Genomic DNA, 288,358 nt, shown 5'->3' with positions numbered 1-288,358 from the left:
ACGACTATAACAGATGTCCGTTTTGATTGAAATACTAGTAACTCATCAACGACAAATCCAATTTTCTTTAAATAAATAAAGAGGTCTTCATTTTGCAGCAATAAATAATAGATTCAAAACATAAAACACAATTAAAAAGGAATGCATTGGGTGACCATCTCACAAGAAGGCAGACTGTTTTTCTTCATATTTGATAATAGAGCTTAACCTTAAGCTGTTGGCTGTAAAGCAACATTGTTTTAAAGAAAATTGGACATTATATATATATATATATATATATATATATATATATATATATATATATATATATATGTATATATATATGTATATGTATATGTATATATATATATATATATATATATATATATATATATATATATATATATATATATATATATATATATATATATATATATATATATATATATATATATATATATATATATATATATATATATATATATATATATATATATATATATATATATATATATATATATATATGTATATATATATATATATATATATATATATATATATATATATATATATATATATATATATATATATATATATATATATATATATATATATATATATATATATATATATATATATATATATATATATATATATATATATATATATATATATATATATATATATATATATATATATATATATATATATATATATATATATATATATATATATATATATATATATATATATATATATATATATATATATATATATATATTGAAACTATTATTTATTGCTGCAAAATGAAGACCTCTTCATTTATTTAAAGAAAAATGGATTTGTCGTTGGTGACTTACTAGTATTTCAATCAAAACGGACATCTGTTATAGTCGTGGACAATGCCAGATATCACTCAAAAAAATCTGAAGAAATATCCACGTCATCTTGGAAAAAAATGACTTCATTCATTGACTGACTCTAAAGAAGACGTTCAGAATGATATACAGAAAAATTAGACAAACTAAAAAACACTGTACAATCCCTTATTATTTCTGTGGAATCTAACTAAAACTAAAAATTTGCCAATGTAAATAGTAAATTGTCGTTAAATAAATATAATATATTTTCATATTATTCTAACTCCTATATAAATTTTAATTTACTTGGTCTTAGAAAAATTAATATTTCATTACCGGTCCATCTCTGTAATTAAAATCATATGTAATTATAATTATATTTATTATTCTAATAAACTCTCTCATTTCATTCACTAGTCTTTCTGTTGTATACAAATTATAGTGTCCCTAATTTAGGAGAGATTCGAGGTCTTTAAAACTAAAATACGAAATTTATCCGAACTTTATGATATAACCCTTAAATTTCGCTCAATATTTCATTAAGACTAATTTTTATATATTATATTTAAACCACCCCTGTAAAGGTATATGCGGTTGTGTGTAGTGAACAAAGTGATTCCAAATGCCGATATTTAATTGTGATTATGTAGGTTAAGCGAAAGGGTTGCCAAATGTGTTCACTCACCGTGAAATTTAATAGCGGCTGTCCGCCATTTCGAAAATGTATCATTAGTCATACCGATAATGATAGGTAAAGTAATAGGCCTTTGTTTATTTATAATATGTCTAATTTAATGATGGTAAATGTTCCGCAGTGAAGTTATCCAGCGGAATTGTTTTAACCGCTATTGAAGTGAAACTTTTGACGGGTTCTCCGGGAAACTTTCCCTTTGTCTATATCCTATATTCGTTTCTTCACCGATATGACGTATAGTAACCGGGGATTTGTCTCGAGGCATGTTGTGGTAGAGGATTACTTAAAAATTGCATTTCGCACACACGTAATGTTCAAGATTAATCTTAATTATAATTTTAAAAAATATATAATTTTTTAAAATTTCACCGGAGTGTCTACCAAACCAAAATAAAAGTAATTTAATTATAAAAATTTGACTAATTGTGGGACATTTAAATTAGAAAATTCGGAGAAAGCGGAGTCCAAGACAAAGAAAGATTGCATGTACTTACTTCTCGTTGTAGAAAAGAATACATTAATTGACTATAAAGCAGTGTTTTGGAGTAAATAATAATAAATTGTAAAAAATTAGCTTTTAAAAACTTGGTTTGGGTAAAAGTAGTAAAGATAATAGATAGAATAAATAAAACATTATTATATTCTTAAAAGAAAAAACTAGCAGAAAAATAAAACATTCTTTATTCAGTTGAAATATGGGAAATACTTCGTGAAAGCAAAATTGGTGAAGAAAAAATTTTCTGATGTAAATCAAAAAAATAATTAACAACATACTTCGAAATTTTTAACAAATGCATCAAAATCTTCATTGTGTTTTTGTTAAAACAGTTACTTTTTCGTAGCAATCGGAGTGATAATCTTCAAACTGAGTTGGATTTTGGGTTAACTAAACTTCAGCATATTTCTTCTTCTTCTTCGGCATTTACCTTTACGAGTTCGCCGTTTTTATCCTCCACAGTTCTCTTGTGACATATAGAAATCTTCTCATAAAGTCCAGTTCGACCGTTCTTATTTTGTTGACCATACTTTTGCTCCATATAAGGTGATATTTTGTATTATGCTTTGGAAACTTATTTTTTTCTTTTCTTTAGTAAAAGAATACTCTTATATGGAACAATAGTTCCATATCACTCCATCGAGTGCTCTTGTGTCTTGTTTTCCTTGTACTATTTTTGTATTTCGTACTCTTCTTTTAGCTTTCTTATCATGTAATCCATGTCCTCTTTTTCTTGTGAGGGGATGGTATTAATTCCTCTAAAATTGTTGATTGACTTCTTATTTGCTCTTTTATATATGGAAGATATGTATGACAAATTCCATTCTCATTCATTTTATTAAATAATACTTGAATGAAAGGTAAGACCCTTTCTCCTCCATCTTTATATTTCCTGGCCCAGGAGTTTTATTATTTTTTGCCTTTCTTAAGGCTTTGTTGATATCTTGCTTTGAGATTTCAGCGTCACCTGTCATTGTTGTCGTTGTTGTCTCCAACACGGAGTAGTGCTCTTTCCACTCATTAGGTGTAATCATTTGTACAATATTCTTGTGCTTATTGTTGCTTCACCATATCTAAAACAATGTTTATAACATTTTTCATTAAAACAACTTCCCAATTCCTTTTTTTACCCAAAAAACACTTTTTCTTCGTCATTTTCTATTTTGGAAACAATAAACAACGTGTTTACACACGAAATATATATTCAAAACACTGCCCTGTACTAATTGATTTTATCTCTCTCTGTCTTATATTACAATGTTTATTACTTCTATTTTAAGACTAATTGGTTGGTCGAAGTAGCGTGGTTCACAAAGGAGGCCAACTATTAACATCAACTTACTTGTTTGACTGCAGCTACCAGCTAAGAGGGACCAAAAAAAGGTGGTGCTTAGTTTCATTTGAAAATATATTTTTTTAAATTTATAATTAAAAATTATCTTGAGGTTGAGGTTGGCATATCGGGTCAGAAACTTACTTTGTTTGATAACATGCATTCTAACCCACGTGTGGTTTCATTGAAATGCGATATCAGCGCCGTTGAATATTTAAAGTGTAAAATCACTTGGTTTACTTTTTCTCAGTTACCGTTTGCATTCCTGTCAGCCAATCCTACTTCATTGTATTTTCAAATAATGCGGATTTTTTTTTTTAATTCAGAAATCTCCGAGAGTACCTAAAGGTTAACTCGATTTTCAACAACAGTTAGCTTCACTTTCCTTTGTGTAATGCGGTTTAAATGCCACATGCCACCCACCATTTACATATCGTACGGTTTCCTCGAGAGTGTAAACATAATAATTATTATTATAATGTAATAAAATATATTTTTTGAGGGTTATGTGGAATTATACAATAAACCTTTGGCGGCAATTTTAAAAAGCTCAATTACAATGCGAATTTCAGGTTCCCTTTAGCGCTTCGTCGTTTATAATGGAAGAATTATTTTATTTATTTAGTCCTTCTAAAAATTGATTTTTCCACAACAAGGTTCTGCAACCACACTTGACTTTTTGAAAACCGCATTCCAACATCCTTATTATAAAAACATGAATAACACTAAAAAATTTGATTGTTTTCTTATTCCGAACTTTACAAATAAAACGCTAGTTTATAAAATCAAAAGAAAATGTTATCCATTTTTATCCTTTTTTTTCTCAATACCTTTCGTTGGAACAAAATTAACAATGTTTTGATGTCTTCTACACTCTTCAATTAATTCATTAAATCAAATCATTAAATTAAATCGTTGAAGTCTAACCAATATTATAATTATTTATTAATTATTAGTATTATTTTTCGTTTCTAGCGGGTTGATTTCATCTAGCCAATGCATTACGATAACATTTAACACACTTAAAGAAGTTAAAACGGTATACAATCAGAAGACTTTGACAAGTATCAATTGCATGAAACCAAACCAAACCAAAACTAACCAAATTTGATTCCATGCCAATATTTATGTCCTTTGTGGCCAAGACCTTTCGATTCATTGTTGGCTCCCGCCTCTGGAAGAGCCCTGTACTCTCGAGTTAATTAGAAATGACTTATTCTTATTAAAAGAGTTGTGATATTCACATTTTACTAAGTAAAAATACGTTGATTAAATTAGGTAATTAGGTAATTAGGTAGGAAATTGAAACTAATTTTTAATGATGATTTAATTGATCGTTAAGCAATACATTTGAATATCTCATTCTGTTAATCTCCATGGCTTCCAATAAATTTAATTTTCTACTTTTGGGGATGTATGTAAAATATCAAAATTATCGTCAAAATGTGTTTTTCTGTGTTTAAGTGTGTAGCATAATTGGAATCTAGACTATTGTTTTTAAACGCTCTTATATGATCTACCTGTTTGTCCAATATAAATTTTAGGACAAGATCCACATTTCAACCTGTAGACACCTGATTTTTGGAATTTTGGACATTTCGATTTATTGTTTTTGAAATATTTTCCTATTGTGTTGTTAGTTCTGAAAGGTATTTTTAAACCACATTTTGACAAATGTTTTGAAACATTTTCTCTAGGTTCTCCTATGTATGAAATTTTTTTAAAATTTAAAAAAAAAATGAGACATTCAAATGTATTGCTTAACGATCAATTAGATTTAAATACCTCTCCTTTATTGAACTTAAATTCTCGCAACAACATAAATTAAGGTTTTATGGTCATTTTTCGGCATATATAGTAGCAGGTAGTTTGTAAATATTACATTTGATAAAGACACGGTGTTGTAACAATTGTCATATTAAAATATATAATTTCGTGATAATCTGAACTTTTAGTTCTTATTTATTTTGCTTTTTTTATAATAACTTAACCCTTTATTTGGTACAACAATTAAACAACATAACATAACATAATAACCCGTGGTGTTCTTTTATTCATTGAACTGAGGTGGCTTTTACTTGATAAATATCCATTTAACGCAATAAAATTAGAACAAAAAATGTTCATACTTTTAGTTGACTTATTGGTTTATGACAGCTGTTTGCCGTTGCCGAAAAAGCTGTCATAAATCAATAAATAACTGTGAAAATCTGAATATATTTTGTTCTAATTTAATTGTTTTTGGTTCATATTTTGGATTAGGTTATGTTGAATTGTTAAGTTTGAAAAGAAAAGAGCAAGCTGGATGGCCACCTCTAGTTAGATAATTTAATGTTATCTACTGCTCGAAAATGGTTAGATTGCGCGAATGTTCATTTCTGAAGCATCTAATTAAGTCATTGAAAAAATGGAATTTCAGTAGATGCGTCAACGCTAGTCCCTTTAGCACCATGGCTCGGTGTTAATCAAAGTTAAACTCGTTGTTTTTGAAATTATCCCTAAACATCAATTTACAAAAATTTTGACTGAACTATGTTTTGACAATGGTTAAAGTATTACTCCATAGTTGGAAAAAGAGTCGCTTATTACCAAGAAAATTAATGTTCATAATGACATAGTTGCCAACATTTTTCATCAAAACATTGACAGATTTACGCGTGATTAACGAAACACAGTAGGCACAGGAAATTGTGACACGCAATAGGCGAAAAAGACTACCTTTGAGTGCCACACCCCAAATAATGGAAACATTTTGTATGATACCTAATTATTTCAATATAGGTTCTACTAAAATTTGAATCCAGTCAACTGGCATACTGGTAGACCGCCGGTTTAACTAACGTTTAATTCGTCTTCTGCCGATGCAGGAGTCTTTATTTCTAACAAAAACTTTCTAACATTCTCTTCATCAATCATTAATTGAAGTTTGTTTTATTAGTGTAGCTCAAAACTTCTGGTATATCACTAGGTTTTTTCTAAACAATTTGTAATTATTGAAAGCGAGATAAAAATAAATTTGATAATAGTTTTTGTCCAAGTTTAATATGGGCGATACTATTAATTGCATATTTAAACCTTTCTATTTTATAGCTGACTTGAAGTTGAGCATTTTAGTAAAAGGTTATAGCGCACAATCGTGGGCCTGTAATTTTCGGCATCTTTGGTGATCCATATTTTTATGTTCCCTAGAAAATAATCCATTGAAAGTATTTTATTGTACCAGGGCCACCTTTTAGATTTCGGGATTTGTAATAAAAAGCTATAAGCTACCAACAAATATTTTATTGTTTATTGTTATTTTTTATTGTTTCTCAAAATATTCACCCTGATGATCAATACACTTTTGCATTCGACAAAATCAATCGTCAAAGCACTTTTCCCATGTCGAGTCGGGCACCTCCAAAACATGCTTCTTCTTGGGTCAAACATCGTTGCCCGGGTAATTTATTCTTAATGTATGGCAACAAAAAGAAGCCATTAGGTGCTAAATCAGGATTATATGGTGGATGACTCATCAAATCGACGTTTTTAATGCTCAAAAAGTTCTTTGTTTGCACTGATCTGTGAGAGCTAGCATTGACGTCGTGGAGAGTGATTCGTCTTCGGCGGTTGGTTTTTCTAATTTCTTCGAAGACAACAAATGGTTGTGTACCATTCAAAATTCACTGTTTTACCTGTAACCAAAGAAACAGTTGCAACGTGGCCAGTTTGTTGCACGAAGATACTCCCGATGAAGTTCAATTTTTAACCGTCATTTTTTTTTAAATTTATCATAAACAACACTCTTTCGCCAAAACCTAACCGAGTAAACTTAACCTCAAAATGTCAACCTTCCATATAAACACATTGGTCGCCAGATGGCAGCCCTCATAGTTAGAACAAATCCGGTTTTTCGGAAAATATTTTTGTTTTCACCCTGTAAACCCGCGAATTGTTTTTCTACCTCGACTCTCTATATGATTGTTTGATCCGGTACGATTTCTAGCTGCTTCGCATTGCAACGAATGCATCTAGTTTCCGTTCTCGTTGCTCCGATAATTTGATTAAACGTTTGTTGTTATTCCGCTACAACCTTTCTGGACTAATAATTGTTTTTGATTCGGTTACGAAACAAATCGGATTGTATCCGTTCTTCGAGGCAACGCAATTTCTATGCGTGTTCGCCCATTTTGTACGCCAAGAATAATAGATTGTTCCAGAAAGCTGGCAAGAATGTCACTTGTTCATTTTGTGTAGCCTTAAAGCGGTGCTTTTTCCAAACATAAAATAATTGCGTATTGCAGAGCAACGCTTCCGTGTAAAACGATGGTAAGATCGGTAGTAATTTGCATCTATTAGTAATGTATTTCGTCGGATAACTGGTTTACGTTTCCAAAATTTGTCGGTGCACTCCGATATGTACAAAAAAACATATTCTTTACGTTTATCATTGTCATTCCTAACAAAATACAACTATATATATTAGGGCGATTTTTGAGTCTATTTTAAAGAGAAAACATCAAATGAACATATGTCGTAAACGTCTTAACTTTTGAGATACAGGTTGGTAAAGTTTTCAAAAATAAGGGGCATTATTTTGTGTGCCACATTTTTTTTTTGAAATATTGCAGTGGCAGGCGTACTGATTTTCCCATGTCCATTTTGGCAGACATTGTTGGTACGCCCCTGATTTCTCTTAAAATTAAAATTGTTCTTACAATCTCCAATCATTTCTAAAGAAATTTTATTTCTTGATTTTTTTCAATCGGGTATACGGTTTTCGCTTCACTGCATGGCCATCACAATTATTGTTAATGTGACAGCATGTACAGAGATATTATCATTATTATGAAGTATTATCATTGTAGTGAGCTGTGTCTATAAGAATTATAAATTCTGTTAAGGCGGATGTTTGACATTCGGTTGACATAATTGTTTAAATTCAGTTCTTAGCGCCTTATTTATTTGGTGTTTAAAATATCCGAGCATTGTTATTTAAAAAAAAATGGTCGACTTTACTAATGAAGAGCTGGCTGATATGTATTTTATGTTTTACGTGGTGTTTCAGTTATTTTTAATTGTGATACTGTCCTACTTTTTCGTGAAAGATGCCGTCAACAAAATTGTCATGGCCCTCTCGGTTTTCGGGATGCAGAGCGAAATCCAAAACTATCAATTTTGTGACCACCCCCCGATCTCCGTTGTTTTATGAGTTATTGAAGAATGAAACACTGTAGAATACAGTGGCGAGGTTTGCTTTTTACTCGCTCTAACCGTTTTTTATTTATGACGTAAACTATATATTGTTTTTTGTATTAATTGGAAATGACTTAAATTTTTCAAAAATATATTAGTATAAAGATGTTTTCAAAATTAAGCTCAAAGTCCTTTTTTTTCATTTTTTACTTTATTTGTAGCAGTATATACGTTTTTTTAATAATAATTTTTTTAATTATAATTGTTCCGTCCAATCGGAATTGTTTTTGTTTTATTTTTCCTCTTTAGTTTTGGTTAGTTGGTTAGTTGTAGTTTTTGATAATTCGGGAATTATTTTTAAACGGTTATATTCTCCGCGTATTTTGGTGACAACCTCACTGGGTATACGGAAAGAAAAAACTCGTATGTAGCTCCGGTGTCGTACTCTGCTGTGATCGGGACTAGTACGACTCAGGTCTAGTTTCAATTTTATCAAAATTTACGGGCCATTGCTCTTTCTAGTAAAATAATGTTAAATAGATTGTTGGCTATGACTCATCTATTAAAAACAAAAAACAAATGTGACTTAAATGTTCTGAATTCAGGAGAGCGTTTTTAAAAACATTTATTGCACAGAAAACAAAGTAAAGTTTGATTTGAAATAGCCGATACAAAGGCTGGAATAATTAAGAACGTTTTTACAATGCGACAATCGAATATACGAGCTCCAGTATCACGATAAAACTTTGTCTTCTTTTAAATATACATCTTAGTAGGCTGCGAAAAAAAAATTGAAGTCTTGCGTCAAATAGTTTTTTATTGACAGCATTTTAAACAAGACGTGTCCGAAAAAATGTCGCAAATAACGCAAATTGAGTATAGAGCAGTCATAAAGTTTTTGACAAAAGAAGGGTTAGCACCTAAAATTATTAAAGAAAGGCTGGATTGTGTGTACGGCCAAAGTTCTCCTTCGTATTCAGTAGTGAAAAATGGGCAAAACGTTTTCGAATGGGGCAGGAGTCCCTTGAAGATAATCCAAGAACTGGTCGGCCGGTGGAGGTCATAATGGAATATACTGTTGCGATTGTGCAAGAGGTGGTATTGAGTGATCGAAGTCGAGGAGGCAAACTTCTTTTGTACGATAATGCACCTGTCCATACTGCTGGTGTTGCACAAGCTGCCATTTTAGAATGTGGGTTCCAACAGATAGATCATCCCCCCATCAACTATTATTTGTTTGGATATTTGAAAAAGAACTTACGTGGACGGCAGTTTAACGACGAAGTTGAGTTAAAAGAGACTGTATTAGCTCATTTTGCAGACAAACCAAAAGAATATTTTTTTAGAGGGATTGAGTTGTTAATAAAGAGATGTAATAAGTGTATTGAAGTTAAGGGGGATTATACTTTGTTTCTTTCATATTCAGGTCGGGAAATTTTGGCGCTGCCCTGGTATAAGGCTCTTGATGCTATGTCATCGAGGTGTTATCTTCGCTTAGCTTTGGGCTCCGCCTGCTGTTCGGGGAATATGAGTTGTTTTAAAAACTTACGAGACTGTCAGTTTTTTATTATATTTTTATTACCTATCCATTTGTTTTTTCTGTTCTTATTTCAAAATTCTGAAAACTATGATATGTTGGTATGTTTTACACGATGCAATGAAAATGCCCCAGAAGCTTCGGAATTATATTACCACAGATAACGTTTTAAAAGGGATATAGTCAGATTTAATTTTTATATTATAAACATGTGTTTTGGTTATATTAGATATTCAAAGAGATGACAATCGTTTCCAGATAAATTTGCTCTAGTTAGGCACCGGTCCTTTATTTAATCACGTACTAAAAATTGTTTGAAGGAAAATAAGGAGCAAACAAAAACAATCTTATTACAACAAGCGGAAAGATTACCAAAATCGACTGGCCAAAGAATTTTAAAACAATACAATATAATACAAAAATACAAAAAACAAGTTATGGTCCGACGAACGTTACTTTTCAAATTCGAGAATTTTTAATTGCCACCACACGAGGAACTGGTCGACAGAAAACCACCATTTAATTTTTAAAAAGACAACGAATAGCCTTCCGAGTTTATGAACGAGTTCTTACAGCAAGTAGACATTCTTGAGGAATTTATTCCAGAGTTAGTCGAAGATATTCTCTTAGTATATTATAATGACAGACCTCCAGCAAGATAGTGACCTAATTCATAACTCTGTACTTTTAAGGCTATTTTTAGATGACAACTTCCCTCAAAAATGGACAGGTACCAACGGACCTGTAAGATGGCCTCCATGATTTCCGGATCTTTTCGTTTTAGATTTTTTTATGGGGATATATGTAAAATAAAGTTTGTAAAATACTTTACGATTCTGTAGCAGAACTTCGGGGGCAATTGATTTAGGAGAGCAATAATTCTTTTAAATGCAATTGAAAAAAATAAAAAAATTATTTTATACTCATATATTTATATTTCTGAAACGCTTTCTGTTGAAATAAAAATAAAAATTAAAAAAATGTATTAATGATTGTGGACGACTTAAAAGTTATATAGTAAATGTTAAATATTAAACAAAGTAAGTTCTGTGAACTAACTAAAAAATATAACTACGGAGATTTGGGTTTTAATTTTTTTTCTTTTTTTTCTGATTTTTTGCATTCATTTATTTATTTTCTTGTTTTTTTCAATAATTCAAACATTTTACTTATCCTATTTTTATTTGGTTGCACAAAGTTCAATAAAGAATTATAATTCTCTCGTATTAATAAACAGGACACGACGTGACAGATCCGATTCTCTTCTTCTTTTTCGATGTGACGCAATGCCTCTCCCGTACGCGAAACCGTGGGTCTGCACCTGCCGCTTTTAGCCGACTATAATAAAATTTGCATCCGTTTTTTGCGCTTTCGCGGCTTTCAATGTTGCAATGGGAAAGGGAACACTCGAACCGAATACCCGGACGACTATCGTGAAATACCGTCGCGTATCTGACATTTAAGACCATTATCGGGAATGTCTTTTTTCCGATCGAAACGGCGATTGGCAATAAGGCCAAAACGCGTACAGAAGGAAAGAGAGTTGTGAAGAGTCGCTCTTAATTTTCCTATTGTTGCGCCCGTTGTTTTTTTACCATTATTTTATCTTTTACGAGGGGTGTTAAATACGGGGATGGGGTGGCCAAGAGGTGGCGCCACTAGGCCTACCTCAGGCAGCAGAGGCTCGTAAAACTGATGTCATTCTCGAGTCATAAATGGTTGCTACTGGCAGAGCCAAAAAACTGTGGAACAACTTACCATACCTGGTATACTCGCCATCTATTGTCTTAACCTCATTCTATTTTAAAGCCCGTTTATAAAAAATTTCAGAACAGTACATTGGGCGGGAATGCATGATTTCTACGAAGAGGTGTAACATAAATACGATCGAACTACACTTACCAGGTAAGTAAATTATATGTTACACCTCTTCTATGAAATCAATATACGTAGACTTTCAAAGGCAACTCAGCAAATTTGCTATAAAACGATTTTATTCGACTATATAAGGAAATCCAAACCTCATGAAGCTTATGAAAGTACAAATACAAAATAAATGGCTGTCCAAGAAAACACAAACATTTTGCAAAAAAAAACTCGTCGCAAATATGGCACTAACAAAAGAGCCTGCACAGGCTGTACAAATAGGTCTACTATAAAAAAGGGCATAACATTCAGGGCGTTCTAACCAACCTGCCGTTTTTCGAATGTCGAATGCTGTGAGCCGTAGAAATAGACGCGTCCACACCACTATTCTTATGCTGGCCCTATTTGCCCTAACTGCAATAAGTAAACGGAATTCTTTCCCTCTTAGGGCGCTGGTCCTCTCAAAATAAAACTGAATAGTTGAAATTAGACAAAGATTTACTTTCTCATATTTATGCAAAATTAAAACTGGGCGATCCTTATTTATATCTCAAGTTTTAATTTGATAAATGATTTTATGTTGACCAAATCTATCAGAGGGAGCGTTTGGACTCTATGCGCAATCGTTAGCACCAGTAACAAAACTAGTTTAACAGTTATTTGCCTGAACGACAAGTCATTAGAATATAAGCCTTTTACAAAGTCAAGGACACAACTAGAATCCCAAATGCTAAATATGTTGGTTTACTTGACCTTAAATTATAAACATTTTTAAAAACCTAGTTAGATTTGCATTGTTTATCAGTTCTCGTAGGCTTTGTTTAAAATGAATTTTAAAATGAATGAGGTTAAGACTATAGATGGCGAGTATACCAGGTATGGTAAGTTATTCCACAGTTTTTTGCCTCTGCTTTAAAGCGGTGGTGCCACCTAGCGACTACGGGGGACTACGTATATTGACTTCGCGTAACATATAAATAATATCTCAAATAGCGTGACAAAGGAATATATCTCGTTTATTATTGCTTTTAGAGAAAAATGTTAAATAGAAAAGTTGTGGATGAAATTAAAAAAAACAATTTAAAATTATTTTTAAATATACAGGCTGATTCATAAATATGTGGGAAATCAAAGTTATATATTTTTAAATGGAACACCCTGTATATTATGGTATTAATAGATACTCTGTAGGGTTGTTATGGTCTATACCGCTTTTAGGGATGTTCGCTCGAGCGTCTGCTTACGAACGAACTATGCTTACGATACAATTTTTTTTGTTAGTTATCACTGATATAAATATTCTAAAGGACACTACACAAACTTTATGACGACAGTTGAACTGATCAAAACAAATCTAACATATAATAAGTAATAAGTAAATAGAACAAACAAAATTATACAAATAAAAACTGCAGAGGACGTAACAACGAAAAATTACTTTCAAATTGCAGAAACTTTTATCAACTATTTCTCAAACGTGCGGGAAAAACTTGCAAAACTACAGAAGTATAAATCTAATAAACAGAAAACAACAATTATAAAAAATCACATTCGAATAAATAATCGCCATTTTAAAAGGCCTACAAAAACCTTCCATAACAACGTAGCCAAAAGTTTCGAGAAGGTACTTATCCAGATTAGTCCAGTTCCTAGAGAAAAACCAAATTTTAAATGAAAATCAATATGGATTCCGGCAAGATAAGCCTTGGTATTTTGGGATGGGGATTTCCTAAAAACAGTTTTCCAAAAACTAGAAATTACTCTTCTGTACAGCTGTTTACGGAGTCGCAATTATTTTTTGAAAATGAAACAAAACCGAACTACAAAACATTCTTCAAAAGGGAAATGTGATAACAAATAAGTGTAAAAAACAAATGACATTATCTCCTTTTAAAAAACATTTCAAAATCAAAAATTTATTCTGTAAGCCTCGAAGCAATAAACAAATATTATGTAGTTTTGGTTTAAAAAAAAACAAGATTTCTTAAAAATTTATTTAAATAATAAAAATATAAAATAGGGATTATAATAATTATAATTATAATAAGATATTTTTGTAAAGAATTGTTTTTTTAAATCATTATTTCCTTAAGTTAGCAATATTGAAAAAAAAAACATTTTTAAATAGTAAATTAATCTATTTGTTTATAAACAGTTTTTAAACAAAGGGCAAGAAAAAATTAAAAGAATAATAATAAGATGCCTAATACTAAGATGAATAGTTTAAAATTAATAAAATAATATTATTTAAGCAACATAATCTTAATTAATCATTTTTTTTTCATTTAAAAGTTCATAATTAAGGAAATAAAATAATTTTTGTAAGTTTCGCGATGTCATCATCTTAAGTAGACTAATAAAAAGGGCTTCAAGAAAGGAAAAATCAAAATTATTTAAATTTTTTTACGGTCTTTTATGACAATAAAAACAAAAAAAACGTTGATTAACAATTGAATAACTTTTTGAAAAACAATGATGCAACTTTTAATACCGCGGAATCATTTTCTTTCAAGTCTAGATAACACCTGAAGTAATTTTTCAAAGATGTCAGTGTACTTACCTGTAAAGCTGTAAGGCACAATCTTTCTAAAAATAATCTTTAAAAAACTTACCGGGCGGGCAAAAAACGGAGAAAAATGTTTTTCGTTATAAGTTTTGACCTATTAACATATCAACTTGTTGTCTTTTTTTTATAGAACGATAGTGTAACTTAAGTTTGATTCATGTAAGACATTGTTATTATTTTTGGCATTTCAATTGCGAAAGGTATTGTCATAACCTTTGTTTACTATGGATTTTCATGCTCTTTTGACACGAAGACTAACTATAAATCAAAACCTTAAATGAACACTCTTATTGCAAACCAATGGTTCAGCTGTTTTAGAGCTATAACTAATGCAAAAATTGTTACAAGAACAGACCAAAGTGCTTAACTGAATGATAGTTTAGATAAATAAAAACCTTGTTATTGCTCTATTTCATTTCTTTCGTTATTTTGTTTTAATCTGTATTAAATAAATAACTTTTATTTTGTTAAATCGTTACTTTTGGGACACTCCATATTATTATTTTTTATTTACTTAAATATGATTATTTCAAAATGTTATGTATTATATTGTATTAAAGTTTTTAGTAATATTAAGTAAAATTTATTAGTGTCAAACACCTAGGCCCTCCCTGACGATCCCGTGTTTGTGATTAATTGAGTAAAACTAATAAACATTATTACTAATATTATTATTATTGTCGCTTTCTATGGAATGTTAGAAAAGCTCGGTGCCCCATGATCGGTTTGAAAAACGCAACGTTAGTTTACGACCATTTGCAATATGCGAAACAAAGAGGGACATACTGTGGCAGGCTTTTGCTATCGCAAAATACTTGCGCCTATAAATCCGCTTGCGAAATTCATTTCTTCAAAGGTTCGGTATCGGACTGGTACAAATTATTGATTGACAAACGACCGCCCGTTACAACCGTCTACGCTTATTGTTATAAGATATTTTAATCGGTCGCTTATACGCCGTTTACGGCAAGCATTGAACGCCTTTATCGAACCAGCAAATTAAAACAGCCTTGCGAAAATTTTTCGTATATACGAATAACTACGAACACGGTATATCGTGCACTTAAAATCAAATCAAATACGTTTATTTTTTTTAAAAAACACCCTCTTTGTTTTGAAATTTTAATTTTTTTTAAAAAAAAATTTTATTTATTTATTCCATTGTTAATGCAACATTTAAACCTCCTTTTGACCTTGTGTGAGGATAACTTACGAACGTTTTGAGCTAGATGGTCCCATTTTACAGACCACGGACTGCATAAGATGTGTGAAAGTGGCCTGGATAGAACTTTTTTTTTTCAGTTTTCGACGGTTTTTGGACATTTCTATGAAACACGATGAGTGTCCGAAATTTGAAGCAGTCGACTTGAATTTTGGGGGCCGGGAAGTATTTTTAAGAAACAATCGTATTCGCGAGGGTCTAAGAAAAAAGGCAATTGTCGAAAACCGTTTATGCCATCGCAAAAATTCTTTTACATTTATTCTTTATAATTTTTTAAAGTGTACAGGGTGTGTCCTGTATTCCCAGTTTCCAGTTTCTCTTACACGGCTATATAGCACTTATGGACAGCTGAAACTTTTGTATTTAAGGTTTTCTCATATCGTACAAGGTATTCGGGATATTCTGTGCTACATTAAAAGTGTATCCAAAAACTTTTGAAACTATTGGGTTATTGGGTTAATGGTAAAACTATTACATTGCAGCATTCTTTAATAATCCTACTGTTCAAACAATAAAAGTCTAGAGCTTTTGAATTATTGAAAGACATTATGACCTGCTCGACCTCAAGTGAAGAAACCAGGGAAAATTTGAAAGAGCATTTAGTTATGCATCAACTCAGATAACCTAGCAGGCATTTCATGCAAAGTTTCTAATATTTTATGCACTACTGTAGTAAAAAATATGTTGAATTCGCCAGAAGATTTGTTTTTTTTATATATTGAAAAGCCATCTGGATTCTTTGTAATTTCCGCTATACTACCAATTTTTGATAATTTATCTCACGTGACTCTGAGACTGATTGCCTTTCTAATCAAAGGAAAACACAATAACGCCTGTTCTCCGATATTCTTCACCAAGGCAAATGCCAAATCAGTAACGTTTGTGCCAATTGTATTATAATTTAATGTAATTGCATTTTGCATAATTTTTTGTAGAGTACTTTCAAGGCTCTGTTTTATTATTCGAGAATGTCAAATTATGATTATTAGCCTCAATGTGAAAGAGAATGCAAAGTAAAGTTTCGAATCGTAGAGGATTGCAAATCGAACTATTCCTCTACGCAAAATTATCAGAAAAATGTAAAAAGAAATTCAAGCTCTATCAAGTATATCTACCTAACAGACGAGCCTTTTAATTGTGAGCTATTGCTAGTGACTTTTTCAGAATGGTTAGAGGACAGCCAAAAATTACGGGAAATTGAGCAAAACTGAACTAAAAATACTCGTTTTGTTAATTAATTTTCCAGGAGTGAAAATTGCATTATCGCAAAACGTTTAATCGGTTTGCAATCGCGACTTGCACTGTTTTCCATAAATTCCTCAAGTCGTATTATCGACACGCACCTGGTGTCGTACATGGCAATCTGCCATTTTTAGCTGCGCGTCTTTTTTCGTTTCGTCCTTGTCAGTCGACATTGCAGCCGCGATTAGAATTAATTCTCGTTACATAATGCGAATTTAATTGTACATTATTGCTTTGATAATTAAAGGAGTCAGATTCAAATGTTATTGATAAAGATCGCGTAGCAGTTTAAAGAGATTTATTTTTTTTTAATTAAAAAAAAAGTGAGGGACGTCTACTACTGCCTCCTGTGAGGATTGAACTCACGACCCCTGGTTTACAAGACCAGTGCTCTGCCACTGAGCTAAAGAGGCTCGGGCTGAAAATTCTTCAAATTACGTTCTTGTCAAAGAAAGTTTTTTTGAGAGTGAACTTTAATATATTTTCACTTATTTAATGATTAATGGAACTTTTAAGTGTTATCTGACTCGACCGAAGATGTTTTTTTTTTCTTGAATTGTTAGTATACCTCACATTTAACTTTGAGTTGTAAGAAAAAATAAATTTGTTAATAAAGGAGGTTGTTTCCTCAAATATAAGCAAGAGTAGCATTTATAACTTACTTTTATATGTTTTTATGTAAAATAATGTGCAAAAACTTGTTTAGGGTTAAAGGAACATCATAGTTAGAACTGCGGAAAGAATTTTGGGGGGCCAATATTGCAAAACTTGTGATTTTCTTTTTATTCTGTTGGATGACCAAATAATATTGGTTTTTGCCTTCTAGGTTTTATGTGTCTATCCCAACCTAATCCAGCCCTGGCCGGTCGCCGGGATAGCCCTATGGCTTGGCCTGGTACAGGACCTACTCATCCCAATCGGACTAGGTATTGTCGATTCCCGTTTCTGCGGTTGGGTAACGAACGTTTACCGTTGCTCGGGCAAACACACAGAAGAAAAACTTCCTCAAGGTAACAACATTTTCGATAACGGATCGAGATTTTCACGTTTCCACTGTTTCCAGTGGGTTTAGACGGAAAGTTCCGACCCTTCGGTCTTTTAAGCCAACCTCAAACTCTGGAGGTCCCACAGCAGGATCGTAATAAAACTTTCCAAGCTATCGAACATCGATTTCCGATCACCAACGGCTCCTTGTACACCAGCATCGACGGACGCCTTCCAGTTATCCACAACTACCGAAGACATAAGGAATTTAGAATGACTGGTCAGTTCTTTAGGTCCGGCGCATCCGCCATATAATACGTGTCTATTTCAGGATCCGGGAAACAAGACCTTCAATCATCCAACGTGGCATTACACTCATCATACATAAACAGGCGCGACCTCGACGCGTTGCCACCGGAAAAATATCCTTCCTGCTCTAACTGCGAAGCCGACCAATGCCCGTCTCACTCGGACCTGCACCATCTGAGCCCACAATATGTCAGTAGGAAGCTGAGTTTACTTCAAGCTTCTCAAAACAACATATATCCAAACAACGAGAAACGAAACCTAGATGGTGGATACGGGGCCATGCAGAATCCTCAAAATTGCGTTTTCATGGGCAACAGAATGCTCCACCACCGTAATAGTATTTTGCACAGTTCCAATGGAATTTTGGAAAACGCTAACAGACAAAAACACGGGAACATGGCTAATAAAAGACTAAGCCAAAGTCAGGAGAGTATCAATCATTTGTTTTATAGCGATGGAGGAGTGAAGGGCAACAAAATGGACCTGTTTAGCCACAAGTCAGAGATGAACGTGACCAATTTCAATCTGGACGACAATTGCAACATGATTCGGAATTCGAGAAACTTAATTAGGTAAGTGATATAATTAGATGTAATCTATAAAAGAGGACAAAAGCAATTGTCGATATAGGCACGGTTTAATTTTCCAATTCTGCGCTTTCATAAAGATCATTGTTAATTTTTAAAAGTTAAAATTAAACTTCGCTTTGGTATTATTTTTTTGTGATAGAGTTGAAATTTGGCAGAAGGCACTTATTAATTAATTAAATACTTTTAAGTTTTAAATTTCATGGGTTTGTCAAGGAGAGATGTTGCCCTACAAATATGGCAGAAAATAATGTTTTTATGTTTGATTATATAAACAAAAATAGAGCAATAAAATATCACACAAGTATTACTATTATAAAAACGTCAGCATATTTTTCTTCTCTTTTTAAACGAGTGGAGGGGAGTGAATTAAATTACCCCTACATTAACTAATGACAAAAATATTTCCTTGTTTTCTGTTTTATTTTGAAACTTTTGTCTCCTTCATTTTTTTTAATAATACTTTCGATTTCCAACTAAAAAAATAAAATTTGAGGCAATGTCAGTGGCCTTCTGTCACACGGCATTACTTATTACTACTTCATTTGACATTACTTAGTTAGTGTGAATCCAAAACACAGGGTAAATCAACTATAGAGCAAAGTTCTTGGTCTCATTGGTTTCAAAAGTTATGAGAAAATGGCAAATACAAAAGTTGTGAAGGTTATTAGAATGCACAATTTAAAATTATTTTAAAGTTTACAGGGAGGGGCAAAAAAGCGTGACCAATAAAACCTGCATTTTTTTAAATGGAACATAAATGGAACTATTTTTATACTTTGTTTTGACTTTTTTTTTAATTCTTCAACTCATTAATAACAAATTATTCTTTCTGTGAATTTAAAATTTGGCCTTTATTTTTACCCAAATTTCTAAAGCTTTAGCTACGGCTCCAATAAAGTGAGTTCCCATTTAAAAAAAGTTTGTTGTAAGGTCTTTCAGGAAAAATGATAATACATATGGTGCACCATTTAAGAAGCTGGAGATTTTTCAATTTAAAATGATCCAAATGTATTAGTTGATTTTACGTCACATCAAGTGTGAAAATTAGTATTTTTTTAATTAAGATTAAAATATGGGAAAAACAATTAGGTTTACGTACGTATTATTATTAATTTAAAAAAAGCTGCACGATTTTTTTGAGTCACCCTATATATTTTCAAATAATTTTCCGTTGTGCATCCTAAGAATCCTTACAATTTTTTATTTACAATTTTCTCAGAACTTTGGAAACCCTGTACAAAAAATGTAATAAAAAATTCATTATTTAGTCAGTAATAAGGGTTTGAATCCATGCAAACGGAAATTTCTTAGAAGCTCGTTTTTATACACGTATCCTAATCGTTGACATCCCCATCATGAATCTGAAAAAAAAAAAGAGGTTTTGAGATCGGCCGACACCGCAAAGCTCGAACACCTACACTGTGCTAATTATTGTATTAAAAAAATATGCTTTTATAATAGTGATTATTCTGTAATATTTTATTCTTATATCTAGTTTCGTGTTTAAACTTTATTTGCCATTTTCTCATAACTTTTAAAACCAATTTTGCTCGATCGTTGAACTCACCCTGTAGAATTTCACACACGCATTTTCTGAACCTGTTTCAGTGATTTGTGGGCGATGTGACATTATCAGCTCTATCACAAACTTTATACTTTCTAGCTTTAAGAAAATGTAATCTGTCAACGTGACAAAAGTTAAAGGCGACATTACAAATTCATTCGTCCATCTTTATCGGATATATGTATCAGCCGTGCTGTTTGCTTGAGACCACAAAATTATTAATTGTCTTTAATTAATACATGGAAAATTGTGAATATATTGTCTTCACTAGAAAGTAATATACCGATGAAATTGTCTTTCGTCGTTTATACGAGGAGTGCCTTTTATATTTCGGGATTTTCTTAAACTCGTTCTGCCATCTGGTGACTAACGTTTTTATAGTGAAGTTTGACATTTTGAGGTTAGGTTTACTTATTTAGGTTTTGGCGAAAGAATGTTGTTTGTGTTTTTTGTGATAAATTAATAAAACTGTGACGGTTAAAAATGGAACTTAATCGGGAGCATTTCCCTGCAAACTTTTTTACATCTTTAGACGTGGATTAACTCAACAACAATTCATCGATGAACTTAATTCGACTTTTGGAGTTAAAGCACCATCTAGCAATACTGTTTATTTCGTGAAGGTCGTCCAAAATCGGTGGTTGTCCAAGAAAACATTGATGCAGTGCAGAAACTGATTTTGTAGGATCTTCATGTGACTTACCATTCTTCTTTGGGCATTAAAGGGACCAGCATACATACAATTTTGCATGAACATTTGGCCTCTAAAAAAATTTGTTCGTGTTGGATTCCACACAATTTGACATCAGCTCAAAAAAGGCTCGTATTGATTGATCGAAGGAAATACTAAAAAAATACGACCGCGGTGCTTTCAAATACGTCTATGATATCATGGATCTATACATATGAAGCTGAAAGTAATCAGCAGTCGACTGTGTGGGTCTTTCAGAATGAAACAAAGCCCACAAAAGTTTTTAGTGCGCAAAGCACCTCGAAACAAATGGTAGCCTGTTTTTTCAGGAAAACTGGCCACGTTGCAACTGATTTTTTGGTGAAAGGTAAAACAGTCAATTCTGAATGGTACACAACCATTTGTTTGCCGAAAGTCTTCGAAGAAATTAGAAAAACCAACAGCCGAAGACGAATCACTCTCCACGACGACAATGCTAGCTCTCACCGATCAGTGCAGAACTTTCGAGCATTAAAAACGTTGATTCGATGAGCTATCCACCATATAGGCCTGATTTAGCACCAAAAGCATGTTTTGGAGGTGCCCGAATCGATGTGGGAAAAGTGTTTTGATGATTGGTTTTATCGAATGCAAAAGTGTATTGATCATCAGGGTGAATATTTTGAGAAACAATAAAGTAAGTCATATTTGTCGGTAGCTTATAGTTTTTTATTACAAATCCCGAAATATAAGAGGTAGCCCTTGTAGAATAACTCACTTACAGATATCCTTTACTATTTCCAGTTCAACTGGCTCTCTCGTTTTCCTTTGTCAAATCTCACTTGTTTCCGAACAAATGCGCATTAAAAGCCATTCGAAGGAAGACAACAACATATTTCTCGCTTTCTATTTTGCTACAAAATGGGCTATTTTTTTTTTAGGCTAAACAAGATGCGGCTCAGTCGAAGCGAAGATTCGCTTGCGGGCCTCCAAGTAGACCACTTGAATATCATACCGAGTCCACAGAAATTTAGCGATGGCCCAAATCAAATCCAACGTGAGAAGGTCGACGCCCAACAATACTCGTCGGACGACGAAGACTGTTTCGTCGAAAACCAACCGACCAAAGAGTACGACTCGTTGAGTTCGTGCAACTCGATCACCACCGAAGCGAACTGCGACTTTGAGTTCTTTCAGAGCCGCGAAATCGATCACTTGGACATCAAGAACCACGATCAGCAGTATTACGATTACTACGAACAGTCTCAAATGAGCACTTTTAAGCCGCAACCGAAGCAACAGATCAACAAGGTGAAGCAAGTCTCCAATGTCAGAATTACGAGGACCAATTCGAAGAGGTCATTGGAGAATTTCCAAGCGTACGTGGAGGAAACGTCCAAGGACTTGAATGACATCACAAACGATCGGAATGTTACCAAAATCGTGATTTTGCAACGGTCCAATTCGTACACGACATTGGAAGACAGACGGAGAAAGAGGAAAGGGAAAAAAGCTGTCGGCAGAAGCAACTCCAAGTTGGAAGAAAAGAAGATTAAATCGGTCGAGTATTTACCTGAACTAGATACAACGCAGATGTATAGTGCTGACCTGAAGCACAATAAAGACGATGAGAGACTTGGCGGGAGCAGTGTGCCGGATTTTAAGAAAATTTTCATTTCCGAATACATCTAGGCGGAAACTTATTTATTACTAAGGTTTTCATATTGAAAATATTGATATGTGACACTTTTGAAACTTACGATTGATTTCAACGTATGTAATATTAGCTTTGTTATGTATTATAGAGATACTCTTAAAGTGTACATAGTGTAAAATATATGTTATTGGTTTAAAGTTGTCCTCATAGTATTATTATAACCTTAAAGCAAATATAATTTTATTAAACCTTAATCGTTTTGTTCTAGAGTTATAGGTTGCTGTAAGTAATAAACCAAACGAAGACGAAAAGTAAAGTGATTTATGACTTTCTTAAGTTATTTTTTAAAAATAATAATATTAATAATGATAACAATAACATTAATAATAATAATAATAAGGCAGAGGAGCTCTAGCTGAGGCATGCTAGTGCTTTGGGGAGCAACGACCCCACCTACCTCAGTTGGTAGCCCCTGCCTTAAAGGGACCGCGGAGATTCCACTGGCCCGGTCACCGTGATTGGGGCGTATGAGAGCTCCGCGGGGATGGCGTCTGTCTCTAGAAGAGCGGCCGTCCAACAGCGTCTGTACCTCATGTCAGAGGCGGCTGGGAATAAAGGCTATCGGAGGCCTGCCAGCAAAGGCTTACTTTGCAATACCCAAAAATTGGTGATGGTACAGACAAGGAAATATAGATACTCGGGCGGTGAAGAGTTGCGGGCTGACTCTTCTCGGAGCCGTCCGGAGGTTCAGCCTGGCCTGGAGAATCGTGAGGCGAGTGGCGCGGCTTCAGGTAGCGGAACCACAAGACGGCAAACGACAATGGCTAGAGGAAGAACGGCGACTCATTCAGAGGATTTGACCCAGCAAGAAGCTGCAGTCACCCCAGAGATTGCCAGAAACATAACGCGCAGGTACAAATGGTCTACTCAAGACAATACTGATTTAATGCGTGCGTACTTCCTCTGTACGAATGGTGAACGGGAAAAGCAGGGATTTAGAAAAAAACTAGTAACTGAATGGGCCCGAGCTAGACCAGACTTAAAATTCGGAGAACAAAAGCTAGCTGGTCAACTAAACTCAATCAGGGCTCATAAACTTTTGTCACCACTGGAGATCGGAAAAATTAAGCAAGAGGTTGAGACATTGCTGATTGGACATAATAATGACTTACCTGAATATGATAATGATAATATCATTTTTAACAACGATAACTTACCTGATGGGGTCGCTGAGGCTGATGAAGAATTGACTGCTCACAGCAACAGAAACGCAGAAGTCGAACCTGAAACAGAAAAAACAGAAATATTAGAGATGTTCAATGGAAATATGATTAACTATAGTAAAATAGATCCGGAAAGACTCCCTTGGCTGCCTAAAATACGACCTAATAAGAAAATCAGCTTTTGCCTCGGAGTTATTAATAATGAACTACCCAAAGTACTAAGCCCTGTGGCCACATTAAGCGATATCCAGGCCCTCGTATATGTTGCTGCTATAACAACGTGGAAGACCAGAATTGAACAAAATATTAAAAACCACAGAAGCATACTGACAAAACTATATGAGTGGGAAAGAGGCAACAAATGTAAAAAATTAAAAAAGGAATGTAAAAAATACCTTAAGGACAGAAAAATATGTATTGGTAGTCCAGATTACAACGAACAGATGGCAATACTAAAGGATAATCTAAAACAGAAAATTGCAATGCTCGGTAAAAGGCTGCGAAGATATAATATTAGCTATAAAAGGAAGAATGATAATAAAAAATATGGCAGCAGTGAGAAGTCCTATTTGTTGCTGGAAGAAAGGTTTAAAAGCATTTAATTTCCAGTGGAAAGCACAACAGCTCAAAGTCAGGAAGTAGTCAGATATTTAAGTATAAAACTAGAGAGGACCATATCCATGGGGGCCCACGTCAGAGCCTTAACAGAAAAAGCCAACAAGGCCTTGAACAATATTAGTCACTGAAAATAGAATTAAAACACCTGACCTCTCCTCTTCTCTCTAATAATTTCCACATTAAAGATATTAAGCGTTCCATCAAAAAATACACTTCACCACAACCTTCTAATAGCAATGAGGCTGAAAGCAATCCTGCACTTGCCACTACATTCAAAACATCACCGACCGCATATCAAGAATTCTAAAGAAGCATAACGTCAAAACCAGATTTACAATTTGTCCAAAAATCTCTCAACATCTTCGGTCCGTCAAAGACAAAATTCCATTAGAGATGCCGGGAGTTTACAGCATTCCATGCAAATGCGGCAAAGAACTCAAAGAACACGAAAGAACCTTACGATTAGGGCAAATTATCAGCTGTTGCCGAACACACTCATGAAACCGGACATCAAAAATTTTATTCGATAAAACTAAAATTGTTGCATGTAATCAGTTCTTCTACCAACGAAAAATTCGAGAGTCTATAGAAAATCTATAAACAACCTAACAATCTTAACCGCGACTCACCTGTCCAATTTGTGAATCAGTCATCCGAGACGGTGTTTATTAGCACCCCCCTCAAACAATATATAAGCAGGTACAGAGTAAAATACGAGCCAGTTTCAGTCAAACTCTGAAGAAGCCAACAGGATGATTGGCGAAACGTCGGCAATTTGGACTAAGCAAAAACCGACGCGTGAGGAATCCAGCAGTTTTGTAAAAAGCATTACAGTAGCCTGTGGAAGTTTCTTTGAAAAATGATACTGAGTAGCGTTCAAAGGAGGGTAGCCATAAGAGTCTCTGGAGCATACAGGACAACTTCCAACCAGGCACTTATGGTGATAGCTAGGATCCCACCTATTAATCTCCTAGTTAAGTGCAGAGCCTGTATAGACAAAGATGGACCAGAGGCTAAAAAGGAAGCACAAAACACGACAAGACTCTGGTAAAGTAGATTTCTTTCTGACATAAATACTCACCGGGTACGGGTGCTTTGAAGCCAACTTCAAAGGTTTTAATTTGGCCGAAACCGAGGAGTGCCTTTATTGCTTAAACGTGGATACGATTGAACACATTCTATTTTTCTGCCCAAGATGGAACATGCAGCGAAATGTAGCTGAGCAAATACTCGGTCACATAAGCCCATACAATCTAATTGGAAAAATGTTAGAGTCGCGTACAAATTGGGACCATGTCTGCAAAATGACAAAGCAAATACTCTTTGCCAAAAGAATAGAACGGCCAAATCTTATACAAGCTCACCGAACTTCAGTAAGTCGGAGACCTTCTTCTTGAAGTAATGCCCGTCAGCAGTTCCACGAAGACAAAAGAGTAAAAGAGGGAAGGGTTTAGTCGGTCGGTGACTTCCGGTAGAAGCACCGACTCGACATTATCCGGACAAACAAGATCACCTTAATTTGGTTTTATGTAGTCCTGAATAAAAATTCGTTGACACTTCATTCTTAACCAAATCCCTAATAGAACTTCTCCATTTTTGACATCAAAAATTAGTCCCAGTTAGAAGAAACATAAGGTTTTAGTGCGGTGAGAGATCTGTCCAACAACAAAAAGAAATTATCAATATCAAACCGTAATCGAAGATTTTACTGTATTGCAACTCCTGAATAAGAATTCGATGCCAATTTATTATTTAAAAAATCCCTCATAGTACTTCCCTCTTCTTTCTCTTTTGTTAAATAATCCCACTTGGCCGTGACTTTAGGTTGAAGAAATAAACAAAACAATGTTTTGGTGCATTTTTCAGAGACCTGTCCAACAGAAAAATGTCAAAATGGAACTATAAACAAAAATTTTATAAGAGTATACAGTTTTTAAGTGGGACACACTGTATATATTTTGTTTGAACCGGAAACATCTCAGCAAGCAGTGCAGCAGCAGATGATGAAGAATTGTATTGAGGATTTTATGATTTATCATGTAACATTTTTTGAAAGAGTGATATACTGACTTTACAAAATCGATTCTTATACTCTGTTTGCGTATTCTACTTGCAATCACTTTGATACAGGTTAAGGCATTGTTATTGCTATTATCATTTGAAAAATATCTATACATGTGGGGTCTCCCATAGAAAATTATATTTCGTATTATTTTTATTATAATTAGTTTATTAAATAGGGTAATTTTGTGAACTCAGATCTCGCATTGAGTCACTGCTCTGGACTGTCAAAACCAGTCTTGAAATTAGTTAATCAAAATAATCAAGAAATTGCGGTCGGAAGAACCACCGATGAAAATTAACCTTCTAAAATCAGATCAGATCAGATAGGTCTTGGTCATTATTTCTGTGGTTAGTTCATTCGTTCCGAACCAGAAACGACTATTTATGTATGTAGATATAGTCTACATATAAAAAACACTAACGTAGCATCGAATAAACGTCAATTATATTCACTGTTCCTGAATGACTGTATTTGATAAATCAAGTCAATTATGCTTAAAATGGATATAATTTTAAAATGAGTGCGCACAATATGTTACGATACTAACTTTTCTAGAAATGAAAATATGTATAATTTCAAAAATAAGTAAAACCCATTGATTTAACAGAATGCGTTGGGCAGACATTAATTAATTAATTAATTAACTTGGCAGAAAGCCATAATAACTACCCTAAGGTGTAAGGTTGAATAATGTTTACAACTCGTATACAAATTTCCTCCATCTTTTCTTATCTAGTGCCATTTTAGCTGCTTCCATTATCCCCACTCTTCTTTATTTTAGTATATTCGCTATGTTTTGATGCCATGTTAGTTACGGTCTTCCTCTATTTCTTCGGCTGAATCTTCTCGCTTACCAGATCAGTTCTGTTGGTTTCTTTTTGTCCATTTTTTTTAGGTGTCCGTACCATCCTAGTTGGCATTTCTCACTATGTTTGAGAACTGGTTTCAATCTCTCTCTAAGCGCGTCATTTCGGAATCTGTCCCTAACTGTAATACCAAGGACCTTTCGTAGGTACTTTATTTCCAAATATTAAAATTGGGATGAATATTGTTTTGTATATTGTTGTTTTGCTTTTGCATTTTTCCTATGAAGCTTAATTTTAAACTGTGAAATAGTCTTGAGGCACTCTCGATTCTCGCATTTAGTTCTGTTTGATGACACCCGTTGCTCCTTAGTTGTACTCCCAGATGTTTAAAAACGTCAGTTTGCTCTATTCGTTTCTTATTTAATTCGATGTTCAGAATTCTCTTTGTTTTGGACGCAACCATAATTTTAGTTTTTTCTTCGTTGATTTTAAGGTTTTTCTCATTTAGCCTGTTGTTCCAGATTTCCAGGTTCTTCTTAAGTTCCCTTTCATTTATTGCAAACACAACCACACCATCTGCAAAGGCACATTCGCGTATCCAAACGGATTCCAGATCTTTATACCCTACTAAGAAACCGCATGTACTGGTTCATGTTTCTTTTTATTACATCGTCCATAACTAAGTTAAATAGTAACAGACTCAAAACGCTTCCCTGCCTAACGCCCTCGTTTACTGTAAACTATGCTGTCAGTTCTGACGCATTATGGCTGAAATTAGTCTTCCTTCAACGCCTCGCTCTATCAAACTCTGCCTCACCGCATATTTTGCAAGTTTGTAAAAAGCTTTCTCTGTATTGCTGTTTTGTATCTTTTCCATAATTTGCTTGATACTGAAGATGTGGTCGTGTATGCTTTTTCTTGTCCTGAATCCGTTTTAATATTGCTCTAGTTGTGATTCCAGGACTTTAGAAAGTTTTTCTTGTAAGACTCTCCGTCTACAATCTCTTTTATATAAGTAATAAAAAGATGAAAATTGGAATATTTCAGTCATATAATGAGTGGCGAAAGATACGAGCTGTTGAGGCTTATCATCCAAGGAAATCAGAAGTGTATAGCGTAGAATTGAAGCACTTGAAATGAAAGAAGAAATAAAATGTGCCGTCAAAAATGGGGTGAACGAATAAAAACTATAAAAAGAAGAAAATTGGAATATCTCGATGATATAAGGAGGGGCGAAAGATACGAGCTATTGAGGCTTATCATCCAAGAAAAGATCAAGGGAAAGAGAAGTGTAGAGCCTAGGAGAACTTCCTGATTAAAAAAATGAAGCATTTGAAATGTGGTGCTATAAGAATATCATGAACGGATAGAGTGACAAACGAGGATGTGCCGTCGAGAATGGTAAAGAATGTGCACTAATAAAAGTTAAAAAATAAGAAATTGGAATATAGAATATAATAGGAAAATAGGAGCTGTTGACGCCGATCATCCAAGGAAAGAGAAGTGGAGGACGTAAGGGAACTTCCTGGTTAAAAAATCTGAGATATTGGTATGGATGTAGCTCGACAGAATTGTTCAGAGCCGTAGTCAATAGAGTTAGAATGGGGATGATGATTTCCAATCTCCGATAGGAACCGTAAGACGAAGAAGTAACTTGAAGTTAAATTTACTGATAAAATGGATTGTTTTGCTAGAAGAATCGAAATACCTTCAACGAAAGAAGCCATATGGCGATACAAGAATTTTTTCGGAGTGTACCGTCTAATTAAGTATCGGTGATCTCATTAAGGCCGAGCAATTCCAAATCTCGCAAATTCGACGCCCTAATTGACATTCACCAGATGATACTACCTTGATATATGTTTTATAGCTTCTCTATTGTACCAAAAATTTATAGGATTGTTTTTCATTTAAATTCCGCGCAAGTGTTTCTTTTTTTGTGCAATAAAAAATCTCCGATTAATTATTTAAAGCGCGAGACGCGTAAAATTTGCAACCGAATTATCTGCGACCGGTTTATGAATATGTGCGTTTTATCGGGTTCCACGAAAATAATTATTAATAAATAGGGGGCCCACCCTCCCCTACTTAGAATAATTATATATATATATATATATATATATATATATATATATATATATATATATATATATATATATATATATATATATATATATATATATATATATATATATATATATATATATATATATATATATATATATATATATATATATATATATATATATATATATATATTCTCACGTATTGATTCACGGATGGAAAAATATGATGACACTATATTCCGGGATATCATCCGTTCGCTCGTTGAACTCCGACTGGAATCCTGCATCCGACTGGAATCCTGCAAATCCTGCATCCGACTGGAATCCTGCAGACGTTTCGCCAAAATCTCACTTGGCATCTTCAATGCTCGCGCTCCGAAAACACTTCGAACACTGGGCGGAATATAGTGCCATAACATTTTTCCATCCGTGAATCAATACGTGAGAATATATATATATATATATATATATATATATATATATATATATATATATATATATATATATATATATATATATATATATATATATATATATATATATATATATATTATGTCCAATTTTCCAATTTTCCAGTCGGATGCAGGATTTGCAGGATTCCAGTCGGAGTTCAACGAGCGAACGGATGATATCCCGGAGTATAGTGTCATCATATATATATATTTATTTATTTTTGATTAACTTTGACTAAATTTACTACTCATTATGTTATGTGTAATAATAATTGTTAATTAAAAAGTATTTTATTAAATAAACGCATGGATTAGCAACTCTTTTTCTATTCAGTAAAAAATTTGTTATTGGTATTTATAAGATTTTCGAAAGCTCTCAATTTAGGCTAAACCCATGAAGTTATCCAAAAATAACACTTTTAATAAATTGGTTATGATTCGGTAATAATAATATTGAATAGCTTCTTTTTTAAGCGATCCCTTTCACCCCCGGTATTACGCAAAAAGGCTAACATTGTAAAAATAACAACAATTTATAATTATAATAACAAAAAAAATGTTTGGTTAATTTTTGAGGTGGGCCTCCTTGCCCCAGCGGAGCCGCTCTGCCTCACCCACCCCTATATCGACCCTAATAGTGAATTTGGTGCTGCAGGGGTGGGACTCTGTAATTAGTTTTAAGTGAAGACGGAAAGATTATTTCGGTAATGGAGCATTTTTAAAGTCTATAAGCGCTTTCGGCTACGTACGGTGGAGCCGAACGTGTTTCCGAACTTCGAGGCAAAAGATCGGTATTTGGTTGGTTTTAGTTAGTTAGTGTCAAGATTAAGAAAGACACAATTATTTGTTTTCACATATACTGAAAAAGTTGGAGTCAAAATATTTTTTTAAATTTAAAAGTGTCTGCATATACTATTATGTAATAGTTTTGTGTTATGTAAAACGTTAAATTGGTTCTTGTTCCTGTAATATTGTAGACTTATTTTCTGTGTTAATATTTGTTTTTTTTTTAAATAATTCTGTCCACTTTCTCAGGAGTATAACATAGTTTGAGATCTCCATTATGCATCTAAATGAAGTTTTGTTACAAATCATCACCCAAGGTTGTAATGCATATCCTGAATCCCCTAAAAACAAATATATTCCTTTGACCTTGAATGAAGGAGAGTGCAACTTTTTTATCATATTCATTCAAAAACAATGATTGATATATCACGTATTATACATAGCGAAGGGCAAAAAATAAAAATATGTAGAGCTTTTCTGCAGCATATTGAGTTTCCAATCACTAAAGCACACCATATATTTGCATCAGTTATTAATCCATCATGTCCACTTATTATGGGCATGTTTTGGGAATGAAATCCTTTTCTGCTAACATAGCATCATCAGCACACCTCATTTCCATGCGGTGTGATGATTACTATATGAGTCCTATCTATAAAGCCACTAATTCCTGGGAATTCACCTTTTTCCATAAAAGCTCTTTTAATTTGAGCATTTCCTCATTCAGTTTGGAGAAAACAGATCCAATGATTAGGCAGTTGTTGCACAATCAGTTCTTGTTTGCTTGAATTCCTATTACTATTTTCCATGTGTGGGAGCAATTCCTTAAATAAATTGAGAACTAGCTCCTTATTTAGCCGAAACTTCTAGCTCTCATTACTTTTTTGCAATTTTTAGATCCGAGATGCGTCGTCGATTCCCCAATTTGTGCAGTAAATGCCTCAAAACAGGATACACCTGTAATTTAAATTGGGGATTACGAACACAAAGTTTTAAAAATTTTATGTCCTAAGAGGTTTCAGGATAGAATACAAACATAACAAGAATGTACCTTTAATGCGGTTATTCTGTTCTGTATTTTATGCTAATTTAAATTAAATTAAATGTGCAACAACGATCTTAACAAACATCAGTCAACCAAAATAAAAATCTTTTGTTGATTAGGTTGGGATTTTCTTCATCATTGATCCTATGTTTTTAACACGTGGAGTATAATTATCCGTGCCCGATCGACGAATCGAATTTTGCCGAATGATAGCCGAGAAGTCTACAGAAATGCTTAGGGAGTAACCTCGGTATGTAACGACGGTTTCCCTTCGCATCCACATCTCTTTCGCTTCGGAATATGATATAAGTTACAGATTCTCAGTCCAGTTTGCCTGGCGATGGCAAACGAATTAAGATTCCAAAAACCAGTAAACCACTTATCTCTTAAACGGCCGATAACGTAAAAATTGGGCCGTCCAAAATGATTTACTAATTTCGGCTTGATAATTTAAAACGTTTGACGAATTCTGTTGTGTCTGGGTGTCCTAACGCAGACGTTAAGGTCACCTATTGCATACAAATGATACGCGACAATAGATCATGTCGACTTATACAGGGTGTTTCAAAATTCAATACAATCATTTTAACGGGCATATGTATGACTCAAAGCTCTACGCTACTAATAAAAGAAGGATTCGGATCTCAGTAGCAGTTAGAGATACAGGGTGAATTAAATTAGGGTAAAGTTACGCACCGGTTACTTCCGAAAATATGGCCGAAAATCCGGTTTTTGTTTTTATTTTTTTATATCTTTATTTTACAACTTAGCAAAATCTGTAAATATATTTTCATTGGAATTTTTTAGGCTTCATTTTATGGCCAGGTCAAAAATCCCTTGCTACGTTTCGTTTTCCTCGGACCATCACCAACTTTATTTTTTCTTATGGTCGCCATATGGAATTTTTTCAGTGTGATGTATCAAATTCGAAATATTGAACAAAAACTTTTATACCATGGAAAGCTCTGAATTTTCAAAACTGGCACATTAAAAATGGACTTTGCCAATGAAAAAAACTAGCGACTATATCATAAAAACGATAGAAACGGTCTCAAGACAGCGGACCATGTATCCTGAGAAATGTAGCTGAGTTTGGTTCCTTTAAAAAACTAAGACATCAATATGGAGACAGAATGGATGAGGAAACTAAAGAAAATTTAGAGGTAATGCTCGATGAGGTTGTCGTCTTTCAGGATACATGTGACTATCGTTTTTATAAGAAAGTTTTACGATATTTCCTTTTTTTACATTGGTAAAGTCCATTTTTAACGACAGATGTTAAAATGTCATAATCAAATTTGAAAAGTTCTTGTTCTATATTTCGAAATTGAAGGAAAACAAATACAACTTGTGATACATCAATAAAAAGCTGATAACACGGTCCATTCAATACTGCAAAAATCCAATGTAAGAAAAAATATAGTTGATGATGGCTTGAGAAAAACGAAACATCGTAAGAGATTTTTGATTTGGCTTAAAAAGTTATATTGAGATTGTATTTACAGATCTTTTCCAACTTTTAAAATAAAGACATAAAAAAATTAAAACGAAAACCGGAAGTTTCCGCCATATTTCCGGAAGTAACAATAATAACTTCAATTTCAAAACGGAACATTTAAGCAACCCTGTACATCCCATGTTCCTGTGGGTCGCTACTGGAATGAATATTATTTTCTTTTGTCAAAATTAGGTCATATGTTTCTTACTTATTAAAACAAAAGCCTTTTTTTCATTCAACTTTGACATCCTGAAGAACTAGTAAATATGCTCTTCAAATCTTTGTAGTGAATTCTGGGACACACTGTATAACTAACCGTGACGAATGCGTAGGTATATCTTTGGGGCTCGTTTTTATATGCTATAAATTAAAACCTGAAGAAACGAGTGGATATAGTCCGATAAAATGAAGCGTCGTGTATGAAACAATGGATGGATCGTCAACAATTTTATTCCGGTTAACGTTCTCTATCTACCCACCAGGCGGTATCATATTTGAAGATCTCGAGTTCTTTTGTTTAAGGCCTGTTTTACTACGTCAGTTGGTAATCAGTATTCCGAACCGATTTGTCGTTACTGTTAAAAGCTTTTATAAGACATGCATTTGACGTCGACACCCAAAATTTGTGTATTCACACTATGTTACAAAATGCGGCCTCTTAAACTCATCAATTGTTCTAAGAATAAATTGGGTGTCAATCCAATATTTTCAAAATAGCTTTCACCTGTTAGGGGCATTCAAAGTTTTACGAAACACTGACACAGGGTCGCGAAAATTGAAAAGGTGTCTGCTGGTTAGCCAAATGCCTCACGTTTAACAGCAACATCTAATTGCTATTTCCTTGAATTAACCGCATTAGTCCAAAATTGTTTTAAATAATCTTTAAGAACACCTGAATTCGTGGTCTCGATAGATCAAAATATGTTCGATAACAAAGCAAAAAGCAAAGCACGCACTAAAATTTTTTGCTTTTTACAAAACATGAATCATATTTCTGTTTATCCTGTTCCTGTTTTATCAAAGGTTACATTCGGTGCTCATTTCCCCATAAAGCAATCCAGATTTCCCTGAGACTATGACTACTGCACATCCCTTTCTAAAGTTCCAGATGACGCTTCACCCCCTTGACAACAAACAAATATCGGTGGCTGCGAGGTCAGACATTATTAAGGCATTTGATTCAATAAATCCTGTTTCCCATGTTCTTCAAGGCTAAAGTTCAAAGGTCTTTTTCTCTCCCATTCACAGGGCATTTAGTAGATACACCTTTTCTTTTAAGTCGATACTTTTGACAATTTCAGAAGTTTTTTTTCTAAAACCTGTAGTTCGGTGGTGAAATGAATAAATGATAACCCTTCTCAAGAGTTGTTTTAAAGGGCTGCCTTCTATCGGGATACTGTCGCTTTTAAATTCTCATAGTTAATTATGCATTCTGAGAAGCGATCTGAAAACATGATTTATAGTTCAATAATATTTCGAGCTTTAAGAAAGACAGCAATTAATGGAAAGAGAGGAAACATTTTTTTAACAAATTTAAAAATTTACATATTTATTTTTACTTTTCTTGACTTATTTATGACGATATTTTCTCATAATTTGACAAATTTTTACTAATTCGTCTCTGCAGACTTTTCACGTTTAGGTATTATTTATTTTGTTCTGGATTTTATGTGATATTTTCGTATACTTTGGAAATTATCGGTATTTTGTTGGTAAAAATTTGTAAACCTCAAAAAATACTATCTTTAGCTAGGTAGGAGTATGGGCAAACTTCAATTTTTATTTAAAAAAATCTAAAATCGGAATGAGGTGGCTTTTACTTGATGAATATCCATTTAACACAAATTAAATTAGGATAAAAAATGTTCAAATCTTCACAGTTTTTTCGGCAATACCCTGCCTTTATCAAATACAAAATATGACTATATTCGGACACTTATATATAAAAACAGGTAGTAATACAGGTATAGGGTTATATATTTAAATTTTTCAATGGAGACGCATTTAAAGCCACTTGGCCCATTACGTAATAAATTCGAATATCTCATTTTGTTAATCTCCATTGCTTCCAACAAATTTAGTTTTTTGCTTTTTGAATGATTATGTAAAACGTCAAAATTATCGTCAAAGTTGTGCATTCTTGAATTTAAGTGAATGGCATAGTTATATTCCGAACTTTTATTGTTATACGCCCTGTTATGTGCGTTAATGCGTTTCTTAAATGTTCTACCTGTTTGTTCGATACAAATTTTGGGACAAGAACCACATTTCAACTTGTAGACTCCGGATTTTTGAGTTTTTCGTAATTTAGTTTTATTGTTTTTCAGTTTTAAAAGCAATGTTAATACCAAATTTAGATACATGTTTCGATATTTTCTTGATAGGTTCTATATATTTTATTCTTAATATCTTAGAGTTTGTACGTAAATAATTAATGTTCATTCAACTACATTTTTTTCTATAAGTTTTTTGTATATTCTTATGTTTATTGTTTATGTATTTATGTTGTTTTTTTTTCTTTGCACCTCTAATGAGCGGAAAAAATTAGAGGAACCATGAGTGTCCGGTTATGGGAGTTTTCACTGTAATTATAAACTCGAAACATACAAAAAAATACTGGTGCGTAAACGAACCACTAAGGGGCACATAAGATGTAACATATAATTTATACAAAAGAAAGTTCAAATTTGACGGAAAACAACTAAAAGTAGATTGTTTTCCAAATAGAACCTGATTTAATACAAAAAAAAACGCATAATATTTTATGGTGCGTGAGCGCACCACTGGTAACACCCAGTTGCATTTTTGGTGATATTTTACAAAGCATGAAGTATGTAAACGCACATTACACTTATTACAAGCGTTAGTTGTGTAGCTGTGGCAGATTCTACATCTCCTTCGAGCTTTATTAGCATGAACAATCATGAGGTGACCTTGATTATCATAACGCACTTCATCTATGGCAAGTGCAAGATTTTTTTGAGTAATTGTTTTATCAATGTTTAAAAGTAGCAAAGCAATGTAAGATTAAAAATCACAAAACTTTGTCTTCAAAAAACATAAAAAATATTTGAAGCGGAGTTTTTGCAGAAAGCCTATTTTTTAGTTCCTCGCATGATCTAAATTCATCGGATATAGGTGTGTGAGTGTACTCAATCTGACCTTTCTGCCATTTGACAGTAGAAGCAAGCCTGTCATTTGCAGAAAGCATACGCCTTCTTTTGAATTCCAGGGTTTCATCTTCTGATGAGTCCCATTCAGGTTCAGTAGTTGATGAATTAGAGGACTGTTGAAGGACAGCTGTATCATTCGGTGTGCGTAACTCGAAAGTTCCAACTATATCAGTTGGCTCCCCAAAGTCTTGTAGATTTATGTTATCGTTCATATCTTCTTCGTCAGTCAAGGTAACCATGTCGGGTGGAATATAGACCGCGTCAATATGTTCTATGTTTTCACGTTATTTTTAGCATAAATTTACAAGGAATGGAATGCTACAATACATAAGAACACGTAAATCCAAATAATACTTAAGACTTTCATTGTTATTGTCCTCATCCATCGCGATCTCCTCCATAGCCGCCTCTAGTTTTTTTTGAGTCAGATACCTCGGAAATGCCATATTTTACGAACTGTAACGTTCACTGCACCAGGCACAAGACAATTATTGGATGTTTATTCTACATGCGCTGGCTTGTCTAGACTTGCAATAACAAAATTTTGTTTCACAGATAAAACCAGTGGTGCATCTACGCACCAGTAAATATCTTCAAAAAATAAAGCATAATCAATATAGTATTTCCAATGTATGTTTTCCGCGATGTAATCTACATGCTATAGATTTAACAAAAATGGCAATGCAAATCCAAAATATTTTTTTTTTTACTATTTTGGATTTACTTGAAAATGTGATACAAATTAACTTTTGAAATATATAAGATGTTTCCTATACACATAAACAAGCAATTTCTACGATTTTATGTCTAGTGGTGATAATAATCAAATTTCTAAATGCAAAATTATTTCCTGTATGTGAAAAAAAAATCATAGAATAGGTGGTGCATTAACGCATCACTGGGGCAAAATGGGTTAACTTGTCGATGGATTGATAGCGGCCTCGCAAATTACCGTATAATCCGCGCGCATTTAAACGGCGCTTAATTGTTATCTCTCGTTTATTGAAAACCGAATCGATTAATACAATTAAGGAATATCGGCGTCCTGCGGCGGAAAACCCGCGAACGAGCGACGACGCCGCTAGAGATTTTATCATGTCAAAGAACTTTGTTCGGTACCAATCGTGTACAACACGCGTAGGCGAACATTACAAGTGACTCAGTCAAAATGAATTATTCAAAATTGGACGTATTAAATACTGCCGATCCGTCTGGAATCGAAATAGGCGCGGTAAAACCACAAATTTCGTGCGGGATTAACGGAATTTTAGGCTACGCATTGTGACCCTAAACTACCGAACGATCGTGCAGGTTTCGTTCCACGCCGCAGGTTCTTAATTGCTTTTTAAACATTTATAGTAACCTAGTTACGTGGATAACATTTTTTAGGTCATCGCAGCCAGTGCCAATCAAGGAATGTTAATTGCAACTCTCTGATTAACACAAATTAAATTAGAACAAAAAATGTTCAGATTTTCACAGATTTTTAATGCTTTATGGCAGCTCTTTCGGCAACACCGTGCCTCTATCAAATAGAAAATATATTCCGACACATTTAAATTTAACAACGGAGACGCATTTAAATCCAATTGGTCATTAAGTGATAAATTCGAATATCTCATTTTGTTAATCTCCATAGCTTCCGACAAATGTAGTTTTTTGCTTTTTGAATGATTATGTCAAATATCAATTAACAATTAATTAAATATAAAACTAGATATGCTATCAAAAATTTCCTCCAATTCTAGTTTAATTTGATTTTCAAAACTTATTTTCTAGCATTCCACAATTGACGTAATAAACATAATAGACAATATTCTTACGCAGAGACAAGTTAACCCTATCATAAAACAAGACTTGCTAGATAGTTTAAGAGTTTGTTCAGACCAAAATTTATTTTGAAAATAATGGTCAATTTTTTATTGCTAAATAAGGATTAATTATGGGAAACCCACTTAGTCCACTACTTGCAGAAATTTTCATGGACAATTTGGAAAATGTCATACATAAACATCATCTGAGTAAAGGATTTCTCTGGTGGTATAGACACGTAGATGATGGTTTTGCTTGTTTCACTGGAACCCAAAGATGGCTGCAGTGCTTTTTGAATCATATTAACTCGATACATAATCGCATAAAATTTGCCATAGAGACGGGACAAGATAACTCTCTAAACACTTTCTGGACTTAACTATAACTAAACTACAGAACAAGCTAGATATTTCCATTTACCATAAACCCTCACATACGGAAACAATAATACATAATAACTTACACACACACAAAATATCTATCTGTCTTTTATGCTTTTATCAACAGACTACTTAATGTACCATTTTCTACAGAAAATTTTGAAAGACAATTAAATATTATAAAATAAATAGCTTTTAACAATGGTTACGACCCCTCTCTGATAGGTAAGATTATAACTAAAAAGCTGTTTCAAATAACTCTGAACTCTGTCCCATATTAACAAACAAATTTTTTAAAATGGAAAACACCATAGGACATTTTCTTAAAAACAATAAGACTAAATTACGAAAAAAAAAGTAACGGACAAACAGGTAGAACATTTAAGAAACGCATTAACGACCATAAAAGGGCGTATAAAAATAAAAGTTGGGATTCTAACTATGCCATTCATTTAAAGTCAGAAATGCACAACTTTGACGATAATTTTGATATTTTACATAATCGTTCAAAAAGCAAAAAACTAAATTTGTTGGAAGATAAGGAGATTAACAAAATGAGACATTACAATTTATTACTTAATGACCAATAGGATTTAAATGAATCTCCGTTGTTAAATTGAAATTTATAACCCTATACCTTTAATTAAAAATTTATTACTACCTGTTTTATATAATAGGTGCTTTTTTTCGATGTATAGAACTTTAAGTTGGCATTACTGTTCAAGATGGCGACCGATTTAACAGCTGTCAAGTGATTTATTCTCAGTTTGCTTTGGCAATTCATCATGAATAGACTCACGCCTAAACGACGCTTGCAAATAGTGCAATTTTATGTCGAAAATAATAGCTCGCCCCTCGTGCTAGCGAAACGTTAGGACCGACGACGGCCTTTAGATCCGAATCAAGATAATGACTTAGTTAAACTTTGCCGCACTGGAGTTATTCCCAATAAGTATCAAATGAAAACGAACCTTCACAAGACGAAAGCAGTAATGATGAAATATAATGTTAGGATTATTTTAATGCTACTTAATTTTTCTTATTAGTAATTATAACTGTTTAATAATTTGCTATAATCGTGAATTTGTTATTTAAATAAGTAATGAATGTTAGGGGAACAAATTGACCATAATTTTTTCGAATAGGAAAATAATAGGTATAGTTATATTATGACTAATAAAGCCATTACATTTTTTTTATCATGATAGTAATGGGTGTTTTTTTTTTCGGTGTATAGAACTTTAAGTTGGCATAGTTGGCGAATGATTTAAGAGCTGTCAAGTGATTTATTCTCAGTTTGGTTTGGCAATTCATCATGAATAGACTCACGCCTAAACAACGCTTGCAAATAGTGCAATTTTATTTCGAAAATAATGGTTCTGTGCGGAATACGTATCGCGCACTACGTCCATTTTATCGTCGACAAAATTGTCCACCAGAGCAGTTAATTGGATTAACCATGGAACGTTTTCGCACCACATTTACTCTTATTGATAACTCGCATCCCCAGAGACGCCGTACAGAAGAAGCTATTGCTGCTGTAGAGCGTAGCATTGAAGAAGACCCGAATGAGTCCATCCGCCATCGAGCACAGGAATTGGATCTGTGTCCACCCACTTTATGGAAGATTTTGCGAAAGGATCTTGGTTTACGCGCTTACAAAATCCAACTCGTGCAAGAATTCAAGCCAAACGATCATCAAGTAAGGCGTAGATTCGTCGAATGGGCCCAAAACGAGATTGCCGTTGTTCCCGATTTTCATAAGCGAATTTTGTTTAGCGATGAGGCGCACTTCTGGTTGAATGACTACGTCAACAAACAAAACTGCCGCATTTGGAGAGAAGCTAATCCTCAAGTGTATGTCGAAACACCGTTACATCCAGAAAAACTGACTGTTTGGTGCGCTTTATGGGCTGTTGGAATCATTGGTTCGTACTTCTTCAAAAACGATGATGGCCAGAACGTTACAGTCAATGGTGATCGGTATAGAGCTCGATTACTAACTCTTTCATTCCTGAATTGAATAACCATGATGTCGAGGAGATGTGGTTTCAACAAGACGGCGCAACATGTCACACAGCTCGTGCCACAATCGATTTATTGAAAGAAACGTTTGGTGACCGCCTAATTTCACGTTTTGGACCTGTGAATTGGCCTCCAAGATCTTGTGATTTAACACCGCTGGACTACTTTCTGTGAGGCTATGTAAAGTCATTGTTGTTGGAAAAAGTCATCGAAAATTGCCAGAAATCATATATAAAATGTAATGCCACAAGATTATCTTTCGGATCCATCGTTGTTTTATTGCAACTTAAAGTTCTATAAATCGAAAAATAAACACCCCTTAGATTAACGAAAACATACTTTCAAGATGTATTTCCACGAAAACAAACTTACAAGTAATAATTGATTTTATATTCATGAGAAAGTGATATGAAATTTCCTTCGAATATAAAAATAATAATAGGTATATGACTATAATAAAACAATACTTAAGTTATTTTGATTATTGCAGTAGATTAACCAAAACCTATTCAATAGGTATTACCACTACAAGAAATAATTGAATTTTATGTTTGTTTATAAATCTTCAAATATTAATAGTTTAAAACTATTAATATTGGACCTGGTCACTTTCTCTTATTTTTAATCCGGGACCATCCAGGACTAGTAGATTTTCCAGCACGTGGTGGTTGTCTTAGTCGCCCTTCCTAGCGTTTGATGTTGTCGTCTCTCAGATAATAAGCGGATACTACAATTCAAATCGGTGGTGGCACGCAAGAAAAATGCATTCAGTGCGTAGCGCGGAATTTCAAGAAATGCAGAAACCTAACACCTGGTGTTGTATTTAAATAGCACCATTTCCATGTAAACGACGACAAAGTGTGACATGATGCGTCCGTTTATGAATGACAATGTACCTCACACGAGGTTCCACCACGGGAAACAACCTCGAGGCCGGAATTTGAAGAATTATCGTTTTTATCGAAGATTCGCGTGTTTGTCACTCTTTTCCGTTTAAATATCCCCAAGGCCGCCGTCAAATAGTCCAGGTTTTCGAAACCCTCATCGGGTTCGGTTGGCGACCTTCAAATTTTCATGAAGCCGATAAATATCGATAATAAACTAATTTGTTTTTGCACACTTGGCGAGAAGACAATGGTTTCATCACGATATACGTATTTGCCTATTAAATGAGGATCTGGAATCGCTAATAGTATGCTAAACAGACCTGCCTTGAGGCTATGCAAATATCCGACAAATATACGATGATCTGTAAGTAGGATGGGAGTTGTATGTCCTATTCACTTAGATTACTAGAATAAACCATTAACAGTTTCATCTGTCGGATGCTACATTGATTTTTGTGTAGCATGCGTTTGTAATGCAACGGCCCTTAAAGTTACTTGGCAATTCTGTATATTTTGTTTGTTATGGCTCCTTTTAGGTATTGATTTTTTATCACTTTTTTGTATTCATTTTTTGAATGAAACAACAAGAAATGATACGGGACTGCGAGGAAGTAATAGCCATTACGGAACTAATATTTATTACACATGGGGAAACTTTTGGCTGCTGGTGTGGCTGGTATCTGAACTTATAGAACTTATTATTGGAACACAAATTAAATTAGAACAAAAAACAATTAAGATTTTCACAGTTTTTTCAATGCTTTATGACAGCTGTTTCGGCAACTCCGTGCCCTTATCCAATACAAAATATTACTATATTCTGACACTTATAAGGGGTGTTTTTTTTTTCGATGTATAGAACTTTAAGTTGCAATAAAACAACGATGGATTATTTGATTGACATGAATTTTATTTATCTGAAAGATAATCTTGTACCATTACATTTTAAATATGATTTCTGACATATGACAGCCACGGCTGGCGCGGATGTAGTCCAATCTGGACGTCCAATTTTCGATGACTTTTTTCAACATTTGTGGCCGTATATCGGCAATAACACGACGAATGTTGTCTTCCAAATGGTCAAGCGTTTGTGGCTTATCCGCATAGACCAATGACTTTACATAGCCCCACAGAAAGTAGTCTAGCGATGTTAAATCACAAGCTCTTGGAAGCCAATTCACAGGTCCAAAACGTTAAATTAGGCGGTCACCAAACGTGTCTTTCAATAAATCGATTGTGGCACGAGCTGTGTGACATGTCGCGCCGTCTTGTTGAAACAACATCTCCTGGACATCGTGGTTATTCAATTCAGGAATGAAAGAGTTTTGGTTAGTTTTGATAATTATAGCCCTACACCGATCACCATTGACTGTAACGTTCTGGCCATCATCGTTTTTGAAGAAGTACGGACCAATGATTCCACTAGCCCACAAAGCGCACCAAACAGTCAGTTTTTCTGGATGTAACGGTGTTTCGACATACACTGGAGGATTAGCTTCTCTCCAAATGCGGCAGTTTTGTTTGTTGACGTAGCCATTCAACCACAAGTGCGCCTCATCGCTAAACAAAATTCGCTTATGAAAATCAGGAACAACGGCAATCTCGTTTTGGGCCCATTCGACGAAACTACGCCTTACTTGATGATCGTTTGGCTTGAATTCTTGCACGAGTTGGATTTTGTAAGCGCGTAAACCAAGATCCTTCCGCAAAATCTTCCATAAAGTGGATGGACACAGATCCAATTCCTGTGCTCGATGGCGGATGGACTCGTTCGGGTCTTCTTCAATGCTACGCTCTACAGCAGCAATAGCTTCTTCTGTGCGCACCGTACGCCGTCTCTGGGGATGCGAGTTATCAATAAGAGTAAACGTGGTGCGAAAACGTTCCATGGTTAATCGAATTAACTGCTCTGATGGACAATTTTGTCGACGATAAAATGGACGTAGTGCGCGATACGTATTCCGCACAGAACCATTATTTTCGAAATAAAATTGCACTATTTGCAAGCGTTGCATGAGTCTATTCATGATGAATTGCCAAACCAAACTGAGAGTAAATCACTTGACAGCTGTTAAATCATTCGTCATCTTGAACAGTAATGCCAACTTAAAGTTCTATACATCGAAAAAAAAACACCCATTACTACCATGATAAAAAAAAATGTAATGGCTTTATTAGTCATAATATAACTATACCTATTATTTTCCTATTCGAAAAAATTATGGTCAATTTGTTCTCCTAACATTTATTACTTATTTAAATAACAAATTCACGATTATAACAAATTATTAAACAGTTATAATTACTAATAAGAAAAATTAAGAAGCATTAAAATAATCCTAACATTATATTTCATCATTACTGCTTTCATCTTGTGAAGGTTCGTTTTCATTTGATACTTATTGGGAATAACTCCAGTGCGGCAAAGTTTAACTAAGTCATTATCTTGATTCGGGTCTAAAGGCCGTCGTCGGTCCTAACGTTTCGCTAGCACGAGGGGCGAGCTTCTTCAAAGGTCCTTCCATCTCCGATGTTGGATGTAGACTGACGATTTCTCCTGCGCAGGTTATATTTATGCCTGTACTTTTGCTGGTGGGCGGAGCTTGTACGGCTTCGGTTGGTCTCGGGATATCCATCGGTACTTCCGTACATCGGTTCCGTTTCGATATCCCGCAGGATATCCCCAGACGAACCGAAACGGAACAAGCTCCACCTACTACCAATCGACATAAATACAACCTGGGCCGCGGAAGCCTTAACCAATTTATTTAACTAAGTCATCCTTTTTGTTTTTGGATATTGACAATGGTTCACCGTAATTACACCGATTGATGTCAATTACCCTGCAATAAAAATAAATAAAGGACAGAAATCTCACAAAAATAAGCCTGGAAAAGAGGCTGGCAACAGGCTTTGCCCACAAAATAGGTTTGTTAATGCATAATCTACTTAAAAATATATTATTACTTATATCGTCTTTTAGGTTATGTATTAATCAAGCTACTCCTACTACTCTTTTTTGAAACATTTTATATCCAAATATTAAAAAGCCGGGGTTCCTATCTAATGAATCTTATATAAGGACCCAGTAAGCAGCAGGCGACAAACAACAGTTAGCTTCACTTTTATGAATATTTTCGCAGGAACGCGGAAAAAGTTGGATGTACTTAATAATACTGATCAAAAAACACGTCATAAAGCATCAAAATATTCTGAAAATGACCGTGAAGCCATAAGGACCCATAATAATTCAATACCAAGAAATGTTGGTCATTGCACATGCGCAAGATCTGTTCAAGAACTAAATCAATGCCGAGTTCGTGCAAATATCGGAACAAGTAGGGAAGCTAAATCACAATAAATCACAACTAAAGCTTCATCTACGACCCAACAGAAGTGATCAATATGGTCAACTTTGAATTTTGGAATATAAAAAAACTCAGAGACAGTTCTAAACATTTCAAAGCTCCAAATCATCGAAGTCGTCATAACTCAGATCGACAGAGATAGTCCCACAAATGTGAAGACGAAAACAGTATTTTCTGAATCGCAAAAATGTACTGAAACCAAAATAAAACTGCAAAAGATTTTAGATAAATATTTAAGAACTACATTTAATGTTTCAAATAATCGGTCATTTTCTTTTGGTTTTTTTTTGTATGCCAATACGCACCTCATATTTGGCTTGTATTTTCACCATTTCTTTGAGAAAGGCATTTTTCCCTTGATACATAAAAATATAGGGCTTGTTGGTGGTGGTCCCAGATCAAATTCTACATCTTCTTCTTCTTCTTGGTGCTCGTCCTCAACCGTTCTTGCTTGTTGTAATATGGCTTCCTCTGTCAACTCTGCTGTTGTAGGTAAATCCTAATCTATCACCATAAAATCTTGCAACTCTCACTTGTAAACGTAATTGTTGTTTGAAACTGCTTTATCCACTCGCTTAGTGGCTGATCATCTTCCAAGTCCTGTTCGCGTTCTGTCCCGGTAATAAGTCCTGCATGACGATAGGAGTGGTGAATTGTTTCTGCTGTCACCTCTTTCCAACCTTTACTAATAAAATTGACTGCATCTAGCATATTCAATATTCCGTAGATTTGGAATATGGGGTGTGCAGGGTAGTTATCTAAGAGAAGTAATATTTTCCTCCCCTTTAATTCTGCCCATTTCCGTATCTCCTTGTTTGCCTTGTAATTGAAAGGCAAATGTCGATGTTCTTAAAACATCGTGGGTTAGTTGATTTTCCAATATCTATAAGTATAATTTCAAATGAAATCAAATTATTTAGAGTCTACAATTCGAAAATTTCTTGAAAATATACTGGTATTTTCGACGGAACACTTTAATGCAACAAGTTAAGTATAAGGAAAAACAAACCAAGAAGGGGAACCACAAAATGCAGAAAGAGAATGAAATAGTGCAAAATTAATTTGTATTATAATAGGTTTCCAAAGAAACAAAAAATAAATTCTTTTTTTTTGCTTTTTACTTTTTTTTTCAAAAACTTCCAAATATGTGCTTAAGAAAAAGTCATGGAAGATTAGAAAAACATTCTACCGTATATTCTCGGAATTTGAAAAATGATATTCACAGAACATTCGACTATATTTTTGCAATATTGTATGCGAATTCCATGGAGATGATTGTGCTGTATGACTCTAGGCTCTGATTGAGTTTCTTATAATCAATATCACGTTTCATTTTTACATGTCAGATTTCATTAAAATAATCATAATTAAGGGAGCCACTAATACTGCCTTAATTTTTCGCATTTTTGGCCGATATCTTCGGTTTAAAAAAAGAAATCAAGATTCGTTTTCGCTGACTTTTGAAGCTTGCATTAGTGTTCACCAGAAGCTAGAATTACACATACGCATTTAACATTAAAGAGATCTGTCCCGATTGGAGAAAACGACATTTAAACTTTAAACCTTACTTTAGCAGACATGGCAGCATGGTTTAAAAAGAAACTGAAATTTATTAAAGGATAAGATGCCATTTCTCATAATACCCCTGGCCTAGTTAAAATTTTGTAAAATTAGTGGCCTTTCTAGGAACTTGAAGACAATTTCCAGTGATTTCCCGTTGTCCCATTGGTAATACATTTTTTTCCGTAATCCGTACGGCTAATACCAACCGACATACAGCCGTAAATCATTCTTGGTAGGACACCCAGTACATTGCTTAGTTCAAAATAATAAAATTGATTTTCAGCAAAAAATTAATTTGCCATATCTAAAGAGGGATTTACAAGAACCAAAACATTTTTCGTCTTCCTGAAATTTGAATAATAAATTCAAAATTTTATTTAATAATAGCGTTTTTTTCAAATACAAACGAATTATTCGAACAGTGTCTATGCATTGCATTTTCGAATATCTAAAGAAGAAGAATTTTTAATGTGCCTTTAATATACGCATCTTGATAAAACCGCAACCAATTGACAATTCACGAGGCGCATCGAAGAAAAAACGAGATAAATGTGTTAACAGAGTCATTATGAGAGAACGAATGTGCAATTTATTCATATTATAACGTTTAAAGTACCTGACACGACAATGTGCTGTAAACGAATTTATGAATAGGGCGTATCTGGCGTTGTAATGCCGGTACGTCTAAATATTTTTAATGCCTAAAAATGCAAAAATGATATAGAACGTACAATAAACAAGTAATTGAATCGATGATTGGCAAAACAACTACCAAACTGAGCGATCACATAAAGAAACAAATAAATAAAAGCATTATTAGGGTTCATTGTAAAACCCTAAACCATAGCGATTAAAATTTTCTCGAAATTCCAAACTTCACTTAATTAGTTAAATTTAGAAAATATTTTGTCGAATTCTTGTGGAGTTTTACCCTGAATAACTCTTGTGTTTTGGAAAATAAATGTGTTGTCCCAAAAGCTTGAAAAGGTTACTGAACATCTAGAAGACATTTTACGCAATTTTTAATTGGGTTTTAGACACAAGTTTAGCTGCACTACTGCTTGGCTCCAAATGATATATTATTAGAGCTTCTGATTCTGTGAAAGTCACTCCTTTAGTGTTGTACGACTACTATATAACTTTCAGTAAATTAAAAATTATCATTTTTAGATATTCTCCCCATTGTAAGAGTTACTAAAGCAGCTATTGGATTTATACGTGATTAAGCAGAGAACAGACAGCAGACAGGTAAACCACATTTCATTTACACAGACGATACTTTAGAGACATTTGTTATTTTTACAAAAACATCCATTTATCACAAATTGATTTTAAAACTCCTAAGCGTCTTAAGCTCTTTATTTCGGTAGGCAGCGGATTAAAAAAATTTATTCCTATAGAGTCAGGAGACTTCTGTCCACAGTTTAGATGATTAAAAGGGACTCTTAGAAGACTACTTGTTTCACCATTTAATTTAATTTAATTTAAGACCTTCAGAAGCAAAGTCCGTATCTCGGAATATTTATTTATAATATATTTTAGCTTGATGCCTTTTTGGTTTTTGAAGATAACTTGTCACAGTGATTTGGTCCACTTTAATTCAAAGGGATTGTAGGATTCCTTACGCAGCAACTTTTATATTAGAAGAAAGTTCGTTTCCTTCTTGGGAGTGATGTTATGAGTTATATTAACGTTAAATGACTAGTTATTATTCTCCATTGCTTTTAAATTGTTTCGTAATAAGTATGTCGATATTACGCTATTTTCTTTTATTTTAACTGGTAAGGCAAATAAACATTGTTATTATCATTAATTATCATTCGATTTCTGGACAATAGTTAAAAAACAATTGTTTTAATAATGTTCTGCAGAATAATAAATTTTATTCTTTAAGTATACCCATAAAAAATATCACAAGGATTCAGGTCGGCACTGTTGGCAGGCCATTTGATAGTTCCTTGCCCACCTATCCAGAGTCTATATTTATTATTAAGATAATCGGTAATCGGTTGGACATTATGTAGAGGTGCGCCATCTTGATGAAAAATATATTTAAATAATTCCAGAAATCGAATGATAATTATTTTTAAACTGAAATATCTCGAAAAAATCAGGAAAAGAAAATCTACCATCTAAGCTTATAATATATAGGGCATTCTATATAAATAAAATGATGTCAAAATGACAGATTGCGATCGTGGTTTGTTTTTTCTGGCAATTGCATAAGATGACTGAGCAAAAATTTTCAAACTTTTGTATTTGTATTGTAGGTGGGTGCCAAAATATCTTGAATAACCCAGTATATTCAATGCGGACATTACTTTGGAGTCACTTTGGCTCTCTACGTAACAACCTTTGACCCAAAATGGTTTACATTCAATGTGTGAAATTCAAATTCAAATACTTCGGAATGCCAAAAGACTTTTTTTTGTTTAAATAAAAAAAACAGATACGAGGCGGGTACGCAGTTCTCTGATATCGATCAAGATTTAACCAAAAAATGCAAAAAATAACCCTGCATACGACATGTTACATGAATAAAGTTATACGCCGTCTCCATACCAACTACTTCCTTCTCATCCTCGATATGTAGACGCTTTCGGATCGAGTCGGATATACAGATTGTCCCGTATATTTCGAATTTACGAAAATCAACTCACCTAGGCTCTGTATCCATTTGTTCAAATATGTTGTGCTTATTCTTAGTCTAGTGCAGTAATAGTATTACACTTAGTCAATCAGTCATTAACAAAAACTGTATAATTTTTCAGAAATGCAAATAATAATAAAATCGAGCCAAGCCAAGAGGATAGGGCAATTAACGTTTCCGGATTGTCTCTTAACTGATTGATTGATTGCCTCTAAAATCCTTTGCCCAAGTTACACTACATTATCACAACGAATTCTGTGCACGTGATTTTTGATATGTACCAAAAAGAAAAAATCCATTAAAGTTAAGTCGGGGCTGTTGGCTGGCCCATCCATAGTTCCGCCGTCCCCTATCGAACCCCTGCGATATTCCATGTGAGGAACATTTTTAACTGCACAACATTGTGAGAATTGGCACCGTATTGTTGCCATATAATCAGCGCTGATATATTTAGGGGCAAATCTTCTATATATTGTTCTATTTGGTGCTTTAAGAATTGCAAATAATGATCTCCAGTTAACTTTTGATCGATAAATATCGGACCCAAAATATGCCCGTCTATGACACCACCCCATCCATTAATTGATTGGTACCCCTTGTATTTTATGTCGTGTATTTCTCTAGGATTATTTAAAGACCAATATCGCGTGTTTTGTCTATTACTCTCGCTCTTGTAATGAACGAACTTTCATCGATCTATAAATTGTTTTAAAAAAAATATATTATTTTCATCATGTCTATTTCAAATATCCAAACAAAACTGGATCCTCCTTTGACATTGTTCTGCACTGAGTTTTTAAGTTTTACGAAATTTAAATGCTTTATATCTGTATTGTTTCAAAACTGAGTGATATACTTTAGAGAGAAAACTAGATGTGCTTCATAGAATCCTAATATGTTTGCCTTATTTTCTTCATTTAGAACATTATGATTCCGGCATACGTTTTCAGACGTTACCATTTTCTGCAAATTTCTTTGCCAGCCTTGGAAATATCTGTTCTCAAGGAGCTTTTAATATTCAGAAAGTATACTTGAAGCATATCACTCGTTTCACGAATGCTAAAACCCATTTTAACAATAATGAGTTGGACAATAATTAAATCATCAACGTTGTTTACTAATATGTCAAACATAAATATATTTTTATTTGTCAGTCAGGGCACCCTTTAGAATTATATAAAAATTTCCTATTTTTGCCGATTTGTCAAAAATGAGTGGACTTAAATATAAAGTGTGTTACATCATTGTAATCGGAATAAGATATTCTATTAAACACATATATAATATACAGGGTGTTCCATTTAAAAAAATATGATGTAGGCTTATATGTCAGAAAATGGATAGTGTTTTGTTTTGTACGTCACTTGCCTACTAACCCTACATTTTGTTTTTTCGTTTGCATTGATATTTTTGAAAACAAAAAAGTTACAGCCAATTAAATTGTTATCAAGATAAATTGAAAGCACGGTACAAATCATCTCAACTTCGAGTCGAAAATTTCGTTAAATCTAATTAATCGTTGTGACGCCCTGTAGACCTCAGCGAGAAGATGTAGCGTTAAAATTTGCCCGTAAGTGTACACAAGAAATAAATAAATTTTACACGGACGTATTTCGGACGACGCTTGAATTTTTTATGCGGGATGCGAGTATGCGTGGTGCTAAAGGCCTTCCATAGACACTTGGCGATCTGCTCGAGTGACGGGTTCTGAAAAAAAAGTTAGCCGTTTGTCTTGAACTTTCGAATAACACAGTTTTACAGCGATTTTGATGTTTGAAAGCTATTTGCTTATTTGTTTGCCCTTTTTCCAAAAAACGCCATATTTTTTTCTCTATCCCGTCATTTTTTTTATGACCCTCTATATCTTAAAAATGTTATTTTATTAATATACATACGAATATGGTCCATGTTAGGCATAATTTTTAAATTGAAATTAAATGTGATTTGGCAACACCGGATAATATTAGATTTCTCCGAAAATCAACAGAGTTGGCGCAGAAGCGTCAATACAGCCTTCTAATCTGCTTGGATAACGAAGAAAGAAGACTGAAGGCTGAATAGGAACTTCTAGAAAAATGATGATGATGACTTCAATGTTCACAAGAAAGTCCGAGAAATAACAGGGAAATGCAAGAAAAACAAGTGGAAAGTCTTGGTAAACAAAGCAGGAGAAATCATGATTGACACTGAGAGGAAAAAGGAGATCTGGAAAACATATCTGGAGAATTTATTAGATGATGCACGCAAGAAACAACAGACAGCTGAAGGTGAGTTCATAAAACAACTGAATGAGAATAAAACAAATTGGTTAACTAGAATATTTAACAACATCCGTTCAAGGAAAAATTCCAGCAGAATGGTTGAAGTCGGAATTCATCACACTCCCCAAACAAGCAAATGCGAAAACTTGTGGTGATTTTAGAACAATAGGCTTGATGAGTCATCTCTTGTTTGGATTTGTGAATGCCGTTGGCACAAGAGAGGCCCTATTTAGTGTTCAAGTGCTTTTTCAGAAATGTAAGGAAGTCAGCTGTGATGTGTTTGCTTGCTTGATAGACTATCAGAAAGCATTTGACCGAGTCCAACATGATAAAATGGTCGACATTTTAAAAAAGATAGGAATGAACCCTGCGAGGGGTAAGGTAGGGATATATTCTATCCCCTATCTTATTTAACGTGTACTCAAAATACATCTTTAGAGGCATTGGACAGTATTCAAGAAGTAATAACCATGAATGGTGCTAAACTAAATAACATAAGGTACGCAGATGACACTATAATGTTTGCCGATAGCCTTCAAGAACCACAAAAACTAATGGATAGGGTGACAGGCTAGCTCACAGTGCGGGTTAGAAATGAATATAAACAAAACCCAAACTCCTTGTAGTAAGTAAAAGAGGCATCTCAGAAAACAATTTATACATCAATCAGAGTAGAATACATAGAGAAAAGCAGTATACATACTTGGGGACAGCCATAAACGAGAACTGGGGCAACTCTCAGAAATACGATGTCGCATCTAGAAGGTCCCATCAGTACTTATTAAAATGAGCTCGCTTTTTAAGAGAAACAATCTGTCCTTAAACATGAAACTCAGACTATTGCGTTGATACGTCTTCTCGGTCCTTCTGTATGGCGTAGAAACATGGCCACTCACTAAAGAAACCAAGAGACTGGAAGCATTCGAACTGTGGCTGCACAGGAGAATATTGAAAATATCTTGCACACAAAAAATTACCAATATAGAGACGTATGAATATAAGAGAACTGCTTGACACCATAAAATGTCGGAAACTTCAGTATCTCGGTCACATAATGAGGAACCCAGATAGATAACAGTTATTACAACAAATTATCCCAGGCAAAATTAACAGCAAGAGAGCACCGGGTCAAACTATAGAACGTGGTTTAATTATCAGCAGAACTTTTCCGAATCGCAATGAACAAAGTAAAAATTGCCTTGCTGATGGCCAACATCCGGAACCGATAGGCACTTGGAGAAGAAGAAGTTATGGCGTAGTAAAACAAAGGCAAACTATAACTTCTGGTTATTTTGGTGAAAAAAGACCAAGGCAAGTCCTGGGCTACTCATACTGTTTGTTCCGTTTGCGTTGAAGCATTAAGAAACTTGCAAAGGGTATGAAGAAATGTTTCTTAGTGTTCCTATGATATGGCGAGAGCCTGGGAATCGAAGTGCTGATTGTTATTTTTGTTCGTAAAAGTAAGAAACAAATTGTGTAAACCAATCTTGACTTTACTATTCTACCAGTTCCTCATGGACCAGATATAGCGCTCCAAAAAACTAGAACACTCTATATCGTCAAAATCACAGGAATCTAATTCCAACCCAGATGTGTTTAACCAGAACCAAATAAATGATTTAATTAGAGATTTGCACCTTGAAAGCGATGCATCCGAATTGTTAGCTTCCAGACTTGGTGACAAGCATTAATTGACACCTGGCGTCACATCTAGCTTTCACCAGTAGAGTGTCGCCTGCTTATTGATTTAAGTAAGTGTAGTTTAAAAGGCATTTTATTGCACAGTGGTACCGAACTGGCCCCCGTTGCTTATTCAGTATATTTACAAGAAACGTATGAAAATTTAGGACTTCTTTTGAAGAAAATGAGCTACCAAGAAGATCAGTGCTGGACATGCAACAGGACAACAGCGAGGATATACAAAATTTTCATGCTTTATTTGTGAGCAGCAGAGTTGGGCAAGAGGACCCAAAAACGTTTTACTGCCCCCTCTTCATATCAAACTTGGCTTGATGAAGCAATCTGTTAAAGACAAAAATGTGTTTCAAGCCATATTGTTGGGCAGCAGATAAGAACATTATTCAAAGGCAGGGATTTTCGAAACACACTGACCAATGTCGATAAAAACTCCTGGGTTTCATTTAAAGAAATAATTGATAAGTTTCTTGGGCACTCTAAAGACGAAATCTACGAAAGTATTGTTCAAAATATGTTACAACACTTCCATCGTCTAGTTGTAATATTAGTTTAAAAGTGTATTTCCTGTTTTCACGCCTGGATGTTAAAACGAGATATGCCCTTAGAAACACACAGCCGAATTTTCGGGCAACGCAGCTTTCTGGCAAAAAGACGAAGATTTCACTCAAAATAATAATAAAAAAAATAAATAAGTTTTTTAAAATCAGCCTACCAAAATTATACAAAATCAGTTTTCATAATAAAAACATCTATCAAAAAGTCTAATTTTGCAGCGTTCTACAAAATTTAGCAATCGGCTCGCTTGTCGCGAGTTCAATAGGAGTACCGTCAAACGCGCGGCGTGTATGGACCACTTTAGACGCGCACAGGTGGATGAATAGAGTGACCGTGGTGGGGCGAATATTTCGAAATAATATAAATATTCCCGAAGGCACTTCCTGCGACTCAAAAGTCACTATCACCTTTGCGAAAGAAACAAAAGAATTGTGCGGACGCGGTGAATAATTTATAACTAGCAACATGAGCGTCGGTTTGACAATTTCAGGGTTGCTGTTCGTTTTTTGCGTTGGAAACGGGCATCCGTCCGGTTACGGTAAGATAAGAATCGCCCTCTCGGCCGAGGATCGGCGTTAAAGGATCATTTTTGTGCAGGGTATTATCCGAAACGGGCGGTGATGTTTGGAGGATATTATTCCAACCCTATGCCGGCTTACGAGTACGTGCCCCAAGGACAAATGACTGCAATGGTGGCAGGCGATACTGTGGCGACGAACTCGTTCTCTGGACAGCCCTGGTCTACTCCGGGCAAACCACTGCACGTTGCAGCAGAAGAAGAGGTAAGGTCGATAATACACGGTGCGTTATGTAACGTGTGTGATAAATTGACAAATGTCAAAATATCATTGCTAAAATCTACAGAACATTTACGACGACGTCACACATTCACCGTTAGTATTCTAAAACTAAACAGTCGTATGTAACACGTTTGCTAAACTTTTTAAGCATTTTTTGCAAAGGAGACGAAAGATAACGTTAATAACCTTTTCATCACTTGCTTAGTTTTTAAAATACAGAGTGATTTTGGAAATTTCAATTTTTCGGACACCCCTCGTATCTCGGGTACACGATGTCGATCCGAGCTTCTCAAAAATGGGGTCATTTGTATAAATGACTCCACAAAAATGTTTTTTTTTACTTTACATGAAAGTATTTGCAGTAAGCCTTGCAAAAAGAATATATTAAATATCTAAACTGGTTACTTTATTTATTGCTGACAACACTTACACTATACCAACTTAGTTTAATATTAACATTTTATTTATTACCTATAGAATATTAAAAAAGATAAATCAAAAAGAGCAAGATATTAAAACAATTATTTAAAACGCTTAGAAACATAAAAATTATTAAATATTTGCATTTCTTGTCTACCACTTTTTTTACCACACAATTTTAATCCATTTTGAAACTTTGAAAAGCTACTTTAGTGGCTGCTCGAAGTTCTCCGATATTATTGTGACTATTGACATTTATTTTACTCTTTAAATGTGGCCACATAGTACTTATCCAATTATTTCCAAAATTGTCCTCTAAAAAGTAATAATTCTGGTATAACATCTGTCAATATTTACATATACAAATCGACAGTCAAAACAGACATGTGATACCGAGGTGCCCCAAAACTTCAAATTTCCAAAATCACCCTGTATTTTAAAAACTAAGCAAGTTATGAAAATATTGTTAACGTCATCTTTCGTTTCGCAAAGAAGCACCAAAGGTTTGCGAAGACGCAAGGCTCTATCTTCACTAACAACGAACATACCCCTCTGAGGCGAGTTTCGTATAAAAATTTCGAGGGCTCTCCTGAAGATTTAAAATATTACAATTTGTTGATACGGGGTGTCCCAAAACTGTCCCCGACATCAATTTTGTTATTTTAAATAGAATACCGCGTATATTTCGACATTTTTGGAATCCTTGGCTAAAATAACGGTCACTGTCTTAAGAAATTGCTATTCCAATTTTGTATAGCTTAGGCACAAATTGACATTATATGTGTTTTTTTTGTATATTTTGATTGCCCCATATAAAATTGTATTGAGACGCTACTGGTCCTGGTATTGTAACGAAAATTTAACCACAGACTAAGTAGGTGATACACTACTCATTCTGTTTGACAGATGCGTCTCAGCTTATACAGGGTGTCCCAAATAGGTGGCGAATTCAATTAACAAAATCTCACGATTTTCAAATGGAACACGCTATATTTTTATTCAGATATCAATTCTAGGACAAAAAATAATGTAATTTAATTAACCTTTTAGGCTGCAGGCTCCCCGTTCAACCAACCGATCGAGCAGATCACGGAGAAAGCCCCCAAACCTTCGCTGGTAGACGAATCCCTGAACGAAGCTGACGTAGAATACGAACCAGACGAGCAAGAAAGTAGTTCATCTGAAGAACCGGTGACAGACGCCGCCCTAATAGTTACTACCAAATCCACCAAGGTATAGTTGGACCAGAAATATGTACTGCTTTTTCAACAGACTCTACACTACACTACACTAACAAGCGGGATATAAGTCTGTTTTCAATCTTTTTCGCTGATCAATTCTTGAAACATATAGTATACAAACAATAGTATCGTTATTAATATACAAAATATTAAATATAATAATAAAGTGTCAGTCACTTAAAAGGTATTCACTATCGCTACTGTCGTCGCCTAGTTCAATGATCAACTCCGCCCCTAATCGTTCTCGATAAATATTTTCTTCTTTTATTAATAGTTTTTCACAGTTACACCAGCTTTGTACTGACATTTTAGCTACCTCTTCCCGAATTACCTTTATGGTACTATCAATAAATTTTGGTGCAGTGTTATGTCTTCTTATATGCGCTTTCAACTCAGAAAAAATCATCTCCAGGTCTGTCAGCATCTTCTCTCACTTTCCTCTTGAATATCCCATTTGCAACAATTTTTCTTACAGTTGTTTTCTTCAGAACTTTTGTCACTTGTTTTTATTGCCGCTCGTACTTCCCCTTCTGAATTTGTTTTAAAATTGTAAACATTCAATACACTTTAGCAGCCGAAGGCAAATGCTTCCGTTTTTTATTTGCTGAGGTAGTTCGTCTTCTAAATTGTCATTAGGTTCGACTACCATCTCCACTTCGTCTTCAAATTCTAACAGGGGAACATCTGCATTATTCCCGGTTTCCACATTTTAAAATGTTGAAAAACAGGAGCCTTCATCTATCGCGCATATAATCTTTAGTCTTAAAAAAGGACTGTTGTTGTTTACAAATTGAAGAAACATGTAGAAAACACAAAAATATGACAGGCACATAAGACAAAAATGATTATTTTCAGACTTACCTGTAAAATAAATACAGTGCAGGTACTTACCTTTGCCCTTTGAACTATACAGTGAAAACAGCCTCGTAGGGCCAAATCTCGAGAATCAAGTAAAGTATGTTCATAGATATAAGAAAGTGACTAACTGATACGAATTAAGGAAAGACCCGGGCAAGCTGTAAGAATGAAATATAGAATATTTATTTTTTGTTTATGTATTTATGTTTAAATCTAAAATAAAATTGCAAATTATTTTTGTTACCTACTTAAATTACTTAAAATAATATAATATAATATATAATACATCAGTATCACTATCGCTATCATGGCCTGTTCTAATTATTATTTGTTCTATATTATTTGCAATATGGATATACGATTGTTCTGCTTTTTCTATATGTTTAACAGAATTTGCCCAACTTTGTGGGGGGATGTTAAAAACTTCGGTTCCCATAAGTTTGAGGACATTGGAGTTAACACGGGGAAAAACATTGTTACGACGAATAGATTTCAGTTGGTGCCAAACATATTCAACGGGATTAAATACACAGTGGTAACGTGGAAGCCTTAAAACTGTATGCCCTAGATTTTTTGCATAATTATCACAGACGTATTCCTTTTGTAGATTCAAGCTTTGTAGAACCTCAATTAATTGCTTTTTGGTATAATCTTCGTGAAAGCAAATGTCGTTATTATACATGTAGTTTTGGATTGTGGCTTTAGTGTCACATGAGGAAGGGGTTTTAGCCAACTGTCTACTGTGATAACTTGCATTATCCATTAAAAACTACGGTATTAGTAGGAATGTTTGGAACTAGTTTGATTTAAACCAATTTTCAAATAAATCAGCGGTGGTGTCTTCATGGCAATCCAGAGAAGAATCTTTAATATTTTTCGCAGACAGAGAAAGTCCATTTGGAATCCAACCATCTTTAGAGTCAGCATGCAAAATAGTTATTCTTTTACCCTTTACCCTTTTCCGGGGTATCATAAGTGTCGAACCAGGTTTCATCCAAGTAAATAATTGGCCTTTGTTGTTCTCTGTAAATCCTAATTTTTTCTAGAGATTCCAGTCGCCATTTCCGAATTCTAAAAGATTCCATTAAAACTTCCATTTTGTCATTTTTTTTAAATCTAAGACCCATGTGTTGAATACAGTTCCATAAGGTAGTTCTGCCACATTTAACGCCGGTTTCATCTTTTTCGAGCCTCCTAATTTAGGCACGCTTTGATCCTCGTATAACCGGTAAATTTGACGCCGTATTATATCTTGATCACTTTTATCCACACTCGACAAAATGTCAGCATCGCTTCCTTTTTTCCTCGCTGAAATGGGATTATTCACAATTTTCCATATAGTTGATGTTGAAATTTCCGTCAATGTGGAAGTTTCTTCTAAAGATTGTTGCTTGTGGGCACCACGTTCAATGTGAGTGAAATAAACATTATAACTTCCTTAGTCTCAATAGAATAGTGTTTTCTACATTTGGGCGGGAGCATCTCCTAAGATACACTAGACTCGCACATATTTTATATAATTCGCACACCCGAAATAAGAATGATTACTAATAAACTTAAACTAAGTAGTATACGAAACCAAAGAATATTAAACACAGGTAGGTACAAAATTATTTTCTATTACGGTCCACAATTTTACCTGAGTTTAAATTCCGAAACTTTAGGTAATCTTGTTGCATAGTATGTGAATGACCACCCTTGGATAATCCCATTAAAAAGCAATTGGTCACTTTCTTATATCTATGAACAGACCATACACAAAACTGTTAAGAACGATGCATATCACCTGATGTTAAAATAAACGCTTCTACTTATTCGAAAATACCACGCAGCATCAATGCTTAATCAAATTTAAAACGGTCCATTTACGTTTCAAATAAAAATTCCGTTTCTACAAATATTCGTTACGGTCCGTCTCCGTTAATGCAAAATAAACATCTGCGAATAAGGTACTGTAGTATACGTAAACGGAAAACTTTAAAGCATTAAACGCATTATATTTTTGGTAATATTATACGTACTTAACCCCAAATATCTACCGAGTAGTATGATTCGTTCCAGACTCTACCATCGAAAAAGCCGACCCAGCAAAGGAGACCGAAAAAGCCTGTCAAGCAAGAGGAAGACGAAGGTGATGATGATGATGGTCTAAGCTCGGGTTGGCCTTTTGGTTCCAGACGCGGTAATATCAATTCCTCATCCACATTCCAATTGTTTGTTATTTAAGTCAATATTCCAGGGGGTATTCCGGCATATAACGCTTTCTTCCCAATCTTCATTGGAGGCGGTTCCTCCCGTTCTAGAACCAGATCCGGCGATCTCGAGGACGGCGGTTACTACCCTGGTTCGGCGACGGCAATCGCCAATAGTTTTTCCACCGGGAAAGGCGGTGTTGCGACATCTCACGCAACCTCCTTCGGCGACCCTTACGCTGCCGCCGTGATGAGGAATTCTGGGTTGTTTAATTTTAGAACGAAAGGCAAGAATTCACCGGCGCAACAGCAGGACTAGGCTTACGGGAAGGGTGGAGTAGCAGAGTAAAGCGGCGTTGCCAACTTGTCGCGTTTTTCTTAGGTTATAGTTTATATCGTAATCTTATGTTTCGACGCACCAGCTCAATAAAATTGCAAATTGTAAATTGCCAAGTATTATAGAATGTACAAATAAGTGTAACCGTATTTAAAAAATAGAAGGGTGTCACTTTGTTAAGTGTTTTATTTATATGCGGTCCCATTGTTACGAGATGCGGTTTAAATCGCTTACAATATTACTCCTGACATTTATGATAAATCACGAATTTGCATGTGGCTCCGTTTTAAAGGTTGCGCCGACAATAAACAAATACCAAAATTGCGCAATGCTTTTATTGAAATTCAAGTGGGTCGACTTCGGTAGTATCGACAAGCACAAGTACCTATAGAAAAAAGGGGGAATTTCAAATATCTTTTTGTCGAATATTTCTTCAATAAATAAACACAGCTAATTAAATGAATGCTATTCGATAAATTAAAAGCGGTCCGGGCAAATGTAACCAGCTCACAGTATGGCGCAGAGTTCACAAAATTTATCGTGAACCAAATTTTGTTATTGAGTAGATTATTAGTCATCACAACAATAATCTATAATATCTTTATCAAGTTGGCCTTGACTTAGGACTTCGACATGTCAAAATTTGTCAGGAGTGCTGCTAATGACCAATTTTTATCTCGCATCCATGATATTTTTGGATTTAAGAGTGTTTCCACTATGATTTCTGATCAAGATGATATTTTTAGATCCAGGAGTTTGAGATCTTTAGGCCACCTTTGATTTTTTCTAAGTAATGTTAATTATTTATTATTTGTTTAGAAAAAAATGTTAAGTACAAAAGTTATATTTATATTCTCACTTGTCTTATTTACTGTAGAAGTCCTACGGGAAACTAAAAGTACTTTACGTGTATAAAGACTACTTATCTACTGAGATTAGACTTAACTTGTTTGACTCTCTTATACTATCTCTACAGCTATGGTTTGCGTAAATTTGATCATATAACGCCAGCACTCAAGGATTCTCAGTTGTTAAATCTGTCTGAAAGGTATTTTGTGCATGTGTCTACGTGACAGTATAAAATTACTAGGTACGAAAAGCAGCGGTATTTCAGAGGTACTGATATACATAACAGGGCGACTCGTCACCCTCACCTGTGCTATGTTCCCAAGGATAGTACGGCTGCGTTTCGGAGTTCTTTCATGTACAAACCTATTAAAAGTTACAATTCACTTCCACTGAATGTTATTAGTTCTACATTTAAAAAGAAATTAAGAGAGCTGTTGAGATTAATGAGAGGCTGAACCGCTTATTGTTATTATTTTTTATTTATTTATTTACATATTTTTTGCTTGCTGTTTTTCTTTTATTTTCTTTTAGTCGTTTTTGAATATTGCCCTTGCTTTTTCCAGTGTTTATTTTTTTCTTTTTTTCTCTTTTTACATTTATGATTTGTTTAAAATTGTCAAATTGTGAATCTAGGTAGATTTAAGGAACTTATTTATATTTCTTAGCTTTTTTTTCTTGCTAATTTCTGAATATTCTACTACACTGTATTGGTGATTAATTAGGTGGAGTAGCGCTGCTAGACCTCGCCAGCTGTTCAACTCATTTTTTAATTTCAATAAAGACTATTTATTAATATTATTATTATTATTATAAGACTAAAAGAAACAATTTAAAATTTCATATTATTCATAAACACTTTGGAAACTAAAGTTGTATTTTGTATTGTTTGTATTTTGTATTGTTTGTATTAATCACCAAATTTTGTGGTCTATACTGAGTGTTTTCGATTATATGTCCATTTTTTTGTCAAAAACTCTTGTGTTTAACACGCCATTTCCGACAGCTGTAATTGTAATTTCCTGTACCTAAACTTTTTAAGATACCTATAAGAAAAATAAAAATTAATATTTAAATTTTGAATTTTGTGAAAAAAAAATGCTCCTTATTTTGGGCTCAAAAAAGAATTTTTGAGTAAGATGATTTTTTCGAATATGTGTTATTTACAGTTTACATTCCATAAAGACTAATTTTTTACCTTCAGGTACCAATTTGAAAATTTTTGGTATTTTGCTCCTAAAAATGTGTATACCTCGTAACTAGTTTAGGTATAGGGAGTGCATAATAAAACTTTAAAAAATTGATAGGTGTAATTAATGGTATACAACATATACAGCGTTCAATTGGATTTTTCTAATGTTGACTCACCCTGTATAAACGATAAACGACTGGCCATAAATCCGTAAACACTCAGTGTGATTGAGTCTAACATATACGGGGTGTTCCATTTAAAAGAAAAAAAACATATGTAGTATGTATATTTGAAAATATTTTTAAATTGTTTCTTTTAATCTGATATATAATTTTTGTATTTAACATATTTCTCTCAAAAAATAATATACGAGATATATTTCTTTAACGCACTTTTTCGATTACACAGGGTAACTGTAAAAATTAATCAGAAATTAGTAGAAAAAAGTTTTAATTGCCGTGTGATGGGATTAAGAAAGTTGTGTTAACTTTTAGTTGCAGATTCTGCCGTGAAAAGGCGATAAATGAAAAAAATAATTTATTGCTAAATAATAATCTTATCTTATCGTTATCTTGCCTTCAAAATTTATTATTACCTAAGTTTCTGCAAGAACTTTTACAGAGAACAACCGAGAACATTTATTAAATGGTGATTTGATGACAGTTGGGAATTTTTATTTCTTGTAGCAATACAGCCACTTAGACGCTGCTATCCAATAAAAGAGATACTTTGTCATCGCACTATTTAAAATTATTTTTTACCAGCTAAATCTAATTAAGAATTAATTACAGGCTTAATAAATTGGTGCCACGATTTTCCAAAGACTGCATACAATAGAAATGAAGGTTTGCACTATAATTAAAAAAATGCCGTTCGATATATTTCAAAACATTGGATTCCAGACTGGCGTAGCGTATTCCAACACGGGTCTGACAAGACTGTAAAAAAGTATTACTAAAGATTTTTTCTTATTAAACCCATTAGTCACCCGTAAATTAAATCCAATACCCTTTAGAGCCTTTTGAACAATGTTTTCGCGCATCTCAAAAAGAAGCCCCGGATCCAATGTAATACCTAGGTCCTTTACATAGTCTAAAAATTTCAGTTTGTAGTTACCTAGGTAGAGATCACTTTTAATTTGCAATTGTGGTAATTTTTTTGTAAACAAAATAGTGACATTTCTCAGGGTCAACAAACAATCTGTCCAGAGAACAACATTCTTCAAAATTTGACAACACGTAGTCTGCCGCAGAGTGAACCAATTTTTAAATTTTTAGTTCATCTGCGTACAAGGAGTAAGTACTATGTAAAAAGCACCTGCCAACATCATATAGGAAAATAGCAAACTTACATTTTTCTCTTTATAGTTCGTACCTATGGTGTATTTGTTGATACTAGCAAATAAGTGATTTTGTACTACTTTCGAAAAATATTTCAATAACTCAAACTAAACCAAATACTGAATATTTTGGAAATCGGGTTAAAAAAAATCACTGTTCAATTTTAAAAAGCGATTTTGTTTATTTCTTATTCCTTTGCAGCGCTCATTTGTTTTTATTGGTACGTTCAGTAGACAATGGAGAAAAACTCATATAATCTTATATAAAAAAAGTTTTTGCCTAACCCCCTTTAATAAACGCTGAAGGTGGGTGCCGAAATATAAATAAAAATCTTTTTTTTTAATTTATCTTATTTAATAAGTACTTTAAAACTCGACAAGAAATATTTTACTCGAATGAATAATCAATATATCATTCATTAGGTTAATTGAGGAGTAAAATATATTTATAATTTTAAATCGTCAATTAGATTTTCAGACATCGAATTTTGTGCCTAAGCCCTATCCCAGCCCACACCGAGAAGCGATTATGATATTTTGTCTCCCGGAGTAGAATAATTGGCGTTCAATTCTATTAGTATGCGCGCACATAACTTAAAAGACATCTTCGCGTCAAAGGCCTTTCGTGTATGAATTTGGGACAAATTGTAAAAATCCTTCCACATCACTGCTAACGTTCTTTAAGGTTGACCGAATGGTAATCATTCTTATTCAAAACTCGATGCCGCTATTTTGCAACGCCCGCCAAGTAGGGAGACTATTTATACTATGATACGAATTTAATATTGTTTATTATTTATAAGCATTTTTTCAATGGCGATTTAGTTTTTCAACAAGAACGGTGGTTTGTTTGTTAAAGTGGTTACCATGGATTTTCGTGCCTTGATTTGGACGCTGTTTTGCGTAAGTACCCTACATATATTTCGGAAATCATTTTTAATGATGTAATGATGGCAACGCATTGTGTAGTGTGAACTTTACAGTTTTCCTGTTTTTTTAAATTTATTAATGGTTTTAATATTTACTTATAACATACCAGATGCCCTACATCGCATTTTCATATAATGTGTTTAAATAAAAGCAGTATGGTCTGTTCATAGATATAAAAAAGTGACCAATTGCTTTTCCAAGGGTGATCATTAACATACAATGCAACAAGATTATTACCTCAAGTTTCGGAATTTAAATTCAGGTAAAATTGTGGTCCGTAATAGAAAATAATTTTATACCTACCTGTGTTTAATATTCTTTGGTTTGGTATACTACTTAGTTTAAATTGTTCTATTGAGACTAAGGAATTTATAAACAATGTTTTGTTGACTCTCATTGAACGTGGTGCCAGCAAGCAAGCATCTTTAGAAGAAACGGCCTAATTGACGAAAATTCCAACATCAACTGTACGGAAAATTGTGAATAATCCCATTTCAGCGAGGAAAAAAAGAAGCGATGCTGATCCATTTTCTCAAGAGTAGATGAAAGTGTTCAAGATATAATACGGAGTAAAATTTACCAGTTATACGAGAAACAAAGCGTGCCTACATTAGATATCTTAATTAGGAGGCTTGAAAAAGATGAAACCGGTGTTAAATGTGGCAGAACTACCTTATGTATTCAACACATGGGTTTTAGATTTAAAAAAATTGACAAAAGGCAAATTTGAATAGAATCTTTTAGAATTCGGAAATGGCGACTGGAATATCAAGAAAAATTAGATGATATTTTTAGATCCAGGAGTTTGAGATCTTTAGGCCACCTTTGATTTTTTCTAAGTAATGTTAATTATTTATTATTTGTTTAGAAAAAAATGTTAAGTACAAAAGTTATATTTATATTCTCACTTGTCTTATTTACTGTAGAAGTCCTACGGGAAACTAAAAGTACTTTACGTGTATAAAGACTACTTATCTACTGAGATTAGACTTAACTTGTTTGACTCTCTTATACTATCTCTACAGCTATGGTTTGCGTAAATTTGATCATATAACGCCAGCACTCAAGGATTCTCAGTTGTTAAATCTGTCTGAAAGGTATTTTGTGCATGTGTCTACGTGACAGTATAAAATTACTAGGTACGAAAAGCAGCGGTATTTCAGAGGTACTGATATACATAACAGGGCGACTCGTCACCCTCACCTGTGCTATGTTCCCAAGGATAGTACGGCTGCGTTTCGGAGTTCTTTCATGTACAAACCTATTAAAAGTTACAATTCACTTCCACTGAATGTTATTAGTTCTACATTTAAAAAGAAATTAAGAGAGCTGTTGAGATTAATGAGAGGCTGAACCGCTTATTGTTATTATTTTTTATTTATTTATTTACATATTTTTTGCTTGCTGTTTTTCTTTTATTTTCTTTTAGTCGTTTTTGAATATTGCCCTTGCTTTTTCCAGTGTTTATTTTTTTCTTTTTTTCTCTTTTTACATTTATGATTTGTTTAAAATTGTCAAATTGTGAATCTAGGTAGATTTAAGGAACTTATTTATATTTCTTAGCTTTTTTTTCTTGCTAATTTCTGAATATTCTACTACACTGTATTGGTGATTAATTAGGTGGAGTAGCGCTGCTAGACCTCGCCAGCTGTTCAACTCATTTTTTAATTTCAATAAAGACTATTTATTAATATTATTATTATTATTATAAGACTAAAAGAAACAATTTAAAATTTCATATTATTCATAAACACTTTGGAAACTAAAGTTGTATTTTGTATTGTTTGTATTTTGTATTGTTTGTATTAATCACCAAATTTTGTGGTCTATACTGAGTGTTTTCGATTATATGTCCATTTTTTTGTCAAAAACTCTTGTGTTTAACACGCCATTTCCGACAGCTGTAATTGTAATTTCCTGTACCTAAACTTTTTAAGATACCTATAAGAAAAATAAAAATTAATATTTAAATTTTGAATTTTGTGAAAAAAAAATGCTCCTTATTTTGGGCTCAAAAAAGAATTTTTGAGTAAGATGATTTTTTCGAATATGTGTTATTTACAGTTTACATTCCATAAAGACTAATTTTTTACCTTCAGGTACCAATTTGAAAATTTTTGGTATTTTGCTCCTAAAAATGTGTATACCTCGTAACTAGTTTAGGTATAGGGAGTGCATAATAAAACTTTAAAAAATTGATAGGTGTAATTAATGGTATACAACATATACAGCGTTCAATTGGATTTTTCTAATGTTGACTCACCCTGTATAAACGATAAACGACTGGCCATAAATCCGTAAACACTCAGTGTGATTGAGTCTAACATATACGGGGTGTTCCATTTAAAAGAAAAAAAACATATGTAGTATGTATATTTGAAAATATTTTTAAATTGTTTCTTTTAATCTGATATATAATTTTTGTATTTAACATATTTCTCTCAAAAAATAATATACGAGATATATTTCTTTAACGCACTTTTTCGATTACACAGGGTAACTGTAAAAATTAATCAGAAATTAGTAGAAAAAAGTTTTAATTGCCGTGTGATGGGATTAAGAAAGTTGTGTTAACTTTTAGTTGCAGATTCTGCCGTGAAAAGGCGATAAATGAAAAAAATAATTTATTGCTAAATAATAATCTTATCTTATCGTTATCTTGCCTTCAAAATTTATTATTACCTAAGTTTCTGCAAGAACTTTTACAGAGAACAACCGAGAACATTTATTAAATGGTGATTTGATGACAGTTGGGAATTTTTATTTCTTGTAGCAATACAGCCACTTAGACGCTGCTATCCAATAAAAGAGATACTTTGTCATCGCACTATTTAAAATTATTTTTTACCAGCTAAATCTAATTAAGAATTAATTACAGGCTTAATAAATTGGTGCCACGATTTTCCAAAGACTGCATACAATAGAAATGAAGGTTTGCACTATAATTAAAAAAATGCCGTTCGATATATTTCAAAACATTGGATTCCAGACTGGCGTAGCGTATTCCAACACGGGTCTGACAAGACTGTAAAAAAGTATTACTAAAGATTTTTTCTTATTAAACCCATTAGTCACCCGTAAATTAAATCCAATACCCTTTAGAGCCTTTTGAACAATGTTTTCGCGCATCTCAAAAAGAAGCCCCGGATCCAATGTAATACCTAGGTCCTTTACATAGTCTAAAAATTTCAGTTTGTAGTTACCTAGGTAGAGATCACTTTTAATTTGCAATTGTGGTAATTTTTTTGTAAACAAAATAGTGACATTTCTCAGGGTCAACAAACAATCTGTCCAGAGAACAACATTCTTCAAAATTTGACAACACGTAGTCTGCCGCAGAGTGAACCAATTTTTAAATTTTTAGTTCATCTGCGTACAAGGAGTAAGTACTATGTAAAAAGCACCTGCCAACATCATATAGGAAAATAGCAAACTTACATTTTTCTCTTTATAGTTCGTACCTATGGTGTATTTGTTGATACTAGCAAATAAGTGATTTTGTACTACTTTCGAAAAATATTTCAATAACTCAAACTAAACCAAATACTGAATATTTTGGAAATCGGGTTAAAAAAAATCACTGTTCAATTTTAAAAAGCGATTTTGTTTATTTCTTATTCCTTTGCAGCGCTCATTTGTTTTTATTGGTACGTTCAGTAGACAATGGAGAAAAACTCATATAATCTTATATAAAAAAAGTTTTTGCCTAACCCCCTTTAATAAACGCTGAAGGTGGGTGCCGAAATATAAATAAAAATCTTTTTTTTTAATTTATCTTATTTAATAAGTACTTTAAAACTCGACAAGAAATATTTTACTCGAATGAATAATCAATATATCATTCATTAGGTTAATTGAGGAGTAAAATATATTTATAATTTTAAATCGTCAATTAGATTTTCAGACATCGAATTTTGTGCCTAAGCCCTATCCCAGCCCACACCGAGAAGCGATTATGATATTTTGTCTCCCGGAGTAGAATAATTGGCGTTCAATTCTATTAGTATGCGCGCACATAACTTAAAAGACATCTTCGCGTCAAAGGCCTTTCGTGTATGAATTTGGGACAAATTGTAAAAATTCTTCCACATCACTGCTAACGTTCTTTAAGGTTGACCGAATGGTAATCATTCTTATTCAAAACTCGATGCCGCTATTTTGCAACGCCCGCCAAGTAGGGAGACTATTTATACTATGATACGAATTTAATATTGTTTATTATTTATAAGCATTTTTTCAATGGCGATTTAGTTTTTCAACAAGAACGGTGGTTTGTTTGTTAAAGTGGTTACCATGGATTTTCGTGCCTTGATTTGGACGCTGTTTTGCGTAAGTACCCTACATATATTTCGGAAATCATTTTTAATGATGTAATGATGGCAACGCATTGTGTAGTGTGAACTTTACAGTTTTCCTGTTTTTTTAAATTTATTAATGGTTTTAATATTTACTTATAACATACCAGATGCCCTACATCGCATTTTCATATAATGTGTTTAAATAAAAGCAGTATGGTCTGTTCATAGATATAAAAAAGTGACCAATTGCTTTTCCAAGGGTGATCATTAACATACAATGCAACAAGATTATTACCTCAAGTTTCGGAATTTAAATTCAGGTAAAATTGTGGTCCGTAATAGAAAATAATTTTATACCTACCTGTGTTTAATATTCTTTGGTTTGGTATACTACTTAGTTTAAATTGTTCTATTGAGACTAAGGAATTTATAAACAATGTTTTGTTGACTCTCATTGAACGTGGTGCCAGCAAGCAAGCATCTTTAGAAGAAACGGCCTAATTGACGAAAATTCCAACATCAACTGTACGGAAAATTGTGAATAATCCCATTTCAGCGAGGAAAAAAAGAAGCGATGCTGATCCATTTTCTCAAGAGTAGATGAAAGTGTTCAAGATATAATACGGAGTAAAATTTACCAGTTATACGAGAAACAAAGCGTGCCTACATTAGATATCTTAATTAGGAGGCTTGAAAAAGATGAAACCGGTGTTAAATGTGGCAGAACTACCTTATGTATTCAACACATGGGTTTTAGATTTAAAAAAATTGACAAAAGGCAAATTTGAATAGAATCTTTTAGAATTCGGAAATGGCGACTGGAATATCAAGAAAAATTAGTATTTACAGAGAACAACAAAGGCCAATTATTTACTTGGATGAAGCCTAGTTCGACACTTATGATACCTCGCAAAAGGGAGGGGTTGCCTCAATTGATAAGTGTAAAACAAAGACGCCAAAAAAGAGATAAAAGAGTACCTATTTTGCATGCTAGCTCTAAAGATGGTTGGATTCCAAATGGACTTTCTCCGTCTGCGAAAAATATAAACTAGTTCCAAACATTCCTCCTAATAGCGTAATTGTAATGGACAATGCAAGTTATCACAGTAGACAGTTGACTAAAACCCCTTCCTCATGTGACCCAAAAGCAATCCAAAACTACATGTATAATAACGACATTTATTTTCACGAAGATTATACCAAAAAGCAATTAATTGAGGTTCTATAAAGCTTGAACCTACAAAAGGAATACGTCTGGCAAAAAAATTAATAAAATTACTTCCTCAGCGTATAGTGTGACCCGAAGTATACCGAACAATTTAGAAGAAGATACCAACATATGAAGTTCGTGTTAGGTGATATATGGAGTGTTTTTCAGTAATCACACTTATTTTCACATTCAGAACTTAATACGAGGGCTGCCTTTTATATTTCGGGATTTTCCTAACCTAGTTCTGCCATCTGGCGACTAACGTTTAAATAGGGAAGTTTGAAATTTTGAGGTTAGGTTTACTCAGTTAGGTTTTGGCGAAAGAGTGTATGTGTGTTTTGTGATAAATTAAAAAAATTGTAACTGTCAAAAATGGAACTTAATAGCGAGCATTTTCGCTGATTTTAGGACTTCAGTCGTGGTCGTACTTTTCTTAGGAATGAATTTGGTGGTCCAAAATCGTTGGTTGTCCAAGAATACATTGATGTAGTACAGAAACTGATTTTGTAGGATCGTCATGTGACTTACCATGAGATTGAGGTATCTTTGGGCATTGGTGGGACCAGCATACATACAATTTGGCCGCTAAAAAAATATAAAAGGTAGCCCTCGTAACAGTGAGAGGTTTTTTACTTCCTGTGGATTGCTTATTTAGTGGAAATGATAGAATGCTACGAAAATCTTTAACTAATGCTTGAGAAAATCAAATACATGAACCATAGTTCGATGATTTGTGGTGACTTAAAAGTTATGGGACTTCTACTAGGTCAGCAGTGAGGATATACAAAGTACCCTTGTTCTTTGTGTAAGTGGGAGAGTTGGGACTGATCAAGATCAAGACAAACAAAAGGTTGCATGTGTCTCATTTACTGATACCGTGAAAGGTTTTTTGGGAAACAACAAATATGAGTATAAAACTACACTTCTGGACTACTTTCTCGAAAATCTTGGTACCGCCGATGCTGCTGCTGGTCATCAAAAAGGGACATGGAATATACAGGAAAATCCACAAAACTATTGTTTTGGGACTTTGTTATTTAATTTTGGTTTTGGATGTTTAAATCAACCGTCAAAATATACCGAATCAAATGTCAGATCAAAAGTTTAAAAATTTAATGCATTTAAATGAAGCGATTCATTTATGTTAGGGTGATACAAAACGTGATATTTCTTACAGTTATCGAATGCATCAACCTCGGCCCACGTCTTGTACACTGCACCGCGAGCACTGTTTAATCTAGCCTCGTCAGCCTCGGCCTCGGCTTCTCAAGCAACCACGCCTCTTTTAAACATAGTCAACCTCAGCCGGAGACAGGAAAAAGCAACGCAGCTTAAAGAAGACCACGGCTTGACGGAACAAGAGGACTTGTTAGCCGAAAATCAAGGAGCTGCAACCGACGACTCCAGTGTGGAGGAGGGTAGCGGGAGCGGTAATAACGAGGCGTCTCCTAGCATATTCCAAAAAAAGGTACCCCACTTAAACTAGTTTTTGCATTTTTTTTTTCAAAGAAACTTACTACTTACTACTGAAACAGGCTACTGTAATACTATTTACAAAACTTCTGGATTACCCATGCGTCGGTTGTTGTTGAATCGAACTTGCTAAGGTGGTTATGAACACAAATGAATATCGCGAAAAATTGTAGAGATTCTTACAGACTAATCATATCGTCAACTTAACATAGATCCTACGTCATTTATGGAACGCCACCTTAAATCTTCTTTATCCGACCCCGTGAGAAAGTTTATCACCTCTCATGATTCTAAAATTCCTTTTCTCTATGGATTCCCAAAGATTCTCAATGCAGGATTACCCCTTCGACCTATTGTCAGCACCATTGGTTTTTTTACAGGGAACGCTGATAGTTTCGTAATTAATTGCTTTAATTCCGTTGAACAATTAAAAAGCACTACATTAGATACACAAGATATTCTGGTTAGTTTCGACGTAGAATCCCTCATTACTCAAGTCTCTATGCCTGAAACTCTCAACATCATTTTAGATATATTAAAATCCGAGAATCTGGAACCAAACCTCTCTCTCTCTCTCTCTCATTGAAAAATGTTTTTCGTATAACGGTTAAATTTTTGAACAAACGTCGGTCGAATATATTTATGGAAGCTTTTGAGAAGAAATTTCTCGATCTCTCCATCTAAAACCAAAGTTATGGAAAGGCTACATCGATGATACTTTTGTTATTTGGCCTCATGGTCAAGAATCCCTAATAGATTTCCTTAGACTTTTAAACTCTATACACCCTATCATACGTTTTACCATTGAATTAGAAATTAATAATAACCTCCCATTCTTAGATATTCTTATCAATAGAAGATCAAACATAACATTGGGTTATTATGTTTACGAGTCACTCAACCCAGAATTAAAACACCTTATGCTCTTCTCTCTAATAATTTCCACATTATAGATATCACAAAATACACTTCATCGCAACCTTCCAATAGCAATGAAGCAGAAAGGAAACCCACACCTGCCACTTCCATACATTCAAAACATCAAGGATCACATATCAAAAGTTCCAAAACCAGATTTACCACTTTTCCAAAAATCTCTCAACAACTTCGATCCGTTAAAGACGAAATTCCATTTGAGCGTACAGCAAAGAACATGAAAGCAACCTATAAGCGACCTATCAATATGGGATAGGTGCCCCTCAAACAATATGTAAGCAGGTACAGGCTAAACTGCGAGCCAGTTTCAGTCAAGCTCTGAAGAAGCCAACAGAATGATTGGCGAAACGTTAGCAAATTCGACCAAAGAAAAACCGACGCAGTTTTTGCTTTGTATTTTAACCCATATCGTTATAATCTAGATAAACAAGCTCGTAGCGAAGCTCAACTTTATAGCTCAGCTTAAGAGCGCGTTTCATCGCGGCTCGGAGGCCAGCACAGAAGCTCCGGAACAATTCGAAACTACTACTACGACGACGGCCGTGACTTCCAAAATCAAGATCACCTTCGAAGACCCGGTGCAAAGTAATTCGACCGTAATCCAGACGCTGAAAGTTTCGGAAAACATCCAGCAGATACCGAATACGAAATACGGCAGCCCGAAGAAGGTTTCCGAAGGTCCCGAGAAGATAGACCTTCAGGTTAACGAGGTCACCAGGGAGGTGGTGGAAAAGATACCCAAACGAGAGGAAATAAACAAGGAGCCTGTGGGCGGTTTGGATCGTATTCGGCTGTTTTTTGCTCAGATGGTAGGACGTCTGGTGGGGTTCACGTATGGGGCGTTTGGACGTTTTTAGGATTTTGAAACCATTTGGTGGTAGAATAAATAGAGGTGTTTTATTTATATAGCCATTACATATGGCGCCCTACTATCGAACAGTTGCGTATGTTACCCCCCAACGGACTGAGTTGTTATTTTCATTGTTGGCGTTTGGCCCATACCATTTTCGGGATAATGTGACAAAAATGCTCAGCCACTGGAAAAATTCTTCTGTTTGCTGTCAGAGCTGTACCTATACACAATTGTGTTAAGTTTAAAGACGGTCTAAATTGATCTATATGGACCAAATACTGCCGTTTGTTAAATTAAGGTCTTAGAGGTGTCCACTGGTTAAAAACTAGATTTTAAATCTTGCACTGGTTGAATGGACCTTCTCAAAATTTTTGTTGTTGTTGCCTCATGAATTCCTGCATTATCAGCATAAGCAGGAACTCTATATTACTAGTAGCTAAACTTTATGCTTTTATCCAATCACTTGACATTTCTTGGAATCAAGATATACGGAGTGCTTTCCAAATTCTTGCCTAGATATTATATAAATATTTTGGTCACAGGATTTAAATAATTTCTAGGGGGTTTGCGTTTATTATTTTTTACTGCTATAGGGAAGAAAGTGTCACTTTGCCGGAGACACGCAATTTTGGTCAGTATTGACCTACCTGCCTTTATGTGCACTTCATCCCTTAGACTTGCGATTTCTTCTGGTGACATTTTCCTTGATTCCCTTCCTTTGTTTTCCACATTCTATAGAATTGGTTCTAAGGTGTCCCCAACAATTTTTTTTTCTCCGTCCACATTCTTAACAACAAATAATTCAAACAATACCATTTCTGCCCACTGTCCGATCTTTGGTGGAATACCATCTTCATCTTCCGGAGATAAAAAATATTTTCTTGAAATGGCAAATACTCTATACCTACCTCTAGAGCAAAATGCATTTCTCTCACTTGGAAGGTAAACGACAACTTCCTCAAGATCGTTAAATATTTGTGAACCACAACAATTTGCCTCTACGTGTTGAGTCGCTCATCTTACAATAAAAACCAAACAAAATATAAACTTGTTTTGCTAATTGAATACTACTGACACCTCGAGATGTGTGAATAACCTTTATAGAATGCTTTCAACATGACGATTTTCTTTTAATATAAAGGAATAATACCGTTTACGTTATTTTAGCGCTACCTACTAAATTTTAGATTTGTATATACACAGAGAAATATGATTAAGGAAAACGAGTAAATCATTTATTTTTTGAATACTGCGTACCAGGACTATAATATATATAAATAAAATAAATAAAAAGAATATGCAATTGAATTCCTTTCCCTTTTTCCTTAACAAACTTCTGCGAAAGCAATTAAAATTCTGAAGCAAACCTTAAAACATAAAAAATATATGATTGGCAGTAATGCTCTATATAGAAAATACGATAATAAAACAATCTATTGTCATCTAGGCGTGTGTCTAAAATATAGATTTTTTTGTTATAGAACAACGAATAAGGAAATTTTTAGATTCTACAACAACTTTCCGAGTCGGATTTTGGTACATTACTACCAACTGTGGCTGAAGCGAGGCATCAGCAATTTCCACCAGGTTTCTTAAATCACTTAGTTATGTCGTTTAATTTAATAATATCTTCCTTTTATACCTAAAACTATCTTCGTTTTACCTAAAATATGAAAGTTATTATGTTACTTTTTTTATATGGCAAGAATTTTTTTCTTTTAATAATAGTTAATGTTACTTATACTATATGTTAACATTTTAGAATGGAAACATAACCTTTTTTTTAAATACTACATATGTTCTTACTAAATTCGCCATATTTTTATTTTCGTTTTCAATTTTTACAATTTATTTGCATTAAGAGAGATGCATAGAATGCACGGGCCTGTCGAGGGTTTTTTCTGCGTTAACCGTATATCAGAAACATGTGAACTTTTTCTCCATTTGTAAATTGATTGTTTTCCCTGACAATCCAAATCGATAACACGACAAAATCGATACTCAGATAAAAATGTACAAACTGTCAGAATTTTCAATCATGTCGACTCGACGATGAATAGAAGCAAAGCCGCCTAAGTAATATTTTGTTGTTATAAAAATGTACTTACTCATTTGCTTTTTTCCTTTCCGTGAGCTTATTTTTTAACGGATTTTGAAAATTTTGATGTCAAAATGTTGCAAAAAACGTACCGGCTTTCCCACTAGGAAAAACTCGGTTATCATAAAAAATTAATAGTTCATCATATTAAATGCTATTTGCCATTAGACAAGTAAAGAAAAGTTTAATTTACAATTTTTCCCATGGTCAGGTGACCTGTTAAATAGTATTTATGATGCTCAAAGCCTCCTAGACACAATTTTCAAAAATCAAGTAAAAATTGAAAAAAAACAAAAAAAAAAGAGAGAAAAACCATCTTATTCTGCTGAATCCAAAAATGCAAAAAAATATAGGTTTCAAATCGCTACCTCAAGCCGTTTAAGAGTTATAGAGTGTTCCCACTTTCTTGTGTCACCCGGTATAGTGTTTTAAAGGTGATGAAAGGATTTAATTAAATTGAAAAAAAATCAAGTGCAGAAGTCGAACCGTCAGAATCAATATGCAATCGTAATGAAATATAGAGCTGAAAAAGTGATCATGAAAATGTGTATTCCATGTTTTTAACAAATAAAGGTTTTTTTTCGAGTATTTTCGGAAATACTAGGAATATTTAAAAATGTAAAACGGCACTTTATTGAGTTGAACGAATCCCATAGAATACGAAAAATAAAACTGATCTTTTACAACTGCGTTCCGGGGTTAAAAGTTTCTCTCCGTGTTACGCGCTTAATCCAAAATGGCGTGACCCCCATTCGTTCGTGCGTGTATCGCCCGTCGTAGCTGCGTAAGTAGGTAGCCGTCCGACCGAACAATAGAAACAAGTGAAATGCGCAGCAATACGGCGAATAGAAAAAACAATTGAAGCAATGAACCTGTTCGTCTAACGAGATTAAGATCGCGGGACGACCTCTGGATTTTATAAAACAACCGTCGGTCGATTCGCGTTTTCAAAGTCGCCTGCGCCCGACAATAATAATACATCGGACTGGTTTTTAAAGTTGCAAGAATTTTAAGGACTGCTTCTGTGGCGCGAACGGACGACGTTATCGACGAATCGTCCGCCGATTTTTTCGGAACACGGTCGGCGAAACTGGCGATCGATTGCACCGTTAAAATTAATCGAGTGTGATTAATTTCGCGTGTCGATTTTGTTATAACGCGCGAGATGATCTGTTTCGGGCTGTGTTTCGTGTGTTTCATACAGGTAAGATTGATCGATGCCAAAATGCGCCGGCAAGTTCGTGAGAAACTTATTTTTATTATTACAATGGACGCTCTATACGGGCTGTTTCTAATCGAATGGCAATCATTAAAGGGGAAAATTTTTAAACCAAAAACTTCACATGAACATAGGTCCTAAACGTCTTAATTTTTAAGATATAGGGTAGCCTTTAAAAATGCAATAAACTGCCTGATACCACTTTACATATTTTAATAAAATTTGCCACACACGTACCTTTTTGTTTTTAGAGTTAAAAAAAAAACATAATGTGGGGTTATTAGGCAGGTTTTTTTCCAAGTGACGCAAAAAACATAAAACGCGATCAATTTTCGGACATATCAGTTTTTTTTAAATGGAACACCCAGTATAATATATGTAAGTGTTTAATAAAATATGTTATTCCGTTTACAATGATGTAACACATTTTATATTTTAGTCCACTCGTTTTTGACAAATCTCCAAATTGGGAAATTTTTAGTAGTAGAACAACTTAACTATTCTAAATACTGCTTCCATTTGACTACTCCCTTCTGTAAAATAATTAAGTATACGCCGATTTAGCATGTGAATGATGAAGATGAATTTTGACATTTGTAAATTCTGACGGTCACGTTTATTAAACACTCGCTCCGCTCGTGTCAAATAAACTCGTGAGTCAAATGCCGTTTACCGCACTAGTTGCGTAATATACTATTAAGCATTAATATTAGATCACTAAATCTCATTTCTCTTAAAAACAAAATTAAAGAGCACTTATTTGCTAATGGCTTTTATACTGTTGTCGAGTACATAGATTGTCTTTTTTTACGTCTTTTGTATTCTTATTTGATTTTTTGTTTTTAATACTTCATCTCTGTCTGTGAATGTAACCACCTACTTATCTAATATATATTGTATTTTATTGTAAAACGTAGTTAATAAAATCTTGTATCTTGTATCTTCTGTTTTTCATTCTTTTGCTCATAAAAATTAAAATATATGTTTAAAATCTTACACAGAATGTTCAAATTATAACACTGTAAAGGTTACTTTCAAGAATTAAGATCGCATAAATCCCTGCCGTTTCATGTTTTGGTCCGTCTCTGTTTCTAGTTAAAACTTGCATTTGCTCACTGCAAAAATCTCACAACCAAAAACCAGAACGCCCTTAGTGAGAGCAGTCTCAGCCCTCATGCAAACTAAAAACCAATAAAAACTGGTCAAAATTTCAAAACTGACTTGTTCGTAAACGGTTAATTTTTATGATTTTTTAAATTGATTTTTGAACAACGATTAGTTTATCTTTTATTTCATTAAAATATCTAAAGCGGTATTGCAGACATTAAAAAGAAATATATTTTAATATTGAATTTTTTATCCACCCCGTATCTCAAAATTTAGGACGTTTAGGAAATATGTTGATATGAAGTTTTCTTTTTAAAGTGAACCCAAAAATCGCCGCCAAAATGTATATAAAAAATCAAATTCTGAATAATAGTTTGTGACATATGGCATTGTTGCCGAAGGATCAATTTGCATTTCACATCAAATTATACAATTTCATATTGTATTTCATTTTACAGATATGTCTGACGGCGTATACGGGAAGAGGTCCACCAAAAGTAGAAAAGATTCAAAATTTTTCCGACTCGTATATACCAGCAAGTATGCAAGTGATAGCACATTTGAGCGAACTGATGAAATACGAGCTGAATCCGCAGCCTTGTAAGTATACCTGGTGTTGGGACTGGTCAGTTGACCACTTCTTAATTGATTGCTCAATTAATTACTTTTTAATTGGCTAGTCAAGAAATGTTGTAATAGAAGTAACAAAGGGGTTAAGTGCCAAAATTGTTAAAAGGAGATATTTAAAAAAATTATAATTATCAAAAAAAAAACATATTATTTGGCTTACTGGTAAATAAGCTGAGACAAAAAAAACGTAGAAAAATCATTTTTCTTCGTTCTCCGTTCTCCGTTCTCGTCTTTTGGTTTTTCCTGAATAACTTTCAAATCGTTGGAGCTACAAAATTACCTCCTTTTTACCCCTTCACGAGGCACATCTTTTTTTCGCGATTTTCGACTATTTTTTGGACCTTGCTATGAAACACGATAAGTGTCCGAAATTTGAATCAATCGACTTCATATTCGGCACATATATGCAGCTTTAATCCTTGACGGAACCTATTGAAAATGGGAGGGCTGGGGGGGTCGGGAAGTATTTAAAAAAAACGGTTCACAAGACCGAAAAAATTCTAGAACCAGAAGACGCAGAGGCAAGGACTCCATAAACTTTTATTATTGACAATTTTTCAAAAATATACAGGGTGCGCCGCAAATTCAAAAAAACTTAAAAATGGGTCCCCTATTATTGAAAATTGGAAATAATTTCAAATCTGTGTTTTAGATGTTAGTTTCTTTTACATGACGATATTGCCCATATACACGCGAAGTATTTTTTTGTGGTTATTTTGGCATCCAGAAAAACATCTTTTCCTCCAAACCCATTCATCCGATCGGAAAAATTTTACATTCGGTATACGTGGGAGATCAGGCGCTATAACTATTGTTTCATGCATTTTTTCGAATATATACAGGGTGTTTTACTTATGGACAAAAATCTAAAAGACCGTGAAAATTGTTTTTTACAGAGTAAATTCGTACAAACAATAGCTAATCCGTTCAAACAGTGTTATAGGCCGTATCAAGGAAAAATTCAGGAGAGATCTAGAGTTATATCCTCTATTTCGAACATTGTTGGAATTATATGCAGGGTACGTCGTTTGTGGGCAAAAAATTCTAATAGATCCTAGAATTATGTGGGTGAATTCTTGGCGATACATGAAAAACTTTTAAAAATATGATAATTTGATATGAACGGTATCGTAAGTAAATTAAAATCGTAAAAATTACCAGTAAAAATTTTAATATTTACTGGTGTTTTCTATAACTTTGAAGTTCGACGAGATGTCAAAGACATATTATACAGGGTGCATGCACAATTAAATTACATCGATTTTGAGAAAGTTCCACAGTGGTCCGCAGGAGCTCGATAGAAAAACATTGCGTCCCTACAAGAATACGCGAAGCGCCTTTTTTTAAATAAAAAACTGATTCGCGCGATTTGCGACGAACTTGCCCCGCTCACCGACGATTTTTCGAAAACAATCTTGTTATCACCGAGCTTATTAATGTATGGTAGCAGCCTAACTGAGATATTTCTAATATCTTCTATGGTTTTTCCTTTTTTAAGTACCGTGTGCCTTTCCAACATGCTACTTCAGAATAAGATTCAGCAGTCAACAAAAAGCCACGTCTTTGGAAGTCAACTTTCATTCGATCGACTTTGCTAATATTCACTTGTTTGAGATTTAGTATCTTGTCAGCTGCCGCTTGTAGATCAAAAAAATTTTTTTGTGTCATATCTACTATCTCAAATCGGCCTGCGCGTGTACTTGACAGTATTACATTTAACGCACTTGCGCTTTTTTTTCTCGATCAACGCGAAATCCCTGCAGCACTGAAGGAAGCTATGTTGAATAGTGTCAAAGAGTTCACAACTCACTAAAAACACATAAATGAAAACACTCATTCTGTTTTTATTTTGAGCAATACAGTTATCGCTCCAAACAACAACATTTCTTTTTTCTGTATTGGGGACGCGTAATAAGCAACTCCCAATTTATGTTATCAACAAAGTTGATTCCCAAGCTGTAGCGTTAAAGTTGGCTCATGTAGAACAACTTTGCTGTCCGACTTCTTTCGCCCGTCGCTTTTATTTCGCACTTTAACGAATCACATTTACTATAGGTGTCACTTCGACGTCCTCTAAGTGAAACATTTCTAAAGTCTTCTTTCAACACATTTTTAAAAATAGATAACAACATTTTATTTTGATTTTGTATATCATTTTTCATCTATTTCATCAAATGATAAACTAGCATTTAATTTATAAAATTCGGAATAAGAAAAAATTAACTTTTAACCTCATTCATATCTTTAGTATAAAGATATTGGGACGCGGTTTTCAAAAAGTCAAAAATAAATTTATGCTTTTTCAGAAAATTAAGTTTTTTTTGCGATTATGTCAGCAAACGCCACCTGGTGAGAAGGTAATGACTCCAAGTTTAGTAAAATTTCTTCTCTTTTTTCTTTTTTATTCTATTACTCTTATTTTAGTAAAACTTATAGGTGACCAAACTGAGTGGAAATTTCTGCAAAAACGGTATATTTCTTTTGCAGTTTTTGCTCGCGAATAATGAGATTCTTCTCGGGGAATACTACTTATATACTCTGTTGCCTATCACCCTGCTTAAATTTTCCAGGAGCTACACGAGTTGTCATGTCTTTATAAACAAACTTTTTTGTCAAATCGGAAGTATTCATAAAAGTAGATTTACATACAACTACAACATTACCCTATCCGTCTGGAAGTGGATGGTACATTGACGGTGACTATCACGATGGTCTTCGTATGAGCCATACCTTTTTCTCTTTACCTTTGTTAAATGTATTAGGCGGATGATGTACGTTCCACGGACTTCAGGTCTGCACTCATAGTATTTTTCAAAAAGTGTCAATCTCTGTTCGTAGTTTAACGACTTGCAGGTAAATTTACAATTATATATTATCTGCAAGAAAGAAGAATATTTTTTAGGACTTACAGAAATATATACACAGTAAAACAATATTTAAAAAAAGGTTTGGTGAGTATCTAATCCACTTTAGTAACAACTGCGCTAAGCCTGTGAATTCAAACCTACAGCGCATTAGATAAAAATTGGGACCATCCTAGAGTCATGTAGAAGCTTCCTTATTAGAAATTAAAACAATGACTTACTTGTAGGTTAGGCCTCTTTTTTTAGGCTTGTCCTGCATTTTTGCGTCGTCTTTGCTCACCACTTGATCTTCTCATTCCTTGTTTTCGATGTTCAAAACTCAATTCGAATAGCTCTTTACAATATTTGACAGTGTCGTTACAAAAAATATACAGATCACGGATCCTGTATGTGAATGATGGCACGTAGAAGATTTCTATATAAAAATATAATTTACAAAAAAAAATGGTACTTAGCCCTTTTGTTACTTCTACTCCTCAATTGTAGACTATTTTTTTTATCAGTATTTAATAGAAATAATATGTATTTTACAATAAATTATTACGCGTTTGTGATGTTCAATTTACCTATAACCCTCCTCAAGGGTTATCCGAACACGATACTTATAATATCGAACCCATTTTAATCGACCCAATTGACCGGTCAATTGCATAACCCTAACTATACCTTACTCCATAGCTACTACCACAACGTCCACCACCACCATGAGGCCAACTCCGTCCCATAAGCCCGGGGTCTACGCACCCGAAAATCCGCAGGCCTATTACGCAAACCGTAATTCAGCCAAATTAGATATGCACTTGACCAGTAACGTCTGCCGCTCTATTTTGCAGGAAAAACGTACCAAGAATTCGTCAAAGAACTGCAGGAACCCAGCGGACCGAACTATTTCGACAGATACTACTTCTTAGAGCCTCCAAATGATCACCTGGCGGCCAGAAGTCTGTCTGACCAAGAAGAGGACGATTTCGCCAAAGAGATCGATTCCTATTTCGGCAAGGGATTCGCCCACCTCTTTAAACTGGCCAATAAGTTAGTTACTTAACGAAACCATCATTACCAAGCTCGACTTTCCCGTTTCTCACTTTTAGAGTCGATGACGATTGCGGCGAGGAAGGCAAATTCCTCCAGTTCTCGAAAAACTTCGACGACGTAGATTTCGGATTGGAATTGTTGCGGCAGCTAAGGCAGAAGAGGATACCACCGACCAGAGCGTACGTTACTTTGCTGAATTTGTACGACACCCTTAATAAGGAAGCGAAAAGATTGGGTCTTAGCAAATTTAACGTACGTATTAAAGCCTTCGCCGGTTAGACCATCTATCAGTAGCCGAAAAAATGTTGTAGGGGTACAATAACGCAGTGCTGAAGACTCTGGTAGACTCGTCCTCTGGAACATCCAGCGATCAACTGAAAATAGTCCTTAGGAAACTGCTTGACAATCAGGACTCGAAGAAGCCTGACGTCGTCGCTAGAGTCAGGGAAGTTCTGCAGGATCTGGAGCAGCCTAGCAGTTACATCAATGCAGCTCTCAAAGGAATCCCACCGTTGAAATTTGCGTGGTAGATGCGAGCATTTCTCTCGACGTTTTGGCGGCAGCCATGTTCCTATTTGCTATTTGTACAGAAAATCCGTGTGTGATAATTTTTTGTATGCGGAGCCATCGCTTGTGTTAACGTTGAAGATTTTATTCAATAAAGAGAACTATTTAACTAATTTTATTTAAATAATGTAGGGTCAGGGGCGGCAGGTGCACATGCACTGCAGTTCTGCAGAGCTCATAAAACATGTAAAAAAATATTTTCTTCTCGCAGTTGTGTGGTGTTCTGGTTTATTGGCTTTTGTGAAAATTTATATTCACTATTAACTATTAATTTAATAAATGTGAAGAGATGTTTTAAATATTCAAACTAATAAAGGTTAGAATTAAAAGCAATACGTAGACCAGATATAAGAGCTGGCGTAAGCAGAGAAAAAAAGTTAATACACGGAAATTTAATAAAGGCATTTACTCAAGAAAAGAATGGATCTGTGGATGTAACAAAATAATTGCAAAAATGCATTTTTCAAAAATATTTTTGTAATATTAATATGTTTTGGGTTTTAATTTAGTACCTGTCACGCTATTTATTAATAAAATATGGCTGCTTCAAAACACTTTTCATTTTATCACTATAAAGATAATTGGTATTCCATATATGCCGACTTTACTTCGTTAACTTTTGCGGAGCTTTTGAATTGGTTCTCCTGGGACATGATAAGAGCGGAACTTACGAGAACCCTGAGGTATTTCGTGGACCTATTAAGTTTTCAGCTGATTCTAGTCTCTAAGTGAGCACCTAAAAAATTCTTCGATACTTAAGGGCACTTCAAAAGAAATTCAACATAATTTGTTACAAATAATAATAATAATAAATAATGATAATAATAATAAAAATGAAAATGATAATGATAATAATATATAACAATAATACCCATAAGATGTCCTTTATTAACTACATTTTTTCCAAAATTACATTTCATTTCATAAATAATTATTGTGCGAGAGAAAATAGAGTAGACTGAATCTAAAATAATAGACAAAAATTGGTCGTATAACTGTACACGCAGACCCTGGCAAATCCTTACTCTACATTAAGTATACCTCTCTTAATATTTTTACCCAGAAAATTGGTATTTTGTAAATTCTATGTTAAATTTTTTTCAAATTCTCTGGCAGCGAATTGTACAACATCCTTGCATTATAGACAGAGAAGTGTGCCACTCAGGAATTGAAATCACTCTTATTTCTTAAATTACTGTGTGAACGGCTCTGATGACGTCACTTTGAGGGGGAATAAGCTGATGAGTAAAGTTTGCTCACCCTTTTCCATTTTTAACAAGCTCAATTTTTTTTGCGAGAATGGCAGAACACCTTAAAATTCATTGTGTAGCCTAATATATTTTGTTCGCTGTACTGTATATGAATATTATTTAGATGAAGCAATTGAAAACGAAAGCGGGTCAATTTGAAATAATATATTCACAAAATATAGGGGTATTGTTACTGTTTCTCGAAATATATAAACTCAGACCTAAATCAAATTAAGTTACACTTCGTGCACGAACAAGCTTGGCATGTGGAACATTCCGAATCAACGAGTAAGACAATTTTAATTTTCTATTTTTAAATTTACCGGGTAATTCCAGGCAATTTGCTGCGTCATCCTGGCACTGCTGGCTGCTATATCAGCTTTGCCTGAGCACAATGACGAAGCACAAACCAAAATCCAACAAACTGACTCGCCGTTCTCCCAATTTTTGAGGAAAATCTTCCCTAACCTCAAACCCAACGAATACAGAGACCTCGACAGTAAATTGAGAACCATTTTGGGCAACCATCATCTCTACATAGAGTTTCTGCATCAGTTCGCTCCCAACCGATGGTTCAAACCACTGCAGGACAAAATTCAAAGGGTTCAGGAAATTTTCAGGAACCCGAATCAGGCCAGTCATTCAATTCCGTTTGGGTGCAACCGGCCGGGTTTCACGGTACTGAACCCTCAGAACGATGACAAAGTTCAGCAGCAGCCAGAGGTGGGTGGGAACTCCAGCCATGAGACTTCCCCAGGTAAATGGGCATTGTATATATGTGATACTATATAAAATAATATTATCATTTTAGGTTCTAAGCTCTTCATATTCGAATCCAAATCTCGTCCAAACCCGCACTTGTCGCTAGAAACCACGTATAATAACTCCAACGAAACATAAACCAGGGAAAACACCATTTCACATCAATAAACTGCAGTTTGTAATTTTGTTTTGCATTATTTCATATTCGCGTCAGTGTTAACTCTTGTTCTGGTATTTTCTCGAAAGAACAGGCTGCCTACAGAGAAGCAAAGAGTTACGTAATACGTCTACTAAATTGTTAAAAACACTTACTTTCTGATCATGCCAACACATATGGCCAAGGCAGCCCCAGCGAGTATTGTTGCAACTGCAACGATAAGTTTTAACCACAGAATCGGACCAAGGCCCATATTTTATCCGAATTAAATCAGTCTCCGTCGACACTGACAAGCCGTTGAAGGTATAGGATGACGTATTACTTTTCTGAAGTGATGTCACGCTGATTTCAAATAGCGTATATCTTATATTACTTTTTTTAACAATAATTCCTAACCTACACATGTTCTGTGCTGTAGATAAGAGGGTTGCGCTCCGTAACATAATTTCCGAAACCCAAAACAATAGAATTGGCCAAAAAGGATTTTATAACATCAAAAACTAAAAAGTCAAGCCTTTACTAATATAATTTTATTAATCTTTAATTTATTCCTTGTTTGTAATGTATTCAATTAAGGCCAGTTTGCCATTTTTCTCAAAATTATGTTACTTCCTAAATACAGATATTACTAAATATATGTATTTATTAATTTTTAGATTAAAACGAATTTTCTTAGATTACCCTTTCCGCTCTGACGATACTTCATTTTTCAATAACTTTTTTCTACAATGCTCCATATTTCATCATTCGTGGGAAATCAATGTCTTTTTCATTTAACCATCGAACCAATATCTGTTTTGTCGATGATTTTCATGGAATATCCCCTAAAAGGCCGGAATGATAGCTTGCGTTCATAGGAAGATTTGATAAAATCTGTTGATAGATATAAGAAAGTGACTAACTGATATGAATTAAGGAAAGACCCGGGCAAGCTGTAAGAATGAAATATGGCCGAACAGGTCCGTACTTTGCTTAGAATTTAATTATTTGGGGTTTTGTTAGGAAAGATACTAAACAATATTTATTTATTTATGTATGTATTTATGTTTAAATCTAAAATAAAATTACAAATTATTTTTATTACCTACTTAAATTTCTTAAAATTATTCACATAATATATCATTATCATTTCTAATTATTATTTGTAATATGGATATACGATTGTTCTGCTTTTTCTATTTTCTTTGTGGAGGAATGTTAAAAACTTCGGATTCTATAAGTTTGAGGACATTGGAGTTTACACGGGGAAAACATTGTAACGACGAATGGCAGATTTCAGTTGACGCCAAACATGTTCAATGGGATTAAATATACAGTGGCCTTAAAACTGTATGCCCTAGATTTTTTGCATAATTATCACAGACGTAGGTTCAAGCTTTGTAGAACCTCAATTAATTACTTTTTGGTATAATCTTCATGAAAATAAATGTCGTTATTATACATGTAGGTTTGGATTGTTGCTTTTGTGTCACATGAGGAAGGGGTTTTAGTCAACTGTCTACTGTTATTACTTGCATTGTCCATTACATTGACGCTATTAGAAGGAATGTTTGGAACTAGTTTGCTTTTAAATCAACTTTCAAATAAATCAGTGGTGGTGTCTTCATGGTAATCCAGAGAAGAATCTTTAATATTTTTCGCAGACAGAGAAAGTCCATTTGGAATCCAACCATCTTTAGAGTCAGCATGCAAAATAGTTATTCTTTTATCTCTTTTTGATGGCGCGTTTGTTTTAAACTTATCAGCTGGATCAACCCAACACTTTTCCGGGGTATTCTAAGTGTCGAACCAAGTTTCATCCAAGTAAATAATTGGCCTTTGTTGTTCGCTGTAAATCCTAATTTTTTCTAGATATTCCAGTCGCCATTTCCGAATTTTAAAAGATTCCTCCTAATTAAGATATCTAATGTAGACACGCTTTGTTCCTCGTATAACTGGTAAATTTTACGCCGTATTATATATTGATCACTTTCATATACATTCGAGAAAATGACAGCTTCTTTTTTTCCCCGCTGAAATGGGATTATTCACAATTTTCCATACAGTTGATGTTGGAAATTTCGTCAATGTGGCCGTTTCTTCTAAAGATGCTTGCTTGCTTGCTGGCACCACGTTCAATGAGAGAGTCATATAAACATTGTTTATAACTTCCTTAGTCTCAATAGAATAGTGTTTTCTATACTGGGGCGGAAGCATCTCCTGAGATACACTAGACTCGCACATATTTTGCATAATTCGCACACGATTCAACACACGCTGTATTACACACGAAATAAGAATCATTACTAATAAATTTAAACTAAGTAATATATAAAACCAAGGCATATTAGGTAGGTAGGTAGGCATAGGTATAAAATTAGTTTCTATTACGGACCACAATTTTACCTGAATTTTAATTCCGAAACTTTAGGAACACTTGGATAATAATCATTCAAAAGCAATTGGTCACTTTCTTATATTTATGAACATAATCTATCGATAACCCTCAATAGCTCTTTCAAAACGAACTTTTACTAAAATCCCAAGTCTCAACAATAAATACGGTGCTATAAGCATATTTCCTAAATGTGAGGGATATCCATCAGGTATTTTCTCTTATTTGATTTTTTTTCCATTTAAAACCAACATTAAAATATTCATTTGCCTTTTTCGATCATATCTGTTATCTAGTTCTTTAAATAAGCTTGTTCAATAACGTTAACAATTTTTAGCTTTATTTTTCTCCAAATGAAAAAAAGTCCAGATATTAAAAACTATAGCCGTGATTGCAGATTATATCGGCATCTTGCAAAAGTTTATAAAATGTTACAACAAATCAATGTCAATTTTGAAGAATATAATCTGGTACATAGCCAAAACCGGCACTGACAGTTACAGAGACGCGATAATGACGAAATAACCAAAAATGACATCATTCCAGAAACGTAATGCACCATCAAGAGTAATCTTATTTTTAATCGAAGGTCCATTCTCTCTCGATGCATAGTAGGCTTTTGCCGACGACGTTGTCATGGCAACGCAAATACAACCAGCTTGCTGCGATAGTGCCAACTTGTTCTTGGAAAATTTATCAATATCTATGGCTAGGGATTTTTTTAACCCTTGCTAATTGACTGACTCGGTAATTATAACGTAAGGATGAAATGGCAGTTCCTCAAATGACGCAGAATGTTATCATTTTTTCAAACGAAATTTCAGTATACTGTTTATTAATATCATGGTAACCTAATAAAATGCAGCTAATACTATTTGGAAATAAAATTCTTTCCTTTTCAGGAGTGTCCTACCGCGAGTAACATTGAACGAATTTTGCAATCAAATGAATGTCCAATAATGAAAGTTGATTAAGTATTCGTGAGATCACTGTGCACAGATAATGAGATTTTATTACTCTATAGCATTCAGAAATATAATTTGACAGGTTTCAATTTCAAATAATACATACATTTCGGTGTCCAAAAAATGGGCGGAGATATTTTAAATGACGATTCCTTAAAACAATATGTATTTTATGAAGATATAAGATCCCGAAATAAAAAGTTTTCCAGATACATTGTGTTAGAATAAAACCAGCTTTGGCCAGTGCCATGCAATTTTTTTTCCCTCGAAAACGAGGCCAAATACGAAAACATCTAAAAATCAATAACAAAAATGTTTTTTTAAAATTTAACGCCTTGTATCTTGAAAATTCTGCATCGAAGGACTCAATATTTTTTACCAAGGACTCGCACTCTAAAATATTTTCATGTATGCATAATCATGGCAACCCTACAGCAAAATCGACTTTAAATTGATTGAGCTGTCATCAATTTTGTCAGTAAATCGATATGTATATTATATTTAACATACCAGTTCACATAAATTCTCAAAAATGTATTTTCTTATTTGAATTAGTCAAAAAGTACAGAACGTTTCCGACCATTGCTGAGATATCGCCTTACAAATATGGCGGAAAAATAATCTTTTTTATCTTAAAACGAAAATAGATTAACAAAGTATTACCAGAAAATTACTGTTATGAAAACACTATTTTAGAAAAAAAAACTGGCGAAAGACTAAAACATTAGCTACGAAGTGAAGAAACGAAGAAAGGAATCCTTAGCTATTTTCTGATAGATCTGGCAACTGTGGGGCTGTCCGAGCGTCGTGCTAAGCATCGGGCATCGCGACTTCATTCAGTTGTTTCTTGGCCGAGGCTGATGAAGGCAGTCGGCCTGATACAAACGTTTTCAATTTTTCGCGCCAACTTGCCCCCAAGACGCGAATAGTGATAACTACAGCAGCCAAACGGAAAAGAAGAAATTTTTAATCACCCTATTTTGAACTGGAAGAGTCCGCGTCCAACTCACGGCATATCAAAATCAGGTAAGGTCGGTTAGAGCGTGTAAAGCAGCGAACGTTATCTGATTTGGTATATCCCTTAATTAAAAAAAAATAATTGAAAAGCAAAAGAGAATCGGGTTTTGAGGCCGCGGACCTATGAGCCTAGCACTATGCTCTTCGTCGCTTTATTGATGACAATGGCTTTAGCAATTTTCAAGAGAAAAGAGCAAAAGTTTCCGACAAACCTTCGAACCTTCAACCTTCTCTAAATAGAGATGTTTGATAAAGTGAATATATATTTATACAGGATGTTTAAAATAACGGTTGAATTAGATTACCACCATCTCTATTACCTAGATTTAAGGAAAAACTTACATTTTTTGTCAAATTTTTCACCTTTTCCAAATAAGATAATACAATCAAAAGCAATGCATTAGGCGTTTCCTATCATTGCATTATTTGATGTTGCCCAGTTAGTTTGAATGCAAAGTACGATTAATTTAATAAAAAAATTATTCTCTGATCGTTGGAATGCAAAAATGAACGAATGAGTGAATCGATATTTTTTTAAAGGCACTTTTACTAAAAAAAATGCAATAAACGACAAAAACAAAAAATAAAGGCTAGTTTAATTCACTCTTTTGAAAAAAAAATAAAAAATACGGAAAGTCGGTTTTCATAACATTAATATTTCGGTAATGTTTTATTGTTGTATTTGCGTTTTAAAATAAATAATAAAAACATTATTATTCCGCCATTCTTCCGCCATATTTGTAAAGCGATATCTCATTAATAGTTGGAGATAAATACTCTTTTCAGTTTTTATGTTTTGTTTGAAATATCCTGTATTTTTTGACTAATTTTAATAATAAGTTTTGAGAATATATGTCAACTGTTTGATTAATTTATTTAAACAATTAGTCTCTGATGATCATTTAGTCGTTCGATAATAACAAATTTAGTTGATTAATGGAATGCAAAAATGAATGAATGAGTGAATCGATATTTTTTAAAGCCACTTTTATAAAAAAAAATGCAATAAACTACAAAAACAAAAAACAAAAGCTAGTCTAATTCACTCATTTTGAAAAAATAAATAAAAAATGCGGAAAGTGAGTATTCATAACATTAATATTTCGGTAATGTTTTATTGTTGATTTCCGTTTTAAAATAAATAATGAAAACATTATTCTTCCGCCATATTTGAAACGCGATATCTCAGTAATGGTTGGAGATACTCCCTTCAGTTTTTATGTTTTGTTTGAAGCATGCTGTATTTTTTGAATTATTTTAATAATAAGTTTGGAGAATGCATGTCAACTGTTTGTTAAATATGATATAATGATGTAAATATCAATTTATATTTCGATATAAAGTTTGTTGAAGCGAAACCCATGATTCATTTCTTTCTTTTATCGTATTGCCAACTTAACAATTACTTTCCTTTTTTTAAGTTTATAAGGTCAACAATGTACTCTGGTTTACACCAAGACTGTCTTCGACACCCTGTATTCTAGATTCACCATAGGTTAACAGAATTGCCACATTCTCCATCTCTCTTTTTGTCTGACGATCGTTTAGCAATTTTCACCCTACAACCTTCTCTACATAGAGATGGCATTTATTTGATGATCAATTTCATATAATTTTAGGGGTTAGCATGCATTTAGTTCTGGTTAGTTTAGTATAATTAGTACTATTACTGTTTTGCCGGTGATCTAAATTAAGGAGCAACTTTTTTTTCAAACTTTTTACCTTTTCCAAATAAAACAATAAATCAAAAGGATAAGGCGTTCCAATTATTGCTTTGTTTGATGTTGCCCAGTCAGTTTGAATACAAAATGCGAATAATGGAGAATGCAGAAACGAATGAATGAGTCGATCGATATTTTTTTAAAGCGACTTTTATAGAAAAAAAATGCAGTAGACAAAAGAAGAAGTCGAAATGCAAAAATGTATAAACAGTTTAAATATATTACGCTTACGTGCTCTGTGTATTGTGTGATTTATATTTAATATTTCGTGAAATTTGGTCATGTTATCTGTTGGAATGGTTATTATTATTATTATAGCATACTCACAACAAAATAAATAATAAACGGTTCTTATTGAAATTTATTTTATTTATTATTTAAGTTTACGTACTTCCTATTCATTCTTCACAAGGTAAAAAAAGAATCTAAAACCCATGTTTTGAATACACTGCCACATTTAACACCGGTTTCATCTTTTTCATCAAGATAACTAATGTAGGCACGCTTTGTTCCTCGTATAACCGGTAAACTTTACGCCGTATTACATCTTGATCACTTTCATCTACACTCGAGAAAATGTCAGCATCGTTTCTTTTTTTCCCCGCTGAAATGGATTATTCACGATTTTCCATACAGTTGATGTTGGAATTTTCGTCAATGTGGCCGTTTCTTCTAAATATGCTTGCTTGCTGGGACCACGTTCAATGAGAGACAAATAAACATTGTTTATAACTTCCTTGGTTTCAATAGAATAGTGTTTTCTACATTTGGGAGCATCTCCTGAGATACACTAGACTCGCACATATTCGCACACGATTCAACACACGCTGTATTACACACGAAATAAGAATGATTACTAATAAACTTAAAGGAAGTAGTATAGCAAACCAAGGAATATTAAACTCAGGTAAGTATAAAATTATTTTCTATTACGGATTTTAGGTACTAATCTTGTTTCATTGTATGTTAATGACCACCCTTGGATTCAAAAGCAATTGGCCACTTTCTTATATCTATGAACAGAGCATACTAAAGCTAACTTAAGAAGTTAGAATAAATCGAATAATTGGTGTCAGCTATGACAATACTGCTAATAACTGCTGCACTTTCTCTTAGTTCTCCGCCGCCTCGAAATATGCCCCTCCACGAGGCGGTCTTTTGGCGTAATTGCAAAACTTTCCCAATTTTGTCATTGCGCGCGAGTTTCATCGTAATACTCGAAGTTAGCATAATTTCTCGTACAACCCAAGTCGGTTAAAGTTGACAGGAACTTTTTCCGCGTGAGTAAGGGAGAGCGTAAATCAACGCATCGGCGAAGAAGTTTTGATTGGGTTTCCTAATGGACGATTTCGTTTAGCGACTAAACTTTTAAAAGTCGCTTAAAATTACCACCCAGCCACTCGAGGCACAGGCGGTCCTTTTCGAACGATATTACGCTGGACTTTTACGTTCAATATGGTTGAAGGCTTTCCCTAGTTCGGCCTAACTCGCAGTAAGTTGACGGTAGGCGAACTTTAAACGACACTTCTACTCGGTGACCCAAATAAGTGAGCATAATGTCCGTCGTATTGTGTAGAAAATTAAACGAGTCTCTGTTTTATAGCTTTTTTAAAAGCTGTTTCTTCTTTCCTTCCAGGGAAAATCCTGGACATGACACATGACCATTGTTTCGACAACACAACACAAAAATGACATTAAAACCTTCATTAATGTTGTTGTGAGAATTTAAGTTTAATAACGGGGAGGTGTTTAAATCTAATTGGTCGTTTTTTTTTTAATTTTCTACTTTTTGTGGCTGTATGTAAAATATCAAAATAGTCGTCAAAAATGTGTTTTTCTGTGTTTAAGTGTGTAACGTATTTAGAATCTAGACTATTGTTTTTAAACGCTCTTTTATGTTCGTTAATGCGTGTCTTCCAATATACATTTTAGGACAAGATATTTTTTAACCACATTTTTTCAAATGTTTAGAAACTTTTTCACTGGGTTCTCCTATGTATGTAATTGTTTTAAATTGTTCGTGCTCTGTATTAGGTTTAGGATGAATAGAGTTTACTTCTTTGTTGTAATTTTCTGTTGAGAGTGACGTATTAAGAAGTCTGTGTATAAAAGATTGAAATGGAACGTTTTTTTAATAGTTAAGACTAAAAAAATAATACAGTTATCTTGTTCAATCTCTATATTGAATTTTATACGATTATGTAATGAGTTAATGTAATTTAAAAAAGAATTCTACTGTCTGTCCGTTCCACCAAAGCAAGCAAAGACATCATATACGTATCTATACCACCATAGAATAGAACATCCTTTAAGTAAAAGTTTTCTGTGGTGGTATAGATACGTGGATGATGTCTTTGCTTGCTTTGTTGGAACGGCCAGACAATTGAATTCTTTTTTAAATTACATTAACTCATTACATAATAACTGTATTAATTTTTCATACTTAACTATTACGAAAACGCAAAACAAATAAAATTTTTCCATTTATCATAAACCTTCACACACGGACACAGTTATACATAACAGCTCAAATCACCCTTATACACACAAAATGGCTGCATTTCACGCTTTCATGTACAAATTTCTTAATACGCCACTCTCAACAGAAATTTACAACAGAGAACTTGTTATCATTAGACAAATTGAACTGAACAACTGCTACAATCCGTCCATTATCGATAAAATTATAAAGAAAAAACAAATCCGGACAACAGTAATCTCAATTTATCCTAAACCTAATACAGAACACGAACAACACAGTGAAAAAGTTTCAAAACATTTGTCAAAATGTGGTTTAAAAATGGTTTTCAGAACTAACAACACTATGGGAACATTTTTAAAAAACAATAAAACGAAATATCCAAGATCTCAAAAATCAGGTGTCTACAGGTTGAATTGCGTATCTTGTCCTATAATATATATTGGACAAACAGGTAGATCCTTCATGAAACGCATTAATCAAAATAAAAGAGCGTGTAAAAACAATAGTCTATATTCTAATTATGCTTACACTTAAACACAAAAAAAAAACACATTTTTGACGACAATTTTGATATTTTACTTACAGCCATAAAAAGTAGAAAATTAAATTTATTGGAAGCCATGGAGATAAACAAAATGAGACATTCAAATGTATTGCTTAAAGATCAATTAGATTTAAATACCTCTCCTTTATTAAACTTAAATTTTCACAACATTAACTAAGGTATTAATGTCATTTTTCGGTATATATAGTAGCAGGTAGTTTGTAAATATTGCATTGTCGAAACAATTGTCAGTTTTTATTTAAAATCCAGTAACCCGCTTTCTCAATTGATTTTATTGCTTACTGCTATATTTCGTACTATATTCAATATCATCCTTGTTGTGTAGTGTAGAGGTAGTAGTTTTTTTCCAAATGACGTATGAAACAAAACTATCGATTTTCTGACATATAAGTCCACGTCATATTTTTTTAAATGATCACCGTGTATATTATATATGTGTGTTATAGAATATCTTATTCCGATTACAATGACGTAACACAGTTTATATTTCACAAATCAGCAAAAATAGGAAAGAGTGCCGTGTCTGGCTTCAACAACAATAATTATTTACAAATTAAACACCAAAATTGGCAAGACACTAAAGTATAAAATTCTATTCTAAATACTGCCGTATATGAGCACTATTTTCCTGAACACATTTCTCAGACACTTTAATTGTATAATATCTTACATTTAGTATACTTTTCCGGATTATCTCTTAACTGATTGATTGCCTCTGAAATCCTTTCCCGAAGTTCCACGACATTATTACAAGGAGTTATGCGCACGTGATTTTTTATGTGACCCCAAATGAAAAAATCCATTATAGTTAAGTCGGGTCTGTTGGCTGGCCAATCCATAGTTCCGCCACTGGGATATTCCATGTTAAGAAAATTTTTAACTTGCACAACATTGTGAGAAGGGGCACCGTCATGCTGCCATTTAATCAGCGGTGCTATAAGAATTGCGAATAATGATCTCCAGTTAACTGTTGATCTATAAACGGACCCAAAATAAGACCCACACCATACATTAATTGACTGGTGCCTCTGGGTTTTTTTCTTGTATTTGTCTAGGATTATTTAAAGACCAATAGCAAGTATTTTGTCTATTACAACCCTTTCTTGTAGTCAACGAACTTTCATGAGTCCATAAAATGTTTTTCAAACAATTATTATGCTCATTATGCCTATTTAAAAAATCCAAACAAAATTGCATCCTCCTTTGACATGGTTTTGCACTTCGTTTTTAAGTTTTACGAAGTGTAGACGCATTATATTTATATTTCAAAACTGAGTAGATTGATCCCCGAGAAATACCTGTAATAAAGGAAACTGGATGTGCTTCATAGAATCCTAATTAGTTTGCCTTATTTTCCTCATTTATAACATTATGATTCCGGTATACCGTTTTAGCATTTAATACGTTACCGTTTTCTGCAAATTTCTTAGCCAGCCATGTAAATATCTGTTTTGAAGGAGCTCGGCGTTCTGGATATAGTTTAACATACTGAGGACGAGCTGCGGTTGCACTTTTATTATTCAGAAAGTATACTTGAAGCATATCACTCCTTTCATTGATGCTAAATTCGCAAAAAACCGTTTTAACAATAATGACTGGGACAATAATTCAACCATCAATATTGTTTATTAATATGTCAAACATAAACATAAACTCTTTGAAATCATATAAATATTTTCTGTTTTTGCCGATTTGGCAAAATCGAGTGGACTAAAATATAAAGTAAATAAAATATAAAGAATAGGATATTCTATTAAACACGTACAATATACAGGTGTTCCAAAAAAAAATGATGAAAATTTTTTGTTGTATACGTCACTCGGAAAAAAACTTGGCTACTAACCCTACATTTTGCTTTATTGTTTACCTCGATATCTTTAAAAACAAAGAAGTTACAGCCAATTAAAATGTTGTCAAGATAATTGAATTGGATTTATAGGCACTCATAAATACGCTAATATAATGTTAGTCACATTCGAATAAGATTTTGCAGTTTACATTTTGCAGCTACATTTTGTTTTATTGTTTACCTTGATATCTTTAAAAACAAGTATGTTATAGCCAAGTAAAATGTTATGAAGATAAATTGAATTGGATTTATAGGCACTCATAAATACGCTAATATAATGTTAGTCACAGTCGAATAAGATTTTGCAGCTACATTTGGTTTTATTGTTTACCTTGATATCTTTAAAAACAAAAAACTTACAGCCAATTAAAATGTTATCAAGATAAATTGAATTGGATTTAGAGGCACTCATAAATACGCTAATATAATTTTAGTCACAGTCGAATAAGATTTTGCAGTTTACATTTTGCAGCTACATTATGTTAGTCACAGTCGAACAAGATTTTGCAGTTTACATATCGAAATCGTCTTCAGAAATTTGCAATTGCTTCTTTGAAATTGGGTGCCAGGTTCACTTCCGCTGATAAGATTCTCCTGGGAAATTAACATACGGCGGAATTTACGTATCGACTGGCACAAAAATCCGTACTCCCTATAATATACTTTAAAGATGTAGATAGTAAATAATAATTTTCTAAATTCTAAGCTTTCCAAGGTGTCTTAACTCTCAGACCTTTTCATAGCGATGGCCAAAACAGTACAAAATCGAAAAGAAATAGATGGCCGCCAATGCCCGATCGCCGCCATTTTCAAATATGTCATGCACCTAGTGGACTGTAACAAAGGAGCAAAATTTGAAGCGTCTAACTCGAACCGTTCGCCAGTTATCCTCGAAAAATCTTAGAACAGAGAACGAAAGCCTACTTCAAAAGTCCCTAGTTTTCCACGATTTTATTTTAATATTTCGGTTTTCTTTGGATTTTACATTTCACGGCACGCATCATTGACTTTAAATCGCCGTTAAAAAAACCTTAAAACAAAACAAACAGCGGTTAAGAGCGGAAGGTCGCCGGTATAAAAATCGTCCTCAACTCTCCGACGTGAACGTATCGAGCGATCGTTTTTTTCTTGGGTTAATATCTTGAACCTCACCTTGAATGCCCGCGAAGGATTTTCTTGCTACCGGGAGGCAATTGCTCGATGTGTACAGGGTAGCCGATTAAGATTCTTTTCTTCTATTCAAATTTTATTACACAAAATAAATAAAAAATGATGAAAAAGGAATCTTTTTTTTTTTTTAAATATTTAACTTTGGTCGACATATTTTTAGACATTTTAGAAAATATTCTTTTATTCTATTCAAATTTTATTACACAAATTTCTATAAAAGAAAATGGAAATTTAATTTTAGATATCTTTTTACGTTGAATACGTACTGAGATTTTTTAAAAAATATGTAACTTTTAAGAAACGAGATACGTTTTTCAAAATTGTAATGTTTAATGGTCTAAATATTCTTAGACATTTCAGAAAATATTCTTTTATTTTATTCAAATTTTATTACACAGAATACAAAAAAAGATGATGAAAATGGAATCCTATATATCTTTTGACGTAGAATAAGTACTAAGATTGTTTTAAAAATATATAATTCTTAAGAAACAAGACTCGCTTTTCCAAAATGTAATGTATAATGGTCTAAATATTTTTAGACATTTTAGAAAATAAAAAAAATAATAAGAACTTTTCCAAGGTTACTGAATAAATTGTTCTAAAATAATAAATTAGAGTAAGCAAGCAGAAAGGAAGCAAATCGACAAGAGTATATATTTATACTTTTTCCTAGAAACTTCCACACGCTACTGTTTCAACTCTTCTCGCCAATTATCCTGTCGTCTTCAAAAATCAACTGAAACCGATTTGCGTTCTATTTACAACCTGCTTATACACTGTTTGAGGGGGACGGAGCTAGAGGATACCTTAATGCATTTTCACATCAGCATCACAATAATAGTTTCTATTTTATATATATTAAGCATTCCATCACAAAATTCGCTTCCAAAGAAAATGAGTCCGAAAACAACCCCACACTAATAACACCTAATAAAAGTTCTCAAGAAATATAACATTAAAAATAGATTTACCACTTGTCCAAAAATCTCCCAACATCTTCAATCTGTCAAAGACAAAATTCATATGCGGCAAAAAAGAGCTTTAGGATGATGACAAACAAACTCATCAGCAGTTTCCGAACAGAATCGTGAAACCGAACATCAAATCTTATCTTATATCTAGTGTCGTTTCGCCAAATTTTCATCTGGCATCTTTGAAGACCTCGCGTCCATGTCACTTGTACGTCCAAGCTTAAGTTTAAGTGCGGACATTTTTTTCTGTGTCTTTTTTTTTCAGACCTTTATTCGTAGATGGTGCACCAACTAAGTCAAATGCTAAGTAATGGAAAGTATGGCGTAGGGCTTTGTGGTGCATGGTATGGCCAAAGTTGGAAAGTTAAAAGTTTAATCGTACAAACTCAAAGATCACTTGTACTTACTATAGGATCATTTGAAGAATTCTTTAGTTTTATCGAATAAGATTTGATACCGCTTTTTAAGGCTATTTCATGTTCGTTAAGCATAGCTGATATTTTTGACATAGGAGGAATCCAGAAGATCGATCGAAGTGTTACAAAACACATAAGATATACATAATGTTTCATTACCTTTCAAAAATCTGAAAACGCCACTGACTTGTGGATGTTTCGTTCTAGGCCATCCTAAATGCCGAAAGATTTAAACCGTTTTTCCATTCACAATTTTTTATATTCTATTCATATCTTTGTAGTAAAATTTAATACTAATACGTTAATTGCGAAAAAAATAAGATAGACGGCAAAGAATATTATTTAAATTGACAAAATAAATGTTTATTTAAAAATATATGTACCGGAAGTTCGAAAATTGAGTTGGAGGAAATATTCGTAATATTTTCCGAGTTATAGTTTATCAAAATTCATTTTTTTATTTTCATGACATAATAAAATATTTCAGAAATCTGTCACTAGAGGGAACTTTACCTAGATTTTTTTAATTTTCCCTATATTTTATTTATTTACTTACCGATATTGCAAAATAGAACAGATTGCCTTAAGCAATCGCACATCCTCAAAAATTGTTGCTCTTTTTTTAACTCGGTTAGTGTTATCGTTCAGCTGCGAATCGATTTTTTTTCTCTGCTTATTATTAGAGCTTATTATCCAACTGCTACTGAATATTGCGATATGCATTTTTACTGCAGAAGAGCAAATGAAAATGCAGATCAAGCACGACGGATTTATATCAAGGCTTGTCACAATAGAAGCGTTCCATCTGCTAAGACATTCACCAACATACACAGAAGACTTGGTGAAAGAGAATCATTCAAACCGGATCATATGAATAAAGGCAGACCAAGGTATAAAAGAGCCGCTGCAAGAGAAGAAAGAAGACTTCAAAATGTGGAGGCTGGCCCGTCAACGAGTACGAGAAAACTTGCTTCTCAAGAAAGAATTGCTTGCTCTACAGTTTGCCAAGTTTTGCATGAAAAGGATCTTCGGCTTTTCCATGATCAAAGGGTTCAAGCACTGTATGAGGGTAATGAGCAATTGAGAGTAATTGAAAACATCGGCGCCAGTTTGGCAGGGATTATAGATGATAATCTTACATTACCTCATTTCTTTAACTGTTAATGGAGAAAATGTATTTCCAATTTCTCCAAGGGGAACTACCACCTTTGCTGGAAGAGGTACCATTACAGTGGAGGCAAAACATGTGATTAATGCAAGATGGCGCCCAAACCATTTTATATTGGATGTACGAAGGTATTTAAATCAGGCTTTTGAATATCGATGGACAGGTCGGCGCGGACCTCTAGCTTAGCTACATCGCTCACCAGACCTTAATCCGATGGACTTCTTTTTTTGGAAGTCTTTAATGAATGAAACACCTATAACAGATATCAATGATCTACGACAAAAAGTAACAAACGGTTGCGAAATCATTGAAAATAGGCCAGGCGTATTTTTTATATTTTTTTAAATTGTATAAGAAACGGTGGGCATTACTATTACTACCACTTAGCCGTGTATACTGTTTGATTCCCGATTATTAATAATATTTTATTATTTTCCAAAATGTTAAATGTGAAATGTTATTTAAATTATATGCAACAAGTGCGGCACTTGATTTACGAGTTTATTTGACACGAGCGGAGCGCAGAGGAGCGAGTTTTTAATAAACGAGTGACTTAAAAAGTTTACCGAACGTGTTGCATACTTAAAGTGGCCATTTATTTTTTACCTCAAAACGTGACAACAAAATTTAAGCTTCAGGTAAAAAGTCTGGCGGAAAATTCAATTTTAAGCAGTATTTTTTTTTTAATTGTAGCTAAATTAGGCAAAACTTAGATAGGGTTTTCGATTTCGCGACAATAAAAAAATATTTATTTACGTTACTCTAAATCGATATTTAAAAACTGTTTAAAATTTAAATTTCCCGCCAGACCTTTACATTTAGCCTGCAGGCTAACAAAGAAAATAAACACAACTTTTTAATTTTCTTTATTTAGAATAAGTGTTACTTAATGGAATTATACACTATAATTATTTTCGTATTAAATAAGTAATTTAAAAATAATAAGTAGTAAAAAATTAAAATCAATCACCAGCTTTACTAATCAAGGAACTTTGATCTGTCAATAATTATTAAAATCTATGCAACGCATTTTTTTAAAATTGTTTTTATACTTTTCAGAGGAACAAATTTGCTTTAATAAAGTTTGCGATGACTTTAAATAAGAATAAAATTCTTGGCACGTTTTTTTACATTAACCTTAGTTATCAACATCGCTTTCAACACTGGAACCTGTAAATGATTTTTTTCGGATGTCCACAGTTTGTTCATGAGAGAAAAGACTGGAGCATTCATTCCAGGTAGACATAAAATGTATTCAATTAAAATACAAAAATTTTCATGTTTAAGATTGTTAGAACGAAAGTGTTTGAATACTTCCACCCAACGAGTTTCTGTTGAGACTTTTAAATTACCCCATTCGGTAATTTTTTGGGTAGTGACGTAGTTTGAAATTAATGTGAATTCGTCAAATACTTCTGTATCTTTATTACAGTGAATATATCCCTTTTCAATCAATATATCCACTGCGTTTTGAATATCTTTTCACGCGAGTACTTTTCTTAAATCTGCCCAATTCAATATCTCTATTTCTTTAGTAAGAAAGCCAGTCCACTGTTCCAAGTTTTATAAAATTCTGTTGCCGTATTTTTCACCAAGTCTTCACTAATATTAGTGCCATTATCTTTTAGTTTCACAATTAAACTACGAATAGTAAATGGAAGAAACCGATTGATCTGTTTCTTCAGCTTGATGAAAACTTGCTGACTGAGCGTGTAAAAAATTAAGCCATAATTCTGACGTGGGATCTTCAAAAAAGTTTTTCAACAATTTGGGACATTTTTAAATGCTCAAAAAATAGTCTTTTAACGGTTGGAACATTTTTAAAACTCTCTCCAAAGCAGGCATAAGCGCAAGCCACCTGGTTTTACTGTAGCCAAGCATTTGGTGATGTTCTATTTCAGCTTCAGCACAAAACTCCTTGAGAGCTTCCACTCGAACCGTGTAAATATAAAAAAATGAATATATTTTGACAATAATGCTTTCGTAGTCTAAAGGTAGATCATCTGCAGCGGATTTTATTGCATTGTGAATTATATGGGCTCCACATCCAATACCTATCAACGGTTTTTTCAGAGATGATTGTAACTTGGCTAATACATTGTTAGTTCCTCGCCTAGCTACACCTCCAAAATTGACGTTAGCGTTGTCACCACAAAATGGCACGACTTTTTTTGTCAAATTATTATCTATTAATACTTGATGTAAATAATCTACAATGATGTCAGAAGTTTCACCTGGTTGCTCTTGGATGTCTAAAATATTTACTTATTTACTTGCACACCTTCATAAGGTTGAAAAAAGCGCACTACGAAAGGATATTTTTTTTTGTTTCCGTGGTTTGAAGCGTCGTTTAAAATTGTTATACAATTGGACTTATTAAGATCATCTTTTAAACTGTCGATCGAACGCCCTAAAACATTTACCACAATAGTTTCGGTTTTTGTACGCGCGCATGTGAATTTCGGATCAAAACATGTTTGAATTAATTTCGACGCACAATCATTGGAACGAAAACTGTGGTTTTCTTTTATGGTGTGATAAGCCCAGACGCCTTCTGCAGCAGCAATATCAAATCCTTTGAAGTTGGCGCGTTTGGGTTCTTGAAAAAGTTTAACATTGAAGAACTGAAAGCAGCGGCACGATCGGCATTTTTATGTTTTTCTGACTTCAAATGCTGTTCAATATCACCAGCACCACTATGGAAAATACTAACATCTGTGCGACACTTTTCGCATCTGACATTTGAAGGAGTATTAGCTTGCTTAATAAAAGGGTAATTTGCTTGTAAGTTGACATTAAATGAACACTTGCGTTTCGGCATAACTATAGGCAAAAATCCAAAACAATATAAAAAAAAATTATATAGCAGTTTATCACTAAACTACTTCACAAACGTTACGTAAAAATAAAACAATAACGAGAATTCTGAGTGCGTGCGCGTGAATAGCCTAATAAACAATAACAAACAGCGTGTGAATCCCCCCAGCCCGCGCGTGTTTCGTGAGCTACATGATTTAAATTTTCGGGCTGTTTCACAAAACGGGACAATTTTGCGTCCCGGAGCTTTGTTTGGGGACAACGGGACAGGTGACCTATAAAAGGGACAGTCCCGTTCAAAACGGGACGTATGGTCACTTTATGCATACTATAATTTTTCTACGACTGTTAGTTTTTGGGTGCATTTTCCGATTGCTCCCAAATCCGTGCGGTAAAATCCCGGAAATGTCCGAAGTGACTCGGATTCATGGGAAACGAAACTGACGTGGTAAAGTGACGCTTCCCGCACGCTAGATCGACGTATAATTAGGTATTTTACAGACGGGTGTAGAAAAAACATGTGGAACTAAGGTGGCTTTTACTTGATGAAAATCCATTTATCAAAATAAATAAGAACTAAAAGTTCAGATTTTCACAAAGTTATATATTTTCACATGACAATTGTTTGGACAACACAAAAATGACATTCAAACCTTAATTAATGTTGTGAGAATTTAAGTTCAATAACGGAGAGGTATTTAAATCTAATTGATCGTTAAGCAATACACTTGAATGTCTCATTTTATTAATCTCTATTGCTTAAAATAAGTTTAATTTTCTACTTTTTGTGGCTGTATGTAAAATATCAAAATTGTCGTCAAAAAATGTTTTGAAACTTTTTCACTAGGTTCTCCTATGTATGTAATTGTTTTAAATTTTTCGTGATCTGTATTAGGTTTCGGATTAATAGAGTTTACTGTTGTCTGGATTTGTTTTTTATTTATAATTTTATCTATAATGAACGGATTGTAACCGTTGTTCAGTGCAATTTGTTTAATGATATTGAGTTCTTTGTTGAGAGTGGCGTATTAAGAAGTCTGTGTATAAAAGAGTGAAATGCAGTCATTTTGTGTGTATAAGGGTGATTTGAGTTGTTATGTATGACTGTGTCCGTGTGTGAAGGTTTATGATAAATGGAAAAATCTAATTTGTTTTGCGTTTTTGTAATAGTTAAGTCCAAAAAATTTAATAGAGTTATCCTGTAATCTAGTGAATAGTGAATTTTATACGATTATGTAATTCACGTCTCTATACCACCATACAAAAGTTTTATTTAAGGGATGTTCTAGTGTGATATTTTCCAAATTATCCATAAAAATCTCGGCTAACAAAGGACTAAGTGGGTTTCCCATAATCAAACCTTCCTTAGAGATGTAAATCTGTCCATTAAATTCAAAATAATTTTGGTGAAAAGATACTATTATGCAATCTAGTAAATCTTGTCTCACCAATGTTTTAACCTGTTTCCGAGTTAGGGTGAAATCTACTAAATCTATCACATCCATAGGTCGAATACTGGGAAATAAGTTTTGTACATCAAAAGACAATAGTGTTGCGTTGGAAGAGATTTTGATATATTTATTTTTGGGTTAAAATCTCTGCGGAACTTTAAAATATTTACTAATTTTGTTGAGAGTTTAACTGCTGGAGCTGTTACATAAGACACGACTTGTCTAATGGGCATATCTTGTAATTTATGTAATTTAACTAAAGAATATTTCGGCGGTTGTGGAATCATAATTGTTAAAAAATATTTGTCTTTGTCACTAAATAATGTGGAGTTAGTAATTACTTCCTTGACTTGTCTTTGATGTAACTCGTTAGGATCGTGTTTGATACATTGGAAAAGTTCTGGTTTAAGTTGGTTTTTGAAATATATTCTGGGAGATCGATAGCTATGACTTCCCTTTATCTGCGTGTGTAAATATTATGTTATTTTCAGAAGCTTTGTTTTTGATAGTTTTTACTAATGACATTAGTTTTTACTAATGACATTTAAGACACGGTGTTGTCGAAACAATTGTCATGTAATAATATATAATTTCGTGAAAATCTGAACTTTCAGTTCTTATTTATTTTGAAAAAACCTGTTATTGCATTGACTTAAGCCATTTTTTCACTTTTTTATTTTGTAGCATACTGTTTTGAAATATTTAGTGCAGTTTAATAATGCTGGGCTGCATTTCCACTTGCTTTTCCGCTATATACAATATCACCTTTGTGTAAATTAGAAGTGTGTTACAAGTAAACGATAACACTCATCGACTTAAAACAAGAGTAACAATTTTTGAGGACTTGTAATTCTGCTTAAGGCAATCTGTTCTATTTTGCAATATCGGTCTAAATAAATAAAATACAGGGAAAATAAAAAAATGTTCTTGGTAAAGTGCCCTTTAGCGACGGATTTCTAAAACACTTATTTTTTGACTTTTACTAGATCAGGGCTGTGTGTAAAATGCCAGCTTATTCCGTTAGTGATTAAGCCTATTGCGTTAAAAATAAAATTTAAAAAATGATTTTTGACAAGCTATAACTGGGAAAATATTACGATTTTGAATTTTCGTTACATGACTTACTCCTACGTTGAATATTTCCTCTAAGTTTCCGAACTCAATTTTTGAACATCCTGTATTTATATAATTAAATAAAATTCCATTTAAAAGAACATAACTTTAGGTCGAATACGGGGTGGTTAAAATACAAAATGTCACTGAAGTTGGCCAGAATGAAGAAAGAAAGAGAAAAATTTTTTTACATTCACGTGTCTTATTTGCGACTCAAGTTTTTTTCCCTCTAACTTTTGGACGTCGCCCCGTATACGGTCAATCGTCTCGTCCAGTCTGTATCGATTGATTTTTAATTAATTTTATTAAACACCGGAACCTTAATTGCGGTCAGCGCCCGGATAAATTGCTCCGCAAATTAGAGGCGAAAATGGATGCGAGAGGGCGGACTAATTCGTTTTGCAAACAAGAATATTGTTTTTCGTCATCGGACGTTTATGGATGGAAATAAGGCTAAGGCCGCTTTCGCACGAGCCGATAAGTTTGATGATTTCACACGTCCCTGTATTAACGAAGCCGTTCGCATAAAATAATTTCAATAGATATTTTTACGTAGTAAAAGGGAGATGTACAGGGTGGCCCGTTTATCTCGAACCCTACGGCGGTTATAAAAAAATTTAAATACAAAAGTTGTTTCTTTTTTCAAAGAAACTTCCACAGGCTACTACTACACTTTTTACAAAACTTCTGGATTCCTTCTACGTCGGTTTTTGCCGAGTCGAACTTGCTGACGTTTCGCCAATCATCCTGTTGGCTTCTTCAGAGCATGACTGAAACTGGTTCGCATTTTACCCTGTAAAGTCTGTTGATAGATATAAGAAAGTGACTTACTGATAGGAATTAAGGAAAGACCCGTTCAAGATGTAAGAATGAAATATGGCCGAACAGGTCCGTACTTTGCTTAGAATTTAATTATTTGGGGGTTTGTTAGGAAATATACTAAACAATATTTATTTATTTATGCATATATTTATGTTTAAATCGAAAATAAAATTACAAATTATTTTTATTACCTACTTAAATTACTTAAAATTATTCACATAATATATCAGTATCCCTATCGCTATCATCGCCTGTTCTAATTATCTGTTCTACATTATTTGCAATATGGGTATATGATTGCTCTGCTTTTTCTACATGTTTAACAGAATTTGCCCAACTTTGTGGAGGGATGTTAAAAACTTCGGTTTCTATAAGTTTGTGGATATTGGAGTTAACATGGGGAAAAACATTGTTACGACGAATTGCAGAGTTCAGTTGGTGCCAAACATGTTCAATGGGATTAAATATACAGTGGTAAGGTGGAAGCCTTAAAACTGTATTCTCTAGATTTTTTGCATAATTATCACCGACGTATTCCTTTTGTAGAACCTCAATTAATTGCTTTTTGGTATAATCTTCCTGAAAATAAATGTCGTTATTATACATGTAATTTTGGATTGTTGCTTTTGTGTCACATGAGGAAGGGGTTTTAGTCAACTGTCTACTGTTAAAACTTACATTGTCCATTACAATTACGCTATTAGGGGGAATGTTTGGAACTAGTTTGTTTTTAAACCAACTTTCAAATAAATCAGCGGTGGTGTCTTCATGGTAATCCAGAGAAGAATCTTTAATATTTTTCGCAGACAGAGAAAGTCCATTTGGAATCCAACGATCTTTAGAGCCAGCATGCAAAATAGTTATTCTTTTACCTCTTTTTGATGGCGCATTTGTTTTACACTTATCAGTTGAGTCAACCCAACCCTTTTCCGGGGTATCATAAGTGTCGAACCAGGTTTCATCCAAGTAAATAATTGGCTTTGGTTGTTCTCTGTAAATCGTATTTTTTTCTAGATATTCCAGTCACCATTTCTGAATTCTAAAAGATTCCATTAAAACTTGCCTTTTGTCAATTTTTTTAAATCTAAAATCCTTGTGTTGAATACACTTCCATAAGTTAGTTCTGCCACATTTAACACCGGTTTTATCTTATTTAAGCCTCCTAATTAAAATATCTAATGTAGGCACGCTTTGTTCCTCGTATAACTCGTAAATTTTACGCCGTATATCTTGATCACTTTCATCTACACTCCAGAAAATGTCAGCATCGCTTCTTTTTTTCCTCGCTGAAATGGGATTATTCACAATATTCCATACAGTTGCTTGCCTGCTGGCACCACGTTCAATGAGAGTCGAATAAACATTGTTTATAACTTCCTTAGTCTCAATAGAATAGTGTTTTCTACATTTGGGCGGGAGCATCTCGTGAGATACACTAGACTCGCACATATTTTGCGTAATTCGCGCACGATTCAACACACGCTGTATTACACACGAAATAAGAATGATTACTAATAAAATTAAACTAAGTAGTATACCAAACCAAAGAATATTAAACACAGGTAGGTATAAAATTATTTTCTATTAGGGATCAGATTTTACCTGAATTTAAATTCCGAAACTTTAGGTAATAATCTTGTTGCATTGTATGTTAATGACCACTAATCCCATTTAAAAGCAATTGGTCACTTTCTTATCTTTATGAACAAACCATACCTGCTTATATATTGTTTGAGAGGGGCGAAGCTAAATGAGGGGCATAAACATCGTCTCGGATGACTGATTCCCATATTAGTGACAGGTAGAGACCTGATTCGCGGTTAAGATAGACTCTCGGATTCGTGATTGTGTTCGGCAACAGCTGATGAGTTTATATGTCTTAGTTGTAAGGCTCTTTCGTGTTCGTTGAGCCTAGTTGATATTTTTCGTCCGGTTTCTCCAATGTATTCTTTGCCGCATATGCATGGAATGCTGTAAACTCCTGTAATCTCAAATGGAATTTTATCTTTGACTGCCCGAAGATGTTGAGAGATTTTTGGACAAGTGGTTTTGACGTTATACTTCTTTAGAACTTTTGATATGTGGTCAGTGATATTTTGAATGTAAGGAAGGACCACAGTGGCCTCGCTACTATTGGACGGTTATGGTGAAGTGTATTTTTTGATCGAACGCTTAATATCTATAATGTAGAAATTATTAGAGAGAAGAGAAAAGGTAAGGTGTTTTAATTCTGGGTTCAGTGAGTCTGGCTGAGATACTTTTAAGGCTCTGAAGAATGGAAGGTTGTTATTAGTTTCCAACTCAATGGTAAAACGTATGTTAAGATGTATAGAGTTTAAATGTCTAAGAAAATCTACTAAAAGTATCATCGATGTAGCGTTTTCATAATTTTGGTTTTAGATGAAAGGTGTCGAGAGCTTTTTTCTCAAATATATTCGCGATGACTGGTCGTAGAATTAAAAATAGAAGAAATCACATAACACATAACGATGATGTAGAACAATGCTGGAAAAAAATAACAAACAACATAATAACAGCTTCAAGAGAAGCACTTGGAACAAGAAAGATAAATGTAAATAACAAAAAAGTCAACAAACTCTGGTTTACAGAAGAGATAAAAGTCATATGCAAAGAAAAAAGAGACGTATACTTAAAATATGGAAGCAACAAAACACCAGAAGAACACGCAAACTATATTGCAACAAGAAACAAGGTGAATGCAAGAATAAAACCATCAAAGAGGAATATTGGGAAATATTCACGAAAGACATCCAGCATGATTTTTATGGAAGTCAGAAAAGAGTGTGGAAACTATTACTATCAACTAAAAGACCAAAAAAGACAAAATACTTTAAACATCTATACAACTCAAAAGAAAATAATGCTCAAGACAAAACAAAAACAATGCGCTCAAAATGGATAATAACAGAAAACCACGTGAAAAACGCAATACGAGAACTGAAAAAACGAAAAGCACCAGGAGAAAACACGATCAGAAACGAACAAATTAAATACGGAGGACTAAAACTAATAAAGGAAATAACAAAAAAATAAGGAAAAAAAATACCAGGACTAAAAGTTTGACTACATTAATATTTAAAAAAGGAGACCAGAACAAGCCATCAAACTATATGGGAATATCCTTGCTAGGTACAATATCGAAAATTTTCACCAAAATCATAGCAGAAAAACTAAGAGCAACAATTTCGATATGCGAAGAACAGCAAGTTTGTAGAAAGAACTGATCAACAACAGATGCCATCTTTATATTCGCTAGTTAGAGGAAAAGTGAATAGAATACAACAACCCTATCTTCATGTGTTTCGTGGACTTAACACAATTGTTTGATAAAATATGACTTAATGGCATAGTATACTTACTTAAAGAAAAAAATTTATCTCCTAAACTAATAAGAATCATAGAAAAACTTAATTACAACTGCTCCCCTAAAATAAAAGTTGAGGGAAAGGTATCAAAAGAAATAAAGGTAATAAGTATCAAAGAAATAAAGGTAAACACAGATGATATACCAAGTAAAGAAAGCAGCAGCCACAGCAGGTGCATTAAGGGATATAGTGTGGAGAAATAAACATCTAGGAATAGAAACGAAAACAAGAATCTATAAAACATGTATTAGATCAATACTTAAGTATGCCATAGAAACCAGAGCCGATACAAAGAAAACAAAACAAGCGCTAAGAACAACTGAAATGAAAACATTAAGATGCATAATAGAAAAGACTAGACGAGACCATGTAAGAAACGAAGATATCCTGCAACAAGTAATATTCAAGATATAGCAAGATGGGAAAAGAGAGAAGAAGAAATTGGAATCAACACGAGAATGGAAGAGCACAGATTAGCAAAGATCACAAGAGATAGAAAACCGGATGGGAGAAGATTGAGAGGAAGACCACAAAAAAGATGTCAAGATAGCTGGTCATCAGAATCACAAATAAGATTAAATATTACCCAACAAACACAAGTCGTTGGACTTGACGTAGGAATAAGAAGAAAAAGAGAAGAATTTTTTTTTTGCATTTCAGGGTCTACGGTACGAAGCCTTATTATAATATTGAATGCAAATTTGAATTAAAAACAATTTTACTATTTCACCATGTAATATTTATTTGGAAAGCCCTTAGCGCATGCAATACAATATTAACGAGGGATGGTGCAAACCGCGAAATTTTCAAAATCAAATTAATAAAGGAACCGTTAGTCCTACAACTTAGAAAAAAAAAGATAGGTAAATCGGCCAAGAGAAAAAGCTGGAGATTATTTTCAAGTTCATAAAATGGCCACTAGGGGGCGTAACCTCTACTGTAAAATAGAAAAACGGGGTTTCTCAAAATTTTTTATTGTTTTTAACGTAATCTACTCTAGATAAGGGAACTTTTTGGTGGAAGTATTTTCTTCTATCTCGTCAAATTAAGGGTGGGGGAAGGGTCAAATATTGGTATAGAAAAAGTTGAATAACTTGTTTCTTGGCTGATCCCATTTGGATAAACTTTAATTTAGTTTTAAAGAGTATTTATAGGAGCTTCGACAGCCATTTTTATGATTTTCTCCAAAATTTTAAATATAATGGTATAAATATTTTTAGCTAGAGCGAAAAAAAAACGCAGCAAGTAGTGGAAACAGCATGGCAATATATTTTTTTCCTCTTTAAGATACAACTAAAAATTTGTCTATTAAACATATTTTTCAGCCGTAGCATAGCAATAGTACCAGAGACGACAAAAGTGAGATGCTTATATTTTCTACTAGAGTTAAATTTGTCCATAATAATTGCCAGTAATTAATATTAGTTAAAAAAATGAATCGTCAATATAATTTATTAATATATATTTGCATTGATAATTATGGACGCCAGTTTGAACATTTGGGGCGCCATTAATGATTTTGGGTTGGGTTTTATTTAGTGTTGACTTTTCTGTATTGTTAGATTTTGTTTAGTGTTAGATTTTGTTTGAATTAAAATAAATTTAAACAGTTCATTTCATCATTTATCGCGGTATTTTCTGAACAATTCTTTCTAATGTAATTTCCTCTTAATTATAATTTATATATAAAATAAAATAAAAGTAGTATCGAACCTTTACTAATATGTCATGTCTTGGTTATCTCTAATACTGCTTCCATTATACCTACGTAAAAAAGTAGTTTTAAATTAATTTTTATTTCTAACTCGTTTCCACTACTTGCTGTGTGTTTTAAGCTATTTTATCCTAGCTAAAAATATTTATACTACTATATTTGAAATTTTCGAGAAAATGATAAAAATAGCTGTTTTTGACATTGATAATTGAATTAATATCGCGATATTGACAAGTCAGTCGAAGCTCCTATAAATACTCTTTAAAACAAAAAACTAACTTCGCCGAAATCGGATTATCCAAAAAAAAGTTATTCAACTTTTTCTAAACCAATATTTGACCCTTCCCTCAACCTTGATTTGACGAGATAGAAAAAAATTGGTCGAACAAAAAAGTTTCTTTATCTTGAGTAGATTACGCTAAAATGAATTTTGATATAGGTTAAATTGGAATATTTTTGAGAAAACCCGTTTTTTCTATTTTATAGTAGAGGTTACGCCCCCTAGCGGCCATTTTATGAAATTGAAAATAATTTCCAGCTTTTTCTCTTGAATGATTTACCTATAAACACGGTTCCTGAGATATGGCCGTCGTCCTTTATAAATGGGCCATCCGGTATAGGTATGGCCAGATGTGATGATATTGCCGGTATTGGCTCATGTCCGTTTCATAATTAAAATACTTAGTTTGGCATTTCTAATCCAATTCCCGCAACAGCCTTCCGAATCTTCCCTATAAATTTACCATACCTTGACATTTATGCAAATGATTGTGCTCGGCTGTAATTCGTTGCGAAGAGATTGAGTAACCGCAATTATTCGAATACATTGTGCAACGCTTTCCGGTCGAAATGTGAGATATCGTCTTCCGTTGAACGTTTCAAGGTTAACATGACATCGGTCGCAATCGATAATCTGTGAGAAATTCGTCTGGTGTAACCGTTTTGGCGCAATTTCATCCATTCGGGACTTTCGAACTCATACGCAGAAATTCTCCTTCGTCCGCTGCCTGACTCACGCGTGACCTTTACTTCCGGTCATTTTCCGGGAACGCGCGTCACGTGAGAACACGTTCAGTATTTTAATTTGAGATTGAACTTATTTGTCACTTTTACCTAATTCAGAATGGTTTTTTAGTGGTGTACAAAGTATGGAACCTTTTAAATATCATGAGAATATATGTTCTTGCCAATTATAAATAAATAAAATTAAAGTATACTTCGACCAGACATATAGTGTTTTTACAACCGACCCCGACGGTTTATTACTCCAAAATCGCAGCCCTTACCCGTAACCATTCCAGGACCGCCCTAGGAATTTATCTACCTACACTAATAAGCGGGACATAAGTATTTTTTCAATTTTTCTCGCTGAGCAATTCTTGAAACGTCCACATAAAAAATTAGTACAAAGTAACAATTTATTACGTTCTATTTCACTAAATTTCTACAAATTATCATTATTAATATACAAGATATTAAATATAATAATAATAAAGTATCCGTCACTAAAAAAAAGTAAGCAACGACTCTGTAGTACTACAGTACTTTTTTTACTTTTTTATGCAGTTCTTCTAGGATTAAACACACGCCTAATTAGATCTGCGTGTTGGTCTTTAAAAACTGGCGAAGTACCAGCATCTTCTCTCACTTTCCTCTTGACTATCGCATTTGCAACAATATTTCTTATAGTTGACTTCGGAACTTTGGTCATGTCACTTGATTTCATTAATGCTCCTACTTCCCCTTCTGAATTTCTTATAAAATAGTAAATATTCAAAACAATTTGTTTAACATCCGAAGGCAAATGGATCCGTTTTTTATTTACTGAGGTAGTTCGTCTTCTAAATTGTCATTAGGTTCGACTACCATCTCCACTTCCAGGTGAACATCTGCTTCATTCAACGGTCTCCACATTTTAAAGCATTAAACAAAGGAACCTTCAAAAAATGTAATTCCCGATCATTAATATTTTTTTTATTTTCAAAAATGTTAAATGTTAATTGTTATTTAAATTATATGCAACAAGTGCGGTAAACGGCACTTGATTTACGAGTTTATTTGACACGAGCGGAACGCAGCGGAGCGAGTTTTTAATAAACGAGTGACTTAAAAAGTTTACCGAACGTGTTGCATACTATACTTTTTCTATGACTGTTAGTTTTTCGGTATATTTTCGCAAAACAACACTAATACCTTCACTGACGTGATCGTCAGAATTGACAAACCTCAAAATTCAAAGCGTGGGAAATATCTCCGAAACTATCCGATTGCTCCCAAACCCGTGCGGTTTTTGCGAAAATGTACTCAAAAACTAACGATTTCTTCATATGCGGTTGACTAAAAATGCGGATTTAAGTTTGAGAAAGAAAGTGACGCTTTTTCTGTATATTTTTTATGTCGAGTTCTAGCTTACTAGGATACCACGCCTGTGAGTCTGAATTTTTTATAAAATATTTTTATGACGTCTACTTAATCCAATAATAGTATATTAAGCAACAAGTGCGGTAAACGGCATTTGACTCATGAGTTTATTTGACACGAGCGGAGCGCAGCGGAGCGAGTTTTTATAAACGAGTCAGTTAAAAACTTTACCGAACGTGTTGCATGATATAACTTTTCTACGATCGTTAGTTTTTGGGTACATTTTCGCAAAACAACACAAATGCATTCACTGACATGACCGTCCGAATTGACAAACGTCAAAATTCAAAACGTGGGAAACATCTCCGAAATCATCCGATTGCTCCCAAATCCCGGAAATATCCGAAGTGGCGCGGATTCATGGGTATTGTACAGACGGGAGTAAAAAAAGATCTTTATTACTATTATTGTTATATTGGATTAGTATTAATGACTGAAATGAGCACGTCCGAGAAACTGACCTATAATACCTTTTTTCCTTATTATAATTATGTTCGATTTCTTAACACTAACTATGGAATTCAGGAAATTCAGTGTGGTGTTAGTAAAAAAACGATTTTTCACATCAAAAAAGAAGCGGAACAGAACAATGCGGAATTTAAAAATCCTACTCCAGGAAAAAAGCGGGAAAGTCAGTCAAATCCTCGCAGTTATGAGTGTGACAAATTGTTCGTAACGTTTTTTTTTGTCAAAAATATTCCGGCAACATTAATTGCAATTTAAAAAATTATTCGAGAAGAAAATGATTCGACAAATTTTTCTCTAAGTACCTTGTGTAGATTCACGAAAAATATTAACATTGAAATCTTAGAGAAGACGAAGTTAAAGAAGATCACTAGAAGACGGAATTTTTGTCCAATAAAACAGAATAAATCGATTAATATGCAACTTAAAATCCCTAGAACTAAAAAAAGTTTAATTCTGACAGGTATTTATTTACTTAAACTGTTAATACATAAAAATTAAGACGACTTTCAAACCAGACCTGATATTCATTCTTACTGTAACTTTAATTGCATTTTATAAAATTATTTGAGGAAATAAAACATTTGCCAAGTTTTTCTTACTTTAGGTAGATTAATGGAAGATATTAATATTGAAATCTTCCTTAGATATTCCTTCAATCTTAAATGCATACAACTCGTCTCTTACAATATCACAAGTTGGAGATCACTAGACTCAGACCGAATTTTTGATTTTCTCATGTGGTGACAAAACCATAACACACCTTGTACAGATCATTATGCTCCGTCCTCCATGTTTCAGTGTAGGAACTTGGTACTTTGTGGTACTGTAAGCAGGGAAAATTTGCTTTCATCACTTCAAAGAACGGTATTTTATTTTTCACTTGAACGTTGTTAAGAAAAAAATTTGGGTTCCAATGCGAGGTGTGATAATAAAGAGCAAAATGCTTGGTACAATGAAAAACAATGTGCAAAGTTGTCGTTTGGAAGAAAGAAACGCGTTTTTTAGGAGCCTAATTTTAACGAAAATGTTTGAACTTCTATTCGTGACATAAATTTTATCCAAAGACAAAATAAGTATTGCAATTTTAATGTCACTTGTTTGGCACTATTTTACAAGGAATTTATGTCCCGTTTATCAACAGTACCCGCGTTTGATAGGTTTATTTCCCATTGTTATTAACTTAATTGATGTTTCCAATTAACGAAAATAATCAGTCTTGATCAAGGCTGGAATTGTATTTATTACTTTAGAACAATATAAATGTTCCGGTCATTTTTGTTTTGCGTTCTTGGCATTCCTTTATTACTGGGCGTTAAAGAATAATTGAAAATTTGATGAAAACATCAACATTGTTGTAAATATTCCTATCTTAGCCATAACATATATTCTTAAAAATTTAAATAACTGCCACAATATGTGGTTAATATGTGGAAAGTTCAGCATTGATAATTTACCATTAGAGGAAAGTAGACTAATATCTCAGACTTTTTTGTTTTATTACTACTATTTACTTGCTAAAGCTTCTTCTTCTTGACGTGCCATCTCCATCAGTGGAGGTTGGATATGACAGTGGCAAATCTCTCTCTGTCTTCAGCAGATCTTATGAGCTCTTCGAAGTCCATGCCAGTCAACTGACGTATATTCGTCAGCTATGACAGTTTCTTCTGACCCAGCCCCCGCTTGCTTTCGATCTGTCCCTTGACGATGAGCTGTGCGTATCGGTATTTGTCGTTTCTCAGGATGTGACCCGGGTATGCAGTCTTACGGACTTTCACAAGCTTGAATAGTTCTCTCGTTCAGTTCCCAGCCTGCGCAAAACTTCTTCGTTCGTGGTATGCGATGTCCATGGTATTTTAAGTATTCTGCGATATGTCCACATCTCGAAAGCTTCTAGTTTATTAATGGTTTGTGTTTTTAGTGTCCATGTTTCGACTCCGTACAAGAGAGTAGACCACACATAACATTTTGAGAGTCAAACGCAGCTCGAGGTTGATTCGTGAGTCGCATAGGAGCTTTCTGAATCGTACAAAAGAGTTTCTGGATTGTTCTATTCTCGATCTTATTTCTGTGTCTGGATCTAATTTGTTATCTATCCAGCATCCCAAGTATTGAAACCTGCCCACTTCTTCTAGTATCTTTCCATTTATTTGTATTGGTTGTGGGACATTCTTTGATTTTTTAATTACCATCACCTTAGTTTTCGTTTATTTTCATATCGAACTCTTCGCAGGTATTGCTAACGCGGTCGAGGAGTCGCTGCAAACCCACATCCGAGTCGGCGATTAGAATAGTATCGTCAGCGTATCTAATGCTGTTTATCTTCACGCCATTAACTTTGACTCCCTCTGAGATGTCTGCCAGGGCTCTGTCAAATATAAATTCTGAATAAAGGTTAAACAGTAAAGGGGACAAGACGCAGCCCTGTCTAACTCCCCTGCCAATCCCGATTTGCTCGGACTTGGACTCTATTCTGATTCTAGCGCTCTGGTTCCAATATAGGTTCTGTATTAGAGTATTGTCCTTTTCATCCAGGCCCACGCCACGAAGCGACTCCATAAGCAGATCGTGTCAAACTCTATCGAATGCTTTTTCGAAGTCTATGAAGCAGATGAAGATGTCTCGTTGTTGATCATAGCATTTTTGCGCTAGCACCAGTAGGCTAAACAAAGCCTCTCTCGTGCCCATTTCGCTCCTGAAGCCGAATTGGTCATCTGCAATGTTCGCTTCGCATTTACTAGAGATGCGGTTATGAATTATTTTCAGTAGGACTTTTAACGCATGACTCATTAAACTAATTAGGCGAAAGTCTCCGCAGTCTTTGGGGTTTGTTTTCTTTGCCAATGGTATGAAAATTGATTCTAACCATTCTTGAGGTATTTTGCCAGTTTCATAAATGCGGTTATAGAGAGCGACAAGCAGGTCGATGTTTTCTTCGCTTATTAGCTTTAAGATTTCGGGTAATATTTCGTCTGGCCCTGGGCTCTTGTTTGCCTTGAGTTGTTTTATCGCGTACTCTACTTCGGTTTTCAGAATACTTGGTTCTTCCGCGTTCATGTCCGTCTGGTAGGGCTCTGCTCTGGCGATTACGAACAGATTCTTGAAGTATTTTTCCCTCTGTGGAGTCTAATAATTTTCCATCCGAGCTTAATATGTTGTGGACTGCAGTTTTTCTGTTCGTCGCTGTAAAATCTTTCACTTTCTTATGTAGGTTGAAATGGTCATAGCGTCCTTGCAATTCCTCTATTTCCGAGCATCTGTCTTCTATCCAATGTTCCTTAGCACTTTTTATTTTGGTGCGGATTATTCTGTTAAGATGTCTGTACTTATTTATGTCATTAGCGGCTTTACATTCCCTCCGTGAGTCCATCAGATTTAAGATTTCCCCTGTCATCCACTCTCTCCTATTTCTTTTAGGAGTTGGTTTCAGATTTGCTTCAACCGACCCATTTAAGATGTCTTTTATAGCTTTCCACGTGCTATCCACATCAGTGGTAAGGGCAAGGTCCCGAGAGGCGTTTGCGAGGTGCTCGTTTAGTTCTTGACTTACTTTTTGTTTTATTGTGACGTCCATCAGAAGTCCCACATCTGGCTTTCCTGGAGGTTTTGGCCTTTTAATGATTTTCCATTTTGGTCTCACTCTAGCTATAACAGGGCTGTGATCTGAGCCAATGTCGGCTCCCGAATAGGTTTTGACGTTAGTAACTGAGTTGTGGAATCTTTTGTTTATAATAATAAAATCGATCTGGTTTCGGACTGTCCTGGTATTTGTATGTTGTGGTGACGTCCATGTGTAAAGTCTACGAGGGTGATGTTTGAACCAGGTATTTGTTACAGCCATGTTGTGTTGTTGGCAAAATTCAATGAGCCTTTCGCCCCTGTCATTTCTGTCGCCCAACCCAAACTCGCCAACCAAATCCGACACTCGCCCTTGGCCTATCTTCGCATTAAAATCTCCCATGATGACTGTAAGATCTTGTTTCTTAGTAACTTTTATTAACTCCTCCAATTTTGTGTACCACGCCTCAAGCTCATCTGTGGACTTATCGGCTGTGGGAGCATACGTCTGTATTATATTTATGTTCATTGGTTTTCCCGAAAGCTGAATTAGCAGATTTCTGTCAGAGACTGGTAGAAAGTTAGTAACCGCCTGACTGTATCCTTTTCCCAAAATTACTCGTACTCCATTGTGGTGTTTGGAGTCATTGTTACCGGAGTAGTAAAGTATTTTATTCATTGCTCTGGTTATTCCTGAGCCTGGCCATCTAACCTCGCTCAAGCCGAGTATTTGGATGCCCAGTCTACCCATTTCGTGACATGCATTTGCAATTTTTCCTGTTTCAAACAGAGTTCTCACATTCCATGTCCCTATCTTAAATTACATCTGTAAGGTTTTCAGCGTAGTCAACCCGGGGATTCTTCGCAACCCTTGGACATTTAAGTCCTGCCGAGGACTAGGGGCCATTAAATTTTGTTGTATTGCCATTGTGATTTTCTTGGGAAAGAAACACCAGAGTGGTTTCCCGTTGCCTTCTCTGGTTTTATATCAGCCGCTCCTAACATGGAGAACAGACGCCGTCTGCAGCCGCCCACTCTGGGTCAGACGCTGCGGTTTCACCATATCTGGCTACGCTCACTTGGTTTAGCCTGTGGGTCAACACAGTGTACCGGGGTGTGGCGCTTGGAGCCAACAAGTGAGAGTTGGGTGCCTCTTGAGGGCCAGTTATCTGAGGCCTCCGCCCTTCTACGAAGCTTGGAGTGGCCGCCCCAAACAAAAGGTACTACCTCTCCGACACACCTCTCTACACCCCCTAAAGCTTCTACATTTACTTAAAAAACTTATTATTGTACAAAACAAAAGGAGCAAAAGGATATAGCAAGCGAAAAAAAATGTGACTGATAAAAACCTATTCGCAAATAAACGATGTTTCGTCCTCTAAAAAAATAAAGTGTTTCCTTCAGTTTCTTCAGTTTCACTAGAAGATCTTGAAACTCGTTTAATCTTTTTCTGATTTTCCTTTTCCTTAATAATTATTATTGCTTTCTGCTTAACCTGTATTTTTATCTCTTGGCAGTGGCACCCTTTTGCAAATTTTACAAGGTTTTGTGCTTGAGATGGATGAGCTATTTATCAAAGGTGTTATGGTCACAGTATTTTTTGATATCTGCATCCTTTTTTCATAAAGCTCAAGGTACGTTACAATCGCTCTCTTTTTCTCGAGGTACAATTCTCAATTTCTATCTCATGTGGTTAAAGCGATGTTGATATTCTATCTATCACGCTGGGAGTGAATAGCAAAATCATGGTCTTCATCATTATTTAATATTTAATACGCATTTTGGGCAACTGCTTGATAATATCGAACAAATGCAATGCGAAAATTGTAATCTTACCGCACATGAGGTCACAAACTTTTTCGAAAGAAAAGAAAAGTTTATTTCAACGGTTTATATATAAATTAAGAACCTGCAATTTAAACATAAAACATTAATTATTCTTATCTGTGACACTAAAATAGGAATATGAAAATTTTGACAGTGCACATTTTAATTCACTGCAAACTAGATTTAGAATTTGTAGGGATCAGTAAATTTTGCAGAAATCGTTGGCTTAATTGTGCTCTCGATTGCCATAGAAGTGACGTTGCTTTAAGAAATGTAATAATATCCAGTATAAGGCACCCATGCAATATTAGGCTATTTTCACCATAACATTTTTCTACTCCCTTCTGGAAAATTATACACCCATCTAGCGTGCGGGAAGCATCACTTTACCACGTGGGTTTCGGATGTTTTCGGAAATTTTGTCGCACGGCCTCAATTTTGACGTTTGTCAATTCTGACATTCATGTTGCAATTTTTAAGTCACCACAAATGATCATATGATAGATTTTGAATTTCATTTTCTCAAGCGGTAGTTCCAGATTTCCCTTGCATTCTTTCATTTGCACAGAAGTAGGATCATTTCGTTATACAAAAGATCAGTTTTAAAGCTTCTCTTGGATGAGTCAACCAAAAACCTGTAGCCCTCAGAATTGGAGTCTGTACCAAGTTTCTTTATTAAATTAGGAATACAGGTGCAATAAACAAGTGAAACACAAAATAGTCTTTTTTTAATGCATTAAGATCAACATCACTAACGGTATCTTTATCAATATCAGGTTCAGAAAAACTAATGATATCTTCTTCTAAATTGGCTGGATTCAGCTATACAATATTTTTCAAATTTTCGGTATTAGTATTTATTTGTTATTATGATTTGTTGACTCTCTCCATATCATAGGTCTTCCAAAAGGTTATGATCGCCTGCTTCCATTGCTAAAATGTCTTTCTTCACATATTTTGCAAACGATATGTTGCGCCCAAAATTTTTTTTTGATCACCAATTTTCCCTTTAAAATAACGGTGTATAGTTTTTTAAACAGGTATGCAATATTACACACACCACAAAAAACCACACACATAGTAAAACGTATCTGGCACTTTGAAAAAAAATGTAAATGTGCGCTAACTTCACGAAACGAGTGCCTACAAAAAAGAGCAATTACACGAGAAATGGGCTTTCTTCAAGACATTACAGAAACTATATTTTACTTTCGGGGTTTTTCCGCTAATATTCTGTTAATTTATCGAAAATGTATGCCAGTGCAGTAAATGTATAGAAGGTTATCTCAAAAATTAATTAAAAAATGCATTGTTTTTCTATTAGTTTAGTCCCTAACCCCAAAAATATGAAAAACACCAAATCACCAAAGTCTTTGTTGACATGTGTTATTAATTGTATTAAAGTCAGAAAGATCTGCTACAGTGCACACATACTCGAAAAGCCAAAAGTTTACAAGATGGGGCCGAAACTCTTCAGTCCCGTAAAAGAATGTGGAACATTTTTTTTATTTCTTTAGTACATTTGTTTTTATATAGAATTAACGCATACCAAATATCAAAACTCAGAACCCAATATTATTTAAGTTGCAATAAATAATTCAAGTTGTAACACCCGGCTATTTCTTTTAAACGACACCAAAAGCGCCGGAATGAGCATGACGTCATACCGCTGCTTTTCAATGAATACGGCGACATGTTGTAATAAGGTTATAGGCGGATGATTATGTTATTTATGTCTATGTTTGGCTCGTGTAAAGTATGTTTGTATTTAGTGTGCTTTATATAATAATCAGGGAAACAACACAAAATCGATATTACAAATCGTGCTATCGTGTCTGAGTACAACCCGTATAAAACGCCAGATAAACTTTTTATTCGTCTACCAGAAAGTAAAAGCCCTCATTTTTTTAAACATTATGCCCAGATGTCACTTTAGCCTTTACCGTGAAAAAAATTTTAACTCATCGAACTTGCACCCATAATAACTAGAAAACTTTGAACTGAATACAAATAGTGGCTAAATTTTCTATCTTTTCATATCTTTCAGCTTTAAAACCGCGATCCTCAGTAAAAGAAAATCTTTCGGTGCTTTGCATATCCATTAAAAGTAAACTATCAGATTCACCTTTTACAAAATCGGCTTTTATCATTTTCAACACTTTCTTTTTGATACTAAGCGACAGAATCAAGACTAAAATTAAAATTAAAACCATCAAGACGAACTCATTATCGTTCTCTAATGGCTAGCGAATTGACGTCACAACCGGTGACAGCCAATGACAGCACGTTTTAAAGGGGTTTTACATAAGTTCCAATTGCAATATGAAACCCTTCGGCTTACTACATAACACATAGTCATTGCTATCGCCTGCCTTCGTGCTATATCGCGGTATTTTTAATTACGTACGCATTCGCCAGAAGTCAAGAAACAGTCCCTAAGAAAGAAAAAAAAAAGCATTGTCTCATATCTCCGAAACGTTCATTCGAAACTTTTATTAGGTTCCAGTGATCATAAAGTAAGCATATAGATCGCGAAGCACGTTTGATTCCGGTGTATTCGATAAATTGCAGATCTTGGAAAACACGAAAATTGTTCGTATTTCAGTAGAGTTTCGAGGTTACTTGCTAATAATTTGGTGAACGCATCTAATTTTTTTTTTCTATTTTTGTATTACTTCGATGGAAATGTTATCAAAATGTTACAATCAAACTATAGATGACATTAACCCATATTATCCCAAGCATAAAGAAAATAAAAAATACTTTTTTGGTCTGAAATCATTTATTTTGTTGCATTTAAGAATACATTATATGTCAAAAAAAAAAACTCGGAAAAACATTAAATAATGTTTTGGGGCACATAAGATGTAACATATAATTTATACATAAAGTTCAAATTCGACAGGAAACCACTAAAAGTAGATTGTTTTCCAAATAGAACCTGATTTGATACAAAAAAACGCATAATATTTTATGGTGACACCCGGTTTCATTTTTGGTGATATTTTACAAAGCATGAAGTATGTAAATTGCGTGGCTGTGGCAGATTCTACATATCATTCGCGCTTTATTAGCATGAGGTGACGTTGATTATCATATCATTTCTTTAAGTAATTGTTTATCAGTTTTTAAAAGTCGCAAAGCAATGTAAGATGTAAAATCTAATTGGGAAATCTTTTGTTTGTTGCCAATATTATACAATTTCCATGCATTCACTACTAAACTATCCAGTGAGTTACAAAATAAATGGCACCACCGTAATTAGCAATTCCGATGTCATGTAAATCTACCCCACCGATATATCTATTGTATTGGGCAATTACATAAAGTTGGGGTATATTTACAACATTTGATAAAGACACAATGTTGTCGAAACAATTGTCATGTCATAATATATAATTTCGTGAAAATCTAAACTTTTAGTTCTTATTTATTTTGTTAAATCTCAGCATTAATACCCTTAAATTGGTTTAAAACTATCGTTAAGGTGAAAGCGAAGAACTACGGTATAACATTAATATCGTCATCAAATAAAATTAAAACACAGATGAGCGGCAAAAAACCCTCATTTACACAGCTAACGCTATTGCCTATTGCTTAAGTTAAATTGAAAATAAAACTCTGTGAGGGAAATTGTTTGCAGAATTGCATTCCAATCTAAAGTGAATTCGAAGTTTTCGTAGCTGGTGTGGTAAAGAAAATTACGAAGAAACATTAAACTTGATGTTCTTCGATACAAATAAATTATGCCTTAATTGTGTCTTGTATTTCTGTGACTATTTTATGTCTTCCAAAGATCCGGTGGAGGAGCAATTCTTCCGGCAATTTTTGTTTATTTCATAAATTACCGGATATCCCCATTATCCGTACAAGATTTACAGACTTAAAGAGCGTTGATGCATGCTGAATAATAGTAAAAATTAAGTAATTACAGAAGAAAGTAATAATAACAAACTTTCCCAATTTTGTATCCCGATAATCAAAAATTCCTAGCTCTTACCTACTAAGATTACAAGCTGCAAGGGTAACTCTTAAAATGACTAAATGTATCATTAAATAAAGATATGTCATCTAAAGGAAAGTTAGCACCATATATTGTTCTGTGATATTTTACTCCAAAAGTGTATTGGTATCTAAGACTCGGATAAGAAACAAGGGAACTTAACCTGCCCAACAGTCCGGGGTATTCCATCCTTCCTTGAATCAGTTTAAGAACAAATTCTATCTCCACTACCACGTTTGCTGAGAGATGGTAATGAAAGCAGTTCCTCCAAAATCATAACCGGTGATCTGACGACGCAACTTATATGATCTCATGCTGAACTGATTGAAATGCATCATTGTTGGCCTAAAAATAAGGGGGCCAAACAACAAAATAATATTCAATTAATGATCGCACTAGAGTGCAAAATAGAAGTCTGGTAGAATGAATGAAAAAAGGAGAGGTTTCTTGTGTTTACTTTCGGCAGAACCTAGCCACTGGAGCAAATGACTTGTTTTTAATGCGATTATCAGCCCTCAGTTTTAATATTGTAATTCGCCTTTGATTTCTTGTAGAAAAAGTAATGTTCATAGAATACAAGTGCTACAAAATAAATTCTGGGTTGTATTCGTGTAATACTTGGGTCTTTAGGGTGGTTGTCGGTGTCTCAGAGTTTTGAGTTCTCTAATGTTTTGCTGATATATAAATGCAAAGATTTTGGCAGTTTCTGATAATAAACAAATGGATAATAACTCCCAGGTCTCTCTACCTTAAACTCCAGCTTGTTCTTCTGGAACCAAATACGCTAACGTTCAAAATCCTGCTGCAAAAGCTCCCGGTCAATGGTGTTCTCATTCTGCTTAGAGACGAAAGCCGGTCAGATTTTATTATCAGTTTATAAAATTTCCACTTTTTTACTCTCTTTGGTTAGTTTATCACAGATTTATGGCACCTAAAATCTCAACGTTGTTTTCGTGCCAATTCCATTTGTCAGTTTATCTTAGCATTGCCGCTCGTTTCCGCTTGCCCGCCCCATTTGCCCCATGATCAAAGAAAACGGGTCAAATATAATTGGGCCATGGTAGGTGGAACATAAACAAATTTATCCGTTTTAATGGATTGCTTTTTCCGTTGGATCGGCAACGCTCCCCCCTAGCGTTGATCGATAAAATGGTTTTTGATTCGCCGCTTGCGTCAAACGTATTGTTTGTAATGTTCCATCGGAGGACGGGTTCCTTTTCGTAATTTTTTTGTTACTTTTGAAGTACAGAGAATCGTAATTCGAAGACACTACAAGAAAATTAATCCTATAATGACAGGTGTACAGATGTTGAACTGAGGTGGCTTTTAATTGATGAAAATCCATTTCACAAAATAAATAAAAACTAAAAGTGTCTTTATCAAATGTAATATTCACAAACTACCTGCTACTATATATACCGAGAAATGACAATAAAACCTTAATTAATGTTGTAATGTGGTTGTGAGGATGGAGAGGTATTTAAATCTGATTGATCTTTGAGCAATACATTTGAATGTCTCATTTTGTTTATCTCCATGGCTTCCAATAAATTTAATTTACTGCTTTTTGTGGCTGTATGTAAAATATCAAAATTTTCGTCAAAAATGTGTTTTTCTGTGTTTAAGTGTGTAGCATAATTAGAATCTAGACTATTGTTTTTAAACGCTCTTATATGTTCGTGAACGCGTTTCTTGAAGGATCTACCTGTTTGTCCAATATAAATTTTAGGACAAGATCCGCATTTCAACCTATAGACACCTGTTTTTTGAGATTTTGGACATTTCGTTTTATCGTTTTTTAAACATTTTCCTATTGTGTCGTTAGTTCTGAAAACTATTTTTAAACCACATTTTGACAAATGTTTTGAAACTTTTTCACTGAGTTCTCCTATGTATGTAATGGTTGAAATTATTCGTGTTCTGTATTAGGTTTCGGATTACTGTTGTCTGGATTTGTTTTTTATTTTATCGATAATGGACGGATTGTAGCCGTTGTTCAGTGCAATTTGTTTAATGATATTAAGTTCTTTGTTGTAATTTTCTGTTGAGGTTGGCTTATTAACAAGTCTGTGTATAAAAGTGTGAAATGCAGCCATTTTGTCTATATAAGGGTGATTTGAGCTGTTATGTATGACTGTGTTCGTGTGTGAAGGCTTATGGTAAATGGTACACACCCTCAAAAACACATTTTTTGTTTTGTGTCTAAGAAACTTTTTATGAATGATAAATGAAATGTCTGTTCGAACTTTATAATCAAATGTGTCAAATTCTATGGGATTGAGTCTATGAGACAATTTATATAAATTAACGAACACAAAAGAGCGTTTAAAAAAAATAGTCTAGATTCTAATTATGTTACATAGTTAAACACAGAAAAACACATTTTTGACGACATACAGCCACAAAAAGTAGAAAATTGAATTTATTAGAAGCCATGGAGATAAACAAAATGAGGCATTCAAATGTATTGCTTAATGACAAGTTAGTTTTAAATACCTCTTCATTATTAAACTTAAATCCTCACAACAACATTAATTAAGGTTTTATTGTCATTTTTCGGTATATATAGTAGCAGGTAGTTTGTAAATATTACATTTGATAAAGACACTGTGTAGTCGAAACAATTGTCATATATATAATTTCATGAAAATCTGAACTTTTAGTTCTTATTTATTTAGGAGTACAGATGGTTGTTTTAGGTGATTTTAATATTAATTTTAATATTTCCAGCTAATTCGCCAGTTCGGATTGGAGCCTTCTATTCGGGAATTCAGCAGAGTGGCCAATGGCAGCGCTAACTGCTTAGATAATATTATTACCAACATAGACAAATATCGGTTTTACGCTCCTTGTTTGTGGAATCATAGTGCCCAGACTATTCATATTGACTCTAGTAATCATGATTTGAAATTCTCGAATAATAAAATAGAGTGTCGAAAGCACTCTATAAAAAAATTGAAAAAATTAATAGGTATCTTCAATTATCAATTACATTCATTTATAATACAATTGGCACCAACATTAATGACTTGGCATTTGCCTTGGTGAACAATATCGGGGAACAGGCCTTGTTGTGTTTTAGTTTGATTAGATATTCAAGACATTCAAACCTAGATCTCCAGTTGACTGGTTCAACAACGGTCTCAGAGTCATGCGAGACAAATTATCATTCATTAACATTCGTAATATAGCGGAAATTACAAAGAATCCAGACAACTTTTCAATACATCAAAAACACAAAAGGGAGTATCAAAATGAAATTAAAAATAGCAGAAAACTGGCTTATAAGAACTATTTACTTATTTATTAATTAATTATTTAATTAATTAACACCGAGAGGTGTAGAACATGTAAGTATAATTTTACGAAAGATTTATCCTCTGACTCAACATATTCTTTACTACAGGAATAACAAAATGTCAAGTTTCCAAAATGTAATGCACGGAGTGCCACAGGGTTCCATTATGGGACCTTCATTGTTTTTAGTTTATATTAATGATCTCTTTGGCCATATGAAGCTGCGGTTAATTTTACAGATGACTACATTTAAAATATCAAACAAAACACAGTTGGCGAAAGAACATGCCAATATGTGGTTTACAGCAAATCACCTAAAATTAATTGAGGATAAAACTCCCTCGTTAGTGTATTCAACAAATGAAAATATTCGGAAAAATCGGAAAGAAGGTATGTGAAGTTGTTGGGTGTGGACTATATTGCATATTTAGTGAAGCGCCTCTCAAGTGTCAACTTTTTATCTAATCTCGAACTACTATCCGATGTATTAGAAATTCGATGTATTAGAAATTCATAACTCAAAAAATATGTTATCAAATTTTCTGCGAACTAGGAAGTTTAAATACACTAAAAGCATGAAAGATTCTCTTGGCCTAAGTTTATACAACCTTATTACACATAAAGTCACAAACTTGATATTTAAAAATTTTAAAACTAAAATAATTTTGGAACATTGTTTTTACTCTGTAGAGGAATACAGAAGATAAAAGATATTACCTGTTACCCGGTTCTTGATGGTGGCCACTGTTATCATCCGTTCGCTCGTTGAACTCCGACTGGAATCCTGCATCCGACTGGAATCCTGCATCCGACTGGAATCCTGCAAATCCTGCATCCGACTGGAATCCTGCAGACGTTTCGCCAAAATCTCACTTGGCATCTTCAATGCTCGCGCTCCGAAAACACTTCGGATATATATATATATATATATATATATATATATATATATATATATATATATATATATATATATATATATATATATATATATATATATATATATATTATACAAGGCAACGAGAGCGAGAACAATAAAACTTACCCTAATTTTAAAATCGATGTAGATACAAAAACATTTAGATACAACACACGACGGCACGATTTAAAATTGTAGAAATAAAACTGTAGATATAAAATTGTAAAACCGAAGTATAAACGGTGTAAATATTGACAGTAAAAATTTGCATGCGCGTGTCTGCGAATTTATCGTGCAGACTGAGATATCAATTGGCATGCGAAGCAGAACTACGAAAGTACGTTTTTTTCCCCGGCGATGTTATTTATTTACTTCATTTTTTATCTTAGATTTAATTTTATACCAGCTACCCCTATTTATTAATTTAGTTTTTAGATTATATTATATATTTAAATCAGAATTGTATAGTAAATTTTACTAAGGCTTTTTGTGTCGGTTTTAAAGTTTATGGATTTTTGTTTTTTTTTGAATTTCTATTGATTCGTAGAGTTCTAATACTAAAAAAAGAGACGTAGACCTACAATGTATTGTAATTCAGTCAAATAAAAATCTACCTATCTATCTGTTCAATGGATGAAATGGGTGAAAGTGCAATACATACATCTCCATCATATTCAAGTACTGCATTTATTGCATATTTTGATAACCGATAAACCGTTTTTACAACCTTGTATGGGTTTGAGTGCGGAATGAGTTTAAGACCCGCCGATTGCAAAGCAGAAGTGTACCACAAACCAGGGCCGTCTTTAATATGTTAGCCGACAAGAACTGTGCCGTGCGGACTGTTGTATTTTAAGAGCAGGGAATTTTTCTTTGGTTGAACAGTTATATTAATCCATAATAAATCTTCATAAAACAGTCCCCAAATCGAGGTAGCTCGATTTGAAGATGAATCTGACCATTACATAGGTTGAGCTTCTATATTAAAAACACATTGGGATGCTCAAACTGGTTTCCAATTACCAACTTACTGTTATTCAATTGTTTTTTAAGACTCAGTGTGCCATTTATATTGAGGTGCTGTAAATTTTATTACAATTTATTTCTTACCAAACACTAACGTTGTTCAATTTTTGTTGTTCACGTGCGATGTCCGGCGACGAAGAAGTTGAGATTGTGGTCGATGACGTAATAATGTCAACATGTCAAAATATGACAGATACAATTTTTAATTTATATTTTTGATTGCGGAAAAATGCCCGTGGAAGTTTCTTTGAAAAAAAAAACAGTCATCCGTTTAGTAATTTATAACGGGACACCCCGTACCTGTAACTGTTTCGATAGTAGGAAAACGTCCCATTATTATTATTATTATTATTGGCTACTACTAATCGTCCCTATTGAGTGAAAGCAACGAATTCGACTCTCATCTAATTTTCGCCCGAATTTTCACAGGAGACTCGACGTGAACCGGGAGCTGATCGATAGATGACAGTCAGCTGTGCAGCAGGCGGTAACGACGTCGCCAAGGGAGGCAACAACAACCCTGACCCACATGGCAACACTGCAACATGGTAAGCAATCTTTTAATATAACTCCTAAAAATATAATCATATTTAGACGGCATAGGAACGAAACTTAATCAAAGGGAAAATAAAATGACTTTGCAAGCGCGTTTCGTGTAAAGTTTTTCTTATACAGGGCGTTAGTTTTGTACTTGTACAAACATACATGGGTCCCCGACTCGGACGTCCGACTGAAACCTCATTCAATGAATCAGACCGATTGGCGTAATTATCAGACCAAAAGGAATGCATTTGTGAGGGTTTTAAGAAATGAGAAGTCGAAATATTAAGAAAGAAGCATTAATCGGTGTAAGGGCAACAGCAAGAAAATGTGGCGAACGTTAAAAGGATTAATAAGTAGCAAACGCAGAAATGCAGGCAACTTTGAGGATCTTAAATTTGAAGATGATTTGGGTAATATTGAACAAAATGTTAACAACTTTTACACGCTTTCAAACGCTGAATATAAATGAACTAAAAATTATTGTAATGAAATTGAAAACTAAATCAACAGCTGATAACCTATGTGATGTAAACTTTTTGAAAAATACTTTTTGTGCAATTTAATAAATACTTTACTTAAGACAGGAAAAATTCCCGAAGAGATCAAGACAAGCTTTATTGTACCTGAACCCCCAGGGCAGTTTATTGGTACCTTTGCTTTTTATTCTATTTAGACAAAATTTTAAAAAATTGTTTGGTCAAACTTTTCGCGGATGACGCTTTGCTGGGAAAAATTACATATAAGTGGTAAACAATAAGAGCTCGGAATTAAGGTTACTTAGTGACTGGTTGTGCGTAAATAAACTCAATTTAAATTTAAATAAAACAGCATATATGGTATATGGGAGTAAACAAAATTGTAATGTATTTTTGGATAATAAGTTTAAGAAGTATATGGGAGTAGCTCTAGATTCTTAATTAAATTTCTCACAACATGTGGATTATATTTGTAAAAAAAATGGAAAAAGGAGAGGTTTCCTGCGTAGACTATTGCCAGAACCTAGCCACTGGAACAGATGACTTGTTTTTAATGGCTATTATCAGCCCTCAGTTTTTATATTGTAATTCGCTTTTGATTTCTTGTAGAAAAAGTGAAACGTGAGAGATCCGGGGCTATAACCTCTATTTCTGTCATTTTTTCCATTATATACAGGGTGTGTCTTGTGTCGTGGGTAAATTATTAGCCGTTAATGAAGACCCATAAAACGAGGGATGGTCCAAAAATTATCGCAAATTGTGTGGAGAGAGAGTTTCAAGTTTCATCTATCGTACGGGGTGCGCGAGATACTTGGAAAATATCATTGGAAATCACCATTACTTGTACAAAAGTTTAACGTAACTTTGAAGTTCGGCGAGACGTGACAGACACTTTATACAGGGTGCATGCACAATAAAATTACATCAATTTTGCGAATGTGATCCGCAGGAGAAAAACAATGCGTCTCTCTAAATACAATATAAATTACAAAATAGAATAAAATACAGCAACGGCTTTTCGAAAGCAATTTTGTTAACCATATTGCTATTAGGATAAAAAGATGTGATTTTGTGGAATGAATACATCGAATTAAATTTCTGATTCGTCTATGCTTTTTTATACCTAAAACCTAATCGTGTTTATATTAAACATTTCCAAACTTTCACTTATACTTGGAGCACTTGCTTGCATCTGTGGTCTGAAATACAGGGCGCCCCAAAAACTATTTCATTTGCCCTTTTGATTATATTTTTGTTCAATAACATGTCAGTTAAACAAAATTGGAGATCAGGAGTATATTAATGACGACAAACTGAAATATTTACTTATTTTTTTGTTAAAAGTGCCACGCGCTTTAGTAGTTAATTATACAGGGCGTCCAGTATAACATGGGGATTTTGAAAGCTGTAAGAGATACAGCGTCGCTTAAATGGAAGAAAAGTAGTGTATGTATATGCCCAAAAAAAAACTAACTTTGTTTTATTTATTTAGATACATGGTGAAAAAGAAAAATGTCCATTTTTGAAAAACCACCATATTTTATATGTTACAGGAGCTCAAATCTTCAGAATAATAGTAAAAGGATGCGGAGATACTAAAAGTGGCGTTAAAAAAAATAGGCCTAATATGTTGCGAGCTGCCGAAGTCAACTTGGTCAAGATAAATTGGTAGTTGCGGACCCACATTCGTACGAACTTTTAATCCTAAAATTAGTCTAAGATTCACATTTTAAAGTTCGTATAAGTACTTCATTATCACCCTGGCGGCAGGTTGGACGTTAAACTAAGGGAAGTCCGAAAAAAAGCGATACCCCGTATAAACCGGAAGCGTAACAATTAGACCGTAGCAAACATTTAATTCTGCATTCGTCGCGGCAAATCCTCTTATTGCGATTCTGCCCGTCTCTAATTACCCGAGTAATTTGCATGAAACAAACACAAGCGGGAAGTTGGGGCATTAAGGCGAACTTAATCATTTATCTTGTTCTTATGAAATGTGCCTATATCGCAAATTTCCATCGACCGAGAATAAGCGACAACTCAATATTAGGGTTCGCTCCGGCAAGCCTGCGAGAGACGAACTTGATATTTTTCAAGTCGTTTGTGCGTTTCTCTTATTACATCAACTCCCGCTATAAACCAATGTCATTTTGCCAAGCAAACTCGGAATCCGAACGTAAAATTGAATTCGAATAGAGGTCAGAGAAAGTTATACGTCGACCAGAAATATAGTGCTTTTACAACTGGCCCCGTGATTAACTTTTGCCCACTATTTATTACTCCACAACCGCAGCCCCTTATAGCTCCTACCTAGCGGATCCTTACCCGTAGCGATTCCAGGACCGTCCTAGGAATTTATCTACCTATACTAACAAGAGGGATATAAGTATATTTTCAATTTTTTGCGCCGAGCAATTCTTGAAACAAGTACATACAAAAGTTAGTAGAAGTTAATAATTTATTACCTTCTGTTTATTATTAATTTACATAATATTAAATATAATAAATAGGAAAGTGTCAGTCACTATCGCTACTATCGTCACCTAGTTCAATGATCAACTTCGCCACTAATCGTTCTCAATAAATATTTTCTTCTTTTATTACTCGTTTTTGACATTTAGACCAGCCTGTACTGATATTTTAGCTACCTCTTCACGAATTACATTTATGGTACTATCACCAAATTTTGGAGCAGTGTTATTTGTTCTTATCCGCGCTTTCAACTCAGACCAAATCATCTCAATCGGATTAAATATAGAATGATACGGGGGTAATCTCATGATTTTTGTAGTGCTATCGAATCGATTCTGTAGTCTTTATTAAAATGTTTTATTTTTAATATTTCCAGATGATGTTTTTTCGTGCAGCTCTCTTCAAAATATAAATCATTTTCGTACAGAAATTCTTTAATTTCTTCTTTATTCCAAGAAGTATTTGGAATTGTTCTAATTTGTCTTGAATAATACGAATTTTGCAATTGGCCTATTTTGCTCTCCAAATTTATCAATTGCATTTAAATAACCCACGCTCCATTTCGATTTTTTTTGAGATTCCATTAGCACTTGACTTTATTGATTGTTTGAAACTGAAAATCCATTTTCTTCAAAAAAATACGCAACGACTCTTTCCTCATGACTATTTTACAGTTGACTTTGGTAATGGTAATGTCTCTTGTTACTTTCGAAAATCGATGAAATCGAATTTTTCGAAAGTATCTGCGTTCGTATAAAAAATTTATATCTCGGTAATGGTAAGTCCTACGGGATCGCCGTTGGTACAATGACCATCGTCGAAAAAAAGAGTCTACATTTTTCAAAAACTGTTTACGAAACCAAAAAAATTCTGGAACCAGAAGAAGCAGAACATACGGTTCTATAAACTTTTATTCTTGATAATTTTTCAAAAATATACAGGATGAGCTGCAAATTAAAAAAAAACTGAAAAACGGGCCCCCCTATTATTGAAAATTAATAATTAATAACTGATAGACTACGATTCAGATCTCACTTTCTTTTATATTGCGATATAGCCCGCATAGACGGCAAAAACTTTTGTGTTTAAGGTTTTCCCCTATTATACAGGGCGTCCCCCATATTCCGTGCTAAATGAGAAATGTGTTAATTGTCCTAAATTTGCAGATATCAACTTCAAATTTAGAAGAGAAGTAAAAGTGCCATGTCCACATTTAAACGGTAGAAATTGGGCGCAATCAAAGTTTACGAAGTATTTTTTACAAATGTTTGAATTTTTTTTTTTTGATAATTTTAGCTTCCAGAAAAATATATTTTCTTCCATAATCGTTCATCCGATTGGCAAAATTCTTTAACCAGGAGACGCAGAAGATCCGGTGCAATACCATTTATTTCGGACATTTTTTCGTTTTTTTCAAATTATAGGCAAAAATCTAAGAGACCTAGATAATTGTTGTTTTACAGAGTAAATTATGAGACGCAAATGAAAAATCGTAAAAAATATGGCTAATTGGTTCAAACGGTGTCATAGGCCGCATCAAGAGCTACAACACATACTCATACGCTGCTCGGGATATTTGAAAAAATCCATATTGAAATCGTTATTTCGAGGGCTGTGAAGACGCGATGACGTCATTGATTATTACGGTTTCACAAAAAACATATTTTCTCGAAAACCATTTACTATTTTCAAAAAATTCTTGAATCAGGACGCGTGGAAAATCCAGGGTTATAACCTGTACTTCGAACAATCATATACAGGGTATACCGTTTATGGACAAAAAATCTAAAATATCCTAAAAATTTCCGTTTTTGTGAGTAAATTATTGGCGATAAATGAAAAACCGTTAAAGATAAGATAATTTTATTTGAACAGTATCTTAAACCGTGTCGTGAGAGTTTCAGGTTTCATCAATTATACAGGGCGCGAGGTATTTGAAAAAGTATCATTCGACAACGCTATTTGTGCAAATTTTAATATGTACCGATGTTTACTGTAACTTTGAAGTTCGTCGAGATGTGAAGGCATTTTATACAGGGTGCATGCACAATTAAATTACATCCATTTTGCGAAAGTTCCATAGTAGTCCGCAGGAGCACGATAAAAAAACAATGCGTCCCTTTACCACACGAAACCGCGAAGTTATTTCCTTCTATAATTAAAATTTGCATCGCGCTACGAACTTGCCCCGCCCAGTGACGATTTTTCGAAAGCAATCTTGTTCTTATTGCTACTCCTACTTCCCCGTCTCAATTTCTAATGTAGTTGGTCCTCTAAATTGTCGTTAGGTTCGACTATCATCTCCACTTCGTCTTCAAACTCTGCGTTGTTTTTCATGTCTTCTTTCTAACATCGGCTTCATTCCACGGTCTCCACATTCTAAGGTGTAAAAAAACAGGAACCTTCAAAAAATATTTAATTCTAAGATTCTAATAAATATTTATCTGCATTCTTATGATGTCCCTTTATCTACCGCGAATATAATCTATGGTCTCAAAAAATGCTGTTGTTGGTTACAAATCGAAGAACTAAGTAGACGACACACAAATACAAGAAGAAGAATGCTGTTAATCGACAGGCACACAAGACAAAAATGATTATTTTTATGTAAGAAAAATAGAGAACAATCCAGTGAAAACAGCCTCGCAGGGTCAAAGCCCGAGAAAGGTTAATTTAATTCCCGGATTAAAAAATGTTCTTCTCGATCCACCTTTGCATATTAAATTAGGACTCCTAGATACAAAATTAAAGAAGGGAATTTTTGTAGGTGCTCAAATAAAGCGATCAATGGAATACCATGATTGATTCTGAAAACGTTGCATGAGTTTCGTTTACTGATGTTCTTAAAAGGCTTTCTAGGAAACAACAAATATCCGAATCACAAAAACATTGTAGAAAACACGTTATAGAAATTTGGCGGAATAAGATGCAATGTGAGTACAAGACTACACATTCTACACTCGCATCTGGACCATTAATCAAAATAAATGTTAACAGAACGTATATAATAAAACAAAACATATGTTAATGAACAAACTCATCAGCACTGATGCATTGGAGGCCATTTTTACTACCTAGAATAGAGTCATAGTTGCGTTTATATTAGCCACAATCCAGATAAAGTCACTATGCAGGTTTTTAGACTAAAACGATTTTCCAAATAACGCCAGCAAACACCTTATGAATTTCTAATCTGCCTGTAATTATCAAAAAAATCTTTAGCTTTACTTTGGAATTTTTACCATTTAAGTTTTTTGGGTAAGTAGTTGAAAAACTTTGAGTCCAGAAGCGTAAATGATCTTTGCTTGAGGGTTTTTTTGCACTCTGGGATCACTCCTCCTCCTAAGTGCCGTCTCTGCTGAGGTTGGCGACCATTGTGGCATACATTTCTCTGTTCTGGGCTTGATGTATGAGGGCATTTCCATCTGTGTGGGTCCAGTCCCGGATATTTCTCAGCCATGATTTCTTCTTTCGGCCTATGTTCCGTCTACCCTCTATCTTCCCTTCCAATATCAGCTGAAGCTGTTCGTGCTCTTGGTGGCGCATGATGTGTCCGAGGTAAGCGGTTTTACGTATTTTAAGGAGCGTGTACAAGTGTGCTCGTGTGTTCATTTTACGTAGCACCGTCTCGTTAGTTGTGTGGCTTGTCCAACTGACCCGAAGCATACGTCGATAAAGCCACATCTCGAATGCGTTGAGTTTCTTGATGTCGTCTTGCTTAAGTGTCCATGTCTCACAGCCATAAAGCAATAGAGCCCATACGTAGCATTTAAGTGCTCTTAGTCTGAGAGTTATTGATAGTCTCGGATGACATAGCACTTTACGCATATTTAGAAATCCAGTTCTGGCGATTTCTATTCTTCTTCTTATTTCTTTTGAGTGGTCCAGTTGGTTGTTGACTTCTCTGCCCAGGTAGATGTAGTGTTGCACCGTTTGAAGTCTGAGACCATTTATCATAATGTTGGTTATGTGCCCCTGTGAGGATCTGTCAAATACCATGGTCTTGGTCTTAGCGGTATTGATTTCCGGGCCCATTCTTGAGCTTTCTTCATTTAGGATGCTCATCAAAGTTTGCAGTTGTTCTTCCGAATCTGCTATTACCACGGTGTCGTCGGCGTACCTTATGTTGTTGATAATGTTCCCATTTATTTTAGCTCCTTCGGGGCAGATCTGTAATGATGCTTTCACTATAGACTCCGCGTACACGTTGAATAGGAGTGGGGACAGTATGCATCCTTGTCTTACCCCTCTTTCTATATTTACGTATTCGGTGTTTCCAGTCTCCGTTCGTACGCAGCCCTTATGGTCCCAGTACATGTTGCGGATGATGATTATATCTCTACCATCCAGTCCTATTTCCATCAGGATTCGTATTAATTTCTCATGCTTTATACGGTCGAAGGCCTTTTTGTAATCGACGTAGCACACATAGAGTTTCCTTTGGACTTCCATGTACCTCTCTGCTATTAGAGTTAATCCCAGAGTAGCTTCCCTTGTGCCTGTGCGTTTCCTAAACCCGTACTGCGATCGGCTCAGATATTCTTCACATTTGTTATAGATTCTGTTGAATATTATTCGCATGAAGATTTTTTCTGCATGGCTCATAAGGCAGATTGTTCTGTGATCTTCGCACTTTCGGGCTTTGCTTTTTTTGGGTAATGCTATGTAGGTCGATGTTAGCCAGTCTTGAGGCAATATTCCATTTTCATATATTTCATTGAAAAGCCGGGTTAATGTTGTGATGGCGTTGTCACTTATATACTTAAAATGTTCTGCCGTCGTCTGGTCGTCGCCTGGTGCCTTATTGCTTTTTGTGTCCCTGATAGCCTGTAGGACTTCCTCTTTTAGTATGGGTAGTTTGTCCCCCTTCTGGATTTGGGGAGGTTCTTCTCTTCTCTGTTCATTTCCAAACAATTCCCTCAGGTAGTTTTGCCATATCAGTTTTTGCTTTTCGGGGTCGAGTTCTAGTTCGTTGTTGTTATCGCTTATTAGAGATATGTGTTTGGGTTTCCGCAGACCCGCCATTTCTTTGATCTTTCTGTGCAGTTCTCTATCTCTGTGCTGTGTTTGTAACTCTTCTACTTCGTCGCACCTCCTCTGTAGTCAGTTTTCTTTGGCATCGATGATTTTTCTACCTATCTCTCTGTCAATCTGTTTGTATTTCCATTGGTCCCTGTTTCGTGCTTGACGTCTCTTGTCCATTAGATCCAGAATATCCTTTGTCATCCAAGGTTTTTTTGGCTCCCTGCCCTCCCCGCCTATCTCCTGCATCCCTGCTTCCACGACCGTGTCCCTGAAAGTCCGCCACACATTTTCCACACTGTCTTGGGTTGCTTCGCTTCTGGCATTAGCTATTTGGTTCTTCTCCAATAATGTATCCACGTGTCTCTTATATATACCCTTTTTATTTTCCTCAGCGGATCTCCAGGCTATTCTATTTGATGGTTTTGTTTTCTTGATCTTTTTAAGTTTTATTCTCATAGTGGTGACTACCGGGTTGTGGTCGGAACTTATGTCGCATCCTGGGTAGGTTTTAGTGTTCAGGATGCTGTTACGAAATCTTCTATTGATGGTGATATAGTCTATTTGGTTCCTGACAATTTTCTCTTCCTGGTCCTGTGGGGATTTCCAGGTATACAGGCGTCGTTTGGGCAGCTTGAACCAAGTGTTCGTCACTATTAAGTTGTTTTCTTGACAGAACTGAACGAAGCGCGCGCCTCTGTCGTTTTTGGTACCAAGGCCGTATGGGCCCACTATGTCTTCTGCTGTTTCATCCCCGACCTTCGCATTCCAGTCGCCGAGGTACATGCTGACATCGTTGCTCTTTATATGCTTTTTTACAGATTCAATGTCGTTGTAGAAGTTTTCCAGGTCTTCCTCAGAGCTGTCTAAGGTGGGTGCATATACTTGCACCAAATTGACGTCGAACGGTTGGCCATTCAATTTGATTAACATTACTCTATCACTGATTGGCAGAAAGCTTTTTACGTAGTTGGTCATAGTTCTGTTAATTAAGACGCCCACGCCATTCTGTGCATTTTTTCCTCCTGAATAGTAAAAGCCATTGCCGCACTCTGTGCTGACGTGTCCCACGTCCTTCCATCTGACCTCGCTCATGCCCAGTATGTCCCAACTCATCCTGCTCATTTCCGCTTCGGCATTCGCCAACCTGCCTGCTCTGTGTAAGGTTTTGACATTCCAGGTTGCTATTCTAATTTTTCTCCCTGTGATTCTTAGCACCCCCTGACCACTTAAGGTCGTGCAGGGACTGGGGGCCATGGTTTGTATTTTGCCTGCCATAATGGTTTGCTTGGGAAGTTAATGCGATGGTTTCCCTCTTGCCTTTCGCATCCAATGTCGTTGACTCTTTGTTTATGGTTCATCCGCCTTTGTGGTATCGCTACCCCTGGGCAATAGGGTGCCCTTTATCCAGCCGCCCCTAACATGGAGATCCGACTATATCTAGCTATCCTCACTTAGTTTGACCCGCAGGTGGATGCGGTTACCAGGGTGTGGCACGTGGAGCCATAAGTGAGAATTGGGTGCCCTGGAGGACCAGTTATCGCCGACCACCTATCAGTACATCGTTAGGTGCCACCGTCCTTGACAAAAGGTACTACCCCTCAGCGCAACCCCTACACCCGCACTACACAATCATTTTTATGTCGTATATTCTGTTGATGTGTGATATTTTCAAGCTAAATTGTTTTTTCTGTTAATCGATAACAGCACACTATTGAAGTAAAGTAATTATATAAAATATGAGTAGAGTATAACCCATTTTTATGAAATATTAATTTTAAATAATTAATTTATTAATTAATTTACTTCTTCCTAATAATAGTTCCTTACTCCTCCCCAAACCACAAGACCGAAATTTATTGCGATTCAAAGAAGTAGTAAATTAGCTTTTCTATTCCCCTCTGTATGATACCTAATTACACACCCATCTAGCGTGCTGAAAGCGTTACTTAACAACGTCAGTTTCTTTTCCCATGGATCCGAGCCACTTCGAACATTTCCGGGATTTTAGCGCACGGCTTTGGGAGCAATCGGATGTTTTCGGAGATATTTCCCACGCTTTGAATTTTGAAGTTTGTCCAGTGTGACGGCCATGTTAGTGAATGTATTTGTGTTGTTTTGCGAAAATGTATTCAAAAACTAAAGGTCGTAGAAAAATTACAGTATGCAACATGTTCGGTAAACTTTTTAAGTCACGCGATTATTAAACAGTCGCTCCGCTGCGTGAGGCAAATGCCGTTTATTGTACTTGTTGCATACTATATTATACTAGCTGCTATTAAACCTATTCGTTTATCGTTTCTGCTATTGTTGTCTCTTTTTAACTGTGAACGTTAGACAGAGAGAGTTGTGTTATTGGATATGTCTTATAAACAACGGAATAAACGCAATCTTAAAACGTTATGTTGTTTATTTAACTTTTACCATTGATAATTAATTTATTTATTTTTATTTATTTAATTATTTAGTTATCAAAGGGCCAATCTCCCAATATAAAATAGGATTCACATAAACAAAATAGTAAACAACAAAATAAAATAAAATAAAACAAAATTAAAACAGAATGAAATAGATAGTGGAAGACCTTACCCTAATATGACAAATATTGGTTTTCCAAAATATTAAATATAGGTATAGTTAGTCGACACGACAGTAAGGACACTTATAAGAGTAGCGAGGCACCAACATAATGGTATACAATATTATTGCGAGGAAAAGCGGAATAGTTTTACCGACAGCCTTTAAGTTCTTTCCTAAATATTCTTGCACTCTGAAAGCAGTCAAGTTGGTCCGAAAAGCGATTCGCTAGTGCAGCTGACCTAGTAAGAAAAGAACTCTTCTAGGGCCTGTATGTGGACGTTATACGAAGGTGACCACACACAGGAACAATAATCCAGGTGTGGTCTCACGAGGGAGCAGAGCAGTAATCTGAGAGACGGAACACTCTGGAGGTCCACTGTACAACGCTTAATAAAGCCCAAAATCTGAAGTGATTGAGACACAATAAATGAAACATGGTGTGTGTAAGTCAACTTAATATCGAGTAACACTCCAAGATCCCTTATTACGGAGGCCTGCAATAAAGTGCCCCTTTTATGTCATACATAAAATGTATGGGGTTTTTGCTACGGTCGAAGTTCATTTGTTGGCATTTATTAATATTTAGTTCCATTCCATTCAAATCGCTCCATAGCGATATGTGATCTAAATCGGACTGGAGTTTTATACAGTCATCAGAGTTTCAAGTCGTCAGCAAATAATAGCAAACATGCGTGATGAAAACATCAGGCAATATCAGTCACATAGATATTGAAGAGCAGGGTCCCAGGCGCCATCCTTGAGGAACACCAGAAGGCACTCTAATTTCGGTGGATTTGAAGCTCTGGACGAGCACAATCTGCACTCTTTCAGTAAGGCACGATGTTAACCATTTCAAAAGTTTTTCCTGGATTCCTATGTTTCGCAATTTTTTATTAAGATTTTAAAAGTCTGTATAAATGGCATGAATGTCAGACCCCTTCTCCAATGATTCCAGCAGAAAATCTGTGAATGTGACCAAGTTTAGCTCTGTGGAGCGATGGGGGAGAAATCCAAATTGTTGGTCGATGAAGCAACCTTTAAGGCCAGCAGGTAACTAGTCGCAGACTAAACTTTCGAACACTTTAGGAATACAACTCAGGATACTGATGTAGTTTTAGTGGTTTATTTAAAGAAAAAGACCGCCATTTGCAGAAAAATCATCCAAGAAAAGAGCTTTTAAGAGGATTAAATTTTTCAGAACGCATAAGCAAGAAAAAGCAGGTCCTAACCTTCAAATTTGTTTTGTTTGTACTGATTGATCTTGGCAAGATATTAATACAAAAACTGTAAAAACCACTAAAGTTCAAGCGAACGGTATGTAAAATTTCTGTAGCAACCTTAAATTATAAATGTCACTTTACTTACCGACTAGTCCACCAGATTTGAATTGTAGCTGAGCACGTAGTATTTAAATTGTCTGATTTATTCAATGACATTTTTATTTGTATTAGTTTTTGGGTACATTTTTGCAAAACAACACGAATACATTCACTGACATGCCCGTCAGAATTGACAAACGTCAAAAATCTAACTGTGCGGTAAAATCCCGGAAATGTCAAGAGTGACTCGGAACCGTGGGAAACGAAACTGATGTGGTAATGTGACACTTCCCGCACGCTAGATCGGTGTGTGTAAAATATTACGGTGTCATCTGCAAAACGTGTTCCTTCACTAGCAATATTTATATAGATTGCGAACAGTATTGGACCCAATATCGTTCCTTGTGGAACACCGCATGTGGCAATTCGTTTTGCTTTTAACGCCATCAATATTCGCAAATTTGTTTTTATTTTTCAAATAGCCTTTTAGAAGGTTCAACGCACTATCTTGCATGTCATACTCTGTCGAAGATTTTCGCAAGATCAACGAAATGTACAAGGAATCATTCTTGGTATCTATTGCATTATAAATGTGCGAAGTGAGTCATCCTCTGTGAATTTTTTTTTCAAAAAATTTCCCAACATTCGAAATAAGTGAAATTTGTCCATAGTTGTCTATTTCTATTTATTGATCTGCTTTAAGTAAGGGCCTAATCTCACCCAACTTTAGTAGACAACGATTGGTGTGATCTCTGTAGCTCTGGTTCAGCCCTTATTTCGTCAAATGTAGGTGTTTTTATTAGTTTTAAGCCTCTAATAATTTCTGTGCACGTCAGTTCTTTAAAGAAGTGCACACTACGCTTAGCCCGTCTCATATTTTCATTGTATGAGACATTTTCTGTTTGGTTGGCCAAACTCTCTCCAATTTCCGTAAAATAATTATTAAAATGATCAGATTTAAATTTAGGAGGCCGAAATTATTCATAATCAAATGTCAGATCGAAGTGAACTTTTAAAAGTTTAAAAATTGTATTAGTTAAAAGTACGCAGACACCCTGCCGAGCGAACGAATGCCATCGAAGGTTAATCTTACGTTCCGAAAGTATTCCAACAATTCGCGGGAGTGTTCGTTGAGGTCATTCCGGTCCGTGTGGGAAATCTACGCCGGATTTTTCAATGATAATTTCGAACGGGTCGATAATCACCGCATTGCATACCGTTTTAGAAATATCCATTGTTTTGTCTTGTACGTGAGACGGTACTTCTCTTATCTTGAACGAATGACATCAGTTAGGACGTGCTCACTCCCACGTAGTTATTTCTTACGATTAGTTAATGAACTCGATCCAATATGGAGTGGCCACAGCATGATAGGAAAATGAGGCAAATTTACGATAGAAAATGGCTGCTTGTGATGGGAATTTGAGAACGGGATGTTCTCGTTGTCTGATTACTTTATTTGCCGATATGTTTTTAGCTAATCATTTACACATGATCATTTGGTGATCAAACAATTAATTTTTTTTATATACAGGGTGTACAGTATAAGATAATGTGCACTATGTCTCATTTTGTTCGCGACCGGTGTAATAATGATAATAATAATAACAATCTTTATTTTGCAAATCAACAAATACAATGTTTGTATAGGAAATTGTCAAAAAATAAAAATAAAATGACGCATCATCTAAGAGAAACGGTAATCAAAAAACCAATAAGGAAAAAGACTAACTAAAGTACTCTTTCTACTGAATACAGGCATTTAATCACAAGATGTGCTAAATGCTCATAAAGAGGTTAAAAAATCGCACAACACTTTCACTTGGGATTCTATTATATTTTGTATTTTGCAAAAGGAACTAAAGTCGTTTTTAGATCTTGTATTCACTGCGTGCAAATTACTGTTCGACACAAAACCTGATTTATTTTGAAACACATAAACACATTTCATAGACTATACCATGTTAACTTTTTTGAAATAGGTCTTACAAAAAGTAGATTTAGAAATACCGCCCCTTTTTCAACAATCGCCCATCCCCACAAAATTATACCATACTTAATTCTACTCTGAACATGAGCGAAATAAACACTTAATATTTGTGATTCTGTTAAAATAAATGTTTTCGAAAACCTTTTGCCTTTTCTTTGTGAAACAAAAGATGACGCTAACAAAATTTTCATAACTTGCTTAGTTTTGGAGCACCCCTCGTATCTCGTAGAATTCAGTGGCGTAGTCAGTTTTTTTTTCTAAATGGCTTCGTCTTTTTGAGAAAAAATAAATTTTGTTTTTTTTTGTGAACGGAACACCGTTTATTTTACAGAGCATTTTGATTCCGCTTGGCATGAGATTCCCTATAATGTATAACAGTATAAGATTATTTGTATAAATGAATGGCCTTGGCAGGCCTTGGAAAAACCATATATTAAATATCTCAAATTTATATTTTATAATAATTGTTAATATTTAAAATTTTGTCAACAATATGGGGCACCTGCCCATAAATCTAGGCAAGTAAGGCCCTTTTTAGAAGACAAATTTGGGGATAATTGAATAGGTACCAATATGTCTAACTGTTGGCCTGCGAGGTCTCCTGATTTAAGCGTTTTGGATTTTTTGTTGTGGTCATATTTAAAAAGTATAATATATCAATCGCCACAATAATATCGAAGAGCTCCGAACAGCCACCGAAGCAGCTTTTGAAAGTTTGCGAATAGAGCCTTTTGTTATTTGGAAAGCTTCGGAGGGGACTGAAACTGTATGTAGGTTATGCGTTAAAGAAAATGGTAGACATTTTGTACAGTTTTTTTATGTTCCTTCTCTTTTTAAATAATTATGTTAATTTCTAGGTTATCGTTTTGGTTTATCTTTTTAAATAATATTTAAGTCATAAAGCTATGTGAATTGTTACAAATAAAATGTTAACATTAAACTAAGTTGACTTCATGCAAATTATAAAAATTATTGTGCAAGTATTGTCAGGAATAAATGAGGTATCTATTTTAGATATTTTAAACATATAAATTTTATGCCAACGATAATTCCAGTTATTTTTTATCCATTGTTCTTAAGTTCAAATGGTAGTAAATTATAATTGTCTATACTGATGTTGCACTGCTCTCCTTATATTCATTCGCCTAATAAGACTATTTATAATCGGTACGATTTACGATGGCATAGTTAGTCATAAAGTGTTTTACGTGCCTCCATGCGTATTCTAAAAATGTCAGAATCCACCCATTTACCAGTGTTCTAATCTTTGTCTATTCCACTCGTCAGACATAGAGAATTATTAAAGAAGAAATTATCAATTGGCTGCGCAGGAAGCGGATTAATTATCCAGAAAATGGTCTAAAATGCTACAGACGAAATAATTGCTGAAATAGGTCATTAACTTTTTAGATTACCTCCTTACCATTGTATACTTAATGCCATTAAATTGGTGTGGGCTCAGTGCAAAATATTTTTTAATAAAAATATTGTAAGTGTAACAAGGCAGTAGTGTGTTTGGAAGGCAGCTCTTCCGACACTTACCAAAGACAATTGGATCGGTTATATAACATATACAGAAAATATAATAAAAGAATACTGGGGATTTTTTTTTCTCTAATTTTTTTAGTATTATTTCAATTTTCATTGCTTGGATAGATTGAAGAAACACCCTGATCTATCATTAGATAGAAAATACATGAATCGATCTCAGCATATGAGCGCACTAGTTAAATTAATAAATGCCACTTACTCCCAGGTAATAAAATGATCGTTATTGACGGCTGTCTTGCATTGCATTTGCATTTCTATCTGGCATTTTATTGCCATCACAAATCGTACCGACCAAACATAAATTTGGTGGACAGCTTCATTTCTCTTTTTTATTAAAAACTTCGACAGATTTGTTCGTTGTTTCAATATCGAGAGCACACAAAAAACCTAAAAATTAAAGGACGCAAAGAATATGCGAATTTATCTGCACCGACGACTTTAAGGTTACTGACCCTTGGAATGACGTTTTTACGGACTAAGTAAGCACGAACGATCCGATCCTGCCCAGCAATGCGCAAAATCGATACACCACTGTATAACCGTGCAACTAGAGATGCCCTGATTCATTTTTATTGGCTGTCTTTTGTGCCGTCTCGGGTCTGCCGGTGCATTCAGCGCCAAATCCATTTATAGGTCATCGTGTTACCGCTGCCTGCTGCACAGTTGCCGGTTTAATCGCCCAGCCTAGCGACAACTTATCCTTTAATTAAGGGTCTGTTTACGACCTGAATCGTTTGTCTGTGTGGCTTTATGTGAGCATTAATGTGACCCGAGAAGGTTCCGAAGAAATTTGCCACGGATAGGGAACTTGAGCATTCTTTTTATCTGATTTAATACATTTACTTATGTATAGAAAAGGAACTAACCAAATATCAAAACCTAATACCTAAATTGCAATAAATAATTCAAGTTGTAACTCCTGGCTATTCCTTTGAAATGACAGTAAACGCTCGGGAATGATCGTGACGTCATACCGCTGCTTTTCGATCGAAACGGCGACATGTAAAAGGGTTATTGTCGGGCTATTATATTATTTGTGTTTAATTTAGCTCCTATAAAGATGTATTTGTATTTAATCTACGCCAATTTGTATTTGTGCTTAGTTAAATGATAATAATGGAAGCAACACAAAAACAATATTACAAAGCATGCTATCATGTTTGGATACAACCCGTAACATACCTAAACTTCTTATTCGTCGACCAAAAAATAAAAGCCGCGGTTTTTTGTTAACATTGAGTTCAGCCTTTACTTTAGCCTTACCTATGGAAACATTTTTAAATTGCAGTCTCCATAGGAATCTCTTCATGATCTATATAAAATAAAGAACACTTTAAGTTATCAATGCCAATAAACTTTAGTAGGTTTCCACTAGTTTAAAAAAACCCTTTTTGTTAGTTTTATTGTTGAATAATTTACATTTTATTTGCTATCTGAATTTTAAAAACTAGAAAATATTAAGATGATTACAAAATTATATTGGTTTAAAACGAAACGAAAAACGAAACGAAAATGTTTTATGAACATACCACCGCGAACCTCAGCAAAAGAAAAACTCTCGGTGTTTTGCATATATGATATCACTATCCACATATCCACTAAAGGTAAATTATGAGATTGACCTTTTCAAAAATCGGCTTCAGTCATTTCCAAAACTTTCTTTTTGATACTAAACACAATATAACAAAAGCAAGCGCTTCCGTCCAGCTGGCGCGCAAATTAACCAGCGAATTGACGTCACGACTGGTCACAGCCAATGACAGCGCGTTTCAAAGAGGATTTAAATTTTACAATTTTTAATTACTTATTCAACTGATATTTTTTTTTGCTGCAGTTAGTTAATAAAACCTTGTTAATTCTGCTTCTGGATTCATTGCTATGGATTCTCGAATATTTCTTAGATAGAGCAATTTATTGCTACTAATCGTGACATAGTAACAAGTAATATGAACACAACTGGTTCTGAGGAAAAAATTCAAGATTTCCTTCAGGTGGATGCTATAAACGTAAAACAGATCCTACGACATTTATGCAACGCAATCTACAATTGCTAGTAAAGCTTCTTGTCTATCAGAATTCGTGAAAAAATCTGTCACGCCTCATGTCTGTAAAATTCCAAGATTCACAAACCAGGATTACACCTTCCGTCTATTGTTAGCAGAATTGGATCTGAAATCTACCCTCTAGCAAAATATTAAAACTCTTTACAGGGAAACTGGTATTTTTGCAAATATATTTCTGGATTTTTTTAAAATAGTCCTGCCATCTGGCGACTACCGTTTTTATAGGGAAATTTGACATTTTGAGGTTAGGTTAACTGAGTTGGGTTTTGGCGAAAGAGTGTTGTTTGTGATAAATTAAAAACATTATGAAAAATTTTTTTTCGCGTTGGGTTCCACACAATTTGACATCAGCTCAAAAAAACTGCTTCCAAACACGTCTATGATATCGTGCCAGGTGATGAATCATGGATCTATGCATATGAACCTGAAAAGTTGCAACTGTTTCTTTGGTGAAAGGTAGGTAATACCGTCAATTCTGAACGGTACTCAACCATTTGTTTGCGGAAAGCCTTCGAAAAAATTAGAAAAACCAACCGCCGAACACGAATCACTCTCCATGATAGGAATGCTAGCTCTCACCGATCTGTGCAAATAAAGAACTTTTATATAACATTATATAGTCCTGATTTAGCACCTAATGACTTCTTTTTATTCCAATAAATTACGTGGGCAACAACTTTTGACACCAGAAGAAGCGATCGATGTGTTTAAAAAGCATGTTTTGGAGGTGCCCGACTCGAAGTGGTTTATCGAATGCAAAAGTGTATTTATCATCAGGGTGAATATTTTGAGAAACAATGAAGTCATATTTGTTGGTAGCTTATAGTTTTTTATTACAAATCCCGAAATATAAGAGGTAGCCCTCGTATTTATGGAAACGTCACGTTGATGATACTTTCGTTATTTGTCTCATGAACGAGAATCCCTTCGAGGGTGTTCATTTTAATTTAAAAAATTCTACATTTTCTCAAATGGCACGTAAAAAAATGAAAAAATAACGGATAGTACTGAATAATAATAATATTAAACAATCTTTAATAATAATTAGGATATTGCCATATAAGCTGTAATATAAGACTGAGAATCGAATAGGTTCCAGAATACTTACCTGGGGAACACCGCCCTTTAAAGCAATTGAATCTGAATACGTATTTAATATTACCAATCTTTGGTGAGTTTTGGTTTTTTGTTAAGTATATAATATCCGTATTTTTAATACCTTGCGATTAATTTTAACTTTTGCAATATTTACCCTTCTTTCTGTAAGGCTATTGCTACAACATTAGTTGGCCATGCCAAAATGACCTTTTCAAATTTTTACCTAACTTAAATACACAATAGAGTTCCGTTACAAAATAAACCCAACCACAACATATATGGCTGAAGTTAGATTTGGATTTGGATTCGGATTTGCAAATATTACAGTGGACCAGTTCGTTACTTATTTTAATTAAAAAAACATATTTCTGTGGACAAGCTAGGTAAGTAAACTCGGAAATATTGTAAGGGAACTCCCAAAAACTATATCCAACGTTACTATACAAATAATAATAATTAATATTTCGTAATCTCGAAAGAATCTGACGTTGTCCCAGAGATTCGACCAGACCATAGAAGAGTCTCCTAGGAGAGCATAAAAATGAATAAAAATGATGTATTACTCAACTACCTTGGAACCGTCGGGAATATATAAATCTACCCCCAATTAGGAAATACCCAAAAGTTATTAAATTAGATCATCAGTCAACTTTATTAGTACAGCTTGGAAGGAGGTGACAGCAGAAACAATTCAACAGAATGCGAACAGGACTTGGAAGATGATCAGCCACTAAGGGAGTGGATAAAGCAGTTTCAAACAACAATTACGTTTACAAGTGAGGAGTTGCAAGATTATATATTGATAGATCAGGATTTTCCTACAACAGCAGACTTGACAGAGGAAGCCATATTACAACAAGCAAGAAAGGGTAAGGAAGACCACCACCAATAATTTAACAAGCCCTGTATTCAGTAAAGCTGCTAGAGACAATTTTTATGTATCATGGGGAAGATGCCCCTCTCGAAGAAATGGTGAAAATACAATCCAGAGTACGAGATGCGTATTGGTATATTAAAAAAATTCAAAAGAAAATGAGCTATTATTTGAAATATGAAATGTAGTTATAACATATGCGTATTGTTGTTGTGCCATAACTCTTTATAATGAAAACCCTTTATAACGAAAAAAAAAGCAGGCCATTTAATTTCGCTATATAGAGTTTCGACTGTATTTATATATGATTTTAATTAAGATAAGTAACGAACCGCTCCACTGTAATATTTGCATATCCGAATCCAAAATCTAACTTCATCCACATCCACAGCATCCTAAAGAAAATGAGTCCCAAAGCAATCCCCATCCTTGCTTTGGAAACAACACTAACCCATGTCAAAAGTTCTCAAGAAATATAATGCTAAAAGGAAATATTACCAACATCTACATCTTCGATCCGTTTGACACGGCAGGAGTTTTTGACATATGCGTTTTTTAGGACAAAAAATATGAACTAGCAGTTGCTGAACAAAATCTTGAAACTGGACATCAAATCTTATTTGACCAAGCTATTATTCTTGCATGTAATCTGCTTTACTTTCCTTACCTTCATGTTCTTAGTCTAGTACCCCACCCCCTAACCAAAACTAACCTCGAATGTATAGAAAGACGACACTGCACTCGCGCCCCATATAAAATAATTCGAAATAAAAGGCAAGCTTGAAGCCAGCCATCTTTTATGTTTGCAAAAGAAAGGGAGAACCCCGTGGCGGACCCTGAGGCCCTTTTTGTCCGTTTGCATCTCGTATTCATGCATCGCTGCACAATTGCGAACGAAACATATCTGCATTCGAAAGATAAAAGGACAATCGAAACTGAGACTATGAAATCGGACTGCACCGACTACTTGGAATAAACAAAAACAGTTAACTGCCGAACATACTGGTTTCAAAAAACGTCCTTAGAAGATTTATAAACGAGTGGTTCTAGAGTACACTTTTGCCACACAGCTCGAATACACGTGTGATTTGAACGTCGTGAATGACTACATCAAATGACCATGGCTAAAATCTTCCGAAAACACTCGATCGCTTGTCAATCCGTAACTAAAATACCGGAAATGGCTACTTAATTTGATATTTTAGAGTAAAGAGTAGAGAAAATATATTTGGCGTCATAACTTTGCTTAAATCTACTGTCAAAATTATTGCGAATTAAAATAAAAATGTGTGTAAAGTTATGGTGCAGGAAATAGTAGAACAATGATGCTGAACACCCTGATGTCTAAAGCTGGGTGTAAAACAGAGCATTTCCAAGATATCGGCAAAAATAGTCAACGTAATATTACAGCAATATTCAATTTTCGGTCCATATAAGAATATGGTATTTCCAAATTTGACTTAATTCGTCATTTCGCGATATTCACGTCACACTACGGTGGTTTAGAAGTGGACGAATATGATTACTTGGACCCTCATGAGTTGAACAAAAATACTACAAAATAATATTATCTTAATATTCGTTAGATATAATATTATTTCGTATTAATTAATGTAATAATGGATTATAATTACAACTTCCAGTTCATAACGTGTAAAACATATTTAAGTAATTGAATTTTAAAGTATTGAGTTTCTTTTATGTTAATAATTGTTTACTTGGATATTGTTTTTCATTGATTAATCATGGCCTACTGCTACAGATAAAATAAAATATGAAGAAAAAAAAATTGAGTTTAATTTTCAAAAGAACTTTGTACTAATGCAAAAAAATAATAAAAAAAAAGTAAATATGTTTTTTTCATAACTTAAAAACGCGAGATGAAGTTAAAACAAACTACGCCACTGGATTCTAAGAAAAAATCCCATATGAACGTTTAAAAGGCTACGGAGATCCGGGGGTGATCCCAAAATCGGTAGTTTTAGATTTCACCCTGTATCTCACAAACCAACAGGCCCTTGACGGCATTTTTAATTTAACAAAAAAGAAACAGAATGTTGCGTAAACCAACTTCTATCTTAAAGAACTACCGGGATACCCCGTAAACAGGATGCATTAATGGGTGCAAACCTGTAGATCGCAAATAAATAAATAACAATTTTAAAACAATGAGAGGCGTAGTGGTGATCGCAAATAAGCTCAGTACAGTGTCTTTTCCATCAGGGCTTATATAAGCAAACAAGACAATTTTGATTGCTTCGTGCCCTTGAAGTTAGACGAATATTCTCAACACAAGTTTGCTACATCATCGCCATACTGCGTTCGTGTCTTGTGTTCCCTTCGGGAATTGAAAAATCGTAAATTTCGCCGTCACTGACGGCTGTGATCCACATGACGGTCACGTAATCAGGCAAAGGCCAAATCCGATACAATTATGTTACAAGGAAGTTCCGCGGTATTTGGTGCAGGCCGGGATTTTTATTGTCATTATTTATCGTTTTCGCTAGGTGAAATGCAGCCAATATGGATTTTGTGAGGCAAATTTTAGAGTAAGACGGGCAGTAATGGGGATTGTTTTTTTTTTGCAATACACGTCAATACTAACTGCTAACTGTTTATATTAAAATCGTTTAAGAACGAGAACAATCGTTTACCCTTCTTCGAATTAGGTGCTGCAAAGAAGCAAAGAAAGAAATAACTGGTTATTATAATAAAGAAAGGAAAAACTGCGCCCTTGGTCGACAGTTTTAGATACGAAAATATAATACGAGGTGTGTTCAAAAAGTAAGGCGACTTTTGTAATTGGACGGGCTACATATGTTATGTTTACAATTTCAGAGACTTTGCATGTTTACGTCTTTTTTTTTGAGACACTAGCGTTAGACGTATTTTGGTAAATGGAAATGGAAAATGGAGCAAAGAATTTGAATAACATTTTGTGTAAAAAATGGAATTCAGTGCTGCAAAACCCCTGAAATGTTGACAACGGTATATGGTGAATCTACTTTGAGCAAAAAAAAATGTTTCTAAGCCGCACAAGCTGCTCTAAAATGGCCGAGAAGACTCCGATGACGAACCTTGCTTTGGCGGCCCCAGCACGCCAATAACTGATGAAAGCGTTTAAGAAGTGAAACAAATGGTGTTGAAAAATCATCGAATCACTATCAGAGAAGTGGCTGAAGACGTCGACATCTTTATTGGCTCGTGCCAAGCATGAAATTGGTATGAAACGTTAACATCGCTTAAGACCTGTTAAACGACGTTGATAATGATTCTGATATGCTCAAATCATGGGTATATGATTATGAGATCGTTATTATTATTATTATTATTATTATTATTATAAACCAAAGCCCAGGAGTCCACTTGGAAGAACCCAGAATCGCCAAGACCAAAAGAAGCACATGTCAAGGTTTGGCTTACTGTTTTCTTTGATTATCGTGGCGTAGAATATGAAGAGTTCTTACCACAAGGTGGTATGGTCAATATATACCTTGAAGTTATAAGCCGTTTGCTCATCGTTGCTTGTGTCTGGCTTTTTGGCCAAAATTAAAACCACAATCATGCCTCAGCCACCATATTCACCGGATATACCCCCTGTGGCTTTTTCCTGTTCCCAAAACTCAAGAAACCCATGAAAATAAGGAGGTTTGGAACGATTGAAGAGATAGAGAAAAAATCGCTCGAAGAAGGTAAGGCTATACCAGAAAGTGCTTATTAGAAGTGCTTCGATGATTGGAAAGTGTATTATATCTGGGGCGATTACTCTGAATTAATTTTAATAAATAAATAAATACTTTTTGGTAAAACTTAAGTCGCCGTACTTCTTGAACACACCTCGTATCTTACAATTAATTGAAGCAAAAGTTGGTCAAAAACCAATATCATGGAATCGAAATATTAGACTGGAATTGGAAAACTGAAAGAGGTAAAGGTAGGCAATATGGATAGGCAGCCAAAATGCGTAAATATTCGGGATTGTAAAATTGAACTATTTTTGAACAGTTCTTGGATTGCCTTCTGACTACGCAGAACTACGTGCGCCGTGATTTGATCCTAAAACTGTTAAAGATGTTCAGAAATCTATTGGTTTGACCATGTCAAAATAACATCTAAAACGGTCTTTATAAAATCATGACAAAGATAAATTCCAGTACTTATCACTGTTTCCAATTTAAATATATTTTTTTTAATAGTTCTGATATTGACATGGACAACCAAACGCTCTTAATTATTGAAAGTGGCTTTTACATTAATGACACAGGTCTACAAAATGAATTTTTTTGACAGATGTTTTTATTTTGAATATTGAATTAATTTTTTTATTCAGTAAAAAAGTGGAATCCTAATTTTAAAAAAAGTAAAAAAAAAACTTTACTCAGACGTTTTTTTCTGAAATCTTCGTCTTTTTGCCAAAAAGCTGCGTCGTCTGGACATTCGGCTGTGTGTTTTTAAGGGCATAACCCGTTTTAACACCCAGCAGTAGTAAAGGCATCATCGTTATGCTCCATCTGTCTTGATATCGCCTTCCCATTTCCTTAATGTCTTGGCGAAACCTCTCTTCCTGTTCTTCTCTAACTAGGCCAAGATTTGCAGCAAAATAGTTCAAGTGTGACAACAGGAGATGCCCTTTCAAACTCACACTAGACGAGACGTAGAATTCGTCCCAAGAAACTTATCAATTATTTCTTTAAATGAAACCCAGGAGTTTGTGTTGTGTTTTGAAAATCGTTGTCTTTGCATAACGTTCTTATCTGCAGCCCAACAAAAAATTTTAAAATTTCTACAACAAAAATTTGAAACACTGGCCACTTTTGTCTAGGGGTTTAACAAACTGTTTTATCAAGCCTAGTTTGAGATGAAAAGGAGACAGAAAAACTTTTTTGGGGTCAAGTAAGCTAGCTATCTTTTAATACGTTTTTGCTGCCAGGTGTAAGACTGGTTTTAGACGATCATTTTATTTGAATCCAATATCTATCTCTTGCCCGACTATCCTACTCACAAATAAAGCATCCGAAGAGCATTCACAACCCTTTAATGTCAGCACAAAGCATCCGCTGATGTTCTTGGTAGTTTATTTTTTTCAAAAAACCTAAATTTTCTTACGTTTCATTTAAATGTACCGAATGTGTGAAGCTTTCTAAACATATAGTTTATATCGTCCTCATCTACTGCTAATGATCATCTGCAAATAATAGACTGTAGATGGACACATTGTTCACCTTTGCACCCATTTTACTGCATTTTCGTTTCCACTCCTTTAAGGCCTTATCTATGTAAATTTTAAATAAAACAGTTTTAAATAAAATAGGAGAGATACAAAAATTCTTGAGAAGTTTCTTTTCAAAATTTTTAGTAAGCTTTTCGTGATATAATAGAACTGTTTCACTGCGTTTATGTACATCACTGGTACTTCTTTTCCTTTCAAAGTATCCCATAACTTATTTATTGGCACGGTATCATAATCATCATCATAATTCTCTCGAGAAAGCTATAGGTTTTTCGGTTAGTTCTTTCAGGCAGAAGATGTTATCGACGCAGGATCTGTATAATAATAAACGTCCATACAGTCTACCAATAGAAGATGTTACACTTATCCCCCTGTAGTTTCTGCATAAATTTTTGTTTTCTTTCTTATGAATGGACCTTATATGAGCTAATTTCCACTCATCCGGAATTTTTCTCCCTTTCAAGTATGTATTAAATATAGATGTGAGCTCATCTATGACAGCTGAGGGAGACGCGTTTAACAGTTCTACCATGACCCGATGCTTTATTATTTTTCATACTTCATACTGTGTAAACTTTGGTTCCTGTATGCGTGATGGTTCTTTCTCATACGCTATGCTTTCGAATTCATTTGCGTTTTCTGTTCGTAGTTCCTAAAAATAGAGTCTATTATTTTTGTCTCCTTTTTGTGGATATTAAGAGAAATTAGAGTTTTCCAAGCCGGCCTTGATCTCGAGCTTATTATGTTTCTGTCAATTTTATTGAATTTATCTTCCCATGATTTTTCTCTTTCTTTTTGCTTCACTTCGCATTTCATTTTATTCTAATATACTTTGTCTTGGTAGTCCTTTGTATCCAAAAATTTTCTTCTTTTCCTCCACTAATTCTTCTAATTCTCTTGACCATCAGGAATCGTCGTGTCTGTTTTTGCAATTTCTTTGCTTCTGACCTAACGCTTCTTTCATGGATGAACTTTGTCAATTTGTTATATTTGTATTCTATATTTTGTTCTTCTATAGTTTGAAATTACCGTACTTTTAAGTTATCTCCAAGATGCTTGTGTCTTACTAAAAGCGCGCCAGTTACCAGAAAATGGTGTAAACCGCATATTGCTCCTCTTTTAACTTTCACTTCATACCATTTAATAATATTTAATACTTTTAATTTAAATTGACCACATATTTCAATAAGTCTTAGGCCGTTGCCATTTACTATACCTTCTCCGTACCTTCCAATGATGTTTGAAATTTTACTTCCTACACGACCATTAAAGTCGCCCAAAATAATTATTTCCTACATTATTCTATTCTTCTTCTTCTTATTCTATTCTTTTTCTAACATCAAAAGTGCGTATACTCCGATGATTACTATTCTCTGAGCAGAGATCTTCAGTTCCACTTTAATCAGTATTTCACTAACTGGCCAATTTTGAATATATTTTTGCAGTTTTTATTTATGGCTATCAATACACCTGCTCTGGCTCGTTTCCCTTTTTCTACGCCGCTATAGAAGTGAATGAAGTTATTTCTATTTTCATTTCCATTTCTTTTTTTCTTTGTCTCACTGATGGTAACAATGTCCATTTTGTAATTTGCCAACACTCTAAAAAATTTTCAAAGAAACTTCCACATTCTACTGCTGACTAGCTTGCATTTTACTCTGTACCTGCTTTTATATTATTTGAGCGGGGCGGAGCTAAATGAGGGACATAAACACCGTCTCGGATAACTGATTCCCATAATGGTTATAGATTTCTATGGACATGCAAGAATTTTAGTTTTATCGACTAAAATTTTATGTCCGGTTTCGTGATTGTGTTCGACAACAGCTGATGAGTTTATTTGTCTTAGACTTAAGGTTCTTTCATGTTCTTTGACCCTAGTTGATATTTTTCGTCCGGTCTCTCCAATGTATTCTTTGCCCCATATGGATGGAATGCTGTAAACCCCTGGCATCTCAAATGGAATTTTGAGGATAAGCGGTAAATCTGGTTTTGACGTTATATTTCTTTAGAACTTTTGATATGTGGTCAGTGATGTTTTCAATATAAGGAAAGACCAACAGTCGCAAGAGTGGGATTGCTTTCGGTTTCATTGTTATTGGGAGGTTTGGTGAAATGTATTTTATGATGGACGGAATTAGAGAGAAGAGCAGAGATAAGGTGTTTTAATTCTGGGTTCAATGACTCGGACTTATATAGTTTTACGGCTCTGTAAACAAAAGACTTGATAACCGATGATTTTTGGGCCGGATGGTGATGCGACAATGCATTAAGGTATCGGTCTGGGTGGGTGTAGATTTCTGTAAACACAATGACCCAATCTTAGGGCTGATTTTCTATTGATAAGAATGTGAGGTTGTTATTAGTTTCTATTTCAATGGTGAAACGTACGAGGTTAGCGCCAAAATTTCCCGGCCTGACATGGATGCAGCTCCAGTAGCACGATAAAACTTTGTCTTCTTTTAAATATATATCTTAGTAGGCTGTGAAAAAAAAATTGAAGTCTTGCGTCAAATAGTTTTTTATTGACAGCATTTTAAACAAGACGTGTCCAAAAAAATGTAGCAAATAACGCAAATTGAGTATAGAACAGTCATAAAGTTTTTGACAAAAGAAGGGTTAGCACCTAAAATTATTAAAGAAAGGCTGGATGGTGTGTACGGCCAAAGTTCTCCTTCGTATTCTGTAATGAAAGAATGGGCAAAACGTTTTCGAATGGAGCAGGAGTCCCTTGAAGGTGATTCAAGAACTGGTCGACCAGTGAAAGTCATAACGGAAGATATTGTTGCGATTGTGGAATAGGTGGTATTGAGTGATCGACGTTTAAAGGTTAAGGAAATCTCAGAAATGACTAAGCTTTCTGATACATGTGTTCGTCGAATCCTGCATGATCATTTTAGGTATGCATAAGGTTAGGGCAAGATGGGTTCCTAAAAACCTTTCGGCTATTCAAAATCAACGCCATGTCTAGTGTGCGCGATATTTTTTGGAACTCTGTGAGTCGGAACCGAAACTATTCTGACGGGAGATGAAACTATGGTTCTCTATTATGACCGTCTATCGAAAAAAGGATCAATGGAGTGGCGTCGAAAGGATGAAGCACCTCCAAGAAAATTCAGAGCCTGCCAGTCAACAAAAAAGGTGATAGCCACGATCTTTTGGGATTGTGAAGGAATTATTTTGATAGATTTTAAAGAAACTAATACCACTGTCAATGGTAAATATTACGCAACAATATTACATAAATTGCAAGACAGCATACGTGTAAAACGTCGAGGAAAACTGACCAGAGGCGTGCGTTTTTTGCACGATAATGCACCTGTCCATTGTGCTGGTGTTGCACAAGCTGCTATTTCAAAATGTGGGTGCCAGCAGATGGATCATCCTCCCTATAGTCCAGATATGGCCCCCAGCGACTATTATTTGTTTGGATATTTGAAAAAAGACTTATGTGGATGGTGGTTTACCGACGAAGTTGAGTTAAAAAAGGCTGTTTTAGCTCATTTTGCAGACAAACCAAAATAATATTTTTTTTTAAAGGGATTGAGTTCTTAATAAAGAGATGTAATAAGTATATCGAAGTTAAGGGGGATTATATTGAAAAATAATAAAAAATTGTTACTCTACTTTGTTTCGTTCATATTCAGGCCGGGAAATTTTGGCGCTGCTCTCGTATGTTAGGGTGTATAGAGTTTAAATAACCAAAATTTCATCGACGTAGCGTTTCCATAATTTTGGTTTTAGATGGAAGGTATCGAGAGCTTTCTTGTCAAATTCTTCCATAAATATATTCGCGATAACTGGTGATAGTGGAGAGCCCATAGCTGTTCCCGACGTTTGTTTAAGAATATGTTCCAGACAAGCATTTTTCAATTAAGGTGAGAAGGTTTGGTTTCAGATTTTCGGATTTTAATAAATCTGAAATGGTGGTGAGAGTTTGAGAAATAGAAACTTTAGTAAAGTCAGTTTCAGTCACGCTCTGAAGAAGCCAATAGGATTATTTGCGAAATGTTAGCTAGTTCGAGTCAGCAAATATCGACGTAGGAGGAATCCAGAAGTTTTTTAAAAAGTACTCTAAAAATTTCATTCTACTTTGTACTGATTCCTTGAACATCCCAACATCCGAAACTCAATAACCTTTTCTGCTGCGTATGAGTTGTTAACCCTTTGACTAACAATTTAATGTATAATTTCATTAACAAGATATCGGAAAATGCAGTTTTTCTCATTTATATGCCAATAGTTTGACGGCGATTAATTTCAGTCAAAACACTCGTAAACAAATTTCGACACGTTCGGTCGATTTACGCGTACACTGAATCGTCCCTTATTATTAATGGAAGCGTCGCTCGTGCTCCCTTCTGGAGGGATGAAAGGGCTCGTGAACGACATCCGAATAAGTTTGGACCGCGACGTGTTTGAAATAATGGACGACATGTCGCGATTAATACAAAAAAAGCGTCCGACAGACTAAAACTCGCTCCGACATCGCTTGTATAGAATTGGATAATAGTTAGACATTTCTCGAGCTTTTGATTGTGTGGACCATTCATGTTTATGCGTTAATTTGCATTATTTTGTACCATCTGACACGGACCACTGGGCTTCTTTTGCTACTACTTGCAAAATAATAGACAAGTTGTTAGGACGACAGCGGGTGTGTCGAAAGTTGGTGAAGCGGTATCAGGGGTGCCTCAGGATCAACCTTGGGGCCGCTATTATTTATACTGTATACATTTGGTTTGGGTACCGCGCCGCAGTTATGCCAATATCAGTCATCAGTCATCAAAGTCATTAAAGTTCATTATTATATATTTTCACATGACAATTGTTTGGACAACACCCTGTCTTTATCAAATCTAATATTTACAAACCACCTGCTACCTTATATACCAAAAAATGACAATAAAGCCTCAATTTATATTGTTAGAATTTAAGTTTAATAATGCAGAGGTATTTAAATCTAATTGATCGTTAAACAATACTGTTGAATGTCTCATTTTGTTAATCTCCATGGCTTCCAATAAATTTAATTTTCTACTTTTTGGGGCTGTATGTAAAATATCAAAATTTTCGTCAAAAATTTGTTTTTCTGTGTTGCATAATTAGAATCGATACTATTGTTTTTAAACGCTCTTTTATGTTCGTTAATTCGTTTCTTGAAGGATCTACCTGTTTGTCCAATATACATTTTAGGACAAGATTCGCATTTCAACCTGTAGACACCTGACTTTTGAGATTTTGGACATTTCGTTTTATTGTTTTTACAAAAATTTCCTATTGTGTTGTTAGTTCTGAAAGCTATTTTTAAAGCACATTTTGACAAATGTTTTGGAACTTTTTCACTGGGTCCTCCTATGTATGTAATTGTTTTAAATTGTTCGTGTTCTGTATTAGGTTTCGAATAAATAGAGTTTACTTTTATCTGGATTTGTTTTTTATTTATAATTTTATCTATAATGGACGGATTGTTTGATGATATTAAGTTATATTAATGATATTAAGATTTTTAACAAATTGCACTGACCAACGGCTACAATCTGGATTTCCTCTTTGGTTACCAACGACCAGGAACGACCTGTTCTTCGGGCATCTCGGGAGTCAGATGTACTTTAAGTCTCTTCAGACTTAGCTGTTGCTGGGCGAATTTCTTTTGACCCTTTCTTGTCTAGGAGTATGTACACAGGAGGTTGTCCAGTCATCTGACCATGTCAGGGGTGTTTTTTTTTTCGATGTATAGAACTTTAAGTTGCAATAAAACAACGATGGATTATTCGATTGACATGAATTTTATTTATCCGAAAGATAATCTTGTGGCATTACATTTTAAATATGATTTCTGGCATATGACCGCCACGGCTGGACGTCCAATTTTCGATGACTTTTTCAACATTTGTGGCCGTATATCGGCAATAACACGGCGAATGTTGTCTTCCAAATGGTCAAGCGTTTATGGCTTATCCGCATAGACCAATGACTTTACATAGCCCCACAGAAAGTAGTCTACCGGTGTTAAATCACAAGATCTTGGAGGCCAATTCACAGGTCCAAAACGTGAAATTAGGCGGTCACCAAACGTGTCTTTCAATAAATCGTTGCACTATTTGCAAGCGTCGTTCAGGCGTGAGTCTATTCATGATGAATTGCCATACCAAACTGAGAATAAATCACTTGACAGCTGTTAAATCGGTCGCCATCTGGAACAGTAATGCCAACTTAAAGTTCTATACATCGAAAACACCCATTACATGTGTGCCAAATGCTCTGACACAGTTCATGAAGTAATGTTATACCTGTCTCTCCTGTAGCGGTGATCATTTCAAGTGATGTTATCGACACCCGGGGATTTATATGTTTTAAGTTTGTTAACTGCTGCTTCAACTTCTGCTCTTAAGACGCCGGGTTCAGGATCTGACAATATAATTTCCATCGTTCCAGTATTTTGTTTGTATCCATTAGGATTATTTCATCTTCCGATCTTGATCAATTGTGGTTTGGGGAGAATTTTTGCGTTATTTGTTTGATCGTCATAAACAGATCTCCGGTCTCATTTTTGTTCTGGTGTGCTTCGATTTCTTGTCATATATTGTTGTTTGTCGTCTCTGCACATTCGTTTGGTCTTGTCATGGAGCTTACCATATTCCTTTATTGGTTGGTCAGTCCTTTAGATTTTAGCTCCTTTCTAGTTTGAACTTCCCGCCACGTTTCGTCCGAGAGCCATACTTTCCTCGCACGGTAATTGCACGTTTTATCTTTTTCTATTTATAGTTTGAAGTTTCACCTGTGTTGGTGGTCATTTCCCGTAGATTGTTTATGGCTAGATCTTTATATTCGGTGTTTTCCTTTAGTGACGGGTGTTTAATTTTTTCATTCATTTTAAATTTGCCACAATCCTTGTCTGGAAAGTTTCTTACCTCTTTTATCGATGATCTATCAATCAATCAAATCAATTTGATTTCTGTAGATCTTTCCTGGTGACCTCCACGTGTACAAACGCCTGGGGTGATGTTGAAAACCAGAATTTGAAATAAATAGATTATTCTCAGCACAGAAATCGATTATTTTCCTCTTTGGTTTCTTTCCCCTAAACTATACTAGCCAACAATGTTTCTTATATTATTATCCTCCGTGATGGAACCACCTTGGCATTAAAATCCTCACTAATCAGGGTCATATCTCTAATTGGTCTTTCGAGCGCATTTCCCAAATCTGCGTAGAATGCATCCACAACCTCCTCTGTTGCATCGCTTGTCGATGTATGCTGCTAAGATTCACGGGCCTTGATGCGAAATCTAAGCACTATAATTCGATCACTCACTGCTATGTATTATTTAACAGCTTTGTTACTGTGCTTACCTACCCTCAGCCCAACTCCGTATCTTGCAGCCGATTCATGACTGAATGGTACACCGTGTTATAGTTGTTGGTAGTAAAATAGCCCTGTTCCTTCCAATGTGTCTCTACGATGCCGATTATTGCTAATGTCCCCCCTGTAGCAGACCCTCCACATTCCAGGTGGCTATCTTCGTTGTAGTCCACAGTTCCATTCCAGTAGCCCTCTTTCCATGAGATGCCTCTGTCCATGATTGTTTCATCATTCATAATGATTCTTGGGATGTCTTTATATGTATCGTGATGCAGTGGGGTCCCTCTTCCTTCGGCATATAGCGACAGCATGTGCTGTTGTTAGGTTATATCGCCTATACTCGGTCATCAGATCCTCGTTTGTGAAAACAGGGTTCGTCACGTCAAGGTGAGGTTGACGTTTGAGTAGGAGAGGCTATTTGAGACGCTTCACTACTCTATCAGAACCCTGCCGCGTACCCATCGGTTATTAAATATGGAGTTTAAATATTGTCTTACTGTATGAACCACAATTCTGGTCCTAATTAAGCAATATTGGCAAATCCTCTTCTAAAAACCGGCAATAATTATGGCCATTTAGCCTTTATACCGTCCAATTAAGTTATTTTGAACAATTTCCGTGCCAACCATTTACCGGAAACTGTTCATGACGTTTAAATTCTACAACTGCATGCTGTTTCACCCGTCTCATTCTTCAGCGGTTGTGAAAATCCACGAGTTGCGGTTTTGAACTACTTGACCATTCGCCTTACTCACCAGATCTAGCCTCCAAGCGACTTCTTTTCGTTCAGTCATCTGAAGAATGCGCTCGGAGGACAACAACTTTCCCCAAATGAGCAGACAATCACCTTCGCGAACAATTATTTTGACTATGTAGAAAAATTATTTTGACTATGTAGAAAAAGTTTAAAAAATAAGGAAAAATGTCCTGTATTATTCGTGAGTCGGAACTTTTTCAAGTAACCCTCGTATATTGCTCCCGCTTTTCGGTAAATTTTTGCAAACATTTTTTGCCAAATGAGCAGACAATCACCTTCGCGAACAATTATTTTGACTATGTAGAAAAATTATTTTCACTATGCAGAAAAATAAAAAAAATAGGGAAAATGTCTTTTATCATTCTTCCAAATTTCCAATCCCACTGTTCATTTTTATTTGGCACAGGCATCCGTTGCCATTCACTTCATTAATTTAAATTTAAGTAACAACAAATAAAAAACGAGAAGATAGAAACTTGTAAAAAAGCCATTATTGTTTATTGCTAATTTTTTTTCTTGCTTAAAATGGACAGCTGAAACGATGGCTATTGTTTTGTTAAGTTTCCCATGCGGCGCATATACTTTTCGACAGATGTGAATTTTAAATACAACAATTGCTGTTCCACTCAGATGTGTCAAATTTAAACAAATCACTGTTATTAATAGCGTTATGTGTGCGATAAAAAGAAAGCAAACATTTCGCCCATGGCGTCGGATTTGACGAGAAAACAACACGTACTCGTTTCTGACAAGTTGGCGATCAAAATCTGTCTGTTCTCGTTACAGTCGAGCCGCGAAATTGGACAACGTTCACCTACCAATCGTCAATTATTATTAACAAATGCAATTCGCGTTCCTTCCATCATCCATCATATTAGACGTGACATTTAATTGGTGGGCGGGACCTCCGTCGAATTTGGGACTTTGGTTTAGCCGCCACGATCTCCCGAATTGAGTAACCTTGCTGGTACACCACCTACGCTTCTAACCTTGACCAAATACTAGCATATTTGAAAATGAAAATTACCTATGTTGTTAATATTTATTCCGGGTCGGAACAAATAAGAGTTAGACATATGTTTTTATTAATTATTGAATATCCATAGAACGGTAATAGTAAGTGCGGTAAACTGCATTTGACTCACGAGTTTATTTGACACGAGCGGAGCGAGTGTTTAATAAACGAGTGAATTAAAAAGTTTACCGGACGTGTTGCATACTATACTTTTTCTACGACCGTTAGTTTTTAGGTACATTTTCGCAAAACAACCTCAATACATTCACTGTCCGAAGTGGCTCGGACGCTTCCCACACGTTGTGTCATTAGGCATTTTACAGATGGGAGTAGAAAAAGATAAATATAGTTTTGTTTCCATAAGAGCTACAAGTGTTGGATAGTATACTACGAATATAAAAATATAAAGTTGTCTTAGTATAAATAATTAATTAATAATAACAATAATAACAATTAATAATGTTGGATAAATAACAAATGTATAAAAAACGAATACGTATTAATTTGTTTTTAAGGGTGCATTTCAATTTTGTTTGACTAGCTAGCTCCTTCAGTTCGTTAGGCAATTTATTACAAATTTTTACAATTAAAACAAAAGGACCATTTGATGTAAGAGACAGTCGATGTGTAGGTATTTTTATGTTAAGATGCGGTCTTAAATTATACTGAATATCTGAGTTTCTTGAGGGATATACGAAAAAAGTTTCGTACAAAAATTTCTTTTACTATCCTGAAGATTTAAAACATTATAATTTTGGTGATACCGGGTGTGTCAAAAGTATCCCTCCCGATATAAACTTTGTTATTTTAAATAGAACACCCTGTATAATTCGCCATTGTTTGAATGCTTGGTTAAAATAAAGGTCACTTTCTTAAGAAATTCCTCTTCGAATTTTGCATAGTTTAGGCAGAAATTGAGGTTATGTGTGTTTTTTTTTTGGTATTTTGTTTGCTCCGTATAAAATTGTGTTGTGACGCTACTGATACAGGTATTGCAACGAAAATTTAACCACAGACCAAGGAGATGATAATCTACTCAATCAGTTTAACAGATGCGCCTCAGCTTATACAGGGTTTCCCAAATAGGTGGTGCCGTTTTGGTGAATTCAATCAACAAAATCTCAAGATTTTCAATCAGAACTCCGTATGTTTTTATTCAGATATCAATTTGTGATTTGTTTTATATTTAAATTTTACTTACTTCTTGAGATGTTGGGGGTTTAAGATAACACTCGTATAAATTCTTGTTGAAGTCACTTGTTGGAAATATTAGGTTTTTTTTCACATAATTCTACTTCTTTTAAACATATAATACTTCAGATATACGAATAAAACCAATTGCTAACAATATACATTTAATGAAACTTGCACTGATTTTGTAAACTAGTTCGCTTTCTAACATAAATCGATTAAATATTGTTATTCTATCTACCTCCAGTTTCGCCAATATAAATAAAATTACTGCTAATGTTTCCAGCTGAAAACAATGGTATTTTTGTTGTTTGCTTACTGGAGTAAGCTACCAGATGTTACCCTTCTTATTTGGCTTGTATCCAAGTTCTCCTACAATCTACCCTACTCGCATCAGTACTCCATTAATTTTCAAAATCATTTTCAAAAATTTGCAAAACGGATATTTGTATCAAGGCATGCTTAAGTGTTGTGAAGGATTTTTCTCGTAATTCTCCCCAAGCCCATGCTGTATCTTTATGAATTAATTGACTTAATCGCTTTGATGTTTCCTTATAATTTTGAATGCATTTTCAAAAATAACTGCTTAATCCTAAGAACTGAACATTATGTATATTTTCTAAGAACTGAACATTATCTATATTCTGCAGCAAGCAACTTTTCTACTGCAAAAATTTTGGCGTCGGTTGGTCTTATCGTTGAGTTTGATATTTGATACCTTAAAAATTCGATATTTTATATAATAAATAGCATTTACTTAATTTAAAAGTTAGACCGTTCTTGCAAAACAAATTAAGCGCTTCTTTGTAAGTTAAAAGAGGGTCTTCAATACTTTATATTGTCAAGATCAACTAATACCTTGCTAAATCTTAATCCAAAAATCTTAAAATTCCAAAAGGTATTTTAACTAATTATGAAGGGCAAAATTGTATGTATAAGAAGTGTAGGGCGCTGAAGATCTAATTACTTAGATCAGCAGTATCAAAAGTGAAGGTAGCCATGATGACCAGCAAGCTATAAAGGAGAAGCTGATACAAGAAGAAGAAGAAGAGGTCTTGCCTGAGACAGAAGGTAACGAATATTTGTAGAAACTTGCTGCGGCTTATTTTAACATTGTTCGTATATATTACGGAGGTATTTGAATGTGATCCTTCCAGTAAGTACATATTTATCTACCTGATTCACTAGATAGTTCAAAGGATAAGGGTAAGTACCTGTACTCTATTTATCTTACAGGTAAGTTTGAAAAGAATCATTTTTGTCTTGTGTGCCTGTCGATTGTATTTTTGTGTCTTCTACGATTTTAAACAGCAACAATCTGTTTTAAGACTATAAATTATATTCGCGGTAGATAAAGAAACGTCATAAAAAAACAGATAAATATTTATTAGAATCTTACAATTAAATATTTTTTGAAGGTTCCTGTTTTTAACACTTTCAAATGTGGAGACCGTGGAATGAATCAAATGTTCCCCTGTTAGAAGAAATGGAAAACAACGCAGAATTTGAAGACGAAGTGGTAGTCGAACCTAATTACAATTTGGAAGACGAATTACCTCAGCAGATAAAAAAACGGAGCCATTTGTCCTCGGATGCTAAACAAATTATTTTGAATGTTTACAATTTTATAAGAAATTCGGAAAGGGAACTAGGAACAACAATAAAAACAAGTGACATGACCAAAGTTTCGAAGCCAACTGTAAGAAAAATTGATGCAAATGGGATAGTCAACAGGAAAGTGAGAGAAGGTGCAGATCTAATTAGGCGTATAATCTACGATGCTTCTAAAGAAAGAAGCTGTCGCTTATAATCCTTTTCGGAGGTACAAAAATCTCATTTCATTTCGTGCTTCGAGCATGTAATTGGTTTTTTTGTTTTTCACGGGATAAATTAAATAACCACGAAAAGCTGAAAATTTTCTTTTTGTGTTTTAACCTAAGTGATCAATACTAATATATATGGAAAGATCTTGCGATTTTTGGTATAGGACGTAGGTAGCCGAATTTTCGATTTTCTGTAGAGTTTTGATAAAGACAGTTTAAACAGCTTATTACGTATTTTTTTATAAGACCAAGGAAACCAATATGACTATAAACTAGTTCACTTTCTGATATATATTGAAGCCATAAGCATTATGCAAAGTTAACCACGGGGTCGGTTGTAAAAGCACTATATTTCTGGTCGAAGTATAGTATTATATGGTCCGACATTTTTTGCAAACAAAGAATCACACTATTTAGCAGCTTACCTGGTACGTAGGTGACTGCGAAGGTGCTATTCGATTAAATTGAAGCGTTGACGCTAAAGTGTAATTGCAATAAGTCGATGGCCGCCAGCTGTTCGAACTGTATTTTAATTACTTTATTTGTAAATGGACGTCTATTAGAAACAATCTAATTGATCGGTTGACGCCAGCAACTGTTTTCCGAGCAGCGAGCCGGGTTTCGCCATCGGCGGTCTTGATAAAAAAAGAACCGAACAATTAGCGTTATTTATTAGGCGATTGTATTGAAACTCGGCCTTTTTGGACGGGCTTTCGCGGCTGCGAGATAGTAGTTATTTTTTTTAATTTTAAACCAACAAAAAAAAAACGTAAAAATTATGGTTTTATGATTGTCCCACCGAAATTTTCATTTTTTAATATATTTACCATTTCCTATAACATAAATGGTAGACAAATGTTGTTTATTTTCTATATAAGAACACAATTTGAACATTTACGAGGCAGATGTCATCGCACTAAATGAGTTTAATGTTATACGTACGTCAAGAGAGACGGATATGGATGTATTTTATTTGTTTGTGTCATCTGTAAATATCAGCTTTCCTATTTTTAATGAAACACCCTGTGCGTTACTGAATTTTTGGATTCTAAGCAAAATTTCTGAGATATTTGATATTTCCGCCATACCTTGTTTAAAATAACATTACTGCATACCGGTAAAAAACTCAAAAACAATATTTATAAAGGAATAACTCTGACCGCGGAGTCTGTCTATATCCATCCTTCAATATTTCCTGTGCATCAAAAAAATAACTGATTTTTTACAAGTTTGATGTATAATTGTTTTTTTCAAGACTGCCACCGAAATGAGGAAATCCGCGAGAGAATGAGCACACAAACAATTATAACTGATACAATTGAATCGAACAGGTTGAGATAGCACATAATATTTTTTATTTTTCCGAACAATGTTAAATGCAAAAGTTGTTAGTTTTAATGTGCTGCATACAATAAAAATAGTTTTTGTCGTACAAGGTATATCATAAGTATCTCACAGCAACTATCTTTCTGATTTTTTTATCTTCCGTAAGTATTTAGAGGTCGGTTCCTAGTTTTTTTTTTTGAAAAATATACAACACCATGTATATTATAGCTTGATTATTGAATCCTACTATTGGGTATGATGTTTCATATTTTCCATCCAAACTCGATTGAGTTTATAGTTACCAAGTGGTCCCTGTATAATTAGGCTCAACTTTCGTTTAGCTGAAATCAGTGACGGAAAAAATATAAAATATGAAATGTCGGAGGTGACAATTTTTGAATGTTGAAATACCTACTGGCTTTTTCAAAAATGACTAGAATTATGAAAAGAGCAATCGTCAAAGACTCAGTTTTGATGAACACCCTGTCTAGTTTTTTAATGTTTTAAAAAAATATATGTTTTTATAATAAAATTGAAAGCTCCTTCTTTCCAAAAAATTCAAGACGACAAATTTAAATGACATTTAAGCAAAGTTATATCATATTAAAAAAATGCTATTTGTGAAACGCACTATATTTTTGGTGCCCTGTATATGGTTTAATTCAAGTAAAGTAACTATTTTTCTTAATTTAAGTTGTTGCTCTTTGTACAATATAACTCTACATAAAACTCATTTCTCACTTTTCCAGATAAAAAGTTTCAAGTAAAAAACCTCATGTCCCTTTGTTCCCATAAGGTCGTTAAACTGTGAGCCGCAGCGATTCTAGCACTTTTCAAATATTTGTTTTAGGCAGAATAAATTATTCGAGCGGGATTTGCCAGCCCGGAATCTCTTCTGGCCTTTTTCTTCGTCGCAATGTTGTTCCAGTCGGGTTTTAATTATTTTTCCGTAAAATCTCCTGAGTTTATTATTGCACTTAACTCTTTATAATATGGACACTCTTTTCTATGAAGATTTGTAATGTTAATCCAATTTTAGCCTAAAACAAAAAGATCTGAAAACAGAAAAACCTAAAATGACTACAGAACCAAATTGTTGAACAGGATATTTTCAATTTCTAATCTCAATCTCAATATAATTGCGATTTCTGTCTAAATAGATAAAAAAAATAATAAGAAATAAGAAATTTGCAGGTTATATTTCCTTTTTCCTCATTTCTATCCCTTACTGCACACATGCACTCCACTCAAAATCTTACTTAGCCAACTGTTTTCAACACATTGAATGAAATGGCAGAACAAGTGAGCGTATGTTACCATGGTTCCACAGGGACCGGTATTCGGGCCTCAACAGTCACCTGACGATCTTGATCTCAGCTTAACACCTACAAATGCTACTGGGTACTAGAACAATCTCGCCTTAAGCATTAAGGAAACTTAAAAATGGACCCTATTATGCAGATCAGCCCAATAACAACCTACAACCAACCAGAAAATTATCCAGCAGATTGTTTTCGTGTTGGGAAGCGTGGTTGGTGCGTTAGGGTGGTATAGAGTATTCAGAAAAAGTTTTTCGAATTCAAAAGAAGACGATTCAACAACCAGAAGATTTGTTAAATTAAGTTTAATTTGATTAAATGACGAATACATGGAGCTTCTTACAAATTTATTCCTGAGTCAAATTCCATAACATATGTAATTCCGTAATGTCAATCCGCTTATTGTTTTATAAAACTTATACGAATGGTTAATACGATAATTAACAACTATAGAGCTTTGACCATTAATTTGTCAAAAATATTTGAAAAATGTATTAAATTAATCTTAACTGCATGTCTCTATAACATTAATTTTGCTGCAGAACACCAGTACCCATTTAAACTAGACCGCCTAACGGACCATGTCAACAAATGTCAGTGCTCTTTAATATCTACGTTAATGGACTGTTTAGTTTAATATCCAAGGGAAATACTGTCTTTTTTGCAGATAATGGCAGTCGCTAGTGGAGAAAGTAAAAGCCGAAGAGACTATGAAACATATAAAAAATTGTTATAATAAAAATTACTTCACATTGAACAAAAGTGAGAAACCTCACTATTACCGACATGACAGTTCACAGCTTCGACTGTGAAAATCGCACCCACTCCAATTGTACTCTTAAATTAAATAAAACTTGGAGTTATTATAGATTAAAATTTAAGGTGGTAAGAGCATCCCTAATAAAATTAGAAAAATATTGGATAAATATTACCAACTTGTCCAAAAATCTCTCAACATCTTCAATCCGTCAAAGACATAATTCCATTTGACATGCCAGGAGTTTACAGCATTCCGTTTACATGCGGCAAAGAATACATTGGAGAGACCGGACGCAAAGAGCCTTAAGACTAAGACAAATAAACTCATCAGCAGTTGCCGAACACAATCACGAAACCGGAAATCAAATTTTATTCGATAACACTATAATTCTTGCATGTAACCAATTCTTCTACCAACGAAAAATCCGAGGGTCTATAGAAATCTATAAGTAACCTAACAATCTTAACCGCGACTCAGGACTATACCTGTCACCAATTTGGGAATCAGTCATCCGAGAGAAGGTGTTTATACCTCTCATTTGATTATCACTCAAAAATATGTCAACAAGGTGATGCTCAAGTAAATTACATTTTATTATATATTATTATTATTATAGTTATTGAATAGATGTATCATTAGGGAGTAAAAATTTCGCTGTTTTTTGAATAGAATTTTTTATTCCTTGAGTAAGTTAAACAACTTATATAAGGAAAACGATTAACCCATATTATCCCAACCATAACAAAAATAAAAAAATATTTTTTTGCTCTGAAATTATTTATTTTGTTGCACTTAAAAATACGTTACATGTGTCAAAAATAAAATAAAAACTCGAAACATACACAAAAATGCTGGTGCGTAAACGAACCACTGAGAAAAAACGTTAAATAATGTTTTGGGGCACATAAGATGAAACATATGATTTATACATAAATATACAAAAGGAAGTTCAAATTCGACAGAAAAGAACTAAATATAAATTGTTTTCCAAATAGAACCTGATTTGATAAAAAAAAACATATTTTATGATGCGTGAGTCGCAGTGCAATGTAAGATTTAAAATCAAATCAATCACTGCGTCATCAAAAAACAAAAAATATTTCAAGAAGAGTTTCTCCAGAAAACCTATTTTTTAGTTCCTCATATGATCTAAAATCATCAGATATAGGTGCGTGAATGTAATAAATCTGACCTTGCCTGTTGTTTGCAGAAAGCATACGTCTTCTTTTGAATTTCACGGTTTCATTATTTGATGAGTCCCATTCAGGTTCAGTAGTTCATGAATTAGAGGACTGTTGAAGGACAGCTTTATCATTCGGTGTATGTAACTCGAAAGTTCCAACTATATCAGTTGGCTCCCCAAACTCTTGTAGATTTATGTTATCGTTCTGTTTCGTCAGTCAAGGGTATCCACGTCGGGTGGAATATAGACCGCGTCAATATGTTCTGTAAATATCTTTTCACGTTATTTTTAGCATAAATTTTGCAAGGAAATGGAATGCTACAATACATTAGAATACGTAAATCCAAATAATACTTACGACTTTCATCGTTATTGTCCTCATCCATCACGATCTCCTCCATAGCCGCCTCTAATTCCTTTTGAGTCAAATACCTCGGAAACGCCATATTTTACGAACTGTAACGTTCACTGCACAAGGCACAAACTAATACTAAAGAACACGCTAATTGTTGGATGTTTTTCCTACCTGTGCTGACTTGTCTGGACTTGCAATAACAAAATTTTGCTTCACAGATAAAACCAGTGGTATATAGTAGTTCCAATTTTCTACATGCTATAGACTTAACAAAAGTGCCAATACAAATCCAATATATTTTTTTTACTATTTTGGATTTACTTGAAAATGTGATACAAATTTATGTACCGCTTTTGTTAACTTTTAAAGTCATATATAAGATCTTTCCTTTACACATAAATTAACGATTTGTGCGGTGTTATGTCCTTTAGTAGTGATAATAATAACATTTCTAATTGAATGTGCAAAAATATTTCCTGGATGTGACAAAAAGGCACCACTGGAACAAAATGGTTTAAAAATGGAACATAAAACGCAAATGTTTGCATTTTTCCAACCGAATTAAATCGATTCGTGAACTTTGAGTTCGTAACTGGCTCGAAAAATGTAAACGCAAAAAGAAAACGTCAAACCTTTCCCGGAGCAAAGAAAACTCGCGAATTATTCATTAGGGTAGGCGAGTTTCCGCGACGAATTTCAATCGAGCGAAACGATTTTTATGCAATTACCCGGTTTCTCTCGGCATTCGGCCGCGTTAAACGACTAAAAAAGGTAAAACCCCAGAAAATTGAGGCGGAAGACTTGCGGGCGGTATATATTCAGCGGCCTACGCTCCATCGACCGGCCGTAATTCGATTTTAACGGCGAAAGAGGAGGCCCGAGTGGAAAAGAGACGCTGCTCCGAAGCATAGTAGATGAATTATTGGTGCTGATATATAAACGCCAGCGAATGAAAAATGCCTACCTAAGCAATGAAACCCTAGCAGAAATTTTAAATTCACGTCGATGTTACTTTAAGCATCTGTTTTGTTGGGGTGCTCGGTTGATTAGGCAATTATATCTCAGAACCTGTAAAAAATATCAATAAAACTTAGACAGGCTCATACTTTTAATAGTATATTACGCAACAAGTGTGTCATAGTCCAGTCAGAGCCTTAGGGAATTTGAACTTTTTTTTATATCAAAAACCAATATTTAATTCCAGTTGTGTCGCCCGGCTATTCCTTTTAAACGACAGTAAACGCGCGGGAATGATCGTGACGTCATACCGCTGCTTTGCGATCGATACGGGGACATGCTATAATGTTATTCTCAGGTTAAAGGTGCAAACATTTTTAACTCTTCGAACTTGCACCCATCCTACTTTAAGTTTTCAATGCGAATATACTTTAATCGGTATTTAGCTTTCAACTAGTTTAAAAACGCCGTTTTTGTTTTTTGTACTGAATAATTTACATTTTATTTGATGTAGTATTTCAATCATAAGTACCAAAAAACTTTAAGCTGATTACAATATTGTATTGGTTTAAAACTAGTGCCGAAATCCTTTCGGAGTTTTGTATGTAAGATGTCACCATAAACATATCCACCAACAGACTAAAATTGAAATTAAAACCACCCAGACGAGCGCGTTGTCTTTCTCTAATGGCTTCTCTATGCTACCGTTCGGCTGGCGCGCAATCTAACGAGCGAATTGACGTCACAACCGGTCACAGCCAGTGACAGCTCGTTTCAAAAAGGATTTAAATTTTACAATTTTTTATTGGTTATATTTGTGACACAGAAATACGAAATTGTTCTTTTTTGTGAACTGTGGTTCTTTTAATGGTATAAACTTACTGTCATAAGCTTCGTCAGTGATTAAAACTTTTTTTTTGTTGCAGTTATTTAATAAAATAATTTTTAAAAAAATGCTAATTGTGCTTCGGGATTCCTCACTATTTATTCTCTGATATTTCTTTGATATAGAAATTGATTGCTATTAATCATGACATAGAAATTCTAAAATTAGATAAATAAATGCACGTCAACACAACTGGCTGTCAGGAAAATATTGAAGATATTCCTACAGGTGGATCTTATCAACCTAAAACAGATTATACCTCATCTATGGAACGCAACCTATAATTTGCCATTAAGCTTCTTCTCCATTAGAATCTTTGAAAATATCTGTCATGCCCCATATCCGTAAAATTCCAACCTTCACAAACCAGAATTACACCTTCAGCCTATTGTTAGCACCGTTGGTTTTCGAATCTACCTTCTAGCAAAATATCTAGCTTCTACATTAAAATCCTTTACAGGGAAAACTGATAGTTTTTCTACCGTTCGGCTGGCGCGCAGTCTAACCAGCGAATTGACGTCAAAGCCAATTACAACGCGTTTCAAAAGGATTTAAATTGCTTATATTTGTGACATAGAACTACGAAATTGTTTTTTTTTTTTGTGAACTGTGGTTCTTTTAATGGTATAAACATACTTTTATAATCAAATTTTTCAAATTAAAAAAAAAAATTCTATAATTGTTCATAGCATCTTTTTCTTAAAGAAATCGCTAATAGCCCTTCTCGATATTTGACATCAAAAATTAGTCCTAGTTAGCCATGACTTCAGGCTGATATAATGAGAAACATAAGGTTTTATTGCGTTTTGTAATCAAAGGTACAGCCGTAAGTATTGACACATTATAAGAAATGGCTATAGTTGGCTTCTAAGTACCCTTAAATAGGAATTCGGTGCCAATTTATCATTTTTTTTAAATCCCTAATAGTACTTCTCTCTTCTCTCTCTTTTGATAAATAGTCCCAGTTGGCTATGACTTTAAAATGAAGTAATTAGCAGAACAAGGTTTTAATGCATATCTCTCTAACAAAAAAAAATATATAAAAAAGATTTCACAAATGACGTCATTCCGGAAAGGCAACTATACCTAAATCGCGGCTAGCGTTTCGGGCATATTTTATGTCGAAAGTGACATTTACAGGTATAAATAAAAGATAAATCCGTTATTGTCTGTTGTCCATTATAACCGGTGAAATTCTAACAAAAATGTTTTCTTCTTCGGACACAACAGAAATCCCATTAGCAGTGGCGTTCGTGCGTTATATACACGCGCACCGAAAAACAACACATTATCAACTATGTGAGAGCGTGTGAGCTCATTTAAATATTTATAATTATAGATAGTTGTGTACTCAACGCGAGAGGACCGACGGGTCTACGGGCGCCTCCGTTATAATAGCCGTTTTTAGTGTAAATTTTGTTCTCGCTCGTCTATGTTGTGCATCACGTTGCGCCGCATAAAAAGGAACAGAGTATGGAGACACAAGTGACCCGTAAGTGCTTTCCTAGCAGTAAATAGTACCATAATATTCTGTGCGGAACCTTACTATTCTACATTTTTAATTTGTATACCGTCGAATATTTTTCGCGGTTTTTTCAAGAAGTGGCTAAATATTAAAAGTAGTGGACAAATTTTGAGGAAGAAAGTAAAAAAAATGCGTAGTAAGCTCATTTCAACTATTCAATCTTTTTCATTTGGATTTAGACTTTTTGAATTTCATCAAAAAGTATTTATTTATTCATCAAAATATCTCGTCAATCGTTCCAAACCTCCTGCCTTTCATGGGTTTCTTGAGTTTTGGGAAAAGAAAGAAATGGCGAGGGACTATATCCGGTGAATACGCTGCCATGATTGTGGTTTTGTTTTTGGCCAAAAAGGTTTTCTTCGTAGTGCATCTCGCATCTCTTTATTGACCTCATGACCTTGTATTAAAAACTCTTGATGTACATGCTACATGTTTCATGTCCAAAACTTCGAAAAAAAATTGCATGACAGTAGCTAATAGAGATGCTGACGACTTCAGCCACTTCTCTAATAGAGATTCGACGATTCATCATCAGCGTCTTCTCGGCCATCTTGGAACAGCTTGTAGCACTTATAATTTTGTTTATGCTCAAAGTAGACTCACCGTATATCGTTATAAACATTTAAGGTGTTTTGCAGCACCATTTTTTACACAAAATTTTATGCAAATTCTTTGTTCCATTTTCCATTTCCATTTTCCAAAATACGTCTAACGCTTCTGTCGTTAACATGCAAACTGTCAGAAACTATGAACGTATAGTAGGGATTGGAACTGAGGTGGCTTGTACTTGATGAAAATCCATTTAACAAAATAAATAAGAACTGAAAGGTCAGATTTTCACCAAATGATATATGACAATAAAACCTTAATTAATGTTGTTGTGAGAATTTAAGTTTAATAATGAAGAAGTATTTAAATCTAATTGATCGTTAAGCAATACATTTGAATGTCACATTTTGTTAATCTTCATGGCTTCCAATAAATTTAATTTTCTACTTTTTGTGGCTGTATGTAAAATATCAAATTTGTGTTTTTCTGTGTTGTGTCGTCAAAAATGTGTTTTTTTTGTGTTTAAGTGTAAGCATAATTAGAATCTAGACTATTGTTTTTAAAGGCTCTTATATGTTCGTGAATGCGTTTCTTGAAGGATTTACCTGTTTGTCCAATATAAATTTTAGGACAAGATCCACATTTCAACTTGTAAACGCCTGATTTTTGAGAGATTTATTGTTTTTTAAAAATCCTATTGTGTTTTTGGTTCTGAAATCTATTTTTAAACCACATTTTGACAAATGTTTTGAAACTTTTTCACTGAGTTCTCCTATGTAGGTAATTGATTTAAATTGTTCCTTTTCTGTATTAGGTTTCGGATAAATAGATAAATAGAATTTTATCGATAATGAACGGATTGTAGCCGTTGTTCAACAAAGCCAGCACAGATATCATCCACGTGTCTACCACCATAGAAAACTTTTACTTGAAGGATGTTTGATATTTTCCAAATTATCCATAAAAATTCCGGCTAACAAAAGACTAAATGAGTTTCCCATAATCAAACCTTCCTTAGAGATGTAAATCTGTCCATTAAATTCATAATAATTTTGGTCTAAAGATACTATTAAGCAATAAATCTTGTTTCGTCAATGGGTTAACCTGTTTCCACTGAAATCTACTAAGTCTATCACATACATAGGTGGAATACTGGGAAATAAGTTTTGCGTTAGAAGTGATTTTGATATTTTTAATTTTGTTGATTAATTCAAAATAATTTTTTATCGCAAATTTTGGTTTAAAATCTGTGTGGAACTTTAAAATATTTACTAATTTGGTTGAGAGTTTAACTGCTGGATCTGTTACATAAGACATGACTGGTCTCATGGGTATATCTTGTTTATGTAATTTAACTAAAGAATATAATTTCGGCGGTTGTTAAAAAATACTTGTCTTTGTCACTGAACAGTGTGGAGTTAGTAATTACTTCCTTGACTTGTCTTTGATATAACTACCCTACCGAGTTATTTCTCCCTGCCATTTCCCTTTCGGAAATGGAGGAAAAAGCATTGAACAAGATAGATATGAATTTGCCTCAGCCTTAAAACTGTTAACTATGGGTAATAATAAACTTTTATAAAAGGAATGGTTCAAAAATATATATATACTTTTTAGTTCTTATAACAAATTTTTAAAGTAAAATATTGTTTTCATCTTAGAAACGTCAATATTTATGTTCAACAATTGATTAGTTGCTAAATTGTAATATTTCACCTCGTTGTAAGCAAAACTGTAAAATATGGCACTCCAACGATGAGGCATTTGTTAAAAATTCCCTCTCTAACATTCCTATTAAGGACCTGTACGGTCGGGGTTATTTATAATTTTCATAAGTATTCCTTAAATTTAGTTAATAATAATGTAATTTTAATGTAATAAACAATATGCTTTTATAATAGTAGCACTTCCGTAATACTTTAGTATTCTATCTATTTTCCTTTTTGAGATAAACAATAAAAATATTATTTTTCCGCCATAATGTAGATATCTCCCTAACGGTTGACTTTTGACCCTAAGTTTATAAAACAAAACTTCCTCCATTTTAAACAAGGAACGCAAATCCAAGTTTACAATCATCTATTAAAATATGAAATTTATTCTTATTTCGAAAAAGTAACAACGAAGATTTTCAGGGGTTTAAGGCTTTTAGGCTTTCAGAAATTCACTTAAATTTTAGAATATCTGAAGTATACAAAAGAAGGGGCAGTGTGTGTTACCCCCGACGGAATTTGCACCTGATGCGAAGATTTGGCATTCGAGCATATTATTTACTTCCTATTATTCCGATACGATGACATCAGAATAAAAAAAGCTAGTGATTAATTGGGTCGATGGCCTTCTAAGCCTCTAGTGACCCGAGGGCAGCAGCCAGTTTTTTATCATGTGCTCGAAAAATATCATCCAGTACGAACTAACTAAATTATCGCTACGATGCAGTACTGCTCTATACATTTGTATATACAGGGTGAGTCAAAAGTTACGAAAAAATGGTAAATACAAGAATTGTAAAGATTGCTAGGCACAATTTAAAATTATTTTAAAGTATGGCTCCAAAATACAAGCGCATAATTATTGTTCTCAAATAAACGGGGTGTGGAAAGATTTAGATATGAGTCATATCCCAGCAAAGGCGTCAAAAATGTTTCTTTCTGCTTGAAAAATTTACCAGGCGACTACTAACATATTTCAAATTTCTGTCATAATTAACTGTTTTCATGTGGATCCTAAATTCGCTGTCCCCTGCATATATTTTGATAATAAACCAGTAAATGGAATAACAGTTATTTTTGTCTCGTTAATCATACAATTTTTTCTTTTTCTTTTTTTTTCTTAGACTTATCCTCTTCATTCGACAGGAACGAGGTTCTGAACATAGAAATCGCGTGAACCTTTTTTTCTAGTAGATTTGCCCATAAAATTATTGCAATTATAGTTGAGCCAGTTGCTAAATATCAAATTCAGCATTTAAAAATTGAAGCAAGGAATTTGGTTCTGAACTTCGCTACTAGTTTCTTACACTAGATGGCGCTGGTAATGCTGTTTCTATTGTCCAAGAGTAAAGTTTCCCATGGATTTCAAAACTGACAAACAAAATTTCTGGGTCCATGAAAACAAAAAAGCAACTCGCTATCGCCGTTCACTGTATTATATTTCTTCGTAAGTTTTTTACATCACCGAAAGAATGTCTATTAATTGAATATCTCTCCTTTCCGAAAATTGTAGCGTCTTTCAATGCAGTAATTGATTATACAGGGTGTTCGGAAAATAATGGTAGTAAATCGTGTAACAAAAATTCGAAATCGTAATATTTTTTTAAAATTTTGTTTTTAAGGCAGCCCTGATTGAGTAAAAGTCGTCGTTACAAAATAAAATGTTTCTAAAATCTGTCACTAGAGGGCGCTTTACCCAGAACATATTTTTAATTTTCAGTGTATTTTATTTATTTAGACTGATATTGCAAAATAGAACAGATTACCTTAAGCAGCATCACAGATCTTCAAAAATTGTTGCTCTTGTTTTAAGTCGATAAGTGTTATCGTTTGGCCGTAAATCGATTTTATATCCTCGACTCGAATTTCGCTTTTGCTACGGAAAAGCAAATGACGAGTTTAACAATTATTTTCGACCATTGCTGCACTTTCAAAGTGGTTTAATTAGTCAAATACCTTTTAATGAAAGTTCTTTTGCACTTAATTTTGTTACTGAATTATAGGTAAAAGTATCGATTCTCAGTCTAAGAAACTCTAGTTGCTCTGACGCTTATGAAATCAATGTTAATTTACTAATAAACCTTATAGATGTTCTGGTAATTCCACTTACCTTCTTTTTTAATAAGTGCATGGAATATGGTTTTTTTCTAGATACTATAAAAATTACTCAAGCTATTCCAATCTTCAAGAGCGTTGACATTAACAATCCCGGAGACTATCGCCCCATATCCGTAATGCCACATATCGGTAAGATATTAGAAAAGGTTATAAAACCACAAATAGTTAATTTATTTGAGCAGCAGGATATTTTTGGGAATGACCAGTTTGAATTTAGGGAGGGGCGCTCTACCATACAAGCGATAAGTAAGGTTGTGGGAGATGTGGTGGTGGGTCTTGAGACTGGAAATCGGGTGGGGTTGACAATGTGTGACCTTAGCAAAGCCTTCGACTGTATCTCGCACGATCTTCTTAAACAGAAGCTGTTTAGCTATGGTTTTTGCGGCGGAACCCTTTAGCTAACAGAATCTTATTTATTAAACAGGGAACAGTTTGTGGGCGATGACAGGTGAAGGTCTACAGTGGGGTCCCCCAAGGGTCTGTATTTTTTATAGTGTATGTTGCTGATCTATGCCGTTTTTTGGGGTCTGTCAAATGTGCTTTATTTGCGGACGATGCCAGTTTTACCTTATATGGTCCGAATTGGAATGACCTGCACAATATTATTGGGGAACTGGGGAGCAATGCGAAGAATTGGTTTAAAAACAATTATTTGAAATTGAATACGGACAAAACTCAAAAAATATTCTTTTCGCTAGAAAAATACAACAACCAATGGCAGTCGGCTAAATTACTTGGCATTACACTTGATAATAGACTTGACTGGATGGATAATATTTTATCTCTTATTCTTATTCGTATCAGGGAGAGCCTAGACCAAAATGCCCTAGTGTATTATGCTTTATTCTATTGACAAATATCATATGGCATAATATTATGGAGAAACTCTGTCAATGTTGTTCAAATATTCAGGATACAGAAAAGGACTGCCCTGTATCTATATTCTCCATAATCTTTTAGAAATTCACAAACATACTAATATACGAGGGAGTACCCCAGAGCTTGTATAGTACACCTTTCTGTCGTTAGGTTGTGGATAGTACAACTTATTGCGAGTTCAGCGCCACCTTCGTTTTAAATTTAACTTGTTTTGTTCACTTGCAGTGCCATTTTTCGTTAACGCTGTTTTTTTGTTATTTCGTTTTTTTCGATGGCAAGTTTAAAAGAAACACATGCAGCTGTGAAATTTTCTTTTCTGCTCGGTAAAAGTGCTGCTGAAACTGTTTCAATGTTAAAAACAGCTTATAATGATGACAGACCTCGTTCTGGACGTCCATCAACTGCTCGAATCGACGAAAATATTGAAAAGATTCGAGAATTTGTGCTCACAGACCGTCGACAGACAATTGAACAATTATCAAAGATTACTGGGTTGTCTTGGAGCACGATTCAGCGAATTTTAACCGAAGATTTGGGAATGAAAAGAGTTGTTGTTAAGTTTGTTCCTAGTGTTCTGACTGACATGCAAAAAGAAGATCGAGTTGAAACATGTCGTGCTTTGAATCATCAGCTTGAACGGATCCAGATTTTCTTTCAAAGATCATTACTGGTGACGAGTCATGGTGCTATGGTTACGATCCAGAAACGAAGCAACAGTCCAGCCAATAGAAGACGTAACTGTCTCCCCGTCCAAAAAAATGTCATCGGGTCAAATCAGACATCAAAATGATGCTGATTTGCTTTTTCGACATCAACGGCGTAGTTCATGCAGAGTTCGTTCCACCAGGTGAGACGGTTAATTAAGCTTTTTATCTGGAAGTTTTAAGAAGATTGCGCAACAGTATTCGACAAAAAAGACCCGATTTGTGGCGGACGGGGACTGGTTCTTTCACCACGATAATGCACCTGCACACACAGCCACTTCTGTTAAGCAGTTTTTGGCTAAAAATGGCATGGTTCCTCTGCCCCGTGCACCGTACTTGCCTGATCTCGCTCCGTGTGACTTCTTCTTATTTCCACGTATGAAAAGGGACATGAAAGGACATATATAGTTTATAAAAAATGATTCCGGTTTTTTTTGGGTACCCCCTCGTATTTGGAGGTGTGTCTCATAGTTATTCAACACGTGCAAAAAATCTTATAAGCGTTCCAAAGCACAGACAAAAATTCTTTAAACATTAACTTGTACAATATGCTGCCAGATAGGTACAGACATATGGCTTTTGGTGAGTTCAAAACAAATATTAAAGTGTTGCTTATTGAAAATTGTTTCTATAGTGTGGACGAGTATTCCATCAAAATAAAAAATCTAAATTAAAATCCTTGGCTTACTGAAATGTGTGAAGATCATAGCGTACTATCTTGCACTTTCTGTACGATTTTTATACTCCGTACAGGCTTGCAGTTGTATTATTATCGTACAATATGTGGTTAATAAAAAAATTCTTCTTCCCGGTATGACAAAAATTGGGCAAACCGGGTTTAAAAAAAAATCGTTTTCTCTTGCCTGATTTAAGTAATAATCTTTATCCAATTTCCAGTCCCGGATTTTCTACTTTTTCAAAATTCGAACTGCCTGAAAACAGCGAAGACCCTTTCGATAATTAACTGTAATCGACGGCAGGCGCCTTTTCGAAATATGTAAATTAAAATCGAGACGAGTCTGGCAGCGAGCCGCAAGGTAATTAAGTTCTCGTCGATTATTTTACCGGCGAAGCGTTCAATAAATTCCAAAGGAAACCGACCCGACGGCCACGTGTCACAACACGTCCGGGTAAATCGTTATTGCTTTTTGATTGGGCGTTCCACAAAAAAAAATACCACGCGTAATTAAATTTTTTCCGGGAATGTTTCTAACAGATAATTGTTATTATTATAAACCCCGTTAAACGTTTGAAAGTGTTACCAAAAAAAATTAAATCACCGGTTTGCAAACTGGGTCATCATTTTTAATACCCAGGGAGAAATGTATTCTGTTGGCAGCGATTGAAGTTGGGAAAGAAGGCAATTTTTTTCTTCTAAATAAATAAATAAATAAATAAATAAAAATGTCTTTTTTTTTTATTTAGTACATAAGACGGTCTGTGGAAACAAATGGTCTTCTGCGGTGTTCCCCGAGGAACTGTCCTTGGCCCACTCTTTTTTCATATTTATGTTAATGATTTTTTTTAGGGGATGGGTGCGGTTGATACCTGGGAATAGCGTTGGGGCTGGTCAATAGACTACTTCTTAATGGACCTATCATTATTTAATAATAATATGTGTTTCATAATAAATAATTATACGTTTGTGATGTCCAATTTACCAACGCTCAGAAACAAATGCGCAAGAAATCACCTTGTGATAAATCAACACTATTCTATATTTTAGCTAATCGAAACATAACCTTTCAAGTAGGTTTGAAAATATTTTGATATTGATTTGTTTACGAATTATTAAATCATCACCGAGCTTCTTTTTTCCTATATTTAATGTATTGCGGAATTATGTTCAAAACAACTTATTATTTGATTATTACAAAAGGACGTTTTCCCGTTCTCTTATAACAATAACACGACTACATTAATCCAACTTGAACGTTTATATTTGTTACTTCTAAAAGATTTCCTTTACATTTTAAGAAGAAAATCTAGACGAGATAGAATCACCATCGAAAGAGTAAGAGAGATCATGAAAGTAGAGAGAACAATTGTAGAAGATACACAAGAGCGCCATTTAAGATGGTTTGGCCATGTCCAAAGGATGGATGACCGAAGAATACCTAATAAAATGATAAGTTGGAGGCCTCGAGAAAATAGAAAACGGGGAAGACCTAAAATAACGTGGGAAAAAGGTATAGGTATAAATTGTTGCCATAAGCAAACAAGTAACGCAATACATACGAGGTGTATTCAAAAAGTGAGATGACTTTTGTAATTGGGCGGAACACGAATAGAAGCTTTAAACGTGTTTTTCTGCTGTCAAAAAAAAAAATAAAGAATTTGTATAAAGGTTTGTGTAAAAAATGGAATACAGTGCTGCAAAACACTTAAAATGTTGACAACGGCAATACGGTGTTCTAAGATGGCCGAGAAGAGGCCAATGAGGAAGTGAAAAAAATGTTGTTTTTTTTTTCGAATTTTTTAGCGTGAAACGTGTAGCAGCAAAATTTGTTCCGAAACTGCTTAATTTCCACAACATATCCACCGGATATAACCTCCTGAAACTTTTTCTTGTTCCCAAAATTCAAGGAACCCATGAAAGGGAAAAGGTTTGGAACAATCGGGGAGATAAATAAATATAAATATACCAGAATATGCTTACCAGAAGTGGTTTTAATAAAACTTAAAACTCACCTTTTTTATTTGAGCACACATCGTATATCGTATATGGACTGTATAAAATTAAGCATTGCAAAATAGTACAACCAAGAAGAGGTGAAAGATTACACGTAAACATTTTTAATTTTTTTTCAGTTTATTACCAAAACCCACGTAAAAGCAATTAATTCAATGTCGGGGCAAATTTAATTCCAATAAAAATATTATATTTTATAAGAAAACCTATTACATTAAATATTGCATGTGCCTACACCTAGAAAATAAAGATAGCGTTAACAGAAAGAAAAGGACTTTCCTTTGGCCTCTTGATGGCATCTTTGTTTTAACTTGTTTAAATTGTTAATAGTAATAATAATAACGTTACTGTTTAACTATATTAACAAATATACAATATACTAAGTACCTACACAACCGAAGAATATACGTATGGTTTACAATGGGCGTAAAAATCAGACATCTGCACAACCAGATACTACTGATGAAGCCCTAATTTGAAACCAAGAAAATTAACATAAAACGCAGTCATGACAAAAATTAAAACTATATAAAAAAAGGAGAAAGTGATAAAATGGTAATTGAATTCATTAATTATTATGATTATTTGGATTAGGGTGGGGCAAGGCGGATAACTTCAGCTTTTTATTATTTTTTGTGGCTTTTAACCATCAAGCCGATTTATTTTTGACTAACTAACTAAATTTTCCCAAATTTTTGCGAAGCTTTTAGCCGTCCTACCCCACTCTCCCCGATTTATAATGTTATATATAATAATTATTTTTATTTATTATAAAAAAAGTTACTGATTAGTAACTATTTTTCTAACGATTAAAAAAATTGTTATTGATATTTATAAGATTTTCGAAAGCTCTGGCTTTAGGCTAAATCCATAGAATTATCCACAAAATAACAGTTTCAATAAATTAATTATTTAATTTTAATTTATAATAATTTAATTTAATTATTAAATAATTTTTTAAACGGTCCATTTTACCCCTGGTATTACGCAAAGGGCTAAAAATTTACAAATAACCAATTATAATTTAATTATATTATCAATTAATTAATTAATTATTAATTATTAATTATAATTAATTAATTATAATTATAATAACGAAAAAAAATTGGTTAATTTTTGAGGTGGGTCTCCTTGCTCCACAGGGGCCGCCTTGCCCCACCCACCCCTATATTGTATTATAGGCCATATCAAGGGCTACCATTTTTGTACTTATGCGTGTGTGAGCTTATTTGAAAGGCAATTTATACAGGGTGCAGGCACAAAATATTACCGTTTATTTGAGCAAGAGATTTCGAAAGCCAAATCAAGATAAAACAAATCGTCCATCATCAAAGATACCTGGTATCGCAAAACTGTAAAAAATAAAATAGAATTCCGAAGTTAATGTCTGAAAAATTATCATTTATAAAATGTGACACTTGTTTCGCCCACACGGGCGTCATCAGACCTATAAAAATAATTTTTAAAATAACATAAATCACAAATACTTTGGAGTTGTTGTCTTTGTATGTGCGTATTCTTAAGTTACGTAAGTTATTTTATTATTTGTCATATTTTATAAATAATAATTTTTGAGGCATCGACTCCCTGAGTTTTAATTTATACTTTCTAGTTTTGAAAGCAATCTTGTTGTCTCTCAGTAACTGCAGATCCCAGTGGTGCGCCTGTGGTATAGAAACGATAAGAAAAAATATTATTTTTTAATTTTCTGTCCATAAATAAAATATGAACTCGATGCGACAACGGTAACAATGATTGTTCTTCAATTTTTCTAATTGAAGGCTGACGGAACCTTTTGAAGCAAAAACCACATTTGTAAAAGTACAAGAAAAAAAATGTTTCTTGAAAATCTACCATCGTACCATCGTAATTTTTTTTTTAAATTTAAACGAGAAAGATCGGGACCGTAATAGTATAGTACGCAACAAGTGCGGTAAACGTCATTTGACTCACGAGTTTTTAATAAACGAGCGAGTTAAAAAGTTTACCGAACATGTTGCATACTATACTTTTTCTCACTTGTTTACCGCAATTGTTGCATAATATACCATTACCGTATCGAAAAAATCGTTGAAATTTTTTTCCGCTTAACGACATAAATATTAACCATTTGTAGTCTTAATTTTCTACAAAATTAATATTTGTTTTTGTTCGATCCTCGGTAGATGATAAAAAAAAGATGAGTCACTCGACCACATGTAATGTTTGGGTGCGAGAGGGTTGATGGTGGTTGAGTCAAGGTTGGGGGGGAAGGAGGGGGTGAGGGTTGAATGCGGGTTTGAGAGTTCGTAGGTTGGTGCTAAGGTAGGTGGCGGATCGAATGGATATTCCGCTAATATGAACCTTAAATTTACATGTAAAAACGGCCGAAATTGCTGTTGAACTATCACTATATATCTACTTCATAGGAATGAAAACTTCAAATCCCAGAATTAAATTAACAATTTCTTCCCCAGCTTTAGAAATGTCGACTTGATTATTAAGTATGTTGTTGCAACTGTCCTTCGAAGGACCTCTTTAAAAAGCGTTTTTGCTATTATTGGTTCAAGGATGCCCCGTATACATATTTTACTCCCACGCAGCAGCAAACCGATACGAAACTACGCCGTAAAATTAACGCAATTTATGGCGGTCAAGCCTTTTTCATTTCGCTGCGAGATTATCCGCATATAGCCTCTCCTTCGTAAACAACGATTTTATGTAAATAAGATAACAAAAGACTCGAACAACAGAAAACAGATCCGCGATATAAACGGAAAATTGGACGATTTATCGCCTTCCGTCTATCTGGTTTAGCTCGAGGAGGTTTAAAATTCCCCGGTTAAAATGTGTTGATATTAGATCGTTCTTTTAATTTGCCAACACGTTATGACGGACAGTGATTTTGATGTTTGAAAGCTGTTTGCTTATTAGTATATTTTTCGAGTCCTTTTTTCCAAAAAACGCCATATTTTGCTGTATCGCTTCATTTTTTTATAGTGCTCTATATCTAAAAAATGTTATTTTATTAATATACATACCTATGACATGAGTGTGTTTGTTCCATATTAAGCATGATTTTTAAATAAATTGATGTTTATCATATTAAATGTGATTTGGCAACACTGGATAATATTAGATTTCTCTGCAAAGCAACAGAGTTGGCGCAGAAGCGTCAATACAGGGTTGTAACGTGCTTATGCGCAGTTTGGTTATATTGTGTGTTTTGGTTAGAATGTGGAAAGAAGACATCGTGTGAACAATCCATATAACTTTTGTGATATCTGTGGTAGTTATGTCATAGTAAAGCAAAGACTATATATTCTTTTGTGAAAAATGTATACCACGCTTATTTTAGTGTAAAAATTGGCGACAAAGAGAAATCCTGAGCTCCTCATAATGTTTGTCCCGTTTGCGTTGAAACATCAAGAAAGTGTCAAAAAGATGGGAATAAATGTTTAAACACTGTGTTCATTTGGTATGGCGAGAGCCTAGGAATCACTGTGACGATTGTTGTTTTTGTTCGTGTAATGTTCAAGGATTCAACAGCAAAAATAAGAAACAAATTGAAACAATCTTGACTTTGCTAGTCGACCAGTTCCTTACGTCATATCGTCAGAATCAGAGCAATCTAATTCCGACCCAGATGATTCAGATTTCACACCAGATTTTACAGAGCCCGAAATGTTTAACCAGAACAAATTAAATGATTTAATGGAGATGTGCACCTTACAAAGGATGCACCCGAATTGATAGCGTCCAGACTTCCTGTCAAGCATTTTACTGGAGTCTACCGTACTATCAATGTTTTACCTGGAAAAGAATTTTATCAATATTTTCCCAGAAAGGACTAGTGTATTGGAATATTAAAATAATATTCCTGACTTAATTTGAAAATGAGGAAGTGTTTATTGAGTCAAGTAAGCGTAGTTTTGCACAATGGTAACGAAATGGCCTCGGTTCCAATTGCACATTCGGTACATTTAAAAGAAACATCAGTGGATGCTTTGTGGTGACCTTAAAGTGCAGTGCATGCTCCTAGATCAACAGGGGGTCATACAAAATTTCCATACTTTATTTGTGAGTGGGATAGTCGGACAAGAGAGGGACATTGGACTCAAATAGAATGGCCCTCTAGAACAAGCCTTACACCTGGTAGCAAAAATGCTTAGTTGACCACACTAAAGTTTTATTGCCTCGTCTTCCTATCAACTTTGGCTTGTTAAAACCCTAGACAAAAATAGACAGTGTTTCCAATACTTGTGCGAGAAATTTCCAGCCATATCTGGTGCCGAGATGGAAGAAGGTGTTTTTGTTGGGCTGCAGAGAAGAACATTATGCAAAGACAAGCATTTTCAAAACAAAATCACCAAGGTCGAGAAATACGTGTTGGTTTCATTTAAAGATGTTATATGTTACAACACTTTCATCGTCTAGGTTGTAATATGGGTTTGAAACTGCATTTCCTGTTTTCATACTTGAGCTATTGTCCTGAAAATCTTGGAGAAGTTAGCGAAGAACAGGAAGAGAGGTGTCACCAAGTTTTTTTTTCACTTTTCTTAACTAACAGTTTTTTTTACTGAATAATAAAAAATTATTATTTTAGAAATATTGTTTTTTTTTTTCTTTAATATTTGCAAAAAACCTTATGTAATAGAAATAAATGTTTAGAATTTGTGAAATCAGCCTACCAAATTTATGTAAAATAAGTTTTCAGAATATAAACTCTGTCAAAAAGTTTAATTTTGTAGATCTGTGTTATTAAAGAAGTTGCAGATGAACTTTTTTAAAGTTTTTTCGAAACAAGAATACCAAAACACGCATTTCGATTTGATTTGAATGATTCATTTTTGAGTCGCACCAAAATGGCCGCATCTCGTCAACTGAAATGGACGAACATGGAGAGTCGAAAAAAATAATATAAATAATAAAATAGTTATTTTTATGAGTTTCTTCGGGTTAAGTGTAATAATAGCATTTCATCAGCTTGATGAAGCGTAATTATTTTCTCGTTTTTGGTTGTGTGCATAATTTTCGATATTGGCCTAGAATGGCCACAATACCTACACATTTTTACGTTAATTTCCTTTATTAAGCTTTTAATTAAATCTACCAATTTTTTAAATTTTTAAATGACTTTCTGCCCGAAGAAGTTTGGTTTTCGTTAGTGTTTCTTCAACAAACGGCACTTTTATTAATTACTCACCCATTATTGTACTTCCATTTCCAATTTTCCTCTTAATTTTAGTCCTAACAACTGTACAGGGTTTCCGGAAATAACTTTCGAATAATTTAAGTGATGATTCCTCATGAAAAAATAAGAAAATGAGTAATGATAAGCAAACTTATAAAAAGTCCTTTTAATAAATATCTTAAATATCCCTTGACCGATTTTCCGTCGTTTCTTATTTCTGTTATTGCCTCAATACTAATCATCTTATTATATTCATTTATACATTGCATTTTTGTTTCAGCAAATCTGTGGCAAGATGGCTGCACTTGTCGGAAGACGAGGCCGCCGAAGATAGGAGACATACCAAGGTAATGAGAATAAAAATTTTAGCTACCATCAATAACCTAACTTTGCCAAGCTTAACCAAGGCTCTAAATTATTTTTTTAAAACATGTCTGGTTCATAAATCTGTGTGCACTACTCGTCAAGGAGAGGCACATAAATTGGCAACTCTGGTGGTTCTTTTTGGCTTGGCAACATTGCCCAGCAAGCTAGAAAGGTCATAACCAGAAGTCGCAGAACATTTATATTTTACAGACCATGTATATGCTATGATAAACTAGATATCGGAGAGACAGTAATCGGAGTTTTTTTCGATTTATCGCGCGCCTTTGACTCCTTAAACTTCAGTATAATGGCAAAAAAGCTGGAATGCTTGGGCATCAGGGGGCCTATCAATGATTGGATCGTATCGTATATGAACCATAGGAAAATAAGTGTCAAAATAAATGGAACGTACTCAGACCTTTATAGCGTCAGCCTGGGCACGCCTCAAGGGGCAACTTTGGGTCCATTATTGCTTCTTTTATATGTGAACGATTTGCCGGAATTTCTCAACAGCGACTGTCGTGTCTTTATGTACGCGGACGATACGTCCGTCTTTGTCTCTGGAAGAGATGCAGAAATGTTGATGCACGATGTATCTCTTGTTGTCTCACAGTTTAATAACTTCTGTAGGCAAAATCATTTGATCGTGAATGTGGAAAAGACAGTCGTGGTTGAGTTTACTGGTCAGTACATTAAACCTTTAGCTGGCTTATCGATCAGTTTTGCTGGTTCGCCATTGGAAATAAATCAGACCACCAAGTTTCTTGGTTCTTATATTGATAGCTCCTTTAGATGGGACCGGGACATTGACAATGTCTGCAATAAACTAAATAAAACCTTTTTCGCAATATTAACAGTTAGAGATTCATTTCTTGAGAAGGCACTAATAGCTTTTTACCACGCGTCAGCTTACTCTTCCATTTCACACAATATTGTCAACTGGGGACAAGCGAATGATGCTGAGAGAGTGTTTATACAGCAAAAAAGAATACTTAGGCTGATTTTTAAACTTCCTCCGAGGCAATCATGCAAAGAGACATTTCAACAGCACAAAATATTAACAATGCCTTGTATATACCTATTTAAAATACTTTTGATCACACATAAAAATAAATAATACCTGAGAGCATCGTAAATAACGTTAAAAGTTTACCGAGATTTTTCTAATGTATACTCTCTTTTATTTTAAATTACATTAACTTGTTTGTCATATTTGTTTTATAAATATATACTCGTATTCGTTCTATACATTACTTAAGATTATGATATACATTGTTTTTACAATGAAACTTGTAATTTATTATTTGTATTTATTGACGAAACATCCATTGTACCACCTGGTTTTGTGAATAAATAATCTATCTATCTATCTATCTATCTATCTATCTATCTATGGAAGGTATTCATAATTCATTATTTTTATTTATCTCGATATTATCGCTCGCATGGTTGCGAGGGAGTATCCTGTTGAGGTCATTTGCCACCTAAGCAAAGCTTCGATTGCCTATACCACTTTTGGATGGTTAAGATAGGAGTGCTCCAAGTTTCTGTGCTCGGTACTTTTTTCTTTATTATCTACGTTAATAGTATTTTTGAATGTTTTAACCCCGATTGTGTGGCTGTAGATGCCAAAATAAATTCAAATTTTGATGAACAGTTAAAATAGTACAGATTACCACAAAACTACAACAAATTGTTTCCAAAGTTCCTTGGAATTACAGTAGAATAAAATTTAAATTGGAAAAGTCACGGTGACAATTTTATCTTAAAAAATTAACTCATCGTGTTTACATTTTCGAAATTAAAGATAAATTCTACAATGGTATGTGCCCAGAGGTATGGGGTTTGGTTTCTCTTCAGCAGAAGGTGTGTCTTCGTTCCGGGTATTCTTATTCTCGAACTTAGATTTTTTTAAACACAAACCCTCTTATATTAAATGGTGAAACAAATAATCAGAATACCCGGAATTAATCAATAGGAATCAATTTTTTTAAAGAATCGAGACACGCTCAGAACTTTAGGAATGAAACTAAATCAGTTTGTAATAAATGGCTGTTTTTATATGATTGCCAAATATGTTAATTTCTCTAAAATATCCTTTGCCTGAGTGAAATGTCGTTTACTTGTCGTTTTACCTTATTCGCTATGTGTTGTATGGTATCTTATCCTTTTGTTTCTTTGACAGGAATAAAAGTAATTTTTTGTGACATGCAGTGAATTTTAGATGATTTTAAAAGCACCGTATTTTTCTAACTAACCAAAAGCTCCTCATTGACGTAATATTTTTGGCTTTTAACTTTCAATTCCTCGTGTGTTTACATCTACTGTTGCTTACACGCTGTATAAACGATCCATGTCGTCTAAAATAAATCGGTTTTGCCTTTTTGATAAGTTATTTACGTGTATGTTAAAATAATCGATGGGTCTACCGTCTCTTTGTTCTGCTGACGTCAAACGAACCGAAGCAATAACAACAATATATCTGACATCGTGTAAAAATTGATCTCGTACAGCCAATTTACAATTGATTGTCACGTTATCTGCGAAAGATCAAAGATTAACGAGCTGCTGTTGTATTTCACGCTCGTAATGGACCTGACAAAGTATCTCGTTTGCGTTGTTGCTTTAATATGAAGGAGGCGCAGGCGATTGATGGCTTTATATGTTCTAGATTTACAGCTAGACGATATGCGAAATTACCGAAGACAGGACTTTGGAACTGATTTTTAATAAAATCTTCTTCTTCTTGTTTATTGGTGAAAATGTCTAGTTGAGTTTTTTCACTCAAATGCAGTTTTTTTCCAAAATTTTCCGTTTTCATCCAACTTTCCTGTTTTATGAGGCATAGCTTTGGCTCAGTCTTAATAAAATACGGTTGTTGGCCGTTTACAGTCATGTATGTTGTATGGGTGTATCTGTCATATGATATCATCTTATCATAAATGTACGAATTTATGATTATGTTATTTCTAATCATATCGTCACTAACAGTCAATCTGGATTTCGTAAAGGTTTTAGTACTAAAAAATCTACTTTTACACATCAACGATTACATTATTAGTTCTTTAGATAATATATTACTCTAAAGCCTTTGATCGGCTTGAATAAACTAATGTGTACATATACTATGGCTTCGATGATGTTTCGACTCGATTTTTTGAAAACTACTTAGCTAACAGATATCAGAGAGTTAGCCTTCACAATGTACGTCCTGAATTTCTCCCTGTGTCATATATTATTCTTATATTTATATTTCTGATATTTATACATCCATCGAATGTATGAATTTGCATTCATTTGCTGATGACACTCAGCTATTTTACTCCTTCGATCCTAAATTATTTGATATTGCTTCAATTTATATCAATTTGGCTTTGCATAACTTATTTCTATATTCTTCTAGGCATAATCTTCAACTTAATGCTAAAAAATGCAGGGTAATGTTGCTTTCTCCTAAACCTAACATTGAACAAGTATCCCAAATATATTTATTAATTAACGGTTAACATTTAAAAATTGTGAATTGTAATAAAAAAATGTAAAAACAAATAAGAACTAAAAGTTCAGATTTTCACGAAATTAGATATTTTGACATGACAATTGTTTCGACAACACCGTGTCTTTATCAAATGTAATATTTACAAACTACCTGCTACTATATATACCGAAAAATGACCATAAAACCTTAATTAATTTTGATGCGAGAATTTAAGTTCAATAAAGGAAAGGTATCTAAATCTAATTGATCGTTAAGCAATACATTTGAATGTCTCATTTTGCAAATTATTCTTAAACTCAATCTTTGGATATTATTGCTTATGTTTTAACAGAGTATTTGGGGAGAATCCTCAGAAAGAAAAACATTTTTTAAAGAATATTTCAAAAGTTATGAAAAAAAAGTAAATGCTGGGTCACTTTTGATTTTGGTTTTGATTTTGAAATACTGATATGAACCCTGTCTAAAACAACTTACTATTTAGTACTGTTTCCATTTTGGTACCATCTTGGCCTACAAACACTACTACTGAATTTTCCCACTAAACAGAAAATGGCCGGAATAGCACTTACGCCCATTCAAAAATAATCGATTCAAATAGGCTTTTACCTGTGAAAATATTCCAGTAGATCGACTAGAACGAACTAACTTCGTTGCCTTTTATTGAGATTGTACTTCGTTCGTTTTTTATTTTGCTTCATAGTGTAGTGTTGAGGCATTTTATCCTGACGGCCGCATTTTCACTCCCGAAATAAAAGGGATATCGATCCCAGGTCGAGGTGAAAACTCGTTCTAATCCAACGGGGCGTCACGTTAAAAAAATGATGTAAAATAACTAGCGCCGTTTTCAAATTAATAACCGTGTTTAAAATGTGTAGTATATCTATCATATTATAACATTTCATTTTATCTATCGCCTTCGCGTTTGACTACACACCAGAGAAAAATGGTTGAAAATGAATTTATTGATAGAGTTCTTAAGTTAGAATCAAAAACAAACTAAACCGAAAAATCAATCCTTACAATAACTTACAATAGCTTACAATAACGAAAAGAAAATCCTCTATAAAAAATTGTATATAAATTATTACTGGCGCTGTATTAATATACACACTAAAAAAAAAAAACCTGAATTGTTGCAGACGCATAAGACTCAAAAAATTAAATTTTTATAGACTATTAGACTTTTTATAAAATATTAATATAGATTATTATAGAAAATTAAATTAAATTAGTAGCTTTGTAGGATCGGCATGGAATAATAAAACTCAATTAATACTCAAGCAGCTTCTTGTTAAAAAAACATCTTATGCACTGACTCAATTTTTTTGCAAAGACCTCTAGGTTTGTGAGGTTTGACCTTATAAAAGCTCTGTGTGATGTCTTTTTACCTAAAGTTTATGTTCGTTTTTTTACGTCGGTTTGTATTGCACATTACAATGTAATATCTGTATCTACCACTGTGAATGACGGTTGAGTTACATTTATCTCTTCTTCACCCTGGAAACGAATGTTATTTGTCCTTCCGACTAAATTATATGCAATAAGCCGCATTCCCAATTCTTGATTTAAACTTTATTTAATTTCTTAAATAAAACTTGGTTCTTCATTCCAAAAGTGCCTGTTGGAGGTAATATTGGTTCTACTAATCAATACTTCTTATCAACCTGATATTAAAATCGCTATTTGACTTTGGACTTCTCCATCAATTTTTCAAAGAAACTTCCACACTTTGTATCAGCTTATATTTCCAACCACAACACCCAAATCTATAATCATATCACAAAATTGGACAAAAAGACAGTACTTTGCATTTGGGTTTTCTAAAATTCAACTTCATGCTGCCTTTATCCCATGCAAAGTTGATTGATTACACTCTTACAATCGATCTTGTCTGCAGCTGGAAATTCAGATTGAATATCGTCCATGTCAGCCAATACGATGTACTAAATTGTCACTATTATTGGTGGAATACAAAAACGAATCAATAAATCACAAAGCGTACTACCAGCTAACAAAACGTTCTTGCTGTTATGGGAATAAAAGTATTTAATATTTGCCAACTGTAGTACAGTAAAAAGTACTGTTTTATGGCGCATAAATGTTCTCCCTCGTTGTATCCTCTACTCCCTTCATCCATGTCACAGCACGTCTGCCTTTCTTTCTTTTTCCATCCTCATTACCATATTAGTTATTGGCTTCTATTGTTTCTGTTCTGGTGCAAATTCGTTAGGAATATGTTTTAATGTGACCACTGTACTTGCTCTTATGAGAAAATCTAGTATTAATTCTTTTTCTTTTCATAGTTGATAACGGCCAACACTCTGATCCGTAAGTCGTTATTGTTTCTACAGTTGCCCTGTAGGTCGTCAGTGAGTTTCCTTTTTCTTGATTCTATTTTTTTATAGCTTTCCATGCTCGTGACACTCTTGTTCCTTCCCTTTCATTAAAGGAGATACGCCACAAAATTAGGAACAAAAAAAAAGCCGACAACTTAGCCAATAATATTAGCCGCGTAAGCCGACGCTTTGATAAACTGTGGCTCCGTCATGATCTACCCTTGCACCGTGTTCCTACCATGCAATTTCAAGCCTGTGCACTGTACGTGTGTGTAATAGACGGATGTATGTACCTAGCGGACCGCGCTTAAAATTGGCCTTATTGCAAACAAACCGACATCAAAGCAATGACGGGTAAACCCGCTTTTCATTTGAGTTCCACTAAGATCAAACCGCTGCCGAGGGCTATGGACGGTTATAAGGTTGCGCCACTTCTGAACCTTAACCACAGAAAAAAAATGTAAATAGATAATCATGTGCAATAAAGACAAATTGTTCTTAATGTGGTGTTAACCTGACTGGAATGTGAGCTAAATTTTGCCGACGAAATATGAATTTGTGGGGATTCTCGTAGAAGTAGATATTTATTTTATATTTATATTATATATTTATAGTCGCGGAAACCTACTCATACTCATACTTCTGAAAACGCAATTTCTTAATAAATTTTACGCACTAAACTTATTGTTTTGATTCGGTCTAAGTCTAAGTGTAGAATTTACTATGATGGTTTCCTTTATATCATCAATTTCAGGAACTTAGACTTTCCTATAAAACACTTAACAAAATCAATACATGATCTTCTTTTCCATTCCCTTCCTCGGTCTGCTATAGACGCAATTAGTATCATTATACCTCTGGATTTAAAAGCCTGGGTGGTCTTAGCCGGCTGAAGGATCATCTTCCATCTTTTTTACTCTTGCGCCATGGCCCTCCAATTATTTATTCCTTAGTCTTAGATTTACTTCCACCTGATCTTTATTTCACCAGCAGTAGGCGTTTGATAGAAATTGTATTTAGTCTATTGATCTATTGATCGATCGGACGATATCTAGCTGATCATAAAGTCGGTAGAGTTCTAAGTTGTGGCGTCTGAGCTACACTCCTCCCTGATGGATTCTTCTATACACGTATCTCAAAATATTTCTTTCAAAAACCACCTATTCTTCTTCAATGTCTTATTAACTCCTTCAAAAGTATGGTTGTGGATGGTTAGGTTTGCTATTAATGTCATTGGAGACTTTCTCCAGCTTTTAAGGCACCACAACATGGGTTGTCAGGTTCTAGAGCTCACCCTGATTCTAGATACTTACTTACTTTCTTGTGGTAGCAGCAGGCGTTTCGGAAAACGGATTATTAACGACTGCTGCATAAGGTGATTATTTGCCATTTTCACCCATGTTTCTCGCATTAGTTTTCTAAACTGGACATACTTGGGTTCAAACATAGTTCCAACATATATATTAATTATACTGTTTACTGTAACAGAGTAGACGATACTTCCAGGCACATCCAAAAATGAGAATCGAAACATTTTAACTAGATTATTGTCCTTTTTGCAACCGGATTCTCGGCATCAAAACATTTTTCACCAACTTTATAGGTAATAAAGTTTAGCCGGAATCCAATCACAATCGTAACATTCAAAAGGAAACGACACGATGGTGATGTATGACAGCTTTAACTGTCATTTGTTGCGACCCTAGCGACAGCGGTTGTAGTGCCAACTACAACAAATTTGCTCTTTAAAATAAAGGTCTATGTCTTTCTTTATCTATAAATCTATAAATAGCTTTAGGAGTGGAAGTAACATATTTCTTCACTTTTTATTGTGAGCGCGGGACCGCCTTAGCTAGTGACAATAAATTAAAATTAGGCCGTTTAATACCTTCATTTATTATGTTTATCTTTGTTATTATTGTTTTCCTTAAAAGAAATATTCATTGATTATTATAATTATGCAGTTATACAATTTGTGTTCGTTATTAAATTTTAAAAATTAATTTGCGTATTTTAATTTTAAAGAATAAGCTTTAATGCTGATTGTGGTAACCATTTTACAAATTAGGAATTTACAAATGTTACAGTAACATTTATAAAGCTATATTTGTAGATGTATTTGTATGGACCGTATTTCTCTCTTAAATAATTGACCATAATTGACTAATACATTAGCTTTGTCCGCTGTTTGAAAATAAAAAATAATTATAATAAAAGTAAAAAAACAATTTACCAATTAAAATAAAAAACTTGAGCAAACAAATTAAAGAAATTTCTATGTAATTGTATGCTATAAAATAGAAATTTGTGCACTTCTTTTGACAAAATGTTAACTAGCCATTATTATATTGTTTATAATTCAAATAAAGACCTTTATTATTATTCATATTATTATTGTACGATGTATAGCGACAAGCTCTTTCAAAACTTCTTTTTCAGGCATTCAGCCCTTGACGTAGACCTGATCAAACTGACGCAAAATGACAATGCCTGCGGCGCAGTTCCATTCAAGGCGGCGACGCCCAATACGCCGTTCGCCTTCCGGATGCAGCCGACTCAGCCCGATGTCAGTCGATTGCTCGCGGAAGCTTCGCGGACGATCCGAACGCCACCCGAATCCCAAGCGAAGGCGGCCGAAGTGCGTCGTCGGGAGACCGGCGATAATGCAACCCGTCCCAATTTGAGGAAAACGAATTCTGTGATAGAAAACTCCGTGCCTTCCCTCGCCTGCTTGTCGGAAGACGTGTCAAAGATGCGGGTTCAGGGCACCAACAGCAGCCACAAACTTTTTGTACAATCCATGTCCTTAGGTGGGTAACACTCCGAACTCTAGCAAAAATGAAAAGAAACTACCCTATTCTCTGTTCTTTGTTCTCTGTCGACGCGAATAACTTCCGATCGGTTTGAACTTGGCGTCCTTATTTTTTTCTATATTTTCGACTGTTTTTCGTGCATCATTATGAAACACGATGGCATACGTACGAGTTCGGTAAATTAACGGAACCTATTGAAACTGGGATGTCGGGAAGTATTTTTGAAAATACTAAAAATCGCGTTTGCAACGGTCCGCGAAAAAAACAAATTTCCAAAAAAGTTTTTGAGTTAAAAGATGAATGAGATCGGGATCAAAAGTTTTTTATTTATCGTTTTCACATATTGTATAGGGTGTTCGGGATATTTCGTGCTATAATGCAAAATATAGAAGGTGTCTTAAATGTGTAGCTATGTAAGTCCATGCTCTTATTTTTTAACAATTTTTGATTTTCTTTTATTTTGTTATTTTTGCTTCTAGAAAGAATGTTTTTTTTCGAAACTGTTTAGCCCATCGTTAAAATTCTTGAACTAGGATATTTTAGATTATAAACAGGGTTTTTCAATTCTGGACAAAAATCTAAAAGAACCTGAAAATTCTTCTTTCCCAGAGTAAATTATTAGCCTTAACTCAAAAAATGTGGCTAATCTGTTTAGCATCAATAGCTACACTTTTTGTATTTACGATCTTCGTCTATCGCATACATTGTTCGAGATATTTGAAAAAATCCAAATTAAAATCACCATTTCTCGCCCATAATCTAGACGCGATGACGTCATTTGATATTAAGACGTACCACATGGTTTCAGAAAGCATATATTTTATTGAAAACCATTTATTTTATTGTAAATCTAGGGTTGTAACCTCTATCTGGAACATTGTTTGAATTATATACAGGGTGTGTCGTTTCTGGACAAAATATGTAAAAGGTCATCAAAATTCCCAAATTTCAGTTGTTTTGTGTCTAGTGCATATTTAGAAATATCAGATAATATCTTTAGGTTGTCCGCTATTATTTTTAACATTTTTAATAATGAAAATTTATCCAAAAGAAACGCGTGAGTTTAACAGTCACTTTGGTTTAATTAGCTGACCTTAATACAAAATACAAAAAGTTGTAGCTATTTAAAGGTTTAACTAAATAATAAATATTCCATGCATACGTTTAATACTTTGGGGACAACCTTTTTTTAAATTACCATAATAAGACTTTCCAAGTGTGAAACTATTTCCACAGTATTCCGTGGCTTGAATTGAATATTGAATGAAATGAATGAAAACGATTTCGAAAGAATTTTTCTCGCCTTGTCTTAATTTGATGTAAACCAAATTACCCTAAGAACAAGCAAAAAAAAAGGATTAAATAAACAAAATTTAATATATTACCGGTTTTTAAAAGTTTTGGTTGATATTGTTCAATAGAAAAGACTTCACATGAACATGAATTTTGTATTTTCTGGATACGATATTGGTCATTTTACTACGTCAGTTTGTTTGCCACGGATCGGAGCCACACCCTGTATATAAATCAGAATGAATAAATCAGAAAAACATGAATTTTGTATTTTCTGGATATGATATTGGTCATTTTACTACATCAGTTTTGTTTGCCACGGATCCGAGCCGTACCCTGTATATCAATCAAGCAATGTTCGAAGCAGAGTCTATAGTCTGAATGAATCGCCCCCGTTTCCTGGTATATTTTTTTTCAGTCTCGTAAACAGTTTTTGAAAAATTATCTTTTTTTTAAATACTTCCCGACAGCTCAGACCCCCACCCCATTTTCAATAGGTTCCGTCACGAGGAAAGCTGCATATACGTGCCATATATGAAGTCGGTTGCTTTAAATTTCGGACTCTTATTCGTGTTTCATAGCAATATCCAAAAAACAGTCGAAAATAGAGAAGAAAAGAAGGAAATTCTCAATTTCGTAGTCCAAACGGTTGCAAAGTTATTCCGGAAAAACAGAGAACGAAGAACGTCCAAACAAACAAACAAACTTTTTTTTTTGATGCTGATCATTTCTGCACCAACGGCGGTCCCCTAGGACCTACCGTCAAAATTCGATTGCATCCATTTTCGAAATTAACAAGATTTAGTTGGATGTTTGTGTTTTCCTTTTGTTGAATTTAATTTTGGAATAAAATCACTTGGTTTGGTAAATCTTGGTGTATTTTTATTACAGGTGGTCCAGACACGACAGCGACGAGACCCATCTTCCCGAACTGTCCCTATTCTCCTTATTGTAGTCCGACCAACTCGCCTCGCAGCAGCAGAAAAAGGCAACCACTTAGGGAGTCGCGAAGGGTCTCGATCGAGAAAACCGAGACCTACTTGCAACTGAATCAGTACAAGTTGCTCGATTCAATTGGACAGGTGAGGAACGCTGTGAGGCGCGACAAAAGTTCAGTGCAAATTGTCGTCTTTTTGTTAAAGGGATCGTACGGAGTGGTGAAGTTGGCGTATAACCAGGAGGATGACTCCCATTACGTAAGTGCGTTTGTTTATGGCATTTCAAAAAAATCAATTGATCAATCAAAAAGCGTCCGTATTTAATAATATTAATAATAATAAACTTGCGGGAGTAAAAATCAAACTATTACAATATAAGTTATAATAAAAGAGTGGCGACATTTGCAAATTGCGCTCTTCCATGTAGCCACAAGAACAACAGCACCAGCACCATAATTGTCAACAAAATACACACCCGTATATACCTACATCGTAAGTACAAGAAATAGAAGCACATCATAAAATCATAAGCTTTTACTAGATACTGACGGGCCTAATAAACAATATTAACGCATTTTTAAAGCACTTTATTGTGGGGAGGGAGGTTATAGCATAAGCATTAAATATTTTAACTGCGCTATAGCTAAAACATCTCTGGAAAGTTACCGAAGCGTGTCTAGGAACCGAATATCTCAAACGAGTACAACGTAAAAAAACAAAGGTGTTAAAAAGCCGTCGAATCACTATTAGAGAAGTGGCTGAAGATGTCGCCATCTGTATTGGTTCTTATCATCTAATTTTGGGCATGGAACGTGTAGCAGCAAAATTTGTCCCGAAAATGCTTAATTTTGAACAAAAGGGCCAGGCAAGAGCTGTTAAACGACGTCAATGATGATCTTAATATGCCCAAAAAGTTCATAACTGGTGATGAATATGGCTATGATGGTATATGGCTATGATGTCGAAACCAAATCCCAGTGGTCCCAATGGAAGAACCCAGAATCGCCAAGACCGAAAAAAATGTCAAGGCTTTGTTTACTGCTACCACAATGACGGACAAAACCACAATCGGCTTTTTTCTGTTTACCAAAACTCAAGAAAACATCACTGGAAGAACTCAAGTCTATACCAGAAAGTGCTTACTAGAAGTGCTTTGAAGATTGGAAAAAACGTTGGCAGAAGTGTATGGGGAACAACATTAATTTTGATAAATAAATAAATACTTTTTGATAAAACTTAATAGTCGCCTAACTTTTTGAACACACCTCGTATATAATATACTACCACCGGGGCTTTCTAGGGACGGAGCACACGCTGATAGAACGGGGGCCCCTGAAAGTTAAGATAAAGATAGCTTTATTTCCATAAGACTTGATTTACAAGTGTTGCATATTGTCAGTATAATACGAATATAAAAATGTAAAATTATCTTATTATAATTAATTAATAATAATAATAATAAGTAATAATGTAAAAGGTATCACAAGAAAGAAAATCCTTAATATTGTATTAATTTTAAAATTCGATTTCATCGATTTTCAAAAGTAACAAGGGGAAAGAAACCTGATGGCGGAGCCTCCATATGACAAAGCAGTAAACAGAAATTTTTTTGAGAATGTGGTCCACCTGTTCGAAGCAGGAGAGTCTCGGGTCTACATAAACTCCGAGAAATTTTACAACACTTTTCTGTTGGATTGTGCTTTCATTAAAACTCTTATTTAAATCCTGTGTTGAAAAGGAGATAATCTCAGTTTTTGAGGTTGAGGTCTGAGGTTATGTTTGATTTTGTGCTCCTTAAGCGGCCTTGCATAACTACTGAGAGATAATAATATTTTAAGATTCTCCCAACATTTTCAAAATATCCCCGACCGTTTTCAAAGAGAGGGTATCGCACGTTTGAACCGTGAACTGCTTAAATTTTATGCTCTATATCTCTAAAAAAAATAAAACTTTCTAAAAACTATCGTTCTCTTGGGTCGCACTAAAACTCAACCTGGTTCGAATGAAACTTTCATAATTATATGCGAATTTGTTTTTTGAACAGGCAATGAAGATCCTGTCGAAGAAGAAGCTGTTCAAAAAATCGGGCATGTTCGGCCGTCTGCCGCCGAAAAAGGATGGCCGTTCGAATGCGTCGCCCATAAACCACCCCCTAGAGAAAGTATACCGAGAAATAGCCATCTTGAAAAAACTGGACCATCCCAATATCGTTAAGTTAGTCGAGGTGTTAGATGACCCTGACGAGGACCACTTATACTTAGCTTTCGAACTACTAGAAAGGGGCCAAGTTCTTGAAATCCCTACGGACAACCCCTTGGACGAGGAGAAGGCCTGGGGTTACTTCAGAGACGTCGTTTTAGGCATAGAATATTGTGAGTTAACCGCTTTTCGATTCTAATATAACAATATAATATTTGTGTTTAACATATTTTGGCAGAATTGATTTATCTATTACACAATACAGAGGCTGTTGATACTAGGGCTACCTTTTATATTCCGGGAAAAAACTATTAAAAAACACACTTTTGCATTCGATAAACCAATCATCAAAGCACTTGTCCCACATCGAGTCGGTCACCTCCAAAACATGCTTTTTAAACGCATCACTCCCTTCTTCCGGTGTCAAAAATCGTTGCCCACGTAACTTATTCTTAATGTATGGGAATAAAAAGAAGTCATTAGGTGCTGAATCAGGACTATATGGTGGATGGCTCATCAAATCAACGTTTTTAATGCTCAAAAAGTTCTTTGGTCGGTGAGAGCTAGTATTGTCGTCGTGGAGAGTGCTTCGAAGACTTTCGGCAAACAAATGGTTGTGTACCATTCAGAATTGACTGTTTTACCTTTCACCAAAAAAACAGTTGAAACATGGCCAGTTTGAACTTTACAACGCTGTAGTTTTTTAATTAATAAGAATTTTTAATTCTCATCTAATAATAAAAATAACAGAAATATCAAAACTGACTGAAGTCGGCATGCCCAGTTTTCTTTGTAAAACCAAGTTTGCCATGGAAAAGCAAATATTCGACTGTCAAATTCACTCGTTAATTTAAATTTTAATTTTGTTTTCGAATGCTAAGAGTTATTAATGCTGTTGTTTTAAAATGATACAAAAAAAATATTTATTCTTGCAAAAATTCCTAACAGTCCTTCTCGATATTTGACATCATAAATTAGTCCCAGTTGGCCATGGCTTTCGAGAGATCTGTCCAACAAAAAAAAAATATCAAAATCAAACCGTAATCAAAGATTTTACAACGATGCCACAGCCTTGAGCGGGCGCAAACGATATTTCAAACACCCTGTCTTGAAACATTATAAAAATTGGTATAGTTGTGTTCTAAGTACTATAATTTATTTTCTTAAAAATCCCTAATAGTACCTCTCTCTTCTCCCTCTTTTGTAAAATAATCTATCTATATAACTATAAAAACAAGGTTTTAGTGCATTATTCAGAGACCTATACAACCAAAGAAAAATTGTCAAAATCGAATCATAACCAGATATTTTACGAGGGTGTACAATTTCAATGCAACCCCCTGTATATTATGGCATTCAATCACCCAATGTAGGATTGTTGTGGTGTATAGTGAGTGTTTTCGGATTTACGGCCATTTTTTCGGAAAAAAGGCAGTGTCTTTCATACTCCACATTTTAGACAACTGTAACTTTGTTATGCCGGCAATTTGATAAAGGGGTACAATGACTTATCCTACACTTGTCTTGCAATTATTTAGAATCCTTTATACAGGGTTATATTATACTTCCGTTGCGGTAATATATATGAATATATTTATGAATCATCCTGTATATTTAAATATAATTATAAATTGTTTCTTTTAGACTCTAACATTTATGATTGTAACCTTTCCGTTGACTTTTTTATAGGATCCTGTGTAAGATTTGAAGTATAATGGGGACGTTCAAAATCTAATTAAAATTCAAAACATACCGCACCTTTTCTAAGATTTTGTTGTTTGTGTATTTGATTTGATTGGGATTCTATGTTATACCTAACCTATCAAATAGGGTATACTAATTTTTTTTCTGCCAATTTTGCAAAATTGGTCACACTTTTATTACAGGGGTCGAAAGTGAGTTTTAAAACGATATCGGGCTATTCCAGCAGTATACATTCCCAGAATATCTTCGAGTTATTGCACATGTTATATCGGATGTTTCGTTTCAGTACACTTTCAAAAGATAATACATCGCGACATAAAGCCGGCCAATTTGCTATTGAACGATCAGGACCACGTGCAGATCACCGATTTCGGTGTGTGTAACGAATTTCACGGTTCAGATGCGTTTTTGTCCAGCACCGCCGGCACTCCCGCGTTCACTCCGCCCGAAGCTCTTGGTGAGCAACGATCGGCCGGATTTAGTGGAAAGGTATGTCTGCAACAAGAATAAAAAGGACACTCTCTATCGGCGCTTGCTTGTCGAGTGCCTAGGAAATGGAAAGAGTCCGTTTTTCTCTTGTCTGTGTTGGGTTATTTAAAAGACCTCTCTTAGTGTTCCGACATATGGTCAATGGGGGTGACCTTGTACGCGTTCGTCTACGGTCACGTGCCGTTTCACAATGATAATATCATCGGACTCTACGCGAAGATCAGGCACCAAGACGTGGTTTTTCCGGATACGCCGACGGTCTCGTCGGATCTCAAAGATTTAATCAAGAAAATGCTGGTCAAGGACCCCACGCAGAGAATTGCACTTTGCGAGATCAAGGTAATCAACCCGATGGCCATTAGAAAAACGAGTACGCAGAGAAAAAGAATTTGTCCCTGAAAATAAATATATTATAATTTAATTTAATTACAATTGATTTTTTCAATATATTAATACAATTGAATTTAATTTCATTTTTTTTAGAAGCCAGTTTCAAAGACAATTTAATATGCTTTAATACGAGTTTAAATTGATTAAAATTGATTTCTGCCTTTTAGGTTTACCATCTTGCACGATCCTTGCGGTGTTCCATTTGAAAATCTTGAGATTTTCTTAATTGAATTCGCCAAAACCGCACCATCTATTTGGGACACCCTACATAACTGAGGCGCATCTATCAAACTGATTGAGTAGTGCATCACCTTAGTCTCTGGTTGAATTTTCGTTGCAATACGTGGATCAGTAGCGTCAGAACACAATTTTATATCTGACCAAGAATCGTAAACCCAATAGGATTGCCTAATCCGCCAAACCTGTCCGCAAGTGCAATGCGAAAACTCTCGCTGGCTGTGACGTAGGTGAAGTCCTGTATTATGACTTTGAGTATTTTGAGTAGCTAATATAGCATTTTATTTGGATAATCACTCGTTGTTTTCATTTAATGTCAACATTAAATCGTTTTAGTACTTATTTAATAATTATTGGGAAGTAGCATAGGGTAGGGTCTCAGGTAGGGTGCAATCAAGTTTGGCTTATATGTATTATCTTGAAATACATATATTAATTAAATATTGTTACACATAAATACATAACACTAGCGAACAAAACGATTTACTTGTAAAACTTTGCGTTTTACGGCATTCTACCATTTTAAATATACAAAAATCAACAAATACTTATAAATTAGAAATCCCTATTTTTGGATATATTAAAGAACATATTAAAAAACAAAAAATATATTAGACATACACAACTATTTATAGGTGGTGGGTAAATAATAATATGTATTTATATGTACCCTCGTATGTACATAATATAAAAAATACATATTACTACATATACTTAAATATTTATTTTACAATTTTACCATACTTTCTAATTTTTTTCTGTGGGTATCATTTATAATTTATTATTTGGGGTTCGGAGATGGGTTCTGGCATGGGTTCTGTAGACGGATTTTTCTCTAGAATTTCACTTGCGGCATTCGATGTTGTTGCTAAAAGCTCAGACAATACCTGCTGAGCTTCTTTTTTGGCATTTTTGGAATGAAGTCTTTTTGATCTAGATAATCCTGTTTCTGTTGGTGGCTTCTGGTTAAATAATAATAGGATGGGAACAGCAGTTTTTTTTTTAAAACTTTTTTAAAGGTAAACCTAAAATTTAAATTTTGTGGTGAATTTAATGTGTTACTCAAGACAAACAAAAATCTAATAACTCATTTTGAAAGTCTCTTTCGTAATCATTTTCAGTAAAATGAACTGAGCAGACATAGCTTTTATCTGGACTAAGTTTGTCCTCTTTTCTACATCGAACTATCCACTCGTTCCGAATAGTTTGGGATACTAGATCTTTCCCTTTGGCAAAGCGATGAAAACTACATTTTCGAGAACTTACTTTTTCAACAAAATAGTTGTTATTGCACCCATACATGGCACATCTCGTTCCAGGCAAACCTAACTATTTTTTGATGTAACTTATCCCACTGAAAAAGGTAAAAGAAATGTATTTCCTTACCTTTACCTATATTATTATGTGTAATATTTTAAGCTTACCTCCTAACTAATAACACCGCTAATAAGCAGCACGAACACAAAAATTTTAAGTCCTTGTTTAAGGTTAAAGATATTGTTTTTCTCAGTTGTCGCCACTCAAGCACATACAAGTTTAAAATATTTTTTAAAGCTTAAAAACACTGTTTTTTGCAAGTTTTTTTTTTACAGAAGTACAATTAACACAAACATAAGCGCACTACTCACTAGTTTAAATTATTTTAATTGTTCAAAGAACACAAAATACAACGGTTTAATACGAATTCAAATGCATTGACAGAATACACAAAAACCGTTAGAAGACTTCGCTTACATCACAAGCGACCACGTGCGATCGATAATTTGGCGTCTTATGGGATTGGGCAATCCTATTAGGTTTACGTTTCTTGATATCTGACAATCAAAATATGAAATAAAACACATAACCTCAATTTCTGCCTAATCTATGCAATATTCGAATAGGAATTTCTTCCTCTTTATTTTAACCAAGGACTCAAAAAATGGAGAAATATATAGGATGTACCATTTAAAATAACAAAGTTGATGTAATCTAATGTAATGTAATATTCTAAATCTTCAGGAGAGCCCAAGAAACTTTTGTGAGAAAAATAGGTTCCCTAGACTCAGCAATGTTGGGATTCCACTTTTTAAGTTCGAGGGATCTATTACTTATTAAATAATTAGTAAGACAATTAAAGTAAAAATATAATCAATTTGCTCTTAACAAACGCTTATTTACTGTGATTTTGAAGACAATTAAAGTAAAAATATAATCAATTTGCTCTTAACAAACGCTTATTTACTGTGATTTTTTCGTAACGTCTGTTATTAACACGATTTAATTCAGCTCGGGGAAAAATTTCTCTCTGTGTGTAGTAACAATGATTCGGTAGAAATGCGGTAGAGATTGTCGAACTTCCATCGTTGGAACTACGAGAAGACCAAGCAAAATCGTTAATTATTTAAAAAAAATTAAAAACCACGTTTAAAAGGGTCCATGAAAAAAATCATTTCTCGAAAACCGTGTATGCAATGGAAAAAAAGATTTTAACCAAAGCATCAGCCAGATTCAATGCAATAAACTTTTATTCTTGATCATTTTCAATAAATTTTCAAAAATGTACAGGATATGCTCGATATTCGCAAAAAAACTAAAAACTAGGTTCCTCTTATAATGATATTAACTATAACTAGAAGGCCGTGTTTCAGTTGTCAGTTTTTTATACATAGTCAAATAACTCATACAGACAGCTAAAATTTTGGTATTTAAATACCTACATCTAAATTCTATAAATTGAGCACAATCAAATACCATCAAGTATTTTTTAAAAATATTTGATTTTTTTTTGTTATTTTGGCTTTCAGAAAAAAATTATTTTCTCAAAAACTATTAACCCTATCTGCAAAATTCTTTAACCTTCTATTTGACATGTTTAACCCTTGGAACTCGTCAAATTTATGAGATATTCTGTTATAACTTAATCAAAAAATGAGGCTACAAGATATATTTTGAATTTGTTGAATTCTATACTTTTCTGACTGCTTCTGCAGCGCCATAATTAAAATTAGAAAGAACCGAAGCCTCCCTCACTTTGTTTTAGTTTAAAACTTTAAGGCCTTATCCACGATTAAACTGCAGGCGATTTTCAACATGACAGTTCATGAATTCGTCAGTTTTCGATTTGGATGCGGTATTTTATCAGCAAGCATTTTGTCACAATATGTCCGAGTCGAATTGATTTTCTATGGAGAAAATCAAGTTCATTGTGTGCAATATCACTGTCGTTTTGATTTGATTGAAATTTTTCTTTGGTTGCATCAGTTGTTATATCAAAATATTTTTGTGTTATGAATAAGAAACTAACATATTATTTGTAAATTAATATGCACTTAAATTATACTCACCAAGATTACTTATTTAAATTAGTTTATAATTTATGAAAATAGTTGATAAGGGAGACATATTGTCAGGAGCATACGGTACCCCTATTACCAAATCAAATCAATCAATCAATCAAATCAAAGAAAGATTTTATTTGCTTTCTAACCTTATTAAATATGCTGCGGCCTTGGCGACAAAAAATTCTCTTTATGTAGCTCTACCAATTATTAAACTATGACTTCTGTTAAAGAAACATCCGTGGGTGACAAAGCATGGTCTGTATCCCTTGCCGTCTGAAGAAGAAAACTGCCATCTGGTGGAAGTAACGGAAGAAGACGTAGCCAGGGTCATAACGTCGATACCCAAGCTGGATACGCTCATATTGATAAAACATATGCTCAAAAAACATTCTTTTCAGGTAAATACGACTTATGGTTTACATAAGTTTAACTGTTTTTTTTTTCTTTTTCCAAACCAAAGAATCAAAATTTAGTTTTACTAATGTACGAGAGATGTCAGCGTCATAACAGTTCATATTTTAGTCGCGAGGTGGTGTCATTAGTCACCCCTTCGGGCAATAAATAAGGACCTTTGGAAGTTTTTTTTTGTTGGTACCACTGTAAACATTCTTTTTCTGGTTCTTTGTTACTGTTAAACGATTAAAACGGCCCTTGCTTTTATTTTGAAGTAAAAAGCTGCTGTGGTCTTACAGTACGAAATTCATGTTATATCGGTTGCAGAACCCTTTCTTGTATCGACGAGAGACCACGTTAGGTACTTCCGATACTCGAACTTTGACGGGAATTTCCAAGAAGCACATAGGTCGCTCAGGAAGGTCAAACTCGGCGCCGGATTCCTACAGTTGGTTGCCTCACAGACAGGTTTCGATAGATTCATCGTTGGAGTCTGTGTTGGAGGTCAATACAGACCAAAACTTAACAGAATCGACCATCATCCCTCCAAAAACGCAAAGGGGAAGGCTATTAGAGAAAAAATCCACACCAAAAGTCGTTAATGGAGATTCCAAGCAAACCGTGAATTTAACTAGAGCCAAAGACTGCAAAGTAGACAAAACTACGCCAAGGCGGTGATAGATCTTTTTCCAAACATGCTAAAATTTTCAATTTTCTTTTAATATTATTTTTGTGGGTTTTATTTATTTGATTAAATGTTTTTCTTTAATTATGTTTGTAATGTTCTGCTAAATTTCAAACGGGACCAGTTTTAATCAGTTTATTAAGATAAGAAAACCTAATGTATTGCCTTGTGTGGTAGACCCGTGACGTCACAATTTGACATGTTGCGTGTAACAATGAATTGAGTCTGACACTTAATCTCTTCCAGCGTTTTAGTTTAGAAAAACTATACCATGTCACTTCCAATTATTGTAGTGAAACCTGTTTAAATGTTATGTGATCTTTGTATAGTTTAAATTGCTCTTGGCTATATATTTTCTGTTTAGTTTTTGAATTGTTTATATTTATAAACTTTTTAAATGTTGGACCATGTTGAATCTATTTTTAAGCTCTCTTTCTACACTCATACTTAATATGGCTGATGCATTATAATAGGTACAAAGCAAACAAGCACTCCAAATACAGGATGGTTCCAATTATAATCAAGAAACTTTAACAGCGTATTCGACAGATAGAAATAATTTAAAATCATATAAACTTATGTCCGAAATGCCTCGGGGTGTTGAAATATACCAATCGTTTACTTTCAAAAAAACTTATAAACTTGTTTTTGCTTACTTGTCAGTGGTTCAAAAAAATATATTTTTTTTGCTAAAACCGTTTTTGTTAAAAAAAAATTGTTTACATTTGCACCTAATATACCAGGATTGCAAATTACATTAAGATAATTTGTGCTTATTAAGTTTTATTTATTTACATAACAATTCCAGAAATTATTATATTATAATACCAACGAAGTTTGAAAGCAAAATCTCTAGAAGATTGTTTAAATTTTTATTTTTTTCTGCTGAATACACTGTTCAAGTTTCTCCATTACAGGGGCTGCTCTATATTTTTAGCACACTGAATTGTCGCCCAAATATTCATATTAAACCAAAGCTCAATGATCTCGCCTGAAAATATGTCGTTTAGGAAAGATTTTAATGCAGTTGTGACCAATATAATTCTTGCCCAAATATGCTGTATTAATTTTTTATTGGCATTACAAATATATTCTCCAAGTTACCCTACAAGTAGCACTCCAACGACGCATAAAATAAATTAATTAGCTTGCACCTTCCTTTGTAATCTGTGCTAGTTTTATAAATAAAAACTTGCAAAGCAAACTCCTACTTTATTTACTACTAATAAACATTCAATCCCATGATTCGTTAACACGTAAATGAGCCAGTCTAGATTCTATTGTTACATTATCGTAAAAAGGCTTAACGTTTGCCAATTGCTTCGCTACACGTAGCTCTCTTTTTCCCAAAGCGACTGCATGGCCAAATGATTGCTCCTGCAAAGAAGTGCCACATAAACAAAAAAAAATCAATATTTAAATCCTTACGGGCGTTAAAAATGAGTGCCTAAGGAGAAACATGTTCCTTTCTTCGATTTCAAACTTGTTTTTGAGGTCCTGTATGTCCTTCGGTGTGACTTCTTTGTAAAGTCTACATTTACCTCGCCATATATGTCCAGGGGGCATGTGTTTTCTACGAAACAGCGCAGGGAACAATTTCATTTTACCAGTGCTCGTAAAATAATTTTTAATTCATTAAAACTGTGAGTCTAAAGAAAAATTAAAAAAATGCGGAAATAGGTGAAGTTGTCCCTCTTCATCTTTTTTTTCCTTGTTTGCTATTGTAATACGCATTAAGAAGAGAACGTTTTCTGGCCGAAAGTTCCTGGAAAACATAACTAACAGCATTAAAGAAAAATGAGTGGCTAAATAATATTTTTAAGTTTAAGATGAATGCTAAAATAAGTACAAAATGTTTTTTAAAATTAACTTTGCAACCGTTTTCGCTGGCGGGAGTAATTCGTCATTGTGGCACGAAGCATTTAAAGTCGGTATCCAATCTCAGGAATTATACAAACACAAAGTTTAGTACACATGATAGCATTTCTTCAATACAACTGAAAAAGCGGCCTATTCGCAAAAAAAAGACCTTGGAAGACGAAACTGTACCAGGCGTATATAATGTAGTGGCTTTCTCTACTGCAGAAGAATATAATTTAGAGGATCTTATTTGTGGTTTAAAGAAACAAGGCTTGTATGTTCCAAATTCTGTGCCAAATGATACTGATGTGGTACACGCTGTAAGTGTTCATATTTTCGTTAGTGCAGGAATATTATATCATTTAATTGCAGACAGCTAAATATAAGGTAGAAAAAGAGCCGCGAGACTTATTTTTCTTTAGAGAAGGTAGCATCATCTTGTGGAATGTTACAGACCTTGAGACTAGTAATATTTTAAATTTTCTGAGACGATATGAAGAAGATAGTTACTCTGAACAAATGGTGCAGTCCGAGAGAGAAATAATGAACTATGTTTACCATGATAGTAAAGAGTAAGTAATAATTCGCATGTGTTGCAGTTTTTTATGGTCATTTTATATAGAAAGTCAAGTTGTGTAGACAAGGAGGGCAATTTTGTGCTAAATCCTTCATTAAATAACCTGATCCTGACGAAGTACACTTTTTCAAATGCCATGTTGCTCTCAGTAAAGTTAGGAATTTGGGAGGCGTCTCTTGAGAAATATATTGAAACTATTCAAGACGTGACTGAGGATCTGAAGCGGTAAATAGCCTTATGAACTTAACTCGGAGGTGTAATTGTTTATGATTTTAGTGGTCAAAAAATTAGGATGACGCGGCAGGAAGTACTTAGAAAACATGGGGAATTGTTTGCTTTGAGACATTACTTAAATTTGAGCTCCGATGTGTTGGACACTCCAGATTTTTATTGGGAAAATGAAGAACTTGAAGTTTTATACAATCAAGTGTGCTCTTACTTTGGTATTAGCAAGCGTACTAAGGTATACATTATAATTTGTTTTGTAAATGGGCTGTAAACAACACATATTTTCTAGGTTATGAATGAAAAAATCAACCACTGTGTTGCTCTCATTGAACTTTTATCTTCTCACCTAAGTGATAAACACCATATCCGCCTAGAGTGGATGATTATCATTTTAATTATGGTGGAGGTTGTGTTTGAAGTTATTCATTATATCGACAGGTATTATCATGAGTAGAGATGTTTTGGTTAGTTTACTGGGACAGTTTTCTCCTATGTCCTTTATAAACTGTGATACGAAATAAAGCGGACAATTGTTATTATGTGCACCTCAAAATATTTTGTAAAATAAATTTCTTAGTTTAAATTAAGTATTTGGGATTTTATTATTAAAATCCATATTCCTGAAGTTTAATTAATAACTGCTAAGCGTTAGTAGGTGGTCAAAGTTTACCCTCTTAAATATTTGGGTGAGTCAGTCGCAGTGCCCATAGGATTTAATATCGAAATATGTCATTTGGGCGAACGATCATTGCAACTTGCCCATAGCTTCTGAAAAAACTCAAAAACGAGCTTGATTTCGGGATTAAAGGTTCTGTAGTCATGGTCAAGTCATCTGAAACAATTTGGCCCATTTTAGTTAAGACAGAACCAAAGGTGGGTCATTAAATTTTCAGGTTATGTTATGTTTGTCGCTCGAACAATATATTAGGTATGTCGTCCCACTTGCAAGGCGGTAGGGTCGATATTTCCTTGATACAAACGCAGGCCCGAAATAATTTGATAAATTTATTGGAAAAATGTCGAGGCAGCAAGGCTATTGTGTGGGACAATGCCTTAGCGGGTAAGTTGCTTTTGTTTTCATGTTGGCGTGTGCTCATCAAACCACTATATTTAAGGACCTATGGGTTCTATTGCCCAATATAGTTTCCTTAGGGAATATTCTGTTAAAAAAATGTTTCCGTTGAGAGCTACCGTTTTGCCCGAGTCAGACGTTGACTGTATCATATTTATTTCGCGGCCTAAGCTGCGTTTAATGGATTACATAGGTTAAGTATTCCATTTGAATGATTAGATTGAATTATAAAATATATAATTATTCAGCCTATAATGTACGGGAGGACAGCAAAACCAAAAGTGGTTCCAAAAGGCAATATTACTTGTTTTTTGTGCCCAAAAAGAGCTTGCTTTGTGAGGAACGTTTAAAGCACAATGGCGTGTTTGGTAATGTGATATCAATCGAAGAATTCAAGTGTCAACTATTTCCATTCGATTCCGATGTGGTGTCCATGGAAATATTGGATGCATTTAAGGACTATACTGTCAATAATGATCCTACTTATATTTATCAAGTAGCGCAAGCGATTATTTACCTGCAGGAATTGTATGGGCCCATTTCGCGTGTATGGGGAAAAGGTGTGGCCGCCAAACAAGTCTGGGACCTGGTGGCAAAGCTGCAAAAAGAAAAGAATAACGGCAACGAGACAAAAAACAATCAACCGTCATGCATCAACCAAATTCTTTTGATAGACAGATCGGTCGACTTGATCACTCCTCTGGCCACCCAGTTGACTTACGAAGGACTTATTGATGAAATTTTTAATATCAATAATTGTTCTGCATTTTTTCCCATTGATAATTTCCTCAGTACTGAGGAAAGAAATACCGAATCACTTTCGGACGATAAAAAGCAAATAATACTCGATTCCGCGGACAAATTGTTCGCTGACATCAGAGACAAGAATTTCAATGCAGAAAGTTTCCTCACTTTGACACCACTTCAAAATCAAATAACCATTAGGCTTATTTTTAGGTTGGAACATACCTGTCAAAACAAGCGAAAGCTATTAGTGCCCAGCTGGAAAACACTCAGGAAAAAACCGTGCAAGAAATGAAGCTTTACGTTCAAAAATTGCCCCAGATCTTGGAGAAGAAAAAACAACTCGCAAACCATACCGCCATTGCAGAATGTATTAAGGAACACACTGATCAGTATGATTTCTATGACACTTTGCAGGTAGGTTATGATAAACCTTGCTGGTATTGATGTAGGTTTCTTCTTGACACCAATTGGAAATTTATAGTTTATTCTTTTTAACATTTTAGACTGAACAGGAATTCCTCAGTGGAATAGATGTGGACAAATCCAATTCGTATATCGAAGACTTGATGGGTCAGAGTAAGCCGTTGATTAAGGTGCTAAGGCTGATGTGCCTTCAATGCATTTGCTCTTCCGGGCTTAAAGCAAAAGTGCTAGAAGCTTACAAGAGAGAATTGGTGCAAGTGTACGGGATAGAAAGTTTATTAGCAGTTAGCAGATTAGAAAAAGTCGGTTTATTGAAGTTGCAGTCCAGTACTCGTCAGTACACTGTATTAAGAAAGGTGAGAAAGATTTCCAAGTATATTGTTATCGTTAAAATATCTACATTTTTAAAGACTTTGAGGTTAATAATGGATGACACTTCTGAAATTAATCCCACCGACATCAGCTATGTCCACAGTATTTACGCTCCGATTAGCGTGAGGCTGGCGGAACAAGTGACCAAAAATGGCGGCTGGAAACAATTGCACGACGTCTTGGGGCTATTGCCGGGTACTCGGGGTTAATTTGCCCAAGGGGGCGTGGTTAAAGGTGTCCCGTTTTAGGACCCACACTGGACGAGTCACCATTAACCTCTCGGAATTTGATTCAAAGCAATTCAGATTCGCCAAAAGTGGTGTTGGTGTTTTTTATCGGAGGATGCACTTTTGCCGAGGTAAGAAAAGTATAAGATTACGACCTGGCTCGTGTTATATCGATTTTAGATATCAGCGTTGAGATTTTTATCCCAGCAGGAAGACTCGAACGTAGAATTTGTCATAGCGACTACAAAACTGATAAACGGAAACAGTTTTTTGAAATCCATAATCGAACATTAACCTAACCAATGCTTTCGATAAGTTACTGTTATTATTTAATAAACAAAAATCTTACTTAGGTACCTATAAATAAATTTAAAGTATAAAGTATACCTTCATTTGATTTACATTAGGTCCAACTGGATAATTGAAAAACAAAAATAAAGATTTTTTTTGAACTGCAAGGGAATAAAACTGAGTAGAAAAACATCAAATTTTATTAAATTATAAATAAAACTGCGACTTCAAAACTGAAGCGTTAATTAACTATTTACAATATTGTACAACTCCTTCGTTAACAAGAAAAACAAAGTGGATAATGTGAAAACGCCTCTATAAAAAAAAGTTCAAGTTCAAACTGTTTTTGAACTTTCCAATTTTGCTGGCTGTTTTGCGTTTTTTTAACCAAAAAATTAACTAAACTGAGAGAAACCTACATACCTCTATGAGATTTAAATTAATTAAGCTACGTAACTATACTCCTCGCTCGAATGGGGCGTCCTCTCTATGTACTGCTTATCGATCAAGGATTCTATGCATTTCTTAATCAGCTGGACGCTGGGCGCAAAGGACACTTTGGACTGTGCATAAACCTGCAAAAAAAAAAACAATGCTACGAACCACAAACCATTTAAATCGCTCTACGGACCTCTTGTATGAGCAGGTTGTGCTTCAACACCTTTCTAGACTTCATAATTCGGACTATCGCCGCCTGCAGGTACATCTTCCTATCTTCCTCGACAGAATTCATCGTCTGCTCCACCTCGTGGGGCGTCTCTTTCTGTATCGCCGCCGTTATCCTAAATTTCGTCCTCTTATTCGAATAATCCATGTTTAATCTAAAATTCGTATCGTTCTCGTCAATTTCCTGCAATTTAACATCGGTTGGGTCCTAAAATCGATCATCGTAAAGTTAAACTACGAACGTCGGTATCCGACAGCAACAGTTTCGATTCCACCAAGCTGACAGCGTGTCTTTTGAACTGGTCGCTATTCAACTGTAAGCTCTCCCGGATCTCTTTGCATGAGAGAACGTTGGCGTTCTCAAACAGGAGCAATATGGCCATTTGGAAAGTCTGCACGGTCACTACGTATGGCTTTTTTAGGTACCCTAAGGCCAAAACTGTTTACAAACATAGTAGATCGCGAAAAAAGACCCTTACCCAGTTTCAGTTCCGCCTGGCATAAATGATGAAGCCACGTTAGCTTCCTCCCATTAAATCGGTTATGATAAAAACTCTCAAACTACAAAAAAAAAATAGTTTATAGAGATGCATTCTCGATAAACGATTTGAACGGTAGGTGCCAAAAAAAGTATTCTCACATAGTTTGCAAAAATAACCTAACTTCCCCAAGTTACTGTAATACTATAAAACTTCTGGATTCCTCCTGCGTTGTCGTCAATCATCCTGTTGGTTTCTTCAGAGCTTAACTGATACTACAAACATTGTCTAGGATGACTGATTCCCATATTGGTGAAAAGTAAAGGAAAGGAAAAGATAAATAAGAACTAAAAGTTCAGATTTTCACGAAATTATATATTATGACATGACAATTGTTTCGACAACACCGTGTCTTTATCAAATGACATTTGATAAGGAGACGGTGTTGTCGAAACAATTGTCATGTCATAATATATAATTTCGTGAAAATATGAACTTTTAGTTCTTATTTATTTTGATAAATGGATTTTCATCAAGTAAAAACCACCTCAGTTCAATTTACGAAAGGAAAAGACCTTTCACCCCCTCAAACAATATATAAGCAGGTACAGAGTAAAATGCGAGTCGGTTTTAGTTAAAGCTTTAAAGAAGCCAACAGTATGATTGGCGAAACTTCAGCAAGCAAGTTCAACTCAATAACAACCCACGCAGGACGAATCCAGAAGTTTTGCTAAGATTGTGCTATCAAAAGCCATAAAAAAATTATTATCTCTGGGTATTACTTAGGTATCAAAACAATTTCCCTGACTGTATCGAGATTAAGGGTTCACCAAATGAACTACGGAGCTATACCTGTTCTTCCCAGTTTACCGACAATTTTGGACTCTCCTTAAACGACAATTTACAAGTTATTTTGAAGAAAACGTTCGTAGTACCGTGTCTATCACGCACGGGATAATTTTTCCTGCTGATCATGTCCAAAGTTGCTTGGAGAAAAAAAGAGTTTTATGGTTTTGATTCTAGTAGTATGAGCTTAGCAAAGTTCTAAAATATCCTGCTAAACCACATACCCACTTTTAATTGAAAATATTTTTGCACTGATTTGCTTTAAGTCTAATTCACTATGGAATTAAGAAAACTTTATTACCATACAAGTACAGTTTTAAGTTCTATATATATAGTTCTGTCAAAATGTCTTAAAGTACTACTGAAAAAGTACATTAATTAAATTTCAAATAACTTGGACCCGAATAGAACCAACTAGACCAGAATTTGACTATATAAAAATTGATGGGACCAATATAATTAAGGAAACTTCTAAAATCAAATATTTGGGAATAATTATTGCTCTATACCTGTATTCTTGGATACTCCGAAGGAAAATAGACCGGAATTGGACTACATAGAAATTGATGGGACTAATGATATAATAAAGGAATGTTCAAAAAATTTAATAGATTATTAACGTAACTTTTTGCATATTATAAATTCATTAAAGTCACGCGTATTCACGATGACTACAGATTATGTGTAAAAAAAATGTTCGACGAATATCGAAACAATGATTTCTTTGATATAGCCCATAATTGGACATTGTATATTTTTGTACTGATTTTATTTCTGTTCAATTCTTTTTTACATCCATTATTCTGGAATACTCCGAAGGAAAATGACTAGAATTTGGCAATATAAAAATTGATGGGACTAATGATATAATTAATGAAAATTCTGAAAATTTGATAGATTATTGATGCAATTTCTTGCATAAATTCACTCAGTCAGGTGTATTCATGATGACTACAGATTATGTGCAAAAAAATCTACGACAAATAAGTATACAACGATTTCTGTGATATGGCTTATAGTTGTTAGACATTGTCTACTCTTATACTCATTTTATTTAATTCTTTTTTAAAATAAAAAACTTTTATTATCAAACAACTGCAGATTTAAATAATTTATCCAGCATAACATGTGGTTTTCCTTCTGATTTGAAATATTGAAGAGGTGACAGTAACCATGTTACTTACCATAAGGACGCTTTCCTCCAACTGCTGAGGCAGAGCGAACGGGGTAACTACAGCCTGTCCCAGGGGCCAGGCGCCCGCCTGCAGCACATAAATACCGAAATTGATTCCCAAATCTACGTTGTCCTGTTTCAGGAAGGCGTTGAACTTGTTATTCAAGTCAGCAGAGACTGACATGTCGGTGAACATCCTGTGTAGTTTACTGGTGAACTCGTAACCGCAGGCTTGTTTCAGTCGGTTTATCATCGCTTCTTCGGCGTCCATGCTCTGGGTCTGTTGGTGGATCAGGCGTTTGGCCAAAGAACGCGAGTAAAACTTCTGGAATACATCCTTGTCGTCGATATACTTAAAGATGGTGATGCTCTCGGTCAGTTTTTCGTCGACCTCCGCTTCCGTTATGCCCTTGCTGCTTTTTTTAAGTAGCGTGTCGCAGTATTTCGCGAGAAGTTCGGGACTTCGGCAGGGAGACCGACCGTCGTTGGGTCGATGGTTAATTACGGAATTGCACGCTTTGTCGAGGGCGCCCATGAAATTCTGATCCGACTTGAAGACTTCCTGGATCAGTGCTTTGTATTTTTTGTAGACCGCGAGGAGATTTTCGACAAAATTTATATGCAAAGAGTCACCTTGCAAGTTATGTATCGCCTGAAAATTATTAAGCCCTCAATATGGCAAGAAATGGGCATCTATTGGATGGATTGGAAATTAAGTTACTTACTGCCAGGCCCTGCGATTTGATATGATCAAAAACCGTATCAACTAGGACAACTAGAGCATTCGGTACACTTTTCAACAGGTCATACATGTTCGATAGGTCCCCTTTACGTTCATATTTCACCATATTCTGGCATTCGCTATACAAGAATTGCAAATGTTCTGCTACCATGTGCGTTTCGCATCTGTTGGCCAGCTTCTCATAAAAAAACAATTGTTTTAACTATTTCGTTAATGTAGTTTAAAAATTCTAACCTTTGCCAGCGAAGTGTGGTGCAAGAATCTTCTGGTCCGGAACAATTCCTCTTCAATTTTTGCCTTGACCTGTTCCATATACAAACTAACGTCACGTTCTTGAAGCAATCTCGCGGCGTCTCTTTTAAAATGCTCACCGCTTGAATTTAAAAATGTTTCTTCGAATAACTCCTGATAGAGTTGCAATTGGCCCTTTTTTCTGTAACTTTGTACCTCAACAAAACTTAAAATGGTACCACGGACTGCCTCTATAGGTATTTTGGGAGGCTGCCCTGCTCTGTCCTGATCAATTGCTTCAAGCAATAGTTTAACCAGTCGAGAGCCCAGGGGAGCTATCATGTTTGACTGCCAAACTTGAAGAGCCAGCTCTCCAATTTCCATTTGATCGCCTAGAATTTAAAAAAATTGTTAAACATTAAAAATGTACATTTTAAAAATAAGTATTGCACCTCCAGAGCTGGATGAGGACTCAGAACCGCCATAGATAATCTCTGCATCAGACAACTTCTGGGTTTTTATATGCTGTTGATTGAGGTATAGATAGAGACTGTGTAAGTATTGGCTCCCAACAGAATACTACAAATTACAAATGAATGTTCATTTATCCATGTATATGGAGTACACAACCAACCTGTGACCAATATAAAAAATAATTTTTGACAAGGTTTTGCTCCCCATCCTCTTGAACCTTGTTTAGTAGTTTGGCAACATGGTCAATGAGATACTGTTTAGTTTCCGCGTATAATCTATCCGCCAAAGGCTCTGGATAAGCCACACATAAAGAATAAACATCCCTAAAGTGACATACAATAATAAATATTGACTGAGCTGCAAAGAGTAGCTACTTACGAAAATCTGTCGTTCCACGCAGTACGGGGTACATGGTCGAGCGTTATGACGCCCCTAATAGTTTCCCTAATAGCACCCCACGTGGAGCTAAAATCCACTTGACGCGGTTTCAACGACATTTTCTACTTTTTTGCAAGTAATTAATGTCTTTGTGTTTGACCACTGCCTAACTGCGTCACTAACCTTTATTTTCGTCCTAAAAATAAACGCACACGGCGTTATTGGAAAATAAATGGTACGGCCGGACCGATATTTATAAATAACTGTTTTTTAAATTCTCCTTTGACGTCTTTACGAGATGTTTCCTTGTTCGATACGAAAGGGCTAATTTGAGGGTTATTTCGAAAATTGTTACCTAGAGGAATTGAACGGTTGCCATAAATTTATTTAAACGCGTTAGATTTTGAAATGCGCAAAAAATCTGAATGAAAATACAAAATACGTAAAATAACCTCATCCCTCCCTTGACAACCGAACACAGAATCCAATAATATCACCGTCTAAGCAGGAGGCTAACGTCATCAGTTACATACATATTAGCGGTAAGAACTTTACTTAGAACAACACGATCCGTTAAGGTCATGCTCTGTGGTTATTAGGACTGTGTGTTTCAAGAAGCAATAATTGTATATGACCATATACCATTAAAATTGAATATGACCAAGTTACAAATTTATGTTATATAGATACATTGATCACGGTGAACCCTTGAGAGATACCGGTAATGGCCGAGTGTTTTCAGGTTACTTTCGCAACATGGAGAAGAAAATCCGTGTTTGTTTATCTATTTCTTTTGTGGATTCTGTGGGGTGTCGTATTGTATATGGCGGTTTAACCGCCGAACGCTTCCGGCAAAATCTGTTCTATTCGTCCCAAAAATTTTGATATCGGCCTCAATTCTCTGTGTATTGTTAACGTTTTAAAGTGTGTTGCCTGTCAATTTGTTTTAGCAGTACACGCTGGTTGAAAGTCGGATGGTCCTGTTTGATCCGGGGTGGTTGTGGGGAATGCCATTTTTTTTTCTTTGGTCAAAGTTATGGCGAATGGGCGAATGTCTTGAGTACACTGTCAAATTAGAAACAAAGTAGAAGTACTTCAATGTGAATGTACTTCAATGCTCATATAGCATTTTAAAATTTAAAAAATGGAATTAATGTTAAAAGTAAAAGATGACTTTCTGAAACTTTCAAATATTTGCCGTGCTTGTTTGGAGAAATCACCAAAAATGAAGTCATTGTTGGAAAATAATTCGGAAGTTACCAATCTTTTAACTAAATTTGCAGCCGTTTCCAACTTAGAGGTAGGATGTCCTGTTAAAAACTTTAAACCGTGTTATTTTGAGTTTGTTGCAGATAGAGTTTAATGTCAGCTGTGCCCCTTATTTATGCCTTGTCTGTGAGGATAAAATTAATCGCGCTTATGAGTTTCAAGTTATGTGTAAACAATCCTACAAATTTATTGAAAATTTAGTGAATGGAAACTCAAATTGCACGAACTTGGATGCTGATTCGTCAGCTGATCACATAACAAATCTCGAATCATCTGAAGGTATTTTACCTTGGCCCAATTTAAGTGAAAAGATAGCTACTGATGTTTCTGCCGAAGACAGCTTAGAAAATGAAACAAAACTCGCCAATAAAAAATCACTTTCAAATGAACAGGTCAAATTGGCTATAGAAAATGCCAAAGTTAATCTATGGTGTCACAAAAATTGTTGCCTTTGCAATTTTTCTGCTACTGATAGCAAATATTTGCCTATACATTTTTCAAGGGAGCACAGGTAGATTAATTGTTGTGCAAATCTCTGTTTGGTATGAATTTAATTTTTCATGTGGGTTGGATAGTTATTTCCTGTGTTGCAATACTTCCCATCTTCCAACACTCCAAACTAGTTTCGCTTCTGTAAATGCAAATTGCTATATTTTAGGGCACATGAAGATAATTGGTGTTCCATTTGTAACAAAATTGTTTGTAACTTGCAGTTACATTATACAGAACACTATGACACATTTCGTTGTGTCCTTTGCAATGATGTTCCACTTGGACCTCAAAATTTATTGAAGCATTTGCAAGATCATTTAAGTAAGGTTTTTCAAGTGTTTCTCTTTGAAATGTAGATCATTTTATCTTTAGACAAATGGGGAAATACTTACTTAGACCAAAGGTCTTTAAAGGATCATTTGAAAAGACACTACATTTGTGGAAAATGCAACAATCAGTTTCATAATTTTAATGATTTTAATGATCATGAGTGTCCATTAGAGAAAGATCGGATTGGTCCTGTTGAAATTTCAAAAAAAAACAATGCGAATCAGCAAATGAGATTAAGCCAATATTCAGTAGATGAAGTTGACCGGGCTCTCAACCAAATAAGAGAAACTTTCAACAAACATGTGACATGCATTTGCTGCAATTTCATTGCGACCAATAGTAGAAGTTTGTCAGTTCATATGACAAGGATTCACAGGTAGAAGAGCCCATATCTGGAAAAAGGTCCTAAATTAATTTTATCTTAACAGGGAATTGAAGGATTTGTGGTGCTCTTCTTGCAATCAGTTTGTGAATGACTTATTGGAACACGGTAGACAAGAACATTCAGAGGATTTAAGATGTCCATTTTGTCTAAAAATTATGTCTAACATGAGCCATTTGATGGAGCATGTAGCTAGTCATTCAGGTAAGGCACACAATACTCAGATCCATATTCCTATTCTACCTGTGGCGCCCCCCTGGCCTTTATGGCCAGGGCATTCCCATTGTGATATCTCCTGCCTTCCTGAAAGGGACCGCCAGGTCCATTTGATTTCCATGTAGGAACGGTTAGGCAGCTTCAGGGATATCAGCTTAACCCCACTTTTCACCAATATCACCAATATCTCTCTCAGCCTGAAAGTCTTTCTTGTCACCACAAAATTTGCTTCAGTATGTCTTTTTCCTATATTTAATGAAGCTTTTGGATTTTCGTAGAGCTCCCAATCTCTAGGTTCATTGGAGAGCATGAAACTTACACCTTACTTTGAGTTTCTCAGGGTAATACTTCTGGTTCACTATTCCACCATGGTGTGGGCTCCTTAATTCATCATGAACTGGATGTATCTGTTGTCGGACGTACTTTTCAGTTACAAATTACACTCGCACTTGATTTGGGTGATGTCTATTACCTCCCTCCTCACACTTTTGACAAAATTAGCTGGGTGCCTCTGTTCAGCACCTCAAGTTCAGAGGAGGCAGCATATTCTAAGAGCCCTTTGAGTTGCTATAACAAATAGCGTGGTCCGCATTAGCAACACACCCAACTCTGTGAAATGGGCGGTCTTGGTGTGTTGTAGGGCAGACGGATGAAGACCGCTCCAGTTTTCCGTATACCTTGTTACTTTCGAAAATCGATGAAATCGAATTTTTCGAAAGTATCTACTCTCGTATAAAAATTTTATATCGGTAACGGTAGGTCATATGGAATTGCCGTTGGTACAGAAATGATCACCGTCGAAAAAAATTTTTTTTGTCTGTTCGTTCTCCGTTCTCGTCTTTTGGTTTTTCCTGAATAACTTTCGAACCGTTGGAGCTACAAAATTGAAATTTGTCTTCTTTTTAATCCTCCACGAGGCATATAAGCTTATAAGAAATGGCCCTGATCCGACGCCGGTATCTATCTTTGCAAGGGTCTACAAAAAACATCTTTTTTCAAAAACCATTTACGAAACCAAAAAATTCTTGAACCAGAAGACGCAGAAGATACGACTTCATAAATTTTTATTAAAAAAAAAACTGAAAAATGTGTCCCCCTATTATTGAAAATTGGTTATAACTGAAAGACTGTGAATCAAATCTCACTTTCTTTTATATTGCGATATAGCCCATATAGGCAGCAAAAACTTTTGTATTTAAGGTTTTCGCCTATTGTACCGGGTGTTCCCGATATTCCGTGCTAAATGAGAAATGTGTTTAGTGTCCTAAATTTGCAGATATCAACTTCAAATTTAGCAGAGAAGTAAAAGTCCGTGTCCACATTTAAACGGTAGAAATTGGGCGCAATCAAATTTTTCCAAGTATTTTTTAAAAAATTTTGAAATTTTTTTTTGATAATTTTAGCTTCAAGAAAAATATGTTTTCCTCCATAATCATTCACCCGATCGGCAAAATTCTTTAGCCAGCGTAAGATCTAGTGCAATAACCCTTATTTTAGGCATTTTTTCGATTATATACAGGGTTTTCAAATTATAGGTAAAAATCTAAAAGACCTAGAAAATTGTTCTTTTTCGGAGTAAATTATTAGCCGCAAATCAAAAATCGTAAAAAATATGGCTAATAGGTTCAAACAGTGTCATATGCCGCATCAAGAGCTACAGTTTTTGTATTTGCGGTTTTCGTCTATCACATACGCTGCTGGGAAGATTAAAAAAAATCCATATTGAAATCGCTATTTCGGGGGCTGTCAAGACGCGATGACGTCATTGATTATTACGGCGCACTGCATGGTTTCAGAAAAAACTTATTTTCTCGATAACCATTTACTATTTTCAACAAATTGTTGGACCAGGAAACGTGGAAGATCCAGGGGTATAACATCCACTTAGAACATTGTTTGAATCATGTACAGGGTAAAATTTTCCGTTTTTCTGGGTGAATTATTGGCGGTAAATAAAAACGAAAACGCTATTATTTGTGCAAAATTTTAATATTTACCGATGTTTACTGTAACTTTGAAGCTCGACGAGATTTGAAGGACACTTTATACAGGGTGTATGCACAATTAAATTCATAGTCGTCCGCAGGAGCACGATATAAAAACATTGCCTCTGGTTACCACACGAAACCGCAAAGTTCTTTTCTTTTATAATAAAAAGCTGTTTCGCGCTAGGCGCTACGAATTTGCCCCGCCCAACGAGGATTTTTCGAAGGCAATCTTGTTTATCCTTGACCTTAGCGCAATGGGCTATAGGGTCAAATCATCCACCTCTTTTTGGAATAGAGCTATCCATATACTTCATTGCTTGAAGCTTCCCAATTCTATGTATATCTCCGTTATACGCTCAAATCGCGTCTATAGATTGGGTCATGTCGTGCATTTTTAGCAGAGAGAATACATAAATGCTTTATTTGTCAAAAGTCGTTTATATCTGCCCGCAATTTGAAGAAACACAAAGAGATACACGACAAAGACAAGTCGTTTCGATGCAAGGTTTGCCACAGGAACTTCACCGAAAGCAAGGCATTAATGACCCATCTAAAGGATCATGTTAAATGTGAAACGTGCGAAATGGTATTTGAAAACTCTGAGCTGTTTTGCAAGCACTCCTGTCGCGGTGAAAAAATAGAAATTGAAAGTGGCAACAAAGAAGCTCAGAATTTCTGCAGGCAATGTAACAAAAAAGTGAGAAGTCTGGCAGCACACGTTAATAGAATTCACACGAAATCTGAAAGGGGTGCCGAATTCAAACACCTGTGTCCCCATTGCGGTAAACAATTTAGGTGAACCGTTCAAAATTGTATCTAGGAATTTGGTGATCCTGTGAGCGTTTTCAGAACGGTTTCCAAATTGAATGTGCACATCAGGGTGCACACAAACGAAGCGCCCTACAAATGCCAATATTGCGATCGCAGGGTTAAAACTAGGAACGTTTTGGTGGTCCACGAACGCACCCACACAGGAGAGAAACCCTACATATGCTCCGTTTGCGGAAAGGTGTGTAAACGTCGAGATGAAAGGGGAGGTTTCCCATATCTGCGATTTTAGGGCTTCTCTCAATCAACCATTCTAAATACCCACTTGCGAATTCATACGGGTCGGCCGGAAAAGTGTACCATTTGCGACAAACGGTTTTGCAGAGCTGCTGAATTGAAACTCCACATGAGAAAACATACTGGTAAACTAGTGCGGAAATAAATCAGGAGATGTTGCTAGTTCTATTGCAGGTGAAAAACCTTACTCTTGTAACCATTGCGGTCAGAGCTTCAAACAAAAAAGCCATTTGGTCGAGCACACTAGAATTCATTCCGAAGACAGGCCCTACAAGTGTGAATACTGCAAAAAGGCGTTTAAAAACTTGGGAACCCTCAGGACTCACGTGCAAATTCATTTAGGTTCATACGCAGGCGACGCTTTGACTTAGCTTAATCCGCGTCTTTTAGGTCAAAAGCCATATAAATGTAGCCAGTGCCCGTACGCGTGCCGTCAGCCATATAGCCTGACCCAGCACATGCTACTACATGATGACGACAAACCGCAACCAGATAATCCGTATATTTGCTCCATCTGTCGAAGGAGTTATATCACTGTAGCTCATTTCACTGCGCATTTTATTAAGTGGGTAGGGTTTGACCCTCAGATAGTGCCCATCAGTTTGCGTTTTTCTTCAGGTATCATAGTGAGTCTTCGGGAAGAACCATCAAAGAAGTGATGGAGAAAGGGGAGAACAATTTGGAGGCCCATAGGCAGTCCTCAGATGATGATACTGTCGATGCCAGGTCGGACGACTCCCATTATGTTTGTTAATTTGGAAGAATCTGCCAGTATACAGCATAGTGAATATCAATAAATTGTATCTTACCCTCAATACATTGTTTTTTAAATGAAAATTTTACAACTTTGTCTGAAATTCGATATTCGGCTAATATTCTGTTGTGCATTGCACATGACAGTCTAACCCCCCTTCCCGCTCCCTGCAAAATCCATTGTATCCCTCTCAAAAACCTTGATATCGTTTTTTTTTCGTGTGATTTTGTTTCGGAAGTGTTTGGTGAACGTTGTAAGTGTGTAAGTATTGCCGTCCCCGCTGTTTTGGCCGTTCACGCCGGTTCAAGGCCGTTTTTTTTTGGTACCGGTCAAAGAACAAATGTTATTTATATTCCTGTTGTATGTGTTGGTCTGTGACGAAAAGGAAAAGTTCCTCGACGGATGTCGGTAATGGGTGAATAACCATAGTAGTCTTGCCCAAATGCTTGAAAATTATATCTATCTCTTTCTTCGGCTATGGGAATCGGTGTTTTGCTTGTTAAAGCCACTTTTGACATTTGTCAATTCTGACGGTCATGTCAGTGAATGTATTCGTGTTGTTTTGCGAAAACTAACCCAAAAATTAACGGCCGTAGAAAAAGTATAGTATGCAACACGTTCGGTAAACTTTTTAACTCGCTCGTTTATGAAACACTCGCTCCGCTCGTGTCAAATAAACTCGTGAGTCATATGCCGTTTACCGGACTTGTTGCATAATATTATCAAATTATCGCACTTCGTAAAGTTTAGGTATTAATTATTTTATAAGTAGGCCCTGATATATTTAACATTAGCATTGAATTTTCAATAGAATCTGAACGTAAATAACGACTTCTGAATAAGTCAGATGATTTGGGCAAATTGCCAGCTACGTGTTTTTAAAAAAGAAAAAATCGGAAAAGTCTTCATTAATATAATTAACGGTTGAGCAACCTCTAAGTTACAAGATAAACATTAAAAAAGAAAATCGCGACAGACATTTTTGGCATTTGGTGATTGTTTTTGGTGCAGTGTATTTCCGAAATTTTTTGTTTCAATGTTTTTATAATCTAAATGTGTCAATAATTATTTATCTTAAGGTTTCTACAACCTCAAGAGGATCAACAAATTTATAGACACCATTTTTTGTAACCAAAGAGGAAGAAATCCAACTGCGAAAAGTCAGGGGACCTAGGAGGCCAAGGTGTAATGAATAATTCTTTCGACAAAATGCTCGCTTAACAAGTTCCTGACTTGATTAGTGTTACATTTATGATAGTAATACGAGAAAGTGTACAACTTATTAAACCACTTTTGATATTTTAAATTATTTAACGTCAAAGACAGAGACAAGAGAAAAATATGACAAATATATCATGGCCTACTCATAAAATAATTAAGACCCAACTTTACGAAGTGTAATAAAATCTGATGTGCACTTGTGAGAAATTATTGAACTGAAATTAATGCGCTGTTTTCGAAAATGGAAAAATCCAATATGGCGTTTTCGCCCTGAAGAAGCCAACATGATGATTGGCGAAACGTCATCAAATTTGATTTGATTACAGTAGAATGTGGAAAAAAACATACTTTGTTACTCTGAATGTTTTCAAAAGTTCACTTTCAGCACTTAGCACTGCTTGCTTTTTTCTCAAATTTTCTCTCTTGATGTTTTTATGGCTGCAGTGCCACTTAGATAATGTTTGATTTTGTCTTCAGGCAAAATGTTGTTGTGCAATCAGATCATCAACCTATCATATCAATAATGAAGAAACCAATCCAAAAAAAGGTCTAGATTACATCCCAGGAAGCAACTTACAATTTGAAGATATGTTAACAAGAGCATTTTTAACAAACCAAACTTGGTTTGATAAAAAAAGTTACGTAACATCTTACCAGCAAAGACTCCGTCTTATCACTATAACTACTAAAATAATCAAAACTTACCAAAACTGTTACAGAATGGTTCTTACAATCAATAAGACTCGAGCACTATTTTATGTCGGCCAATATCATTTTTTTATTTTGTAAAAAGTTGTTTTAATTACAGATATTCAAGTATTGATTGATGATTAACAACGTCTGAACCTTGTTTTGTTCTAAAAACTAATGGGAAGTCATTTGTAGTGCTAGTAAATATTAAGATCACGTAATCAATTTTTTGAATTGTATTATTTGCGTTAAACTATTATCACCAAAATCGATGCCCAGCTGTTTACAGCGAGAGAGTAATAAAATGTGTGCTAGTATTTTCATCCTTATTTATACGTGTTTGAGCAACAAATTCAGAATCAATAGCTATTTTCAAAAACGAACTTTACCAACAATTGTTTTTTCACATCCCACTCTCGCTACTCCTAAGCTAAAACCCCTAATTTTTGCTGGTCAATAACTCTCTGGCATTAAACATATAGTCGGTACGATTTGTGATGGCATAATCGATAATAAAATGCCAGAGAGAATAAAATAGGTTGTTCGTCTTGCCTCTACTTATATAGTTCTACAAAAGATATACCGCTTTTACAACCATTTATGGTTTTGACTTCGGAATGAGTGACCCGCCTGTTGTAAAGCGGAAGGGACCAACTGTGTCGTGCGGACTGTTGTATTTGAAGAGTAGGAAAATGTTCTTTGATTAAACTGTCATATCAATTCATATTACTTGGGGTATTTCGATTTCAAGTTAAATTTGTCCATTAGATAGGTTGATCTCTTATATTTAAAACACATTAGAAAGCTTAAATTGATTTCCAATTTTAGAGTTTAATATAATTACTCTAAAATATTTCCCTAGGAAAGCAATGCAAAATTTTATGTAGATGATTGATTTATAATGGATGTTTTCCCAGTTTGCTATTGATTGATTTGTGGGGGTTGGTGAAATCGGAGTATGCTGTCAGTCTTGGAGTTATTTCTATTCCGTCTTGTGTTTGTAATCAGTAATTACCGAGTTACTGTCATTCAATTCTTTTTCACCCAGTGTGTCATTTTTATTGAAATACCATATACATTTCATTACAATTTATCCAATACAATTTATTACATCTATCAGCTTTACTAAAGCTAAATACCGGATTATGTCGTAAAAATGGTATATCTTTTGGAGAACTCCACTTCAACAGATGTTGTTCCGCCTTAAATATCTATCTGATCATTGCAAGATAGCCGTTACTAACGATCACGATTATATTACTTGGGAGAAAGAGAAACAGAATCGGTCGCACTTGGCATTTATTAATTTCACTACTACGGCCATACACTATGTAATAATAGATCAAGGCGTTGCTTAAAGAAACGCGAATATTTAAGTAGGTGAAAAAATTGTGATAATTTGTTAAATAATATATTGTCCGAAAGCTCTGTCCATTCAATAAAAATTAAAACAAACCACAAAAATCGGAAAATTAAAAAAACGTACCGTATAAAATATAATTTGCCAAGAGTAAATATACCAGTAAACCATAGTTAGTTTGTATTTACGACGATCCTAATACCGTTACGTCAAGTGTATTTTCTTTTTTCCAGTATATTTGTATTAAATATTCTGTATATGTTATACAACTGATCCAATTTTCTTTGGTGACTGTTTGGAGAGCTGCCTTTCAAATAGATACTACTGCACTATCATCGTACGATTTTTATTAAAACATATTTGACGCTCAGTCTACACCAAAGGAGACAACATTAAAACTTGATGACCCGTTTCAGTAATTATTTCATCTGTAGCATACGGCAAATTTGTTTTTTCAATTTTTGACAATTTTTAACAACTCACATTTTGGGCCATTTTCTTATTTACTTACTGCGCAGTCGATAGATATTTCTTTTCTTGTCGATCCATTTGGTACACTTTCACTAAGTGCAGAATAATATTTTTTATGACCGACTATACCGTCGCCAATCGTCCCGACTATACTTTAATACCGAAAAAAATTTTTTTTTGGGGTATAAATGTATGAGATTAGCAATGCTCATGTTAAACATTATTCGGAAGCCTTTTGTAATGTTAGTGTACGGGCTTGAACGGTTTGGCAACATGGCACAATGTCAAATCTTAACACCGTCATTATTTCCTCTCGCCGAAAGAGCCAGTAGCACACCAAGCATTTTATGCGACATTTTTTTTTCGGAATACCCGTTCGAACCAGTATTTTGGTCATTGGTCCGTCGATCATGGGATTCATCTATTAAATTACGCGATGTCATTTGTCACACCCTGTAAAGAAGTCGCGAGAGAGTTTTAAAAATTGTATTGTAGGTCATTTCTTGCGAAACCCGACACGGCTACTTCTTTTAAAAATAACGGGTAAAGTTTTATCCATTACTCTCTCTGTTGGTGTTTTAGGCAACGCTTTGTGGGGGCGGGCGCCACAGAGTCTAGCCCGTTCGGCGTCCATTCCCGCCGTAAAAGCCCCATTACCCGCGGACCTTTTGTCTGTCGACGCCAAATCTGCTTATCTCAGTTTTACTTCGCCGTTAAGGCACATAATTTTAATGGATTGACGTGCACCAGTTACGTTCGTTTATTTTGCTACGGGAAAATCCATTTTGTAAAAAAAATAAAGATTAATTAATTTAAAAATGTCCGTGAAAGAAAGAAAATAATTAACAAAGAAACTTCTTATGAACATATGTCCTAAATGTCTTAACTTTTGAGATATAGAGTGATAAAGTTTTCAAAAATAAAATATATCTTTTTAATATCTGTAATACCACTTAATTCTCAACGGTATTTTACACACAGCCTTGATTTAGTAAGAGTCAAGGTTACAAAATAAAAGTGTTTCAAAAATCTTCACTAGAATGCACTTTACCTAAAATATTTTTTTTATTTTCCCTGTATTTTATTTATGTAAACTGATATTGCGAAATAGAACAGATTGCATTAAACAGAATCACAAATCCTCAAAAATGGTTACTCTTGTTTTGAGTTTTACGGAAGAGCAAGAGGAAATGCATACCAACATTATTAACCTGCAGGCGACGTGCAGTAAATTTTTCAAAATAGTATGCTACAAATCAAAAAAGTGAAAAAATGGCATAAGTCAATGCAATAACATAATTAATTTAAGTAACATAAATACATTTAACATTTTCAAAAATAAAATATTATTATTAATAATAATCGGGAATTATAAAACAATACAACAATTCATTTTCAAAATGACCATTTTCATTTCTAAACATATTCTTATATATTTTTAAAAATGCTGTTGAACAAGAAATTTTTTTTCTGTTTCTAATGATTCCGTAACCGTTTATCATCATTGATATCGGTTATAGGTGTTTCATGGACTAAGAAGTTCATCGGATTAAGGTCTGGTGATCGACGCGGCCAAGCTAGAGGCCCGAACCGACCTATCCATAGATATCCAAATGCCTGATTACAACCAACGTAAAATGAGGTGGAACGCCATCTTGCATTAACCACATGTTTTGTTTCTACTGCAAGACTCTTCCTCTTCCAGCAAAGGTTTTAGTTCCTCTTGAGCGATCCGTTAAAGAAATGAGATCCTATAAGATCATCTCCTATAATCCCTGACAATATATGGCTGACGTTTTCCTGAAGCATATTTCGAAAATTTACAATGCCATCACGACTGAATGCAGCCTTGTCAGCGAACAAATTGACATTTAGGAATTGCGGGTAATTTTGAATTTTCCCTAAAATTTCATTGCATAAAATTACTCTCAATTGGTCGTCATCCTCATACAGTGCTTGACCCCTGTGAACATGAAGATCATTTTCATGCAAAAGTTCCCAAACTGTAGAGCAAGCAATTCTTTCTTGAGTAGCAAGTTTTCTCGTACTGGTTGATGGTTCAGCCTCCACATTTTGAAGTATTCTTCCTTCTCTCGCAGCGGTTCTTTTCATACCTTGGTCTTCTGTGTATGTTGATTAATGTCTTAGCAGATGGAACGTTTCTATTGGCATATGCATCGATATAGAGCCGTCGTGTTTGATCTGCATTTCCATTTGCGTTTTCGTAGCAAAAATACATATCGTGATATTCAGTATTTCAATATTTCTCACGGACCATCACAGTCGTAGTTGAATAAGTTCCTTTAATAGAAACTAATTTTTAACGGATTTTGATAATGACGTTTTCAAATTTCATTAAGTCTTGTTAGGTAAAATCACATTTACAAATAAAATTCGAATTGGGAGTAAAAAATCGATTTGTGGCTAAGCGATAACACTTATCGATTTAAAACAAGAGTTTTTGGGGATTTGTGATTCTGCTTAAGATAAGCTGTTCTATTTTGCAATATCAGTCTAAATAAATATAAAATACAGGGAATATAAAAAAAATGTTCTAGGTAAAGTGCCCTCTAGTGACAGATTTCTGAAACACTTTTATTGTGTAACTATGACTTTTATTGCATCGGGGCTGTCTGTAAAATATGAGCTTATGAGCACGACTCAATTTCCGAACTTCTTAAATGTATAATGTCGTTTATTGTATATGCGATCCATGATTCATGGGGCATCAAAAATATTAAGGAAATTGTTTAGCGCCATGACCATTACTGAGTTCAAAATGACTTTAATAATTTGAAGAGTACAGGGGAATAAAGATGAGGGTCCATTTTTTGCCCAAATAAGACTAACAGTTATTTCGCTATATCGGCTATAGAATACTATCCACCTATAAGAGATGGCTAGAAAGATGACAGTACAAAGATAAACAGAATTTAAAATGTATAGTAATGGGCAAAAAAGATGAAGGTACCAGAGGTTGTGCGCAAGAAAGGTGACAGTCCATAAGAAGTTTGTTGGTGTTATTATTCATTTTTCTGTTTTTAAAGTTTTGTGGTGTATTTCTTCTGGTTGAATAATGGCTGGGCAACAAAAAACGACGAAAGGAAAATCCTATGAACGAGTGCAGGATGTAACTCAAAAGTAGTCAACAAACTGGACAAGACTGCAAATGTTCAAAACTTAAACGTTTCCAAGATCTCACTGCAACCGATCGTGTCTAAGTTAAATCAACTACAAAGTTTTTTTTTTTTCACAGGCTACTGTAATACTTTTTACAAAACATCTGGATTCCTCCTACGTCGGTTTTTGCTAAGTCGAAATTGTTCAGTTTCAGTCAAGCTCTGAAGAAGCCAACAGGATGATTGGCGAAACGCAGGAGGAATCCGGAAGTTTTGTAAAAAGAACTACAAAGTTATGATGAATAATCCCTTTTTCTGATTGTTTTAATAACGTGCGACCCTGTAACACGCAATCGTCCCGGGAAATCTGAAGATGAAGCTGATTTTTATTCATTTTCGTATGTTTATAAGGTGAGATTGTTAAAAAAATAAGGAACAGTGTCCTGTGAAGCTTTTTTAGCCTTACATGGCATAACTGCAAAAAGGCTACAAACTATACAAAGGGGATTGAAATCAAAGGGTTCGGCGCCATTAGATATGCGAGGAAAGCACTCTTCCAGACCTAACCAGCATTCTAGAGAAGTAACAGATTGCGAAAACAAAGGTTTATTTACCTGCTGAGCTCAATATTAAGAAAATGTACTCTATGTACAAAGAAAAATAAATTAGTTTCTTATGAAAAATATAGACAAATATTCAACACCAAATTCAATATTGCTTTTGGATACCCACGATGGGCTACCTGTAGTACATGCGAAGAGTTGAAAGTAAAAATTGACGAGATTGAAAAAAAAAATCAAAGTGCAAACACAATGCACTGGAGTTACACACAGAACTGCGAAGCTTGCAAGTTGAAAAAGAAATACAATTAAAAAGAGCAGACACGTTTTATAAATTTAAAAAAGCTGCTAGGTTTGAGGCTCAAAAAGACAAAACCAAGGAAGCTATTGTAATGGATTTTCAAAAAAATCTTCATCTGCCGGATATTATAACTAATGACACATTAAAGTAGACCACTTTCGTTCTACATGTTCAACGTACATGTCCTTTCGACGTCTGAAGCTTTTTCCTATACTTGTACTGAAGTTTCAGGAAAAAAGGGCGCTGATGATGTTTCTTCACTGATATGGGATTACATTTTTAACCATCTGGATTTTGATGTTAAGAAGCACTATTTTGTGATTCATGCTGTCGACAAAATAAAAATTTCACGGTGTTTATAATGTTACGTTATACAACACAATCAAAATGGTTTTTCCAGTTCGTGGAAGTTTCTTTGAAAAATTATTTTTATTCCTGTTTGTGGACATTCGTATCTAGAATGCGACAGAAATATGGGTTTAGTGAAACAGAAGGCGTATGTTGAACTGCTTCAAGAAAGGAATGCAGTTTTAAGGCATTCCCGAACAAAATCAAGCCCTTTTAAAATTCCATTTTTAAGAGGTGAACCAAATTTCTAGCGGCTATCTATATGCTCAAGTGTCCTTTTCCTGCAAGACCGGTCCAAGAATTAACTGTAACACTCTCGTATGATGATACATAGGGAAAGTTATAATGGTCGAGAACTTGAACATGTTGTCATAAAACAGAAAAGACTTTCGCTACCTGAAGTGTTTTTTGCTTCCAACTTTAGTTTTAACTAAAAAGATTCTGATAAATTGGTTAAGGCTTTCGCGGCCCGTTGATAAGCTATTATCTTCATTCGGGTTTAAAGGCCGTCGTCGATTGGAATTACTTCCTAACGTTTCGCTAGCACGAGTGGCGAGCTTCTTCAGAGGTCCTTCCATCTCCGATGTTGGACGTAGACTGGTCTACGTCCAACATCGGACGTAGACCAGGACCTCTGAAGAAGCTCGCCACTCGTGCTAGCGAAACGTTAGGAAGTAATTCCAATCGACGACGGCCTTTAAACCCGAATGAAGATAATAGCTTAAAAAGATTCTGTTCTCAAAATTGGAATCAAAGTTTCTTTTTTATACTTTTTTATTGACAATTTATATATTTTTTGCATATTATGTCAAAAAAATTTTTAGTTCAAGTTGGCAACAATTATATTCCAAAATCCTATTTTTCTTCACACTTAACTCTTTTTTTTACAAAATGCTGCAAAAAAAAAAGAATGCCAAATCCAAACTGTCTTAAGGAACACACTTGTGACCCAGTTCTATATTCCTTCAGGCGATAATGTCCTTGACCCAATTTGATTTTAAAATAGTACTTATCTGTAGGTATTTGTGCAAAACATATCAAGTATTATTCACTTCAAAATTGAAGTGGTTAGTTTTTAGCCGTATCTGTCGTATTTCTCCGATACGATCTCAAAAGCATCACAAAAAATACAATTCAATCGTCCGTCCCTTTCATCCCCTGTTTCCGAGCGCGCATCCCACGCGGTTTGTAGGAATCCTATATAAACAACCCCTCTAGTATCTCGACGTTCAGTGCTGCGTTAATTCAAGCTGAGATTTGAGTGAAACCAAAGTTCAGGTATGTCATGCTTTAAAACTTCTGGTTCATGTGCCTCGTGTATTTCGGATAACTGGATCTAACGAATTAATTCATTCGTTCTCAGCTTTTAAGATGGTTTCGAGGTTACTGCTATTCAGCAGTGTAATTCTAACTTTCCTGGTGTTCGCTGTAGACGAGACGGTGGAAGGAAGGTACCTTCCCACGAGATCCAACGGAGATAAAATTGATAAAATCAGGGAGTTACTGAAAGACGTAAGTAAGTTTTACTACTCTAATATCAACCTAAATTTCGTTTCTTAATGCAAGGGAGCAATAAAATGACTGGGATACTTAAACAATCTGGACAACTTAAAGCTTGTATGATAAACTTCATAAAAATTTGCAATGAGTTTATTATAATTATAGAGAAGACCAGATTATTGAGGTATTAGATCAAGTAAATAGAAAATTTTACAGATGTAAGAATAATATAGAAATAAATGAAGTGTAATAAATATAATTATTTTTAAAAAAATCTACTAGAGTTCAGAGAAATAATGAGCTCCACAGTCATTTCTAGCATATGTTGCGAGATGGTTTTAAAGTCCTTCATTTTCTCTATTAATTGTGATTTTTTATTTTGAGTTTTTCCGTAATAAAAATTCATTTCCTTTAAAGTTTTTCACAATTTATTTTTGCATTCCAGACATCATTTTGTTCTTCTGATGGCATTCTTATTTATTAGAGTTTCTATTCTTCCTGCACTTTTCTTTGGTGATCATATCGGGCCGTATTTATACTCGTACATAAGTACTCAGTGTGTCCAAGGTAAGGAAGGATCTTTAGCATGGGGATGTTAGCACCAGTTGGAGGTGTTGCTTGTGTTCTTCAAAGCATATTTAAATGCCGTTAAGAAACTTTAAAAAATGTTTATTGACTGTTGAGATGTTTGGGAAAACAGGAATTTGACATTATAGATTTTACAAACGGAGCAAGTGTTTGATAAAAGGGTGACTTAAAAAGTTTACCAAACATGTTGCATACTATACTATTTCTAGTACCGTTAGTTTATGTACTATAATAATAGTTGCTGTGAGTGTTCAAGATTCTGCTACACACAACAGGATTGAGAACACGGACCATTCTCATTCTGAGCTCAATTTTAAATCCACATACTACTTTCTTCATACATATGAACCGTGCTCTTGTTTGTTCAATTCTGGATTTTAATTTTAGTGAAGGGTCCCAGTCCTAGCTTAATAATTGTCCCAGATATTTAATCGTCTTTTAAGTTTACTTTGGCCTATCCACAGTTCTGCAGCATGTATATTCGGTTCTTTAGTTGCAGCCATAAGTTTGGTCTTTTTGATGTTAAATTTACGAACGTAAAGGTCTACTACTTGATCTAGGAGTTATTCAAGTTCTTTCATATTACCCGCCAATAGAACAGAATCATATTATTTTTATTCCTTTTTCGATATAAATTGAAAAGCAATGGTGACAGAATGCAAACTTTTCTTACCCCTCTCTTAATTGCTTTCATATTATTTCGTATTTAGTATTCGAATCATTTTTTCGTGTTGCACTCTGTCAAACGCTATTTCGAAGTCAATAAAGCACGTAAATACATCGCAGTTCATATCTCGACACCTTTGAGTCCCCTTGTACCTAGGCCCTTACGGAATCCAAACTGAGTATCTTCAATGTGTTGCTCAATTTTGGGGTAAATTCTTTGATGTATTATTTTTAGAAACAATTTTATGACATGACTCATCAGACTTATGGTGTGGTGGTCATTGTAATTTATATCTGATTTATGGATAATAATAAGAATCGTGATAAACGTGGACTTCAACCAATCAGATATCTGCGTTATCGCATATTAAATTAAATAACTTATCTAATAATGCAACTGCTTTTCCTCTCAATATTTTTAGTAACTCAGTTGCGATTTCATCTGGTTCTGTTGCTCTCTGGTTTTTTGCTATTTCTATTTCTTCTTTGGTAATTGGTTTTCGCTCATCTTATATTCTTGTAAATGCTTTAACATTCTTATGTACGCTAAAGTCATCATGTCTTCTTTCATACTCTTCAATCTCTGCACATTCGTTGGAGAAGTACACCGTTTTCGCATGTATAGTTTTCCTTCTTATTTCTCAATTAAGTTTTTTTAGCCATCCTCTGTTGTCTTCTGTCTTCCATTAGATTCAGAATTTCTTCTCTTGCCCATACTTTTTTCTTGGGTTTCTTATCTGATTTCAATCTACTGCCTATTGTACTTTTTATAGTTTTGGCAAACCATTCCCATTGTTGATCTGAGGTTGGATTGGATTTTACTTCTAATGGCCACGACTGCAATAGGTCACTCGGCCAGCTTACGATGAGTGTAACATATACAAAAATCCTGAAGAATGCCTTCCTCAAAAAAGGGTCTGGACCAATCCATCATCCTCCAGGTTAATTAACATATACAAAAACGGGAACAACTTCTACATATTGTCACAAAATGACGACCGATTCTTCATACGAGTCCCGCAAATATCCTATACGGGATATCCGATCCCATCCGACCTGGTTACCAGGACATCTGGAAACCGTGCTAATATATACATCATGGAATAACACATCACAAATCCGTGTACATCCGCGTAAAACGACCACTATTTCTCGAAATTATAGGCACTACGCATCTATCACTTCAGAAAACAAATGTACAAAACAAAATTTTCTTTAAACGACCCAAATTTCAACCGATTTCTACCATCTATTGAGGTTAGTTTCTATGGCTTCCTTTATCGTATCTACCACTTCTCCCCTGGTCGTCTGATCTTTTAATTCGTTCAGAGCTGGCCTTTTCGTGGTGTCTAATTTATGTATTGCGGTGTAATCAAAGGAACATTTACACGTTTTACTTATACTGTGTCATAGTAAATAAAATGCGAAATAACTAAGCATACACGTAACATTTTTTAAGATATTTTGATTAAGAAAATGTGGATTTGCATAAAGACGCTTCAGTGCGTAGAAAGCTCTGGGTAATAAGTTTATGGAATTCTAGTAGTCAATTTTGCAGATTTTGGAGTCGGAAATGGAGAAAGACGAGCCGGATCCACCAAGATGGCGTCCGGAAAGCAAATTCCTCTACAAGAGAGACGTCAAAATCGATGACGCGCCTGCTCGCAACGTCCTACTGACCAAAACAATATAGAGCAACTGATTCAATACCGACCCTGGCAGAAAATGACGACAGCACCATCTTGACTGTTAATTCTAATAACTAAGTCGACGTACTGCAAAAAATGACAATAAGTAGGTACAATTTTTAACGTAATATATTTTAAATAAGCAATAACGCTGAAGAAAAAAAATTGCGCCTCGGTTACTACCTCGGGTGTCAGGTATTGGGATAGATATGGTGCATTTCGAGCAACGCCATCAGCGAACGGTCATTTTTGCAATTTGTCGGCTGGATTAAAACCACTTTTAAATGGAACTACGTCAATAAATTGCATTAAAATGTTATTAAGCAATATTCAGAGTATTTTAAACATTGTGCAATTTTAAAATAATACGTACATATATATTTGTTAACATAGGACACAGAGTTTTATAATATTGCGTTAAGGTACTGGGAATAAAACTATATTTAAGCAGATTTTGTTTGCATTCGAACGCGTCGTCCAAATTTGAACTCGCAAAAACGGCGGATTTTTCAACACATTTTAACTTGGAATAATTTTCCAGTAATTAAGTAAATTACAACTGATAACTCTTGGTAGTTTTGAGATGATGGGAGTTTAATATTTTTTGAAGCAGTGTGAAAGTAAAGCAAATATTTTAAGAGTTGTCAATTAGATATTTTTTGTATGCAATTAATGCAAAAATTGTTTTTTAATAATATTATTATTTAATAAATTAAATTTTGAGTTAAAGAAAAAGTATTTTTGTAGCTCTTTATTTGTTTTAAAATTCGACTTAGTGGAAATAAGGGTTAAATATTAGAATTTGCTTGTTCCATTGGGTTTTTGAGCTGCAATTTATTTATTTATTTATTTAAAATAAAAACACGTCTATACAGATTTTGCCTAGGTAGGTTCCAATGCAGTAACTAGTTCTTTAAGATTTTTTTTTTACTTTTTGTATAATGCATAATTTTACGTCATTTTTAAAGTGCAATATTTGTTCGAATTTATTATTTTATAAGTTGGCTCTGACCGAAAAAAAACGTCTGTCGAATTATCAATCTTACGAAAAGTTCTGAGTATTTCTGTAAAATCGGATTTTAGTACCGCCAACTAGACAAAAGGCAAGTAGTAAAGGAATAATACACATAACGCACTTGGAGAATTAATTACCTTCAAAAAATTAAAGATAGAGATTAGACAACAGATCCATAATTCACTTTAATGAAACATGGTTCGATATTGACGACACTGAATCCAAAGGATACTCAAAGTTGTCAGACAAAAGAACCTCCAAATAAAGAAAAACATACCACCATAATACATTCTGGGTCAGAAGATGGATTTTCAAATCTTTTAGAAGTACAATAAGTAAAATCAAAAGTCAGAGCAGAAAATGTTATTCCTACCTTAAATCCCGGTGTTATTAATTTGATAAATAACATACAAATTGGGAGCTGGAAAAATTCAGTAAGCACATTATAAACATGACTCTTTCATTTTTATACAAAACAACATAAATCCTATTATAATTAACTTCGGTTTCGACTCGATAGTGAACCAGAATTAGATTAGTACATGTAGAATGTAAATATAAATAATAAATATGTAAATAGCTTATAAATAAACAAAAAAAAAATTACCAAAAACTTTGAGAGTCATAAGATTTTTAACATGGGTTTCCGAAAATTAGTTTATTAACTTTTCGTGTAAACTTTTTTATAATTATTATCTGGTAATAGTAATAGCATATTTTTGTTGTGCAGGGTGGTGTCAACAATGGCGTAAGATCAGTAGTTTCAAGAGTTCAGTTCTTAGTTTCAGATACTGGAATTGTGGTATTTTATATAAAACTTTTAAACCAATGGCTGTTAATTCTAGTATCTTAAACCTTCCTTAAACTGTGGTAGTACTGGTAATATCCATCACATAGCTATAGCTATATAAATTGGTGAAATTGGCACCTTAACGGCAACTATTTTTACGCCCTGGTCTCTTAATAAAAATTAAATTGTTGTGAATGCTTATTTTAGCAAAAAATTCCAGGACTGATTTTAAGTGACATGGTCCCACTTAAAATTAACTCGTAAATTTACATTCAAAACGTTACAGAATGTAATAAGTTAGGGGCGACATCCACCACCTTTGTTTTTATGGAACCCCAACCCATCCCAGATTAGATATTACAACTTTATATACAATATAGAAAAATAATGAAAAACGAAGCTTTTGTAACGAATTTACAAAGAAAATAGAAAGAAAGCACACCAAACAGTACTATCCTTAGGCATTGAAAAATCTCAAGGAACAAAAATACCTGCTATAAAATTTGGAATTATTGGGCTAGATGTCATATCTCTCTCAAATTTTTAATTTTACAAGGATATATTCGCTGTTGGCTTTCGTGACAATATTGTTTGCAATTTTAAACTTTTAGCAAGGAAAAACTGTATCATATTTGATTGTCGGAAAAGTAACTCTGTCGCCCGTATAGTTTTAACAGCAATTAATGATATTACCGCCTTGGAGAGTGAGTTTATTGCAATCTTTGATAGTGTTATAGCTAAATTAGCGTTTAAACAGATCCTTGTGATAAGTAAGTTTCCGAAGTGGATATGTGCAGAAATATGATCACCATAAGACAATCTGAGACAGACATTCTGAAGATGCTTTTGGTTTTGATTAGAAACCATAATAGGGAAAGGTCTAGTTCAAATTTGAACTGCTAAAATCCGACCATTATCAATAACTAAAAATTTTTACCAAATTCGAGCACAAATTGATTTTTGAGTTAAGTATTGAGTTAAGATGTTCGGCTTCTGTTGGGTAGAATATATTATCTAAGTTCTTGCTTAAAAGCAGCGGTAATAGTATATTATGCAACAAGTGCGGTAAACGGCATTTGACTCGTGAGTTTATTTCATACCAGCGGAGCGAGTGTTTAATAAACGAGTGAGTTAAAAAGTTTACCGAACGTGTTGCATTGCAACTTTTTCTACGACCGTTAGTTTTTGCGTACATTTTCGCAAAACACGAATACATTCACTGACATGACTGTCAGAATTGACAAACGTCAAAATTCAAGTCGTGAGGTAATATCTCCGAAAACATCTGGTAAAATCCCGGAAATGTCCGAAGTGACTTGGATCCGTGGGAAACGAAACTGACGTGGTAAAGTGGTGCTTCCCGCAGTCTAGATCGGTGTGTAATTAGGTATTTTACAGACGGGAGCGGAAAAAAGATGTTACCGCCTTGGAGAGGGAGTTTATTGCAAGCTTGGATAGTGTTATAGCTAAAGTAACGTTGAAACAGTTTCTTGTGATGTGTATCAACCGAATGGAATATCCGTGCCACGAATAAGTTTCCGAAGTAAATATGTGGCTCGCAGAAATATGATCAAACATAAGACAATCTGAGCCAGATATTCTGGAGGCACTGAAGGTTGAACTTATCTTTCTGAACTAAGTCATATTAGACAGTATTAGAGAATCGGTCAGTTTTAACTTAATAGCTTTGTTTAACACATCTTACGTGACCTTCGAAGCGTAGATTTCTCTCAAGCACAATACACCTAAATTCATAAAGGTGTTATTTTTCCAATTACCCTACCACCTTAGGTACAAGACCATCTTTATAGGCATCTAGAAAAGTGTCCAATTCAACAAACTTCATCACCTATCGGCAACGTAATTTCTCGGAAATTATCTGCCCGTTCGGACTTCGAGAATGCAGGTAAGATCCCCTTTGTCGACATTTATGACCTCTAATCGTCAGATAATTCCGCGATATTTTACCTCGAACGTTGGTACCTCGAACAGTTCTATTTTACGACGGGCCTGAGAAGTAATAATACAGTCCAAACGTTTCAACCTGTAAAATGTTTGTTAAGGTAAGTCCACCTTTTAACGTACCGAAAGAGTTCTCATTTTTTTCCTCTTAGGTCCTTTTGGTAGTATCGTTGGCGTCGCTACCGGCGGAATCGTCCGCGAAACCTTACAGGACTCTCGCCGAGAAATTCCTGGACGGTTCTCCCAATCACATAGGGAAATTCTTCGGTTTCCAGAACACTTGGACAGGTACGAAATCGTGGACTCCTTTGCACCAAGTCGGTACAGTTTCGGTAGACGCTCCTGCGTTTGTAAATACCCATACACGTAGAGACGCTTCGGATCATGAAACGTCTATCCATAGTGGCGCTGGTGAAAAGGTGCCAGACATCAACCAATTCCTACCGGAAATCACCAGAACCACCACGTTCAACGAAGCCAAACCGCTCCACTTTTATCCCGTGAACGGTTTCACCAATAGTTTGTACCACCCGGATACTAAATTCATCACCTTCGATCCTCTGGAGATCTACGAGATTCCGAAGTACTACGTCCCAGCGCGAGCAGGAGGAGTTGGCGGAGTTGTCGTCAATGGGGAAGCCGGGCGTCAGTTCGTTCCAGGTTTAGGTTTAATACCGGTGGACTCTCTGGATGTGTACAAGTTGCCCAAATTTCAAGACACGTAACTAGCAAAGACGGGCTGATTTTTAATGTTTGCGACCTTTTTTTGCAATGTTTACAATTTTACGTAGTTTTGCAAATAAACGTTGCAAAATCTTACCCGTTTCATTGACTTGATTTTCATTTCAACCTTGAACCTAGCTATTGTTGCATCTGGAAGTGCCTAGATGTTTGATTTTCATTTCGACCTTGAGCCTACTTATTTTTGCATTATTTTCCAAATATACCTGCATATTTCCAAAACCGATCAGCTAGTTTCTAGGGAAATGGAATATTAAAAAGTAATGTTCTTCTAGTGTAAATAAAAATGTCCGAAAATCAGTGCGTAGACGTTTGACTTTCATTTCAATCTTGAGTGTAGTTATTTTTGCATTATTGTCCAAATATGTTTGAATATTTCCAAAAAAGTTGAGTTAATTTCTAGGGAAATGAAATATTAAAAAGTAATGTTCTTCTAGTGTGGATAAAAATGTTGGAAAATTTTCGAAGCAAATACTTACGTTGCAGTGAATAAAAATCAGTGCGTAGATTTTCATTTCAACCTTAGGCCTAGTTATTTTCGCATTATTTTCTAAATATATCTGGATATTTCCAAAAACGATCAGTTAGTTTCTAGGGAAACGGAATATTAAAGCGTAATATTGTTCTAGTGTGAATAAAAATGTTCGAACATTTCCGAAGCAAATACTTTGCAGTGAATAAAAATTATTGCGTAGACGTTTGACTTTCATTTCTACCTTGAGGCTACTTATTTTTGCATTATTTTCCAAATATATTTGGATTTTTCCAAAAACGATCAGCTAGCTTCTAGGGAAATATAATATTAAAAAGTAATGTTGTTCTAGTGTGAATAAAAATGTCGGAACATTTTCGAAGCAAATACTTACTTTGCAGTGAACAATAATCAGTGCGTAGACTTTTGATTTTCATTTTAACGTGAAGCCCAGTTTTTTTTGCATTATTTTCCAAATATATCTGAATATTTCCAAAAACGAAATAAAATATTAAAAGGTAAAGTTTTTAGTATGAATTAAAATGTCCGAACATTTCCGAAGAAAATACTTTGCGGTGAATAAAAATCAATGCGTAGACGTTTGATTTTCATTTTAATCTTGAGCTCAGTTATTTTTGCATTAGTTTCCAAATATATCTGAATGTTTCCAAAAACTTTTTACAATGTTTACATACTTAATAAAAGCAAAAGCTATTACTTATTTTCTTGAAAGTGCCATGCTAGCAACTGCTCAAAATGAAGGGAATAAAATGTGTATCATCATCATCAATTATAGGAAAGGCCAAAAGGCTAAAAGCAAAAGGTTTTGGTTAGATTGCGTATGATGTCTTTCGTTTGATTAATAAATAAGTGTCCGACAGTGCCTCCTTCAGAAGATGCGGATCTTCAAAAGGAGCTGCAAAAAAATTTTTTTTTGTTAAAATTATTTAAATTTAGACCACAAATACAATATACAGATACAAATACCGAAATAATATTTTTTAAGGCATTTTTGGATATCAAACTAAAATTTTTTCTTCATTTAGCCTAGAAATTAACGCAAAGTTTTTTAAAACACCCTGATTTGTTTATACAGTGGTTATATTGTAATAAAATTAATCGTATAATGTTTGCCACCATTATTTGAATAATAACGTAGATTTAAATTAAAACGTTTGTTTTCAGTAAATTTAAAAGCTAATATTTCTAAGAATTTGTAAGCCATAATCAAGTAATGCGTAAATATGCATTCGTCTTTGCTAGAAAAATTCTTGGAAAATGTTTTTAAACTCTTTACATTTTTACTTAGGTTTGCGCTGAGTATGTAGAATCAGAAAAGTATCTATTAAATCATTTACAATTTTATAGACAAAGTAAAGATCAAAGCATTTTCGTCTGTTTTCTTTGGTTTTTTGTTTATAAATAGGACAATGCATGTACCGATTATATCCCTAATTTAAGGCATTTATCAATTTTTCTTGCGACTATTCAATCGAGCTGCGTATTTAGCATATTTTGAATTCCAAATTGTCGAACAAAATCCAAAAATTGTCCAAACGACTGTTTTAAACTTAGTGATAGGAGATGACAAGCATTTAAAGCCTTGTGTAATTTTTAAAAGTCAACATCTAAGGTGATTCCCAAGTTTCTGATGCTGTTGACATATTTTAGGCCCACGTTATTCAACTAGGTTAGTTTTCTGTCTGAATAAAGCATTTCAGAAAAATAATTTAGAATTTATATTTATATAATTTGTTAATTTTTGTTCCGACATAAAAATCGGTTTAATTTTTTTAATTCTCCATATGTCCGGAAATTTGTCAGAATTTCGTAAAAATTATGTGAAGCGGTGTTGCCAAAGTTTGTAAACAGACAAAGAAACTTTATCCGATATTGAAGTTTTTTGCAATCAAGTGATTTGATTTTATCTTTAATTGCTCTAATTTGTGTGTTTTCTGTGCTCTGGTACTCAAAAGCAGTTCAATTCAGTTAATTTTCATTCAAAATTATTCATTTTAGTAGGTAATGATTTATATTTTTTCTTACTAGGAGCAATTAAATATCATTTAATTTAACCTACGCGTCTATTAAAATCCCTGTCCATGGGCTCAAGGCCAGGTACGTTAGTTGAAAAATTTATGATAAGCGAATTTAATAGCAGGATAGTTTTGGTTAATTTGTAATGTGCAAGCTCAAAATCATTCTATATGTGTCTATGAATGCCTCAAAATATTTTTTGCCAGATTCACAAACGCAATCAACAAATATTACATTGCGTACAATTTGAAAAGGCCCTGCATCGATCTAGGTAGATTTTAAAGTCCTACTTAAAACCATTTAGATCGAATTACGAGACATTAGACAGGACTCACAGGTACAAGCTATTACGATAATTAGAGAAAACGAATTTGCAGACCCCCAAATATCTAGGGAATAATTTTACAAGTTCCACTGGGCAGTACGTTTCAAGTAGGGTTGAGAATAATTAAGTTAGTGTATATTTTGGTGGAAATATGTGCATCAGAAAGGTGAGTTTTTGAAGTTATAATTATTTTATTGGTGATAATTTGATCAAATTTACATGGTACAGAATTATTCCTTAGGTGCTGTGCTGTTAGCTGTCATTTAACAGTCATCACACACACACTATACAATTCGTGTGTTTTAATTTATGTAGTAAAATATTTATTTTATCTTAATCATATATACAAGTCTTTGATGTTCAATATTGTATGCGTAATATGTGATAACCAAGAAGAATTTACTCCCACTTTATATACAATTTATATTAAAAATGTGATATAATTGTCTTGAAATTTATTGGTATTTTCGAAAAACCTCCGAAAATTACTTATCAAATAATATACGAGGTGTGTTCAAAAAGTAAGGTGACTCAAGTTTTATCAAAAGGTATTTATTTTTTACAATTAACGGTGTCCCCTTCAAAGTGACCCCTCCTCCCCTCAGATACTGTACCAATGTCTTTTGAAATTCTCGAAGCACTCCTGCTAGGCACTTTCTGGTGTAGCCTTCAGTTCTTCCAGCGGTTTTTCTTTTTTCCTCAATCGTTCCAAACCTCCATTCTTTCATGGGTTTCTTGAGTTTTGATGATTGTGTTTTTTTTTTTCATATTGGAAGAGCTTGTACCAGTTATAATTTTTTTTGCTCTTTTTTACACAAAATTTCATGCAAATTCTTTGTTCCAATTTTTTTGACAGCAGAAAATCGCAGCTCACTTGCAAAAGTCACTTTGCTTTTTGAACACGCCTCGTACAGAGAATCAAATTACATTTAAAAAGCTACAGAATTGGTGAAACTTGAATCTTAATTATGAGTAATATAGATGAGATAAAACTTTAATTTTATCAAAACGAAAGTTTTTTTTTGCTCTTTTTGATTATTTATTTTCTCGAAAATTATTTTAAAAAAAAACGCTTAAAAAGCGGAGTTGAGAGTTGCCGTTATAATTTAGACAGGAAAGGTGGATTAGGATTACTTTTCAAAAGTCTTTGTTCTGCCTGCCCCCTAAGCTAAAATTTTAAAATTTTGTGTATTAGTTTTTGAGATTTTCCGAAACTTCTGAGGCTTGCAAATTTTGGTACGCACTCTAAAGTCGTGTTTTCTAAGTAGAGCACCATGTATATCAACTAATTTTCTGTAATCAATTTATGTATCTTTTTGAAAAGCTAATATCAAGCCTGTTTTATTGAAAAAAATTTGTGTTTCAGAAAAAACTGCGTCCTACTCAAAAATCTATATCCAAAGCAGGTTTCACCTTTTTGCATACGCAAGCTAAGAGAGCTTTTCAAAATTCTAAATTTTGAAAATTACCCTGTATCTAAAAATTAAAAATAGCCATGACATTTGTTACGACGTGGAAAGATAAAAAATGGGGCACACTGTACAAAGCGAAACAAGTTTCGCATCAACGAGTGATGAGTTGTATTCAGGAGCTAGAAAGAGGTGAGATAAGGGAGGCCATAACTGTTTCTACGAGAACACAATTTTTAAAATGTTTAGAAAATGGTCAGCAATGTATTGTAAATGTTTTATCTTTTATTGAGCACACATTTGTCGTATTCATTATTAAGCTATTAGGTAAGTTATTTGGTGATTGTCCAAACATTTTCTCATCTTTGTAAATTTTATTTGGACACATTGATCTTGAAAAATAAACAAATTCATCAAGGCTTCATTCTAGTTAACATTTCGTTCCATTACGAGCTTTTGGTAATTAGTGATAATGATGATTTGGATGACGGTATGGAAACATTAATAATGTACAGGGTGACATACTATGCTAACATATTATCTAGTTGTATGTAATTAAAAACAATTTTAGTTAGTTTTTAACATTAGTTTTGTCTATAACAGTTTTGATATTGTTAGTATATGTATTTTCTTCTTCTTCTTCTTCAAATAACAGAACATTAAGCTTATTTATGTCAAAAGCAAATGTGTTTACAAAAAACGCCACCACAGCCTGCTACCCAGATGAAATATGATTACTTTAATTCGCTTTAATTGCCATATTTTGGTTTTTTGCTTATAACAAAAAACCAGTAATAATAGATATACCGTAGTTTGGTAGTGTTCGTTTACGTGTCAATGTGTCCCAGTCAAAATTTCCACGTAATATGGATTTTCGTATCTTGCCGATTTGGTCTTATATTATGAACCCCTGTAAGCGATAAGTTAATTCTCATACTATAACGTGATAAAGCAATTTAAGAGGGAACCGTAACCAAAAATTGAACTGTATACGTGTTGCGAAAAAAATTACTATTTTATAACGGGTTGTTGGTTGGTAAATTTCTTAAAAAGTATTTTTTATCTCCGAAAATTGTTACATAAAAAAGTTCCATAAAGTTTCGCAGAATCTAAAATTATAATAATATACAGGATGTTCCATTTAAAAAACATAAGTTGATATACGTTACGAATATATCTGGCAGCACATAATGACGAAAAATATTTAGGTATCTCATATTCGGTTACATAAGTAAACAACATTTCAGGCTTTTACCGTAAGTCATTTTCCTCCGTGAATAACCCTGTATGAACCACCAAATTTTCAGAATCTTTCAATGAATCACTCTCTATGAAGCAAAGTTCCAAAGTTTCTAGAGGTCTTGTAAAATAAGTATTACTACTTTTTTATTTTTTTATTGAACACCCTATATATTTTCTATACTATCCGATGCGTTAGAAGTGTGTGGTGTATGGTATAATGTTCGCTGATAAGGTTGAGCCTAGAAAATTTTCTATGACGGATATTTCCCAAAGTACGAAACCTTTAGACCTTTAATAGTTTCGTTCCCCTACGTATATCAAAAAAGTCAGCAAATGTCTTTCTGACACGGGATGATTGTATCTAGGAAAGGCATATAATATGACAATCTAAGTTTTACTATCGTGTGAGACTTCATTTTTACATAATATTGTATATAATAACACCATTAATATTCTTTCTTAGGTATACCGTGACCAGAAATAATGTGTTTTACAACCGACCCCGTTACTAACTTTGCCTACTGTTTATTACTATAAAACCGCAGTACCTTATAGACCACCCTGCCGAGCAGACCCTTACCCGAAATCATTCCAGGGCCGTCCTAGGAATTTATCTACCTAGACTAACAAACGGGATATAAGTATGTTTTCAATCTTTTTCGCCGAGTAATTCTTGAAACATGTACATAAAAAAAATAAGACAAAGTAACAATTTATTACGTTCTATTTCATTATATTGCTACGTAGTATCATTATTAATATACAAAATATTAAATAGAATAATAATAACGTATCAGTCAAGGCAAAATCGTCACTATCGCCACTGTCATCACCTAGTTCAATGATCAAGTCCACCACTAATCGTTCTCGATAAACAGTGTTATTTCTTCTTTTATGCGGGTGGTAATATCAAGATTTCATATCCGTTTTGTTGTGCTATTGAACCGAGAATAAAATCTTAAAAGATATAACTTTGTAAAAGATACAAATATACAAGAATAAGAATATAGTTAAACCAAAGGCACACAAGACAAAAATGATTATTTTCAAACTTACCCTTTGAACTATCCAGTGAAAACAGCCTCACAGGGTCACGTAGGTGGACACAAACTAATGGTGTATACTTGTGAATGTATTTAAAAAAATATATATTACATAGGTTGAGGCTCTAACAAGTCTCTAATATCCCCCATTTTGTTGCAGATTTACATCATCACATCCATTATAATCGGCGCTGCATCGCAATGGGATAAAATCGGTTATCCACACTTGCAACTATCCAGACCCAGACCCATTCTATATCCTCCTAGCACAATCAAGGGGCAACTAATTTTAGCACCGACGGTCAAGTATATTCCACCAGGACTATATCGTCCAAAACCGAAACTTTTTGCCGTCAACACGGCGGGGTTACGCGAATTCGCTGTCGGTAATAATTTGGGACTATATGGCAGTCCTTTTCGAGGACATTTTAGCGTGCCAACATCTCAGGATCGCGCCAAGCAACATGCGTTGGCGAGTCTTGGGTTGGCTACTAGGGTAGTGTCCACTAGCGCTACAGCGGAAGATAAAAGGACTACAAAGTTGGAAGACCTTCGAGTTCCAAACGTAAGCAAAATATCAAATAACTTCTCAGAAGTGGGGCTAAATGGTAATGGAATAGAAGACTCCACCAAGAGTCAGTCAACGGGAAATTATCCCTTTACTAATTTTCTGCCAGCTGTGGTCATGACTCAAGAATTTAGAAAGAGAGCATCCAAACGCCCAAAGCAATTGCCCACACCGCCAGGTTTCGATAGCCATATCGCCATACCTTACAGCAGAGTAACGCTGCCAGAGCACGAAGCCGTTAACTTTCAAGGCCAGTGGACCAAGTCTCCGTTCGTGTTTCGGAAAACTCAACTGGGCAAGGGAGTGTCACTCAAGCCATTCGTTCGAGTACGCGATAGATTCTTGCCTGTATTGGACGCGAGCTATGCGGAAAAGCACGGATATTTAAAGCGGTACAACTATATCGACGGCACCGATTTTAGACATCTACCAGAGTACGGCATCGCGCAAGAATTTAAGCCCACCGGGAAACTTAGATTTAGGCTCTTCAACTATCCTCAACATAGGTATTTCAGGGTGAATTTCAAACCTGATGAATTGATCTATCTGCCCAAAGTCAAACCACAACCCCCTCTCTTCCGATACGACCTCAAAACAATCGACATTATATCAAAATTATCACCAGGATCTTCCAAGTTTCACGGCCAAGTTGGATTGTTTTCGCCCTGGAGCTTTACGGCACTTCGCCCGAACTTGCAGCAAACCCCGCTATTTAAAAAAGTAAGCGAATTTGACCCCTCAAGGTACGACTTGCCTTACAAGGAGAGCGATAAGTGGAAGAAGTTCTTAGATTGGCCTTTGCACCTTAAATCAAACAATCAATCGTTTGACGAAACCGCAAAAGATCATTCAACGCGTAATCAAACGGAATGTCCATTTGTCAAAGGCTACTGCAATATTTCGAATCTGTTAAGTAACGATGGACTGAGCTTGACTAAGGAATCAGATCGTGTGAAACTCTCCAACCAAATAGCTAATGGTGTCGTTCAATATATTGCTACCGAAGCAAGGGATCGAGATAACAAAAGCCTCAAACCGAACAGTGATATTAATCACAATGGAGGCTTCTTACCAGAACCAGTAGGGAAATACGACTTTCATAATCAACAAAATTTAACCAAGTTACGAAATGAATCCACGTCATCAACATCGTCAAAGGAGACACCATCGGCTGCTGTTGAAAATGGCAGCAAACCATTAAGTAAGGTGTCAACTGAAGATCATTCAAATACTTGGAGAATGCCCCAAAACAACATTTTTGATACACATTTACCTGAAATTGACAGAAAATATCGTTTCCAAAACGCCAATGCAATTACAGACGTAAATACTCATGGAATGCGCAACAAACAAGCAAAGCTTTCTGGGCTTGAAAATTCTTATGTTGAAGATTTGCTTCCTGATTTGGTACAACAAACTCAATTCCACAATACCAGCACCGTCAGTAAAGGAAACGACATTTTCCTACCGGAATTGGAAAGAAAGTATGTATATAATAAGACATCTAAGATCGGAGTGAAAAGCCCGAAAGATGTGACCACAAAAAATAGTACAGGCGCCGATAAGAACAAACAAACCCAAATAGACCCCAAGCTGATAAAAAATGTATTGGCATCGCTTCTCGTCAACCACATAAAAAATCCAGATCAAGATTTGGAGAAAACTTCGCACTTAAAGAATAAATCATCACCCGAAACCCAACTGGAACGTGTGTTGAGACCCGTTTCAATTTCGTTACTCCTTCAGCCGCCAGAAAGAGAAATCGACCAAAAGTTTCACCACCCTAGTGACAGAAACAAAACTGACGTTTGGAAGGAAACGAACGCGTCTCTGATTTCAAATGATTTACCCTCAAAACAATCGCTCCCCTTAATTAAGAGTTCTACAAAATTTGCCCCTTCTAATGGCTTTCTTTTATCTAAAAACTCTTCAGTGCCTCTACACCGTATGTTGCCGCCTGTATCTATTTCTCTCCTTCTTCAGGTCCCCGATGAAAACAGGCGGCACTCTTTTAATCCAAATTTTATTCAGGGAAAAATAATAAATCCCAAGCTGGTGAAAATTGCCTTGACCGCCGTCACCAAAAATTCCACGTCCACCAAGTTCACCATAAGTTATCCAAATTCATCCGTGGAGTCTAGTATACCAGTTGCGACAACTCCAAGTCACCAGTTCAACTCTACTCACTTAATAACTACGCATTCCTCACATCTGCAAGTTCCTTCTGGTATAAGGATCGTAAAATTTCGTCCAACTAGTTCAAATGGAGTTGAAAATCAGGCTACGTTTGCAACTCCTCACCTAACAGAGAAAAACAAACAAACTCAAATAGACCGTAAGCTGATAAAAAATGTGTTGGCATCGCTTCTCGTAAACCACACAAAAAAGTCAGATATGGAGAAAACTTCGCCGGTAAAAAATACATCATCACCCGAAACCCAACTGGCACGCGTGTTGAGACCCGTTTCAATTTTGTTACTCCTTCAGCCGCCAGAAAGAGAAATCGACCAAAAGTTTCACTCCCCTAGAAACAAAACTGACGTTTGGAAGGAAACGAACGCGTCTCTGATTTCAAATCCTTTACCCTCAAAACAATCACCTCCTCTAATCAAGAGTTCCACAAAATTTACCTCTTCTAATGACTTCCTTTTATCTAAAAACTCTTCAGTGCCTCTACACCTTATGTTGCCGCCTGTATCTATTTCTCTCCTTCTGCAAGTCCCCGATGAAAACAGACGGCACTCTTTTAATCCGAATTCTATTCAGGGACAAGTAATAAATCCCAAGCTGGTGAAAATTGCCTTGACCGCCGTCACCAAAAATTCCACGTCCACCAAGTTCACCATAAGTTATCCAAATTCATCCGTGGAGTCTAGTATACCAGTTGCGACAACTCCAAGTCACCAGTTCAACTCTACTCACTTAATAACTACGCATTCCTCACATCTGCAAGTTCCTTCTGGAATAAGGATCGTAAAATTTCGTCCAACCAGTTCAAATGGAGTTGAAAATCGAGCTAAATTTGCAACTCCTCACTTGGCAGTAAAACATAGAGGCATATTTTTGAATGCCGATGGGGTCCAGAACATGCGACTTGGGTACACATCGGGGAAGTCAAACCTAACCGAGTCCATCAAGACCGTTCCAAAAAACATCGTGCCTTTTAATTCTTCAATCGACTCGACTAAAAGCTTCGGAACCAAGAGTTTCCTTTCAAGGCGAAACGGATCTATCCCATCGTCAACGAGAAACAACCATAAGTATTTCAAATTCAAAGTAGAAGAGGCGGATAGGTCCGACATACCCGTTCCGCTCGAAGAAACGGTACCCATAAGGAAATTCAATTTTACATCACCATCTTTGAGTAATACGACCCTTCAGCATCGCTCGAATTTAGCCAAAATCAGTAGCAACCGCGGAAACTTTACAGGCGGTTATACTAGGATTAGGATGCCGCCATTTTTCACTAGAAGAATCAGTTCCACCACTACCACTATGAAGCCGATGAAGAGTTTGGATGAGATTTTCAACAGGGGCAAGGATGAGGTGCAACGCACTTTGAACCATACATACTTCCTGCCCTTACATGATGAACAGAAAGTGCTGGTGAAAGTGTGGAAGAAGCCGCTAACGCCTAGAAGGAATAAGGGCAACTTGGTGGTTGAAAAGTTGCGAGCTTTCAATTGATTGTGCTGTTTGTAAATGTACAGGATTATTCATTATATTTTGACACCCACCTACAGGGTTAATTTTAAAAAATAGAAAAAAAGGTGTAAATACAAAAGTTTGAAGATTTTTGCACCATTAGCTTATGCAAATGTCAGACAAACATGGTAGTAGCTTTTTTTCCTGATTTCAAAAACATATAATTTCTTGACATTTCGTTTAGCCGTTTTTGAGACGTTTCAGTTGAAAAGTAATTATCATTCGATTTCTGGACATTGTTTAAAAATGGTCAAGTCTGCCTTGATGGCAACCATATTATCTATGCCTATATTTCCTATTAATACAGGAAGTGATCAAATCAGGGTTTTCCCTGTTTAGATCTTGTAAAACGATATTAAGTCTTTCCCTTATCACTTGTAAACTTCATGCCTATTATAATAAATTTTATTTTTTAAGGATCCCCACTAAAAAATATCACAAGGATTCAGGTCGGGACTGTTGGCAGACCATTTGATAGTTCTTTGTACCTATCCAACGTCTATATTTATTATTTAGATAATCGGTAACCGGTTGGACATTATGCGGAGGTGCGCCATCTTGATGCCAAATGAAATTTAAATAATTCAAGATCTTTGGTGAACCAAAAATGTTTATTCTTCTTATTAAATACACCTGCTGTTGTGAACGAAGCCTCATCCGTGAATATTATTTTGTTAACTTCCATACATTTCAGTGCAAAATTCCAGCCTCTGCCTTTTATGTTCATTGGTTAAATTTTGCACTGGAAGGGACTTATACGGATGAAACTTACGATATTTTAGCATTACAATGGGACTTTCCGGATATTTTTTTAGAGCCAGATATAGAATATTCAGGATTGTCTAAAAAATATAAAATATATAAATTCAGAAAGTAGAATTCAAAGTTAGGATGCCAACTGTCTTAATAGTAAATGGTTTACCTTTGAAGTAAAGTAATATATTGATGTCTTCATCAAAATTTCCTGTCCTGGTCTTCTGTGTGACACTATTTCGGTTCTCTAATTAACCATGCAACATTGTGTCCGTTTGAATAATATCATTTTATTATTTGGCGTTTCCGCTCCTCATTATAACCCATTTAAAATATGTTAAGTTATTTAATTTACGCTGCAGATCTTTAGTTTTGATTAGTTGTCAAAACAATTGAAAATATAAGTAATATGGTTGCTATCAAGGCACCATTTTTAATTATTTTTCAATTGAAATATTTCGAAAACAGATAAATGAAATGTCAATAAACTACGGGTTTAAGCTCATAATATGTAGGGCATTCCATTAAAAAAAAACATGATTTTGTCAGCTTGCGAAATCTTCAAACTTTTATATTTACACTTTTTTTTCTATCATTCATAATTAACCATGTAGGTGGTTGTCAAAATATAATGAATAATCCAATAAAGGATGACAATTTTCGTTGTGTAAATAAATTTAAATTAAGACGCTGGCTTTACATTAACTCTACCCGTACATTAAGAGAAGGAAAGTCGGAAAAAACAGACACTTTTAAATTTTATGGCCTGCGAGCAGGGTAATAACAAGTAACGGAAGAATTGCATAATCTAAAATTCATTCAGTGTAAGTATAACAGTAATCCCCCTTATCTTTTTTCATATAAAATAATTATACTAAAGAAATAAGTACTTACTATAAATCATCTTTTTCTAATCGTTTGGGGTTGTTTTTCTTTATTCGAATTCAAGTCATCTCGATTATAATAGCCAAAGTTTTCGAATTCCAGACGTAATGTACAGGGCGTCCAAAATTATAATCTAGATACTTTCGCGGCATATTCAGCACCCAGTATATTTTTCGTAATTTAAAATCTCCGTCATTTATCACAATAAATAATGGAGAATTTCAAAAATGCATGTTTATTTTTAAACGATGAATTATCGTCGAATTTCTGTTCCAGTCTTTTCGATTCTGTAGATGTTATGTATGTATATATGACACTATAGGTCATGCAATTTTATATTTAAAACTCAAATACTTTGAGGTCCATTTTTAATTTGATCTTCAATGTAGAAGAGAGATGGTTTACTTTAATGGCGCCTATAACGACTTGAAAGTCCTTCATTGCGGAGTTTCCCACTGACCTTCAGTGGATTAATGAACTATAAAAATCTCATTCTTTCATCTCTTTTCTCTTCTCATCAATGAAATTGACACAAGATCAGTGACTTGATAACTTCCGCATGAAGTTGCCCGACTCCGCCAGAAATCTGAGCCTCAAACCATAGCGTAGGCTAAAATGAAAATATACAGGGTGTCCAAATAAGTTGTCAAAGTAACATATTTTATTTATTAATAGAAAAAACATTAAATACAAAAGTTATAGATAAGAGCAAAACAAACAATATAAAATTATTTTTCAAATGTACAGGGTGATTCACAATATATGGGAAAAACACCCTATGTACTATTGCACATATTCCTTATTATACTCATGCAATGTAGACTTGTTATGGTCCAAATCGAGTGTTTTCGAATTTAAATGATATATAAAACTCTTTTGGCATAATAAAGGTAGGAAATAGAATATCATCGCAAAATATCGTAAGGACTAAAGCAAGGTTGTTGTGTTTCTAATAATAATAACAATAATAATAATAATAATATTTATTTAAATCAATAAAAAATATACAATTTAATAACTTATTGTAATGTAGGCATTAAATAAATATTAATACAAAAAAAAACACTTATATTCAAGGTATACTAAGTGAAAAACTTGACAGCCATCATTGAACATAACACAGATTAATTTAACTATGTTTCCTATCTATTATATAATATGAAAAATAAAAAAATAATATTCTACCAGAAAAAAAAAACGATTGTATATAGTTACAATACATTAAAGAATCTGCGAATTTGACTTATAATATGTCCGCTTACAAACTGAAATTACAATTTAGCATCAATGAGCCACTTAGTTAAGTTTTATTTAAATGATTTTATTTTCAGTTCTCGAGGTAGTGCGTTATAATTTTTTGACCAGTATAAAAGTACTTTTTTTGTCCAACAGATAAATGCATTTTTTGTAAAGTTAAATTTTCTCCAAGTTTAAAGCGTGTTTCATACTCGTAAGTTTTTAAATTAATTAAATTAAGTTTTTTATGTGAAGTATTTGAAATTGAGTAAAAATTAAATCAGATGGATATCGCAGATTTAACTTAAATATAATTTTCAAAATTCAAGAGGCTGAAGAGTTGTGTGATAGGCAGCACCCCAACCAATTGTCCCATAAGATATAAGTGATTGTACAAGTGAAAAATAAGTAGAAACAAGTAATTGCTTATAAGAGATTTTAGTAGTTGTCGGAATAAACACGTTAAGGATCGTAACTTTTTCACTAACTGTTCGATATTGAAGTTTCACTTTAGTTTTGAGTTTTATAGTAAGTCTATTGTTGTAAGTAGTCGATCACTATAATTTGAAAAGGGCAAGTATCGTGTTTTATCTAAGTTGATGGTTAGTAAATTATTGTCAAGCCACTGTGACATAAGTTTCAAGTCTTCGTCCCAATTGTTACCTTCAACAAACAAAACTGTATCATCAGCAAAAGAGATGATTTTACCAGTACCAGTACCAGTAAGTAGTTAATTTATCTATATAAGGAAAAATATGGGTCCTAGGACTGTACCCTGTGGAACTCCATAGGTCACAAATCTTGGCTTACTGAAACGGGTATTAATCGCTACCATTTGTTGTCGATTTTTCAGGTAACTTTCAATCAGTAAGATGAATATAGTGTAGTCAAAAGCCGTGAGCGCCTTATCGTGTCGAACGCTTTTGATAAATCAGTGAACACTGCGGCACATGGTCTTGGATTATCTAAGCATCTGTATATATTTTTTTAAGGCTTTTTCGAAGATTTTTGTTACATTAGATATAAGACTTATTGGCCTGTAATTCTCAAGAATATTTTTTTCTCCTTTTTTATAAATGCTATAGCAATTTTGAAATAAGAGGGGCACTTTATGATATGGATATCAATTTTTTTCAGTAGAGAAATTATACGAATCGCTGGAATGGGCTTGCTGGACCACATTTTTGGCCACCCAGGTCACCTGATTTAAATCCAATAGATTTGTTTCTCTAGGACACTTAAAAACATTAGTATATACAACACCAGTGAAAAGTGAAAAGATCGAAGAAATCGGATAGAATACTCTTGTGCAGTTATTAGGAACACCCCTGGTCTTTTAGAGAAGGTTCACCAGTCTCTAATAAGGCGTAGAAACGCATGTGTCGAAGTCAGGGGAGGTCATTTTCAGCAGTTGTTCTAATTTAATTTTTTTTCTGTAAGAGTATTGTTTGTTTTGTAAAAGTGTTTTGTGTACAGTTATTTAATATTATTTAATAATAAACGTCTTCCTGTTAATAATTAACTTTTTGTATGTATCTATTTTTTTAAGCGAAAACCGAGCGTCGTGCGAATGCAAGTACATGCACCAAATTTTCTCCAAATTGAACGGGGATTTTAAAAATAATTTTTGTTTTCAGAAAAAACAAATTTTTTTCTCTAAAAATATTCAGTTCAAACCTCGTACGGACGCCACCGGTAAAAATGAAAATAAAGCTTTTGTGTCAAAAACCGCCTCTCAATAATTAACAGATGTTAACCAAATTTGATAAAAACACCTAGGAAAATATGCATTTTTTGACTTATGTTTAAATGAATTTTTCGTCTTAAAATTAGGCAAGGAATCGTTTCTAAGTTTGGCACCCTGTATATATTTTTTCACTATATTAGCAAACACCAGGCACAAAATAAAAAAGCTCTATTTCCCAACCGTTTTATTGCCTAACATTTTACATTAATTAAAAAAAAATCGAGAGGCGCATATTTTAGCATACATTTTCGAACTCTCAAGACGCAATATCAAGTTACAAGTAGTCACTGAAATTTTACATAAATTTCCCGCAACTTTAGAGATTACCAATGCGCAATAATAAATAACGCGAGCCGTTGCTTAACTAATTGAAAATAAAATTACGCGCTTCGCATGGCGTTGATCAGCCGGTCCAAATTCGAGATCCTCTCCTCGTAATCTTTAAGGACGGCGTCGCTGTCGCTAAAATTTAATTCGTCGTGTTCCGGGGCCACCACTATGTCGGATTCCCGTTTGCTGATCCTCTCGTCTATGTCCGGATCCGCTGTGGAACTCTGGGTATTTATTCCAAGGTTAAACGTGACGTCAGGAGTCGCTTCGTCGTACTTAAACTCGTCGGAGGTGTCGGTGGTAGCTGAGGCGCCGATACTTAGGTTCAAAAACTGCGTGAAAATTGGTACCAGCCATTGGAATGAAAAATCTGCGGAGGTCGGTATCCACACGAGGGCCAAGTTGCCGGCCTTCACGCCGAATTCGATGAGGGTGCGGAGGAACTGCAAGTTTTCCGTCGTGTAAATCGACACCATGAACCTAATGAGTCCGACTTTGAGCCGGTGGAATTGTTTGAATATGGCGAGTTTCGCGGAAATGTGGTCGGACAGTGATTTCCCGATAACGGCGCTAAAATCAGGAGGCGAAGAGGGTGTCGGGTCCGCGTTCAATTGAATATGGACGCTGCCTGATGCTTGCGGAGAGGCAGAAACGTAGGCCGCAGCCGCCACTATCTGAAACGAATTCAGTAAATTAAAAAGGCGCCAAAGGACTAAGCTACGCCTCGTTAAACCGATGTTTATTTAAAATAAGTCAAAACACGTAAAAGTCGACCAAGCTATGAAGCGTTAAACCAATGTTAATTCAAAATAAATCGAAACGAGTAAAAGTCGACCAAGCTACGTCGCGTTAAACTGATGTTTATTTAAAATCAATCAAAATGGATAAAAGCTAACTAAGCTTCGCCGCGTTAAACCAATGTTAATTTAAAATAAATCAAAAAGCGTAAAAGCCGACTAAGCTACGCCGCGTCAAACCGATTTTTATTTAAAATAAATCGAAACGCCTAAGAGCTGACTAACCTATGCCGAGTTAAACCAATAGTATTCCAATGTTAATATAAAATAAATCAAAAAGCGTAAAATCCGACTAAGCTACGCCGCGTTAAACCAATGTTAATTTAAAATAAATCAAAAAGGGTAAAATCCGACTAAGCTACGCAGGGTTAAACCAATCTTTATACAAAATAAATCGAAACGCGGAAAAGTCGACAATGTTCATTTCAAATAAATCAAAAAGCGTAAAAGCCGACTAAGCTATGCCGCGTTAAACCGATGTTTATTCAAAATAAATCAAAACGCGTAAAAGCCGACTAAGCTACGCCGCGTTAAACCAATGTTTATTCAAAATAAATCAAAATCGGCTGACTAAGCTACGCCGCGTCAAACTGATGTTTATTCAAAATAAATCAAAACGGGTAAAAGCCGAGTAAGCTACGCCGCGTTAAACCAATGCTTATTCAAAATAAATCGAAACGCGTAAAAGTCGACAAAGTTACGTCGCGTTAAACCAATGTTTATTCAAAATAAATCAAAATCGGTAAAAGCTGACTAAGCTACGCCGCGTTAAACCGATGTTTATTCAAAATAAATTAAAACGCGTAAAAATTGTCTAAGCTACGCCTCATTAAACCAATGTTAATTTAAAATAAATCAAAAAGCGTAAAAGCTGACTAAGCTACGCCGCGTTAAACCAATGTTTATTTCAAATAAATCAAAACGCGTAAAGCAAACTAAGTTATGCCTCGTTAAACCAATGTTAATTTAAAATAACTCAAAAAGCGTAAAAGCCGACTAGCTACGCCGCGTTAAACCGATGTAAATTTAAAATACATCAAAAAACGTAAAAGCTGACTAAGCTACGCCAGGTTAAACCGATGTTAATTTGAAATAAATCAAAAAGCGTAAAAGCTGACTAAGCTATGCCGCGTTAAACCAAGGTTTATTTAAAACCCAAATCACAAGTAAACAAAATTAAACCAAACATGAAAAATAATATACGTCATACTTCTGTCACAGCCATGATACAACAAACAAAGGTCTACAGAGGTAGATGCTGCTTTCGAAAAATCTACGAATTCGAATTTCCGTGCATGAGAAAAGGAACTTTTTTATTTTTTATCTGTTCTCCCGTTCCCTGGTCTTTGTCGAAGCACCATAAAAACGCGAATCACTTCCGAATGGTGTGAGTAAGGGAGCTGAACTTCAGTCCCTTTTAAACAGCCAACGGGAAACATTATCCCATAAGAAATGGCCGCAATTGAACCTCGGCGTGTATTTTTTTTCTAGAATTTCCGCTGTTTTTCTTACATTGCTAAGTGTCCGTGGCTTTTTTATTTAACGATTCCACATATTGTACAGGGTATTCAAGATATTTCGGGCAATCATATGAAAAATAATAGATGTCTTAAATATGCAGCTATCGATTTCAGATTTGGCAGCTATGTAGTAGTCCATCCCCACTCTTAAACTTTAATAGTTTGGAGCAATTAAAAGTCGCAAAGTATTTAAAAAAATTTTTTTTGGGTTATTTTCGCTTTAAGATAAAAATGTTTCTTGAAACAGGATACGCGGGAGATCGGTCACTGTAACTTTCATTGCGAGCGTTTTTTCGATTATATATTGGACAAAAATCTAAAAAAACCTGAAAATTTGTTTTTCCCAGAGTGAATTATTAGCAGTAAATTAAAATTACCAAAAAATATAACTAATTGGTTTAGGTGGTATTGTAGACCCCATCAATAGCTACAATTTTTATATTTACGGTTTTCGACTATCACAGACGTTGCTCCAGATATTTGAAATAATCCAAATGAAAATCACCATTTCCCGCCCTCAATATAGACTCGATAAGGTCATTTACTACGTTTGGTACTGCATGGTTTCAGAAAACAAGTAATTGTTCATATCATTTATATCCCAAGAAAAGTAGAACATTGTTTGATTTATATACAGCGTGTGTGGTTTATGAGCAAAAAATCTATAAGATCCTAAAAATGACAGTTTTTGTGGGGGTAAATTATAGGCGATAAAGGAAAACTGTTTAGGATGGGATAATTTAATTTGAACAATATGGAGTACAGAGAGTTTTAAAGATATTTAAAAAATATATTAGTGAAAATCGCTATTATTTGTACAAATTTTAACATTTACCAAAGTTTGCCGCAACTTTGAAGTTCGGCGAGATGTGACAGACACTTTATACATGCATTGCATGCATTACATCGATTTGGCGAAAGTTCCATAATGGTCCGCAGGAGCACAATAGAAAAACAATGCGTCTTGCTAAAGATTGTTAATTATAATTGTTTAGGATAAAAAGCAAGTTGCTATTATATTTGTAGAAACCAAATAACAATAAATCGTTACGTTTTGCTTTATAAAATGTATTATCATATTTATAAGTTAATGTCAAAATAGGCGCGAATTTGATTAATGTCATTATCAAACTTAGATTTTTGAAGTAGATATTTAAAATGAAGTGTTGATATTATAATAATTGATTAGGTATCACTTTAATAACGTTTAATAAAGAAATCTAGGTGCCTTTAGAAAGGTAAGAAAGGTAAGAGGTAAAGAAAGGTAAGAAAATTTGTCATTTTTTTAGTTTTGTTATTTTAAAAATAATTTTATCCTAACACTGTAATATTCTATAGATTAGTTATAAATATACAGTTTATGAACAAGTGTCTTTTGCTAAAATAGAGAGTTTATGGGCTAAAATGAATGTGTTATGGCAAAGAGGAAAGGCTGTTTGCAAATATACCATGATACACAAGAAACATGAATCATGGTTACGACTGGGGCAGAAATCAAACCACTTATATGATAATGTATTTCTTACATTTCATCTTCCAAACCTCTCTAGAGGAGCAATAACAAAACTTTAATAATCAAATAAATAAGTCAAAATAATTTTCCATAACTCAAAAATGGGTTTTGAGTTAGATTTACTTAGCTTATATTATTTTTTAAATACATTTTTTTCTGAAACTTAAAAATGGAGGTACTAAGTCATCGTGAAAATCAAAAAACGAAGAAATTTAACGCCATAAGAAGAAAATTCATCGAAAGGTCTAGAACCAAGCCATCACCTAACTTTTTGCAATGTTTACGTCAACATTGAACTGAAGAAGCATCGAATCACTCCACTGCCACAGAACACCGCATTTTGATAAAAAGTAACTAATCCAAACCACAAAAAAGCACTACGAAGACCAAAAAACACAACACAAATCAAGTTCCGCCTACATGCGCAGTTTCAAATGATCTGTATATCTTAGCTATATTGCTACTAGATAAAGATGTCATGCTATGACGTAACTGCAAAATTGCTCTTACTGGATGTTAATAATTTTTGGACTTACCAATATCAACGCCGTCTTCATTTTCGCGACTTTGCGTGTCTACGATTAATGGCCAAATGAAGGCTCGGTCCCTTGGTAATTATACATACAATTTAGATGTCATTATTTGCGAAAATTTGGGAAACGTACCGAAAAACCAGTAGCCAAAGGTTAAGGTCGCTAATGTCGTCTCCTTTCTACCGATTAGAGGCTGTTTTGCAAGACTATTTTCTGTGAATGTGAATCAAAGGTATTTCCCAAAGTAAGCTATAAGGTGGAAGCTCAAAAAAAAATTAAGCCCTGTATCTCAATTTTTAAAACCTGATTTCTGAAAATTTTCCTAATATTTTCAAGCCGAGACCATTTTAAATCGTTTTTGTATTGCTTTTCTGAAATGAAAGTGGTGGGGAGTATTCTTTATAATAATAATAATTATTATTATTATTATACAGTAAGTTTTTTTTCTACCCTTGCAAGGTGAAATTTGGCATACATGAACAGTAGAAACTCTATATAGCGAAATTGAAGGGACTGCTTTTTTCTTCGTTATAAATAGTTATAGGCACTTGAAAAATAACAATACGCACACGTGTTCTGTAATATTTAATTATTTTATATACATATTTTAACATCTACTTAGGAACATTTTATATAAATATTTAAGAACTACATTTAATATTGCAAATATTCGGTCATTTTCTTCCCCATCTTCCCCATCATACATAAAAAGTTTCTCCAACAGCTTAACTGAATGACTTGTTGAATGGTTGATGGTGGTCCCAGATCAACTTCTTCATCTTCTTCTTCCTCTTGGTGCTTTTCCTCGACCTTACTTGATTGTTGTAATATGGTTTCCTCCGTCAAGTCTGCTGTTGTATGGAAATCCTGATCTATAACCATAAAATCTTGCAACTCCTCACTTGTAAACGTAATTGTTGTTTGAAACTGTTTTATCCACTCGCTTAGTGGCTGATCATCTTCCAAGTGCTGTTCGCATTCTGTTGAATTGTTTCTGCTGTCACCTCTTTCCAAGCTTTACTAATAAAGTTGACTGCATCTAGCATATTAATGGAAAATTTGTCTTCGGACTAGATCATTTCCATTCAAATGTTTTTCCTGAATCGACTCTTAAGACTGTAGTCCATCGGCAGTAATTCACTTGTTGTTTTGACTGAAATTAATGCCAATTCAATATTCTGTAGATTTGGAATATGGGGATGTGCAGGACAGTTATCTAAGAGAAGTAATATTTTCCTCCTCTTTAATTCTGCATCCCATTTCCGTATCTCCTCTTCAAAAATTTGCGATGTCATCCATGCAGACTTGTTTGTCTTGTAAGTGACCGGCAAATGCTTGATGTTCTTAAAACATCACAGGTTAGTTAGTTGATTTTCCAATCACGACTAGCTTTCTTTTTTCTCTCTCACTCATACTAGCAGCTACTAACACTGTTATACGTTCAACTTTCAACACTTTTCACTTCTAAATTTAAGAGTTTTGTCTGGCGCCATTTTGTAAAAAATACCAGATTCGACAGCATTAAAAATGTCGTACTTTTCTGCTAGTTTTGGCCACGTCTTCTCCAGCCAATCGTTAGTGACGTTCCTGTCGACATCACGGGCTTTGCCACTTATCTGTGCATAATTAAAATCGATATTGCCAAGCTGTTCAGCAAACTTTTCTGCTTTTAGTTTTACGATAGGTCTAAAGAGTGGTATATTTTTAAGACGTTGCTGTTGGAACCACTGCACGTTGCACGATCCAAATCTTCAAATTTTGGCTATAGTTTCGCTATAGGGAGTTTTCACTGTATATAATTAAAATGAGGTGGATAAACATAGCAAGGGAACATAGGAAGGAAAGCTTCTCCTAAATGTGTGGTCATTTCTGTGCATTCGTCTTGTAATAGCCGAGATTGTTCGTTTTATTATTGATTGTTCGTTTCTTTTTTACACAATATGAACATAAAAACTACAACGCAAACATGAAAGCCGTGTGAAAGTAAGGCAACCATTCCTAATGTTATATATATTTTTCCTCCATCAGTAAAGTTTACCCAACAATATACCGTTTTTACAACCTTTTATGGTTTTAACTTCGGAATGATTTTAAGACCCTCCTCTTGTTTAGCACGTGTGCTACAAGCCAGGGCCGTATTTAAGATGTTAGCCGATAAGAAGTGTCGTATTTTAAGAGTGCCCCTTAGATATTATATTATATTAAAAACACTTAAACACAGCTTAAACCTATTTTCAATTTTAGGGCTTAAAATAATGACTCTAAAATATTTTCCTAGGAAAGCAATACAAAATCTTATGTAGATAATTGATTTATAATAGACATTTTCCCAGTGGTGGTTGATTTGTGGGGTATGATATCAGTAAGCTTTGGAGTTATTTCTATTCCGTCTTGTGTTTGTAATGAGTAATTACCAACATACTGTTATTAAATTGTTTTTCAAGACTCATTGTGCCATTTTTTTGATTATTTATTTATTTATTTAATTCTAACCAAATACAAACATTATTCAATTCGAATGGATCAAAGACTCGGACACATTTCTCGGTTGCTGCCAAAATTATGATTTTAAATGTGTTTCTGGTTCTGAAATCTAGGGAACTGAAACTCAGTTAAAGAATTAACATCTGCCCCTAGTTGGAAAAAAATGCGTAGAACATGTCATCGAAAAAAAAGGCTACAGAAGTCGACTTACAAATAGCACATAGACGTCCATACAACATCCTTAGGATATCTGACGGGACATAGCGATATGGATAGGGATATACTGTTTCAGCTAAGGGACTTTCTTAAGACGTCTCAAGGATATACGATGTTACTAATCGGAACGTCCACAGTATATCAGATACGTATGTCCGTACATACCGAAGATATCCAGTTATACTAGTTGAGACGTCGTTAGTATATCCGACTGTGAGGATATAGGAACTTAAATAGATACACCAGTAGACCTTACTTAATTATTAGGTTATTTCCAACAGCCTATGAGAAATGCTGGAAATGTAATGTCCAGTAGTCCAATTGGTTGTACGACTTCAAAAATTCTATCCCAGTATTTGGTACCCGAGTGTGATGGAATTAACCTATTGGGTATGGTTGGTGAAATCATCACTGGAATAGCAGCCTATATTTTAAATGCACAAGTTTTTTCCAATTAATATTTAATATATAATTTTGCTTTTGATGGTAAAAGTGAAGGACTGCCGATTGATGCCATTAATAAAACACATTTTATACACATCTGATTTTTTTCTGTTGCAGATATGAAAAAATTGTAGGTATATAATATAGCAAAAATATAGAACAACCGAACCTAAAGTATCTTAAAGATAGAGTAAGATACTATATCTTGAACTAAACTCTATTAGAATAACTAATATTTGACAGGTTTTCTGTCATTCTTGGATAAAAGTAGCTTTTCTCAACCAAGTGAATTCTCACGTTTTTTTGATATTTGTGATGTTTTGGGAAAGACAGGTTTTATACATCTGTACTTTATAAAAAAAAGAATGAGACTGGTATCTCATATGTTTAGAAAACAGATTTAAAAAATCTCCATATCCGCCTTTTACATAAAGGCTTGATTTTACGCTGATAGTACTCTCATGAAAGTGATCTTAAATGCTCCACGATGATGTGGGTATATATATATATATATATATATATATATATATATATATATATATATATATATATATATATATACTTATCGCGCGCAAAAAAAAAACTAGAACAAATATGCCTTTTCAGTTTGACAGTAAAGACCTATTTTCATGCAATATTTTTTGCCAACCTAACAATTTTCCTAGTTTTTTTTGCTCTCAATGGTACCTACTATCACCATGAAAACAAGTCTTAAAAAATAGGAAAGACGTTTTCATGAATTAACCCCACAACCATTTTAATGTGAAAATTGTACTTTATGAAGGGTGATTCTTAAAATTAATACTTTGTTTTTTGTGGGGTGATTCCTGCATTCATTTTAAGAAAAAAATGTACGAACTATACTATACAACTTAAAATATAATTTTGTTCTGGGGAATTTTCTCAAATATGGCTTACTTAAATAACAAATTAGTTTAGTTTTGTATGCTTAAATTTAACTGCTCAAAAAACATGAAGAGAAAGTGGATTTTATTTTTGTTTTTAAAAACTAAGCAATAAGATACGAAAAGAAGTCTAGAATAAAAAAAATGTAATCTAAAACGTATATAGGTTACAAAAAGTCAGTTTTATCTTAACTTGGTCCAGCGATCACTTCTTAAAAAAAGTATCAACTAAGCAATCACCACAATATATATTTTATTAACATTCTTAAAAAACAAAATACCAACTTATCAAGCATTAATTTGGCCGATTTTATTTTTGAAAATTTCTCCTTTTTCTTCAAGTCCAACCAATTAAATTTTATTGCAAGTTCATTTGAAATCAGTGGGATCAGAGCTTTCTTTACAAACTCATAACTGCTGCCGCCGTCTGATCTTGCTATCTCATTGACCTAGCAAAATAATAAAAAACAAGGCATGATGTTGGTAAACTACACAACAATGGTGAAATACTCAAAACAGACGCCAAGTCGCCATATACCTTATACAAAAACAAGGCTGAAACGTTGGCGGCCGACGAGACGGAGGAGAAGCCGACGAGACTCGAGAGAGTCCGGCACGGCACGATCGCGTTGCAGCCGAACAGTGTTGTCAAATGGGTTCTTATAAACAAATATATTATTTTTACGTTTTTGTAATTTTCTTACTTAGATGAATCAGTATTTTCTGTGGTATTTTTATTAAAATAGCGTTTCTTGTCTCGTTCGTGTCCAAAGATATTAAAAAGAAAGGTTTTATTTCGTTTTTTTAGGGCTTGCCAACACTGACGTCGATATGGATGTGCACAAAAACGTTGCCAATAAAATGTCTCCCAAAACACCACAAATCTAAAAAAACTAATTATTTTCCTTCTCAGTTGTTCAAAATTTAACTTTTTCGGTTTCTATTCTAACGTTCCCATTATAGCGCAAGGGGATATCCTCAGGCCATCTATTAAGAGGATAACTGTGGTACATCGAGTACAGTAAATCCGCAAGCTATCTATTCAGAGGATATCCCTGAGATGTATTTTACAGTCTATCCTTAGTATATATGCGAACGTATATTTCATTTTTTTACTGCATGAACTAATAATAATCGTCAGCTGTCAGCATTTGTATGCTCGAAGTACCGAAATACGGTCCTGGAACGCCATTGAGAAACCCAAGCGAGGTAGGACTGCGATCAGATCTTCATATATGTTTACCACCTGATTATGTCGTAAAAACGGTATATCGTAAGGCGAACTCTACGGTTCAATTGTAAAGTCGTCAATAGCGTCGAAACACAAATCATCCGGTCGATATGCAAATCGGAGATGATAATTTCGGTACGAAGCAACATAAATCACGCCCGCAATTACTTCCGGGTAATAAGTGGAGCGTTCCCGTCGTCTTCTTTTGTTTAATATTATTTGAATAGAATCGTAGGTCCCCAATATGCAAAATGTCGACGGCGTAACAATGGTTGTAATGGTCGCGTCGTGATACGCCTACTTTATGGATCGCGAGTAGCACTTTCGATTGTTTTAAATATCTGCACGTAATTTACACGCGACGTTACCTCTCATAAGGGGACTTAAGTTTGCGCAAAAATCGACGACACCGTCGAAAGTATGCGGCACTGATTGTATGCGATACCGAAGAATCTCAAAATGTGCAAAAGGCAAGTATAGTCTGTCTCAATCTTCATCTGTCCGCAATTATGGAAGTTACCTGCCGACGGCAATTAGACTCGGTAGGTATTAAAGGACAGAACTTTAATTTTTCAAAGAAACTTCCACTCCTGCGCCGGTTTTTGTTGACTCGAACTAGGTAACGTTTCTCCAATCATACTGTTGGCTTCTTCAGGGCTTGACTGAGACTGGTTCGCATTTTACGCGGAGCTAAATGAGGGGCACCGTCTCGGATAACTGATTCCCATATTGATGACAGGTAGAGACCTGAGTCGCGGTTAAGATTATTAGGTTGCTTATAGATTTCTATACTCTCGGATTTTCCGTTGGTAGAAGAATTGATTACATGCAAGAATTTTAATTTTATCGAATAAAATTTTATGTCCGGTTTCGCGATTCAGTTCGGCAACTGCAGATGAGTTTATTTGTCGTAGTCTCGAGGCTCTTTCATGTTCTTTGAACGTAGTTGATATTTTACGTCCGGCCTCTCCAATGTATTCTTTGCCGCATATGCATGGAATGCTATAAACTCCTGGCATATGAAATGAAGATGTTGAGAGATTTTGGGACAAGTGGTAAATCTGGTTTTGACGTTATATTTTTTAGAACTTTTGATATGTGGTCAAAGAACAACAGTAGCAAGTGTGTGATTTTTTTCTATTGATAAGAATGTCTAAGAATGGGAGGTTGTTATTAGTTTCTATTATAATGGTAAAAAAATCTACTAGGGATTCCTGACCACGAGGCCAAATAACAAAAGTATCATCGACTGAGCGTTTCCATAATTTTGGTTTTAGATGGAAGGTGTCGAGAGCTTTCTTCTCAAAGGCTTCCATAAATATATTCGCTGTTCCCGACGTTTGTTCAAAGAATTTACCGTTATAAGAAAAATATATTCCAGACAAGCATTTTTCAATTAAGGTGAGAGGTTTGGTTCCAGATTCTCGGATTGTAATAAATCTGAAATGATGGTGAGAGTCTCAGGAATAGGAACTTTGGTAAACTAACTAGAATATCTTGTGTATCCAATGTAATGCTTTTTAATTCTTCAGTTTTCCCTTTAAGGGGTTTTAATAAGGAAGTTAGATATTTTGCTAGAGAATATGTTGGAGAAACAATGGTGCTGACAATAGGTCGAAGGGGTAATCCTGGTTTGTAAATCTTTGGAAGTAGAGACGAGGGATTTTAGAGTCATGACAGATTTTTTTACGGAGTCTGATAGAGAAGAAGCATTAATGATAGATTTAAGGATGCGTTCCTCATTTAGCTCTGCCCCTCTCATATAAAAGCAGGTACAGAACAAAATGCGAGCCAGTTTTAGTCAAGCTCTGAAGAAGTCAACAGGATGATTGGCGAAACGTTATCTAGTTCGAGTCAACAAAAACCGACGCAGGAGGAATCCAGAAGTTTTATAAAAATAAAGGACAGAACATTAGGGACGGACTCTCAAAGATTTGGGTAATAATTTTTTTTAATTTATTTACCCAACCCATCTTTTGGATACAGTGTCGCGTGCATCGAACCATGTTTCAACAAGGTAAATTATGCATCTGTTCTTTAATCTACATTTTTTAATTTTTTTGAATCTAAAAGTGCTTAATCTGTGTGATTCTATTACAAACAACTCTATGGATGGTGACACGGCTTATATTTATATCAGTTTCATCTTCTTCTAGCTTCTTTTTCAGTTTACAACTTCGCTTTGATAAAGACAATATATTTTCCTTCTTATTAGGTCCTGATCACTATTGTCACCATTGTGAGTTTGAAAATCACTACTAATCGATGATATTAGCGTTTTTGTGAGTAGACAGGTTTCTTTTAAAGCTTCTTGTTGAATAAGTCATCTACTGATTAAAGTTCCATGCATATTTTTCACAACCTGTCTTGCATCAAGCGACAAATGATTTCGACGCGACATTGCTATATTCTCGTAAAATTACTTTTTCCAAACGCACAGTAAAAAGTATTATTCAACACTGCCACAAATGGCCGACACTCAAGAAATATAGCAGAAAGGAAGAAATCTACCTGGTCCACCCCTGCCTAGTCACTCAAGCATTTTTTGTTAACAGCTTTATCCAATAACAATAGGTAATAACATCGATAATGTAGATTAAGACAGAATAAAAGTATCCGTCGAATTCGAAAATCCGATTTCCATTGCGAACTTATACGAAGAAGACGCCTGGCTATACGGTAGCCGACGAATTGACGCGCTTTTGCAACGGACTCTTCGATTAAGTCCCCGCCAGCTGGTACTACCCTCGTTTTTTAAATGACGATATAAATACGGAGGCGCGAAAAAACGTAGGCAGTAGTTCGACGTGTTAGTGGAGGCAACAAATTGGACCATGAGAGTTTTTGTGGTACGTATTGTGCAATGTCTTTTAAGTGAAACTAACCAATCGCGAGAACTGAGAATATCAACCAGGGGATAGTAAAATCGCACAAATATGAAGAATTAACCTGCGTATAGAAATAGAACAACAACAATTTATAAATACATTGGCATGAGTGTACACACGATGCAATTTTTTGGTGAAATTTTGTTTTTAAAATGTTGTTTTTCAAATTTGTGACAATGACAGATACAGTTTAGCGTTTTTGGTGATAAAGGGCTAAGCTTCATGCAAAAATGTTTCTAATGTGAGTGTCTAAGGAAAATCTATAACCCCGATAGTAGAAACGAGAGAAATGGGGAATGTTCGTTTGAGTGTCGAATAAAATCGAATATATACTAATTATATTAATGTATATATTCTCCAAGACTAATTTCTGCACAATTCTCTTACATTTAGGGTTACTAATTTAGGTTATACATTAAAATACAGTTTTTTTTTAAACAAATTGTTTATTGACTTGTTTTATAATAGTTTTTAATTGTCGTGCTTACATTTTGCAATACACACCTTTTATAATCATATATTTGTGATGCGAAACATCTGCAATTTATAGACTTGTCTGCAGTTGCTTTTTGAACATTTTTCTCACTCACTCATCTCATAAAATCGAATTTATACTTTTAAGAATCATCTTTCTTGATTTCGACTTTATTTGCATTGTTCATTCGGAAAAAGGTAGCTGAGATTTTTATCTGACGAATTTCTTGCAGTTTGGTAGCAGTCGCTTGTAGACATGTAGAAATAGATCGCATCTACCAGACTTAAATTTCATAAAATACAATTTAGATGAATTTAGAATTGTTCCAAGTCAAATGTATGGCCTAATAAGAAAATATCTCTTTTATTTAATTTAATTTGTAATTAAGCACAACTTAAAATTTGGAAACAATGATTCTAAACAAGGTATATTAAAAAACTCCAATATTTATTAAAAATCAGATCAATTTTTTTTGAGTTTCATGATAGAGTTTTTTTGGATATTTTTTTTAGTACTTTAAATATCCTAATGACTAAAACCTTTTATCACTGCTTTTAAATCAGTTGCCTAGTACACTTGCATAATTTCCCGCCAAGTATTTAGTTAGTTTCTCTGGTTCAGTGGCTGAGTTGAAAGGAGAGAGAGCATATACAGCATTAGCATAGCAGGAACTAACCAAAACCAAAAGTTTATTCAGTCTGGTCGTTTAAGTGTGCAACATATATGGTAATTTCTTTCGTTTTTTTTTTAATCAGTTTTTTTGCTCGATCAGTGCATGTCTTAGACTAGGCAGTAGGAAAAATATTTTTTTAATTGTTTAATTTTAATTTGAACTTGCCTTAGTTTGTAATGATATAAATGTGTTTTACTTAGTATGTCGATTTTTACCGTAAGGCAAACAGTTCTAAGGAAATACGTAAATCTATTTCCACAGCCTTTGCTTTGACATTGCGTTGAAAAAATGGCGAATTGTAAGTGGTGTTATTAGAGCAGTATTGGACTTTCGCACTGCACCTAGGACAGGCAAATTCGACCGGAAAAAACGGACAACTACCGATCTCACTCCCAGCGCGCGTTGATTTTTACACGATTCTTTACTTTGTAGATAAAAAGCGGCGACATTATTATCGCCGCATGAAAGTGAAATGGCTTCTTCATTTTACCAGCTCACAATGTGATTCAATTAAATCATCAAACGTAAAAAACTAGTGGGCGGGGTAGTTTTCCCGACTGACGCTTGTTTAGTAAGACACTTTCGCACGTGAGAGAGAATAATTAGTTTTGGCGTCATGTAGAACGTTAATAGTAGTAGAAACTGTAAAAATCATACATACATGAATGAGGAATGGGGAGTCGGGTGAGACGTTTATGGTCGTTTTGCAAACGCACGACATGTGACTGTTGCAAGAAAAGATTAAAAATATGTATTAGGCATTTTAATTTTCCTTTATTTTAAAATTTTCTATTTTTAGAATACAAAAATAAAAATCCAACGCTTTTTAAAGGGTCTTAAAGTGCCACCCGGCTATACTATATATCGAAATATGCAAAAAAAATGCGTATTAAGCATTTTTTACTACATTTATTAATGATATTGATAATATTTTCAATAAAGCAAAGCAACAAATAAAGCCTGATAAATTTGACAGTCAAAAATATTTATTTGACACAAATATAGTATATTATGCAACAAGTGTGGTAAATGACACTTGAGTCACTCGTTTATTAAACACTCGCTTCGCTTGTATCAAAGAAGCTCGTCACTTAAAAAGTTTACTAAGCGTGTTGCATACTACATTTTTTGAACCACCGTTAGTTGGGTACATTTTCGCAAAACAACAGAAACAATTCTGACATGACCGTCAGAATTGGCAAATGTCAAAAGTCAAGCCGTGCGGTAATATCTCCGAAAATATCCGGAAATGTCCGAAGCGGCTCGGATCCGTGGGAAACAAAACGAAAAAGAGCAGTGTATAATTGGGTATTTTACAGAAGAGAGTAGAATTTTTTTACTCTTGCGAAAACACTCACAAAAAATTAAATTAGTGACATCTTAAAAACTATTAAAAACATGGAGAATTGCCATAAAATTATTATTTGTGCAGAGAATTTAATTTTGAATTAAAATAAACTTAAATTAATAGCTAAAAAATGTCAAGATAAAAAAAACAAATTTTTAGATTCTTCATCTTTTGAAAATAATATTGCCGATCTACTATCTATCTATTAAATTTTTTGATATGTCTATTCGTTTGTGAGATAATTGTATTTTAGGTATAAAACAAGGTTAAAAATTATTGCGCAGCTGCTGCGACGTAGTCAACCAAAAATCAGTCACAGATCAAAATGGATAGACTAGGGTTACCCACTTTTTTTGGTTTCATAGGCTCCTAGACCGTCATCCAGTAAACTTTTGCGTTAATAATTAATAATCATATCACTCGTAGTACTTTCACTGTTCCAAACGCCTCGTGTATAAGTACAAATGTTTAATAGCCTAAAATTGCGGCAATAATATAATTAAGTAATTCGTAAAAACAATTAGCCTAAATTTGCCTATAATAAACGTCACTGGCGATTGTGTCACATTTTTTAATTCGAATTCGAAACTTTGTAAACGATTTCGTCCTCCATTTTGGATAACAAAGAATTGCGAAGCGACATATGGACGCGTAAAACGTAAAAGCACAGACCGCCTATAGCGTATACTTTATAATCAAAATGATGCAACATATCGGGCTCATTGCTAATGATGTGCAAGATTTGCCGAAAAAATAACATGTTATTATCGGGAACACTTTCGGATGTAATCTTCTTAAAAATTATGGTTTTCTTTCATCGAAAATCGAGATTAAATATTACGCAACTGCGCGGTAATGACCAGCCACGTTGGGTAAATTTGGGTTGAATTGCGGATTACATCACCGTTTAAATCGCAAAGAATATGTTCCCAACCCCCAAGAAACTCAACAATATTCTGTCCGAGTTACGTCCTGTGTAATTATAGACGCACTTTCAGATGTAATCTAAAGAAATTACGGATTTTTTCTCTCAAATCGTAAATCTCAATTAAAACTTAATAAATGTGATAATGCCACTAAAAAAACACTTATTAAGTTCACGAGGAAATACTTTCGGAATTTCTACGGTGGGGCGTAAAGAAAAAGGCTCGTCGGCCATTTGAAGAAAGCATTAGATTTTGCCGATAAAACGGTAACCTACTCCAATGGGTGAACTGGGGGTAAGTTATTTCCACGTTTGTTAATGAAACATTGACCTGGAATTTTTCGGGCTTAACCTTGCACAACGCGGTGGCAATAATTATTAAAATTTCTCAACAAAGTATATAGGCATTAAAATTTAATGGTCGTAAATAGCATTTCCTTTAGTCTAGTAATTCTCAAATGTCATTAATGCAAAATTAGGACTTTTCATTAAATCTACTTTACAATTTGCAGCGGTATTGGATTGTTTTTAATTTGTATCCGTAAATTACTTTCACAGTTGTCGCTTGATAACAGACAACAGATCGTGATCACAGATTAGTGTGACCATAGCTTAAACTAACCCCTACTAAATAATTCTATATTATAAAATGACAATTGGTTCCTTGCTGTATTTTAGTCATTCGCTGTAGGTTAAAAGGATTTTTGGAAGGAATTCCCTTGTTATGTCAATCTATGAATTAATTTTGGTCGCTATTCAGTGTCATCAAATGTCGAACTTTTGGGCAAAGCACTTAATGAAAAAACCCAATACAAAATTGCCATAACGTCAAAATGACAAACATATGCCTCCTCTTCTTCTTCTTTTACGTTTCAAACTGAGGCAACTCTGATCGAATCATTCGCCCATTATCGTAATGTGCATTAAAAATATACATTACGTTTCAGAAAGTTGTAGCTCCAACTAACGAATTAACTGGCAATGCCTTCTATTATCGACGTTAAGTGCAGGATCAACAGACTATTCGATATTCTTTCTCATTAAAAAGTTTTTTGTAGTTCTTCTTGCTTCTTGGTTGAACCGGAGGGAAGCCTGTTGCTATTGCTATAAAGGAATAGGTAACCAAGAGAAATCGTTAACATTATTTATTTTAAAATTCGAACCGGGTTGTAAGCTAGCTTTGTGGCCAAATAAAGCGTAAATTTAGAAGACTGTTAAACTAATATTATGGGGGAATTATGTGCGTGATATTGTCGTTCGTTATCTGCTTCCTGTAGAATCCGCTGCTTTCGGTGGAAATATTTTAGGTATTAGTTAGATTGTGTCTGTAGTGTAAATTTTAAGCGTTTAAGTGTTGTTTTCGTCGGAGCTGTTTTTTTGTCAATTCATAGATCGTTGGAATCAGAGAATAACTGTTTGTGAAATTAAGTCATGAGTGAGTCTGTATCCGAAATGAGAAATTTCTTGGACACATCCGCAAAGGGTCAGTGCCCAGAGCATATCTTCCCACTTCAGAAATGAAGAAGAATTATTCTCTACCCATTATACTAACCTAGATTTGACTTGTTCTTACAAAATATTCCGGTAACATATTTTCGACCGCTTTCTTGAAAAATGTATTTAAAAACTCTTTCTACGTATCGGGTTGAACGTGATCAACAACCCCACCATCTCTACATTGATTTTTCCAAAGATTCTTTGTTTGGAGTTAGCTACAAATCGAGGATTAACATTTACGTAGATTTGCCTTATCCCGTGCACATGCCATTTAAATTCAACCACGAGGAAGTAGAAGATAGCATAAAAGGACTGTTAAATCATAAGAATGAACGTCAAAAGGAACTGTTTCGTCTGAGAAGTAGATTTAAATTTTCATCAAGAAGTATTGGCGAACTGAAGTTACCCAAATCAAAAGCTCACTACGCTGTCATGCCAGAGGGTTTACTGGATTTTTACAAAAGTAGAAACAATGCTGAAGATTTTAAGGCTGATTATAATCTGTACTATACAGGAGGTGTTCTAGAATATCTCCAAATGGGACAGAAGAACTATTTAATAAGACCCATTTTTAATGGATCACTGACAGCTCTAAATTTAAGAGATTCAGAAGACCAAATTACCATACCTTATGTAGTGCGAGAAGCTGTATGTGGTTTGAAATGCTATCAGATATCACAAAAAAACGCATTTTTAGTTATCAGAGAAAAGTATCTAATAACTGTCTTTAACCTTAAAAAAATTCAAAAATTAGACTTAATATTTAATCAGTCTTATGAAACGGCAGTGTTTGATGCTAAACTAAATAGTGCAAACTTAAATCATATGGGCATTGTTTTATGTAATGGCTCAATACAAGTGGTAGAAGTTGATACAGGGAAACCCATATTTAATTTCCAAAATGATGTGGAAAACTCCCCAAACAACTTTCAACAGCTTGAGTTTATGGATCAAGAAAAACTGATTGTAATGGATGAGTTTTGTTTAAAAATAATGAACTATTGCACTAAAATTGTGCTAAAAACTATTAACCCTAATGTGATACCATGTAACTCTTTGTGCAATTTTAAAGTTTTACATACCACTTTGTTTATCATCACCAGACACTATATTATGAAAGCTGATCTGGAGAATGTAGATGATATTTCATATTTTTCACACACACTAGACTATGCTCCATGCTTTGCTGACTTGATAGATAAAGATGATGATATATTTCTTTGCCTGTCAGACCATTTTAATGATTCTAAAGTGCTTTTTACTAGTCACTCTCTCTACAATCTTCCTCACAGAGTGCCAGGCATTAAAACTACCTTAGAAGAGGCCCGTTTAAGAAACTCTAATATTTTATTGCTTGACAAGTTAGATGAGAGGCTGTCTTATTCGACTGCCGGGATAAAATTTATAGAGTTAGAAGAAAAATTGTTTTTGTATGCTACAAATTGTGTAGGGGAAATATTTCGACAAGAAATATCTCTTGAGAAAATTGATACAGGACTAGCGGTGCAAGTTTTGGCTAATTTTATTACTAAAATTCCAAAACTCAATCCTAAATTGCATGTAACAGATTTTGTAGATATGAGTCATGCGTTTGAACTATTAAAGAATGGTAATAACATAGAGGCTACAAAAGAGCAAAACATGACTAGTAGATTTTTGAGCAAATATGGACGCGTGTATGAAAAACAAAATATAACAAGCCAGTTTGCTAGTCATTTCCTGGATGTTTGGGATAGCGACGAAGAAGAAGATGTCGGAGTATTGGAAAATGTAACGGAAGTGCCTTTCCATGATAAAGTGACAGAATGGATGGACTCTCGGTACAATATGGCAGAAAACACCATTGACAGCGAGCTGGATTTGGATTTCTTGACACATTTGTAGTGTATTTCATACTTTGTGCTGATGTTTCATAAATTAGATGATTATTACTTCTTGCGTAAGTGCAAATTTAAACCCGAATTTTAAATAATTTCATAAAACGGAAAATCTCGCAATCTAGTTGCTTTGGGGTAATAATTTCTTGAAAAACAATCTACAATTATTTTGTAATGATGTGAAAATAAATCGAACTTTTTCCATTGCCAGTTTTTCTTCACTTTAATTAATCTTTAATCTTTAAATACCACTATGACTTTAAAAAAATTGTTTTATTTTTTTTTGCTGCAGAAAAAATGCAAAATATTAAACAAAATTAGTTGTTGTTGGTTGCTCCTGGTAAAACCGCAAAAAAACCTTTACATAAAATGTGTGTTGCCTTGCAGATATTGAAACCTTTGGTATTGCTATATTACTATTTAATCAGTTAATGCATTTAATTGCATTGGTAAAATATTAATTTCTGAAGATTATTACAATATTTTGCAGTTGATAACAACACTGGCAGCCGTGGGCTTTGCCAAACCGCAGGGCTACAACTACCCGTCGGCTCCAAGTGCTCCTAGCGCTCCCGGAGGCAGCTACGGCGCACCACCTGGGCCCCCTCCCTCGCAGTATGGGCCACCCAACGGAGGCAACGGAGGACCAGCGGTAGTCCAAAAACATGTTTACGTGCACGTACCACCTCCGGAGAAGGACGTACCTAGGCCGAGGAAGCCCATACCGGTGGCGCCCCCACAGAAACACTACAAAATCATATTCATCAAGGTAGAATTTTTTTGAGACGAATAGCTTTTTTGTTTATATAGAATTTATATTCTCGCGTTTGGACGTTTTCGCCTGTGCCATTAGTTGTGTGCATCTATAAAATTAAAAATTTAAACACGCCTTGATATGCTCTGAATATGGACGAAATTTTTTAATTTTGTAATACATCTTCACATCTTCTCAATGTAGGACAATGTAAATAATGTTAAATAAAACATGTTATTATTCGCCACATTATTATAATCAGTGGAATTTCTAAATCAATTTCTTGCCATACAGTCCGGTATTTTCTTCTTAGTTGAATTTGTCTACGTCATTTTCACGCTGAAGGGAAACTTTCTACTAAATCTCATACCTACTTTTGAAATTTTTGAAATTCGAAATAACTTCTTTGACTGCCTATTCATATTATTGAATGTTAGAGACCATATCCCTAAATTTATATCCGTCTCGAGGAGTATGAATGTTCTCCAGTTCAGTTTACTCCGATTTTTTCGTTTTACCTCAGTCCTACAGACTTAACTGTAGTGTATTAATAATCTCTAAAAAAATGCGACCAAGGTGTGCAGTGTTTTTTTTATGCATTATTTGTAACACATTGTTGTTCGTCGCCTTATCGGTCCAAGAAATCTTAAGCAACCGTGTGTGTGTCCACATTTTAAACGTTCGTATTTTATTAGTAGTGTTTAGCCTCGAAGCTTTTACCCCATATAATAGTATGGACGGTACATAACATTTTACATAAGAAATACATAGTGGCCAAGTTCCAATGAAGTGAACGTTAGAAGTAGCTTTTTTACTTCTTTACTTTGCAGATTTTAGATTGTATTTGTGAGGTGTTGTTATATGGATGTTTGTTTCTGCTGACTAGTGCAATGAAATTTATATTATTAAATAGAGTAGATATTTTTATTGGTATTCCCCGAATTGCTAAGTATCATATTCGGGAATTCCTTGAAGAGGGTTATAGGTAAATTGGACATCACAAATGCATAACAATTTATTATAAAATACATATTATTAAGTAAGTATTTAAAACATTTTGATCGAATTTGACAATTTAATTCAAAAGTGGGCAATTGACCAGTCAAATGACAATGACCATGGTCAATTGACCAGTCCCGGACTGGTTGGCTGACTGCTATTAATTTTTATTTGTTAATATTTCAATCCATTTCTTCACGAGACTTACTCTAATTTCTTGTTCTTCAAAAGCTTCTTCAAATGTGGCCTGTTTTGTGTTGTGATATTTGCTGTCTAGTGCCAGTATAAAGTCTCTGTGCATCTGATGCCCTTACAGAAGTAGATGCTTCTGTCTTCTTCAGTATTTCCATAAGTTATTTGTTTAACACTATCAAAGCTATCAAAGGCTTTTTCGTAATATTACAAAAAACATGTTTATTAACCTCCCGACAATTCTCTATTAAAACTTGATTTCCCAATAGCACCCAGATTTGAAACCAATGTTGTAAATTCTATTATAGAAAATGTTCAAGAAAATCTGGAGACTATAGTTCATAAGGTTTATTAATCTGTGTTGATTAGATCTGCTTACATTTATGAAGTATTGTTTGTAGTAATATAATATTCTCATCTCATTGATTAATTTTAATATTTTTATAGGTATGTTATCAGGTCCAGTAGCTTTTTTTATTTTTGAACCCTAATATTGCTTTTTTGACCTTATTTCCTTGTATTATTTGAATAAATAGATTTTTCTATGGATTTTTTGCAGAGGCTTCCTGTATCTTCAACTTCTATTTCTTATTTCTTAATATGGCTACGTTTGTAGGCCTGTATACCTCCGCTGCCTCTCTTCTTCTAACCACTTGGCTTTCTCATTTTGATTTGATTTTGACCTGATATGTATCACCAAATTTTTTTAGTCACTGTCATTGCTACCTTCATATTTTTTGCTTCAAATGCCAAGAAGCTATATGAATTAAACGATTCCTACTTTTTTAGGCACCGACGCCACCTACCCCGACCGCGCCCGTAATTCCGGTTCAACCTCAAAACGAAGAAAAAACTTTGGTGTATGTCTTGGTCAAGAAACCCGAAGAAGCGCCTGAAATTAGCATCCCCACACCGGCACCAACTCAGCCTAGCAAACCTGAAGTGTACTTCATCAGATACAAGACGGTAGGGGAATTTGGATTCTCAATATTATTTGTACCGGATATAAAAATGCTTAATTTGTTTCTAGAAAAAGGAAAACGGAAATGGTGGAGGTGGTTACCCTGACAGCGGACAGCCAGAAAATGGGGGCTACCCAGCCGCGTCTCCACCTTCGTCCGAATATGGCGCCCCCAACGGAGGGTCGGGAGGTTATTAATGATATTAACTCGCTCTAAAATATGCCAGCAAGTAAAGATTTATTTTTATAAGAATCCGTTTTAATGTGTAAGAGATTTTGTGATTTATATATTTTTTATACTTTTTTTTGTTACACGCATATTATTAGATTAGTTTTAAAAAATCGGTGACAAATGGAGAGTCTTCCTACTGAGTTAATAAGAGTTAAGCATTTTAAGTGATCTTGTTACTAGTGAACTGCCTTGTGATCTGTAGTTTTTAAAGTTTAATTTCGTTTGGATGTATATAAGCTCTATTTTTGTCTTGGTTTGTATGGCCTTTTGAGTTTCCTCCTACAAATAAAATAAAATTCATTTTTTACTAATCGCGTTTTATTGTATTTGTATTGTAATTTGTAAAGCAACTATAAAAATTTTGCTGAGGAGATCCGTTTAGTATCTGTTCGCACGAAATCTAAAATTTCGTTTTAATCAAAATATCACTCAAAAACGAATGCTTGGTTGAAAAAACTGTAACTTCGTGAAGGCATAAATTATACAAGTTTGTGAGCGACTGTCCATCTATAAATTGAACTGAGGTGGCTTTTTCTTGATGAAAATCCATTTATCAAAATAAATAACTAAAAGTTCAGATTTTCACGAAATTATATATTATGACATGACAATTATTTCGACAACACCGTGTCTTTATCAAATGTGCACATTTGATAGACACGGTGTTGTCGAAACAATTGTCATGTCATAATATATAATTTCGTGAAAACCTGAACTTTTAGTTCTTATTTATTTTGATTCCATCTATAAACCTTTTACATTAACTTGGAAGACAAGGCAGAACTTACCCATATATAGGCACATTCTTTTGCTTACAGTTTTGACCGCAAACACAAGTTTTCCAATGAGTGGACATTTTTGTCACAAAAATACGAAAAAATATGGGGAGGTAAGCCTTGGCTCCATGTTGCCAATAAAATCCGGATTTCAGAGACTGATTTTGCGTTTTCTAAAAATAAATCAATTTTCTAATAAACTGACATAACTATGGTATCAGACTTCGACAGTAGGTCTGAAAAAGAAGTTTTTTTACTTGTAGACGAAGTTGAAGACGTGTGCCTTGAAAGCGTGGCAAAACATGAGCCTAAAAAGTTAGGGCCAAATGGAAATTAGCACATCCGCAGCATCCTCAGCAGCTGCTGTGGAGCCAATCCGTTTGACGAAATTTTTCACAACGTAATTTAATCAATGATCTTTTGTTACTGTCCATACCTAAACAATTTTTCTGATTTTGGGTTTTTTTGTTATTTAAATCGAAATGAACTAAACCTCAACAATTTACTGTTAAGATGTATGCAGTGCAAATATCCATAAATGCAAAAAATATCGAACGCGATAAATCACTTGTCAAGGGCTTGTTATTTTTAAGCGCCCTCTTATCAGTTTATTTTGTAACTTCATGGCTCGCTCTTGTAGGGCCGTCCGAATCTTGTTCAAAGAGGAGTCCTGGTCGACGGCTATCTCGTCTATGGGTAAATAGATGGAGCGAGAGCGTTCAAATTATTACACATTACGCATTTTTTTCAGAAAAATATATATTACATCGTTTTGTTATTTGTATTTTTACGTTTTTCTTATCACTGGCGCCATCTACGTACTACCGTTATAAATCATATATGTAAAACTAACCTGTGAGGCTTTTGTGCATTTTAGAATAAATCGTTATTAAAGAAGTGTTTATTTATTTAATTGTAACAGCCACATCAACAAAATTGAAATTGATATTTTTAATGAAAAAAAAACTCTCTCTCCTCTCCCATTGTTGTTATTAGGTTTGTTTATAAAGAAAAATAATACCCTATCTTTGAAAAATGACTAAACAATTTAAAATCGATCTTTCATAATTTTATTTTTTGCTACTACTTAAGCCTTGAAATTTTTATTAACAGTTATCGCTTATTACACAAAAATACATAAGCAGTTGTATTGTACTTTTGTTGTACCCGTAATAATTTTGTATTTTTTTAATAGATGAGTGATTTCAACTATGATTATGAATATATGGAAAAAGCGGTTTAAAAAGCTTCGCCAATTGTTCAGGCAGTGAAAGCTTTTAAAGTTCGACGAATGACACTGCCTACTAACGAGCGACCAGGGTGGCACTGGCTGAGGACATCCTGAAATTGCTACAAGAGTGTCTCAGAAAAATTATACGTCAGTGTTCAACGGTGACAAAATAACGTTTTTCTTAAGTCCTGGCAACAATCGAATTCTAGTTAAGAAAGGGCAAAAAATGGTTCATCGTACAACCAATTTTGACGAAAAAAAAAATAACATCATTCGTCATGGGAAAGGTATTTCGTACAAAGTGCTGCAAAAAATACATTCAAACTGAGATGCTGAAGAATGTATTCAGGGCTTGTGGATTATTTTCAATAAATCGGGATGTTTTAGACCACTTTGAGGTTAAAACGAAACTGAACAACGTCCCAATATAAAAATATGCACAAAATTTAGATGATTAAAAAATCATTTAACGTGCATTGTACTTGCGTATTTTTACACAAAAGTATTTCGTTGTTGGTGAAGTAAATAGAATAATACGAGACAAGTGAAGGTATAACTTGGCAGCAATGGATTCCAGTCAAACATTTAAGGCCGCCGATATGTATAATTTTAGGTTAGGTTTATGATTACGTTTGTGTAAAGTCCGTTTTACATGACTTGTGTACAGGGTGCTTCAATAAACATATGTCATCGCTGAAGGGGAAACTCCTGATGCAAAAATAAGACTTTTTTATATCAAATTCGGTACGATTCTGCTTCGTTTCGTAGTTATAGGGTGCTTAAGAATTTATGTTATTATATAGATCCAATAAAATGCGAACTGTAAAAGTTATTTATCCTACATATTTTATTAAAAAAAGAGTTTGGACAACATGATCACTGCCATGCGTATGAGTTATCGTATTTAGTAATTTGTTGCGTGCATAGTGTAAGAATATGTTAAGTTTATTAAATATCACGCACATTTAAAATGCCCTTTTGGCATTATAACTTGACTGAATTGAGTGACGCCAGTCGAAATGCAAGCGAAGCAACTATAATTTTTTCCGAACGAAACTGGTAACTTAAAGCATCTCTAACCGCAACGTATTAGAAGCAGCAAAAGAAAATATAGGAGTAGGACAAATTAACCTAAATGCAACAAAAATGTGAAAGCAATGGTTTAACAACGAAATCAGAGACCTAGCATGCGAAAAAAAAAAAGAAAAGCATGTCTGCAATAATGCAGCCATAAGACTCCTAACAACTAACAACATCACAAAGGCGCAAGAAACTATATAAATTATAAGATAAGGAACCCGCAAATATATACTCGAAACGCGGAAAAAACCTATTAATGAATCTAGAAATCTTAATAAAATAGGAGAAAAATGGTCAGTCTACGCAGAACTTACACTGGAGAGAGTAGAGGAAACACGGCAATTGCAAAAAAAAAACTCAGAAATTGCATTGGGAAATTAAAGAACAGAAGTTCCGGGTTATCCAATGAACTCTTAAAATATAGAGTAGAAACCATATTCGAGAATATGATAAAATTTTAGTTACCAAGCATGTACCAGATTAAGGGGATGCGAGTATTACAATAATTATGATATATTTCCCTAACCAACACCTTAAAGAACACTCAAATTGCTAACGGGAATATTCGCCAATAAGATCTCTGAAGAATACACAGTTAGTGAAGAACAAAAGGTCAATAATAGATGCTATTTTCAAAGTCGGACGAATCGCTGAGGAAGCAATTGAATATCCGGCTTACTGTGCTTTACGGACTTGATGAAAGCCTTTGATTGTGTAAGATTAAAAAACTGTACAAAGAAAAAACTAACCTAGCAGAACGGTGAAGATATTTAAAGATATTAACTCTAACAACAAAACCAATATTAAAGTCGAGAATGAATTAACATCGGAAGTACATATCAAACCTGGAATACGTCACGGAGATAGCCCAAGCGCACTTTTATTCAATTTAATATTAATAATTTAATAATTAATAATGGAGAAAGTAATAGGAGAAATAAAAGGTTCTGAAGACGACCTTTTCAACCTTTTCAGTGGCGGAAAGCTACAATAGTCTTCAGTAGTAGCAACGGAAGCTAGAAGATGCAAAATCGTCATTAATAATAAAATAATTGAACAACTTTCCAGCTTCTAATATCCGGTTGTTATTTGGAGAAACAAAGCTATAAGATTGGCTGGGAGAGTACCTATAGAACAATAGAAACGACAATAAAATGAATTGCAAGGACTTCTGAAAAGATGGAGAGGACAAGAATAGACCCAAGGCCTAACTTAAGAAGAAGAAGAAGAATAAGAAGAAGAAGAGGAATCCCCAGATTGACCAACGCATCAGACATTTCGTAGATTGCTTACAACAGCTTTGTTAGATTCTGTGGTGGAGCATTGCACGCGGCGGTTTAATCTCTGTTCGCTCCCGACAGAATCCCATGTATTCGTCCCAAAAAGTTTGATATCGGTTTCCACGGTGTGGATTTAGTGTTTAGTTCGAAATTATTGGTTATTTTTCTTCTTTGTACGTGGTGGTCAATTGACCAGAAGCGAAAATCCTCGACGGAAGTCGGCAATGGGCAAATGATCCTAGCAGTCGCGCCCAACATTTTTTGTGAAACGCATAATTGAATTGAAATTGAACAGCTTTGTTAATGTGCAGATTACCCAAAATAATAGTGATTTTGGATAATGCCCTGTAAATTGGTCAGTTTGTGACATATGCAAACCACATAGGCAAACTAATCTATAAAAATCTGTTTACCTAGTGTATATTTGTGGCTAAAACAATGTTTATTTGAACTTCTAGTGGCTGACCAACTTGCTGGTAGAAACTGCTTCAAGGAATAAAGAAATCTCAAAAATACAATCGTCTTTTTGTTACGTCGGTTAAACAAAATAATTTACTAGTTTTGCGGCCAATACGAAATTGCAGCGTTTCACAATTGATAGCGGAAAAAGATGGTAAGATGGATAAATAGGATGTTATGCGCCTGCTTGAGTTCATTCGAGAACGGCGAGGCTGTGATATCCCTTCGGAAACTGCAGTAGTCGTCGCGACGGCTGAACCGACTGACTGCGCCCAATTAACAATTTAACGCCCTCTCGCGAAATTTCACCGACTTTCCCTTGCGGATGCCGAATTTTTTCCGCTTTTAACTTGTTCCCATGCCTTCATTTTTTGCAAATTGTGCAACAATGAAAAATGTCCGAGAAAATTTCGCTGCGCGTGGATTTTTCAGACTTTGAACGTAAGTTTTTAAAATTATGTTAAATTACGGACCCACGTTATTGTTTTTTGAAATTCCTAGACAACAATATGAGATGTTAGTCGACTTCAATAACTTGAAGGATGTGGAGAGATTGTAAAATCTTTACAAAAAGGTAGAAATTCATTTCACTTTACAAAATCAACTGTACTTTGACAAAATGCTCACGTGTTCATAATAATACTACTATTGAATACAAAAATCTTCACATTCGAAAGGATGTTACACACAAAGTTTGTTAGTATTTATTTTATAGATCATTTCTTTTGGCTTTTAATTTCGTGAGGGTTTCCATGTATTTGAAATTACCCATTGTGTATCGATTACTAAAAGATTTGATCCATCTCGCTGATAGAGTTTTCGGAAATCGAAAATATTTTTACTGCAAAAATGAGTAAAAGGTTCTCAAAATCAATCAGTACTAACAGTCTCTTGTCTGAAACTGTTTTAAACGCGATGGGTGTTATTTTTAGACAAAAAGTCTGGAAAGAGTTACAGTTTCGAGGTATGTAAATAGAGACCCATTATAAATTACAATTTAGACTTGATCTTATTTGTCTTCTGCTGTGTAATTCTTTTTAGGCGTATCGGTATTGTCTTTAAGAGGTACAATTATATTAAACTAATAAAATAAATCAAATATCATATTAGAAAACAACAAGGTTTATTGTCTAACAGGTGTAATGTATTTAATATATATTTAATAACTCTGAATTAACAAGATCTAAGGACTGGTTTACAAAACAGCTTAACCCTTAACTAAGGGAAAACAGTTTTTTCATCTTCTCTCAAAGGCACAGCAACGAAGTCTCTAAAAAAATCTCAAAAAACATTTTTCTAATACGCACCCTATAGGGCACTGTAGATTGTAACACATTATTGATAGCATGTCATGCTCTAATTGGCTCCCACTTGCTTTATGATCTTGGGCCAGGCTCCCGGTGCAGTAAGAATCTTTGGACTACAATGAAGGGTAATTAGAATAATCGCAAACCTCAAATACAGAGAGGATGCCAAGCGCTGATATATGTCGGAGATCGTGAGAAAATAATCAAAATAATAAAATAATAAAAATAATAAAATAGAACTAGAAACCCGGTGGGCGGGTTCTGATAGCGAGCGCGGCGTCGTAGGGTTAGACTTCTCGGACATATTAAAATAATGTAGTGCTTAAAACCAATGAATAATCTAATTACTTAATTGATTATTAAAGGGAATCCAACTATCTGCGACCTGCTAGTTCAACTACAAAATAGCCAATCAAAAATAAACCATCGGAGCTACTTAAAATCCGACCTAACCGGTGCTTTTATAAAGCCAGACTATCTTCGCCGGTTCGCATTTCGTTCACTTCGGAAAAATACCAAAGTTATTACGAATGACAGAATTATAACTGTTTAGGTTAGACCGATAAATAAAAAACGAAAATTGGGAAATTATGGCTCGTCTTGCCATAAAATGTCTGCTAAGAAACTCACGTTTTCTGCGTCTGTATATATTACAAAACAGCACAGTCTTTCTTCAGAACGGATTCCAACTACAACCAACTAACATAGTTGGGTCTTCCTCAAAATGCTTCATATTGCTGTATTGTATTCTGTGTTGGTATATGCAGCCATAACACTTAAAACACAACAATGGAAAATAAACTTAACCTTCTCAATTCAACTACTTTCAAAACTACTACTGGAAGCATCAATCTGTTGTAGATTTTGTGAGATAGGAAACTTTTCAAATGACCCTCGTACAAATAATAATAATAATCTCGGTATCACCAAGAATGTAAGTATGTTCCTTATTGTGAACCTAAAGAAAAACCCTTATCAAGTAACTTTTGGAAGAATGTTGGTTGGTTAGACTTGGCTAGAAAAAAATAGCCGATAAAAAATTATGATACCTGAAAAAATTAAATACTAACTAAAATAATACTATTTAAAATTAATTAATAATTAATAATTAATTAAAAAAGTAACTTTCAAGGAAAGAAGAAAAATGAAAATATCTCAAAACGAAGCTGCCAAGGAATGTATTGTTTGAAAATTTGACAAAGTAATGTCACAGCTTAATGAACATTTTATTTTATTTTGAACTGTCACATGTGTAAATTGTTGACATTTTACGTTTATTCAGCCTTTTTTAATTTAACTTAATCGCCACCGTGTTAGTTTAATAGGGTTATGCGTTATTTTTATTGCAATAATTGTAGAAAGAATTCCTAAATTATCAAAAGTTCATATTGAACATATTAATATAGAACAATACGAAGAAAATTTCCGCAAAATTTGAGTGGTTAAGAGAATTGAAATCTTGACAAATCAGAAGATTCATTTTAAGATTTTAATTATTTTTGAGATGCAATAATGCAATTTTCCGTGTCGTTGCGGAAAATCTGCATAACAAATAATCAAAATTGCCTCTCGGGCCGTGTAACTATTTACATTCTTTTTTAATTATGTTAATGTCTTTTATGTTCTAGGCGGAAAAGCGAAGAGTTGAAAATTTTTAGATTGCAGGGTTAAAAAATTACTTTGGCGCGGTGTCAATTCATTCCCATGGAGAGTGCAATGCCAAT

At 34.4% G+C, this 288,358-nt stretch overlaps 13 protein-coding genes, 1 long non-coding RNA gene and 1 other non-coding gene across 23 annotated transcripts in view; 10 read left to right on the top strand and 5 right to left on the bottom strand.

Annotated features, from left to right (window-relative positions):
• LOC132706452 (uncharacterized) overlaps nt 1–22,993 on the top strand; it is a 64,064-nt gene extending 41,071 nt beyond the window's left edge. Inside the window, exons 3-6 of one of the 2 annotated variants that reach the window (XM_060677798.1) lie at nt 17,797–17,980; nt 18,043–18,234; nt 18,286–18,835; nt 22,029–22,993. In XM_060677798.1, the coding sequence (XP_060533781.1) occupies nt 17,797–17,980; nt 18,043–18,234; nt 18,286–18,835; nt 22,029–22,779 (1,677 nt within the window). In that variant the 3' untranslated portion in view covers nt 22,780–22,993. Of the gene's footprint in view, nt 1–17,796; nt 17,981–18,033; nt 18,235–18,285; nt 18,836–22,028 lie in introns of both variants that reach the window. The other variant, XM_060677797.1, reaches the window with a different exon arrangement.
• Trnat-ugu (transfer RNA threonine (anticodon UGU)) lies at nt 17,312–17,383 on the bottom strand. Its single transcript has one exon. It is a non-coding gene; the product is annotated as a tRNA-Thr (tRNA).
• Nucleotides 22,994–53,426: 30,433 nt separating the features above from the next.
• LOC132706315 (uncharacterized) lies at nt 53,427–59,688 on the top strand. The gene is made up of 5 exons (XM_060677586.1): nt 53,427–54,216; nt 54,276–54,460; nt 55,949–56,131; nt 59,059–59,179; nt 59,237–59,688. Exons 1-5 carry the CDS (start codon nt 54,144–54,146, stop codon nt 59,506–59,508), a joined length of 834 nt encoding a protein of 277 aa, XP_060533569.1. The 5' UTR covers nt 53,427–54,143; the 3' UTR covers nt 59,509–59,688.
• Nucleotides 59,689–68,003: 8,315 nt separating this feature from the next.
• On the top strand, nt 68,004–74,328 carry LOC132706179 (uncharacterized). The gene is made up of 3 exons (XM_060677352.1): nt 68,004–68,162; nt 70,519–70,809; nt 72,173–74,328. Exons 1-3 carry the CDS (start codon nt 68,127–68,129, stop codon nt 72,605–72,607), a joined length of 762 nt encoding a protein of 253 aa, XP_060533335.1. The 5' UTR covers nt 68,004–68,126; the 3' UTR covers nt 72,608–74,328.
• Nucleotides 74,329–75,325: 997 nt separating this feature from the next.
• Nucleotides 75,326–84,325, top strand: LOC132706194 (uncharacterized). Its single transcript, XM_060677377.1, has 8 exons — nt 75,326–75,905; nt 77,486–77,627; nt 81,200–81,295; nt 81,355–81,553; nt 81,613–81,808; nt 81,868–82,082; nt 83,710–84,130; nt 84,185–84,325. Exons 1-7 carry the CDS (start codon nt 75,867–75,869, stop codon nt 83,822–83,824), a joined length of 1,002 nt encoding a protein of 333 aa, XP_060533360.1. The 5' UTR covers nt 75,326–75,866; the 3' UTR covers nt 83,825–84,130; nt 84,185–84,325.
• A 4,162-nt stretch (nt 84,326–88,487) lies between these two features.
• LOC132706852 (calcium/calmodulin-dependent protein kinase kinase 1) lies at nt 88,488–209,186 on the top strand. 2 transcript variants are annotated; one of them, XM_060678447.1, is made up of 11 exons: nt 88,488–88,657; nt 128,239–128,357; nt 187,598–187,664; nt 195,958–196,328; nt 198,516–198,706; nt 198,767–198,820; nt 200,607–200,934; nt 202,752–202,954; nt 203,078–203,293; nt 207,135–207,302; nt 207,625–209,186. In XM_060678447.1, exons 2-11 carry the CDS (start codon nt 128,339–128,341, stop codon nt 207,973–207,975), a joined length of 1,968 nt encoding a protein of 655 aa, XP_060534430.1. In that variant the 5' UTR covers nt 88,488–88,657; nt 128,239–128,338; the 3' UTR covers nt 207,976–209,186. The 2 variants fall into 2 exon arrangements, with proteins under 2 accessions (XP_060534430.1, XP_060534431.1); XM_060678448.1 differs by lacking the exons at nt 88,488–88,657; nt 128,239–128,357 and adding an exon at nt 173,322–173,457.
• Nucleotides 115,754–117,491, bottom strand: LOC132706470 (craniofacial development protein 2-like). Its single transcript, XM_060677819.1, has 2 exons — nt 116,382–117,491; nt 115,754–116,308 (listed from the first exon to the last, which is right to left on the bottom strand). Exons 1-2 carry the CDS (start codon nt 117,489–117,491, stop codon nt 115,754–115,756), a joined length of 1,665 nt encoding a protein of 554 aa, XP_060533802.1.
• Nucleotides 209,187–209,753: 567 nt separating the features above from the next.
• LOC132706854 (required for meiotic nuclear division protein 1 homolog) lies at nt 209,754–211,228 on the top strand. The gene is made up of 5 exons (XM_060678450.1): nt 209,754–210,162; nt 210,215–210,414; nt 210,465–210,644; nt 210,696–210,882; nt 210,937–211,228. Exons 1-5 carry the CDS (start codon nt 209,812–209,814, stop codon nt 211,099–211,101), a joined length of 1,083 nt encoding a protein of 360 aa, XP_060534433.1. The 5' UTR covers nt 209,754–209,811; the 3' UTR covers nt 211,102–211,228.
• Nucleotides 211,229–211,436: 208 nt separating this feature from the next.
• On the bottom strand, nt 211,437–219,274 carry LOC132706851 (cullin-2). 2 transcript variants are annotated; one of them, XR_009619653.1, is made up of 12 exons: nt 218,770–219,262; nt 218,552–218,714; nt 218,370–218,496; nt 217,921–218,309; nt 217,670–217,861; nt 216,955–217,596; nt 214,925–215,006; nt 214,688–214,872; nt 214,411–214,629; nt 214,203–214,354; nt 212,237–212,317; nt 211,437–211,479 (listed from the first exon to the last, which is right to left on the bottom strand). XR_009619653.1 is itself a non-coding variant. In XM_060678445.1 (11 exons), the coding sequence occupies exons 2-11, from the start codon at nt 218,886–218,888 to the stop codon at nt 214,223–214,225; spliced, it is 2,250 nt and encodes a 749-aa protein (XP_060534428.1). In that variant the 5' UTR covers nt 218,889–218,965; nt 219,125–219,274; the 3' UTR covers nt 213,962–214,222. The 2 variants fall into 2 exon arrangements, 1 of the variants encoding a protein (XP_060534428.1); XM_060678445.1 differs by lacking the exons at nt 211,437–211,479; nt 212,237–212,317 and having other exon boundaries at nt 213,962–214,354; nt 218,770–218,965; nt 219,125–219,274.
• On the top strand, nt 211,499–213,863 carry LOC132706853 (vacuolar protein sorting-associated protein 33A). The gene is made up of 8 exons (XM_060678449.1): nt 211,499–211,707; nt 211,763–211,912; nt 211,968–212,618; nt 212,678–212,880; nt 212,970–213,245; nt 213,300–213,456; nt 213,510–213,619; nt 213,669–213,863. The coding sequence occupies exons 1-8, from the start codon at nt 211,578–211,580 to the stop codon at nt 213,780–213,782; spliced, it is 1,791 nt and encodes a 596-aa protein (XP_060534432.1). The 5' UTR covers nt 211,499–211,577; the 3' UTR covers nt 213,783–213,863.
• A 591-nt stretch (nt 219,275–219,865) lies between the features above and the next one.
• Nucleotides 219,866–225,317, top strand: LOC132706478 (zinc finger protein 501-like). Of its 4 annotated transcripts, none has more exons than XM_060677830.1 (11): nt 219,866–220,069; nt 220,122–220,549; nt 220,697–220,851; nt 220,903–221,236; nt 221,289–221,446; nt 223,848–224,241; nt 224,296–224,455; nt 224,507–224,636; nt 224,686–224,853; nt 224,902–225,076; nt 225,130–225,317. In XM_060677830.1, the coding sequence occupies exons 1-11, from the start codon at nt 219,914–219,916 to the stop codon at nt 225,263–225,265; spliced, it is 2,394 nt and encodes a 797-aa protein (XP_060533813.1). In that variant the 5' UTR covers nt 219,866–219,913; the 3' UTR covers nt 225,266–225,317. The 4 variants fall into 4 exon arrangements, with proteins under 4 accessions (XP_060533813.1, XP_060533812.1, XP_060533814.1 ...); XM_060677829.1 differs by having other exon boundaries at nt 223,845–224,241; XM_060677831.1 differs by having other exon boundaries at nt 220,122–220,851; nt 223,845–224,241.
• A 9,128-nt stretch (nt 225,318–234,445) lies between these two features.
• On the top strand, nt 234,446–238,259 carry LOC132706397 (uncharacterized). The gene is made up of 3 exons (XM_060677727.1): nt 234,446–234,613; nt 234,699–234,847; nt 237,648–238,259. The coding sequence occupies exons 2-3, from the start codon at nt 234,707–234,709 to the stop codon at nt 237,780–237,782; spliced, it is 276 nt and encodes a 91-aa protein (XP_060533710.1). The 5' UTR covers nt 234,446–234,613; nt 234,699–234,706; the 3' UTR covers nt 237,783–238,259.
• A 19,828-nt stretch (nt 238,260–258,087) lies between these two features.
• Nucleotides 258,088–262,441, bottom strand: LOC132706469 (uncharacterized). Its single transcript, XM_060677818.1, has 2 exons — nt 262,404–262,441; nt 258,088–258,711 (listed from the first exon to the last, which is right to left on the bottom strand). The coding sequence occupies exons 1-2, from the start codon at nt 262,422–262,424 to the stop codon at nt 258,088–258,090; spliced, it is 645 nt and encodes a 214-aa protein (XP_060533801.1). The 5' UTR covers nt 262,425–262,441.
• Nucleotides 262,442–270,489: 8,048 nt separating this feature from the next.
• Nucleotides 270,490–280,479, top strand: LOC132706489 (uncharacterized). 3 transcript variants are annotated; one of them, XM_060677845.1, is made up of 4 exons: nt 270,490–270,529; nt 277,854–278,132; nt 280,098–280,274; nt 280,339–280,479. In XM_060677845.1, exons 1-4 carry the CDS (start codon nt 270,515–270,517, stop codon nt 280,465–280,467), a joined length of 600 nt encoding a protein of 199 aa, XP_060533828.1. In that variant the 5' UTR covers nt 270,490–270,514; the 3' UTR covers nt 280,468–280,479. The 3 variants fall into 3 exon arrangements, 2 of the variants coding, with proteins under 2 accessions (XP_060533828.1, XP_060533827.1); XM_060677844.1 differs by lacking the exon at nt 270,490–270,529 and adding an exon at nt 277,270–277,425; XR_009619590.1 differs by lacking the exons at nt 270,490–270,529; nt 280,098–280,274; nt 280,339–280,479 and adding an exon at nt 275,295–277,425 and having other exon boundaries at nt 277,854–277,995.
• Nucleotides 280,480–280,640: 161 nt separating this feature from the next.
• LOC132706490 (uncharacterized) lies at nt 280,641–281,839 on the bottom strand. Its single transcript, XR_009619591.1, has 3 exons — nt 281,535–281,839; nt 281,290–281,450; nt 280,641–280,780 (listed from the first exon to the last, which is right to left on the bottom strand). It is a non-coding gene; the product is annotated as an uncharacterized LOC132706490 (long non-coding RNA).
• Nucleotides 281,840–288,358: the final 6,519 nt, after the last annotated feature.

The sequence above is a fragment of the Cylas formicarius genome, unplaced genomic scaffold (genome assembly GCF_029955315.1).
Source record: "Cylas formicarius isolate icCylForm1 unplaced genomic scaffold, icCylForm1.1 PGA_scaffold_8__14_contigs__length_24414737, whole genome shotgun sequence".
In the NCBI taxonomy this organism is placed as follows: domain Eukaryota; kingdom Metazoa; phylum Arthropoda; class Insecta; order Coleoptera; family Brentidae; genus Cylas; species Cylas formicarius.
The sequence above is the reverse complement of the archived record's forward strand: the minus strand, read 5'-3'. Positions and strand labels throughout refer to the sequence as shown.

Excerpts from the sequence above, each read along its gene's own strand:
- LOC132706315 (XM_060677586.1), top strand. The coding sequence starts at position 54,144 with ATGAGCGTCGGTTTGACAATTTCAGGGTTGCTGTTCGTTTTTTGCGTT. Across the intron at positions 54,461-55,948 it reads ACGTTGCAGCAGAAGAAGAG|GCTGCAGGCTCCCCGTTCAA; the intron begins GTAAGGTCGATA and ends TTAACCTTTTAG. Across the intron at positions 56,132-59,058 it reads TTACTACCAAATCCACCAAG|ACTCTACCATCGAAAAAGCC; the intron begins GTATAGTTGGAC and ends GATTCGTTCCAG.
- LOC132706179 (XM_060677352.1), top strand. The coding sequence starts at position 68,127 with ATGGATTTTCGTGCCTTGATTTGGACGCTGTTTTGC. Across the intron at positions 68,163-70,518 it reads TGATTTGGACGCTGTTTTGC|TTATCGAATGCATCAACCTC; the intron begins GTAAGTACCCTA and ends TATTTCTTACAG. Across the intron at positions 70,810-72,172 it reads CTAGCATATTCCAAAAAAAG|ATAAACAAGCTCGTAGCGAA; the intron begins GTACCCCACTTA and ends GTTATAATCTAG.
- LOC132706194 (XM_060677377.1), top strand. The coding sequence starts at position 75,867 with ATGATCTGTTTCGGGCTGTGTTTCGTGTGTTTCATACAG. Across the intron at positions 81,296-81,354 it reads GCAGGCCTATTACGCAAACC|GAAAAACGTACCAAGAATTC; the intron begins GTAATTCAGCCA and ends TCTATTTTGCAG. Across the intron at positions 81,809-81,867 it reads TGGGTCTTAGCAAATTTAAC|GGGTACAATAACGCAGTGCT; the intron begins GTACGTATTAAA and ends AAAATGTTGTAG.
- LOC132706470 (XM_060677819.1), bottom strand. The coding sequence starts at position 117,491 with ATGGGTAGACTGGGCATCCAAATACTCGGCTTGAGCGAGGTTAGATGG. Across the intron at positions 116,309-116,381 it reads ATTTCAACCTACATAAGAAA|ACTCCACAGAGGGAAAAATA; the intron begins GTGAAAGATTTT and ends GAAAATTATTAG.
- LOC132706852 (XM_060678447.1), top strand. Across the intron at positions 196,329-198,515 it reads TGTACAATCCATGTCCTTAG|GTGGTCCAGACACGACAGCG; the intron begins GTGGGTAACACT and ends TTTTTATTACAG. Across the intron at positions 198,821-200,606 it reads AGGAGGATGACTCCCATTAC|GCAATGAAGATCCTGTCGAA; the intron begins GTAAGTGCGTTT and ends TTTTTTGAACAG.
- LOC132706854 (XM_060678450.1), top strand. The coding sequence starts at position 209,812 with ATGAATGCTAAAATAAGTACAAAATGTTTTTTAAAATTAACTTTGCAA. Across the intron at positions 210,415-210,464 it reads GTTTACCATGATAGTAAAGA|AAAGTCAAGTTGTGTAGACA; the intron begins GTAAGTAATAAT and ends CATTTTATATAG. Across the intron at positions 210,883-210,936 it reads GTATTAGCAAGCGTACTAAG|GTTATGAATGAAAAAATCAA; the intron begins GTATACATTATA and ends CATATTTTCTAG.
- LOC132706853 (XM_060678449.1), top strand. The coding sequence starts at position 211,578 with ATGTCGTCCCACTTGCAAGGCGGTAGGGTCGATATTTCCTTGATACAA. Across the intron at positions 211,708-211,762 it reads GTGGGACAATGCCTTAGCGG|GACCTATGGGTTCTATTGCC; the intron begins GTAAGTTGCTTT and ends ACTATATTTAAG. Across the intron at positions 213,457-213,509 it reads CGTCTTGGGGCTATTGCCGG|GACCCACACTGGACGAGTCA; the intron begins GTACTCGGGGTT and ends GTCCCGTTTTAG.
- LOC132706851 (XM_060678445.1), bottom strand. The coding sequence starts at position 218,888 with ATGTCGTTGAAACCGCGTCAAGTGGATTTTAGCTCCACGTGGGGTGCT. Across the intron at positions 214,873-214,924 it reads CCAGGCGGAACTGAAACTGG|GGTACCTAAAAAAGCCATAC; the intron begins GTAAGGGTCTTT and ends TTTTGGCCTTAG. Across the intron at positions 214,630-214,687 it reads TGTTGCTGTCGGATACCGAC|GAAATTGACGAGAACGATAC; the intron begins GTTCGTAGTTTA and ends GTTAAATTGCAG.
- LOC132706478 (XM_060677829.1), top strand. The coding sequence starts at position 219,914 with ATGGAATTAATGTTAAAAGTAAAAGATGACTTTCTGAAACTTTCAAAT. Across the intron at positions 224,456-224,506 it reads TATGCTCCGTTTGCGGAAAG|GGCTTCTCTCAATCAACCAT; the intron begins GTGTGTAAACGT and ends CTGCGATTTTAG. Across the intron at positions 224,637-224,685 it reads CCACATGAGAAAACATACTG|GTGAAAAACCTTACTCTTGT; the intron begins GTAAACTAGTGC and ends GTTCTATTGCAG.
- LOC132706397 (XM_060677727.1), top strand. The coding sequence starts at position 234,707 with ATGGTTTCGAGGTTACTGCTATTCAGCAGTGTAATTCTAACTTTCCTG. Across the intron at positions 234,848-237,647 it reads TCAGGGAGTTACTGAAAGAC|ATTTTGGAGTCGGAAATGGA; the intron begins GTAAGTAAGTTT and ends TCAATTTTGCAG.
- LOC132706469 (XM_060677818.1), bottom strand. The coding sequence starts at position 262,424 with ATGAAGACGGCGTTGATATTG. Across the intron at positions 258,712-262,403 it reads TGAAGACGGCGTTGATATTG|ATAGTGGCGGCTGCGGCCTA; the intron begins GTAAGTCCAAAA and ends AATTCGTTTCAG.
- LOC132706489 (XM_060677844.1), top strand. Across the intron at positions 278,133-280,097 it reads ACAAAATCATATTCATCAAG|GCACCGACGCCACCTACCCC; the intron begins GTAGAATTTTTT and ends CTACTTTTTTAG. Across the intron at positions 280,275-280,338 it reads ACTTCATCAGATACAAGACG|AAAAAGGAAAACGGAAATGG; the intron begins GTAGGGGAATTT and ends ATTTGTTTCTAG.